The sequence below is a fragment of the Rhinolophus hipposideros genome, assembly GCF_964194185.1.
Source record: "Rhinolophus hipposideros genome assembly, chromosome: 11".
NCBI classification, from domain to species: Eukaryota; Metazoa; Chordata; class Mammalia; order Chiroptera; family Rhinolophidae; genus Rhinolophus; species Rhinolophus hipposideros.
The window spans coordinates 62,217,903-62,506,260 of record NC_138057.1 but is presented as its reverse complement, the minus strand read 5'-3'; the positions used below and the strand labels follow the sequence as shown (position 1 = coordinate 62,506,260).

The 288,358-nt window shown below is 45.1% G+C and overlaps 2 protein-coding genes across 13 annotated transcripts; both read left to right on the top strand.

Moving 5' to 3' along the window:
- Positions 1-3,606: 3,606 nt before the first annotated feature.
- PTPN3 (protein tyrosine phosphatase non-receptor type 3) lies at positions 3,607-132,652 on the top strand. Of its 8 annotated transcripts, XM_081065491.1 has the most exons (27): positions 32,894-32,961; positions 48,191-48,322; positions 63,779-63,933; positions 69,190-69,297; positions 69,374-69,416; positions 71,960-72,038; positions 76,869-76,913; positions 80,591-80,643; positions 86,349-86,469; positions 87,504-87,591; positions 90,712-90,800; positions 91,974-92,037; positions 93,393-93,565; positions 96,621-96,755; positions 98,836-99,012; positions 105,402-105,588; positions 105,766-105,843; positions 106,981-107,037; positions 108,189-108,345; positions 110,737-110,897; positions 119,496-119,586; positions 119,879-119,940; positions 121,734-121,880; positions 125,270-125,398; positions 126,292-126,437; positions 126,956-127,091; positions 128,753-132,652. In XM_081065491.1, the coding sequence occupies exons 3-27, from the start codon at positions 63,796-63,798 to the stop codon at positions 128,828-128,830; spliced, it is 2,742 nt and encodes a 913-aa protein (XP_080921617.1). In that variant the 5' UTR covers positions 32,894-32,961; positions 48,191-48,322; positions 63,779-63,795; the 3' UTR covers positions 128,831-132,652. The 8 variants fall into 8 exon arrangements, with proteins under 8 accessions (XP_080921615.1, XP_080921616.1, XP_080921618.1 ...); XM_081065489.1 differs by lacking the exons at positions 32,894-32,961; positions 48,191-48,322 and adding an exon at positions 3,607-3,786; XM_081065490.1 differs by lacking the exon at positions 48,191-48,322 and having other exon boundaries at positions 32,837-32,961.
- A 38,207-nt stretch (positions 132,653-170,859) lies between these two features.
- On the top strand, positions 170,860-287,843 carry EPB41L4B (erythrocyte membrane protein band 4.1 like 4B; the record flags this gene model as incomplete). 5 transcript variants are annotated; one of them, XM_081067674.1, is made up of 26 exons in its annotated part: positions 170,860-171,165; positions 202,445-202,549; positions 211,930-211,972; positions 212,824-212,902; positions 214,800-214,844; positions 216,691-216,743; positions 221,139-221,259; positions 222,347-222,434; positions 222,593-222,681; positions 222,980-223,049; positions 223,133-223,302; positions 225,580-225,689; positions 228,249-228,279; positions 231,687-231,720; positions 235,472-235,536; positions 251,738-251,961; positions 254,003-254,121; positions 259,287-259,412; positions 260,241-260,308; positions 263,113-263,211; positions 267,698-267,878; positions 269,787-269,864; positions 276,145-276,261; positions 278,643-278,711; positions 283,925-284,070; positions 285,172-287,843. In XM_081067674.1, 26 exons carry the CDS (start codon positions 170,860-170,862, stop codon positions 285,239-285,241), a joined length of 2,706 nt encoding a protein of 901 aa, XP_080923800.1. In that variant the 3' UTR covers positions 285,242-287,843. The 5 variants fall into 5 exon arrangements, with proteins under 5 accessions (XP_080923800.1, XP_080923799.1, XP_080923802.1 ...); XM_081067673.1 differs by having other exon boundaries at positions 267,689-267,878; XM_081067676.1 differs by lacking the exon at positions 276,145-276,261.
- Positions 287,844-288,358: the final 515 nt, after the last annotated feature.

The window sequence follows — 288,358 nt, the reverse complement described above, 5'->3', positions numbered from 1 at the left end:
TAAAGTATAAATCTATATTTATTGACAGAGAGAGATGTCCACTAAATATTATCAAATGAAAAAGGATGAAATGGAGGCATTTCACAGCATGTGTGAAATGACTTCATTTAAAAACATGCTGTGTATGTACATGTGGGTGGACATACACAAACCTAGTGGAAAGTTCGGAAGGACAAACACAAATATGTTAATTGCAGATTTTTTTCTGGGTGTTGGAATCCCAGGTGACTTTCACTTTCTTTTTTATGTCTTTCTGCATTATCATTTTCACTTTCACAATTGGCATGCATTACCTTTATAATTAGAAAAATCAGTAACGCAATTTCCATTAAAAAATATATTTAAAATCCCAAATGAGAATCTTACTAAGTCACCCTTTGATTTCACTCTTGGATGGTTCTTTCTCTTTCTTTTTTTTTAAATTAATTTTTGTTTTTTAATTACAGTTGACGTTAAATATTATTTTATATCAGTTTCAGGTGTCCAGTGTAGTGGTTAGACATTTAATTTATGATGTGATCCCCCAATTAGTCTAACACCCACTTAGCACTATACAGTTATTACAATATTATTGACTATATTCCCTATACTGTACTTTACATCCCTGTGCCTATTTTGTAACTACCAATTTGTACTTCTTAATCCCTTCACCTTTTTCAACCTGCCCCACAACCCTTCTCCCATCTGGCAATCTCCTCAGTTGGTTCTCTGTGTCTATGAGTCAGTTTCTGTTTTGTTTGTTCGTTCACTCTGTTCTTTACATTTTACATATAAGATCATACGGTATTTTCTTTCTCTGATGTATTTCCCTTAGCACAAGACCCTCTACGTTCATTGGATGGTTCCTCCTTGATCAAGCTCCTTGACACCGCCCGCTGGGTCTTCCATGGTATGGCGACTCCTGTGGAATATTGACTACCGACCAGTATTCTAATGAAACAGCCTCCCCATCTCGCACTGCCCACTTCAGCAACAGTGAGCCAGCACAGCCCTGGAAACACTCCGCCATTTATCTCTGTGGGGCGGTAGATCCCACTCTCCCCCTTTCCCTGCTAATTCTTTCCCCCTCTTCCTCATGAATGTTTACTCTCCACAAGGCTCATCTGGGCCCCTCTCTTCTCAGAGGCCACTTCTTGATCTCCCCAGTCTGAGTTTAGGGTCCCTACTTCAGCCTTCCATTTACACCTGCTGCACATTTGTGTCACAGCACCTTCAATACTACATTGTGGTTGTCTGTGGGATGTGAGTGTGTCTTCCTCCCATGCTGCGTGATGACCTCATTTCGTTCCTCTCTCCTTCCCTACGGTGCTGGTCCCCAACCAGACTCAAAAACTTTTGACTGATTTGATGGAGTTTTTGAGTGATCTGCAAGAACTGGGATCCAAGTTGTATTGCATCATGATATTAACAGTGGGCCGGAGAAGATTTAGAAAAGGAAGATGTTAACACTCTTAATTCATAATAGCGGCCCTCTTCTCTTTTTCTTCTCCTGTTTTGTCTCTTGCTTTCCTTTCCTCTTCTCTCTTCCAAGCCTACACACACCTTCTTCCTTTTCTTTATAAGGAAATGTTTCTTAAATTTTGGCGCACCAAAGAATTACCTGGGAAGTCTGCTAAATGCGGACTCCCAGGCCCCACCCACAGCTCTGATTTCATAGGTCAGAAGTGGGGCCCAAGAATCTGCATCATAACAAGGGTGTCAGATGATTCTGATCCCACTTTGAAAAACACCATCTTACAAACTGTAGGGTTCTTCATCTTCCTTATCTACTAATATTCACTGAGGGAGGTGTGAATGGTGTTACCTACAACATTCTCCATTTCCCAGTCACATTTCCTGAGTCTACCATCTCAAATCTATCTCACTGATCAGACCTCGCACACATTCTGTGTGGTTTGAAGTACGCACTGCTCTGTGGTTAAGTAACCTCTTACCAAACCTTCAGTGCACCTGACTCAAGCGTGATGACTTTGTCTCATTACTTATATAAGAACAATAATTATCGTCACCATCAAAGCCACAATAACTGCCATTTATTAAGTTCCTACTAGGTGCCAGACACTGTGCAAAATACTAGGATTATCTCATCTAATACCCACAGCAACTCATGAGGCAGATACTGTCATATCCCCAGTATCTCAATGAGGAAGCTGAGGTTAGGGAGGTTATGTCCAAGGTCACAAACTTGTAAGTGGTGGAGTCGTTTGAACCCAGACTGATCTAACTACAAATCCCCTGCCTTTCCCACTAAGTTTCCTGATTTATTTTCCCACCAAAGATATCCTGTAGTAGTAGTAATAATAATATATAATATATAATATTATATATTATTATTATATAAATCATTATATTATTATATAAATTATTATATATAAATCATTATATGTAATTATTATAATCTTAAATATTATATAATAATAGACATTACTCATTACTTCAAAATTAATTCCAGAAAGATCAAAGATATAAAAGCAAGAAGATGAAACTGAAAAAGAATTAGAAGAACTTCTAGTGCTCAACAAGATGGATAAAGTCCCCTACAGCCTATCTCTCTCTAATCTCTAATTACAACTAAAAACTATGTAGAAGACATAAAAAAGCAACTACCTGAGGACTCTGAAAAATACACAAAAGCAGACAGAGAGAGAAGGGGAGAAGCTGTCAAGGGATAAGCTTTCCAGCTTTTCCCCTTTTTCCCTTGTGACTTTGACCTGAACACAAGCTCAGATAGACACATTTCTGCCACCAGGAGGAAAAATGAGGGCCCAAGAGAGAATTTAATTGAAGTTCTAGAAAAATAAAGCTACCTTTGCTTGGCAGATCTGAATTTTGAGCCCCCAAATTCATACTCACTACAAATATTTGTTGATTGAATGAATTAATGAACAAATTGTACTGCAGGAGCTCTGGGTAGAGCAATCTTGGCTGCTCTCTAAGAGAGACGGTAATTACTAAAAAGAGTATCTGCTTTCTAGTCCTCACTTGGCCACTTATTATCTGTGGTTTCTTAGGTAATTTGCAAGGCTCTGTGGGACTCAATTTTCTTACCTGTAAAATGGGCATAATGATACCTGTCCTGCCCTTCTCACAAAGTTATCATAAGGACCAAATGAGATAACATATGTGAAGGTACTTTATATGGGATTCTAATAAGAGCATGTAGCTCATCCCTGTCCTGTGATTCAAGAAGCAAGAAAAAAAGTAGATGAAGTCAAGGATCAGAGTTCTGTGGTACCTCTTTTCTCAACCAAAAGAGGTACCACAGTGTTCTAGAACCGGCAAGGAACAGCGACTCAGTTTTCCTTAAAACCACATCAATGCTAATTGAAGTCTATCAAGGATTGCACTGTCAGTATCAGCAGAGCGCACTTCATCAGGAAGAAATTATCAGGGTACGAAACAGATTCATTTTCATTGTGAAATCGTCTGTCTGCTGTGCAACAACAAATTAAGCTCTGGGTAACTATTCCTGTAAAACACGTCCTATGCATAGCATTGCTATTATGGGGTGGATAGACATGGCAAAGAATCAATTAAAACTCTGACACATTAAATGGAGCTCAAAGACCTGTTTCACAGGTTTCCCCAGAGGAAAATAATCATGTTGCATTATACTTTGAAAGCCAACCGAGGCAAGATTTCTGAGACAATTTCTGGGCTTTACAAGACAGACTTGAGCTTTTCTAAATCATTTTAGAGGATTACGGCATTCAATTCTCCATTAGTCCAAGAGCATCATGGTGGAGCAAGAGGGATTATCTGCGTGCGGACATCCATCAGAAAACTGTAAGTTTCCTTTTAAAAAAATATTTACAAAATGGTGAAAATACGAGAGTGTATATATTTATGCCCATTTGGGGGTGAAAGCAAATATTAAGCAAGTAAAATCAGAGGGATATTAAAACTGAACTTCCTTTTTATTTTTATACGAGGGCTCTCCCACCAAAGGAGGCAATCATTGTTTAGAAACTGTTTTTAAGGAAGTTCTAGTATTTCAAGAAGAGCCTCTCCAAAAAGAATGAGAGGGTTAACAGTGGAATGTGGCTAATGTTTGTGGTTACATTGCTTAAACCGTGCTTTTCTCTGACGGCAAGTAGGAATGTTAATGATAAAAACAACGTGGGTTTTTTTTTTTTTTTTGGCTAATTCAGACATCTGTGTAAACCATCTTTAGTCTCAATGCCTGAATAACTTCTGAGCCTCAACATGAATAAATATTAATAAAAGCGATTTCGAGGCTCAAACAGTATATTTTCAGAAGTGTCACCTACAAATGAGCTTCAGCAGAAATAAAGAAGTGAACAAGACCAAAGTAAAACAAGTGCCATCAATGATCATTGTGGAGCGACAGGTTATGGACTGCCGATGTGATAGACGTGTCAGGAAATGGTCTCGGAGACTCCGCTGACCCCAAACTTTGCAGGCTAACTCAAGAGCAAAGAACTAGAGAGAAAAGACAACATGAGAGTGGAGTGTCAACGTCATGCTTCTTAGACATTTTACCAGAGGTGGGGGGAGAGAGATTGGAACCCAGAGTGTAAGGACAAGGCTAGGCCTGCCCACTGACATGTTCAGCACTGGTACAGAGCAGTTCATTTTCAGAGGAAATGCTGTCATGATGCAGGAACCCATTCAGTTAGGCTTGACAATTCTGTTCATGAAGTCAACCTGCAACATCTTTTCTTTTTAAGTAGGAGGGGGTGCGAAAGAGATTGGAGATTCCCCTTTTAAGCAAGAGTACTGGTCATTATAATTTTTCATAAAGACCTTCTGTTCTTTTTTTGTTTAAGTTGCTCTCTAAATCCTTCAGCTCCCCTCTACTGCTTGGAAAAAAATACTTTGCAGATTACATACTCGTGTACGTTAAGCTTTCTTAATCATTGTAGAGCAGCAGTCTCTCAGAGCCACTGAGGGGAGCTGAGAATGTGCTGGGATCTTGGGGTCCTGCCAAGGTCCTTGGGGCTGCAGGGACAGAGGGTGCCCTGCATTCTGGTCGGGGACCTGCCCTGCCTCCTGCCCTTCCCTTCCACCCTCTCCCCTCACATGCATATTCCAGCCACAATGGCTTTCACCTCTGAGTTCATATTTTAAAAAAGTTTCCATTGCTTAAAGCAAACAAAAAACTAAAATATTATTAAATTATTCAACCTTTTCACTTGACAGAGAGAGGAATTTAACTTCCCAGAGGATTATAATGAGTTTGTTACAGGCAAACCAGCAATAGAAGTTACTTGTGGATAACTAGTCCTATCATACTGATCTTCCTTTCCCTTTGTCCAAAGGAGCTGGTAGAGTCTATCTACCTCACCCATCTCCTATCTCCACTGAGCTCAATACTCGTATTCAAAGCCTTACCACAATACACCACCTCAAGGATAAAAATACACGTCAAGGATAAAACTTTATACAACCCTTATATACTCCATCCCATTCCACAAACATTTATTGAGACCTTCTCCGTGAGCCACGCACAATTCCTGCCCTCAGCTATGTAGACAGCCTGTTTTACTGACAGGCATCTTGTAATTTAACTAAGACAGAAATTCCCTTGAATATATTGTATTATTGAAACCCAAGAGGAAGGGGAGGAAAACAGTCTGGCAGTTCTTCAAAATGTTAAACAGACTTACCACATGACCAAGCAATTCCATTCCTACGTATACACTCAAAAGAAGTGAAAACAGAGACTCAAACAAACGCATGTACACGCATGCATTATTCCCAATAGCCACATGGCCATACACAGATGAATGTATAAGTTGTGGGATCGCCACACAATGAAATATTATTCAGACATAAAAAAACCCCAGGAATTTCTAATACTGCCACCCTGCAGATGAAAGTCAAAAATATTGCATTACATAAAAGAAGGTCACATGTTATATGACTCCATATAATATTCCATACAATGATTCTGAGTATATGAAATTTCCAGAATAGAGAAATCCATAGAGTCAGAAAGCAGACTGGTGGTCGCCAGGGGTTGGGGGGAGGCCAATGGGGAGTGACTGCTTCATGTGTACACGGTTTTCTTTTGGGGTGATACAAGTGTTCTAAAACTACATAGTCGTGATGGTTGCACAATATCGTAAATGTCTAAATGCCACTGAGTTGTTTAGTTTCAAAGGGTTAATTTGGTGTTAGATGAATAAGTGGAAGGCTCTGAGGAGGCTGGGAGAGATCCAGGAAGCAAGCTCATGGGATCAATGGAGGATCAGCTCATTCAAACCTGGAATGTCTTTTTGGACTAAATCCTGGGAGAAGTGGGATCACTAGTGAGGACTTTTAAGCAGGAGAATGACTATTCAGAGCTCTGTTTAGACTGCACGTTTTGAGTGGAGGACTGAAATTAGTGGCGAGGGTCCGGAACCATGGAAACTGGACATGGGGAGTCTGCTGGCCCAGTGAAAGAGCACAAGAATGTGCCAGGATATAAAATGTCTACTTGACCATGTTTGGTTAAGTGATTTGTAATCATCTTCCCCTAAATTTGAACAAAGAAATAATAACTGGGGTGGGAAATATTAGCCACAACTCGTTTAAAATCAAGTTTTAAAATGGTTTAAGCCCATACTTTTGCACATCCTACGAGCTTTGACATCCAACAGAACTTTTAAAGAAAAATTAACCTGCTTCCTCTTTCTCTGAAGATGACTCATGAAGATGTGTCTTTGAACAAGTATTTTATCAAGGAAAAAAGCATGGTTTTGATGAGAACAAATTGCAGTCCAAAAATAGATTTAGAAAAGGAGCTATGATCCAAAATTAATACATTTATTTTCTCAATCAAACTTTGGTCCCTTTAGAAGAAATGTTGCATGCCGGAACTTTTAAAAAATAGACAATAGAATTACTTTGTACGGAGAATAAAAATATGAATGAAACAGGAATGAAAATCTGATCTGCTCCATATTCACCTAAGTACTAAATTCAATATAACCGATTGGAACCATACCAGACCTATGAAACCAAACTTTAGAGGGGATTCAAAAGATCTCTCTACCTTGTAGTCAGAGTATCTGCCAGTCAGCTTCCCCTTGTCCTTCTAAACTGACCAACTGTTCTGAAGGAAACCCCAGGACTGAGGAGTTTGCCGGACTCAGGATTTCCAGAACATGTGGGCACCTGGCTTTCACCTCCACCAAAATCCCTTCCAAAATTCCATCTTCGATGCAGGGTCAGTTTCATTTGGAAAGAAAGTAAATAACAGCAGCAGTGAAGAGGAGTGAGGAAAAGATGGGCATCATTTGGCATCCGTAATGTGGAAAGAAATACATTCAAACAGCAAGAATGTATTTCCCATGAGTTCTCAGACTCACAACCTCAAACCTGTGTGCCATGACAGTGATGTGGCTTTCAGGCAGGCTGCAAGGGAATGCTTTTCACCTCCCAAATCATTCACTCAACAAACACCTACTGAGGTCCGCCCATTGACCAGGTTTGGGATCAAGTATTGGGCTCCAGAGGTGAAATGTGCCAGGCCTGACCTTGGGAGATGCTCATAGGCTAGAGGAGATGGACTGAGTGACAACCAAGTCTAACACAGTGTAATTGAGAATTAGAACTCCCAGCTTTCAAGAGCCAGACATTGATATACATTATCTGCCATTCTCACAACTACACCTGAAGGTAGGTGCTATTATCCACATTTTAAAAATAAAATAATAAAATAAAAACTGAAGCTCGAAGAGGTGGAACTTGCCCAAAATCACCCAGCTAGCAGTGGCAGAGGCAGGCCATAAGCCAAGACTGTGAATGAGGTTGGCTTGATTCTGAAAATTTAGCCTATTCTACTATTCCCAGGTCTCTTTCAATGTGATCCAGGTTAAGATCAAGGTCAGTGTCATTTCTGCCCTTCCCCCAGGTAGTCTTAGCCTTTCATCAGAAAACAACTGTATCTACACTTTGAATTGATAGCAAAATTGCCAGGTTTTAAACATGTATGCTAATGATTGCAGCAGTGTGGGGGTGGGAAAAAGCTAGATATTTATGTTTAACCAGCAGACAATTGGAAACTGGTATTAGAGGCTAGATCAAGATGGCATACAGAAAAGAAAACATTAGGCTTCATGACATTGGATTTAGCACCGATTTCCTTGGATAAGACACCAAAGGCACAAGCAACAAAAGAAAAAAAGAGACAAACTGGACTTCATCAAAATGAAAACTTTTGGGCATCAAAGAATACCGTTAACAGAGTGAAAAGGCAACCAATAGCATGGGAAGAAACATTTGCAGATTGTGTATCTGATAAGGCATTAATGTCTAGAATATATAAAGAATTAATAAAATTTAATGGAAAAAATAACAACACAATTTAAAAATGAGCAAAGTACTAGAATAGATATTTCTCCAGAGATATACAAATGTCCAACAAGCCAGTGGAAAAAAATGCTCAACATCACTAAACATCAGGGAAATGAAAATCAAAGCCACAATAGGACAACACTTCACATCTGTTAGGATGGCTATCATTAGAAAAACAAAAGCAAAAAGAAAAAACAGAAAAAAACAAGTGTTGGCAAGGATATGGAGAGATGGGAACCCTTGTGCACTCCTGGGAATATAAAATGGTGCAGCCGCTACAGAAAACAGTATGGCAGTTCCTCAAAAAAACTTTAAATAGAATTACCATATGGTTTAGTGACTCCACTCCTATCTATATACCGGAAAGAATTAAAAGCAGGAACATGAAGAAATATTTTGCACGCCCACGTTCATAGCTGGATTATTCACAATATCCAAAAAGTGGAAGCAACCCAAGTGTCCCTTGAAGGATGAATGGGTAAACACAATGTGTTATACACATACAATAGAATATTATTCAGCCTTAAAAAGGAAGGAAATTCTGACACCTGCTACAACATGGATGAATCTTGAAGACATATGCTAAGTGAAATAAGCCAGTCACAAAATGACAAATGCTGTATAATTCCACTCATATGAGGTACTTGGTCAAATTCATAGAGACAGAAAGTAGACTGATGTTTGCCAGGAGCTGGGGTGGGTATGGGGGAGGAATGGGAAGTTGGTGTTTAATGGGTACAAAGTTTGAGTTTGAGAAGATGAAAAAGTTCTGGACGAGGGTAATGGTGGTTGTCACATATTCACAACAAATATGAATGTATTTAAAGCCTATAGACCTAAAAATGGTTAAAATGATACATTTCGTTATGTTTATTTAACCACATTTTTTTAAAATATGGCATACGGAGCCCATGCATCTGTTCACCTCAATTTCAACTCAAAATTCCATTTAATGACAGAAAAACTCTGCTTAAAAAATTCATTAGCTAGGGAGTCGTTTAATGGGTATAGAGTTTCAGTTTTGCAAGATGAAAATAGTTCTGGAGATGGATGGTGGTGATGGTTGCACAACAATGTGAATGTACTTTAACACTACTGAGCTATACACTTAAAAGTGTTAAAATGGTAAGTTTTATGTTCTACGTATTTTACCACAATCAAAACTGAAAATAAAAATCCACTAGAACAGTGGAAAGCAAGAATGGGTGTTACCAACCCACTAGAAAATGTGGGGAATTTCTGAATGATAGAAAGCAGTTGGAATCAGATGGATGGAGAAACAGGAAGAAAGAAACTTCAGCTTGAAACCCAGCATACCTTGGAAATACTGTGGGTTCAGTTCCAGACCAGCGCAGTAGAGCGAGTCACAGGCGTACCTTGGCAATATTGCGGATTCAGTTCCAGACCATGGCGATGAAGCAAGCATCTCAGTAAAGGGAGTCCTATCCTGATCTTCGCACTTGCCTTCCACTTGTAAAGACGCAACACCTGTGGAGCTCAATAAAATGAGGTATGCCTGTACCTGCAAGAATTTCTGCTGTGAAAAAGGGTAAAAGAAGAGAAAAAGTGATTGTCCAGGAGATAACTGGGGTCCTCTATAGGGATGAGCCCTGGTATCACCTGGGGAGGGAACTCAAGCATAGATTGCTGCACCCCACCCCAGAGTTTCGGATTCAGTGGATCTGGGGTGCGGCCTGAGAATTTGCATTTCTAACAAGTTTCCAGGAGATGCTGACACTGCTGCTCTGAAAGCCGTGATTTAACAACCACTTTAAGGAGCAGCTCGACCTGTCGGCCATTCCCTGACCTCATGAGAGACAGACAGCAGCAGCTCTCTTAAGTGGAAGTACTGAGTGGAGATTCTGAGGCTCCAGATTTCTAGAAAACTCATGGAGTGGGGGACAAGGAATCTCCCTACTGGAGGCCAGGCTATCTCCTCAACGATGATGAGAGGCAGTGATTTGGACCATTGGCAGTGATTCCTACCACTATCGTAAGCTTACCAGACATTTTTACAGTCAAAGGAGACAAGGCAGCCAAGAATTGCCAAATATGTGACGAAAGCCAACACTGAAAAAGAGAAGTACCAGTGCTAAGAAAGAGAATTCATTCACAAGGAAGGTAGAATTAACCAAAGTAAGAGTTGCTAAAATATGTTTACATTTACTTGCCCAGAGTCACACCGTAAATATTAGAGTCAGAACTGAAAATCCAGGGACCATGTCTCAACCACCAGTGTACCCCAAGCAGGTGAAGTGAGATATATTAGTTATAATTAATTTTAAATGGCCTTCATGAAATACCATATCATTATGTGCTCAGCCATTCCCTTTTTATTTAGTATTTTTCACTGTTGGCTGTAGTAAACATCTTCATACATATAGCTTTCTCACTTCTGTTGGCTTAGCTCCTTAGCATTATTTTAATACCCAATAAATGGCATTACTTGGTCCAAGGAGGTAAAAAATGTTATAGTTATTGCAACACATTATAGTGTTTACCAAACAGGCTATACCAGCTGACAATGTCATCAGCAGGGTGTGAATATACCACTTTCACCACCACCTCAGATGGCACGGTGGAATTGTTTGTATAAATAAATATGTTTGTAAAAATATAATTTAATAGCTATGCAAGTTGGAAATTTGCATCACCAGGCTTGCTGATGAGCTGTGCTTCTGGGAGGCCTTATTCAAGACCTCTTCATTCAGCTCACCTGAAGGTGAAGCATTGCCCTCCATCAGGCCAGGCCTTGGACTTCCAAACTATCTGGAGCTTTGAAAGGAGCTTTCATCTACAGCCTGCACTGAATGCCACGATATTTTGGCTAGGTTTTCTTTTCCACTTTACCAGCTGGCTCTTCTGCATGAATTGGAATGACTTTTAAGCCAGGCACCCTGTAGCCCTGGTCTGTGAAACCAATGCTTCTCAGATTTTATTGTGTCTACAAAACACCTGGAAATCTTGTTAAGTAAAGATTCTGATTCAGTGGGCTTAGGGCAGGGCCTGAGAGTCTACCACTCTCTCAGGTGATCCTAATGCTCCTCATCCTAAAACTCTAAGAAACCTTTGTTTCTTAGACAAATCAGACAGCAAACGAAACCCAGGCTGTCCCCGTCGAAACCCTCAAATTCCAGCTCAGCCTCTGACAGCCTCAAGGACTTTGGTCTAGTCAAGCCTTCTCTGAGGCTCAATTTCCCCATCTGTACAATGAAAGGACGAGGTTAGACAGTGAGTCCCTTCTATGGTTTTCATTTCCATCTTGGACTTCTTTGGCTCATTTCTACTATTTTCACATAATGTTTATTCAACAAACAACATTTGAGCTCCTGAAGATGAGCCCAGGTTCCTTTCTAAACAACAGGAATGTGAGAATCAACAACATACCTAGTATTCCCTATTTGTGTGGGAGATCAAGTCTACTGAATTAGAGCTGGAAAATAGTTGGACAAGTGTTTTTGGTAGGAAAAGCTCAGGGTGCCATGGGAACCAAAACAAAATGGACCTCACCTAGACCAATGGGCATCAGAAGGGACTTTCCAAAGGATGTCATTACTCAATTGACCTCAGAAGGATGACAGGTGTGATTCAGGTGAAGTTGGACAAGGGAAGTGGGATTGTGTTCCAGGCAGAGGAGAAGGCACGGCAAAGGCCCAGGGCAAGAAAGAGCATGGGACTTTCAAGACACTGAAAGAGGACCATGTAGACAGCATGGAAAGGACCAAAAAGTGCTGCAAGGGGAGCCGGAGATGCCACAGGGTGCAGAGGGTTATGGGCCTTGAGTGCCATGGACTTGGCTGTTTTACTAAGAGTGACAGCAGGCCCTGGGGTGCCTAAAGAAGGATTGGAACAGACCTGGATTTCATGAAGGTTGTTTCTATGATGCTTCAGTATGGAGATTAGACTAGAAGGGACAAGATCGAATGTGAGGACACCATAAAAAAGATTTGCAAGAGTCCAAGAAAGAGAAGATAAAATCGTGGGCTAGGCCTGCAGCAGTGGAATATGGAAGCCTTGCGTGTGTCAAGGCACATGTAGGAGGTAGAATTGAAAAGGCTTGCTTCAGTGGGGAGCGGGGTGAGGAGATAAAAAAAAAGTACATGAATCTTAGTGGCTTACAATAATGAACATTTTTATTTCTTACGTATGGATCTATGGGTCAGCAAGGCTCAACCTAGCTCTACTGAGCGCAGCTCCAGGCTACAGGTCAAGTTCAGGTCTGACCCACATCCCTCCCGCTCAGGGACCTGGGCTGAAGGAGCAACAGCTGTCTGTGGCATGCTCTTCTCACAATGGATGGCAGGAGCACCGTGGGAAGCAGAAACACAAATGCCTCCTAGCACAATGCCACTAGAGCCTCTGTTGGGAACGGCCACATAGTGATTCTTTCATTCAAAGCAAGACCGAGGAATAAGCCCAAATCAGTGGAGTGCAGATGTGTACTCTGCTCCCCGACAGAAAGGGAAGGGAGAGCAATTTGTGAAACAATAATATAGCCTAGCACAGGGAATTAAGCCCAAGCCCAGGTAGATGGTGGGGCCACTTACTGAAATAAGGAACACATAAGGAGGAATATGTGTTTGGATAGGGGTGCAGAGAGAAAGTGAATTCCATCCCGGGGCATGTTGAATGGTGTCATGCGGGGTGACAGGCAGGGTCTCAGATCCCGCGCCCCACAAAAGAACGCAGGACATGGCGAGGCCAAAAAGGAACACCCACGGAGCCATAGGTAGGGTTGTCATACCACTATAGTCTCACTGGAGGCTGGATTCACACGACATGTGACCTGCTGTCCGCTTTTCTGCCAACTGACTGACTCCCCTCGCTAGCTGCAATCCACCATGCTAACTGCAATCCGCGCTTGCTAGCTGAGCCCCCATCTTCTTGCTAGCCCCCATTTTTCTGCTAGCAGTTATATTAGTGCCCAGTGGCTCATTAGTTACAGCTGACGGCCACTGGTTACAGCTGATGGCCAGCCAATCACAGTTGATGGCCATTTACTACCCGAGCCAGCACCTTTCTGTGTGAGGCCGAGAGCCAGGAAATGCTCTCTGGGGCTCTGTCCCCACAAGTGGAGTTACCACTGAGATGTTCAAGCGGAGTCTCAAAGAAGCAGGTGGCTAAGTGGTCCAGAGCTCAGGAGAGAAGCATGGGCTCAAGTTATTTATCTGTGAGTCATCAGCACCGGGTTGGCCATAAGAGGGGATGAGATCATCCAGGGAGAATTTGCAGAGTTAGAAACAGGACAGGCCTAGCCCAGAACACTCAGGAACTTCAAGGAATGGTTCTTGAAAGAGAGGGCCTGCAAAGGAGATGGAGCTGAAGCCAAAGCTAGCAAAAGCATTGAATTCTGGAAGCCAAGGGGCAGGAGTATTTCAAGAAAGGGAAAGTGGGCGAGAGTGTCAAAAACTGGAAAAGTCCAATAGGTCTGACCCCAGGAGATTGATTTCAGGAGAGAAGGTGATCAGAAGCTAGACTCTAAGACAGCACACAGAGATGGCTCTTTCAGAGAAACTCAACCACCTGCCACCTGCCTCTACTTCTGGATGAAAGAAGGCATAAGGAGACCTATCTCCTACCACCCCTCGCAAGTCAGATTTACGTAAGCTTTTTATCAAAGGACAACAGAAAGGTGCACAAATCATAAGTGCACATAAGTGTACAGCTCAATGCATTTGCACGACATGAACCCCCGTACAGTATCCAACACCCTACACAGCACCCCCAAAGCCCTCCATTTGCCCCCTTCCCGAAACCTCTTCCCCACTCCCACTTTGAAAAGATGCCAGTGCAATGTGAGATCATCTGGGAACCTTGCTGAACCTGAGGTTCACTAGTTCCAAGCTCACTGCTCCTCTCCACCCCAGCCTTTCTCCAGGGAGGCTCTCTCTCTCCTTTGTTGGTTCATTCATTCTTCTCTCGGTTCATCACGAATTGAGTTCCTGTGCATCATACACTCTACTGGGGGCAGGGAGAGAATGTACATGTGAGTAACACCAGGCCTTACGCTTGAAAAGACAGACATGGTAGGTAATTGCCGTCCAATGTGATAATTGTGATAAAGGGGCAGTACTGTATGGGAGTGAGAGTGTGGGGACACATGCACTCGGGAGCAAGTACTTCAGAAAACAATTGAAATTGTGTGGGCAGCATCAACAGAACTTCTAAGTCACGGATGGGCTGGTATAGGACTGGCTTTTGCTTCATGTCATGGTCTTCTCCCGGGGGTGCCCTTGGTGGCTCACCACTCCTTGCAGGCATAATGGCAGTCTCTCCTTTCAATCTAACAACACCACTGACAGTGCTGCAACTGGACAGTAGAGGGTGCTAAAAGACTGTGCTTGATACAAACGGCCCAGTACTTGCCCAATCCATGAAAGCTCTTTCATGAAAGCTCTGGAAGAGGAAGAAATAAATGAAGGCCAGAGAAGGGAAGAGATGTGTCCAGGATCACACGGCTGCTCAGCAGGAGAACGAGCACATTCCGCCAGGCCCATGCAATTTACTCTGTAATGCTCTAAATGTTCCACAACCGTCAATTTGTATAATTTAGAGTAGTTCTAGAAACATTATCCTTTTAAAAAAGAAAAACAAAAAACATTTATTTGTTTGTTTTGCCATGTAGGGGCATATTTCTCTTTATAAATTTCTTACATATTAACATTGAGTCGTGCTTTCTCTTTCTTCCTAAACCTGAGGTTGGTGTCATGTTCCTTTGGGCAAGTGCAATAGTTCAGAGCTTGGGCTTTGGTTCATAAGTCTGGATTTCAATGCAAGCTCTGCCTCTTCTTGGTCTCCAAATGACCCTGGAGGCATTTCTGAATGACTTCGAGTCTCTGGACTGAATCTGTCAAATCAGGTGATGATTATATACATAACCTCACAAGGTTATGTGAGTTAATGTAAATGAAATGCTCTGAACAATTCCTGGCAAAGAGTAATTGCTCCATCAATGTGTGCTCTTCTTCTCAATCTCCTGACTGATCAGCACTGGTCAGCCACTCCACCCTGTGACTGTGTGGGTGAGGTGTCCAGCCATGTATTCTCCAGCCCTTGGAATCAACAGGTTTGTTTGGTTTCGAGTCCCACTTCTGCCCTGTCATTTATAGGTTGTGTGGTTATGAGCAAGTCCCTTTCTGCCGTGAGCCACAGTTTCCTCATTCCTCCAATAAAGCTGATAATATCACTATTATTACTACGTCTTCTAATATAGCAAGAATTCCTTTAGTTCAACAACTATTTTCTGATGCTCTACTATGCCCTAGGCCTCGTGCTGGGTACTAGAGAGAACGAGACAAATAGGTCAAAGTCATCGTTTAAGGATCTGGTAGTCCAGTGGAATAGATAGGCTGGTGATCATACAAATTACCAAAGATTATGATGACTACAACAGAAGGAGCACTAGTTAGGGAGTTCCAGGAAGTCTTCCTGGAGGAGGCAAAATCTCAGTTGGCTTTTGAAGTATGAATAAGAGTTTGCCAGACTCATCTTTCTTTAAAGTCAATGGAGAGCGTTTATAGAATCAGGAGTCCCAAGTAGAAGGTCTTTTTCACATAGACCAGAGCTTTTTCACAGCCATAAATTTCCTTCTGGACCCCAGACCCACTCTACTCATTTTTCCTCTTTTCTCCCAGACACTCGTCTAAGGGAGGCAGGAGGGTCTTGGTATGCTGGCGAATGAGACCAACTTTAGAAGGAAAGGAACCTGACTCAATACAGTTGGGAAAGGGTGGAAGCCCACAGATCACTTGGAGGTGGGGGCACCCTGACTAGCACCTGTCCCAGGGGAACGTCCTACAAATATAGGCTCTGCTGCATCCCTCTGCCAGCAGAGTGAGCTAGAAGATCCTGCCCTCTATCCTACCTCCTGGGTGCCCACACGAGGCATTACCATTCACATCTCCATGATTCTGCCTCTGCCTAAATTGTTCTCTCTCATTCTTTCTCTAGCCCCTCAAATTCTACTGTTATATCCTCTGGGAAGCCTCTGTTGCCCGCCACTGCTGGCATAGTGGTCCTTCCGATACTTTCAGTGTTACCCTGAGTTACTCCATCATCAGGCTGCATTCTCGGGCTCTCCCTCCCATTAAGCCGTGAACTCCCTGCAGGACCACACTGTGCCGGGATCACTTTCTGGATTCCCAGTTCCTGGCACAGAGCCAGACCCAGAGGACCTCGCTCCGTAAATGTTTGCAGAATTGAATTGAACTGCACTGAACTGAGCCCAGAATTCCTGACTCTTTCCAGTCAATGTTTTTGTTTTCTTGTCTTGGCAGGAAGCAGAAGGCACACTCAAAGAGGTAATTGGAGAGCATGTAATGAACAAATGATTTAGAGGTCTGGGTAGGGATAAGGGAAATAAAGATGATGAAGTGGCCCGAGACTAGCTGCTGTGGGAAGCTGTTACCCCATGGCCTGAAGGGGCAAAGGAAGGGAACTGGTGCAGAGTGTGGCGAAAGCTACAGCCAGCAGAGAAGGTCTGCCCAACAGGAGCTATGGATGCGGCCACTGCCAAACCAGCCTGGCAGGGGAGCTGGGGGAAGCAAAGCCCACCCTCTCTCCTCCCATCTCTCTCCTGCTGTTGACTCCCACTGGTTGGACCCAGATGGAAGCCAGAGACCAAAGGAGCCCAGATGGTACAAGCCACAGAAGGCAGCTTCCCTGAGTGCAGAGCAGAATGAGTAAAAAGTAGAGAACAGATCTAGATGGAGAAATGAGTAGTTTTTCCCAGAATATGGCCCACATTGCCTCTGCTTCAGAACCACTTCGGGAGCTTATTTAAAAAGTGGATTCCTGGGCTCCAGCCGACACCTACTAAATCAAAATATCTATTTGTGGCTCCTGGGGATCTGTATTCTTAAGCAGTTGTCCTGAGGTGCTCATAGAAATTCCCTGAGTGTCTCTGGAAAGTATGGAATTATGGGAATTTTGAACATGGTTAATTCATAAATTGAACTAATAGAGTCACCCCAGGTTTGGAGCCTGACAATACTGGTTCTCCATCTATGACCTTTCTAAAGGCTAAGGGGATCTCATTCATTCATTCATTCATTCATCCATCCAACATTAGACGCATGTGCTAACATCTGGGCCCTGTGGGGGGTATTGGCAACACAAAAGTGAACAAGGATGGTTCCTACTCACTTAGATGACCTCTTAGGATAACCTCTTAGATGCCATGAAGAGATTCTTCTGGGGCTCCAAAAGTCATCCCTACCACGTGGGATGACTCATCAGTGCTTCTGCAAGCACCAGCTCTGAGCAGGCAACATACCAAACCAAACCCATAATCTCAACCAGCATCACACAACTTGTGACACCCAAACACATCTCTCTCCTTAGTTTGGGTGTATAGCTGCCTATGAGACATACACTTGCAGGCCCCACCATCCCCCTTGATCCACATGACCCTAAGGGGACTCCTCTGCCATCCTGTCCATCCCCCGTGGCACCCAACCTCAGTGAGTGGTGTCATCATTCACCCTGTTATTTAAGCAGAAACTTGGGAGCCATTTTCGACATCTCCCTCTCCCACCCTCAGCGACCAGGTCTATCCATTCAGCCTAACTCTCCTATTCCTTCACTTCTCTAGGTTTCCACCAGAACATCAGGTTGTCTTCTTTATTCCTCCTTTTTTACTGCAATGACCTGACAAGGTTCCTTGTCCTTTCCTAAGTCCTTGTTGCCAGAGGGATCTTTTAAACAGGCAAACATGTCAGTCCCCTGCTTAAAATCTTCAATGCTCCCCCGTGCCCTCGGGACCTAGTCCAGACTCCTTGCTGAGCTCATGAGGCTCTCCACATCTGGCCAGACCTGAGTTTCTACCTCATTGCCCATCACTTCCCACCCCCGCCCCACCCCACGCACCCTTACACTCTCATCATAGTTTTTAAGGTCATGCACTTGCTCACCTTTTCCCAGAATGTCTCCCCTTCTAGACCTGAGCCACTGATCCTTGCCTATCAAAACTCATCTCAAGTGTCATCTTATCCTTGAAATCTCCTCTGACCCACCAAACTGGATTGATTAGTCTGTACTCCCTCCAGTGTCTTGCTCTCATTTCTCTGACAGATTGTATCTCACTCCCGTGGAATAGTCACTCTGTGATCTCTAGAAGAACAAGGATCAGTCATGCCTAGTTTGCGATTATATCCCAGGGCTTCCCAGTCATCATGGGTGGGTGAATGGGGAAGTGAACAGATTGACTGAATTGACAAGTCTCTTGCACGAAAAGAGAGGACCGAGGGTAGACTGTTTCATAAAATTCAGTGATTTTAACAGCAGTTCCATCTGCTTCCACAGCTAGGTAGGGTGTACCTTGCACTACGCCATGCTCTGTGCCAGTAGAGCAATCGGGGACAATCTCTGCCCTCGAGGGCCTTATGATAAGGGAGACATCTCTTAGGCTTTCTCAGGTTGCAAAGAAAAGACATACTCAAGATTTTTAGATACTGATATAAATACCTCGATTAAGATACTTCCTGTATGGAAAGGTTTCTTGTATGGAAGTAAGGAAGTATGAGAACCCTCCCAGCAGCAACCCAGCCCTTCTGAAATAGCACCTCCAATGCAGAGATGTCAGTGACCTCATGGAGGATAGAATTAAAGTTCCTTGTATCAGTCAGCTGTTGTCCCAATAATACTGTATGATAAACCACCATCCCCTAAACAACCATTTATTCACAGTTTGGGTCAACTTCACTTTTTTCTCATTCTCCTGGGACCAGCAGTCTTTTTATGGCAGAAGCATAAGTGCAACAGGGAGGAGCTTAACCACACAAGCATATTTTAAGCCTCTAATTGCATCACAGTTGCTAACATTCCATTGGCCAAAGCAAGTCACATGGCCAAGCCCAAAACTGAGCAGAAAGAAGCCCATTTACTTCTAATATAAACTACTTCAAGGTCACATGTCAAGTAGCATGGATGCAGGGAGGAGGGAAGAATTAGGGCCAATGCCATCTGCACAATCTACCACACTCCTCACTTTTCTGGAAAGAAGTCATCTTAAAAGCAGATATGAATGACTCCTTTTTTTTTTTATCTCCTCACATATAAACTCCATAAAATCAAGGACTTCACTCTTTCCCCAGAACCTAGAACAGTGCATGGCATATAGTGGTACTTATCAATATTTGTTGAATGAATGAATGCCTCTTGCTGCCTACTTCTCACATTCTCACTTCCCAAGAGAGGGCATCTGATGGGATAGATTTATTAACACCAAATACAGTGCTGACTAAGGAGTTTGGATTTTATCCAGTAAGAAGGCCATGGGAGCCTTGTAAGTTTTCAAGCAGAGGAGTAACTTGTTCAAACCTGTGCTTTAGCGAGATTAACCTGTTACCAGTATTCCAAGAAAAAAATGAGAGGAAGCTGGGAGACCAGTTGGTAGGCAATTTGTAAGAGCCCTGGTGAGAAAAAAGGAGGGCCTAAAACAGAAGGTAGAGTTGAGGAAGGCTGTGAGAAATAATGTGGGGATGAATGGAGAGAACATCTTCCTTAGATGGCAAGAGAGGGGGACGTCTTGGGGCTTGAAGCCCAGGCAACTGGACACAGTCAATGGATAAGGAGCAGGTTTGTGGGATGGAGCTGGTCTATCAGTTTGGGATGGTTAAGTCTGAAGTGTTTGTGGGACATCCAGTTGGACGTATATGGTAGGCATCAAACATTCAGAACTGGCCCTCAAGAGATTTCTCCTTAATGTCTCAATGTATTCATTCATATCACATTTACACATATTGCATTATCATATATGCTACAAATGTTATATTTACATATAATACCCACTTAGACAAACTCTTCTAAACTTGCTGGACACCACCACCAGCTAAAGACCAGGCTACCAGCGTGTTGTGGATTGTGGGGTTTTTATAAGTCTCTGCAAGGAAGGAAAGGGGGCAAAGGACAGCAGCAGAAAATGAGATTCAGAGAGAGACACATGACCACTGCCAGGGGCGAGCACTTTTCTTTCCCTAGGAGTTTAAACCCCACCAAAGGCAGCCCCTGACTTTCATACATCCGATTCACAAATATTTATGAATCCCATCTCTGTGCCAGGCACTGTGCTCGGGGCCAGACACTGGAATGAATAAGAAAACATCCCTGTCCTTGAGGTCAGGGCAGGGGGTATAGACTTCTGGACTTCGAAAGTGCCACCAAGTGATACAGGAGTGTGGATCAATGTTCCGTGGGTGTTAAAAACAGGGGCTGGTCAATTCTGTCTGACTGGAGGGTGGAAGATAGCAACAGACACCAAACGTTCAGGAAAGGTCCAGGTGGATGGGGGTGGACAATAATAAAGAACCTTCCAGATATAGTGCACAGCTTGAGCCAGGGCTAGTGGCAGAGGTGAACAAGCAGGCTGCACTTATGTTCTGGAACAGCTGACACTTGGGGGCAGGAGGAGAGGGAGGAGAAAGGCCAGGGGAAGGAGAGACCAAGGTGATATTGGGCGCTCAAGCCATGCATGGCTTTGAACAGCAGGGGAAGGAAGTAGAAATGTAGCCAGGGTTTCCTGTGTCTGAAACGTGTTAGGGGGTCCCAAAGGTCTGGTTAAGGGGTCCCAAAGGTCTCCCTTCCTTAACAGAACAAGATAACTCATAACGAATCCTGCTTATCTAAAAATAGATAAAATATTTTAATCCCTTGCCTGACATATTCATGATCAAAGGATTACGAATCCTGGGCATGGTGTTTCAGTTTCAAAGTGCCATCACCCTCCTTACCTCATTTAGTCCTCACAGCATTTGAGAGGCAGATGTTACCAACATCTGATTGACTGATGAGACATTTAGACTTAGAAGGAGTCCCTAACAAATACTTCTCACAGTAATTCCAAAAGCCTGTCAAACTAAGGAGGTGTGTGTTCTCTGTTCTAGGAATGAGAAAAGTGTGTTTGGCTGCCAAATGACTTTCAGAGAATTGTGTTGGTTGGGCCAGTGCTTTCCAAGTGCCCTTTAGTCTGTGGACCAGCTGCATCAAATTCATCCAGGAGTTACCTAATAATGCATTTTAAGTCTCCACCTCCAGGGCTTTGCAGATTTGGCAGGTTGAGGACCAGGAATTAATGTCATGAACAAGCCTTCCAGGTGATTCAAAGGCACAGTCAGCTGGAAAATTGGTCACTTGGTCTTTTTTGGTCACACAATAACTTGAGGCCCTGCTGGTGATAATGTGTTCTGTAGGCCACCGGCTTTAGCATCACACAGGTGGCTTAATAGCAACGCGTTTTGCTGGACCCAACCCAGACCTACCAAATCAGACTACCCAGAGGGGGGGCCCTGGAATCTGTATTTTAAACAAGTTCCCAATATCTGCATGTTCATCTATTTACAAATATCTCTTCAGGTCTTGTTATGTGGTAGATACCATTCCAGGCATGGGGGTGCAATGGTGAACAAGACCCACAACACCCCTCTCCTAAAAACACTTGCACTCCCCTAAGGACTCTCGCATTTGGGCTCAACTTTTTGAAATCTGAGGTTTGACAACTCCTGCCTTAAAATCATGCAGGGGCTGAAATAATCCATATAGGCTCTAGGGGCCAATATGGAAGATGGAAATCTCAAGGAATCCCAGAACCAACACTCAGCTGGACCCGGGCTAGCCAGGAATAAAAATGATTTGGAAACAGGAGAATGCAAGGTCTCAGCAACAGGAGTTTCTGTTGTGACTCCCAGTTATCTATTGCTGGTAACAAACCACTCCCAAGATTTAATACCTCAGTGATTTTTTTTTTTTTAATTTCTCCTGATTCGGTATGTTGACCGGTGGTTCTTCTGATCTTGCCTGGGCTCAGCTGGACCTCTCTCCATAGAGTCCTCATCCCGGGCTTCCTAACAGCATGGTTGTCTCAGGGTTCCCAGAGGGCCAGCCCCAAAGACGACTTGTCTACCAAATATCTATTTGTGTCATGTTCAGTGATGTCCTCTTGCTCAAATCAAATCACTGTGGCTGAGTCTCATTGTGAGAAGGGACTACATAGGAGTGTGGACACCAGGAAGTCACCTGTTTGGGGGTCATTAGTGCACCATTTGACCACAGATACTCTGGCTGTCTCTTGATCTTGGGATCTCTTTGTGTGTCTTTTCACTTCTTTCCCTGTGTTTTCCAGTTTAAATTCCTAAGGGAAGGAATCCAATTGATCTTGCTAAGCACTTCCACGGCTCACGAGCTTCCCTACTCATGGGGAACCTAGGACGCCGCAGGACTGCCAGGGCGAGTGTAAAGACAGGGAGGAGACGATGGATAGCTTTGGTACCATAGTTAAACCTTCCACAGAAGTCATGAAAGCACTGTGGTCACTGCTGTAGTTGCGGAAAAATAACCCTCCTACACAATTACCTGGGAGCAAAGTTGAAGTTTTTAGTTTGCTATTGGTTCCATAGATTTTTTAAAAGATTTCCTTCTTCTTTTGGAAGTGCTGTACGTATGTTATAAAAGATTTGAAGACTACAAAGGAGAAAATTAAAATTACCAGTTGTAAAAGACTAAATGTGTGTGTCCCCCCAAAATTCATATATTGAAGCCAAATCCCCAATGTAATATTATTTGGAGGTGGGGCCTTTGGGAGGTGATTAGGTCATGAGGGTGGAGCCCTCAGGAATGGGATTAGTGCCCTTATAAAAGAGACCCTAAAAGAGCCCTCTCACCCCTTCCAACATGTGAAGACAGAGTGAAAAGGTATCTATGAACCTGGAAGCACATCGTCACCTGTCACTGAATCTGCCAGCAGCTCGATTTTGGACTTTCCAGCCTCCAAAACTATAAAAAATAAATGTTTGTTGTCTATCAGCCACCCAGTCTATGGTATTCCATTATAGAACCCTCCTCCCCCCCAAAATAAGACATCAGTCATATCATCATCTAGAAATAACTACTCTTTACATTTTAGTATACTTTCATTTTAATGTGCATAAGTGTGTTTTTCTTTACAAAGTTCTGCTATGAACACAGCTTTATGTCTTACAATTTCCATCTAAACTCTATCACTAGCGTTTTCCTACGTCATTACAAACCCTTTGTAAAATAATTTTGAGCTATATGATAATCAATGGTGCTAAAATTATACCCCTTTTCTGTTCATAAGTCTTTGTCTGCATTTGGATTTGAATAGTTTAAGTCCATATATAGCACAGTTCCTTATATAGCACAGGTTTCCAAATTATTTCCGTGTTTCTTAATAAATATCTAACAAGGTATTTTTCCTCCTGAATGGGATGGCTGTTTTTTTTTCTGCTTTATATGCCAAGGCTGGCTTTGCAGAATGGGTCCATTTCCTCTTGCTTGACAGGCCTTGTCTATCACCATTTCCGTGTGGGATCACAGGACAGCCAGGTTGCACTGGCTTTTCAGTGACTTCACCAGAACCAGAGACAGGGCTAAACATGTTCCCACGGTCACCTCCTTATCTAAACCATGGAAAACTGACTTTTTTTCATAATTGGCACAGACTGTGTTTGGGTCAGGAACCCAACATTAACTACAAAGACTGACCTCAACCCAGGGAACTTGAGAAAGAGACTAGATAACACTGTTGGGAAATTATTTCCTCATATGAATTGTCATTTGAAATATGTACAAGTATTATGTACATTTCTTTTACGCCACTGAACCAAGTGTAATGGAAAATAATACACTGGCCTTAGTAAGTCAAGGGACTTGATCTGACTTGGGCATATCAATAAGGCAATCCAATTTCAGCTGATTTTCTCACTCATCACTGTTAGTAAGTACCCAATTCTATCTCAGCTCCCAGCCTAATAAGAAATGATGTGAGAGAGTTCACGGTTGAGGTAGCAGATCTGCTCAATTGTATATAATGTATTAAGTGTGAATCTAATGGAATCTAGATGCAGAAGGAAGGGCTCCTGAGCCTGCCTAGGCAGTCAGAGAAAGATGGTTAATCAGACTGCACAAGATTGAGAGAGATACCAAGGCTGCCCTCAATGTATTTATTCTATAGTGTGAGGATAAAATATTGTCACGAATGTTGACAAACTTGGGCCAGCCTGCTCATGGTTGAAACTGCATGATTTAGATTGAGGTGAAACTGAAACCCCAAGACACCCTAGTAATTTCTATGATGGATTTTGCTCATCCTGTTATTCCTAGCCCTGCTGTCTAAAGATGGAGGTCATGGGCCTCAGAGCTGGTTGGAATTAGCTCACTCAGCAATGCAGATAGATAAAGAAAGGGGTGTGTCCTTAACCTGTGCACCTTCTGCCAGCACAGCTGGGTGACTCCCAGGTGTGGAGGGGCAGGGGGGATGTCCTAATTCCTTTAATTGTTTCCCATAGAAATTGAAAGTGCATGGTGATATCTAGTCACAGATTAATTATATCTTATTGAATAATTTCTCCCTTACCTATCTATCTACATTTACCTGTATCTCCTTTCTATCTATTAGTCGATTAATTATCAAGCCCACAAGCAAAATTCCAGGACGTTAGATACACCATAACTCTTCTTGTTTACTACAGAAAGGCAAGATGTTTTTCAGAAGGTGCTTGCTCATCTCCCTTTGCATTCCTTGTACTGAAACAAGGGTCACAGCCCACTTGGCATCAGGAAGACCTTTGACCCCATTCAGGGGATTTTCCAAGAGCCTTCCAAAAGGGACACGAATATTAATAACTACATGCAAGTCAAAATGAGATGAGGAGCATAAAAGAATAGACCAAATAACCTGGGGTACAGGGGTTAGAGAGCTCATAACCAGTTGGGATCATCCAGGAGAGTAACTGGTAAGATGGACCTTAAAGGATGGATAGGATTTCAACAGGCAGAGAGTGCAGAATGAGTTGTTTCGGGAGGTTGATATGGGTGGCCTTCATTCTTCAATGGAAAGAGAGAAAGAGATTTATGCCGGTGCTTGGGCTGGGATGACCAAGCTTGGGCTAGGTGGTGACATCAAAGATCAAACTGAGAGAAGCCCAAGAGGTGAAGAAATGGGGAGAGGGTATTGTTTTCTGATACGATAGCTGGAGAACTTCCTCCTGGAGTCCACCCTGAACAGTGTTGGGGCATCTCGGCAGGAAACCACGGGACTCTGGATCCCATATGTAAAGATGATATGCCTCGGAACTCTGCTGTCCCTGGCTGAAAATGGATTCCTTTCACTTCACGTGACTCATGTTTACAGAGGCATCGCTGGACACTCGTTTGGACTACGATGCAATGACTGTGTACCATGGAAAAAATGAGGGGTATCCCAGCCGGACGCCAGGGTGCAGTTGAGGAAATCCTGTGGTGTGTTATCCATGAAACACTAGAAGGTCACCAGAGCACTGGGCGGGCTGAACATTGTAACCTGTTCTTGAAATGTCACCAGAGCTGGGAACACAATTTTCTCCTGGTCCCAGATCAGATTTCCAGCATCTCAGGGATGGAATGGTCAGCCTAGCAAGAATAGGCTTCAGATGATCATCTTTTCATGGATGTGACTTCTAGTCCATCTTAACTTCTCTGGCCATTTTGTTACCAGCTGTGTCAGGAAAGCATCATTCTTCATCCTGAGGTCACTGAAATGACTTTTCTTTCTCTTTTATCCTCACCCAAAGCTCTTTCTTCTGTTCCATCCCTCAGCCACACACATTTCCAATAGAAGTAAGAATTCTTGACCTATGTTAGAGCCTTGATTTGTCAGGTAACCTGGGCTTTACACTGGTCAGCAAAATTCAGAGGGAGCCAAAATGTAAAACAAAATAATTTTTTAAAAATATTATGCATGCATCATTAATTTTTTCCAGAGCGAACTTACTTTTAAGTAGGCTATACACTGCATGGTAGATAATTCAGAAGGTACAAAAGGGTTTATGGCGAAAAGTAAACACCCCTCCTTCCCCTGTCCCCACTTATCCAGTTCCCCTCTGGGAGCTAATGACCTTACCAGTTTCAGTTTTGTGTGTACACTACACACCTCAATGTGTTTAAGGTCTACTCCTCCTAGCAAACATCACCACCATTACGACTACACCATTACCACCTCCTCTCCGATCACATTGTTCGCTTGCTCCTGGCCCCAGGAGAGCATAGTCAGATGGTTGGAGTCAGAGATCCAAGGTCAGGAGCAGAGAGCCTGACAGCTCTCTATTAGGGATCCCTATTTGCCTGTAGGGGTGCCCTCTATCCATCTCCTCTCCCCCTCCCCATCAACCCCTTTATATGTGCACTTCCTTTAAGAAGTTGATGCTCTGGTATTTAGTCCCATCTATCCAAGCATCAGTGATACCTATAAGACTTATATCTCTTGGTAGAACTTCCCATCCTCTTAGTTTATTACTCAGACTATGCTCTTGGAGTATACACATTGCAGGCTACAGGGCAGAAGTTATAAAACTTCAGCATGCATTAAGATTCTTATAGCAAACTATAAAATGCAGGTTCCTGGGTCCCGCAATGAGAGATTCACAGGGTCTGCACTGAGGCCAGGAGGCTATTTTTCACAAGGACTCCTTCACCCAAGGTGATCTTGATATGCGGTTCCTGGATCAAACTTTAAGACATGCTGCCTTCAGTATTGTTCCTGACTCTTCTCCCTAGAATATTCTATTAAAGATTATTGAGGGTTTCCTTTATCACTGCTGATTTTTCAAAGCCCTGACCTCTGTATTACGATTCTACATTGCCTGGCGTTTCTCTCTTTCTCCTCGTGTTGTCAGTCATATGAACCTTGAAGGTGTGGTTGGGACAGTTGACAAACCCATTTTCCCTGGGTTTTGTCAGATGACACCATCCCTTTCAGGGAAGGCCATTGCTTGAATAGAGTCCACCACAGTACAGGATGCCAATTTTCTTTCTCAGCGTTTCTCTTCGCTTCTAAAGCCACAGCCATCTGCTGATGGAAGCAGCCTCAATGCTTTGAGTTTCCAAAGCAGGATCTCGAAGTGTCCGACTTACATTTCCGGTTTCCATGCAGCAGCATATCTGTGTGGGGGTCTGGGGGTCTGTCATGATCCATTTGGTCCTTTGTCAGATCGAGAGCAGGTGTGCCAGGAGTTTTTGAAACACAGGTCCATGTATCCCTGAGGGTTCACTTAAGCAACCCTGAAGGTCTGAGAACCCTCTGAGATGCTCGTTTAATGTTATCTTTCCATTTCTATGATAATGTTTAAAATATACTAATAACGTGGAGCCTCTGGCTGACGCCCTTATCACAGAGGGCTGCTACATGATTTCGGTCCCCTTACTTAAATCTGTGGTAACAGTCATCATACAGTGACCGTCTAAAAGGACAGCATTTAACTCTTTGATGTGTTGTCAAGCACATTTGGCAGCCATTAGGTTGACTTGGCTTCTATCCAGCTCAGAGGGAAAGGCTGAGTCCTTCCTGGGGCTGACAGTGGGCGGGAGGTGGGTGGGAGGAGTTCAGGTTTTGGCTCCTGGCACCTCTTTGGCTTCACCTCATGCAGCTTTCCTGCTTGCCCCACCAGCCCCCTTCCTCTAGACATGATCCCTTAAGGGCCTTTGAACTGGCTACTCCCTCTGCCCAGAAGAGTCTTGCTCTAGATATCTGCATGAATAGCAGCTCCCTCATCTCCCTCAGGTCTCTGCTGAAGTGTTTGCTTAAGTGATTAAATTTCTCAATCCTATTGAAAATTGCAACTCCTCACCCCACCTCCATCATGCTCCATGTTGCCTTTAACCCTGGTTTCTTAACATATATATGATTCACTTATTTATGATGTGTGTTGTTCAGTGTCTGACTTGCCCTGTTAGAATGCATGCCCACAAGAGCAGAGATTAGTGTTTGTTTTGTTCACTGATGTCTCCTACGCACTTAAGAGAAGAGCACCGCCTGACACACAGTAGATGCTTAATAAATATCTGATGAATGAATGAATCGACAACAATCACCTCATCTCTGTTCTTGTATTCATGCTAAATTTGTTTATCAGTTTTACAGACAAAATTCTTTGGCAGTAATAATTTGCAATGGGAAGACTTTGTGTGTTTTTTATAATGGATAAAACTTTAGCCTTAAAAATCTGTTTCTCAAAGTGAGATCTATGAATTCCTGGAGTCCCAGGAATACAGGTTGAAGGAATGAGGGTCCCGGGCTGGACTAACACTTTTCTACAGGCTGCTGACTTGACCACTGACCACTTCTTCCTCTCTCTCCCTCTTGGGCCAGGAGCAGACATCCTGTTGCCATCTGCCACCACTGGACAGGCAGGGCGGGCTTCACCCTCTGTGAGGGGAAACTCACATTTCCGTACAGTTCCAGAGCAGCTATTTTCCATTTCTTTACATCATTTTCTTCAGTTTGCCGACTTTTAAGTCTGCTTCATTCTTCCTGATAATAAAAGAAACACACTGTAAAATAAGATTTAGGGAACTATAAAGACATACAAAGAAATAGAAACCCAAAGACTTGAAATTCTCCTAATTTATAAAAGATACCTTCTGTATCTTGTTTCTCTGCCTGTAAACGCAATACTCAGAGCCACCATTAATATTTTGATGAAGTTCTTTCTGGTCTTTTTTCTGTGTATCTTATAAAGTCGAAACATAGGACATTGTGGATGTTTAACCATTGTGGACCTACAAAATGACAATTTTATATGGTTTTTAACCGAGCAATTCACACAGTTGAAGCTATACTATGCTAATTTTACATTGAATTCTTTTCACTTGTCATTATAACAGCACCACATATTTAGGGATTCTTGGGCCCTTCCTGAGCTTGCATTAACAGCACAAATAATTGATGAGCATTAGCATCTCAACTGGGAGCCTTGCCCTGTAAATCATTCAGAGAGGTCCACGTGGTACCCAGACTTCCTGAGTCTTGATGTGAATGACAATCCTCAGTGATTCTTCCAGGAAACTCTTCCTATAAATGCCCCCAGCCAATTGTTTGCATGCAGCTCTTGGCACCAGATTTTCTGTCCAAATGGCAGCTTCTGGGAATGCTGCTAATAACTGTGCAGTTGCCCATCTCTTGTTTCTCTTCACTTTTATGAATCTGGCCCATTACCAGTAATGCATATTTGGTTTGCAGAATTTCTTCCTCTCCAATGAAATGACCCTCTTTGACTTTTTGTGTTTGTTGTTGTTGTAATTTAGTGATTTGGGGGCCAGGTACAGTCTACCAGCACTGTTAAAAAAAGAGAGCTGACTTTTTTTTTTTTTTTTTTTTAATTTATCAGCAGTAGGAAGGCTACTTTTAGAGCCCTGGCTTTCTCTCTGTCAACATCATCAATGACCAGCAGCTATGTATCTTTTCATCACAGCCAAGTCCTGAGGAGTCCATGGACCACATGGTTCCGTTATACTGAGATTCTGCCTCCAAAATGATTGCCACGGACAGTAATCTGTGTGGGTCCTCTCTGGATTGGTCTCATTATCTGAGACTCGGGACAGCTCTATTCCCAATGGGGCCTCTATTTACTCAAGATTTGGCTGGGTTCATTCAATACACAGACTAAGAAGATTATATGTCCATCCAAAAGCCTTATTTGCATAAGGTTTGTTGGGAGTTTATGATGTAAGATTAACTGTCATTGCTGATAATAATATCATGTCACTCCAGGTGCAACAGCTTAAAAGGATGGACTTTAACATTGTGGCCCCAAGAATAAAATAGTGACAGGAGACCAGAACATTTAAAGGTAATCTGTGGCCTACAAACACATCAAAGGGTAGAGAAAATATGGCAAAAAAGACACAAAATGGTATAATGTAGGATTTTTTTAAATGATCAATACATCGTAACCTACTATACAGAGAGGCAGTACTATAAAACCTAACGCCCTGGCTTTGAGGTCAGAACAACCTGTGTTCAGATTCTGACCCTGTTTCTTACCAGCTGTGAACAGCTCCTGAACGTTTCCTCTTCTGTAAAACTGAGCTGAAAACACCCACTCTGTAAGGAGTAAAGACAGCGTATGAGTAAAATACTGATTACACTTGAGCTTGACACTAGTGGTTAGGTATTATTGTTATTATTAAAAGACTTATACAAAACTTTAAGAATTTTTAATTTGATCTTTCAAATGTCTATGATTGCAAACACGACATTACGACATTAATAAACTTAAAAAGAAAAACCAATCCCACTACCCCCTAATCAGACTATCACATATTTCCATATCCCCTTGTAAGTCCTGGTGAATGTATACACAAAATTTTTACACGGTGCATTTGTGTTTTCAGCTTTTTTTTCACTTAACAACAGGGGAAAACGTCGTATTTCCCCTATGGTAGCATGGTCTTATTTAGTGTAAAATAGTTATTTCCATAAATATACCATAACCTAATTAATCATTCCTCCATTTTCAACATTTCCAGTTTTGGAGATATTCTTTCCTTTTGTTTCTGTTTCTGTTATGGTAATTTGAAATGCACAATTTTAGATATATTTGGTCTTTTTCCTTAGGTGTACAGATATGTTTTAGCTCTAATTTGAGACCACTGTTTAAGCTAATGATTTGTCTGAGGGGAAAGAAAAGGTAGTTTCAACCTAGGTCCTTGTGGAATGCAAATTAAGACAACTCCAAGAATTCACATGTCCACTGCTCTCAATTTCCTCATCTCAGCACTTAGATAACTAGTATGAGGATGACGGATAATTGAGGTAGGCACTCAAGAAATGGATCTTTAAAGTGTACTAAATGTTCACGTTCTTGATTTAATTCAATCCCGTCCAGATTCAACCGGTAGGTATTCGTATTTCAGGCACAGAGAGGGTAAGTTGCTTGCCCTGTGTCACACAGCAGCTGGAAGAGGACAGAGAATGCCTTTCGCAGACTCTGAATTCCCAGCTTTCCCACTGAGCTTTGACAAAACAAGTCCCCAGTCGCATCTAGCCCCACCCCCCCATCTAAGAGGGGTTCCGCGGTGTTCTGCAGGGTAGTCCTCAGCTTGGCCAGGAGGATCCGCCTCCCGGGCGCACCGGCCCCGCCCAGCTCCGAGCATGCCCAGTGAGCACCCCGCCCGTCCCAGTGGTGCTGGCTGAGTGCTACAGCTCCAGGTTTTTCCGACGACCAGAGGTCGGGGCGGGGGCGGGGGCGGGGGCGGGGGCGGGGGCGGGGCGCGGTGGAGGTCCAGTTCCTAGGTCTCCCTGGCTGCGTCGGAATTCCTCCGACGCCACGCTCTGGCGGCGCCAGCCCCTGTGGTTCTTCCCCCGGATGGGCGACACGGGGACAAGGACCGAAGTGGGGTACCAGGTGCTGCTGGCAGCCGCCATATGGCTGTAGGCCTACCGGACCCCTGGACCTCAAGCATTCGGGTCCAGACAGGATGGTTCCAGCCATCGATCCATCGCTCCATCCCTTCTTTCACATATTCATTCAACAAATCATTTTTGAGCACCTACTGTGTGCCAGGCGCTGTTGTAGGGGCTGGGACACTGCAGCCAAGACAGGCAGGACTACAGTCCCAGAGCTGAAAATCCGGAGATGAATACACAATAAGCAATCAGATACACAATAAGTAAGCAAATCAGAGGAAAAGTCAGTTACTGGCCTCATCTCCTGCTACTGTGCCTTCCTTGCCATTTCCTAAGCGGTCCTGTGCATTAGGGTCTTTGCACTGGCTATTCCCTCTTTACGGAATGCTCTTTCCAATTTATCCTGCGTGGCTGAAATGTTACCTTCTTAAGGTCACCCCATCTGACCACCTCATTGAAAATTGCACTCCCTTCACCCTCAGGTCTCCTTACCCTTTTTCCCTCGTAGAACTTATCACCTCCCAATACACTACGTAGCTTGCTTACTTGCATGTTTATTGTGTTGCCTTGCCTCTCTTCTTCCAAACTCCACGGGGGGAGGGGTGGAGGCGGGGATGGTCTATTTGTTCACACGTGAAGATCCTGAGTAGATGATCAATAATTACTTGTTGAAGGAATTAATGGATAGTGGTAAATGTGAAGAAAATAAAGTGAGGATATGAAGTGTCCAGGGGCAGGGGCGAATTTAGTAAGGTGGTAAGGGAAGGCCTCTTCCCGAAGGGGGACAGCCACATGAAAAGCTGGGCGCAGACGTCCCACAAAGAGGCAAAAGTATGTGGAGGCTGGCCAAGTTCTGAGTGGTGGTGGACAGAAAGGTGCTAATGGGGGAGAAGGGGCTGCAAGAAGGTAGGTGTGAGATGCGGTGGCATAGGAAAGCAGGAGCACAGATCAAGTAGGGGGCCCACAAATCTGGGGAAAGTTTAAGCCTGGAAGCTTACTAGTGGAAGGGGATAAGCACTGGGCCGGGAGTCAGCAGGACCCCAGCAAAACCACGGACCCTCTGGCAAGTCTCCTCATTTTGAAGATTTGTTGAGCGCCGACTGCGTGACATTCGCAGGTGTGAGATCACTGAGGGCCGGGCACATAGTAGGTGCCCAGTAAATGGTTAGGGGAGGAATGACTGCGTGCACGCGCGAGGGGACTCCGGTGGCCCGGAGCGCGGCAGGAGAGCCCCGGTGGTGCAGGGAGGCGCGCCCCGGCGAGCAGCCCCAGGCGCGGGCGGGGGCGCCCTGCAGAGCGGCCCGGGCTCCCGCCCCCCGCCCGGCGCGCGGGCCCGTCGCGGCCAGCCCGGCCGGCGGGAGCCGCCCGCGGGCGGCACTGGGCATGCTCAGACGGCGGCCAGGTCGCGCCGCGAGCGAGCTTCCGCGCCGCCCGCACGCGCGACGTACCTGGGCGCCCCGCGCCCCCGGATGCTGCAGGTACGGACCGGCGTGACCCCAGCGGGTCGGGGGCAGGGTGCGGGGTGCGCGAGGGCCGGGGTCGCTCTCGGCGCCGCCCCGCCCCCACCCGTCCCCAGGAGCGTGGCGCTCGCGCGGGCGGGCGGGCTGGCGGACGCCGCGGCCCCGGGGTCCCGGGGCCACGTCGGGGCAGGGAGGGGGCGCCCCTCCTGCGCTCACCTGGCGGGGTCGGGGCGGGAGGCGACAGGCCGGGCCGGGTGGGGCTCGCTCCGGAGGAGGCTCCGGGACGCGGCGGCGGCGGCGGCGGCGAGGCGTGGGCGTGCGCTCCGACCCGGGCTCGCGCGGACGCGACCCGCGGAGCTGGCGCAGCCCGGGACTCCGGAGGGCCCAGCGCCACCGCGACCCAGGTTCTCGGCGCCGAGGGGGCGCACCGCCCGCGGGGCGGCCAGACCTTCTCGGCTCCCAGGGCGAATCCGCCTCTCGGTTTTCAAAGATGGCATTTCCTGGGCCTGGCACGAGCTCCAGTGCCAATAAATCCTCCCTGTTCTGCGGGCGGTATGGAATGATTTATCAGGTACCTGCGGTGAGACCGCTGCAGTAGGGGAGTGTGTGTGAGTGCTCCCTGCCCCCCGGAAATTCCCATTTTCAGCAACCTAAAGTTACTGAGAAGTTGCTATTGCCTTAAAAATTCATGGGAAGTTGAGACAACTTGACACCTGGGTTTTCCGAGGTGGTGGAAAGAGCTTGTGACTTGGAAACTGGAGACCTCCGATCAACTCTGGCACCCCCTTAGCCAGCAGGTGACCTTGGGCGAGTTCTTTAACTTCTCTGATGCTCAGTTTCCTCCCCTGCAAACTACCGGTGATAATGCCCACCTTACTGGGTTGTTGGGTGGATTAAGTGGGATAAATTATGTGGAGGTGTTTGGCACCGTGCCCGGCAGAAAGCAAGCCAGCAGTTGGCGTGATGTGAATTTAATTCGTTTAGAGACCCTCGTGGCTCCCATTTCACCAGGAAATTAGAATTACGAAAGCATCTTCAGGGCCTAGTGGCAGAATGACAGACCCTGTCCTTGTGCCCTGGAGAACGTCTTACTGAAGTCAAGGGCTTTGGAAAAACAATTTAGAATTGTAATTGGAGAGCATCTTCTTTAAAAGCAGTTTTATACATTCAGAAACTCCAGAAGTTGGCAGTTCAGCTTTACTTACAAAAGAGCTGTTTTGTGTGATGATCCATCTTGCAAATGTTTAAGCAGATGGTGCTTTTTGAAAGTAAAACCTGCTTAGGAAGGATTCTGTTTCAAAAAGCTTCTAGACCCAACTTTAAGTGATTATTTAGACCAGGGTTTCTTAACCTCATGGCTGGGATTAGTTAATTCTTTGTCGTAGGGCCTATCCTGTACATTGGAAGATATTTAGCAGCTTCCCTGGTCTCTACCGAGTAGATTCCAGTAGCGATTTCTTTCCCTCTTTCAGTTGGACCAACCAAAAATGCCTCCAGACATGACCAGATGTTCCCTGGGGGTCCAAATATCCCAAATATCTTCAGAACCTCTGCTGCTTTCTGTCATTAGCCTATCCACGTGGTCTGAGAATTTCATCTTCTGTTTGTATTATAGTAACTAACTTTTGTATGGCTTTATAAAACTGCACAGAGTTCATCCACATGCATCAACTCATTTAATTTGTACAACTCCCTGAGGAGGCTGGTGTTATTCCCATTTTACAGGTGAAATCGAGGCTTTGAGCAGTCGATTACACGTTATGTGGTATAGCTGCCTTGCAACTCGGGTGTTCTGGTTCCACGGGCAGGTTTTTTTCTTCTGTATCAAGTTTGCCCTTTATTGTGTGGAGACTTTCAAATAGATGACTTTCCTGATGATTAAATCAAGATGTAGAATAGGCTGGAAGCTGGAAACCTTTCTGAGATTGACTAGTTGAACATTAACAATGGTAGGCTATTATCTGACAGAGAGTAGGTCGTTCTAGTTAAATATTCTAGTTTATAGTGAGCTCCCATAAATCCCACGTACAGTTAATGGAATACCAATTTGCAGAGAATCGGAGTAGAATGAAACGTGCCTACTACTCTATATTGATCCTGAGTTGTCCCTGGTGACTTGCCATCTCCTAAAACGGACTCCTATATGCAAATTAGACATTAGCTGGAGAATGTAAAAGGTCAAGTTACTGAAGGCATTTCAGAGTAGCTCAGGCATTCTGCTCTATATGGCCGGGCAGAGCTGGGCATGGGGGTTGCAGAGTTGGCCAGTGGACCCCAATGAACTTCACCAGGGTGCCTGGGGGAACTTGTCTGCCTGGTCAGGCCAGACACAATAGAAGGCTTCAGGGAAGCTTGGGGCAGGAGACAGAACCTAAGTTAACACGCAGTCAGATTCAGGGTCCCACACTGCTTCACCCCTCCTGTCTCTGAGCCCTCCTTTCTGCATTTTGTCTTAGAGATGTATGTATCCCGGTAGCTTTTAACTTCTGGTCAGAGACAAATCTTATCCCTGAAAGAAGTTGGGGTTCCAGGCTGGTAAATGGTCTGAGGAGATTGATTGTTGACTGTGAACTAGAAGGTTTCACATACATTGTTTAATTTCAGTGTCGTCCCTCTCCCTCTCTTGCAGTTAGTGTGGGGCCAGGAGCAAGAGGGATGAATTGTGACCTTGTGAACCTCAGGTCCAGGCCCACGAGGGATTCCGTTTTCTAAAATAGACAATGTCCATCAGAGGGGCTTGGCTTTGGGGATTGGAGGGAACAGGACATGTGGCAACCTACTTCCTCCTAACCCTCAGCGTGGTGGCAGGCTGGGAAGGGACCAGCAATGTGTGGTCCCTCCCTCTCTACCTAGGAGAGTGCCTGTTGACCGTAATCCCAGTGCTGACCTTGCTTCCACCAGACAGTGGTTCCTGGACAGCAGGGCCGACCCCCATTCATCTCTTCCCAGGGTCTGTTGCAGGAGCTGGAATGTCTAAGGCACTTACCCTGATGGTGACAGGCTGGTGGGGGCGGGGCAGCCTGCTGGTGTTCTTCCCAAGCCTTAGCTCTTCTTACGGACTCTAATAGGGATGGGACAGGACCTGGTCAGTGTCCACACTGCTCTGGTCTGGGTCCTGGTAACCACAGGCTCTGATGTCACAGTTGTCTCCTTTCATCTGCCTTATGGGGCACTAAAGGGAGTACTTGGTAGGGCCCTGGCTGCAATCAGATCTGGTCATGGATTCCAAGACCCACAGATCTTGCATCACACAACTTCTGGTTGTGCCTCCAATGAAGACCAACTATGAGTACAGATTTAACAGCAAATTCAGACAATTACTGAGTCTATACCATGTGTCAGGCACTAGGGTTACGGAGATGAAATCTGAACACCTCTTGGAAGGATTCATGGCAGAATTAGGAAGACAGTGACATTTGCGTGTGTGTGAGTGTGAGTGTGTGTGTGTGCGTGTGTGTGTGTGTGTGCGTGTGTGTGTGTGTGTGCGCGATCTATCCATCTATCATCTGATAACTGCTTTAAAAGACGATAAAGCCAGATACAAGAGAGACCAGTGGAGGCAACCACTCATTCTGATGGGCATCAAGGAGTATCACAGGGAGTAGCTGCTGGCATTTGAATTCAGCCTTGAAGGTAGAAAAAGATGGCATTCAGGGGGCAGACAGAACAGCAGGTGCAGAGGCTCGGAGGTATGAAGAGACCATGTGTATTTCAGGAGTGGCGACTCTTCCCCAGGTCCCACCTTCTGAGCTTGGCTAATGCAGGACCCACTCACCTCCTGAGTTAGGGTACTCCTCCATCTCTGCTGGGGCCTGGCCTCCCTCAACCCAGGAGTAAGTGCCCATTCTCCTTCTTTTCCCCCCGGATAGGAGTGACGCCTCTGGGTTGTCTCTGAGGCCTAAGCCCTTTCTGCCAGGATGCCTCTGGTGCTAGTTAGTCATCACTAATGTGGCACTTCCTGGTTGCCAGGCACTGCTCCTGAGTGCTTTCCAAATATTAACTCATTCATTTAATTCTCGTGGCAACCCCCGGGCCCATGTTGCCTCCCGGGGTGGGGGCCGCTTGGTAGGTAGGTGGGCAGAGCTCATAGCCCCGGTCTGTGTCCCTCTGTGGGTGATGTTCTGATTGATTGTACAGCTTCTGGCTACGCTTCACACCAGTGTGCTGGAAACAGCCGAGTCTGAGAGCTGCGGTGGAGTGCTGACTGCCATGGATTTTTCTCCCTGACCCCGTTTCCTTCAGGTGGCCTGCAGGGCTCCGCTGACTACACTTTCTGAATCAAAGATTGGGATCTGTCGTCTGAAAAAGAATGTTTGTGCTGCTTTTTTGTGCAAGAGGAGGCCTGGGAGGTGTTGTTTGGGTACTGAGAGAGTGGAATTTTTGAGACATTTCAATGGTTTATGTGGAAAGTTAGGACAGAGGATTTGAAATTGGGATAGTCCTGGAAAATTCAGGTCCCATGATTTACTGTCAGGATACACAAGCTTTTAGTAAATATTTAAGCAGTGTGTAGTTTGGAGTGAATTTTCTGTACTGAGCCCACAGGAGCCTCAAAAGGGAATAAACAGTACCTTTCAGCCACAGAATCTTGCGATTTCCTACCAGCCCCAGTTCACCGATGGGGTGAGAAAGCTGAGGCTCAGAGAGATGACATGACTACGTGAAGGGCACAGTGCTCATAAGTAGGGCAGCCAAGATTTGAACCCACGTCTGTCCCTAGACAAATCATTTAACTGTAAGGATAATAACAGAACCTGTTTCCTTTAAATGGACCATTTTAAAGGAGCTAATGACCGAAAACTCACTAAGGCAGGACTTGGCACAGGAAAGGGGGTCCCCTCCCTTTGTGGTCAGGCCTCTGGCCCACCAGACAAGCACTCTGTTTGGCATTCGGTGCCGAGAGTCGCTGTGGCTGAGTGGCGGTCCATTCCCAAGGCAGGGCTTCAGGTCCTAGCTCTTAGACCTAAAGGGACGTTCCAAGGGCAGGGTCCAGTACAAGGGAAAGAGGCTGGGGCCAGCTGGACGGATGCTGTGTTGGTTACAGGCACTGGTCTAACGTGGGGAGTGGGATGTGAAGACCTAGCCCCTGTACCTCACTTCCTTCAGGTGAGGCAGCCTCAGTCTAGACCTGAGAGGTTCTTGGTGAGAGAGGTGGCAACCAAGCAACCAGCTGTGTCATCTGTCCCTTGATCCCAACCACTGGTGGGCCTGCAGAGGAGATGATGACAGCCTGAGCCCAGACCTGGCCCACTTGGCTCCCCCGGCCCCCTTCCCCTTCACCGATCCCCTCCCCTGGTCTACTTATCAAATTCATACATGGTTGTAGAAAATTAAAGTGTCAGGGATGAGAAGGAAAATCGGGCTATGAGAGCCTGGAACCTTCTTTCCCTCCTCCCCAGTTAACTTATGTTTTGGGCTTTGTTCCATTATTGCATTGCCTTCTCTCACCTTCCTGATTTGGTAAAACTGCCTGCTATAAAAGCTCTTGCCACCAGATGCTCTCCTTTTACAGCACTTTTCACAGTTGCAATTTTGCAGTTAATTAGTGTAATTATTTGTATTAGTACCTGTCTCCCCAGCTGTGAGATTTGCGAAGTCAGTCTTTCTTTAAAAAAAAAAAAACAAAACTTCCTCTTAGACTTGTTTTTTTTCTTTTAACTTTTTATTTTGACCTCATTCAGACACAGAAAAGTTCCAAGAATAGAACAAAAAACTCCCATATACCCTTTACCCAGATTCCCCAAAAGGCACCATTTTATCCCATTCACATTATCCTTTTATGTATATATATTTTTTCCTGAACCATTTAAGGATTCTATATAGACGCTTCCTTTCCCCAGAAATACTTCAGTGTGTTTCCAAAAACAATGGAACTCCTGTATAACTACAGTACAATCTTTAGAATCAAGGAATCAATATAGACCTTAGTCGGTTGTCTTGACAGTGTCCTTTGTAGCAAAGAAAACCCCAGATCATGAGTTGCACATAGTTGTCATGGCTCTTTAGGCTCCTTCAGACTGATACGGTTCCTCAGCCTGTCTTTGTCCTTCATGACCTTGACAGTTTTGGGAGAGTACAGGCCAGTCATTTTGTAGAATGCCCCTCAATATGCGTCTGTCTGTTTTAACCCACCATTGTGTCTCCCATGCCACTGACACATCAAATACACTCAGGAAATGTTTGTTGAATGAACAGGTGGTAAGATGGAAGGAGCTGGAAGGGAAAAAGTCAGCAGGTTTTCTAGTTTCCCCCACTCCCACTCCTTCTCCTGCTGAAAGATTTGTTATTTAGTGGCAATCATACTGTTTTTCGGTTTGAATCCTGCTGTTTTTATAATACCCCTTTCCTGGAAAAGGGGCTTCCTCAGGGGTATATAAGCAGACACCGGGTGATGGCTCGGCAGGGATGCTGGAGAGGAGAATGGAACATTTGATGAGGGGCAAGACTAGGCCTGGAGGTCCCTCCCAATGATAAGCGGCTTTCTCTAACGGGGACTCTAACTTTGCAGACTTAGGGGGCCAAGAATAGGGCGACTAGAATTCATCATCCCAACCAGAACGTTTTGAGAATAAAAGGGGCAGCTATTAATAACTGTGTCTAACCAGCTAGCCTCAGCTGGGGACTGCCCTAGGCAAATGAGGGTGTGTGATCACCCCACACAGATGTGCTCTGAGGGTGGAGGTCGTGCAGGGGGATCAGGAGAACCCTCTCGCACTAGGCATGCCCTAACTGGATACAGACAAAACTCATCTCCTTGGCACTGCCTGCCAGTTCCATGTCCATGGCTTTGGTCCCCTCTGTGCTTGCACTCCTTTGGCATGCCCCTCCCTCCCCAGCTTTGCTCCTGCCACATCAGCCTTCTTTCTGCCCTCCCCTCACCTGCTTCTTGCCACGGGTCTATAGGAGCCTGGATAGTCACCAGGGACCCTAGATGTAGGAGGAGGGGTGGGGTCTGTGATAGATACGCAAGGGGGACAAACAAGCCAGCTGTGCTTCCCACTGACCAAATGCAAATGGAATGTAAGAGCTGGGGTGTGTGAGCGAGGTGGGACAGGAGACCAGAGTCTCCCCAGACCTTTTCTTCCTGTTTCCCTGGTGCTCACGCTTCTTCCTGGTCCATCCTGCACGAACACCCACGTCCTTCTTCCAGCCCTCGTTCCAAGATCAGAACCAAGTCGCTGGCCTTTGGCAGAAGGAGGGAAGCAGGTGGCATTGGGGACCCAGGCAAAGAGGATGGGCATTAGATGACCAGTAGGTGCAGACAGGGACTTGGATGCAGAGAAAGCAGGCGGGAAGCCAGCGTCTAGGAATCCCAGTAACAAGGTCAATAGGGGGCCATTTATCAGGAAGCCTCCATTTGCAATAGCGCGTGCCCAGCGTCTCCGGCCAGAGGTGGCAGGCACTGGGGTCCTTATCGGCTGGTGCTTTAACCCATTTTCTGCCTAGCCCAAAATATCAACCCAGCCTTCCTGGGTTTAAAAGCATTGTAGGCTGAAAATCTGAAGGTATAGAGGTATTTCCTGGGCTTCCTGGTCATGTGGACTTCATGAACACAGTCCAGTGCAGTATAGGATTTTTATAACTCTAGGCATCGGCGGCTTTATTGGAAAAGCCAGTTCGCAAAGGAGTGTTCAAGACACTAGCACTTACTAAACTCCTTTTTTAGTTAATTGTTATGTTGTACTGGTTTAAAATGTTCTTACTCCCCACAAGGCAGAGCTGTGTAAGAGCATTCAGTTGGAGGTCAGTTTTTACAGGACAGAAAGCATCACACAGTGTCAGAACTGGAAGGAACCTCAGAAGAACCTTTGCCAGCTCTTTTTACAGGTGGGGAAGCCAGGCCCTGAAAGGGATGTGGCGTGTTCCAGGTCCTATAGGTCACAGAGCAGGGGCTGGTACCCATGTCGTACAGTTTCAAGCCCCCAGATCTTAGGAGTGTTTTCTAGATCTCATCTAAGGAAGTTTATTAGATGGACTGTGTATTTCTATAATTTTGTTAACATCCTTTAGCATTTCTCTAACTGTAGAAATAAGTTGTATTGACATTGAAGCGGTTATGCATTTCTTGCTCTTTTACAAAGAAGTTGCTAGGCTGATTTTTTTTTTTTAATTTCGTATAGAAAAGGTGACATATACCTTCTGTTGAATTTCTATAAAGGCATAGCTCAGATATTGTGGGTTTGGTTCCAGACACCACAATAAATTGAGTATTGCAATAACACAAGTCGTGATCTTCTCACTGGTGGAGGGTCTTGCCTTCAGTTTGTGAAATACACAACACCAATGAAGCACAATCAGGCAAAGGACGCCTGTGTTCTGGGCCAGTGTTTCTCCAGCTTGAGTACATCAGAATCACCTGGTAAAACGCAGGCTGCTAGGCTCCGCCCCCAGAGTTTCTGAGTCTGTGGATCTGAATCAGACTCTCAAGTGGGACCTGAAAATGTGCGTTTCTAATGAGCTCCCCAGTGGTGCTGCAGGTCCAGAGATGGGGAATCACCCTCCGAGGATGGCTGCCCAGGCTCAGTGATCGCATGGGACAGTGTACTCTGAGCTCCGCAGCCAGCCAGGCCCTCCCTGCTGTCCAGTCAGCATCCCGTCCTCCCTTGTTACTCCCACACCAGCCAACCCGACCATTGCACTATTTCCAGGTCCCATACCTGTTGTCCCGGCCTCTCCGGATGACCCCACCACCTGTGGCCCTGAGATGCTCGAGGCTGTCTGGTGGGAGCCTCCTCACCTTGACTCCTTCATTTTCTGGCTCCTCTCCTCCCTTTCTTCTAGTCTGAGAAAATGAGTGTCTCGTGGCTCAGGCTTCCCTCTCCACTTAACCGTTGAAGATTGTCATCACATCGCATGACGGGGAAAAAGCCTTCTCTAAGCCTGGCCTCACCTTTAGGCCAGCACCCGATTACTCCCTTCCCTTTCACTGCCAAGCCTTCTGGAGAATAGTCTACAGTCACTGAAAAAGATTTGCTGTCACCTCTTTTGACACCGTTCAATTCCAGGTGTTCACGTTTTCTGTACCTATAATGAAAGGAAGACAATTTTGTTAATTGTGGTAGAATACACATAATGTAAAATTGACTCTCTTGCCCATGTTTACGGGTACAGTTCAGTGACATGAAGTACAGTCACACTGTAGTGCTGCCATCACCACCGCGCAGCCCCAGCACTCTTCATCTTGCACAACTGAAACGCTGAGCCCATTAGACACTAACTCCCCATTTGCCTCTCCCGCAGCCCCTGGCCACTACCCTTCTACTTTCTGTTTCTGAATTTCCTTACTGTAGGTACCTATTATAAGTAGAATCATCCAGTGTTTGTCTTTTCGTGATTGTCATGTTTCACTGAGCATAATGTCCTCCAGGTTCATCCAGGCTGTCGCATGTGTCAGAATTGCCTTCCTTTTTAAGGCTGAATAATATTCCATTGAATGTACATACCACGTTTTGCTTATTCATTCATGAGTCCGTGAACACTTGGGTTGCTCCCAGCTTTTGGCTATTGCAAATAATGCTACAAACATGGGTGTCTGGGAAGACATCATACTGATTAAAAAGAATGAGCAATATCAGGTTGGATGTGTAGGCATTTGTCTGTCAGTCTTGGCTTTGTCTACCCATTCCTCCTCTAGCCTGCTGTCCCCGTTCTTCTCCACGTGCCTCTCGCCCAACACTGCCGATGCTGTGATGGCCAGGGTCCGCTCACTTGTCAAGACTGGTGGCCAGTTTGGTCTGTGCGGCTGGCTTGTCGCCTTCTCTCATGCCAGGGCCTCTGGTGCAGCTTCTCTCCTGCCGCCCTGCCGCCTTGGCTCATCCCTCTGCTGTCCGTTCCTTTTGTCTTCTTATTGTCCTGCAGACTTTCCTGGGTGAACTCGCCTGATGCCATCGTCAGGTCTGTGCCTTCAGCCTGGTCGCCTCTGGGCAGTTCAGGTCCTATGTCAATCACATCTGCACACCTCCCGCTTAGTAGCCTCAGGTCCCTCCACTGTACATTCAAAGCAGGGCTCAGCACCTTCTTCCTGAAAAACGCCCTCTCCATAATCTTCACAGTCTTCAGCTTAGGAACCCCAGGGTCACACTTTACTCACCCCCACACCTGCACTAGGCAGATCTGCCCATCATCCCGGAGAAATCCTTCCCCCAGTTTGCCCTCTTTTCCAGCCCTGCTAAAACTGGGTTAGTTCCTAAACTTCTCCCATTTGCCTCCACTTTTGCTTACTGTCCCCAAAAGGCCCCCCCTGCCGCTACCTCCTTTACATTGCCACCAGAAGGTGTCCCCTACAAAAATTCATAAGATCCCTTCCCTCTCTGTGGGTTCCATGTAACCTGGCTCCATCTGTTCTTGCTTTCCCCCGTCTCTACCCCGAACTCCACACACTATATGCTCTAAGCCAGGGCTTCCATAGCTTTAGTGTTAAAATGCAGATTCTGATGCTTGGGGTCTAACAAGTTCCCAGGTGGTGTTGAAACTCTGGTCCACAGACCACATGTTGAATAGCCAGACGCTAGAATAGATCTGTGTTTCACCAAGTTCTACCAACATATTTTCAATCTATAATGCAAGAATTGAAAAATTTTGTGTTGTAATTTTAACGTCTTCTGTTTTAAACAAAGTTAATCTTAAAATTTTCAATCCTCAAGGCAGATTCGTTGTTGCAGTGAGTATCTGCTACTGAAAGACATTTTCAAAGACTAAGAAATGCTTATTTCTTAAGAATTACCAAATAGGTCCAGGTGCACGAATGTGGGGGGTAGAGGGATCTTGAGAATGTTTTCCCTTTAAAGGGGTACATACTCAGGGTCAGCTTCTCCAGGGCAGACGCCCCTTACTCTGTTCTATCCCCCAGGGCCTAGCTGGGCCTCTGTAGGGTGTTTGGCTGAAGGGGAAGGTGAGTCTCAGGACTTCCAATAGGAGATAAGTGTGGAAACTGATGATTTGATGTGGGAAGACTGGGTTGGAGGGGAGCCCTTTGGGGGAAGGTGCTACCAATCGCAGGAGAGGAGGGAAAAGGTTCCTGGCAGCTGGACCTCGGTGAGGGGCACTCTAAAGCCCTTTCAGTGACTTTTTTTCTTAGTTTCAGGTGTGCAAAACAATGTAATAGACATTTATCGTTTGTATCCCTCACACAGAGTAACCCCCCTCCCCCAATCTACTACATCGCGTATAGCTGTTACATTTCCACTGTCTTTTCCTAATGCTGTACTCTGCTTCTTGTAACTATATATATATATATATATATATATATATATATATAAATAAAATTGTATAAAATTGTAGTTGACATTCATTATTGTTCAGCTGCAGCTTCAGGAGTACAGTGCAGTGATCAGGCATCTACCTCATCCCTGAGGTGGTCTCCCTAATAAGACAAGTGTCCATCAGATACTCTACAAAATCTTTACAACATTATTGATTACATTCCCCAAATTTGGGGAATGTAATGACCATTCCCCAAATTTGGGGAATGTAATGACTCTTAGTAAGGCTTTGCTATGGTGATTTCCCTGAGAGCTAGGCTTTGGTCTGGGAGAGCAGAGGGGGGCGGGTCATGGAGGGCGGTACAGAACCAAGTGTACCTGGGAGAATCTGACTGCGTTTGGCGCACCAGGAGGGTTCGAGAAGCAAGTCCCAAATGGTGAAGGAACAGGGTCGTCAGGCCGAGGGGATGGGATGGATGTCAGGGAAAGGTGTGGCCGCTTTTAACCAGCCTGCTCTGAAAACTTCCTTACCTCCCGTTCCCCCATATGTCTAAGCTCTTCTGTCTGCCACTGAAGGGTTCCAGGGTCTGCCTCCCACTTGCTCTCGACTACTTTTCTCCCTCATTTCTAGGTCCTGGCCAGGTGACTGTTCCCTACATAAAATGCAGCTGTACTTGCTCAGCTCCTGGCCTCCTTGCACAGAATTTTCTCTGCGAGGTCGTGGTGTTAATTGTTACCTGTCGGTGCAGGTTGTAAGCTTCGGGTCACCTCCAGAACCCCCCACCTCCACTAACTCTGTGACCCCAGTTGAACCTCCTAACATCTTGGTTTCCTCATCTTCACACTTGGAATGACAGGTATGTCCGCCTCACAGGTCAAGTTGCCTAATGACAAGCCCTTCTCCTGGTGGCATATGATAACAACTCAGGAAGTGCTTATCTTCGGTCACTGCTTGCCATCTGTCCCTCTCAGTAAGCTTGACAGAAGGACCAGACTGTGACATTTGTCCACAGGTGGAGCCGGAGGTCCCAGAGATGGAGAGAACTGTGCTTTGTGTGTGCTGCCCTGGGCAGGTGGGGGCTGAGGTGGTGCCGTCGTGCAGAGTACGGGGTGTAAAGGCCATTGGAGTTGAAGAGGACGAAGCAAAGGCCTGGAAGGAGTTGATGTGGGGTGGAAAGCAGAGGCTCTCAAACTTGAATGTGCATACAGATGACTGAGATTCTGCATTTTTAACAAGCACCAGGGTGATGCCGTTGGACCCACTGTGAGTGGCAGTGATCCGGAATGTGATTTATGGTGGAGAAACTCATGGAAAAGAGGGTATAGAAAAGGCACAAGTACACAAGTACAACTACACAGCTGTGCCTAGCTTCATGGAGATAGCTTGGAGTCGCAGGTGTACACAGGTGTCGGAAGTCTGGCAGGTGAGACTGGAATCAGATTGTGAATGATAACAGATAGGGGCAGTAGGGGCCCTTGAGGGCTTTGGGATAAGTATTGGGTAATTTGATTTTGCTGTCTGATACTCCATGCTCTAAGGTCCAGCTTTGCCATTGGAATCCACTAAGGAGCTGTTTTCTTCTGTCGGGGTAGCAATGACACACCCCAGACAAGGCCCCAGCAGGCAGTGGTGCTTCCTGTCTTCACAGCACTTAGCACGCTGAGAGATGGTGATTCATGCATCTCTCTGACCAGCCTGTGAGTTCCCAGAGGGCAGGGGCCTGACATAGCCTGTTACCTCTGAACCCCAGCACCTGCCACGGAGCCTGGCAGCAGTTGGTGCTCATTAAATGCCTGAGGCATCATAGAGAGGGATGAATGCAGAATGTTCATGAAGGAAGAATGTGTAAAGCCCTGTGACTAAAAGACAGCACTGAGAGCCAAGCACTGAGTTGGGAGTCTGGGAGAGTGTTGGTGTGAATGGGGGAAGATGGCTTAAGGAGTCAGCAGGACCTCAAGTAAAAATGCTGGGAAGACTTGAGAAGATAGAGTGGGGAGTTGAGAGGGGTGAGTGCTGGGGAACGGATTTGGGCATCAGTTCTGAGGAGTGCGAATTGGGCTATGAGTTCTCTGAAGAAGTGGAGGGTTCAGTGGGGAAATGGGAACTTCATCCGTGAACCTATTGTGGTGTTCTAAGACGCAAGGGCACAGCTGCTTTACTTCTGCTTCCAGGAGAGAACAGGTGCCCAGATCTAGGCAGATTGAGAATAAAGAATTTCAGCTTCACCAGGCTGGGTGGAGCCAGCAGGTTGGGGTCCCCATGGCAGGGTCTAGAGCTGTCACACTCACAGTCATGACATATTTAATCTCCACCTCAGAAGAGCTCTGTGAGGTGGGGGCCATGAGCCCCTGAGGCTCAGATGCCCTGTGAGGTGGGGTCAACCTCATTTTGCAGAGGGGGAAATGGAGTCTCAGAGAGGTTCAGTATCTTGCCCATACCACAGCCACAGAGCTGGGGAGTGGAGGAGTCAGGCCTGGACTGGGGTCTCTGGGCCAGGAGAGTGTCAGGTGGTGTAGCCCAGCTTCGGAGTTGGGTTTCTAGGGAAGGAGTGTTTGCAGGTATGGTACAAGGCCGGAGCTGTGGCAGGGTTGGGAGGGTTGTTGGTGCCAGGTGCAAGCTGCAGAACAGGAAGCAGGATCATGTGAATGCAGAAACGGGAGAAGAGGTGGCAGAGAGTCAGGGGACAAGTTTAAGCAGTTACATACTCTGGGTACCAATAAAACATCAAGTGACAGCATTTTTTAAAGTTCTGTGCAGTTGATTTTCTTAACTCATTACTCAGACAATTTAGGAAATACAGAAAGACTGAAAGGATAGAAAAACTAACAATTATATTTTCATGTTCTTGTGAGTTCCCTTATACTTATAGTTGTGGTCATACTGTAGATACAATTTTTACAATGATTTTATGACCAGCCTTTTTACTTAATATTCTAATCATTTTCCATGTCATTATGAAGTCTTCATGGGTATCCTGTGGCTATTTTGTGATTTACTTACCTGGTCGTCTAAAGTTAGAAATTCACTTTTTTGGTAGTAATTTTCAATGTTATAAACGTCTCTGGGTATATCATGACGGGAGGTTCCCAGAAATGGAATTACTCAGTCACACCACCTCCCAGCATGACTGGAATGATTAGGAGCGCTGATACAAGCCTTCTATAAGTGCCGATGTAAGCCCTGTGTACAGTAGTTGTTCGTTCACTTGTGTGTGCCTTTCACGGACATTTATTAAGCACTTGTGGGGAAAGACTATGGCCAGGTCAGCAGAGTACCAGCTGCCAGCATTTCGGGCCTGACTGAGCCGGGTAGGAGTGTGTGATCACTCACGATGGCCCAGGACCCCAGGACAGCCTCTGGCTTCAGGTCCAGGCAGCGCTCACCTGTGAGTTTGGAGCTGCCTGCCTTCCCCTCTGTACCTCTTAGTGAGATAGTAAATCGTGTGGTGTGCCCCATTTTATCCTTTTAATCCATGCATTCCTCAGACATGTACTGAGCACCTCATGTTTTCCCGACACTGTTCCATTTGCTAGGTATACAGCAGTTAACTGAAAAATTCTGCCTTCAAGGAACTTCATTCTTGTAGGAGGTCGTGATGTGGGAATTGGGAGGAAGTGGGCAATAAACAAATGTGATCTGTCCGGTGGTGATAAATGCTAAGAAGCCATGTAAAAGGGAGATAAGGAGTCATGGGGGCGCCTCACTGAGCAGACTCAGGAACAAAGTAGGGAAGAGAGCAGGGGAGCATGTCTGAGGGGAGGGTGTTCCAGGCAGAGTGAGCAACTATGGAGACCTGAGGTGGGAACGGGCTGGGTGCAACCCAGGAACAGGAAATGGGGCCGTGTGGCTGGAGCAGAGAGAGCCGGTGGGGTGCTGGTGAGCAGGGCAGGGAGGTGGCCCTCTGGAGCCGAAGATCTACAGAGGACCCAAAGATCTACGTAGGACCCGGCCTTCGGTTTTTGTTGCTGGTTTTGGAGCCAGAAGGCGACTCCTCCCCTTGGAAGGAACTGGACTAATCTCATACCTTTTTGTTGCTTATCTGCAGTGAGGGATCACTGAGGCCTGTGTTTGATGGGGAAAGCCCTGGGAGTTGAAGTCCAGGATTTGGGAAGTCACTGCCTCCGTCTGCCCTTCAGTGTCCTCTTTTGTGCAATGAGGGACTTGAACTAGGAAACTGGTAAGGACGTGTTGAGCTTTCCAGGGCTGGGACCCTCTGCCCTGTCTTTAGTTAAGTATGCTCGTTAGATCCGGGATCATTTCAGTTTACATGATAGGAGTGTATAAATACAGTTGTTACATATTTCGTTCTTAATATGTTTAGCCTAGTAGCTTTACTACTTTGTGACAAGCAAGAGTCTTTCAGTCAGTTGTGGGTGGTGGTAACAGTAGTAATAAGTGCTGGGGGGTGCAGTTTATCCGCTCAGCCATCCATTCATCTCAGTTAATTATTGCGCACCTGCTGGGTACCAGGCTCTGGGCTGGCTGTGTACACCACAGGGGTGGTTTTTAAAAGATCCAGACCCAGACCCTGCCTTCATGAAGTTCACGATCTAGTGCAGCGATGCTAGCTCTGCCGGAGGATCAGGGTGGGGAAGGGATCCGGCCGGGAAAAATCAGGGCAGCCCCCCCCTTACATCGTGTACAAAAATTAACTCAAAATGGATCCGTGCCCTACATATAAGAGCTAAAGCCATAGACCCTTATTAAAAAACCAAAAGACACACAAAACATTATGGGTAAAACGTCATGACCTTGGATTTAGCAATGAATTCTTAGATATGATATCAAAAGCGTGAGCAGCAAGAAAAATAGATAAATTGGACTTCATCAAAATTAAAAAACATTTGCGCATCAAATGACATTGTCAAGAAAGTGAAAAAATGGGAGAAAATATTTGCAAGTCATGTATCTGATAATGCTTTAACATTCAGAATATATAAAGAACCCCTATAACTCAACAACTCAAATTATGATAACCCAATTAAAAAATAGGCAGGGGACTTGAAGATAGATACCGTATTTCCCCGAAAATAAGGCCTAGCCGGACAATCAGCTCTAATGCATCTTTTGGAGCAAAAATTAATATAAGACCTGGTCTTATTTTACTATAAGACCAAGTCTTTAATGTAATGTAATATAATATAACATAACATAACATAACATAACATAACATAACATAACATAACATAACATGACATAACATAACATACCAGGTCTTATATTTTTGCTCCAAAAGACGCACTAGAGCTGATTGTCTGGCTAGGTCTCATTTTCGGGGAAACACGGTATTTCTTTGAAGATCTACAGGTGCCCCAATAAGCACATGAAAAGATGCTCAACATCACTAGTAATTAGGGAAACGCAAACCAACCACAGTGAGCTATCACTTCACAACTAGTAAGATGGCTATTTAAGAAAAGTACTGGTGAGGATTGGGAGAAATTGGAAGCCTCTTACTTTGCTGGTGGGAATATAAAATGGTGCAGCTTTTGTAGAAAAGTGTGGTGGTTCCTCAAAAAGCTTAACAGAATTACCACTGTGACCCACCAATTCCACTCCTAGGTATACACCCCAAAATAACTGAAAGCAGGCTCAAACAGATGTTCATGCAGCAGTGTGCACTGCAGCACTTATTCACAATAGCCAAGTGGTAGAAACAACCAGGTCCAACAGATGAATCGATAAACAAAATGGTCTGTTCATACAGTGGAATATTACTCGTCCTCAAAAAGGCAATTCTGACATATGCTACAATATGGATGAACCTTGAAGACATTATGCCAAGTGAAATAAGCCAGACACAAAAGGACAAATATTGTATGATTCCTCTTATATGAAATACCTAGCATTTGGCAAATTCTTAGAGACAGGAAGTAAAGGTGTCCAGAAGTTGGGGGAGGAAGGGAATGAGGAGTTATTGCTTAATGGGTACAGAGTTTCTGTTTGTGGGTGAAGACAAAGTTTTGGAACTAGGTAGTGGTGATGGTTGCACAACGTTGTGAATGTAATTAATGCCACTGAATCGTATACTTAAAATGGTTAAAATGGCAAGTTTTATGTTCTGTTTGTTTTACTGCAATGAAAAAGACTACAGCAAGTAGTGCGACGCCTGGGAGAAGTGTGACAGGAAGTGTCAGGAGCCACTGGGCTTGGGTTCCGCTCTGTGCCAGGTCACCTCAGGCATGGTCCTTGCAGTCTTTAGCCTGGTTCTTTCTCCTCATGTGGGAGTCGAATGAGATGAGTGTCGTGGTTCATAGAAGATGCCTTCCCATGCCCTTTAATTTCATCCTTTCAGTGGAAAAAGTTTCTGCCAGGTAGAAAAGACAGAAAACAGTGAATCTGGTGGTTTTACCCAAATTATCAGTTACCTACTCATTTGTTTTGCCATTATCTTCCAGGTGGTGGTCTAACCCCATCTTTGGTCCTTTTGACCTAAAGTAGGGCTCAGCTGGGCCCTACTTCACTGACATTTGTGCCTGGCCTTAGTCACGTTCTCCTTCCCTCTCTGGGTTTACTGTGGGTTCTTTTGGAAGTCTGAGCCCTACTAATTAGAAGCCATCCAAACGCCCAGCCGTCCTGTGATTCCACTGGGTGGAATATTATAAAACCATAACATGCCAATGAAGTGTTTGATAGTGGGAAAGAGTGGGCTGTATGATTGTATAGACATTGTAAGTACAACTATTTAAAAAAATAGTCTCCAAACAAACAAGACAGTGCTGTTGGTTTTATCTGACGTGACCACATCAGAGCGTGCCCTGCGTGGCAGCTGTTCTACTGAGCTGCCCTCTCCTTCTTCCCCTGTAGGGTTAGTTAACCTTCAGGTGGGCAGAGCCAATTTGTTTGTTTCACAGCCATGGAGGTGGATTCTGCACTGACCAATCACGTCCCGCAGCTGGTTGAAAGACCCTCAAGGTGTAGATGCTGTGAGGCTGTCCTAGATCCTCCTGAAGACCCAGGCTCCACCCAGGCTGCCACACCGGGATCCACCCCACTCCCCGAGTTTGTCAGTTTCCCCACCCCTTGACTGTCATGAGATCCTTGGCTTAGAGCTGGCATGTGTGCCCCAGAGGTGAGCGGGCAGGGTCTGGTTGAGCTCAAGTTCATTGAGAAGACCAGACTCCCAGGGACTGTAGTGCACCTGGGCCTCCGTCAGGAGTCCTTGCAGTTCTGAGCTCCCCGGAGGCGGGTGCAGAAGCGGGTACTTGCTGGTGCTAGAAGGAGAGCTCTGGGTCATGGGGTAGGTGAGGTCCCAAGCCAAACCCAGTGCCTGGCATCAGGAAATGAGGTGGTCCACTCGGCGAATAATTAACCCTGGGGTGGCTGCCTGTTGAGCTGGAAGGGCCTTTAGCCCACGCCTTTTGCCAAAGTGAGAGGAACTCATTTACTATGTTTCTGCAATTCTGAAAGATGTGTGTTCCACATCTTAACTTTTCTGAAATCAGCATGATCTTCACAAAATGTACTTTGGATGTACTGTTTCTTTAAAATTTTCTAAAATACCCGTTAAATCGATTGTCATCTTAGAATGGAGGAAATATGGTAATACATACCCAAGTCATTACTGAGGTTTCTGATGTTGCAGAATTAATTAAGAGGAAAAGGTTTCCTGGACCATTTCTGCCCTAAGGGGAAATTTACCAACGTGAGCTATGGGGAGTGTTTATGAAGATTATCTCAAAGGGTAAGAATATACCTTTAGTCAGTTGGAGACAATAGTGATTAAGTGGGGCCTTTTCCCCTCAGTGAATCACCTGTAATTCACCTTCTTCCCAGTCATGTGGGCCAAGACTCAGTGGGCAGGTATGTGATACCCTGCCCTGAATTTGGGACTACGTATTACCCCTTTTGCAGGCTGATTCTGCCTTGGGCAAGGTTCTCTGAGTCTAATCTCCCAATCTGTAAAATGAAACTAGCGTGCTGCCCACCAGACCAGTCAGCATGAATAGAGCCAGGAGTGATGGGTGTGAAAGTATCTGGAAAACTCTGAAGCCCTGGAGGTCGGGCCTCTGGTTGCTCCTCAGGATGGGAAGCCTGGGAATGGGAACAAGCTGGGGACTAGGAGGGAGATGGGTGGAAAGAGTGGCGATACTCGCTAATACTCATAGGAGCTGGTGTTGAGGAAGGGTCTGTAGTGGGCCAGCGCCTCCACTGGGTTACAAGATCACTGCTCCTCAGGATAATTTATAGGTGAGTAAACGGAGACTTAATTTGTCCAAGGTCGTACCAGCTTGGGAGTGGCGGAGGAGAGACTGGAACCCAGGTCTGGCTTGTTCCTTCAGGCCTCTAGTCAGGCCTTCCCAGCTGAAATCCCTGGCCACCTGGAGCCCCCAGGCAGCAGTGTTCCTGGTCCCAGTTGCTGAGTGCACCTGGAAATCAAGAAATGGGGTGCATTGTTCTGTAGTCACAATTCCCAGCTCGTGGAAGGCCTCAGTACAAGTAAATGCAACAATAGCAGCAACAAGAGATATTTTTGTTTGATTATTCCTGAATACTGTTATTCTGATTAGCATTTCGGCGTGGCTTTATACTCGTAAGTCTCTGCGCGTTAATGCAGTCTCCTTTTATTAATTTCCTAACCCCATCTCACCAAGACAGAAAGCCCTGGAAATCTGACTACGCGGCATAAAAATACATTTTATCTTGGTTTCTAGAGGCGCTGGCAACCAGCAGGGTTACTGTACCTAATGTAACCTGAGATGGCCTCTCGGATTAAAACCCTACAGGCAGAGGATTTTAAAGCTGGAAAGAACCTTGGAGGCTCTAAGCTGGGAAACCAAACGAAAGGAAAAGTGGACTGGTGACTTCCCCGTCACTTGGCCAATTAGTGACAAACAGGGTGATGCTTTGGGGGGAAGGGTTGGAAGATATTTTTCTGTGTTTCCTTAAGATAAAATTATGGCGAGGGCTCCTGGTGCTGAGGATTGTGTTTCTCTGGCCAGACTGCCTCTGGCTTCAGACTGCTTGGCAGGAGCAGAGCTGGCGGGATGGTCCGGTTGTGAGATTCCAGCTTCTTGGCTGGGATGCACAGTGATTAGCACATCTCAAATCTTTCAAAGTGACTTTAGCTGTTTTCTGAAGGCTTCTACTTTGAGGTGCACAGGGGTGGTGATTGGAGCCTAAGATAGAAATATCATGGACTGACACCCAAATGGGCGTGTCTGTGCCCCGAGGGCAAATATTAGCACAGTATTTTCGTAAAGTTTATGCAACTTGATTCATGTCCCTGTAGAGCAAATTTATTCCATCCTGTTTTCCAGTCTGTTTGGGGCCTATTTGAACTATTCAGAGGGAGAAAGAAAAGAGATTGGTAGCCTAATTTTAGGTAGAAACTGCTCGATTGTAAAACGCATTCTATTATCTATATTTTGAGCTTTACATATTGCTTTTTGTCTGTTCATGTTATTTTAGCCCCTGTTTCATGGTTTAATGGGCCATTTTAGTTTAGTTTTGGGTTTTTTTTGATATTGAGGTATGAGGTATCTGTTTGCAATTATTTCCCATGAGAAATGAATGTAAGGAAATCCAGTTTTGAATAGTGCTGCTCTGAGTAGTGCTCACATGTACAGAAATTTAACCTTGGTACTATTGAAACAGAAGTCATAACAGAAACTTGGTCCTGGAAGCTCAAAGTTCATCCATCCTACCCCCTCCAGTCTTATCCAGCTTCTCTGCTTGGTTACTTCTATTGATGGGGAGCTCCTGCTCTCCCGAAGCTCTCCCTTCATAATTGTGCAGCCTTGACTCTTCAAAAACTCTTTCTTCTGTTTCATTTCTTCTTCCACCTTGGGATCTAAAGTAATCAGTCTAACGATAATAACAATATGTATCATTAATTGGGCCCTGCTAGGTGTCAGTTAATTTGCATACATTTTATCTTCAGTGCTTAAAACAACCTTAGAAGGCAAAGAACATTTCCTCCCTTTTATAGATAAGGAAACAGTCTTAGAGAGGGTGGGTGATCTCTCTATAAATTCGCACAGCTGATAAGTGCCTAAGCTGGGGTTCCAACCCACATCTCTGCCGGATTCCATCGCTGCTGAGTTTCCCGTAGCCTCACACCATACCGTAATTCCTCTTCTGTGTGACAGCCCCTTGAATTTTTTTTTTTTTTTTAGCCCCTTGAATTTTTGAGGAAGCTAATCTCCTTCCTAAGATTTCTCTGGTATTTCAGTTATTCCTGACACTCTTACTAAACCTGGAGCCTCTAAAATGCCCATGTGCTTCATTCATCTCCTGGCCTTTGTACACACAGTGCCGTTTCTGGACTGCTGCCTCCACCTGGCCAATTTCCCTTTGTCCTGCAACATTCCCTGTGAAGCCTTGGTGAACTGTACCCCCCATTCCACCCCAGTCGGGAGCCTTCCTCCTGTTCCTCTGGCACCTGGGCTTTCATCTCCCTTAGAACTTGAAACTCTAGGCACCTCTGCTCCTCACCCACCCCACTTTCTGGCCTGGCACAGAGCAGGTGCCTAGTAAATGAATACTGAGTAAGTAAATGGTCCGGAACTCCTTTGCTAAACTAAAACGTAATTATAAACAAGATCGATGAGTCTGTGAAATTGTAATCCTGTGATTGGGATGGGAATTTGGCCAGTTGCTTGCAGGCTGTTGGGATAGCTTGTCTGGTGGTTAGTCCTGGAAGTCATTTTCCTCAGCATGGTTGGGTTCAGTTCCTGCTTGGGCTGGCGTGTGTCTCCTTTTTCTCTCAGGAGGCAGGCTTGCTGGCCCCTGAAGTTTCTGGGTTCGCCGAGTTGGCACGGAACAGGAGAAGTTTAGCCGGCACGGTACAAAGACATACTTGGGGGGAGGCTGACGCCCAGCCCTTCTCATGTCTCTACGGCCCACACAACACAGGCTGCCAGAAGCGTCCACATGCATGCAGAGGCGGCCCTGGGAGCATCGAGTCCTGTGAAATTTGGGGGGATGTCGTTTACCACTGCATCATGATAAACTTCCTAAACATAAAATAAAACAAAAACTCCCCAACTGAAAATCTTATTTTAAAAAATCTCATGAAAATGGGCTTCAAAGTCAGGAGACTGGTCACTTTGGGGGAAAGGGTCATGTTTGGAACAGGGCATGAGGGGCTCCTGTCCAGCTTCTTGAGAGCTGTGTACTCAGAATTTGTGCTTTTTTCCTCTCCGTGTGATACTGTGAGTAAAAGAGGGGGGAAAGGTGATGACTTAATTCTTAAATACTCACAAGTTCAATGTGAGTTTTCTGATCTCTTAGGAGCAGACTTTGTGTTTAAGTTACTAGCTTGTCATTCCAACCCTGAAAACACGGCTCATGGAACATAAGAAGTTGGTTTCTCTTTATAGCAACATTACCTCTTTCCCGAAACTCCTGTAGCTCCCACAGCGTTCTCTATCTTGCCCTTCAGGGAGCTTAAAACTACTTCGTGTTATCCTCCCAGTATCAAGTATAACTTTTATTTTGTTAGTTTTACAAGTGTCATGGTGTCGAACCTATAAATAAACCCTGACTTCATAACAAGAAAAGTATTTGACATTTTGAAGTTGTATGAGAACAAGGGTGGTCATTGCGGGTTTCTGTTTGAATAAACTAATCCTACAAATTACCCCACCCTGTTTCCTGGGGGCTCCAGTTGGAATTCCACTCCATGAACAAATTATAGGATCTATGGAACAAATGATTGGATCGCAAGATTGTACTTTGGATTATTAGGATTAATAATTGCAAGATAATTTGAGCATTGAGCTATGTTATTGAAGTGACTAGTGTGAGCATTTTCTCCCATGTGGTCGGAATAATGTGAAGTCAGAGTTAAAAACTTTCATAAATGCATTCATGGAAGCATTTTTATAAATAAAAAGTATTAAGTACTTTTATATATGGATACCCAAATTAAAAATAAGTCTTGTGCACTTATTTCCATTGTTAGTTGGGATGATTGTATTTATTATCAGGCTTGAAGCTTTAAAGATGTTATTTAAAAATTAATTTTTCAGGATTTAGGCTCAGGATAAATTAGTTTATTGGCTTTAATGTTGAATGAGCAATACGAAAATGCCTCCCTGAATGAATAGATTTTTTTTTCTAATTTAGTAAGTATTCAGTAATAATGTTTATATTACAAGGTAGCTTTTAAAATAAGTTAATATGTTTATCTTTCTTATGAAATGTTGTACTTTGGAAAGTTAAAAAGCCAAATAAGTGGAAAAAATGTCAGAAGGTAGTATTAGTAAATTTATGAAAATTGTAGTCATGAGGAAAATTAAATTTCATGGACTAGTTGTATGGTAATTCTGCTATCAGCTGCACATACTTTAAAATTAATACTGTGAAATAGGATTTATGGAAACTAAAATCACTAATTTTTAATTGGTTGGGCTGAGTTTCATTACTAACATTTGCAAAGTCTAATTATACAAAATGCATACATCTCTTTTCCTTTGGTTTCTTTTCTTCCTTATGACAATGGTAGCTCACTGTCACCAGTTTCTGAGAAAGTGTGCATAACAGAAGGCACTGTGGGGTCTTCCTTCCTTCTTTCCTTTCTTTCTTTCTTTCGTTTTTAATGACGTGGATATTCTGAATCGGTAAGAATTGCTGTCTGGGAAAGATGTGAGCTAATTTGAGTGAACAAGCCAAGACATCTGGTTCTATAATATCAAGTGATAGGATCCTTTCTAAACTGTTGTTATTTCCATGTTGCTTTCTTCCTCTCTGTTGTGACAACAGTGCTAATCCCAGCACTGACATATAGACGGGAAAGTCGGTTACTTCAGCGCCTGAAGAAGTGCTCTGCCAGGATCAAGTGCTAAGCTGTAGGAACTCTTTTTTAGCTCTGGAATCGACTTGGAAGACAGACAGGAAAACCGACCTAGGATGGTGACCTAACCAAGCCCCTGGCTGTAGGCACAGACGCTCAAAATCGAAAGGAACCCTGAAGATGGTCTTGTTGAGAGTTTTCCACTGTGTGGTGCTTAGACCTTCTGCACAGAGCCTCCTGGGGTGCTTATTAAAAAACGCAATTTCTATACAACAACGAAAGCAAGGCAAGGTCCTGGTTGGGATCCTGGATTAGGAGGGAAGAAACAAAAGACATCAGAACAATGTTGCAGAATTTTAATATGGACTGTATATTACATAAGTGTTTTGGCAATGTTAAATTGTCTCAGTATGATAATAAAACTGTGATTATGAAATGTCCTTGTTCTTGGGAGGTACATGCTAAAATATTTAGAGATAAAGGGGCATGATATCTACAACTTTTCAAGTGTTCAGTTAAAAGCATGGGGGTGGGTGTTTAGGAAGGAGAGATAAAAGTGGAAGTGGCAAAGTGTCAACAGCTGAATCCAGGCCAACAGGGGGATACAGGAGTTCTGTTTTTCTTGCAGCTTTTCTTTAAGTTCAAAATTTTTTTAACTTTTAAAATACCATTTTCTGAGTCCTCACTAAACCAGCATCTCTGTAGGTGGTGCCAAGAAGTTTAACAAACTCCCCAGGTGATGCTTAAGAACATGAAAGTTTTAAGTCTCTGGTTAAAAAGAGACTTTAAAGAAATATTTTAATCAGTATTTCTTTTTCAGCAACTTAATAAAGGCTGTTACTTACAGTTTGATCAAGCATACATTCTTATGGTTTGATCCGGTCTTAATCTAGGGCTTGATAAATGATCGGTCCTCATCCAGATGCTTTTACATTTTATCTTTAGACGGGAATACACCACTTATTTCAGAGAAGAACACTTAGGCCTGGCCTTAAAACAGATCAGAACTAGAAGCTATCCTGTCAGGTGCAAGCCAACAACTCAGAGAGCTCTTTGTTTCCCTATAGGTACCAGTAAAGTCCTGAGTGCTTTGAGGGCCCTGGGTTTGCCCCCCACCCCCATCCCAGACTTGGTTAACCCATAAAGCAGCCCAACTGCTGTGTATTGGTATTGGCAACTAAACAAAGGAGAAAATAATACTGGTATTAGCAACTAAACAAATAAAACATTTATCTTAAATACATGAAATATTGGTAGCTGATGAGAAGCACACTTAATTTGATGAGTCATCTGTCTAGCATCGCTGGTCCATGAGTGTTTATTACCCTGCTGTGCTAGAGATGTCCCTCTCCAGCTGATCAGGTATCAGTTGGGGCTCATAAATTGCCCCCCACCCCCCTAAAAATGGAGAGCTCTGGGTTCACTAGGGAAGAAGTCAGAGAAAGGGAGGAAGGACTTGAGCCACAGAGAAAGCATTATATATTGTGAGAGAGGTTTTTGAAATGAGCTGAACTACGAGTGATAAAAGGAGCAAAGCTGTCCATTCCTGAAAGAGGCAGAGTAGGAGGTGACGTGGTTTCCTCCGGTGGCCACTAGGTGGTAGCATTGGCCTGGGTCAGCTTGAAGGTCCAGGTAGCCAGCCACCTGTGGTTTCCACCTAAGAGTCACTCCGCGTTGTGTTTCTGAATCAGGACTGCTTTCGTTTGTTTTTTAAACTGGAACTTGCACTCTTGAGTTAGGGCATCTAAGTTTTTATATTTAACAAACAAGGGTATGAGATAACCTTAATTCTTCCTTTTAAAGCGATCCAAAAGGAGTGGAGTTGCTTTTTAACTTTCTCTAACAGGGAAGGATGTGCGCCTTTCCCTTCTGTCTGGGGCCATGGGCTTGTGAAAGAACACAGTTCCCTGGATTAGTGTGTAGGCCCTTAGGAAATAGAGTGTCACCTCTTCCCCATCTTGGGCTCCAGGGCAAATGAGGAGCCCAGAGTGGGGGTGGTAGAAGCCTTGTTACCCAAGGGCCCTGGTGACTCACATGGCCGGGGTGTGGCCGTCTGTGGTCAAGTGTGCAATGTGCTGCTGATTCTGGGTCCAGTGAGCTTGTAGAGCAGCTCAAATCTATGGCAACTCGCTCAACTTGAGCAAGTTGTCTTTATTAAAACAAATAGAATTTTAAGAAATGGAACATTTATACATTTGTAAGGATTTTCTGGACTCCTGGTGTGTACAAAGGGAGAAGTTGCCCCTTTCTATGTTTTGCAAGTATGATCTTTGAGAAAAACTATAGTAGAACCTCTGTTGTTACAGTGCAAAACAGATTCTAAAGCTGTAATTGTTTGATTAAATACACACACACACACACACACACAGAACAAGCTTAGCTTCCATATTGTACAATGCATCAGCTACAGCTGTAATCATTTGTGGTTGAAGAGGCCAGATTGTTCCTGATTGGGCTGTGGCTTTGTTTAGAATTAAGAGGCTTATAAAGGAAGCCATAGAAACCCTGAGTTCTCCAATTGCTGTGGTACAGGAAGTGGAGCAGTTAGTCAGCATCCATTGTCCTGACTGGATTGTTTAAGATACAATTTCAAGACAAGCTGACAACATTTTGTGGCCTGATTATGTGTTTATTCAACATCGGCTTCCTCTTACCAAGGTTTGCTTGAGGAAGAATTATGGGACAAACATTTCTGCAAATTTCATAAAATGCCTATTTATGACATAGTCATTAGGTTCTGAGCCCTTTATGCAACAGAGTTTAATGTGAGGAGGAAAGAGTATGTCTCTTCTGGGTTGCTTGTCCATCCACTGGGTTTTGTCAGCTGGCTACATGATCATGCCAGGAGTGCCATGAACTATGCTTATATTCACAAGACCCACCGGTGCCCACGCTGGTGCTAGTGACACGGAGCCACCCAGGTGAGGAACAATTAGAAAAATCAGTGCCTGCAACGGTGCTTCAGCCCATGTGACTTTCGTGTGGTGACTCCTATTTGAAATCGCCTGTGGTTTTTTTTCTGTCCAGAGTCATTAGCTCTGTTTTACCTGTTCTGAGGAACTGCCTGACTCTCACAAGTGTCCCCACAGTGAATGGCTCAGATGCTGCAGAGCTTATATTCTAGTAAGTCTGACCCTCCAAAGCAAACCCTAAAGTGCCCTGAAAACCCACTCCTGTAGCCCTTGACTGCCTGGCCCTTCCTTTGAGAGCTTCCAATGGGAATGCCATTCCGTTCCACACCCCAGGATACTGAACCACCATTTATGGGTGGGACCAAGACAGGCATATTTTTTAAAAGCTTCCCAGGTGACTGATGTATACCTCCCACTAATGGTTCTATTGTATCTTTAAAAGAAAAAAAAAAATGGAGGTGGCCGGTTAGCTCAGTTGATTAGCACGTAGTAATGATGTCACCAAGGTGGCCGGTTCAATCCCTGCATGGGCCACTGTGCGCTGTGCCCTCCTAAAAAAAAAAAAAAAAAAAAAATCGTAACCCACCTGACATTCTTAGACAAGGACTAAACAATAAATTTGACATTTTAAATTCAGTATGGTTAAGCATTGTAGAACACATTTGTTGCCTTTTGATAACTTGGTATTACTCAGAAAGTGTGTCCCTGCTTTTGATGACGTTTTCATTGAAAATGGCAAGGTGGAGGTGGTGGGGGTGGGTGGAATTTAAGTTACTGAACCAGTTTCCTTCCACTGCTGGTCCCAGGCATTTTTTTTTTTTTAATTAAAATGAGATTCCCTATTCCTACTGTGTTTCCCCCCAAATAAGACCTAGACGGGCAATCAGCTCTAACGTGTCTTTTGGAGCAAAAATTAATATATGTCAGATGAGACCGGGTCTTATATTAATTTTTGCTCCAAAAGACACATTAGAGATGATTGTGTGGCTAGGTCTTATTTTCAGGGAAACAGGGTATCTACAGGAGAATGGAGGTTCACTGAGAGCTTCTTAAACAGGAGGGGGGATCCCATGCACCCTTCTCTCCTGGATATATCTTCTTACACAGCTCTCACGTCCCTGTGTTTTCATTTCCTGCAGCTCAGCTCTGCCGCTGTGGCTCTCTGAGGCTTGATTCTCAGGCCTCCTGCCTGCTTAGTCCTCATCCCGCACTTGCTACTGATTCCCAGATCTGGCCCTGCCCTGATATGTGGTGCTGCTTTTCCAGTTATCTGTGACTTGCCCTTCACAGTGTGGACCCTCGATCAGCAGCGTCAGCATCACCTGGGAGACTGAGAAATGCAGACTCTGGGGCCTCAGCCAGGCCTCCTTGAATCCGAGTCTGCAGCTTTAAAATCCCCCAGCCAGCTGTGTGCCTGTTACAGTTGGAAGGGCGCTCGTGTACGGGACAGCCCCACGCTGCGTTCTAATTGAAGCCTCCACTTATCCCATCCTTCCTCCTGCCTGCTCTCACCAACCTGTTTGTCTACCAGGTTGGATTGCTATTTTTCCAAACTATAAATCTTGGCTTCACTTTTTCATTTTGCTTTTATTCATTGATACAGAAGTTCATTGACTGCCTCCCAGAGCTAGATGTTGGAGATGCAGCGAATAAAACCAGACCCGGTTCCTACCCTCTTGAAGCTTAGTGTCTAGTGGGAGAGGCAGGTGTTAACTAATCACATCATCAGTTATAAATGTGACAGTATGATCACCATAGAGGAGAGCCAGTAACACAAGTGATATTTCCTACAGACACTAGGACGGCTTCCCCAAGGAAGTGATGCTTGTGTTGAATGCTGCTGAGATGTGAATAGGAGTTAATCATTTGAAAAGCAGGACGTTTTCCAGGCAGAAGGAACTGCATGTGCAAAGGCCCCGTTCATGAGAGAACGTTTGTAGAGAATTAATAAAAAAAGAGCATTAAATTGCTCTTAAGTCCTTCATCGTTATCTGCTCTTCTGCCCGACCTTGTCAAATTGACACTTCTTTATTCCCTAAACTGAGGAGCTGGCCTAAACCCTTGGTCCTCCTATCTGCCTCATGGGACCATGTGCTCAGTTCCACACTTTTCCAGGCTCGGAATCCACCACCCACAATTGCATTCACATTCACTAATAAAACCACTTTCCTTACTGTTCCCTGAATATACCGTGATCAGATTCTAACCTGCCCACTAATTCCTTCGTCATACATGTATTCTTAAATAAACGTGATATTAAAATACACATAAAGGTGCACAAATAATAAATGTAGGGTTTGATGAATTTTCACAAAGTGAATGCACCAGATCAAGGAATAGAATATTATTAGCATACCGGAGGACCCTGTGCCCCCTTCGTTACTGTTTTCTATAAGCATTAATTTTGTTTTTAAACTTTATGTAACCATGTTCATGCTATAGGTAATCTATTGTCTACCTGCTTCTCCTCAACATAATGTGAGAGGAATTCATTCGTATTGTGTAGAACCGTAGTTTCTTTCTTTCCTTTGTTGTGTAGTCATGCATGGTATGACAATGTATCCATTCTCTATTATGAAGCATTGGGGTCTTTTCAAGTTTGGGGCTATCATGAAGATACTTTACATATATTTTAGTGAAATAAAGGTATATTTTCCTGTTGGGAATATACTTGGAAGTAGAATTGTTATATGAAGTCTAACAGTTACGTTAGCGAACTTGTTGCAACGATGTTGCTAACCTTTTTTGGTATCAGAGGGATTATTCATTTTGAGTTTGTACCCACTGGACAAACAGTTAACCAAGTTTACTATTTGGAAGTGCTGAAAAGGCTGCGTGAGAAAGTTAGACGACCTGAATTCATGGCTCTTGCATCACAACAATGCCCCAGCTCACACGGCACTGTCTGTGAGGGAGTTTTTAGCCAGTAAACATATAAATGTTTTGGAACACCCTCCCTACTCACCTGATCTGGCCCCCAATGAATTCTTTCTTTACCCGAAGATAAAGGAAATATTGAAAGGAAGATATTTTGATGACATTCAGGGCATCAAGGGTAATACATACGACCACAGCTCTGATGGCCATTGCAGAAAAAGAGTTCCAAAATTGCTTTGAAGGATGGACTAGGCGCTGGCGTCCGTGCATAACTTCCCAAGGGGAGCACTTCAAAGGTGACCGTAGTGATATTCAGCAATGACATATGTAGCACTTTTTCTAGGATGAGTTCGCGAACTTAATTGTCAGACCCTGTATACGTACGTTCGGCTTTAGTAGATATAAATAGTATCTACTTACCAGCAGTGCATGCGAGTTCCAGGTGCTCCATAGCTTAGGCAACACTTGGTTTTGTCAGATTTCATTGTAGTCATTCTGGTGGGTATGTGGTACTGTTGCTTTGTGGTTTTAATTTGCATTTCTTTGACAACTAATATGGTTCCCACGGTCTAACAGGTTGTTCTCTTACTGATTCATAGACGCTGTTTATATATTTGTAAATGTATATGTTTGGCAAATATTTCTGTGGGTTGCCTTCTATTCTTTTAAATACCGTCTTTTAATGCGTAGAAGTTCTATGTAGTCTAATTTATTAATAAATGTCCTTATATTTTTAATCAGTTTTACACCACATTTAGTTCTGTAAAACCTTAGGGATAGGATACACAAAATAGTAAAACAAAAAAATTAAAAGCTGAGAAATATATATAAATTAACAGATTTAGTCTAGGAAGGTAATAAAATACAAACAAGCCATATAATTTGATGAGCATGTTATGGTTGAACAATAAATTTTGCTTAGAGCTTAGAATTCAAAACTCAAACAGAAACACAGTCTGTTATCTAGTTTTCATTACCCATGAGATCCTCAGACAGTTGTGAGGATCAAAGCAGACAGGTAAGGGGTGGGTAGGCTGTGAGGCGTGTTCATACGTAACTGGCAGTTTGCATATCAGAGCACTAACAGGTATATCTTCTATTACAGCTTATTCAACGATAGTTATGACCTCCCGATTACGTGCGTTGGGTGGAAGAATTAATAATATACGCACCTCAGAATTACCCAAAGAGAAAACTCGATCTGAAGTCGTCTGCAGCGTCCGCTTTTTAGATGGCTTGGTACAGACCTTTAAAGTTAATGTAAGTTCTCCAGATTTAATTTTTTCTGAGTTCATGCCCCTAGGAAGTAACTTTCCTCTCTTAGTTTTTAAGATGAAACAATTATTTTAAAACGAAAGCTTGAGATCACAGACTTTGTATGTTGAGATTGGACTGGAAATACCCTTAAAAACTTCTATGTTTTCACTTCCACCTGAGTGTCTTTTCCCCTCTTGTTTGTGACATGAACTTGTCTGATTCTTAGCTGTTACTTTTTCTGTGACGTCTGTGTCAGCTTCCTGAGCTCCTTGTCCAATAATGGGTGCTTTGTTAGAGTACATATCACATTGTATTAACAGTAGTTGTAATCATTAGCTTCTATGTCGCTCTTTAAACTCTGAGCTCTTAGAGGACAGGAAATGTCATTTCCTCTGTTCCTGGCACAGGGCTGGGCACACAGCAGGTGCTCATTAAATGTGCACATGGGTGGGTCCTGTCTGGAGGGTAGTGAGCCGGATAGTCTCAGAGGCTTGGGGAGGGCTGGCTTCAGGAGAAGCCTCAAGTGCGTGGCAGAGGCAGGGTTAGGAATGGGGTCCGATTCTCCCAGGCCAGCAGTAAGATGCTTGAACAGTAGCAGTCCCTGCTGCCCCACCCCACCCCAGTTACCACGTGTCCTCATGACCTGTTTCTCCCACCCTCTGGCCAGGCCTGAGGCGGTCAATCCCAGCCCTGGGCTCGCTGCCAGCATTTGCCAGCTTGGAAAGTTCAATGTGCAATGAAAGGTATCAGAAGATGGGGGATGAGAGAATAATAGCGGGCAAAGGGGTGATAAAAGGCCATAGAATTTAAAGGGTAACAAAAACAGACCCCTGGGTCTTCTGCCCCACCCCTAAATTTGCTTCCTGCTGACCTCAGGTCACTATGGACCTTGATGTCTGAGCAGGCAAGGGAAGCGGGCAATTTGCGTAAAGTCACAGAATGGTGGGTGCTGTTTCTCCTTCCTAGTCCTGGAGTAGGACCATTGCCAGGTGCCTTGGCAGGGGCAACTGACTTCAGGGCACAAGATGCAGTCTGACGACTAAGGATGTGGGAATTTGGGCCCCACACCTGGCAGAGAGTGGAAATGAACAATAGAGACAGACATTCCCCAACTTGTACTCAACTCCCGCCGTCCACTTCCACAGCTACCCAGAACTGTTCCCTAAGGCCAGGGCCCCGTTCTTTGCGGGTGGGCAGCGTTATCTAAAGAACACAGGGGAATAACTGTGCTCTAGGGCAGCACTGTCCAGAAGAACTTTCTGCAGTGCTGGGAGATGTTCTATAGCGACACGAGCCAGTGCAGGACCCATTAGCCACAGGTGGCTGCTGACCACAGGACATATGGCTAGTGTACCTGAAGAACTAAATTTTTTTCTTTTTTAATTATTGAAAATTTAAACAGTCTACTGTAGCTCACCGCTCCTACTCTGGGCAGCCCAGCGCTTGTAAGTATTTCTTAGAGTACATCAGAACTCCCTAAGATACATGTTAGAAATAGAAATTCCTTGTCCTACCTGGGCATTTTGAAACATATTCTCTGTGGCCTGAGAATCTGCATTTTAACAGCTCCGCGTGTAATCTGGATGCACGTTGTAGTTTGGAGAACCACTGGTTTAGGGACCTTTTGTCAAGGTCATACATATTTCCCTCAAAAAGCAACTGCTTTGGGTCACTGAATTTTGTCCTGTGTCATCCTAATTCCTTTTCAACATGGTTATCTGTAGAATTGTGTCATTGAACCAATTCTGCAAAGATCACAAATCTGTGTCCCAGATGCTGTAAACTGACAGCGTAGTTTATATCTTGCTCCTTTGTTACAATGTGTGTTGTCAGCCTGGAGTTATTACTCAGCTATCTATGTATTTCCTCCTGAATATGAATGTTTACTGAGCACCTACTATGTGCCAGGCTTTGTTCTGGGCACAAATAATACCGCAGTGAACAAAACAGAGCAACATCCCTGCCCTCGCAAAGCTTACATCCTAGAGGGGGAAATAGATCATCAACAAATGTATACCGTTTCAGTGCTTACCATGATGTGCTTAGAAGAAAAATAAAGCCAGATAGAGAGTGCCACGAAGGACAGGGATGGGGTTGTCATTTGACAGAAGTGATCAGGGAAGACCTCACCTAAAGGAACTGAGGGAAAGAACACTGTAGTTCCCTGGAGGGTACACATTCCAGGTAGAAGAAACAGCAGTGCAAAGGCCCTGAGGCAGAATCCCGGTTAGTGTGGTTACAGGACAGTGTGGAAGGCAATGCATCTGGAGTGGAATGTGCAAGGAGGAGACTAGCAGGAGATACGGTCAGAGGATTAACAGGTGTTGGGCTCGGGGTGGGGATGTGTAGGGCCTTGTAGGTTATTCTGAGGGCACTGATTTATTCTGAGTGAGGCAGAAAGCATTGGTAGGTTTGGGCACACACCCGACTCAGGTATCACTCTGGTGCTCTATCGACAGTAGACTGGGGCCAGGGGCTAAGAGACTACAGTAGCAATCCAGGATAACTGGATAGTGTGGCAGTGTGGAGGTGGCTGAGTTAACCAAGTCTGGAAGTATTTTGAAGAGGGAGCTAATGGGATTTGCGGATAGATGGTATTTCGGATGTGGAAGAAACCTCAAAGTGACTCTAAGGTTTTTGGCCTGAGCAATTGGCAGACAGAATTACAATTTATAAAGATGGGAATGTCTGCGCGAGGAGAAGTAACCAGCTCTGGTTTGGACATGTTGAATCTGAGATGCCTGTTACTCACCTACGTAGAAATGTAGAAATGGTATTAGACATACAAGAAATGGTATTAGCTATACAAGTCGGGAGTTTAAAAGAAGGGTCTAGATTGGGATACACATGTCCGTGTTACCAGGGTAGATATGGTATTTCACGCTATGAAACTGGATGAGATCACCTGAGAAGTGAGTAGACAAGATACGAACCAGATTTGATCTTTGAAGGTTGGAGAGGAACAAGCACTAGAGGAGATGCAGAAGGGCTACCAGGGAGGGAGGGGAGACTAAGAGCGAGAGTCTGGGAGTCCCATTTAAGAGCATGGTTAAGGAGGAGGAGTGATGAGCCCTGTAAATGGGAACAAGGAAGACAACCACCCAGAGTGACAGTCATACACGCCTTAGAGCAGAGCCTGGAGTTCAGCGGACACCCAGTCATTCTGAGTCGTATATTTCTTATCGTCACGCTACTGCCAGTGCTGCTTCCTTAAACTGCCAGCAACCTGGTCAAAGCTAATTCACATTGAACTTGAATTTGGGGCCCAGTGGCAGCTTCGAACCTCCGTCGTTTTATAGTTTTCTACTCGTGGGGTTTGTTTGCACTGTGTCATTCAGACACTTTAGCCTGGACTGCCTTTTGACCAGGAACAGGCATCATCAGCAGAGCTGGCCTGCACGTCAGGTGTCCTTAGCCCAGCGCGGGGAGCAAGTGACCTGGTATAGCAAAGATGGCCTCTTGTGGGGTGAGGACTGGGCTGGGAGGCTTGTTCTCATTATAAATGTGTCCTTTATTATATTTCAGTTTCTTCTGAGAACTGGGAGAGTTGTGCAGAATAGATACGGGAATGGGTGAGTTATGCACTCCGAGAAGGGAGATGCAGACTCTTGGGAATGAGCAGACCTTGGCATTAAACGGACCTGAGTCAGGCTGAGAGCGCATGGCACGCAGCCTCCTAGGGCCTCTGTTTGCTCCTCAGCAAAGGGGATGGTGATGTCAACTTGGCAACGTTGCCACAAAGACGAGTGATCGTGTATAAAAAGTGCACATAGTACCATGTCTGACTCCTGGTTGATGTTCCATAGATTATAAGTGTTAATATATATTAAGTATGACATCATGTAAATAATGTCAGCCAGGGGAACAGATAGCTGTGACCAAGAGAGTATGTCATGATGTGGGGGAGAGAATCTCATAATTCACAATACGTGGACCGGGTCATCTTTTCCACGTTGTCATGATTCCTTTGTGATGGCAGTGTCCTGGGCAGAGGAAGTTGGCAGGTCCAGGGCCCTCAGGCAGGGAAAGGGGATGTGTTCAGAAAATGGCGTGTCTCCTGTTCCTACACTTCAGACCAGATAATATGGGACCACGCCAAACAAAGGAGAGGCTGCAGGAGGGGGCCTGACGATTACCTAATGTCCTCCTCCTGGTCGCTGTGACCTATTTTCAGGTGCATTATCTGCACTCAAAAAAAGAGCTGCCTTTGCTTGCTCTATATGCGGTCCGTTTCTCACTCATATTTGTCCTTAAATGGTTTGGTTCAAAGGATTCCTGAGAAGTCAGCCTGTTAAAGTAGAACTTGGATTTCCCAAGCACAGCATGCTGTTTCCCACCACAGTGCCTTTGTGCCGGGCTGTCTGCTTAAAATGGCTTTTCTTAGCTCCTGCAGCTGGAGCGAAGGGGTGTCACTCAGCCCAGGTTGGGGGTTGTCTCCGCTTGTCCCCGGGTTGAGTTGGCCGTTTGTGTTATCCTGTGTGGTCACTGTCTGCTGAGCGCGTTTCCCGGCACTTGACAGCATTTGATACATCATGTTACAGTTGCTGCTTCCACAGCTGGCCTCTGGGAGAGCAGGAAGGGATGCTTGTTAGGACTCTGTCCGCCCCCATGCATAGCATTGTGCCTGCTTCCTCAATGCCAGTGGTGAAGGTGCCCGAGTCCTGCTCTGGATGTGAAGTGTGGCTGACTGTCCCCACTGGCTTCTCACTTCAGATGACGGGGAGCAGTGAGGCAGATAATCCCCCAGGGTGTCACATGCTAAGTCACTCTGAGGATATTTTGGGTGGCATTTGAGTATTCTCGGCCCTGTTCCTTCATGTGGCTGTTAGAGAGGTTTTCTTTTTCTTCCTTGAGCGCCCTTCCATGGCTCCCAAGGAGCCAACAGAAACCCACATGGCGTTAGTATTGTGCTGTGCATAAGCCATGGGCGGTCACGGAGCATTTGCTCTCACTGTCATATCTGAGGTTCCCGATTTCGACATCATCACTTGGGAATCTCAGCTAAGGGGAAGGAACGAGTCTTAGAAAATTAAATGAAACGGTACTGTCTTAAGTTATATTGATGTCGTTTTTCTTAGCCCTACTTCTCATATGTACCATGTGGCTTCTTAACTCAAAATTTATTAAAGTGTTTCTTACTGTGGGATGTGTGTGTGCCTAAAATCTTTCTGAATATTGTACAGCCTACAACAAAGGCTTTAACTGTCAGTTCTTAATTCATTTTAAAATTTTGCTCACTTGACACTTTTTTTTCCCTAGAAGCAAGATACTGGTCAAGTTCTTCTGGATATGGCATACAACCATTTGGGCGTGACCGAAAAGGAATATTTTGGTTTGCAGCATGGCGATGAATGCTTGGACTCCCCCGTGAGTACCATCCCTGTAAGACGTGCTGGACTTATGCACAGTTTGGTTTTACAGCTTATGTTTTCTTACCCAACAGAGATGGCTGGAATCAAACAAACCCATCAGGAAGCAGTTAAAAGGTGGGTGTGACCTGCTCATTTCAGTTGAACGCTAGGTGTTAGTGTATGTATCATGACCCATTTCTCTTCTCTGATCATCAGTCTGCCTATAACATCTGGTACCTGCACTCTAGGGTGGTTCGGGTGACGTGAGTGAGCCGACCTCTCCCTATCTGATTTCTGAGTGAGCAGAGATGCTTCCAGACCAGCCCCCAAGGCTCCTCACCAGCTGTGAGCAAGGCTGGGAAAGGTGAAAGAAGGCAGCCAAGAGTTGGGGAACCCACTTTCTTTTTACAAGGGAAGAAGGATGGCCTTTCTTAGCCCAGAGTGAAAGGGTGGGAAAGACACACACATACACCTCTAGTCCTTTCCAGCAGCGCAATTCCAATCAGTAGGTAGGTGATGTTACAATTATAACACACAGCTCATCAACCATCAGTGAGTCCCAGTAAAGGTTAACTTCCAGTTAGGTGGGCTTTCAAGCCACATCTCACCCCGTCCTCCACCCAGATCTGTTCTCAGCCTGGTTTTCCAACATCATGGTCTTTTCCCCTTTATGCATTTTATGCCCCAGACAAACCTGGTTGACCTGGTGCGCCGCACATACTCCTTTGTGCCTTCCTCATTCTGTTCTCTCTGTTGGGAATGCTTTTCCCTCCCGCTTCCTTATATCCAAAACTTGTTGCCCTTCAAAGTCACTCAGATCCCACTTCCTCCCCTGCTGGAGGCCAGGACACCCTTACCCTCCCTTACACTTAACCATTATCTTCTTTGTGCCTTCGTCTCCTAGTTTTCTACTTATCTTTCTCCAGGAGCTCAGAATTTTGCAGGTGAGGGCCCTTGTCACGTCTCCCTGCACTCTTCATAGTGCCCTCCCCACAGGAGGTAGCCAGTGAGTGGTTGAGGGGTGAGGGCAAGTGGATTTGTACACAAAAGTGTGCACACACACATGCCATATCCCCAGCCCCCAGATGGGAAGGCGTAGAGACACGTCACCCTGGCCCTGAGCCCACGGCTGCTCTCACCTGGAGCCAGAGTCTCAGAGTCCTTACCTCCCAGGAGTTGTGTCTTTGGCATGCGGAAGTGCCCACAGAGAGCCACAGAGCTGCTGTGCAGATAACTACTTGCCCCCCTTTGAGTTCACAGAGGGCTACGTGCACACAGGCATGGATAGGTGTCATTCATTCTCTTACTAACTCATTCATTCAGTCCTGAGCTCAGACTTGGGCAAGGCACTGGGCTCAGCTCTGGGAATCTGGTACAAATCAGATTTGGACCCTACCCTCAAGGAACTCACAGCCAAGTGTGGAGACCTTGAAAAGGGGAGAGACAGTACTAAGATAGTTCTGAGCACATGCTAGGTGCTCTGGGTGCACAGAGGAGAATAAGAAGGATGTGGAGCCATGCCTCAGACACGCAGCGACAGCTTGGGGGGGGGGTGCGAAAGGGCGCCCCAGCGCCAGGGGAGCACTTCTCTATCTCCTGATGTAGGCGGTCAGCCAACACCCAGAGTTACAGCACCACCCACTCTGGTACCCTGGCACCTGTTCAGAAGTACATTCATAGGTGCACACACACCAATTAAAGTGTTTGCCACAAGCCAGAGAAAGAGAAGGTACTAAAGAGAGGGGAGAGTGAGGCCCAGGATGAAATGAGGTAGCAGGGACAGCTGGAGTTTCAGAGAGCAAGAAAGTGCTGGGCACTTAGGGCCTGTGAATATTTACCGAGTCGTGGAGAGGGGGTGAAACTGCCATGAAGAAGCGCGTGGGTTTTAGCAATACAACCTGGTCTGCTGCCGTATCTAGCAAAAGAAATGGGCTCATTTTATCCATACAAGCTGATTGACTCTTGGTATTGTTGCATAAAGCCATATTTGCATGTGTTAATTATGTAATATTCACTAGTATATTAATCACTTTTGGAATGCACTTTGCATTGAAAGCATGACATGTTTTCCCAAATAAAAATGATTTTGAAATGTGGCAGAGCAGAATCGGAAGCCCCTCTGCTAAAATTCTGGGTTTTGTCCTCAGCTGTGTGACCTAAGGTAGGTCGCTTAACATCGCTAAGCCTGTTGGCTTGTATCTAACAGGGCAAATCAGATTTGGATGCTATCAGTAGCATCCCAGCCTACTTACAGTCATGGCGGTGTTTAAATTCAAGAAAGTACGTGAGAATGTTTGAAAAGTATAAAATCGCTCTATTTGTAAAATTGTGTTTCTTTGTAAGTTTTGTATAATCTGCTGATGTAAGGATTTTTTTCAAATTCCTAATACAGATCATGGAGTGCACTGTTTGAACATATCCCTAAGTTAAACATGTAATAGGAAGTAGATAATGCCTTGTTCTATGCTGATGTTGTGAAAATATTTTACTTCCTGTAGAAGTGGAGATTTCTGAACAATCAGTTAACTTACGCACTCCTTTTTTTAAAAAAAAAATGAATCCTTTTATTGATGGAAAAACCTGTGGTCTAGTGAAAAATGCGTCACTTATGGGAGAGTAGCAGCTTACATTGACTTTTTTAAAGGGAAAATTTAATTTGTTTTTGAAAAATGTTGTAGGAGGTTTCCCCTGTACCCTGCATTTTCGAGTAAGATTTTTAATACCTGATCCCAACACACTGCAGCAAGAACAAACCAGGTAATAACATTTTTTTAAAGTTTTCTATTTAGTATATAAAAATGAGTAACCACTAAAAATGTACTCTTTTATTTTATCACTGTGGCCAAGTACTTCATTTCGGTATAACTGCACCAACAATTATGATCCAAGGAAAAACTGGGGTACACAGATTGACATTTTAATCGGCTAATGAGTTGTCAGCGTGGGCCTGCTTCTCTCACCGCCTGATTTGGTGCAGTTTCCAGCACTCTCCTATCCACTTCCTCTTACCTCTCCCACCACCTCAGCCTCTTCTGCCTGTTGAGCTGCTCCGTTCAAAGAACACAGTCATTTTCTACTAATACAGGCAGGGTTTGGAAGACAAGTTTGTAAAGCAGTCGTGTGCAGATCAAGTAGCATGATACCTCTGCAGGGCTAGAACTTAGGCTCCTTAGGACAACGGAGGTGTCAGATCCCCAGCTGGTAGGAGCTGGAAAGGAGAGCAAGCTGGGCCAGCTTGTCAGCCGTGAATCAGCAGGGGGCAGGCACCATGCAGACCAGATAAGGGAAAGAGGGCTGTGACAGGCGTTGTTTACCCCTCAGGCCTTGGCGTCTGGCCCTGGTTTTGTACTGGCACGTGAGTGTTCTGGGTGGGGAGCCATGTTTGGAATGGAGGGGGCTGGTCAGGGAACGTTGTCTCTGTCTGAACAGAGACTGCAAACTCAGCCATGCCTCTACTTTCCTTCCCCCATGGCAGCCTTGAGCCCTGTTATTATTGATGCTTGTGTTTTTCTTAGGGAGGGGAACTCTTCCACCAGGAAGCAACGCAAAGGAAGTTCAGGAGTATTGAATCCTATTTTGTGCTCACGCTGGCCATGAGACCACCCTGAAGAATGCAACATTAGCTCAGCCACAGAGTGCTGTCTTGCTTTTTCCTTGCTTTTTTTTTTTTCAGTTGTAATCACATGATCACATTTGAACTTGCACTATGTTTAAAGCCCAAATATTAGTCTATTACTCTGTTTTGCCTTCTTTGTGCCCTTCTTCCCTCTACAATAGCAGACGTTGGAGATTTGACTGTGTTTACCACGAAGTTAAAGTTTAAACCAGCGTAAGAGATGTCCAGCGTGACTCATTGAGTAACCGTGGGACATGCACACGGTGCTTTGAATTTTTCCCCATACTGGCTCTTTTCCCCTTGTGGACTAAGGGGTAGTGTAGTCAAGCTCACCCTAGCAGGTCAGTTCATAAGGCAGCGGACACAAATTGGTGACATAATCTATAAGAATATGTGTTTGAAATGACCCTACCACGGCCGTTTCCCCAGGCCGTTACTAAACACCAAGTTCTGTTCAAGGAATGCTTTAAAAATGGCATGATGGATTATGTGTATAGTATATACTATGTATATATCTGTGTGTGTGTGTTATATATATTATGTGTATGTAGATACATGTGTACTTGTGTGGTTTTAACCAGTGAGTTTTTTTAAATCACAACCCCACAGTAAAAATATATTTTGATTCATTACGCAGTACACAGGTATACTATATAAATTACTGAAGCAAACATTTCGTAAAACAATAGTAAATGCAAAATTACTCTGAAGTTTTCTATTTCCTTTTAAAAATCCAATTGTGGCTCATTAAATTGATCTTACTCCCAACTGGTAGGTTCCAACCCCAAGTGTGAACTGCACTGCCTAAATTGTCACCCATCACCCTGTCTCCGCCTTGTGATGCCCCTCAAAGAAAGAACCTGAGTGAAAGGATTGCTAAGGCCAGCCTAATCCAAGAGTCCCTCTCCAGCGCCCTTCTTACTGGAGGAGCCCTTCTTAATGTACTTCTTACATTGGGCGTCCACTTCCATACACCATGGGAAAGGAAAGAAAGAAGCTCCCTCCCTCTGGGAGCCAACAGAATCTTCTTGCCCAGCCTACCTGACATTTGAGGGAAATGTGGGGAGTTCAAGATGGAGAGGAGACTTGGGGAGAAACAAAGACTGCTTTCAGATCTGCAAAAGGTTGTCATGGGAGAGGGGAAATTAGATGTGCTCGGTGCTAGAATTACGGCTGATGGGTGGAGGCTAGAGGGACAGGTTTGGGCTCAAGATGAGTAATAGACAGATTTTTATTTTTACCTAAGTCCCAGATAAAATTCATTTGTCCATGTGTTCCTCCTAAAATTCCCTGGTTCAGAGCTGACACCAAACCCCACCACCCCACCTCCCATCTTAATATGGGTGGTACCCCAGTGTGGTGTAGAGTATAGCTGCACTGCCTGGCACTGAGGACCAGATTTTTCTTAATGCAGCAGGAGCCATGGCAACAGCCCCCCTTGTGGCTCCTACAGACCTGGGCCAGGCTTCTACCACTTGGGTGTGTGTGTGTGTGTGTGTGTGTGTGTGTGTGTGTGTGTGTGTGTGTGAGAGAGAGAGACAGAGACAGAGACAGAGACAGTTAGTTTTGTCTTTTCTTTTTACTTAAATGAAGAGTTTTGCCTGTTAAATGAAGAGTTCCTGGCACATAGTATCTTTTTTTTTAATGAACTTTTTTTTTTTTTAAATTGGGGAACAGTGTGTTTTTTCTAGGGCCCATCAGCTCCAAGTAAATCGTTGTGCTTCAATCTAGTTGTGGAGGGCGCAGCTCACTGGCCCATGTGGGAATCAAACCTGCAAGAGCTCATGCTCTAACCTACTGAGCCATCCTGCTGCCCCACATAGTATCTTATTAAGCCCTGGCTCTGTTGTCTGTCCAAAAGTTAAGTTCCCTTTTAGAAATTTAGTTCTTTAAAAGTCAAAAAAGGAGTATAGAGGTAGTATTTGTTGTTTTCTAAGGAGCCAGGAAAGGAGGCATTCATTGCCTTTTTTCTGAAGTCGAGCTCATGGATGGGGTACACTCTAGGAGTTAGCATTACATTTCTGAAAAGAGGCACACCAGCATCTCTTCTAAATGTCTTTCCTTTATTCTAATTGCTAAATGAATGTCTCCTGGATTGTGAGCCTCCACAACTGCTGTTTCTGATAAATTTAGATCATTCTAAACAATTTTCATTTACTGGCAGTCTCAGAATTAGGCTCCTTTAAGATTTCTAGGAGGTCTGCTAAGTTTGGGTCTCATCCCGCTGTTCTGATCTCTTGGTGGTGATATCATGGGGTTTACTCAGAAACGTTGCTGAATTTATGACAAAGTAGCATTTGATGAATGGTGATGTCCACATTCTTGTTCTCATTTACATCCCTAGGAAGATACTCCGATTAGCTGGACTTGTCAATGAAAGCCCAGATTTACTATTGGATTATCTCTAATTCTCTCCCTTCTCTTCTTTCTCTCAGTAGCATTGTAGGTTAAGAGAACACTTAATTCTGGTTGAATGTCAGCTTGGATAAACATAGAAACAAACTAGAAAGGACTGATTATGTTCTTGTAGGTGGAAAATAATCGAGGTTCCAATATGGAGTGAGCCTGAATCAGCAAATCTGTGTTACCCATTTCTCAATGCTGGTCTTCCACACAGGAAGGGTAGTTGATGGTAAATATAGTCGAAGTAAGAATAGCAGAGTTAGGTCATTGTTCCTAAGATTTTCAGTCATTAGACGCATAAGAAATTTGTCACATTGTCAGATTTTTTCATAGCATGAGTGTCCAGGTTAAAATAAGACACAGCTGACCTTCACATAACCTATCTGATTATCTGTTTCCTCATCTGTAAAAATTGGACGTAGTGGTACCTACGTCACAGTTATTATGAGGCTGAAATGAGGCAATAAGTTAGAAAGTACCACACACATGCCCCAGAACTGTACAACTAGGAAGTTGTGATACCATGGAAAGCATTCATGTCTCAAAACACCAGCGCCTTGACCTTTAAACATATAAATTTGAAGAAATAATGAGACTGATTTGTTTAAATTGCCAAAATTATCTCTCTCCTGCCCCTGGGCGCTTATGCTGCGTCTGTATTATATTTCAAGAAGTTTCCCTTTTGTCATCTTGGCCAGACACTGGAATGTCTATCCCATTTGAATCCAGGCTTTGAAAAAGAGTGGGAGCTAGCAGCCAAGTGTCACTTGTATGCTGCATCTCTAAATATAATAATGCTCTCCAGGGCCCTTCCCAGCCTGCCCTGCGCCGAGTGTCACAGGGTAATGAGGGGCCTATGACAACTTACGAGCTCTGCCTGCAAATCAGGTCCTGGGTTTTGAAGTGACATCGCATACAGAGAAGTACAGGATCCAGCGTGGAGGTCTTGGCAACCTGTAGTTGATGAATGTGTATGCTTTTGCGGGAGCACCCACAGTTTCTGGGACACAGGAAAAAACCCAGCTGGGTGTTTGCACCCCAGCCAAGGAGATGTCTTCACAGACCCTCCTCCTCTCCTCAGCAACTTCATGCAGAGGGTACGTGGGTGTGCAAATGCCATGTTCAGAACAGCAGCCCCTCAGTGTGCGGGGGCTGCCTATGCAGAATGTCTGTAGGTCCTGGTGCTTTTGGATACCCCAAGTTTGATGGGAGAGGCCCAGGCTAAGGGCAGGGTGCCCACTGGCAGCAGTGCCAGCTAATCCTTAGGAGGCTGCTTCCACTCTGTTCATCCATCCCTGCTCAGCCGTCCCTAGGATAGCATGTGCTGGCATGAGGCTGGCTGGAGATCATCCCTGCCAGTCAAGACGTAGGCAGCCACATGAGCCATTGTTACTGAAGGAGCAGCTTTGCAAAATGCAAGATAGCCCCCGACGCTTTAGACAAAAATGTGCTTTTGTGTATTGTGGTTTTCAAATGTACAGGTCTTGTCCTTGACTCATCAATTTTGTTTTTTATTTTGCTTGTTTCAATTTGAGTATGATGAATTAATGAAAATAATTGTTTCATAGGCATTTGTATTTCTTACAACTGAAGATGGATATTTGTGAAGGAAGGTAATGAGAATTTTGCATTCTTCTTTTCCTGTCCGTTGCCAGATTAGCAAAATTCCTGGTTCTAATCAAATGAGCATGCATTTCTGGTAACAACGTCAAATGTAAACAAAGAATGGATGTTGAAAGCAGCATCCTGTGTGACGTTATGCTTTGGACATCTGTGTTTAACTTGGTCTTGGTTTAGAGAGGCTAAGGATTGATTAACCTCACTTTATGTTGTTTCAATTTTATTGCAAAAGGTACAGTTATCTTTCTGGTAAAGACCTGAGAAATTTGAAAGGGAGGGAGGGACCCGGAATGTAAAATAGACTTCATTCAGGAAGGCAGATCAGGCCTACTTTAAGTCTACTTCTGAACCCCTCAGTACCTACGGATGATTCATTTCCTCTCTGGGGTACTTTTTGCTCAAAGACATGAGCATCTCCCATGATTTAGCACTTCTTGTGCATCAGGACCCTCTCAGTGACTAGAAAGTATGGGAAGTATCTGCGAATAGCTCAGGAAGGGAGGCGAAAGTCCAAGCCAGTGGTCCCTGAACCTCCTCCAAATGCTGAGTTTTATCTTGGCTTATGAAACAAAGTACAGCAGGTAAACTGGGGGGAAGAGCCACATCTTTTATCCCCATTCTCCTTGTCCCCTCTTTCCTCCTGTCAGTTTAGTTCTACTGAGGAGCGTCTTCAGAAGCCTCTGGTGTGCTTCCATTAGGGAGCTTGCAGTCTGGTTGGGGAAGTGAGACAAGACCCCATGAAGCAATTAGAACCGATAAGGGCAGTGGACCCCACAGTTGTGCAGGCCAGAAAAGGCTCTGCGGACTGCTGTGATGAGCCAGGATTGGGGTTGGTAGACAAAGGAGGAGTTGGATCTCCTTGGACAGTGAGAAGATAACCCACCCCTCACAGTCCCTGTTGGAAATCTCGTGTTGGGAACTTACGGGGGAATAGAGAGAAAGGGCCCTTCATGTCAAATGTAGACATGCATCTTGTATCCAGCAGACAGAGGAGAGCTGTTGAAGGTTTTTAAACAGGAAGGATGTGGTAAGAACAGCAGCTACAAAGAGAGTGTCAGTGGACAAGGAACAAGCTGGAAGAGGCTAAGGTGTTTCCGTCTAGATGGAAGGGAAGGTGCCGCCCTTCAGGAAGCTATTGTAGACGTCCAGGCCGGAGATTTGGGGGCATGGCAGTGAAGACGGCTGAGGGCGAGGAGAAGCAGTTAGAAACAGGAGACCTGTTGAAGAAAGCATAGGCAGAACCTTTGACTGTCTAGTGGTCATAGAATTAGAGAATGTTTCCAATTTAGCTCATCCTCCCACTAAAGGAAAGACGAATCTCTTCTCTAGCACAACCAGCCGGCCTTTGGGCGTCTGCTTGAGCCCTGCCAGTGACGAGGATCTCACCCTTTCATGAAGCAGCCTTCTCACATGCCAGGGCGACTCTAGGTTGAAATGACCCACCTCCCGCTCCTGGGTCCAGGCTGCCCTCTGGAACTCGTCGCTCTCTCTCCTACACACTAATTTGTTTTTCTCACAAATATTTTTGAACGCACCTGTTATGAGCCAGGCACTGTGCTGGTCAAATGAGGCCAGGCCTCTGCCCCTGCGGAGCCTTCAGGTCTAGCGCTCCACACATTGCAAGCTGGTCGTCTTCATGTTTTCTTCTCCAAACAAAATACTCCTTGTCAGTTTTGTGTGAATCGATAGAAATCTGTTGAGGGCCTCGGGTTTCCTGGCGTCCTTGTCAAATCCGCAGGCGGCCTTCACCACCTCCAGGAGGAGAGGGGAGGGCCTCCTGTTACCAGATGCTTCTCGGGAGAGCATCTGGGCCTTTATAGCTGTGGATCTCTTGGCAGACTTGGTGGATCTAGTCAGCATTTCCCCTGGGCGTCAAGTGGTGCCCTGACTTGTTTGAACTGTCAGTGGTAGGCAGCACCCAGGCCATGAGCTCCTTCCTGCTGAGATAGGAGATCTCGTCCAACAGACGGAGACCCTGAAGCCTGGAGAGAAAGGTAGGGGTCTGTCAGGAACACGTGGCCCATTAGTGGCTGAGCTGAAAGTAGAATACAGGCTTTCAGTACTCTTTCATTTGTATTTGTATTTGCACTATGCTTTGGCAGTGTTTTTCTCTCCAACTTATTCATAAGATTGTTTCTTCCATCTAGACTGAATCCCCTTAGCCTCTCTGCTAAGTTGTTCCCCAAGTCCTATCCCTGTAGCAAGGACACTGGCTTAGGTTTCACTGAAGCCAGTCTTAGTAGGAGAGTGAGTGGCTGATGCTTCCTCTCCCCATGGACTCTCTGGGTCGCCAGATGAAGGACTAGATGGTAAGTATCCCTGGATATAGCTCCAAACTTAGAGAGAGCATTTTGAAGTCCTCTTCGGGGTCCCTCAGATAGGGAAGGCTGCCTTCCTAGGCAGCTATGGGACCCACACACAGTGCAGTAGGACAGGAAGGGCCAACCTTCCTGACGAGTCAGACGAGTCAGAGAGGTGGGGGTGGGTGACTCACATCTTCAGAACTTCTCGGGCTGCCATGGAAACTGCATGTTTTCTCCATCTCCCATGGCGTTGCTGGGAAGAATGCTTTTAAACTCCGCGTCTCCCCACCCTGCGGGCCCTCGTTTCTGCTGCTGCTTTCAGCTCCTTCCCCACGCGTTCTGCCACCCTGCTCCCAGTCTGCTGCTGGGGCTTCTAGGAAGACCGTGGAACCCTAGCTTGAAGGGAGAAAAGGGAGCAGTCAGAGGATTTGAAATGTGACCAAGGCAGAGATGCATTCATTGGCAAAAATAGGGTGTTTGGGAGGGCAGTGAGCCTAAGCGGAAAGAAGAACCAGTCCAACCCGAGTCCCTGGATTGCTAGTAGATGGCAGGAAAACGGAGAGGTGGACAGACCGTTCAGGATAGATGGAAAGCTTCTGAGAAGAAAACAGATTTAGGAATCTTAAGTAATTGTAACGAGTTTAATTTCGTAATTTAAATCTCACAGGAGTTTTAAAATCCAAAATGCTTTTCTATTTCTCCCTTCTAAGAGGGTGTCACCCTTAAGGAATGTGGGTAAATCCAGAATCATAGAGCCAGTAGACATTGGGGAGTTAGTTAGAGAGCCCACGAAAAGTCTCACATCTTTACTAGAAAGATACAAAGGCAGCCCATTGATCTAAGAATACAGTCTTCTCACTTTTCCTCTTAGTGATATCGTGTTTCTCTGAAAATAAGACCTAGCCAAACAATCAGCTCTAATGCGTCGTTTGGAGCAAAAATTAATATAAGACCCGGTCTTATTTTATTATAAGACCGGGTCTTATACAATATAAGATCGGGTCTTACATTAATTTTTGCTCCAAAAGAAACATTAGAGCTGATTGTCCGGCTAGGTCTTATTTTCAGGGAAACACGTTATGAACCTGGCCTTTCTTGCTCAGCCAAAACCCTGACCAACATTAGACTTTCACGGTATATGTATTAATGTATATTATTTTAAACATGAAGAAGTTTTCTTAATTTTTAAAAACTTTTAGTGTTACATTTATCTTTACTGTTTGAGATTAAGTTATATCATAATATTGTCTTTGTTATGATTCATGCTGTGTTTTAATGGTTAACTCAAGAAAGAAAAGACAGGTGATCGATGAGCGTTTCGGGCTGTTGGTTCTTGTGACTTTCCTAATATGTTTTTCTCCTGACAGGTTGACCTGCCCTCTTAGCTCAGCAGTGGTGCTAGCATCTTATGCAGTACAATGTAAGTCACAAAGGGAACGTTTTGCAGATGGACAGGTTGTTCTGACCGATGTTATTAAATAAGTCGGTCACTGGCCTTTCCTGTTTGACCGAGTCCCTACCCCTCTTCCCCAGGAATGCTGTTGGGCAAGCATAGCTCTGGTTGTCCAGATAATTCCACTCTGACCCTTATACTCTCCTTCAGCTCAGGGATGGTGGTTAAGGGAAAAAGATGAGCTATGGGTGTGAGGTTTTCTCTCGGGGGAGCCCATAAAACAGAAGACACGTATTGCACATTACGTTTTCCAGAGGCTTCGCTCACATAATGGATTTGATCTCCATAACAAACCCCAGTGGGGCAAATATTTCCACCAGTCACCTCTTACAGACACAAAACCAAGACCCACCTAAGTTAATGGAATTTGCTGGCGGTCACTCCTGCTACTTGCTTGATGCCGCTCTATGCACTGCTGGGATCTTAGGAATTTATCTTCAGCGTTTCCATAGAGCTAATGGGTTCTATATACATTAGTCTGTAGCAGCACTGGTCAATAGAAATACGTGAGGTGCATGTATCATTTTAAATTTCCTAGTAACCATATTAAGAAAGTAAAGTGAAACAGATGAGATTTGTTTTAAGATATTTAAATTCAGTATATCCAAAATACTAATATGTAATGGATGTAAAAATTATTAATGAGGTATTTTACTTTTCTTTTTATACCAAGTCTTTGAAAACCAGTCAGATTTTACCCTTCCAGCACCTGTCCATTTGGACAAGCCACATTTCAAGCACTCAATAGCCGCATGAGGCTGATGGCTGCCACATTGGTTAGAAAGTCCACATGGACTTTTCCATCAAGGCCGTTTGAAGCTGCAGGAAGATTCAAACAGCACGACTTTGTGGAGCGTGTTTGGCACATCAGGCCCGGTGGGAGATGCTGGGTGGGCACAGTGCAAAGGTTGCCTAGCCAGATGGAAGGAGCAGTCTCCCACTTTATAGTTACAGAGCTGTGTGGTGCCAGCACGGTGCGTCAGCGAGAACTCGCGCAGAGCTGCGTGCTAGCTCAAGACTTAAGAAAGCCCCACTACCTTCCCCAAAGCCCCGCACCATCTTGGCTGACTGTGGGGTAGCGAGTTAAGAGAGCAGGATGGTCAGGTCACAGAGCAGGTGCTGGCTGAACACGTCGCCCTACCCTGGTCTCAGAAGAGGCAAAATAGCCAGAGAAGGCTGACAGGGATTCCTCAGGGTGGCCTCCAGTCTGCCTCCTCCCATAGCAGCGAAGAACAGAAATAAATGGGGAAGATGAAGAGCACGCTGGCTGGACCCGCAGTGTACCGGCCCACCTGCGTGATACCGGGAAGGAGAAGAGAGGCTTTTAACGGTGACCCTCCTCGTGAACACAAGACCCAAGTGTTAGTCTCCCCCTGTAGGCTGCATCTCCTTCTCCCCAGTGGGAAACTCAGAAGAGGTTGCACAGTGATGGGCCTGGGTAGGTTTGAAAGCTCCCCCCTCCCTGCAACACATCTGGAACAGACCCAGCTATGTCACATCCATCTGGGAAATGGCATGGCCGCCAGTCAACTGTATTCTTAGTGATCTCTAGACCTTATGGACTCCGCGTCTGCCAGGCTGGTCAGCTGAGGAGACCAAGCTTCCCGACATCTCAGAGCAAGTGTGGTGTTCATAGCTAGAGCTTCAGGTTTGAGGGGCAGGAACACTACAAAGGACGGAGCTTCGGATGCAGTCAGATTTGATTTAAATTTTGGCTTTTCCATTTGCCACTTAGTGAATCCTGGTTTTCTCACCTGTAAGGTGGAGATGACGATGGTGATTCTGACAACTTGCAATATGGCTCCAAATACTACATGTGAAGGTGATCTATAACTAGACGCTCTTTGTAGTTGGACCCTTGCACAGTTGCTGTTACCGAGTCAGTGAGAGCCCAGCCCGAAGCCATGTTACCTGGGTCTCGCCTCTTCCACTTACATCTGCCTGACCTTGAGCCTCTCCAGGGCTCAGCTTCTTCGTCTGTCAAGTGGGTGATAACAGCATCTACTTCATAGGGTGGTAATGAAGATGATATGAGTTAACACATGTAAAGCTCTTAGAGTAGCGCCTGGCACGTCACAAGTGTTAACCATGACTATTTTCATGTCTGCCCAAAAGAAAGCTGAAAGAACTGCCTATTACAAATATTCTATTTTCAGTAAATTTGAAGAATGGGGGGGGGGGAATCCTATTCTTAGCTTCAGTAGTCAGGTGCCCCTCTGCAAAAGACTGATAGAATGGGGGCTAAAGAACATGATCAGTACCTAAAAAGTACAAACAAACTTCAGTGGAAATAGTAGTGTGACTATCATGTAAATAATATCGTGGGCTGTCAGACAAGTGGTTTCAAGTACAGATTCTTTATTCCTCCACCCTTAGTAAATATATGTATTTTTAACACTTCTCTGTGTACATTTCTATAAGATTAATATTTGGAGATAAAATTGCTGGATCAAAGGGTATGCCTATATTTTATCTGATACATTTTGCCAAATTATCCCAAGAGAGATGTCTAATATGAAGCTAAGTCCTACCTGATCAGTGCATCAGCAAGCTAAAAGCACGTTTTTTTACTAGATGAAAAGTAAAATGATCTGTGGATGAAACACCTGAAAAGTCTTGGTGGTAGAAGATTGCTGGTGGCCTGTCAAGGGGTCTAAGGCTCAAAGAATGAAGTTTCTGGAAATACGTATTTACTCCATAATGCCCTCTGAGCCTCTGCCACGTGTGGGTGCTGCACTGGGCTCAGGGTACACAGACAGCACAGCTTCTCTAGGCAAGGGGGCCCACAGCCTGGGGTGGGGGTGGGGGGAGGCAGAGATGGACCAGCTGGTGCTGGCAGTAAGGATGAGCACAGAGGATGCACTCCATCTGCCTGGAGGAGACGGGAGGGAGTCTGGAAAAGCTTCTTAGAGAAGAGCCTCTAAGATCAAGTGGGAGTTGGAGGAATAGCACGTCAAGGGCTTTCCCAGTGGAACAGCTGTACAGCTTGAAATGCCGCATTTGAGTACCTGCATCGTACTCTTTCTTGCAAAATATAAAAAGTAGCCAGAAGAATGCCTGGAACTTAAAAGACGAGGTATTTCCCACATATAAGGCCTTACTTCCTTTTCTTTCTGCTACAGTTAGCTTTTGCATGTATTGCTTCCCCACAAACAGAAGAAGGTGTTTCTCTGGAGTTTAGGGTGTGTGGTATAGTAAGTAGATAAGGAGTGTGGACTATGGTCGGAGTGTAGGCTCCAAGTCACCAGCTGAACAGCAGTGGGCAGGGCAGTTCCCTTCCTTAAGTCTCAGTTTCCTTATCTGTTTAATGGGACTGAAAGCATTGCCCACCTGTGAGTTATCTGGTGGGATAATGTTGAAGTCAACGTGGAAACCACCCTGTGCTTTGCAAATGTTTGCATCTGACCGTTTAACTTTGTTTCCCTCTGGTGGTTAGCACAGGATGTTACACAGAGGAGCCAAGCAAGAGTTCAGGGGAAAAACCAACCTACAGGGAGGTTTGTCAGTGACACTTAACTAAAGAGAGAACCTTGCTGTTCATGCTCGCAGAAAGGCACAGGGTTGGGACTGTTAGCTAATATGGTAGATAACCAAATCAAGATCCAAGAGGCTCTCCTGAGCTAATGAAACCAACAGAGGAAAGTTTAATAGGACTCCGCCTTGAGGCTCACGAAAGTCATTTGCAGCGTTTAGTTACCTTCTGAGGATGTGATCACTGTCATCAGCAAAAGGTCAGCAGCAGCTTGGGCCTGGCAGGCAGGCGGGCTGGTGGAATGGGGTATGGGTCCCCTGGGTCCTGGTCTTGACTGCTGCAAAACGGCTCTGTGAAGGGGTACGTCCCTTCCCTCTGGATCTTAGTTTCTTCCCTTCTGATGTGTGGCATTTGGATGAAGTGATTCTAAGGCTTTCTTGAGCTTTCCTCGTTGGGCACCCTGTAACAGGGCATCTGAGTTACTTCCTGTAAATGCACTGTTGTACACTTCGCCATGCACAAGCTCATTTGTAAGCCACGCTTGTGCTGCCATCGTACAGCCTTGACACTAGTGTCCAGAGCTTAGCCACGTTTGGCTGGCCTTCACGGCCTGTGGCCTGCCCTGGACCAAGTCGGCATGCATAGATCACTGGGCTTTCTGCCCTCTTCCCCTTCCAAAACGGAACTTTGCAGTAACCTCTGTACAAATCCGTGCCCAGCACCACCTTCCTGAGCACCGACTATGTGCCATGCCTAGGAGCTAGGCTCCAAAGATGGGTCTGACCCACTCCCAGCCCTCAAGGAACAGTGTAAGGAGGAAACTGATCCCTTCATTACAGTGCGGATCTCAGAGCAGCCCTCGGGCGTGATGGCAGCCGAGGGTCAGCAGGACTGAGTCGATGTAAAGAAAGATACCTGACCTTTCAACTTTGTGATGAAATTCACCTAAGTGGCCACCTGGCTCGTCTTCTTCTGAGATTGGCCGTGAAACATTACCTCAGCTTTCCCCACGCCCTGTCCTTGTGACAAAGGAGTCATTTGATTTAGAAATCTGTGTTGAATGGGTACTCTAAAACAATCACGAGTCCTCAGAAGCCAGCTGGCATTGAAGCCAGCTACAGGAAGAATTCAGTAAAACCTTTGGAAAGACCTGGGCTCATATTTTTAGGAAAAAGATGAAATAGTCATTTTTGTTTTGTCAAGTAAATGAAATACTAGATTAATTGCCCATGAGAGCTAGAAATTTTCTTTCTCGCTCCTGTTTTTATACAGACGGAAAAACTAAATGTTGAAGAAGGGAAACACAAGCCAGATCCTTGGTGCCCCAGCGTGTTTTCCCAGGCTCTTCAACAGTCCAGACACCCAGATGGTTTCAGTCCTTTGGGCAGCCATGTACCCGTGTGCAGGTTGGGCACTGCACAACTCTCAGGACTACTTTTCACACCATAGATAGCAGATGGCAGTCAAGGATCTTTAGGAAGAAGTACCATTTGGACCAGAGACCAGTCTGGGAGTTCCTCTGTAAGGCCCTCTTTCCTTTGCCCTCTGGTCCAAATGACAGCCCAGCATCTGTCTTTCTATCTTCTGACTCCTCTAAGAATGTTTCCTTCTTCCCAAGAACTCTTCCCTCAGCCTTGCCAGGGCCTAGATCCTTCAGCCCCACCCACTCCCCTCCTTCATGTCCCTCCTTCCCTTCCCCTTCCCCACCCCAGGGCCTCTGTGAACACATCCTGGTTCCCTTTCTTCCACACTTCCTGAATTCCAGGGAATGGGTCAGCATGACCTCTCTTCTGCCTTCACCCATTTTATTTAGAGCAGGTTGGTCCAGTGTTATAATAACCTTGAAGTGCCAGAGAGAGAGAGCCTGCACCATGCTAGGTGTACAGAGTGGCATTTTTCTGCGTGGATTGGAAATAGATATGGGATTAGAACAGGATGTAGATTTGAACAATCTCCGCCTTTCCACCTTGTGTGGCCTCAGGGAGAGAGAATTTGGTTGGAGCACGCGGCAGCCCTTAGCCTATAGGGAGGGTTGAAATAAGAGATGTGGAATCTGGAGCTCTTGGGAAGTTCAAGTTCACATGGTGGCAGAACTTTGCAGAAGAATATTTCCAATTAATGGTTTTCTTGAGGTGCTATTAATGCTTGTGAATATAGACCCTGTTGAAAAGGCAATTTTCTCCTCATTCTGTCTTCATAGCTCATTTTGGAGACTATAATTCTTCCATTCATCTCCGGGGCTATCTTTCTGATAGCCAGTTTATACCAGATCAGAGCGATGACTTTCTAACGAAGGTGGAATCTCTCCACGAGCAGCACAGGTGAGAGGAGGGGTGGGGGGGGGGGTACTGTCAGACCCCATGTCCCCTTGTGTTTGATGGGTTCTCCTTCTTTTGTTCACGAATCCTTTTTCAAGATCTTGGAGGTTGGCGAACCTTTGATGGCATGTAGATTGGGTATAACTGGCATTTCTGTAAAGTGTAGAATCCAGTAAGAGTTCACAGTGATTTGCTATGTTCTTTTTCAGGATGTCGTTGAAATCAGTTACCTCTTGAAGGAAGTGCCCTTTTAAATCTGACTGCTCCACAAATTGACCTTACCAAGCAAACCTTTTAACAGTTTACCACATTCAATAAAATGGGCCATTCCTTCAGGTAGGGTTTGACTAGACAGGCAGATGGGTCAGTCTGTAGCCCTCTCTGGCTTCAGGTCATGAAACTACTTCACTTCCTGAAGGGAGCCCCAGGTTTCCATGGCTGCCTCTAGCCAAGCCTCCACTCCAACAAATATGCCCCATCTGGCCTCTTCTCCCTTGCCTCATCTTAGGTGGCCTGCTGACCGGAAAGCTGGGTCTCGAGGGACCTCACATGCTTGAGAAGGCCATAAAAACAAAGGCCAAGCACCCAGCGTCCCTTCTAAAAGGCACTGCCAATCCTCTCTCCCAGAATTGCTCCCAGGCAGAAGCCAGCATCCTAAAATAGTACAATGACGTTTGGAAGTTTGAGGCTGCTGCTAACAGGATAGATAAAGGCAGAAAGGTCTAAAGAGCACGTATTAATTAAGCAGCTTGGGATAAGTAGGGCGGGATTTCAATAAGTGACCCGTCTTCTGTCTCTGAGTACTGAGAGCCTATTAAATGAGAAGTGTTATTTAATAAGTGAGTTTGCTAAATGAAGTCCTATTCAGTGGGCAAGAAGGAAAACCTGCTTTAGTAGAATTTAGGGTTAAGATGAATAACATAAGGCATTTAATAACCTTATAGTAATGCTATCAAATGTCTTAGATTTTTGTTAATTTTAAAAATTAGAGTGAGTGTCCTCTATTGGGTGAACTCAACATCTTCTCTCTTCTGTAGTGGGTTGAAACAGTCAGAAGCCGAATCTTGCTTTATCAACATAGCACGGACCCTCGACTTCTATGGAGTGGAACTGCACAGTGGGAGGGTATGTATTGGCGCATTTTGCTTCAAAAAATTAGGTTGATTTTTAATTTCTGAAAGTTTGAAAACGTCTTCTGAACTCTTGGGGGGAAAAAAGACCTTTTTTAGACATTTGAAAGTTTATAAAGTAATATTGAGTTTTGCTGTTTTTTTATCCAATTGTTTTATTCATGTTTGCCTTTGTACTTAAAGACTTTTTTTTTTTTAATTGGGGAATATTGGGGAACAGTGTGTTTCTCCAGGGCCCATCAGCTCCAAGTCATTGTCCTTCAATCTAGTTGTGGAGGGCGCAGCTCAGCTCCAAGTCCAGTCACTGTTTTCAATCTTTAGCTGCAGGGGGTGCAACCCATCATCCTATGTGGGAATTGAACCAGCAACCCTGTTGTTGAGAACTTGAGCTCTAACCGACTGAGCCATCTGGCCGCCCCTCCGGAAGCTCAGCAGCAACTCGTTGTCTGCAGTCTAGTTCTGGAGGGCGTAGCTCACTGGCCCATGTGGGAATTGAACTGGCAATTCTTGTTCAGAGCTCGCGCTCTAACCAACTGAGCTGTCCGGCTGCCCCAAAGATTTTCTACTTTTGTGGAATCAGGGGTATTAGAAACAAGTAATTTGTGTATAGCCATTTTATGCTATGGTTAAAGAAGCAAAAATGAGTATAAATCTATTTTCTAAGTAACACTTTCATGAGCTAAGGTTTTTACTGTTTAATCTTAGTGCTGCTCAAACTAGAGCTAATAACAAGTATCATTTTAAAAAATTATGGTATGATTATGAAAATCAAAAAAATGTTTTATATTGCTGTGACCTTTTAAATATGATTGACTAATATCTGTCGTCTCCTGAGGAATTTCTATCTGCCAGATACAGTAGCTTATTTACTTCCCACAGCAATGCCATAAGGTAAGTATTATCATTACCCTCGTTTTACAGATGTAGAAACTGATACTCAGGAACTTATCAGAGGTCACATAGCACATAAGTGGTGGCTTTAGTACATGACCCCAGGGCTGTCTAATTGGTATCTGACCTTTACTTTCTTTACCTGTAATTGACCCACATCATATCAAAGAAACAAATAATTGGTTGAACACATAGTGTGTACTAGCCATTATTCCAGATGCTTTTACATGAGACCATAATGTCTCATTTAAAGATTATAGTAACTTTGTGAAATCAGTATTCTTATCCTCCCATTTTACAGATGAGAAAACTGAGGCTCAGGGAAGTTGAGTAAATGACCAAACTTTATATAATACTTTTGCAATTTATAGAATCACTTCCTTCGGTCCCATAACTGGTGGGTGAGTTGTTACATAGGTACTAAAGTAGGAAAAAGATACTGGGTCTTACAAAATTCCAACTTTGGGAGTTGGCCATTAACTTTTATTCCAGTTGCAAATCATGTTTTGTCTCTAGTGGAATGTTGGGCTTTATATCTGCCTGAGTTGATCTGTGCTCTCCCCACCCCCAGTGCCCTTTGAGGGTCCTGAGGTCAAATGACTACCTACCTGGCTGACACCTCCAAGGTATCAGAGGGAGTTAGGTTAGCCCTGGCTATGCTGCATCAACTAAAACCCCCTAAATCTCAAAAACTTGATACCACAAAGTTTCTTGGTAGATCAAAGCCTGCAGTGGGTCCCAGTGACTCTCCAGGGCAGCCTTCTCCATGTAGTGACTTAGCACTCTTGGCTGCCTCTGTCTTAGAGTGTCACCCACTGACCACATGGCCACATGCATGTCACAAGGGATGAGGAAGCTAGAAGGTTGCACACTGACTCTTAAACGATTTGGCTCAGAAGAGACACACCATCGCTCTGACCATAGTACATTGACCAGCACTAGTCACATGCCCCTGCCTTCCACAGGTGGAGCTGGGACATGTGGGGATGGGCATGGGAATTGAGCGATCAGGAACTGTTCGTGCTGCCAGGGTTGAGGTGCAGACTGAAAGACCACAGAACGAAGAGATTTGAGACCCAGGTCACTAGCTCACCCAAACCATTCATTTATTTCCTTATTCTGTACTCAATTTTGATTTCATTTGCTAATTTGTTTTTTTGTCTCACCTGCCTACTATTTCCCTATATTTTAACCCCAGGTATTATGTTTAAATGCAAGTACTTAGAACCAGATTTGTTTTTCGCCTCGTTTTCACCATACACCTTTGGTTTTGCTTTAAGCATATGGATTTTCAGTTGGATACCCAATAGTGAATATTCTCTGGATTTTTCCATTCATTATATCGACACTGTTTCTTTGGTCAATTTTTCTAATTCCCACGTTCACATCACTGTTCAAAAGCTATCCAGGCCCTGTTCTACTTTATATCCTCTAGTTTCAGCTGGATAAAAACCCTTAGAGGTGGGTTTGATAATTCATATTGTACAAAACGACAAGTTGAGACTCAGTAGCCCAAAAACAAACACAGCTGGTAAGTGCAAACTGAGTCAAACTCTGCTCCTTCTTTATAATTACAAGTATCTGATAATAGACGACTCAAGGGAAGGAATTGTTTTATTTTAAAATTTTATCACCTTGTTTCCAAACACACTTACACAGCTTATAGTCTCTATATCTTCCTTCTGTATCTTCCTTCTGTATCTTTGTTGTGGCAATGCCTAGCACACAGGTTCTTAATAAGTGTTGAATTTATTGGATTTATAAGCAATGTTTATTCATTGGATTTAGAGTCAGCAGTTCTACATTTCGTTATAATAGCTAAAACCTTTTCAGTGATTTTCAGTGATGGAAGTTGAGATTTGTATAAAGCTGTGCAGAGGGCGAGACCCTTCTGATTTTAATACGATATCTAATGCGGATTGTTGAAAACTTAAAATTGAATGTTTATTTCAGTGATTCTGTGGAATGAGTGGGCTTGGCTGGTAAATTTCTAAACTGGTGGAACAGGTGTGGCTGTCAGGCAGCGTGCATTCCCTTTAGAAGAATCTGGTTCTAAGTACTTGGATCTTGAGTATCTGTCAAGAGGGAACTTTTGCCTGTTTTCCATCACGTTTTCTCTTTGGAGCGTATACATATTGCTATTTATAAAAGTGTGGGTGCTTGAATTACTGGAGGACGTGAGCGTGACCGTAACACACTGAATCCGAGGTCTTCCTTTTTACAGGATCTGCACAATTTAGAGTTAATGATTGGAATTGCTTCCGCGGGCATTGCTGTGTACCGAAAAAACATTTGCACAAGTTTCTATCCTTGGTAAGTGCCGACTAGTTCTCATTATTTTCTGATTCATGCTTTAAAAATATGCTAAACAAAAGTAATCTTACGTCTAATTTTAAACTTTTATTTTCTAAAGAGGAGATAGAGACTTTCTCCCAAGTTTTCACCTCTGACCTCTGTATTTGATCCAGATTCAGTGCTTGGGAAAGTTAGTTTGTGTTCTTTGGCATCTCCTTCCCCGCCGCCAGTCACCCTGTGGTTTGAGATGCTCTATGAAAACGTGGATAAAATGGCACAAGGCAATTGGAGTTAAGGAATCCTGAGCAGTGCATTGGCCAGGATTTAGAGAACTTTCTCTGGGCAGGAACTGTATTTTCAGTGCAGTTCCTTAGTGATTAATTGAACTTTTACCAAGTGTTCAGTTCTGGTCTCAAAGTTTTGGGGACCCAAGACTTGACTCCTCACAAGACAGCTCCACTGAGGAAGGCAGTGCTGTCCTCACTGGTCAGAAAACTTTGTAGTGGACCACTGGAAAGCACAGCACAGGCAGGCTCAGATTCTGGCTCCAAGCATTCCTGGTGGAATGCTCTTGAATGCTTAGGTGGTGTCTCTGAGCCTCCGTGTCTTCATCTGAAAACTGGGCATAATAAAGCGTACTTTTCAGGACTGCTGCAAGGCTTCGCTGAGGGACTGCTTGTAAAGCTTTTAGTAGGAAACCTGGTGTATAACAGATGCTCAGTTAATGGTGGCTGTAATCGCGTTGTTATGCAAATAATAGAGGCTACTTGACCCACAGCTGTGAAGTAACAGGCGCTGGGACGAGGATACAGGTCTGTCAGGCTGCTCTGTCTGTCCTCTTTCTGCGGCTCCACACTGCCCTCAGCTGTCTTCCCCAGGTACACACCAGCTCACGCGGAGCTGCAGTGTCACAAAAGCAGCTGCCAGGAAAGAGAGCGCGTTGCCTATGGTTCTTGTTATTTAAAAGCTACATCATAATCCAGTGGCCCTTCTGTGATACTTGGCTTCAGTCAGCTACTTGGTGTTTGGCCGAGGCGATGGGGCCGCCATTCTTTCTACACTGAAATAAACTCTAGGAAGCCGAGCACCCCGGGTCATCATGATCCAGGCATAGAGGACACACATTGGGAGGTGTCAGCTACAGCACCGCTGATCGCTGAGGTGCTTTTTCTGTGTTTTATTTTTTTTCAGGGTGAACATTCTAAAAATTTCTTTCAAAAGGAAAAAGTTCTTTATACATCAGCGACAGAAACAGGTGAGTTATATCTACATTTGCTTTGTCTCTTGATGTTAGCCATTTTTCAGCTCTTAGTCCTTCAGCGGGTGAAGGCAGTTTGCCACATGTATTAACAGGGAGGGAAGAGTGTGGCATACGGTGGGGAGAAAAGGGAAGTCGGAGCCTGGAGGACCCAGCAGGTCTCTGTATAACTCATCCTGCTTAGCTGGTAGGAGAAGTAACTTGCTTGGAGGTCAGAGATGGTGGGTCCAGGTCCTGGCTCTTCCCCTTACCAGTGAGGCAGGTTACTTAACCTCCCCGAGCCCGAGTTACCTTATTTATAGAAATGCAGTAACGCCCGCTTCTCAGGGAATCGTGAGGATTAAATAAAAGAGCACTGGTCAAAGCACCTGGCACCGAGCAGAGTAGCAGTAAATGTCACCATGGTCAGTTTCTCCCTTTGATGTGTTTAGAATGCACACTGGCCTTCGGTTGGTCTCCTGAGCGGATCCAAGCTGTCTAGATAACTCTGTTTGGTTATCACATGAGGGGAAAAGGACTTAGCAGTGAGGAAACTGAGGTTTCCACAGCTTCTATGTGGAGGAGCTGGAATTTAAATCAGCGGTTGCTGTTCTTTCCACGATACCATCCTCTGTCTTTTTATGCCACATATTTTTCACTTACTGTCACCACCATGTTCATGTCCCAATTTTTCAAAGATACTATGTACCTTCCTAAAATGGCTCCCCACCGCAGTGAACACTTAGAAATGAGAACACTAAAGCCCAGAACAAACAAGGACTAAAATCTGGGTCTCTTGAGCCCCCAATGCAAGATTCAGCATAGCCCCAAAATGCACAAGATGGTAATTTAACATGAAAACAGAAAACCTAAACGCAGGCAGGCTGAAGGTAAAGCAAATAAAGTGATTATTCTGTATGAGCACTAGATTTAACTGTGCTTTGTGGAAAGCAAATAGAGAAATCCAAAGTGTTACAGAATTTCTGTTATCTGATAGGTGAAAGATTCTCCCTCCAGCGGGGAGAATTTCCCAGAGCTAAATTTTCAAAGGAATGTATCAGGCAGCCCTTATCTGGTTACTCCAAATGTATCCAACCTAGAAATGTAAGCCCATTGGAAATGAAACTGTTCATGAAGGCCCACAGATACTGATAAGAGTACACTGTGGTCACCTTACCCTGTTAATAAGACGGTGAACAAATCCTGCTCCTGAGCATTCCTGTAACACTGAGTGGTGGCCTGAGGCATTCTGAAGCTGGTTTTCTGCTGTCTGTTGCGTCTTCCCTGATTGCCTCTGACATGGAGTAAAACGCCCCAAGCCCTTTCTCCTACATCTATGCAGATGAAATCTCTACTCTGTGTTTTCCTCCCAGACTGAATCCAGGGAACATATTGTGGCCTTCAACATGTTAAATTACCGATCTTGCAAAAATTTGTGGAAATCCTGTGTCGAGCACCATACATTCTTTCAGGCAAAGAAGCTACTACCTCAGGAAAAGAATGTTCTGTCTCAGTACTGGACGCTGGGCTCTAGGAACCCCAAAAAGTGAGTATCCCTTAGTCTCCACACCAGACTGAGATGTAAATGTGTCGGGTCACCACTGAGTACTACTGGGCATCCTCAGTCAGGGGAAGGGACACTGTTGTCCCGGGCCCTGCACGGAGCTGCGGGAGGATCTGGGCACTGTGGTTGAAAGGTCCCTGGAGGCGATGGTATCTCTTTCCGCACATGCTCAGCGACTACTCACATTCCCATCACTTGTTTCTGCTTTCTCAACTCTGCTGTCCTCAGAGCGCCCAAGCAGCCAGAATTGCAGCTGCTCCCACACCAGGTCACAATAAGGGAAGCATGTGGCAATGAGTCAGGGTCACCGTAGTGCCTGGCATATGGGCTTTCTTGGCCTGTTGCCACCAAGACTGCTGCTCCCACAGAACATTAATTCCCTAAGATGCTCTGCAATAATGGATGAATGAAAAGAAATACAGATTTCCAGAGTCAAGTGACTTTGGGATATGCTATCTATAACAACCACGAAATAACAGTAATAATTACTGCTAACAGTTATTAACGGCTTACTTTGTACCATGCACATAATTATATTTAATTCTTAAAACAATCCCATGTGTGTACTATTACCTACAGGAATAATTTTCAAAATATTTAATGAGTAATACGGTGAAAAAAAATTAACTTACAGATTTTCACCTTTTAAGTTAGATTCAAATTCATTCTCTAAATAAACTAATCTTGCCATTTATGTTGTGGTGTGTTCATGTGTTCCAAAACTGCCCCCTAAGTATAAGCTGTAGCAGAAAGGATCCAATTATTCTTACAGTTTTTAAATCGTTTGTTGGTTTGAATATTGTTTTTGTGATTTTGCATTGTTGATGTGGCTGTTTGACTAAAGAATGTCTCTGTGTGAGACAGTATATGATACGTGGGACTTTATCAGCCTGTTCTAGTGACTTCCCTATTATGTTGATAATCATTTAGTAACATTCTAGATTCAATAAGTAACAAGTTTCCTATTAGTATCAGTGATAATATTTATGGTATTATGCTCTCTCTCAGCTTCTGATAAACCAAGAGCAAATATAGTTTCAAATTTTTTTGCTCTTATAATACTATCTAGTATTATATACATTTAATAGCTCTACTACGGAATAAGTCAAGAGTACAGGTTATTGGAAGGTGGCGTTTACTTCGGTTGGACCAGCCGGCAGGTGGCATAGTGAGCAATTGAAAGCATGGACACTATTGCCGAGCAGCCCAAGTTCAAATGCTACCTGTGTCACTTTAGTTTTAATTTACTTTGCTGCTTCAATTTCTTCATCTGTAAAATGCAGCCTTCGTGGGGCATAGGGGAGGGGAGGTCTGGTTATCCATTGTAGCATGAAAGAGCTACCCCTGTTTTGGTGGCTTAAAGCAATAACCACCTTATAGCTCACGGTTTTGTGGATCAGGATCTCGGGAAGGCCTTAGCCAGACAATTCTTCCGCTCTATGTAGTATAGACTGGGCTTCTCAGTGATCTGCATCTGGTGGCTAGGCGGATCTGAGCGTCCAAGACGACTTCTGTCACATAACCTGGTGCCTTGATAGAATGATTGGAAGGCTGGACTCACATGGACCCCCCACCATCTCTGTGTTCTCAGGGCCTCTTCGTGTAGACTCTCCAGCAGGGTAGTTGGATTTCTTATAGAGGCTCAGGGCTCCAAGAGCCTAAGGCAGAAGTGGCTGATTATATTAAAGACTAAGCCCAGAACTGGCACAGCTACTATGGGTCACAGCAGTCACAGGCCAGCCCAGATTCCAGACTCAAAGAAACTGCAGCCATCTTTTAATGTGCCACTGGGGGTCACTTGGGATGTTGGGGCTGGTTCAGGGGGCACAGGTCAGCAGTTCTTTACTACAAATGTCAGCTGCAGCACACTGGCAAATTTCAGCCCTCATTATCTCCATTTGATAGATGCAGAAACTGAGGCTTAGTTTCCGTGACTTGCCAAAGCCTTAGAAATACAGCTAAGCAGCTATATATTAGGCCCCCTGAAAGATGCCACATAAAAGAAACGTGTTCAGTGTTTTGCAAGCTTATAGGACAATGGAACACTTTTGTTTTTCCTCCAAGAGTACCTATTAATAACCTGTGACACATACTTTGGGGAACTGCTACATTAAACCTTTGAATCATCTAGCTTGCTGCCCTCCTTCTGATGCCATGCTCTCAGTCAATGGTAATTTTGTTTCTGATGTAGATACTCCTAGCAACTGTGCTGCCAGCATTTTGATCAGGGTACAAACAGTGTTTCTCATTGTAAATTAGTACATTGCTATCCTAGGAGGTGTTTCTTGTGTGTTTGTATTCATTTGGTTTGTCTTCTGTTGTTTTTGTTGTTGTTGTTGTTGTTGTTTTCAGGCTGCAAGGAATGTGTAGCATGTTTTAATAAGACGTTGAAACATTGTTTAAAATTTAGAAATGCCAGAACTGAGTTTCCCTAAACTGGTTTCAAACTCCCATCTTCTCAAGTGTCTCATTCTCCAAGGGGTCTAGATAGCTAAGCTTTAAGTTCTCTAGGTACAAATAAAATTTCAGAAGTAACCTTCAGAGTAGCACAAAGAACATGACCTGAAATTCTAAACAGAGTCTCAGGACTTCCCTCAAAGAGGTATCAGTGATTTACAGGGACAGCTTCTGCTGATAGGATGATGGGAAGCACCTAGAAGGATGGTTAATGTTTGTACTCATGTCAGTGTAAGTCCGGTGAGAATTCCTTTAGCTCACTTGAACTGTATCTCTCTGTTATCCTGAAATTCTTTCTCATCTGGTAAGGCTTGGTTATATTCTGGAAGCAACTTGGTAGCTTGCAGTAGTAAGGACAAGAAAACATCTTCACCAAAAGAGAAAACATCGGGAAAAGCTAGGACAGAAAGGAATCGCTTGTACCCCTGTACTCCTCATAACCTTGGCTGAGGTCGTCAAAGCGTTCGTTATCCATTCATCCAAGAGGGAGTGTGTGTAGTCTGTTTGCTTCACTTATGCTGTAATTTCTTTCTTGTTGAACATGTTAGTGTAGAAAGTGAACCTGCATCTGGTTTTTCAGGTCTGTAAATAACCAGTATTGCAAAAAGGTGATTGGAGGGATGGTCTGGAACCCAGCCATGCGGAGATCCTTATCTGTGGAGCATTTAGAAACCAAGAGTCTGCCTTCTCGGTCCCCTCCCATTACTCCCAACTGGTATGTTCTTTTTTTGTACTACCCACTAGTAAGCACTTAACCTCTTTTGAAAATAAAAGTTCAACAAATTCCTAAATAGAGATGGCCTACAATCAGAGTCTACATTTGCAGGTTTGGCTATTGCAGAAGTAACTGTTTTCATGAGATGCACCAGTCTAGCTAAACATCGTCCTTTGTGTCTAATGCTGGGGTGTTCTTTTAAAAGTTACCTGGTCTAAATAAATTTGAGAACTGAAGCCTACCGAAATGCCCCTCTTGGAATGAGATGGCACATTAATGCCCCAACAAGTCCTGTGATAGAGGCACATTTCTCTGTATTTAATCTCATGTTTCCTGTTAACATCACACAAAATAAACTTTGGGGAAACCTAATAAAGATACATGATATAACTGAGGTAAGGATGTGTGTCCCTGAGCAACAGTAGCAAGTAGACATGGGGAAACAGCATGCCAACTTTTATGATGATGGACTTGGCTAAAAGGAAAGAAGTGGTAGTTTGTAGCTGAAAGACCCAGCCTCAGATTTTGGCTCTTCTGTTAATTAACAAGTTTCTTTACCTCCCTAGTCTCAGTCTCCCCATCTGTAAAAGGATTATAAAAAGCGCCTCACGTGAAATCCTAATGTACAAGTGCATTAGTAAGCTATAAACACAGGATGAGGTGGAATTATTTATTATAACGTTCCCCAAAGACATCTGGCCATGTTTGCAAATGCCTCCCGAACAGCCAGACAGTAGCAGCAGAAGGGGGAAACCAAGCCGGAAATCGCCCCAGTTCCACGCTGGAAGAAGAATATGGCTCTCTGTTCATTTCATGAAAGACAGGTGAACCTGTAAATTTTCGAGCAGGGGTCTGCTAGGACAAAGGGACCTTGTAAACATAACAGGCAAAAAAGGAGCTCTGGTGCAGTGCCACTGGGCAAGGACCTCCCCCTGGAGCCAAGTGCCCTGGGCAGGGGTGGTGATGGTATTTAGCATTAGAAATCTTCACAGGACTGGGTAGATTTGTTTCTTGGCACCACATTCGTAAGTGGTAAACTTATGCTACAAAGTAGCAGCATAATTTGTCTGAAAGTCTCTTTCGGCAGCGAAGCCAGAGCCCCAGAGCAGGAGCCCAGGACCGCATCCAGGAGGCCAGCGGGTTTGATGTTGCCACACCCTTGGCCGGAAGCTCTTATTGCTATTTATAGGTCCTCTCCTGAGGAGTCACGAGCCTTTCTACTCTACTTTGGACACAGTGTTATTGATTATCCAGGCTCAGGGGATTGCGAATAGTGCTGGCCCCGACAGCCCCAAGGAGCAGTGGCTAACATGGGGAAGGTGGGAAAACTGAGGGAAAATAGAACTTAGAAAGCTCAACGGCCTGGAATCACCCACCGCAAGAGCCGGTGCCCAGGTGCTGCACGCGGCATCCTGAGAACATTGCCTCATCTGCTTCGTTCTCAGGAACAGGTAGGTACAGCCGAGGCGCACAGAGCAGATGGGACTTGTCTGCGGTGACACAGCCACGGCTGCTAGGGGCAGAACAGGGGGATGCTGTTACATGCCGCCACTGCCCCAGACGGGATACATTTTTACAAAGCAGACGTTTCCTCTTGGATCAGGTGAAATGCACAGGAAGGGGTGTAGTTGAAATAAGCTTTTAGTTTTGCCAAAACCCGTACCTTGGCTTCCAAAGCCTGTATTTATGCTGTTCAAAAGAATCAGAAAAATTGTCTGATCAGCAGTCAGTAGTGACCTATTATTTATTTATGCATTGAGGGCTTGAGTCCTTCCAGAAGAATGACTTACCTTAAATCAACACCCCATGCCTTCCCAAAGGGCACAAACCAATCTCATCTGCCTATTTATAAAGCTGAGCCTACTGTGGGGGGGCTGTACCTCTGGCCTGAGATTGTCAGGGACCCATGTGGCTTCTGGTGGGTTCTGGTGTAGTAATGGGTTAACCAGCTCTTAATTTCCATCAGCCTCAGCCAAGGCCTTAGAAAGGTCAGGGCACAAAGTTAGATCGCTGATGCCCGATAAATGTTTTTAAGTAGAATTTGCTTTCAACGCTTCACGCTCCACTTTTTTCTACCCAGGAGAAGTCCTCGGCTCCGGCACGAAATCCGAAAGCCACGGCACTCTTCTGCGGATAACCTCGCCAACGAAATGACCTACATTACCGAAACCGAGGATGTGTTTTACACCTACAAGGGTTCCCTCCCCCCGAAAGACAGCGATTCCGAGATTTCTCAGAACCAAAGCCCACACCGAGAGTAAGAAACTTGTGTTACTCGCTTTTTTTTTTATCTGCTTGTTTGGGCTGTGGAGGGATTTTCTCAGACCCAGGTGGCAGGTTAAGAGGAGTCAAGGGCTGAAGCCGGCAGCCAGCTCCCTAGAGTGCTCTGCTGGGACGAGAAGAGACATCACCCTCCCTTCTCCTACAGGAAGACACGCTGTGTGCCTGAGGTCTAGGGTTTGCACTTCAGAAGACCTCCTGTTCTCAAAGTACTTGTTAGCTCTCTTAAATAGTCTCCTCTCTAGTTAGTGAGCAAAGCCCAGTGTAAGTCCTTCCACATTCCAGAAATATAGACATGTTAACCGTTGTATTATTTCTCTAGATTGGCCAAGTTGTACCACTGCCTGTTTCCAGATCACTAGAAACATGCTTATTTTTAGCTCTCCACAGACAGCCTTCTCAGAACCACAGTATGCCCTCAGCATTTTTGTTTTCTTTTTGGTTTTAATGAATAGATAGTATGAAGAAAAACACATGCATAGAATATCTCAGATTTTTCTGTTCAATTTTTGTCAAGGACAGTTTGCATTAAATTCTTTCTCTCCCACTTTCCTTTTTTGAATATGACCAACTCCTCTCACATCTCAAAGCGGGGGGAAGGGGTGAATCTCTCCTAAAATATTGGTTTGAGTCCTATTATTATTCAATAAGATATATCGAATTCACCAGTCCCCTCTTTGACTTAATTTCCAGGAAGCTTGAACTCCATGTTACACTGCATTGAATTAGCTCTCCTTGGCCCAGGTTTCTGTTGTCCTTCCTCTTTCTTCCTTGCCTTATTGATGGGTCTTATTTTTTTTTCTCTTGTTTTAATGAATTCACAGTTCTAGCATATCTATGCATTTTAGAGTAAGCTATCTCAAACCATTTCTTGAAGTGGTCAAGACATAGATCATAAAGAAATAAAATGACGGTTTAAGCTAAAATACAGTAGGAATGGATCAACTGTTGGGAAGTCAGCTATAGTCCTTATGTAACCCTTCTGTGAAATCCCATACTACGTGCAAAATAACATGAGGCCTCTGCCAACAGCATAGGGTTAGCAAGGAGGCGCTTCAGTTAAGCTGTAAGTTTTTACCACTCTAGCTACTGGTTCCAAGCATTCAATGCATCCTGATCAGAGCCCTCACAGGTGAGTTGCAAATCTTGTTTCCCACTTATGTGTGAGGTTGCTTCCTCTCTTGCTGTCCCTGACCACAGCAAACGTGGTTTCCAGCATATCTGTGTTCTTAACACCTCTAGTTAAAAAATCCCTCTGGTCATTATTTTCTTGTGACCTGAGCTTGGATGATGCTTTTGTTGAAATGATCACTGTCTCTTGCTCCAGCTTGCAGCCCTGTCGAGGCTACCGTGGAAGGATATGAGTTCCTTTGTGTGACACTGGCTTTGCAGTTCTAGAAATACAAGGCTCGAATGCAGGTGTGCATGACTTGAACCAGTTTGAATCTGCAGTGGGGCTCTGGTGCTTTGGTGAAAGGGCAGGGTTTAAGGACTGACCAGGGGCTGGGGGAGGCCCAGTCACAGCCTGGCGTCAGGTGTTCCTCCTGTGCTTTGCATTCTCCTCAGGGAATTGTGGAATATCTTCGCAGTCCAATACAGGAGCCACTGGCCACAAATGGCTGCTTGAATTTAAGTTCCTCCAAATGAAATTTAAAATTCACTTTCTCAAGCCCCGTTTCATGTAAGTAATTTCCAGCCCTGCTCACCCCTACGCACTGCACATCGATTCTTTCTGAAACTCCTCCAGGAGACCTGTGTCATCCTGGGGCACTTTTTATTTTGCAGCTAAGTGTTAAAAATAGCAAATAATGATGATTCCAAGGCATCCTTCCTTGTGTGGCTTTGCCAGGTGTACTAGCTGGCAATAGAAGCTCCCGGAGTCAAGTTAGCAGCTCATAGAGTCAAGTTAGCAGCTCACCAAGGCAAGTGAGCGACTGTGCTTGGAAGGTGGGATGAACAGTTGAATAATTAGAGCCCTCCCCCCCCACCTCAGTTAGGTAGGGGACCTCTTCTTGTTGATGGAAAGCCGCCTTCTGCTTTGTCTTCAGAAGCAGCGGGCCTGCCTGAGAGTCTGGGGGCTCTCCATTGCCCAAGGTATGAAGGAAAGCTCAGTACGTGGTAGAAAAAAAATACTGTGGTGTACTGTGGTGGTTGCTTCAGAGAGCATTTGCAAAATGTTTAAGAAACGCTTGACATGTTTTATACAGCAGATTTGTGTCAAGACGCAAAAAGAAGGATTCTGTCAGAGAAATCACATGAATAATATCGCAGGCAGCGAGGAGGGTTCCTTTTAGAAAGAAGAATTAAGTGCAATGTTCTGTACCCATTTAAGCAAGAAGAAGAAAGAGGAAGGAAAAGAGTGGGGAGACTACAGCTATAAACCCAAAGTGGCAAAGCTCAGGGTCTCTGAACATCATCTGAGCTGATGAGTCACCCGCATTTATAGCAGCACAGCAAAGTTTGTGATTGTAGTTATGAATCCTTGGCAGTTTGCTTTGTGCCCAAGTAGGCTGTTCCTCTCAAGGTTCTCCCAGCCATTCTGTGCTCCTTTCCTTGCTTCAGAGCAAAGGCCAAAATCTGCAGAGAAGGAGGTTTCCTTCATGACAAAAGCAAAAACAACCAACCACCCCCACCACCCAGACAAATTGGAGGGGACATTCCCTAAAGGAAAAATGACTTTGCAGAACAGACTCCAGAGAAAAACAAGTTTTAGGGCAGATGTGGGTTGTACGTGGAGAACTTGGCTATTTTTTTTTTTTTATCACAGTTGTTTTGATGGGTCCCAGGACGCTCCTTGTGTGTGGGCTTCGTGTTGTCATAATGCCTGTGCCGTTTGCTTGTCTCTTTCTTTAGTTTCCTGTTCCACGGGACAGAGGACAGCTGTCACTTTTTATTTCAGAACTTCTGTGCACATAACAATGTGAACGCATTTAACGCTACTACACTTAAAAATGGTTAAGATGACAAGTTTTATGTGTGTTTCACTGTTACTAAAAATTTTGTAAAACAATGATTTCTGTGCGTCTATAGGGACTTTGGCAAATGGCTTCTATTCTGTCACACTGCCATAGTGAATGCCTCCTCGCCAGTGGCCTGGTCAGAGCTGTGAAACCCTCAGTGGGAGCACAGCTTCGCTCTATTTCACAGGTTTGAGGCGGGTGGCGGGTAAAGATCTTTGTAATTTTCTAGGGCTTAGGAAAGAGTGGTGATGGAAGCATCACATGGGAGTCTTTTTTTCACGTTCAGTCCTGCTACTTTTAATTTCTTTAACATTGCCTTCTTCAGAGAAGTTAATTCTGTCGTGGATTTTGTGTCTGAAACGTGTCCCATGTATAGTTCTGATGCATCTGTTTCCCGAGGGCAAATACCTGTTGGTCTGCCTGTCAGCCTGTCCCTGTCCCTTTATCTCCAGGGCGCTAGGGGTGGTCTGTCTCTCCCCAGCTGCTCTGGCTCCCGGAAGGCAGTGACAGTCCCCCTTCCTCTGACAAGTGACCCCTCCTGTCTCAGAAACAAGCCTCTTCTGCTCCCTTCTCCCCAATCACTAGCGTCCTCCAGCCACACTGTCTTATTACTTCGCTCATCCTACTCCTTTCACAGTTATCCCATGGAACCCTGGCTCTATCCACAGCTCCCCTCGGGCTCTCACTCATGAGCACTTCATGCCCTGCCCCAAGGAGGGAGGAAGCCCTCTTCCACCCGTGGCGTCCGTGAGCTGCGTCCAGCTGCCACCTTCTCATTGCTTCTTGTCATTCAGATGGTGATGTCCTCCTCACCATCTGTTCATCCTCCACGCTGAGCGGAACGTTACTGCCGCCTACAGGGAACGTCTGTACACAGCTGATCAGCCCAAAAAATATCGTCATGTGTTTAATATATTGCGATCTAAAACTGACCTCTCTACCCCTACTTAGAAAATAGGATTGGGCACATAATGACTTTGAATATATTCTTGTTAGTTCTGTGGGCTTTTTTGGATAGACCATTATGTTTTATACTGAAAAAGGAAAATACTTTAAAACGTGATATGATGTAATCCATGCATTCAAAAATTAAAAATTAAGTATAATGAATATAAAATACATTAGAATTTTACTAAAATCTGTTCTCTTCTGCTTTGTCACCTTGATCTTCTGAGTTTTATTTACATGCCCTTCACCTTTTCCTTTGCTATCACCCTCCAGAGTCTTCCAGATGTTTGAAGTGTGTATGCCACTTGCACCTTCTTCATATTCAAGTTCAGGTCCTCCCGTAGAACGTTTGCTAAACCCCTTTTGGCTTGATTTTGTCTAGCAATTGCCAAGCAATTACGCTTTCGCCAGTAGGGGGTGCTCTTGTAAACATTGAAACTTGGCAAAGTTGCCCTACTTGGGGGAATTTTTTTTTTAGCTTTGTTTTAAGTAAAAGTCTCATCATTTTTAGTCTGACAACTTGCCATTAGTATGCAGCTTAAATTCCAAAATATCCTGTCTCTGAAATGTCTTCCCATCCATAACACTCCTTCTTGAGCCAGCAACTTGAAAACCTTAAGGTCAAACTCTTCACTTGCACCTACCGTGTTGCCCTGAAATAAGACCGAGCCGGACCATCAGCTCTAATGCGGCTTTTGGAGCAAAAATTAATATAAGACCCAGTTTTATTTTACTATAATATAAGACCGGGTCTAATATAATATAATGTAATATAATATAACATAACATGACATAACATGATATAATACCAGGTCTAACATAGTATAATATAGTATAGTATAATACAGGGTCTTATTAATGTAATATATGATAAGATATGATAGGATATGATAAATGATATATGATGTGATATAACATAATATAATACCGGGTCTTATATTAATTTTTGCTCCAAAAGACTCATTAGAGCTGATTGCCCAGCTAGGTCTTATTTTCTTTTCTTTTTTTATTATTTATTGGGGTGACAATTGTTAGTGAAATTACATAGATTTCAGGTGTACAATTCTGTATTACGTCATCTATAAATCCCATTGTGTGTTTACCACCCAGAGTCAGTTCTCCTTCCACCACCATATATTTGATTATTTTCGGGGAAATAGGGTAGCTATATTCGTACACTGGTCTGTTCACTGAATTTTTATATTCAAATAAATTGGGGGTTGTGAATCATTCTGTATGAATATGATACAGATTTTACATTTAAAGTAAGCAAATTTCAACTTGCGAGGAAACAGAGAAGCCCTAATTTAATGAAAAATCCATGGATAAGGGCTTGAAATAAAGATTAATAAGAGGCAGCAGCAATTGTCTTTTGTCTGTTTTGCTGAATATCTTCATCTGGTAGAGTCTGGAAAACATGAGGAAACCCCCATATTCTGTAGGCGTTTTAAGGCATCTTTTGCTGGGCCTATAGCTCTGGACAGGGTCTCGTGTGGGTGTGCATGATGCAGAGAAGTTGAGTGTCCTATACAGTGATGCTGAGATGGTTGATCCCTGTAGCTCTGTGAGGTTAGAGATTGGGGAAGCGCAGGTCTTACCTTTGGAGCAGACTTGGCCTGGCCTGCAGAGGAAAGAGGTGTGCGGGGGCTCATGTCCATCAGATTTCCGTCTGTTAAGTGAGGGGGAAACTGAGTGATCGTGGCCAAATCACTCAGCTTCTCTTGACCACAGTTTTCTCATCTGTGAAATGGGAGTTGGACCAGATGACCACAGAGACCTATTTAGTTCTAATAATTTCAATTCTCTAAGACAGCGTTGTCCAATAGAACTTACTGCGATGATAGAAATGTTTTATAACTGTGCTGTCCAGTGCAGAAGCCACTAGCTACAGCTGGCTACTAACCATTTCTGGAATGTGACAGGTACATTTGAAAACTTTCTAATCTGAATTTATGTAAATTTAAATAGGCACATGTGATTACAACATTGGACAGTGCCTCTCTAAGATATGTAAGGACCTATATTAGAAGAAAAAAACATACAGTCTCAGTGTGGGCAATTAATAGAGGGCACAGGCAAATAATGCAAACTGGGAATAGTATAAATTGCCCTGAATATGCAACATTAATCCCATTTCCTTGAGTAGTAGCTGGCACATTTCCCTGTCACCCTTTTAATGTAGCTGGGAAGAGAGCTGTTTTCAGCAGCTCCCGAGTCCTCTCTGCCCTCCTGCCCCTTTTCCCCAAAACTAAAGGTGGTGATATTTAGGCCAGCTGGGGGCAAGGGCAGCCAGTGAACCCTGGGTGCCGGAGCCCTGAGGTTGACCTTTGAAGCTCTTCTAAGGTTCCAAGGATTCATGTCAGCGGTGGGATGCCAGGCCTCAACAATCAGTAGTGTTTTTACTCTGATAAAATATTAATCCCGTTAATAAAATATCTCCTCCTTCTTCATGACGAAGGAGTCTATCCGAAAATAATCCAGCACCAAGCTGCCTGACCCGGAAGTCATCCGGTTCTGTGTCTCCATCTTCAAATGCTCCAGGCTCCTGCTCCCCAGATGGCGTCGATCAACAGTTGTTGGAGGACTTCCACAGGGTGACCAAAGGGGGCTCCACCGAGGACTCCAGCCAGTACTACTGTGACAAGGTGAGCTCGCTCAGGTCCTGCGCCCTGCAATAGCCAGGTGACCGAGCCAGGTGACCCACCCAGGCTCCCCCACGCATATGCACCTCATGGGCAATTAAGTAGTTATGACTAAAAGAAAATATCACCAACCAGTGGAGAGGGAAGGAACATAACTGACCACTTTCCAACCTTTTCCAGAATGATAATGGTGATGGCTACTTAATCTTGATCCGTATTACACCAGATGAAGATGGAAAATTTGGATTTAATCTAAAGGTATGCTGTATGTATTTATAAGAAAGTTTTATGCTCTGTAGATGACAGTTTCATTTCCATTGGACACGTGCTGCATACTTGAGGCTGCCTCAGGAAATCGGCTCAGGCCTCAGAATTGGGAGGTTTATTGTATGGCTGTGGCAGCTTCCTCACACCACGTGCCTGTTCTGTGCTTGACGGATGCTCTGCACTTACTTATATCACCTTATTGAGTTCTAAGCAGGGAAGTTGGTGTTTTTAAACCCATTTTATAAATGCATATTAGGACTCAGAGTGATGAAGGCATACAGTGGTCAAGCAAATCTCCCCCTGAAGAGGGGTTATGAAGAGAGCCCCTCAGCATTGCTGAACTGAGAAGATAGAACAGTGGTTCTAGTGGCAGGGTTGTTTGTGCAGCCATAACCCTCCTCTGCCTGCCTCTAGGCAGGGTCTACAAACTATGGCCTAGGGGCCAAATCCCACCTGTTTTTGTAAATAAAGCTTTTTTGGAACATAGCCACACCCATACATTTACAAATGGTTTCTAGCTTCTTCAGCAGTAGGTGGTAGAGTTGGACAATTGCAACAGAGCCCTCTGTCCCACAAAGCCCAACATATATACTCACAGGTCCTTTATAGAAACAGTTGACCAACCTCCGCCCTACAGCACAGTGAGGGCAGGTGGTCTCTGCTGCCCACCCCATAGCGGCCACCATACATGCCTCTCCGGTACCCCAGCAGCCCTGCTCGTGACCTGCTCTCTGAGGTCAAAAGCCATTGTAGCGTGCGACCTTTTCTGTGGCTTCTGTCTTCTCCACTGAAAACTCGCTCTCCCACAGCACTCAGAGGCTATGATTTTGGACTCCTTTTCCTGGAGATGGTTGCCTTTTTGAAAGGAGCTTGCACATCCGACTGCGTCTTCAGTTCATGGAATGTGCCGATGGCCACGGGAGGCTTCTGAGCAGTCCTCTCGTTAGCCCAATATTCTCAGTGGGCTCAGGAGCCTTGTAATTGTGAAAGGGTTCCGTTCCCTGGGATTAGAACAGGATTAAGTGAAATTGGAGCCCTCTCCTATGCCAGAGATCTTGCATGTGTTTGTTGCTATGAAGTACTCAAGTTTTTGTTTGTTTGTTTGTTTTTCATCTCACATGTTTACAGGGAGGAGTGGATCAAAAGATGCCTCTTGTGGTATCTAGGATAAACCCAGAGTCGCCTGTAAGTAAACATGTTCCATTATGTCCCATATTTGTTTTCCCCTAAATCTAACAGATTTCTGTTTTGGTGTCCTGTTTCTCTTTTGCCAGCAGCAAAAAGGGTGTGTAAATGCATGCACATAGATGGAAAGAAAGAACAGAGCCCATGTTTTCCAGAACCTGGCTGCTCAGGGTGGTCCCTGAAGCTGTGTTCTCCTCAGCACCTGGGAGCTCATTAGCAATGCAGATCTCAGGCCCCGCCCAGACCCGCTGAACCTGAGTCTGCACTGTTAACAAGATCCCCGGGTGGTCTGTGTGCACATTATAATGTAGAAGTACTGCTCAAGGGAAAGAAACTGAGGCACTGAGTTTCCTGTTCCCACTCTGAGTGGGCACATGGACCCTGTACCCCTTTCCACAATCCCATCCCCACCCGCGCCCTCAGCAGATCATTTGCTTTTTTAAAGCAGTGAGCACCAAAGAGTCACAATGTCTCCTGAGAAGGTACCAGTTTGGGGGTTTTACTCGTAAGCAGCCCTTCAGCTGGCAGTTTCCTTTTTCTTTCTGCTCATGGCCCCTCTCAAATAAGGAGGCTTTTATTCTGACACTGTTCAGTGCATTGCTACACTCCATAATGGCTTCTGCCTTTGGTATTATGCTTACAAAGGCTTTCTGCACTGCAAGATAAATAAATACTCACTTTTAGCTGACAAATCATTTTTCGCACAGCCCATCTAGGAAATAAAAGATCAGAAGCATCATGGTCATTCCATTACATTAATAAGTGAAGGTTGGCTAAAGATAAATAAATACTCGCTTTCAGCTGACAAATCACTTTCTCACAGCCCATCTAGGAAAGATCAGAAGCATCACGGTCATTAACGGCCTGTTAATAAGTAAAGGTTGGCTGCCCCAGAGAAATGGCTTCTGTGATTTTCTTAGCCTTATTCTGGAGTGTTTCATAACTTAACGTTCCACTTCATTAAAATCCCACAACCAGCCAGCTGCCATGTCGTCATAGCAGTGGATGTAAAAATAATGACGATAATACCTGACGAGGAAGAAAGGAGAACTTGATCATGGTCTCAAGTGTCGAGGCTCGGAGAGCATCCTCGTTCTTCCCTTGAGGACTGTGCTGTGCTAACCGAAGAAACTCGCTTTCCCTCCACGCAGGCGGACACCTGCATTCCTAAGCTGAACGAAGGGGATCAAATCGTGTTAATCAATGGCCGGGACATCTCAGAACACACGCATGACCAAGTGGTGATGTTCATCAAAGCCAGCCGGGAGTCCCACACGCGGGAGCTGGCTCTGGTGATCAGGAGGAAAGGTAATAGGCACCTTTGGGGGGGCGGAGCCCCAGGGATGCTGCCTGCGCAAAGCAGGGTCTTCTCTGGCCTGGCATTGGTTTTGAAAATGTTGAGCTTGTAGCCACCATATGAAAATCGAGAACTTGCCATAACCTGAATGTCTGACTTCTCACTTGAGAAGTTGGAAGATCTCCCCACACAGGGCCCGGCCCCTCACGGCCAGTCCTCTGGAGGTAGGCAGCACCCACCACCCCCTTTCTACAAGGCATGAGCCCCTATCCCTCGTAGCTGCCTGGCCCTGCAGGCAATTGCATTTTCAGCCGTTTGTGGAAGGATCAGTGCATTTGGTTTTGTTGGAAAGTCAATAAGCCGAGGGGAGCAGGGGCCTGGCTCCCTTGCGATGGTTCTCACTCTACCTCCTACCAGTTGAGGGACCTTGAGGGAGTTTCTTAGCCCGTCTATGTTTCAGTTCCCTCTAATGTAAAATGAGGATAAAACAGCCCCTACCTCACGGGGTTCTTGTGAGGATTAAATGATACTCATACTGGAAAGTACCTAGAATGCTGCCTGATGCGTGGTAGGCGTTTGAAGGGTGGCTACTATTGAATACCGTTACTGTTGTTACAAACTGATGAGCCGAGAGTCCTTGGCTGCTCCTTCCCAGCCTGAAAGGCCGCAGCTATGCGCAACGCGTGACTCAGAGCCCTGGCCCTCCATCTCTGCTCTGGCCTCACAGTTGTAGGCATGACCCCACACCCCCACATTCCTGCCTTCTCTCTGTTCCCTTCCGGTGCCAGCTCTCATCCCCCCTCCTCTGTGAGGCCTGACGGGTCCTCCAGGTCCCTACCCAGCCCCCCACCTCCCTGTCCCCACCAAACCCCAGTACTCTGCTCGGCGCACAGTAGGTATTCAGTAGTGGTTGTAGCTGATGTCTGTGGAGCGCCGGTGAAATGCCTTGCTCTGTGCTAATTGCTTTACATGACTATCCTCGTCAGCTCTCAGAACACTCTTATAAGCTCAGTATTGTTATCCCCAAGGGAGGAAATGGGGAAAACCAAGTCAGAGAGGCTAAGTTGCCCTGCTGCTGTGTGGTGGGCAAGGCTGCAAGATAATAGAGAACGAAGGATTCCAGCAATTGGGAACAGGCCCGTCTGCCACATGGTGTGCCCTTTGGTACGCTGGCAGTCGTAGGGGGCCAGTGGGAGAGCAGTCTGGGCTGTCTGAGGTGAGGAAAATGGATGTTTTTAGACTATGCGAGCTAGAGGGGCAGTGCCACTGGTCTTCTGTAACTGTAATGATAATAAGCTTATTTTTTAAATAAATGTTTAAGTACAAAATATGAGTTGATTGAAAGAAAAATAAGTAAACAGCATAGGGAGTAGTTGATACGACAGAAGTCACGAAAGTAGCAAAAGAGCTCAGCTTCTCTAGTCAGTGAAAAGAATGTGGTCTTCAGGGTCAGACAGATATGGACCAAATTCCCGTGTCCCGCCCTGACAGGACAACTCCTTTGTCCTGAGAGTCAGTTTCCTCATCTGTATAATGGGGATAATGGCAGCTGGGTCAGCATTGTGAGGATTGAGTCTAACTCTGGGGAAATGCACAAGTTGTTACTTTCCTCTCTTTTTCTGTTACCTTGAAGGTAGTAGGGAGCCAGTGAAAGGTTTTGAGTAAGGGAGTGACATCCCCTTCTGGGTAGAAAGGGAAAATTCAGAGATGATCCCAAAGTTTCCAATCTGAAAGACTGGAGAAGGAAGTCACTGTAGATGGAAAGAGGCATGTGAGGCTGGGGAAGTATTGTGAAGGTGCAGGGCGTGGGGGTCCTAGGTTATATTTATTTATTTGGAGTCTGACATGAAGGGAGGATTCGTACTGAAGAGGAAGGGCTGAAGCACAGAGATATTAGGCCTAGAGATGTTTACATGGGAACATCCCACCTGAAAATGGCCATGAGTTAGAGACTGACTGAGTTCTGGGGACAGTCATGTCATGGAGAGTGCCCCAGACCTCACACCAGGGAAGTGCCTGTTAGAAGGGAGCAAGGGAAAAGGAACCCAGGAAAGGGTGGGGGGATGGGTAAAAAAAGAACCAGGTCCGAGAGAACAAAGGGAGAAGATGTGTTTTCTTTAAAAACATTCTTTCCCTTTCTCTTACCTTTGGCAAAAGCCTCGGAGTACTAAACACCATCATAAACTAACCGGAATAGTATGTCGTTTTGTATAATTGACTCATATTGAATCAGTCAACAAGAAGCAGTGTCTTTGGTGAAAATGATTACTGTGTGCTTAATCATTTAATAAGATGTTTTAAACCGTCTGCATTCAGGTGTCATAAGTGTAACTTGGGGGTACAAAATGGATCACCAGAGCTTTGCCACACACGCCAAACTCACCCTTTCTTGTCCATTACAGCTGTCCATTCAACGGGTGATATCAAATCTGAAGATGAACTGAACCAGCTTTTCCCAGAGGCCATTTTCCCTGTGTGTCCAGAGGGTGGGGACACCCTGGAGGGATCCATGGAACAGCTAAAGAAGGGCCTCGAAAGTGGGACAGTGCTGATCCAGTTCGAGGTAAGAACAGCAGGGCCGCCTCCCACGGCCTGCGTCCTCGAGCCAGCCATGACACTGGGATCGTGTGCCCATCATGGGAACGCAGGAGGGGCTCTGCATCAGAGCCGTGGAGCGGGCCTGGAAAGCCGGGGATGGAAACCACAGCCCGTCACTGAACTCTGCCTCACCCTCTTGTTCTAGTACCGTACGGTAGTCATGGAGAAATGTGTCAGAAATCGAGGAGGAGGGATGTGAGCGTATTTAGCTGCCAACACAAAAGCATGAGAGGCCCAGCAATGGAAGGTAGTGGAGAGGCGTGTGGGTGAGCGCCCGAGGGAGACTGCAGGAGCCCCGTCCCCGATCCTGCCCGGCACACTCTGTAATTTGGAGCAGGTAGTGTCATCTCATAAAGGCACAGCAGCTTGCCTTCCCAAGTCCTCCAGAACCATGTGAATGGGAGTAGAAACCAAAGCCAGACACCATCTTCCTTCCCCAGGAGGGACCGCCACGCATAGGATTGAGACTATCGACAAAAGTACAGGCAAAGACTTTCTACAGAACAAAGTAGGACCAACGAAGGCTCAGTTTTTAAGTCACTTTTACTCATCTGATCACTAACAGAATGAAAATAGAATGTGTTTATTCACATTTTTTAAAGGTGGAAGAAAGCAGAGTAGTTCATGCTTATTGCTTATTGCATGAACAACTCTGCTTTCTTTTCTACCTTTAAAAAATGGGAGAACAGAAGAACAAAGAAAATAGGCCAATAAAAGAAAACAGATCATGATTAGTGCCTGTATACAGTCTGGATTCATAAATTAGGAAAGAGAGTCTCACATAGGATTCAGAAGCAGACATCCTTAATGCATTGTTTATCCATATAAAGGAAAAAGTCAAAGAAGCAAAACTAGGCAGTTTGTCAAATGTATGTGACTGTACATTGATTCAGGAAAGAAAGAGGGAATAGTATGAGTATTAAGCCAAAAGGAATGTGAAACAAAGAATTTTGAGTGAGAGGTTTATTTTATAATGGTGTAAGGAATAGAATGTAAATAGAGTGCATTTTTAGAGCAATGTGTATTGAACAGCTGTAAAAAGGGAAAACCCATAAGAAAGATGAAGATAATGACCTCATCCACAAAAAGAAATCAATAGGGAATTTTAAACTTAACAGCCTTGGCAGATAATGTAGACAAAAAATAAGTTCATATATTGTGGAAGTGAAATCAGGATAAGCAGATAGGAATAATATAATTACTTGGGTAGAATGATAGACATACAAGTATACTGAATATCTACAGAGAGAAAACCCTTTTTTTCCAGTGGCCGGCAGGAGGCCAGATAGGCTTAAGATTTTAAAAGAAAAAGTTCAAAATTGAAATATACATTTGAAACACTAATACTTAATATTTTAAAACACTATCCAAAATAATTGAAACAAGAACTTAAAAGCCAGATAATGTATCAGTTTTATTCTTTTTTTGCTATTGGAGGGGATGTGAAAGGGGAAAGACACTTGCAGTCATTCATTCATTCATTCATTCATTCATTCATTCATTCATTCATTCAGTGAGCCTGTATTAGGTATCGCCCTTCTGCCAAACACTGGATCAGGAAAATGATGAAGGATGGAGAAGTGGGATTTCTGGCCCCAAGAAGTATACAATCTAATTTTGGTATATTTGTGTGGGGGAACCGGGCTGTATCATGAGTCCCAGAAACAGCTAAAGACCAAGATAGGGCAAGATTTCATTGCACAAAATATATGTTTTCTAGAAACTGGAGGTGAGAGGGTTCCAGAATGTCTTCTGGGGTGAGATGTAGTATTAATAGAGGATGGATGGGATTAAGTGTGGAATGGAGGGAGGGTATTCCAGGACAGTCACGACATGAGAGCAGACTAAGCTCATAGGGTGTCAGGTTGCATAGGGAAACAGGTCTACCTGGGGGTGAAGAAGCATGCCAAGGAGTCCTGAGTCTCCCGTCAGCTGATGGGAGTTCTTCAACCCGCAATGAGAACTGTTTATCTTTGATCAGACTGTCCACAGGGAGGCGCTGTGGGCTCTTAATAAGGAAAAAGACCAAGTCTGCTCTTAACCAGTGCTCCAGAAAATCCCCTCCCCTCAGGTGGCCTTACTGTTATGTTTTCCATATGGGAAACCCACGGAAGATTTTCCTTGAATAATGTTCACTGAATTTCATTAAGAAGGTTAAAAATACTTTAGAGAGAAGTAGCCATCTATCCCATTTTTGAGTAGTGTTCATCAAAGGGTGACACCCTGAGCGCCTGTATGGATGTCACCTGAAGAGCTCATCACACTGAGCCCAGACACTGAGCCCAGACCACAGCTGCGGAATCAGCTGCACTGGGATGGGGCCCGGATGTTGCTCCGCTTAATATCACCAGGAGGTTTTGCTATACAAGCCCAGCTAGAGGGTGGGAGGGTAACAGTCATACCAGAACCATTGTCCCACTGCGCCCATCTGTCTTACCTTTAGAGCTTGTAGGTAGCGACAGCATAAGAAATGGAGAATGTAGAAATTTTAGGGTGAAATTTTAGTGATATACACATTTCCTTCATTTAGTCTATATATTTCCTAGAACGAGTAGGAAAACCCTGTTGTTCAATAACATTTGCAGAATTCCAGAATGCAGAACCGACAACAGCAGAGCTGCTCTGTGATGCAGCTGGTGGGTCACATGGAGCCCTGCCTCAGTTTCCCCACACTGGCCCAAAGACCCCTAGACTATGGGAACATAATTTAACAACCACTGTTATAGACGGGGGAAAGATGTCTTATACAGCTGTTAGAGAGGAATTCTAAAGAAACCAGATCAAACCAGAAACTAATACAAAGGGAAAGCTTTAATGAGCACTTACTATGTGTCGGAGGCTTTATGTGCATCCGTCTCATAGAATTCTTACAGCAGCCCTTGATAGATTCTGTCCTGATACCCACTAGAATAGATTAAGGATCAGAGTCTGGGGGAGGATATCTCTCAGTAAATGGCACAGCCTGCTTGGAGCCCAGGCAGGCTAACTCAAGAGCTTCTACTCTTAACTATATAATCTTTGCAAACAACAAAATGTATTTTCATGTGACATTTAGTTATTATTAGAGTGGTACTACGTCAGAGCTAGAAAAGATCTGAGAAGCTATCTAGCCACATGGGACCAAACAGACTTTAAATCATGGCTCTACCACTCACTTCCTATGTGACCTCAGGCATGTCACTTAACCTCTGTGGCCTCCCCTTCCCATCTGTCAGTTGGGTGTCTCATTGGTGGCTGTAAGGATTAGATGAGATAAACACTTAATGCATTGTCTGGCACATAGTAAGAGCGCAATAAAAAGTAACAACTATCATTATTTATAAATAGAGGCTCCAAGAGTCTAAAGAACATGTCCAATCTCCATACAAGAACTGGTCATGTCACACTGGGTTTGGAACCTGGGGCTGTCTGACTCCAGAGTCCTGGCAATTCTGGTTCCTCACATGCTCTTCTAGTGCTGTCAGCAGGTGAGTGGCTTGGCCGATGGGGGCTGTGCCCTGAACAGGACTAGGAAGAGTTGGCTGGTTCCTAACAGGTACCCATACCACCCACTCCACCACACAAAGGGCCTGCTCTGGGGTAGGATGGAACCCCTCCCATGATGATGAGCTGGTTTTCAGTAGTTTGCTTTGAAGCATTTTTTCATTAAGGGAATTCCTCTGTCCTTATCGTGGCTTTCAGTAAACAATTACACGTATTACAGAAAGCATTGGGTCCCAACTGTAACGAAATCACACTTAATAATTAGCATTTGTGTAGCACTTTGGAATCTACCAACTGTGTATCCATATGTTGTCTCTGTTGACATTCACACCAGTTCTGTAAAAGAGATACGGCCAGAATTACCAAGGTCACTCCTTTATAGATGGAGAAAATGAGGCTCGGAGGCTAAGGGACTTGCCTGAAGCCACACAGCTGGTCAGAGAGAGTAAGGATTAGAATTGATGTTAAAAGTCTAGTCACCACTCACCATTACCTGGTGCAATTCAGCCTCACTGTGAGCCCTTCCTTCCAGCGGCTACACTGTGTGACCTAGCTGCTACTCAGTGTAAGTGGTGTGGTAGCATTTGTAATCAGCCTCAAAATGCCTGGAAACCATACTTCTTTCAGCCAAGGGAGGGCATTCCTCTTTGTCTCATGAAAAGGAGATCTGGGGCTCACACAGCTCCAAGTCTGTTACTATCTCCAGGACTCAGCCATTCAGCCCCAGCTTCATTCCTTCCTGAGAGGAACATGCCTGTCCTGCCTGAGTTGTGCTTTCTATTTAAGCAAGGAGAAGGATATGCATTCCGCATAGACATCCCTGGATAAAAACTAAGTGGCGATACTCACTTGTCCTTTGAGAAGCAGCTTCCCAGGGAAGAGCCCTCATGCCCATCCTCTCCAGTGACCAGGTGATTGGCAGCTTCCCTGCCTCCTTGCTCAGTTAAGACCTCTTTGGAGACTTAAGGAACGCAGTTCATAGAAAACAGGGAAGAGCTTGTCTCCCTCCCTCCCTGACTGATGAGTTAGACTCGACCAAAGGTCATGTCTCAGGTAGCCTTGCCCATCCCACTTCAGCATCTTCCATCTTTATCCAAACCAGAAGCCATTTTTTTCTCTCTTCTGACCTGTTTTTCCTTAACTCTCTCCTACATCACCCATTACAGGAAACGTCCATTAGTGACAAAACAAGTGACTCACTGACTCCTGTGATCATTGTAAGAGTTGACTTGGAAGGACAAAGGTAGCTGAAGACTTAATGAGACGTTGAAATTGACACATGTAGAAATTAGTAGAGGCAATTGTACCTTCAAGATGAGAACCCATACCTTAAAACATTTAAAAAATTGATTGTCCAAATAGTTTTTTTCTTTTTTTTAAGAAAGGAAAGTGTGATACCGTATAATGTGTATGGAATACAGGGAACAAACTTGACATTTCAAGTGCCGTGCCGACGTGCTGTCATTCTTCATCTGTGAAAGGGACTGTAAGAATCCTTGGGCATGCCAGCAGTGGGGTCTGCATCTGGGCCTGTGTATTTAAAGTGACCCTATGGAAGGTCCTAAACTTACTAGCAACAGTGTCAGTTCATTTCAGCAAACCTTTATGGGGAGCTAGGGAGGGGTTTCAAGTCCCCTCTAGACAGTGTCCCTGACCTCTGGTGGGGTCAGTTTCAAGGGACAGACGAAGTCCCCAGTGTGGACAAACCACCCATGAGTAGTGAATGATAATGTCTACCGAGTGGTACTAGGAAAACAGCCTCTTGGGACCTTCATGAAAAACTAACTCTTCACTTAATTACTCGTACATACGGCTCCATGCCGTCTCTGGTCATGCTTTACTCAATTGGTTTGCAGCGTTTGTTCAAAGCAGCAGATTTCATTATTCCTTCACACTACAAATTTTTATTAGGCACCTACTATGCGCCAGGCACAGTGCTGGCCCCTGAGGTTTATGGAGTTATTCAAAACAATACCTCTTTTGTGAAGACTACAGTTTAAAGCTTGATACAGGAAGCAGACAGTAAACAGCTGTTTTGAAAGTGATTGCCCTGCAGTAGACTCTGGGTCATTGCTGAGGGTCTGAAAGGGCGTCTATTTCTACTGTCTGCTCTCTCCTTACTCATTGTCCCTTCAACTACCCCTCCCCACCCTCCCTTCCCCATCTTTTCCCTTTCACTTCCTCCTCCTGGGGTTCTCAGCCTTCAACAATTCCAGTGAGAATTCCCCCTTCATCTGGTCATACAGTTGATGGAGGGCTCTCTCCTACTGGCTGGAACCAGTTGGTTGTCTGCTGCCTTCATCTGAGGGATGTGACTAAATTTCACATCTTTAGGCCAGACATCTGAGATCATAGTCATATCCTGATGCCCTCTTTCTCAGATGATGTTTTTCAAAGAAGAGATGTTTAAACTGGAAAAGCCATGAGATCTCACCATCTTCCCCATAATACACTGGGAAAGCTCCCACCGTTCAGTTTTCTGTCTTTGGAGGCCAGAGTCAGTGACATCGACACTAATTTAGATACGGTTGTTCCATAGTAACCCCCTGCGGATAAATTTCTTTTCTATGTTTATCTTTACGCATTTCTGTCAGATGAAGCCCACGGTGGACACATGTAAAAAACATTTTAAACACTGCTATAGTACTTTTTTATTTTTGGTATTCTACAATACTATCAATAGATTCTTACTGCTGAGATACACTTACATACTCACTGTAGTTAAAGCGTTTTGCTAGATCTATGCTTTTCTACTAGACTGTCTCAAGTTGGTTACATTTACATTTTTGTTACTTGAAAAAAACTTCTTTTTACTTCCAGGTTAGCTTTTATGATTATATTTGCCTAAATAGATTTTACCTTTGTGCCATTAGTTAGAACCAAAATGTCGTTTCGGGGAACTTGATTGACTCAGATGTTCTCCTTTCAGAATCAAACCAAAACCTCCCTATAAGTCATGAATTTATTTCTAGAATGAGCTCAGAGTCCATCAAATCTTGCAGATATTTAAGAAGTCCAGTGGCTGCTTGATTATAAATTGAAATTATAAAGACCAGTAGGTGAGCTTTTTATGGAGAGAGATTGAAATACTAAACATTCGGTAAATGTGTAAGACATGACACAGTCATCGTTACCAAAAATCTCTTTGCTAATTCTCTCCTGGTGATTTCTGTGCAATTTGTTTGTTTAATTAAAAAAAAAACTAATAAGAAAAACCAACAGAGGCCACTTTATAAAACAAGAAATGAAATTTTCAAAAATTTGAGGGGAAAAATAACGTTAAGCCTCCCTATTCAAATTGCAAACACATTTTAGTTGATGATGTTGGCCACAATTTGGTGAACTAACCATTCTCATAATATCCTTGTAGGGCAATTTGCAAAGTCCTTAAAAATATGCTTTGATGCAGTAGTTCTGTTCCTGGGAATTTATTTATAAGAGTAAAAAAATGGAAAACAGCCTAATCAAAATGTAAAAGTTAAATTATGAGAAACTAGAGATTATTGAGTCGGTAAAAAGCATGCATATAGAGAATGCTTAGAATATTTAATAACACAGGAAACTAGACAGCATATGATAAGTAGGAAAAAACAGGCTTCAATATTAGGGTGGTCAGAACACTTCTTGTGAGATGTGAGATTCTCCATGGCCAAATTAGCTTGAGAAATGCGTAGTTAATCAGAAATAAGTTTGTGCACTGCAGGACTAGTCTTCTTGGTCATTGATAGAACATCGGATGGCTTGTATTACCCAAATTTCTTTGACCTTGAAACTTTTTCTCAGGAGTTCCTATTAGCATCTTTCAATACAGGTTCCATAGAACATAGTAGGGAAGGTGGTAACAGTTCAGTCTCCTTTTTTATTTTATTTTTAAAATGTCTACACATTATGTGTATGCATATATGCTTATGTATGCTTGTATATACGGAAAACAATAAGCTGGAGAAATTATATGAAAAGGGACGTCTGTGTTGTGAAATTACAGGTAATTTTCTTTCTTTATATTAGTGAGAATTTCCCAAATTTTCTGCCAAAAAAAAAAAATAGATCACTTCCAACATGGAAAAATTATATTGTTTTTAAATTCCCATGAAGTTAATAAAAACCACTGGTGAATAGTGTTTCACTTTCTAGTTCAAAGTGTGTAGTGAACAGTTGTGTAGGAAAGAAAACTCAAGGGGGCAGGAGGAAACTTTGGCAGGCGATGGATTTGTCTATGGCCTTGGTGGTGGTTTCATTGGTATGTACTTATCACTAAACTCACTGAGTTTTGTACAGTAAATACGGACCACTTTTTACATGTCAATCATACCTTAGTAAAGTGGTTTCAAAGAAAGAAGAAAACTCAAGCCTTAGAGTCATATCTGAGTTCAGCCTGTAGTTTGTGATCTTGAGCTAAGCGTTTAATCTCTGCCTCCTGGCTTGCAAAATAAGGATACTATTAATACCTCTCAGAGCTGTTGTCAAAATCACATCATTTACTGTGCAAAAGTATCTAATATGTGCTTGTAGATATTCAAAGGCTGCTTTAATTGAATTTTTTGCTCGGGATTGCATGTACTGGGGAATACCTCTTTAAATGAAGTTTACTGTGTATTGGAATAAATTTTTTACTGTGGAAATATGCTTCTGAAGTAATGAATGAAATTGCTCTTGTTTTTAAGCAAAAAGTATGGTTCACTCCACTGAATTGGAGGGAAATGTGTTTAGACTAATATAAATGATTTCCATTCAATTTTGAGAATGAACTTTTTTTCTTTACTTTTTTTTAGCATTTGTCAAATAATTGTCTTGAAAATGAGGTTTTACTTAGCATGATCCATTATGTGTGACTCAGACCCCTTCCTTATGACTTTTTATTCCCAAGATCCTTGTGCTAAAAAAGTTATTGAAGTACTTAGTTTCTCGTAGGATTGTAGAATTTCTTATTGGGAAGATTTTTTATCTTTTCATATATAATATAATCACTTTTAAATGTTAAGATTTTGGTGCCATGAGTGGTAAGTTTTACTGTACCTTTTCCTACTCCCTTCATGGCTGTCTTTTGCAATGCTTTTGCACTTCTCTCTTTGTCATGTAGCAACTGTACAGAAAGAAGCCAGGTTTGGCCATCACGTTTGCAAAGTTGCCTCAAAATTTGGACAAAAACCGATATAAAGATGTGCTGCCTTGTGAGTATCTGGTGAATGCCTCCTTCCTGCGCTCCCCTCCCTCCCCCCGGGCACACTGAGATAATGTTTCCCTTTTTAAAACAGATTGTCTGGTATACTGGAACGATTTTCAGTGTGTCTGTAAACACCACCGTCTTTATTGCAGCCATTTCAGACTGGGAACAGTTGGGGAATAGTGTTTATGCTAATGAGGCGAGAGCTGCAGATGGGGCTAGGGACTGAACTCCCATTTACTTGGTATGATAAAAATAACGCTCGGAATCATCGGTGCATTTTTTTTTCTCCCCCACAGATGACACCACCCGGGTATTACTGCAGGGAAATGAAGATTATATTAATGCGAGTTACGTGAACGTAAGTAAGTTAGGAATCTAGGTAGTAAGAAAGCACACGTGAATTGTTGTATCAAGCATGATAACGGTAGTGTATGCTTTGTAGTTGACGAAGTGCTTTCCTGTTCACTCCCTGATTTCAGCGCGATAGCCGTTGAGGGAAGGCAGAATAGTCTCATTTTACATAGGATAAAACTAAGGTTCAGAGAAAATAAATAATTTTTGAAAAGTCACGGAGCTAACAGAAGTTGAGACCAGAATTCAGATTCCGTGTCTCTGACTCCATTCCCTCCCACCTTCCGCTGCTGACATTTAGGTGTTTTGGTTTGTTTTTTTGTCATTGCTTTGTTTGTAACTGTCTGTGTTTTCCCTCCATGTTGTTACTATATATCCCATCTAAAAGTAAGAAAAATAAAACCACCTCTGTGCATCTAAAAAGAAAAGGTAAAAGATTTCACATGTTAGTGGGGAAAGCATTCATTTCACTCTTAAAATGAATCTTGGGTAACTTAACTAGGCCTCTGTGAACCTCAGTTTCTTCATCTATAACCAAGGGTTGGCAACGCTTTTTCTGTAGAGGGCGTGATAGTAAGTATTTTGATCTTTGCAAGCTAAGAGGCAAAATTGAGGATATTACTGAGGTAACTACACAGCCATTTAAAATGCAACCATGTAAAAATACCAAAAACCACTCTTAGCTTGTAAAACAGCAGCCAGGTTTGGCCTTCAGGCCACAGTTTGCGAACCCATGATCCAAATGAACAGATGATTTCTCTAGGTAAGTTCTCAACAGCAAAATATCAAGAGCTTCCCTAATAAAAATGGGCCTGATCAGTGATTCCACTTATTCCAAAACATCTGTGGGATTCATTGATTCATTGAGCATTCCGGGTGTCTTGAAAACAGTGTCAGAAACAATGGGGGCAGTAAGACCATGCGGTCCAATATCTTTGAGTTATTTCAGGGCTGGGGAGGATTGAGGAAGCCATTAACACAAGCACCAGCCAAACCGTGAATTAGGCACCTCCGTTTACCTTCCCCACCTAAGAATGAGGGAATCACGGGGCCACTGCAAAGCTCAGCAGGTTCTGAGTGTTCTTTCATAGAAAGGACTCAGTTCAGAAGGACGGAAGTAAAAGCAGAGCAGGATGGGAGAGGGACACTGAAGACACTTGAAAACATTTTACCATTTAACATTAACTCAAACAATAGCTGTGACGTGATGGTTGTGTTCGTCAACTTGTGGTAATCATTTCACAGTGTATATGTACATCAAACCATCATGGTGTGCATCTTAAATATGTTTTTTATTTGTCAATTATACCTCTATAAAGTCTGGAGGAGAAAAGATTGACATAAGCACTGACAGCCGTGCAGAAAGCAGTGTGCAACAGTAGTTGGTGGTAAAAGCCTGGACGGTGTATGCTTCAAAGTCAAATAAAAAGCTATTGATAGAAAACCCTGCATAGGGAAAGATCTGGGCATGACGATTGGTCCCCGTTGCTGAAAATGCTGATAACCTGTATTGATTATATTTAGGATACAGCAATGACGGTGATTTATACTCTTCTGCCGTCTTGTAGGTACGTTTCTGATGATCACCTACCACATATCACCAGAGTTATCTTAAATATCTAATGCTCGCACTGTTGTCAAATGTCTTTCAAGGATTTTTAAAACTAGCATTTTTTTTTTCACTTTTCTTATTGAGATATTCTGGTGTGATGTCAGTTACCAACTAGAAGAGTTAAAGATCCAGTTCCCTGTCCATCTGTGGCAGTAACAGATTCTAATGCCTTAACAATCTCTTCCCAGATGGAAATTCCTGCTGCTAACCTCGTGAACAAATACATTGCCGCTCAGGGTCCCCTGCCACATACCTGTGCACAGTTTTGGCAAATTGTCTGGGATCAGAAGTTATCACTCATCGTCATGTTGACGACTCTCACAGAGCGAGGGCGGGTAAGTGGCTTGATTTCCAATTCAAATGTGTGCATGTCACACTGTGTTCTGTGGAACATGAATCTCAGAGCTGGAAAGGGTCTTAAATGTCACCTAGTCCTACCCTTCTATGACCCACAAATCTCCTGTAAGGAGCTGTTGATGGACACCTCCAATGATGGGAAGCTCAGCACTCCTCCTGCCCACTCCCTGGCCTTCTCCAAGCTGAAGAATGATCAGGCACCCCCTCCCACTCCTGGCTTGGATCCATCATAACGAGCCAGAAGGCAGTTCCCCTTTCCTCACCTCGCCTGCCCTAGGACCCCTGCATTGACTCTGGCCTCACCCAACCTAGTACAAGTGCTGGTCCTGGGCAGAGCAGTGTGGGGCCAGGTTCACAGTGGTAGTATAATGTAGGCGAAATTGCACCCTCTATCAACTTCTGCTTGTGTTGCAGCAAAACATCGCAAAAAGAGCTAAGAGGGGCTTAATTTGGAGAGGGTTGGACTTCTCTTTCCCCTTTAAAGTTGGCCTACCCTTTCCGGCTTAAGGTCATTCTTCTCCGCTGAGAAAAAGAGAGCTCCAACAGGCATGGTTAGTGACACATGATCTGCCCTGGATAGCACTCCCTTCTTTCCCTCATTCTGCTTGTTCCAGCTCAGCAGAAAAGGCCCTTTCTTCCATTTAATAGGCCCCACTTCCTCTGGCTACTCTTGCGGGCCCTGCCCCTCCTGCTCTGTCCTTATTACGTCCCCCTCCTCTCTTTTGTTGGTGGCCGCTCTGAACCTGAGCTCCTCTGGTCTCCACGTGACCTGGGGGGTTTCTTTGTCTCCCAGCTCTTTCTTCCTAACTGAATCCATTCCGGCTGGTTCCATCGGGTTCCTGCATGCGTGATTCCCATCTCTCATGAGTCATTGCATTCCCTTCACAGTCACTGGTCCTGGGAACTCACCTCTCTTGTTTATCGATTGTTAGAAACCTGGTCTTTTAAAATCCAACCTACATGGTTCCTTCCTCTCGTGTTACTAACGTTCAGGTCATTGGAGCCCTTCATCCTGAGGTCCCGCTACTCCTCGCCTCTCCCTGGTGTCAGGACTCAGTCCCTCCAGGCGAGCAGCCTTGCCCCTACTTTTTCTGAGAGAGAACATTTCCTGCATGTCCCGTTTGTTTTCTTCCATATTGTGCATTTAGTAGAGGGCGACTCCCCACCAGCGTGTGGCTGGCCAGAGTCCCCCCTCCCCTCTTTGTGCTGCCCTCACGTCTGCCAGTGCAGGTAGCCTCTCCAAAGCCTTGATTTGCCCCGTGGTCTGCGAGATGCTCCCTCTGTAGGATCGCTTTGCTGTCTCCCTTTTGTCCTTCTTACCCCAAGTGTCTTGCATGGTGTTCACCCTTCAGGTTCATGGTTTCCTTATAAGAAAATAGAGCACTGGAGATATTTTTCAGTTGAAACAGTCCTTCTCTCTCACTAGTATTTCTTTTGGGGAGGGGGGGAATTATTTTTTATATCTATGTATGCCCCACTTCCTATATGTATGATCTGACACAAGTTGACTCCCACTCTGAGCCTCAGTTTACTCATATGCAAAATAGAGCCAACAGTATTGCCTACCTCATAGGGTTGTTTCAAGGCCAAGATAATATACTGTCCATAAAAAGCACCATTCAGTGCTTAGCATATACTCTTCAAAAGATAATAGGTTTGAGCATCAACTCTCCCCACAGCAGCAGCCTTAACGTGAAAACTGAGGCTCAGAGAAGTTAAGTAACTGGGCCAGGATCACACAGCGGGTTAGTGAAATTTATTCACCGGGATTAAAACTCAGGATTTCCACTAACTTCTTACTCTTTCCACTACACCCCCAGTGCTTTGAGATCCAAATAGACCTAAGATTAAATTTGACCAAGGGATAAAGAGAGACCCCAGTTCTGGTCACTTCCCTGGGCGTATCTGGAAATAGAGGTATTTGTGGCTCTGCCTTGCATGGGCTGATCACTTCAGAGGATATCTTCCCGTTAGTCATCCTGTGGACAGGACCCTTGGGAGCCTGCAGCAGAGCTCTACACCCCCTGCATAGATGGCCAGTGGCTTTCGACTATGTCTTGGGTTCTACAGACAGTAGCCCCTTCAGTTCCAAGCAAAGTTGGGAAATGGCTACTAACAAATATGCCCGGGCTTAAGGTTTAGAAGTAAATTCTTAGCTCCAACTTCCTAGCAGCTTGTTTACATTTCAAATTATTAAGTTCAAATTATTAATTTCAAACTGTGACATTTGATGTGTGCCTGTAGGCTAGGAGAAAAAAAATTTTGAATGCGTGAGAATTTGACTGACAGAACTAGGATGGGATGGCTTGCTAGGCCCTGAATTTTGCTTCAAAGCCAGAGGTGGGAGTAAGATGGCTATGGAACAACCTTCGGGGTTTGGAAGGGGGAGTAGAAAACAGAGCGGGGTTAGGGGGGCATGGGATCAGCCAGGCTTCGGGAAAGCCACAGTAGCCCTAGAACCTTAATCCCGCTGAGCCCGGTTTCCTTGTCTGCTGTCTGGGGAGTATCAGCTCCATACGAGTCATATACGAAGGCATTTGAGAGCCTAGAAGATGCTTCTCAAATGCAAAGGGGTGTTCATCTCAGGTTAGGGATTTATTTCATCTGCATGTTGGTGGAATCTCTGATCATTTGTAAGTTGATGGGAGATTCATAGCAACAGCAATAATAATCGGTCAATAACCATTGACCTGACCCCATACATTGAGCCTGGCACTGCACCCTGTTATCTCCAGCCTCTGTCACCATCGTGATGCAGGTGTTGTCCTCATCTTTTGGGTAAAGAACGTGAAAATCGGGGAGGTTAAGTAGCAGGTTCAAAGTCATATGGCTAACTCCAGCAGAGGTCTATCTGACTCCCAAATGTGTGCTCTTAACCACTGTCCCTTGAGGCCTCTACCTGAAGAGGGTGCGGTGGACAGGGAGGGGGGTAAGGTAGAAAGGGGGTGTTGAGAGCAAAGAAGGGGCCTCAGGAACTGGAGTGGGCTTGACTGAGGACCGGAGGTGGTCGCTCCTAAGTCAGGTCCCCATTTCTGAGGCCTCGCCTGTTCTTCCAACAATTGGACCCTGGTGAGGAAGAAGATAAGTCTCTCTCCTCGGCCTCCAGCCTCCAGCCGCAGGCTGCTTTGCAAGCTGTGGCCTGGCCACTGGCAGGTCGACCCGCATCCTACTCTCCACAAGAGGAAGGGCTGTCCCTCTGCCCCTCAGAACAGACAGAGCAGGGCGGTGGCGCCTGAGTTTTCTCCCAGCAGGAGCACCTGGTGTGAATGAGAGGGCTCTGGGCGATGCCTGACCCATCTGTGCAGGTAACTGCTCGTGTACGCCACCCTGCAGCGGAGGTCAGTTCACACCCTGTGTTCCCTTCCAGACCAAATGTCACCAGTACTGGCCCGATCCCCCCGACGTCGTGGAACACGGCGGCTTTCACATCCGCTGTCAGTCAGAGGACTGCACCATCCCTTATGTGCTCCGAGAAATGCTGGTCACGAACACCGAGGTGAGAGCAGTGCCCCACGGTGAGTGGTTTGGGGAGGGCACTGTTTACAGGCCGGTCAGCATCCACTGGAGTCCTGGGTGGGGCTGGTCTTCTAGTTCTGCTCTACGTTTTCACCTGGCAAGCATATCCGTAAAGGAGCCAGCACCCGTGTTCAGAATAGCCAGCAGGTGGAAATAGCCCATATCCCTCGCTGGATGAATGGAGCATACCAAACAAAATGTGGTATGTTCATACGATCCAGTATTATCCATCCTCAAAAAGAAAGGAAATTCTGACACATGCTACAACGTGGATGAAGCTTGAGAACATTATGCTAAGGGAAAGAAGCCAGACACTAATAAAGGACAAATACTGTATGATTCTACTTGTATGATGTACCTGGATCAATCAGATTCATAGAGACGGAAAGGAGAATGGTGGTTGCCAGGATTTGGGGGGAGGAGAGAATGAAGAGTTGATGTTTGATGAATGAGTAGTGGTGATGGTTGTACAACATTGTAAATGTATGTAAAACCACTGAAATGTACATTTTAGTGATGGTTAAAATGATAAACTTCATGTTATGTATATGTTGCCAATTATAAAAAAGCTCACGTGTGTGGCCCTAATGGCAAGTACTATAGAAGTCAACAGGAAGAGCTCAACAGTGGCAGAATGTGGAGAAGCAGCCCCTTGGCTGGGAGCCTTAGCTGAGCCCTAGAGAGTAGGTGTTTGGGAGAATATGTGAGGAGGGGGAGCGGGAGTTGGCAGCGGCCACTGTGGGGCTGTGCACAGGGAACAAAAGAGCGTCAGGAGGCAGCAGCTGGCTGGAGGCCAGGACGGTGCCAGTGGTTCCTACCCCCACCCACCCTCGTCTGGATTGACTGACCAAGACCAGTCTGCGTCTTCCACAGACCAGAGAAAAGCACACTGTGACACATCTCCAGTACGTTGCATGGCCTGACCACGGCGTGCCCGATGACTCCTCAGACTTTCTGGAATTTGTAAACTGTGTGAAGTCCCTGAGAGTGGATGCTGAACCCGTCTTAGTTCACTGCAGGTACTGTAAGCCATGGCTTGTTGGTTTTTTCGTTTTTTAAATACTTGTACTCCTTGGGAAAGGCCTGGAGAAAGTTAGCAGACATCAAACCCACCTAAATCCCAGCAGACGATACATGCTTTTACAAAGGTCTATTTACTATGTCAAAACACTTGGAACTTTATGAAAGCATAAACCTGTGATGGTAGCACAAAGCTGATAAAGAAAGCCCCTCCCTCGTCTTCCACCTTTTCTGAGTCAATTGACCTTCACGATGGATGCGAATAAGATGGCGGGTGGAGTTTGCACTTAAAGGTGGGTTTCTTTCCATTGGTTTTAAGCCCTTCGCCTCAGACTCTATGAGGAGAGGCTCCCTCAGCCAGTTTGAGACCTCACCCTGAGTGTGTGTTTTGTATTCTTAAAGGTAAAGCAGGGGAAAGCTCCATCCGAGTAAACGTGGGAACTAGTGAGGAGTTGAGCTGGGCTGGGCAGAAATGCTGGCTGAGCAAATCCCAAGTCTCTGCTCCTCTTCCCCCCAGCGCTGGAATAGGTCGAACAGGTGTCTTGGTCACCATGGAAACAGCCATGTGCCTAATTGAGAGAAACCTGCCCGTTTACCCACTGGATATCGTCCGGAAAATGCGAGACCAGCGCGCCATGATGGTGCAAACATCAGTGAGTGGAAATCCAATAATAAAAATAGTAGCAGTGGCCGATGCTTCCTGAGCACTTGCCTTGGGCCAGGCCTGCGCAAAGGGCTTTGCAGATCAAGTGACCAAGGCTTGAGGGGACTGAGTCATTGCTCATGGTCACAGAGCTTATCGGGGCTGAACAACTTCAAAGCCCACTGCATCTGGCCTCTGCCTTTCGCTGCCTCCACTTCCACTACCTCCATGGTTGGTTTCCTGCCAGCCACTTGGCCAGGGAGCAGCCCTGGTTGCATTCTGCATTGTCAACCACTGGCCCATCATTTGTCCATGAGAAGTAAGTAAGGTCTCCTGAGGGTCTCCCACCACTCGCCTGTGCCGAAGTGAGCCTTTTGGCTCACAAATGTGTCATGTGGCCCTGCTCACTCTTCCTGTGGGCTCTTCTCCTACATATGTCACACCTGGGTACTTGGCACTACAAGTGTCCTCCAGAGAAAATCTTGTGGTTTTCCCACAGAACTCCAAGAAAGGCTGTGTGCTGGTGAGCAAAGAGCATGATTCACGCTCCCCCAACTACTGGGCCACCTTTGGATAATCTCTTAACCTCTCTCCCAGCCTCAGTTACCCCGTCTGCAAAACGGGGGCCATCCCATACTCATTTATTCAGTGGATAATTGCACAAACAGGAGAGACCCGAGCTTGTAGGTGATAGGAGGACGGGGCTAATCAATTATAAGTCTCAGCAACATTGGAAAAGTCCAACGGAAGTCTAAGAACTCAGTGGGAGAGAATCAAAGCCAACTTTAGAAAGTCAAGGAAGGCTTTCTGGAGGAGTGGCCTCTAAGGTAAAAACCTCCAGGATGGACAAGGAAGCGTTGGAAAGAAAGCGGTGGAATTCCATGTTGTAGCCAGTTCTATCCTCACATGCTCGTGGACAAAGTTTATAAGATTTCTGTAATACTTGTGAGCTGTTGTAGTTTTGTATTCATTTGTACCCAGGAAATCTGGTTAAAAGAAAAGTATCAGGTTATTAAGGCCATTTTCTGCCATGGAAGACGTCATTGCTGGTTAAAAAAATGTTAAGTACATCATCTTGGTAGATTTTCCTTGCTAGTGAAGCTCATTATAAATGCTTTTTTTCACCGTCACATCACTAAAACATAAGTTTCTTAGGTGTTTGTTAATATAAAGAACCACATTCTGCAGAGCAGCTTTCAGTGGCTCTTCTTTGTAAGACAAAACCCACATCCTCCCCCAACGCAAGGCCCAGTGTGACCTGGTCCTGGCCCACCTGCATGGCCCCTCCTCCCATTCCCACGTGTTCTAGGCCAGGCCCGTGAGCCCTGACTGCACTTCTTAGAGTGGGCGCCTTCACACTGGAATGGTCACCCGTAACAACCGTCACCCCTTCCCTGACTGCCCCAGACTGCCAGGTCCTCCCTTTGCCAGGATTCCATGACACTTTGTCCATACCTCTCTGGGAGCAGCCCGTCATCTTATAGGAATAACAGGTTCACAGGTGTGTCTTCTCCACTCTGTTCCTCTGGCATGTGGCACAGGGTCTGGCCTGGCCCAGAGCTCAAGCTCAGAGGGTATTTAGGAATGATGTGAAAGAAGAACTACGTATGTGGTGGAATGCAACGGTTATGGAGCTGCTGCTGGATTTGACGGCTTTCTTTTCTTTTCCAGAGCCAGTACAAGTTTGTGTGTGAAGCGATTCTTCGTGTTTACGAAGAAGGCTTAGTCCAAATGCTGGATCCCAGTTAAGACAACTGTGAAAACGTTCATTCCTCTTTCCCAAGGATATCCTCCTTAAGGACAGACCTTCTCTCTGGAAGCAGCAAGAGGAATCTGTAGGCTGTGGCGTGGGAAAGGAATGGGCACATTTGAACCCAGGCACTTTAAATTTCTATAAGAAAGGTATCGTGTACATAGGAACTGTATAGATATGCATGCAGGCCTAGCGTGATTTAGGCCCATTATTCCTCTTGGGAGAACTAAGCAGAAGGGGATCTCAGTTGGGGGCCTGTCCTCCCTAGACGTCGCTATGATCCTGTAAACCATCCTTGGGCAATTAAGAAGGGGGCTCCCGCAGCGCTGTTGACTTCCCACAAACAAGATGGTGTGGCAATTTTGAGTTGCTTGGATATTTTGTATGTATATAGGACTCAAAGGGCCGAGCTTTCTGTGCTTGTAGGCCACGCGGGAACAGTTTGCGTTCACACCCCCCCCCATGTGGAGGAAACCCCGATGAATGTACCGAACAGCGGGGGAGTGGGTTCTAAAGCGGAAGGATGAGTAGTACCTTTGCTGCACTCCCTCCCTTTGTCCCATCTCCCTGCCACTTCTGATACTCGCGTTTCTGAGAATCGCATCCAAAATTTCCTGCTATCTGCCTGCATCAGTGACCCTCTTCAGGTTCACACGCAGTGCCTGAACCGGATCAGGTTCAGGTGAATTTTCAGTCGAGACTCTGAGAACGCGGACTTGGGGTATGGTCTTGTTTGTTGTCTGTGCATTAGTTGTAGGAGCAGGTGCTGCTCACCTCTCACTGCACACGCAGCACCCAAGACTGGAAGCGCCGACTACTGAATCTTCTACGTGGATTGCTGCTACTTCAAGCTACTACACTTGAAACATTACGATTTTCCTGAGGGGAGATGGGATATCATCTAAATATTCAAAATCTTTGGCCCTTCTGAGGAAATGTCTTCTGGTTGTTGAACCATGGGAAACCCAGCTTCTATAGGGTTGTCTGTGGCTGTGTGTAGATGTGTGCGTGTGCCCGTGGGTGAATGTTTCTCAGGATTCCTAACGATTCACATGACAGTGGAGTTTATATAAAGAATGAGTCTCTGTATAGAAGAACAACTGTGTGCATTCACCCTCAGTTACAATGGTCTCCGTTTCATTTCAAAGGAGAGGATCAGACTATCTGAGAATAAACACAATTTGATGTTAATTTATTCTAAGTACACCATGATTTTGATTGTCCTAAAGAATTCTGCCTTTGTTAATACTGTGTTCCATTTTAAAAAAAATTGTGACAAGATTGTAGCAAATTATTATTTAAGGAAAATAAAGTACATAAACATTTTAATGTGGTATGTTTAAATAGCAGTTTTTATGTATCCCGAGGAGGAAGCTAAGCCAGTGGCTTAACAGGATTTATAGAAAAAGGAGGCTGTTATATGACAGTGCACAGAGGTAAAGCCATCTTAATGTTTAGCAAACTCTGGACCAATTCAGTAGGTTCGTGGTTGTCAGAGGGATAAAGACCTAGGTCAGGGGTGTCCAAAGTGCGTCCCGCGGGCCGACTGCGGCCCCTGATCCACTGTTAATTGGCCCGCAGCAAATTCCAAAAATATGTTTAGTTTACTTAAATAAACCAGGTAAGGCAATACGTACTTCACCTCGAGTGAGTGGCCCGGCTGTTTGTGTATTTTACCACGTATGGCCCTTGGTGAAAAACGTTGAAAAAAGTTTGGCCACCCCTGACCTATACAGTGGCGGGTAGGTTTCTAAAGGTTCTTTATCTCCAGACCTCGCATATTTCCTTGCGTACTTCCCATCTTTTCCCCACCAATATTTTACTACCTACCAAATGACGGCTGGGAGGGAGGTGTATATGTTGCTGTAACCCCATACTGGGAAACAGGTAACCACCTGAGTCCCAACTTGTCCACATAGGGCCAGGCTAGCAGAAAGAAGCAGGAGAGGAGAGCTAAGCGGTAGGAAGTTTGGCTCCTGGTCCCACTCATCAATAACTAGCTCTAGGCCCAGTCACTTAAGACCACTATCTCTTATTTCCTCATCTGTGAAATCGGAGAAATAATACCGAGGACTTTAAGTTGAATATGAAGATTGACTAAAATCCGGCTATCAATGTGAATTTTCATCAGCTGGAATCTGACACAGCTATGGATGAATTACTTGAAAAATTTAACTTACCAGTGATCAGCCCAAACACCATGAAACAGAATCATACGGGTTTTTCTAAGAGAAAGTTGCTTTTCTTCTAGGGAGAACAGAAGCACAAAGGAATATCTTCCCAGGTACCTCTGTTCAGTTCTAGACTCAGAAAAATTCTATCAGCAAAGCCAAACAAAGAGGAGCGTGGGAAAACTGATGTACATTGACATACCATCAGGATGTTTAGCAAACAATGTCATTTAATAAAAATGTATCATTGCCTTGTCTGCAGAAAGCTTGAGGGAGAAATCTAAATGTGTTTGCAGATTTGGGTTTGATTGTTGTTGTTGTTTTTAATTGTCTAATATGGTTGCAGAAAGGCTGCCTTTATTGCCATGCATTTCTAAGAGGCTTACCAAAGATGGCAACTAGCCTTTTTCTGCCTCTGTGCAGGCTATTCGTTCAGACCCAGCAGATATTACCAGGAACAAAATCCACGAAATACTGGGGATGAACAAGACAAGAGAATGGGCAAAATATGCAAGTAAATACTGTATGTAGATACTGCCAATTCTGTAGTCAAGATTTCTCCTTCAGCGTCTTACACACTTAAGCAATTATACTTAAAAAGCCTTTCTGTAGTTCTAAGGGAAGAGCATCATATTCAGGATAAATATTTCGCCTGGGAAATTTGGCTGGGTGTGAATGGAGAAGCATTTGCGTCCTGCTTTCTGGCGCTCTCCAGAAGATCTAATTAGATGCGTCAATATACAGACTTAATCAAGATGAGCGATTCTCTCCTGATGTCACCCTGCAGGTCCTGCACTTGGTGTTTTTGACTTTCCAGAAAAAAATGTTCAACTCCATTTGGTTGCGGGTGGAAGGGGAGTGGGTTGGGGGAGTATGGATCGCAAACTTGTGCTGGTCTCCAATTCCTACCACGGTAACTTATACTTAAATATGCTTTCAGATTAGTGTAGATGCTATTGCTGCTATGTTGCTACTTAACATTTTCCTGTTGCTCAGAAGTTATCATGTGAGCGCAAGTAACAGACCTCTTCATCCTCCAGAGGCAACAAAGAGGCAACAGCAATGGGGAAAGGTCCTAAGAGGCAGGTTTGGGGCTTAGACCTAAACTTAGGCACGATGTGTTGGCCTCAGCCCTCAGTTTTCTTACACATAAAAAGGGAAGGTTGGGCTGGACTAGGTGAGTTCTTTGGTTCTTTCAGTGTTTACCATTCTAGGAGTCTGTTCCAGAGATTTGAAATTAATCCTAAATCAAAGGTGTACAGCTACCCGAGAGAGAGTATCATGTTTCTGGGACTTGTCCCCAAGAGATTGTCCCTCAGACCTTGACACTGTTGAATACAAAGACAAGGATTTTCACCTCTGGTTCTTGCCATCCTTGCCATCCTAAGCTGAAAACAGATTCAGTAAAGAGGACAGAAACTTGGACTTCAGCCTGAGAAACCACACGTGTGGGCTACTCCTGGCTGGACTGTCTGCCATCTTTATAACTCACGTTCTGTTTGCAGCAACAAAAGGATTTGTGTTCATGTAGTTTTGAAAAGTGTCTTCATTGATCAGCAATATTTTTTCTGTATGTTTGGAGTGTTTTTCATTCTGTTAGCGACTACTGAAAACAATTCGATCAATATAAAAACATTCGAGCTATGCAACACTATTGTGTGTTGACACTTTTATTCTAATAATTGTCTTGATTTCTGGAAGTGTTTCCGTGTTTCGTTTGCTTTTTTTTTTTTAAGTAAATATTAAGTCTTGGAAGAAAGTGCTCTCCACCCGCTCCTCCTTCCATGTGGTCAGCAGCATGACCATGCACAGCTCCGGTGTCTGTCTTGACTTTCGGTGGCAAATTCTAGGTCACAATTAGGTTCAGCTCTCAAGGCAGCAGTAGCTTACACAAAGTGGAAATTTCTTTACCCTCTATCATGCAGGGCTGCCAGGGTGGCTCCATGAGCCTCAAGATCCAGGTTCTTCCCCACTTGTTGCTCCGCCGTCCCCGGTATACAGTTTCCATGCTGAGGTCCACAATGGCACCTCCAGCCACGTTCTCATTCCAGCCAGCAGGATGGAGCAGAGGGGTGAAGAAAAGCAAGACGTGTTCCCTCAAGGTGTGTGTCATCTGGATGTTGTACATCCCATTGACCAAACTGAGCCACAGGGCCATACCTACTGCATGGGAGTCTGGGAAAGGTAGTTTTTATTCCAAGAAGCCATGTGCCTACCTGAAACTCAGGAGTTCTCATTCTGAGAAACAAGGATGGGTTTGAGGGACGACTAATGGTTTCTGCCATAGCTCGTCATTGGTCTCCTTTCTTGGCTCACATAGAGCCCACTCCTCTCTCCAAGGTAGACAACCCAAACCCCATCCAGTTAGGGCATGAAGCATAAGCTAAAGTCACCTTTGGGTGATTTGTGGTCTCCATCAGCTCTGGGTGGCTTCTTGAGGCCTAATGACCTATAAACGGGAGACAAGTTATCTTCTCCAAACACAGCCCTTACTATGAAGTAGAAAGAGGCAAACAGCCATTGGAAACTAATTCATAAGAAGGGAGAACAGGAAACACTGCTCCAAGCGGATATCAAAGTTCCACTGCACAGGAAGAATAAAGACACCGCTGGCAAGCCCACGAGTCTCCTGAGAGCCACCTGACAGCCACTCCGGCTCTCTGGAAGGAGCTCCTTGTCCGTTGATCTCCATGGCCACATGTGAGATGGAACTGCAGAGGGTGGACTTCTTGGGGACAGCATAGCTTTTGTAGCCTGCTTATTCCTGGGGCAGTTATGGGGCGTCTCCAAGGTTGTTCTTTGCCAGTAGAATTTCACCAAGTACCCACAGCTGAATATCTGGTCTAGACTGACATTCTATGCTCTCATTATGCCTCTTTCTCAAAGGTGGCTACACTGGCCACCTCAAAGAGAGGTGGCCTTAATCTGATCTTTGGAGCTACCTGGTTTGCATTTTCTGACAGAGAAGTCTGAAAAATGGTTTGATGCCCCCAGCCTTACTACTGCTTACACTGCTAAGGCTGCCACTTCAAAGCCACTGCTCTTAATAGCTGCATTTCAGAGAATAGAAGCGGTTGAACAGAAGCATTTCTATGCTTTAAGACCATCATTTTGAGCCCAGGCTACAGACCGTGCTTCCCTTAGCAAAACAGGATTCCTTCTCCTCTGCTGAGTCTGGCTGGGTCTAGCTCCAAGTCATCTCACTTTTATGAGAGAGTGAAAAGCAACAAGAAGCAACAGTCAGTCATATTTTTGCACTCTCTCACCATTTTCTCCATTGTCGTGACCTCAACTTGTCCATCCTCAAAGCTACTGCGGATGACAGTTCCATCAATTGTTTAGCCACTACCCGTCCTTGCTATCTGCTGGCCTGCCTATTCCACTAAGCCAGTGCCACGTTTTGGACATTATTTGCAGCATCTCACTTTCAGGTATCAAATTCTGAATCCAAAAACTAAAGTAAAGGTGGTTAGAGCAAAATATTTCTCAGATAAACACAGGAATCCAGAGCTGGTGCGATGTCTGCATGGTCATTGGGACCCATGCTCCTCCAATCTGGTGGCTCCACTGTCCTCAACATATACCTTCCAACTCACAGCCCAAAATAGCTGCTCCAGCTCCACCCATCACAACCACATTCCAGCTGGAAGGAAAGAAGAAAGGGAAAGGAAAAAAAGAATGCCCTATTCTTTTTAAGAGAGATTTATATACAATTGGCCAGAACTTAGTCCTATGGGTACACCTATCTGCAAGGGAGGTTAGGAAATATAGTCTTTATTCTGGGTGGCACTCTACTCCGCCAACATTTAGGAGTTTTATTGTTGAAGAAGGGGACACGATGATTACAGCACAATCAGCAGCCTCCCCTGAATATTCTTTGACTTCAGATCTACTGGGGGGCTGATTCATGAGGACTTAACCCTGCTCGAGACCCAGCACACGGGAATAAATGGAGTTATGTCGTTTAAGCAAGGCTGACCCACCGTCTTAAAGTATAGCACTGATAGCTCCTGACAGGATCAGCATCCATCCATCATACACACACACCATTTGATTAAAAGTAGACTGATAACACAAATTTCACCTCTTTTAGAAACCCCAGATCCCTACCCATTCCCCACCCCCAAATTACATAGGCTAGTCTTCATTTATAGCCACCCATGTAGCCTTTCCTGGTTCATCCCTAAACCTCTGGATTTCTCTCCAGTTAAGGAAGGCTCCAGGTTTCTCCCAAGGCTGTCCCAGGACTTCCAACATCATTGTCCAAACCAGAGGAAGAGCCAGGTAAGAAGACCCGTTGGGATGCAGGGGCAGAGGGCCAGGGAGAGATGTTGGCAGTGAGGATGAAGTGGCCTTAGCCTAGACATTTAAGAGGAAGAAGCCATGACTGGATAACTGATGGGTGTACAGAGGGAGGAGCAAGGATGGGGCCAGTTTCTAGGCTGGGCAACTGGGTGTGTGTGGGTGCCACAAACAAGGAGAACGAGGTGTGGGGAAGATGATGAGATTGTTCTCTGGGTCTGCAGTCTAATGTTAGGGACACACATGTAACCAGTCTGAGGAGTCTCTGATTGCAATATCTGAAAATTCTTTAAAATGGTGCAGACATTTCTGGGTCCTGAGCACCCCAATCGGCTATAGTAAATGTCTGTTGTGCCATTCTTGTTTATATTTTAATCCATTTGAATGATTTCTGTAATCAAATCTGGTTATTAAAATAACCAGTCTGGGGTGAATATGTAGTTGTCTCAGTCTCCTCATGTTGCAATCGGCTTGGGGGCTTCAACACAGACATTTCCTTCTCACAGTTCCAAAAGTCCACGATCAGGTGCTGGCAGCTTCGGTTCCTGGTGAGAGTTCTCCCCTTGCAGACAGGCACCTTCTTACTGTGTCCCCACGTGGCAGAGAGAGCCCTAATTCTCTTACTCCTCTTATAAGGGCACTAATCCCATCATGGAGGCCCCACCCTTGTGACCTCATGACCTTATCTAAATGTAATTACTTCCCAAGGGCTCCACCTCCAAATCACATTGGGGGTTAGAGCTTCAACGCAATTCAGTCCATAGCAGCAAATTCATATTTTATCATAATTGTAATCAGAAGTCCAGTTCTTTCTGAACTTCCTTCCCCACCCCACCCTGTCTGCCCGATCTCTCAGGGGCCTCACTCTGCTAGAAACCCACAGGCAAGGCAGATGCAAAAGAGAATACTTCTCACAAGGGGGCAGCAAGCTGGGGCTGGGGACAGGTCTCCTGCCTTGGTCCCAATATCGGCTTCCGCTCTTGGTGGTCTTGGCACAGGCACTATGTATGATTTTCTTTAGAAGTGTTCAGCTTTCCCCTTCCAGCATGGTGGGACAACACTCCTCCTCCCTGCCTGGGAGGAGGGGACATGCCTTCCTTCAGCCTCCATCAGCAGTACCAACCCCAATCCGGTCCCTGAGTTACGCATCCCATCACTCAGCTAGGTGGCTGGCGATGGGCAGCCTCACATTTTTAGCATCTCTGTTCCGCCATAGAAGACAATGTCATCTTTGGCATTGACATATGTCCGATGTCCCTGGAGTTGTGCAGTCGCAGTGCTGACACAGACCACAAGAACCATGGGGTCATTGTTTGCGCTGCTCCGGAGCCCTACAGAAAATTCATCAGTGGGTGATGGCCCCACCTGGAGCTCCATCCATTTCTCACTTATGCTTTGAGAAATGGGTCCACAGTTTCTTCCAGAACACCCAATGGCAAGCCCAAGATTCTGACTGAACAAACCTTTGCTGAAAATAAGCCTCGTGCCTCAGAGGCTTTACCTTGCATCCCCTCACTTAATGCCAAGCAGACAATTGTGAATACAGAGAGGAAATGTCTTCTCCCTATTCCACAAAAACGATGGGAGGCCCCGGAACAGGAAGGTTGGTATCTCTAGACAGTGCAGTTGGTAAGGAGGTCAAGGTCACATCTCTGGAGCTGGTCCCTAGACTCCATTGCGGCTGCCCCTGAGCACAGAGCACGGAGTGAACTGCGGGCACCACTGAGGTCCATTCCGCCCTGGACACTGGGTAGAGTTGGCCCTGCAGCTGCCTGCCACCCTCACCAGAATGGATCTACACTGCTGGCAGCTCTGAATTGTGGAACAGAAGCTTCTCATGGGCAGAGCCCAGGTCATGTGCCCACGCCTAGCTCTAAGAGAGGCTGGAAAGGCACACATTTGGCGTTTTCAGCGTCTGTAATGGGAGATGTAGGAGGTGACCTCTGCCTCACAGAAGCATTTCCAAACATAGAAGCTGAGTGACCAAAACCAAATGTGTGCTATAGTTCATACATTTTGCTAGCCAATATCCTCCCCATCCTTCTAAAACACAACAGTGTCTCACCTGACATAGAACAACCATCCTTTATACAACGAAAATCTGCTCAACTGGAACTGTCATCAGTTACAGCTGGCCGCAAATCCCAGATAGGAATTCCTTTTCTATTTGGTCATGAAACTATCTCCTTTTCCCGTAGTCTACGGACTAAATTCTATATGACAACTACCTTCTATGAAGAGGCAGTGCCCACAAGAAGAGTGCTTGGATCCTGTCCAGAGTGTGAGGTCTCTCTGACTTAGGCCTTTGGGGCTCCAGTGAGGAAATTGTCTCAGCTCTTAGGTGTCACCGAGACCAGATGCAGGTTTTTGGTTGTGGTGAGAGACCTTCCAGGCAAAGGTGGGAGGTGTGTAAATGATAGTAATCAAGGCCAATAAGTCAAGTTCCTAAACAAAAAAGAGACACGCTATTTATTAACCAACCATAAAAACTCAAAAACTTGAAACAGAAACAACTGAGACATGCCTAGAAATGTACATTCTAAAAGAGATGCAAAAGGGATAATCCAGTAGTCCCTTGTTTCTCGTATCAAATCCAGGTTGTCCTCGATAACAAAAAGCGTGCAGGAATTCTGTTTTTGTCTTATGTCGGCGTTGTCCAGAAGTGCAGGAACATAAGGGGCCGAGGAGCTGATCCCTTCCCTACAGACACCTCCATCTCCAACCTCTTGTGTTTCTGTCTTTCACTCCTTAAGTACATTGGCCTCAGAAGAGCCCTCCCCCCCAAAATTATGTTACCGTCTTCTTTCCGCCTCATTCATCTCAGGAAAAGCTCTCCTCACTCTTTTCTTCATACCATCAAGAAATAACACAGATGTTCATAGCAGGATTCTTCATAATGGACCAAGAGTGGAAACCACCCAAATGTTGATGAATGTGATCTGGTCACAAAAAGGAGTGAAGTACTGATACATGCTACAACATGGATGAATCTTGAAAACATACTAAGTGAACCAAGCCGGACACAAAATGTCACATATTGTATGATTCCATTCATATGCATTGTCCAGAAAAGGCAAATCCATAGAGACAGAAAGTAGATCAGAAGTTGCCAGGGGCTGGGAGGCAGGGGAATGGGGAGTGAATACTAATGGGTGTGGGGTTTCTATTGGGAGCAATTAAAATGTTCTGAAATTACAGAGTGGTGATATTGTATAATCATACAGTATTGTGAATATACTAAACACCATTAAATTGCACACTTAAAAATGGTGAATTTTACAGTATGTGAAGTTCATCTAAATTTTAAAATTGCAAACAAACGAACTAAAAAAGAGTGTCATCAGTCCCCAGGAAGGAGAGTTTAAGTTGTTCAGAGGGACAGGTGGTGACAGACATCAACAACATCTACAACCCCCCTCACCCCACCCCATCCCCTAGAAACTCCACTTCTAGGAATCTGACCTAAGGGAATAGCTTAAGGGTCTTGTGTTGTGATATCAGGACAGTTTTTAAATGTTTTTTCAGATAGGTATTTTTATAGTGAACATTCGGGAACAATCTCAGTGCGCGGCAGTGTGAGTCTGGTTCAATGAAGTTTGGTGCACTTGTGTTACAGGGTACTGCGCAGCTCTGAAAGTCAGCGTGCGAGCCATAGACACCCATACACAGAATCCATGATGTTTTGGTAAGTAAGACACTCAGGTTACAGAATAGTATTATTGCGTGACTTTAACATTATAGCGTGGTGGCTAAGAATACAGATTGTGGAGCCACATAGCCTACATTCAAAGCTCAGCTCCTCACCACTGACCAGTTGTAAGCCCTCGGGTGAGATACCTAATCTCTCTGAGCCTGTGTTCTCTCACCTTTTTGTGCTTTTCTGAGCTTCAGTTTTCTGATCTATAAACTGGGGATAATAATATCTACCTCATAGAGTTGTTGTGGAGTTATGGGGAAAATTAGACTATTCATGGTACATAAGTGCTGTATTAGCTATTACTGTGATGATAGATGATGATGATATGATGATGAAGATAGATAGATAGATAGATAGATAGATAGATAGATAGATAGATAGAACACACACACAGAGAGAGAGAGAGAGAGAGAGAGAGAGAGAGAGAGAGAGAGAGAAGCTCAGAGAGTGTCTGTCTCTAGGGGTAGAGTTGTAAGTGGATATCTTTTGCTTAGCACAGTCTAAGTTCCTGTCATGAACATGCATTACTTGTATAACTTTTTAAAGGCTAGAATAGTGCTACTAATGCACATATAGTGAAGAAGTAAAAAACATTAAACTTGGCAATGAAATTAGATGTAAGAATCACAGCCTCTTACTTCTTGTGTCAGGCAAGATTCTTTTGATTGCAAGTAACAGGAACCCAACTCAGATTAACTTAAACCAAAAAGGGGGACTCCTGGGCAGGACACTAAGGTGGTGCCAAAATGGAAGGGAGACTTCAAGAAGTAGGGCAGCTCAATGAAGTGATTAGATTCTTGGCTCTTTTTGTTTCTGCTTCACTCAGCCTTCATTATATTGGCTGTCTTCAGATGGCCTGGTAGATGGCTCTTTCTCATAGCCCCAAAGCCAGAAAGGAAAGAAAGCAGTTCCCTCCATTCCCATTCAGTGCTGATCAAGGAAGCATTCTGATTGGACCAGCTCAGGCTAAGTGCTCACCCCTTGGACCAATCAGTGTGGCCGAGGGGTTTGTCAGTGAGTCATAGACCCATCCTCACAAAACTTGACTACTGGACTGGAGAGAGGGAGACAGAAGCATCTTCCAGAAGAAGGAGGAGTTGTTCTGGGTAAACTCTAAAGAGTCCTAACATTTGTTGTGCTTTATACTGAGCGTTTCACTGGCCAAAGCACTTGATATGCTGGCCTCATTGCATAAGTGCCTGGAGAGTGTCCAGAGGACTCCTCCAGAGTTGCAAAAAAATACCGAGTTCATGCCCCATCTTATTTGAATTAAAACTGTATTACTCCAAGGACCCGTCTTCAAGAAAGAGAGAAAACCTTTCAATCTCTTTCCACTTTGATTTACATCACCATCAAAAGGTATCCTGCTTGTTAATGTTGCAAATATGATGTGGATTAAATGGATAAGTCAATTTGGAATCACAAACCTTCACATGAAGGTGACCTGTTTTAACACAACTCTGTCTTTGTGAGCTGGGGACAGTCTTATTTGCCAATCACACTCTAAGGATGAGGTTTGTGTTTTGCTTTTTGGCCCAAAGCCCCCACAGTGTCATCTTGTTCCCCTCCTCAGAGGAGTGTGACAACTTCTGTCCTCAGAGATACTCACATCTGTTTTCTCCTTTCCTCATATCCACATGCCCCATGGCTTCCCAGCTGCCCAGGTCTAGCTCAAAAGCCCTTTCCTCCGGGAAGCCATTCTTACCTGTCTCTTCCTGAACTGAAGCAATGTTTTGTCCTCTGGCCCTCTCTGATGGCTTGGAATATGTTGCTTCTCTTGTGTTAGAGTCATTGGTTATGCTCCCTTTATCTCCCTCCTGGAGAGAGAATCATGCATGGTTCATCTCTGTGCCCCTACAGACACACACGTACACTATGATAAGTAGGTATCAATAAATGCCTGTTGAATGAACACAAGCCAATACTCTTTACATTGCCAGTCTCAGGTAGGATTCAGTTCTCCCTAACACTCTTCCTTTTTTGTATTACTTAACACCCTCATCACCCTTATCCCCAGAGGGAAATGAAAGAAAAAAATGTCTAGATCTGGTCACATAAAAATTCAGAACACCATAAACACAATAAAAAGACAATCAGGAAACTGGAAAAAATATTTGCAACAGATATAAAAAATTCAACTAAGAGATGCCATTTTTAGCTCAAACTTGGCAAAAAGAAAAGTCATGTTTTTGGAGAATATTTAATGACAATTTTATGGAAAATATTGGAATAGAGAAAAGCCTGGCAAGAAAGTCAACAACATTTTAATAGTGGTTAGACCAAAATTTCCGGATTATATGTTGTTGTTTTTTTTAAGTTTTGCTCTTTTCCTATTATTTATAATAAATAAACATTACATATATGATCATAAGAACAAAGCAACAGATGCCATCTTTTGCTGAATATCCTACAAGATAAGAATCCATGTTGGTAAGGGAGTGGTGAGATGAGGAAGCTAGAGTATAAATGGTCCAACCTTCTAGGAGAGCAGTATATATTAAGTACTTATTAACAGTATATAGTAAGAGCTTCCAAAATGTTGGTATTCTCTAACCTAACTTCTATTTCTAGTTATTAGAATCATTCCAATAACTAGAATAAAACATTATTAGAAAATATTTTGACTTTCAGTCATTGATTCTAATGATTAGAATTTAAAAAATGACTAAAAACTCAAACAGAAAAGGGAACAATGATTTAAATACAGTAATATTTATTGCAAAGCTTTCTAAAATACGAAAAATGGGAAACAATTTAAGTGTCCAATATTGAGAATATGGGTTAAGTAAATTATGGTATGGTCAAATAATGGGATTGTATACAATCATGAAAATGCCATTTAAAAAATATTTAAATAAAATAAAAAATGGTTATGATGTAATAGTCAGTGTAAAACCTTGATAAAAACCTAGGTAAATAGTGTGATATCCAAGGTGTATACATTGGTGTATACATAAAAAGGGGCTCAGAAGATTATACCAATATGTTAACAGTGACTATCTCTAAGTTTATGAATTATGGGTGATTTTAGTTTTTCCCCACAATTAGTATGCATTTTTTTAATTAAAAAAAAACATTTTTCAAAAGGTCCCCATGATTTTTAACTAGTCACAAATTGCTTTATAGTACAACCTATTGTCACAAATGCACATTATTTGACCCAGCAATTCAACCTTCAGGAGCAGAGCCCTCATATGTCTCCAATTATTGACCACAGCGTTGTAATGGCAGGAGATTAGAAACCAAACGAGCATAGAGATCATAATACAGATCTATCATGGGATATTCTTCAGTCATAACAAGAACAAGGAAGACCTTTATTATTTTGTTATTATCATTCTCTACTTCTATATTATTCTGTATGATTAGTAATGGAAAATAGTCTATACTATCATTTTTATTATTATTCTATACTAACAGAGAAGGCTCTCCAAGATAGAGTGTTAAATGAAAACAACAAGATAAGGACAAAGTGTAGAGGCAACTTCCCACTGCATAAAAAGGGGAGAAATATCCATCTATGTAGATAGATAGACTTGTCTGTAACTATTTCTATAGACACTTACTTCTGTAGGCACGGAATAACTCTGGAAGATTACACAAGGGACTGAGAACACTAATTGCCTCTGGGGAAGGGACAGAGGTGAAAGACAGATGTTTCACGGTAGACCCTTTGGTCCCTTTCAAATCAGTGACTACATTGTTTATTCAGTAATAAGTAATGCGTAAAACTAAAGTCAAAATGAACAACCACTCTTTCTTAGCATTGTTGTTAAGAGCTTGGGCTGTGGTTTCAATTTGCCTTCATTTAAATCTCAATTACAGTGCTTGGTAACTGTGGAAACACCAGGGAATGTCTTCTTTTTTTTTTTTTTTTCCAGGATTAGATTTGGCATTTTATTATTTCAGAACAAGAATATGTTGAAGTCAGATGGTAGAAGTTGTCAGTGTCCTATGAAAGGTTTTTATCGACTACCAATTATAGTCATTAAAAAATTATATCCTTGATTTTTTATTAGTTTCAAAATAACTTAATTTTTCTTTAATGCATTTCTTTATTTTCTTGCATTTTAGTTTACAATTTGTCACTCCAGTTATCGCACATTCAATATTGTATGATGACTACCTTTCACAGTTGCTGAACTCGTCTATTTCCTTTCTTTGTACTTAAAAATTTATAACATACGCGTACCTCTGAGATTGAAACGATCCTCTTAGGAATGATCCATATTTGATATGTTTCCATTACGAGTTTCGACAGTCTCTTTACACATTGATGTATTTTTAGCAAAGCTAATTATATATACATTTTGTTGTATTTTCCCATGAACACAACAGGCTTTTGTTTCTGAGTTCAATGAGAATAGCAATTTTTAAATATCATAAGTGCATAAATTACTAATTTTTTGAATAGACTACGCCTGTATAATCAGTCCTAGGCAGGGATAGGCTAAACAATGAAGAAACTGGCCTTTGTATGTAATATTTCCCAATGCTTTCTGAATGTGTGTGCTGTCTCGATGTGGCGTCTTTATATCCTTAGTTATAGGACTTCTGTTCAGCTAGTCTTCAGATGGTTCTCCAGGTTGATTGTGCTATAGTTTAGTTGTAATTTTCATGTGGTCCTGGGAGGAGGCAAGCACAGCGTTTACCTACTCCACCATCTTGCCCTAATGGCTGTAAGCTCAGCCTCTTGGCCACAAAATGCAGGTGATAATCACACTTGCCTCGAGGGGTTGTTATGAGGATTAATGAGATTATTAAATGAGGAGTCAATGAGATAATCCTGTACATAAATGTAAAGTGTTTTGTTTTATACCTAACATCATAACGTTTTATTATTATTCCTTGACTGGCTTGGGAATGGCCAGTCCACAAGTCCATTGGAATGATCTCTGCCTCCGCAGTATGGAACAGTATTGCTTACTGCATAAGGTTGGGCAGATAAAATGAGTTAATGTATTTTAAATCTCTGAAACACTGCCTGGTTCATAGGGAATGTAAACAATTGTTATTAACAGAAACATCCTTTAAAAGGCCATTCCCATTCTTTCCTCACATCTCTGATTTCAAGGGCTCTCACTCTTTCAAGAATTGTATCTTCCCTAGAATTTCTATGTAAACACTTTTCAAACCTGCCTGTTCTTTTCTCATACTGTTCTGCTCTGGCTTTAAGGCTTAAAGAAGTATCTGTTCCTTTATCACTTCAAAAAATTGCAAACCTGCTTGTCTTAAGGTTTTGTTCAAGTTGTTTTATTACCTTTTGTTCTTGGGGTGCAGTCTTTTATTTGTTGCAGCTGCTGACTGCCTGTGGCTTATTTCCTCATGTGGGTTTATAAGCATTTTGTACGCTCATCTTCATCAGGTTTCTGTGAACTCGTGACTATGGACATGTGCATATCCTGTGGTTCAGTGGACCCTTCGGTCCTCTGAGATGTACCAGTTCTGGACAAGTTTTTATATCAATTTCTTCTCTTGTAATCTCCATTCATACAAGTGGTAGGATGGAGACCCCATATCTGCACGTGGCCCAGAATCAGGAGGTAGAGTGTTTCTGGTCCTGCCTCCATGGTGAGGCAGCCTTTGTGACTTCTTGCTTGTTTTCGGCAGACAATTCATTTTCATCTTCCTGCAAGCACAAAAGCCTGTGACTGGACTCCCCTCACAGGCAGGTAGGAAATCTCCAGCCCCAACCACTCAGTATGAATATCCTTTTAGCCCCTGCCTTCAGCCCTACCATATCACAGTTGTTGCACACTTTAGGGAGGGGGATATATCCATGAATCCAGAACATACTGATATCTAAAGAGAGAAATGGGCCCAGAAGCTTCAAAATGAGGCTGGGGGAAGGGAGCACAAAGTTTCTGGTCTAAGTAAATTCTTGAATTTTCAAAATCAAATGACACACCCTGTGGAAAACTCCAAACACCTTTGTACTGAAGAGATTGGGAGGGAACATCCCAAAATGTTAACTGAGCTGATTTTAGTGTTAGAGAAATGAATAACATTTCTTTCTACTTTTCTGTGTGTTCCACCTTTTCTATTCCCTTTGCCTTGGAAAAAAGAAATCATAAGCCCTTTTTAAAAGTGACTTTCAGCTAGCAGGGGGTTGCTAAGAAGACAGGAGAGGACCACTTCCTCTTGTCAGACGTGAGGGCAAATTAAGGCAGCTGCAGGGGTCTGAACAAGGCCTCTGCTTAGAGGCAGAGGGACTGGGTTGGAGTCCCAGCCCTGTTACATATTCGCTGGACCACCCATGGAAGTTACATCTCTCCAAATCTCCTTCTCCTCCTCTGTCAATAGAGATTTGTTCATCAATGCATTCTTTGCACAACCCTTTGTTGAACACATGCTGTATGTGCTTGGCACTGCTGCAGAGGCTGGGTCTACTACAAAGCACAAGGTAAACACTCATGTGAAGCTCATGTTCTAAGGTAGCACTGTCTGATAGAATTTCCAAGGACGATGGAAATGTTCTATATCGCCGCTATCCAATATGGTAGCCACTGAACACATGGAGCTAATGAGCACTCGAAATGTGACTCGTGTGATCGAGGAACAGAATTTTTGTTTCAGTGTAATTAAATTTACAAAGCCCCGTGACGCTAGTGGCGACCATATTGGATAGCAGTAGAAAAAGTAGATAATGCCTCTTGCCCTATCTCATAGTTTGTGAGAGGGTCAATACAATGTAAAAACAGAGCTGTGAGTATCCTCAGATGTGAGGATATATCATGCCTCCCTCAGACAGAGCAGAAGGGACTTTTAAGACCTGTTGTAATGGGCCTGGGTGATGGAAGAAAACAGAGTGGCTGCTCGTGGTCTGGGAGTACCTTCCCCTGGGCAAGCAGAGGTCTTCCTGTGGAGCACAACATGGGCTGCAGAGAACAAGTGTCACTAAATCTGTGACACCTGACTGTTTGCTGCTCCCTTCTCTCTCCTGCAGTTGGCCTTGGGTCCTTCAGCTGCTGTTTTCCTATGCTTCAATATTGGAAGTTCAACTTCTCTTGTAACTGGGTCAGGCCAACCCACACATCTTCACTCCATACGTACCCGCTCTTCCCTCAGCCTCCCTGAGCCCTTCATCCCAAATCAGGCTGGTTTTCTCCTTCGCCAAGAACATAGGCCTGGAATGACCTTGCTCTTTGTCTTGACCTAAAAAACTTTCTAGCCTTCAAAACTCAGGGCAATTTTATCACAATAAAAATATTTTTAAAAAATGATAATCTCAGGATAATCTCCATCTCCTTTGGAATGTCTTTCCTCCCTCCCTCCCGCTCTCCTTCACATGGATTAAATATCCCTCATCAGGAATAATCGAACTCCCCGCAAAGTGTACCTAATGGATTGTCTATGAAGTTCAAAGCCAGCTACTTCTTTTCTCCTCACAATGTGGTACTGAGTCCAGAGACATAACTCAATGCCTTTGCATTTCCTGATTCTAAGCCCTGCATGATGCTCAGGTACATTTCTGCCATTTGATTTTCAAAGAGACCCCAAAATGCTTTACATTTTTATATCAAACTGTCTTTTTTTGTTTATGCTGACTCCAATTGGTTTCTGTCAGTTGAATCCAGAGTCATAATTAATGTACGATCCCTTGCTTACCGGTATCATAGCATTACTTATGGGGACAGAGACAATTGTTAGATATTTGCACACCAAGTAGCTATGAACTCTCTAAATTTCCCGGCTTCCACTGAAGTTAGCCTTGGGGAGATCATGTGACCAGTTTTAACCAATGGACTGTGAGCAGAAGTCATGTGTGTTACTGCTAGGCTAAGAGAGTTAAGAGCCAATCTACCTCCTCCATCTCTCTTTACTCCACTGTGACAGCAATATGTTCCATAGGGTATGGCTATAAGAAGGAAGAGTGTGTCCTAACCTACATTGAACTTTACATGAGCAAGAAAACAAGCTTTTTTTCATGATAAGCCCCTGAGATTTGGAGGGCTTGTTTATTGCAGCAGCTACCATTAATTATAGTATTATATCCATTAAATTATAGCTATGTGTTACTGATCTCTTTCATTAAAGTATGATCTGTTTGAGGTCAGTAGCAGGTGTTTGTCTTATAACTCCAGCACGAATCCCTACAGGGCTCAGAACATGAAGTATGCTTGTTATATGCGTGTTGAATGAATTACAAGTCAATGATTCATTCCACCTGATGTTTCAACACCTCAAGTAAATCCTTACTAGAAACTTCTAGAGCTGAAAACTGAGCTTAGAATAGTCTAACTCCAAGCCAAGGGCTGTTTGTGGATTGTCATCATCATTGTGGATAGATGATAGGAACTGTGAATTGACTCCAATGTGTGGCAATTCAGTAGACAGTCAGTCTGTGTGTAGCTTTCGAGGACAATTATTCTGGAAAGTCATTTCTGGGAAAGAGCCCAAGAATTTGCACACAGCAGAGGAGAAAGACTTCTTTAAACATTGACTGCTTCTGTTTCTCTGGTCATGAAACTCTGAAAACAACACAAGTCAGAAGCTTCCTAGGAGACAGAGGAGCATCTGTCCTTTCAAAAATGTCCACATTCCTGTTAAACAATGCCTCTGGAGTTAACAAAGGGGAAAGTGAGTAGGGAAATTCTTAAAATCCCACAATTAGGCTCAAAAAGTCAGTGCAAGTTAAGGGTGGCGAAATTAAATTTGTGACAGCACATATAAATATCTGAATTAACCACAAACGCAGTAATAATAAAGATAAAACTTGCTTTGCTGTTGCCAATGGGATGAATCTACTGTGTCAGGTATGGAACTGGACTTGATATACACAATTATGTCTTATTCCTTACAGTACAGTGATGAGGTACCTAATGCTATTTTGATTACACAGGTGAAGAAAATGGGTCCAGAGTAGTTGTGAAACTTGCTAAAGGTCACAAAGCCAGTAAGTGGTTAATGTAGGATTCAAACCCAGGCTTTTTGACCTCTGCAGCCCAGGCTCTAGGCTTTCAGATGTGGTCACTGTGATTCTTTTATTCAAAAGTCTCAGTCAGACACCCATTGTGAACTGGTTTAGACAAAAGGACTTTATTGGTTTACAGAATTCAAGAAGGATTAAGTGACAGTCCACTGGAAGGACAGGGATAGCACTGGGCTTCCAGACAACTACACCCCGATGCCTGAATGCTGCTAGCAGTCCTTCACCCTCCATCTCTCTGCTCCTCTCAGGGTCACCTTCATTTTTCTCTCTTGCACAGCGTCTTTCCACCACACAACAGAAAATACGGCTGCTGTCATGTCCCATACCTCACATCCCTCAGCTCCTACCAGGAGAGAGGATCTGATTTGCCATGGTCCCAGTTTGAGAAGCTCAGAACAGGAACCAGTTGGCAGGCATGGGTCTAGTACCTTCTCTGTACCAGTCTACTCTGGCCATGGAGATGAGTCATCTAAGAACCAAGGCAGCTCATTGTTTGGAGGAGGATAAAGTATCTGAAAAACAAAAATGGTCAAAGGAAATAGAAAAGCTTCCCTGGAAGCAGGGAACACACTCAGGGGGATATTCCCTTCATCTTTAACCATCTGAAGGTCAGTCATTAGGAGGAGGTGCCCTGGGTCACTATGGGACCGATGGATACAAGTTTCCAGGAGACACATTCAGGTTCAGGTTCAGCATCTACGGAGTGTTTCCCATGTGCCAGCTATTACATTTAATTCTTTCAGATACATCATCTCTTAATCCTCACAATAAATCTGTCAGATAAATTGCATCACTCCTATTTTACATGTAAGAAAACAGACCAAGATAAATAAATAAATTGACCAAGTATCAGGGATTTGAATCCAGGTGTTCTGTCTCTGCTCTTTCCCCTGCATCATCCTGCTTCTTCACGTACAACTCCCTAATAAACATTTCTGTTCAAAGAGAGGTGGGATTTTCCAGGAGCAAGGGGCAGCCCATGCCTGAAAGTACCCCTGTGAAGGTCAGGTAGCTGTCTTCACAAGACTTGAGAAAGATGCATTGCAAAATAGGAGAAGTATAGTTGGACTAGACACCCCCTAAGATTCATCCCAACTTCGAATCAATCAATTCTTCGAGCTTTTAGACATTCTTTTAAAAATTCTTTTAAAAATTCATAGGGCTCTCCAGCTCACTCTCTACCCTCTGCACTCTGATTGGAGCCTCCTGATGCCAACCTGTGTGCATTGCAGAATGGTCTCCCTGCGCTCTGGCTTCCAGTGGGTTCGGTCCTACTGGATCCCCAGCAGGAGATTAGAGGAGGGCGGTGAGTGACTCTGAGAGGTCACCTTTGGTGGGCTGTTGGCCCAACTGAAGGTCACTGGTCCTCACAATATGGCCTGCTCTGCATCACTCTTACCCCTCTGGGTTCTGCTTATGCCTTGCTTGCCTCTTCTTCAGCCTAGGGGTGGTAATAGGTCTGTTGTTTGTATTCCCCAGGTCCTACAACATCTCTTGGAGTCCTCCATCACTCCCACACCTTTATAATTAGTCCCTTTGTCCATGAACCTTCCTCAAACTATTCTAATTTGAGTGTGCCATCTGTTTCCTAGTGAGACCCTGACTGATAAAATTGCTTTTCCAGATTCTAGATTCTAGATTCTAATTACATTTTTCTACATGCTCATTGTGAGCCTTTCAGATGCAGACTAAAGAAGAAAATAAAAATCATCTATAATCTCACTCCTAAAGATAGCTCACATGTAGGGCATTTCTTTTCAACGTTTTCAAAGCACGCATTAGATATGTTTTTTTAAGGGTTTTTTTATTGTGCTAAAATATAAACAACATAAAATTTACCATTTTAACCATTTTTAAGTATACAATTCAGTGGCATTAAATACATTCAAAATGTTGTGTAACCATCACCATTGTCTATTTCCAGAACTTTTTAAAAAACACTTTATTTTTTAGAGCAGTTTTAGGTTCACAGCAAAATTGAGAGGAAGGTACAGAGATTCGCATGTACCCCCACCCCCACACATGCACAGTCTTCCCCACAATCAACATCCCCCTCTAAAGGGGTTCATCTGTTAACAACAGATGAACCCACATTGACACGTCATGATCACCCCAAGACCATAGTTTACATTAGGTTCACTCTTGCTGTTGTACATTCAATGGGTTTGGATAAATGTATAAAGACATGTGTCCATCATTATAATATCAGGCAGAGTATTTCCACTGCCCGAAAGAATCCTCTGTCCTCTGCCTATTCATCCCTCCCTGCTTTACATGTGTTTTTTACACTGTTTATATCTCAATGTATGTATTATGTCATTAACACGATTGTATCAGCAGCATTTCCCCATATCATTAAAAAGTCTTTCATACACATATCTCTAAGTTGTACACCAACCATAATGTAGGATGATTATTTTTCCACTTCCCTGTTGAGGTTATTTATGATTTTTTGCTGTCATAAACATCACTGTTATGATGATCATAATTGACAAGTCTTAGTCCAAATTTCTAATTATTTCTGTATGTCCTTCAAAACTGTGACGCTCAAGTAATGCCCAATATAATGTATACACTAGAGGGAGCTTGAGAGTTTTCGGAGACAATAGTTTTCTGTGCCCTACTGAAGACGGAAAACCTGCCAAGGCTGGCAGAAATATTAAAGGCATTTGAGGGCTTCCCTTCACCACTGGGAAAGCTATGCCTGATCTCATAATAAAACAATGTGGGCATTTTCTTCCCAGACCTCGTCCCATCTTGGGTGAGGAACAGAGCTCAGTTGGTCATTTTGGCTGACGACAAGTGTGGTCAGGAATCTTTCGATCTGTGAATGACCACTGGCTGACCGCAAAGGCCATACTCAGTCCCTGAAGAAAGGCGATGTGAGAGAGCTCTGAGAAGGCCCAAGCCCAGCCGCAGGGAACTGCAGTCCCAGAGCCGAAGGGCAGACCTTGTTGTGGAACTCGTTGTACGAGTTCGCTGCAGCTGCAGTGGCTGTACTTGAGAGACTGTGGTGGGTAACTGTCCTCAGGTCACCAGCAAAGGAGTGGGTGGCAAGCCACGTGACCAGGGCTCTTGGACTGACTCAGAGGAGGTGGGGGCAGGGACCTGAGCCTTTAGAGCCTGCTCTAGGGCGCCTCCCAGCTTTCTTATACGGTTCTTAGAGCAGAAGATTCTGACACAGGAGAACCAGCCCAGAGCCCATGGAGTCAACAGGGGCTGGGCAGATGCAGCTGAGAAGAAAGGGAAAAGTGACCTGGGAATGTGGGGTACTGCTGTGCCTCCCCCAAGGATTAAGATGGCACCATCTGTTGTCCTTGGACCAAGGACTTTGCCTCTTCTTTCCCCGGCTCCATCTTCCCAGGGATTGGGCCTGCCGGGCTCAATATACTTGACTTGCTCATTTGTGCAGGAGATAAACTAAGACCCTCTTTCCTTAAAACTATAAACACAGGAAGAGTTTTGACTGTACGCCAGAATACTCACAGGACCTAGGAAGGCCATGGATTTTCATAGTTGGCAGAAATGCTAAGCGTTGGGAAAGCTGGCTCTACCCAGGCTCAAGAACCTGTACTTTTAAATGCTAAAAGCAACACAAGTAGGGTTAAGATAAGACTTTCCCTTAACAACAGTGGTTCTCAATCTTAGCTGCATAAAATCACCTGGAAGGTTTTTAAAAATCTCTCATCCCAGAGCAATCATATCACAATCTCTGGGGATAGGACACATTCTCAGTGGTTCTTAAAAGTCCCCAGGTGATGCCAATATGTAGCTAAGGTCGAGAGCCACTGGCCTTAAAAGGATAATAATGAAAGAAGGCCAAGGCTTTAATGGATTGATGGCCATATAAATTTAATAGCCACATTTCCACTCTGTACTTAGGTGTCTTATTTCTTTAAATCTTGCTTTATAATGCATCTGGTCTTTATTGGCAAAGCCAATTGGAGATCTATAAACAAGTTATAATTGTAATAGTTAAATTTAATGAAGAAAAAAATACCTGTGTCGCTGCGAGTTTTCCCTGTCTGAGGAAAGCTTCATTAGCTGGCACACCCAAAGCCATGGAGCAGGCAGATCTCTTGGAAGAATGAGCAGAAAGGTCAGAGTTCATTAAAACAAAAACTTAAAGATAGCAGGTTGAAAAGCTAGGGGAACATCAGATATACACCTAATGGGAGGAATGCGCATTTTAGATGCAATAGTATAACCTACTGGGGCCCGGGGGTGGCACGAGGTCAAGAGCTTACCTGGACTTTGGTTTGCGCTGCAGGCAGGAAAGCCAAGATTCATCAAATCCCAGAGCCTTAACATTCATCCCTCTACTTTCTGCATCCTCTTCTCTTTTTAATCTCAGCTACCTCCTCTTTGGTCTTTCAAGGAGTAGTGTGGGGTCCAGAAAGAGCAGGTCAGACAGGTGTGACCTTGGAGGTCAGACAGATGTGAGTTCACAGCCTAGCTCTAGCTGTGTGACCGACTGTTGTGAAACATTTAACCTCTCAGGGTCCCGTTTCTCATTGATGAACTCAGCAAGCTCATCGCAGAATGTAGAGTGCTGCTGCGTCAACCCTGCGTCGCCCATTGATTAAGATGGGGTCTTCTGTTCCCCTTGGATTAAGCACTTTACCTCTTCCATCTGGGTTCATCTCCCTGGGCATTGCCCCTCCTGGTCAGCTCTATTTGACTTGCCACTCATTTGTGCAGGAGATAAATATTAAAATCTTTAGGCTCAGGCAAGAGGGGGCCCTGCTCTTGTCCCCATAATGTATAGGGTCCTGTTCTGGGCTTTCTTTGCCTATATTTCTCCCTGCTCGGCGAGGAGTTCATGGAGCCAAAGGCACCTGCCCCTTAGAACCCATGCTTCCCATGTAGGCCCCTGAAATTACCTGTCTAAATGGACCTGAACCCATTTGTGGGGTCTGTGGGGGCTGCTCCCAAATCCATGCTCTTGAGGATGTACTATGCTGCCTGTCTGCCGTCTGATGGAGGCCAAAGGCAGCTGCTGGGGAAGGGGTAGTAGGGAGCGAGGTAGACAGAGCAGAGACATCCGGTTTTCACACAGGCATGTCCTCCTGGTGGTTTAAGACAGTCAGGCTTGAGTAAAGAAGGGGCCATTCTCCCTGCGTTATTACCACATTTTACCTCGGAACTCTGTTGAGCCTGAGAATTTTGAATTCAAACTTGGCCAGACCATCATGAAGATATTTGTCAATTTAGGAGGTTAGCACATACTTTAACAGCTCAGCTTGATTTTTAACTTGAAAACGTTGAAGCATATGATCTATGGACCTCCCTTTGTACACGTTCCCTTGCCCTGTAAGTGTTACAGGCAGGCCTGGGGAAAACAATACTATTGGTTAGGTTGTTGTGAAGATTAAATGCAAAAAATTATATTAGTGCGTAGTAGGTGTTCAGTAAGATTTATTTTCTTTCCTTCCAGCTCATCAATATCCCTCAAAATAATCAGTTGCAGAGAATTCTTCTCTCGGTAGGGTCACCACCTTCCTTATTTTTCGGTTCTAGGGTGCAGCCTCTTGCTGTGTTGATTTACTGGGGCTAACATGTCCTCCGGCCTTTCCACTAAGGGGTTGATCCAAGTTTGAGAGGTGAGGCCAGATCCTTCAGTTAGCTGTGGCCAAAAAAGGGCTCTTATGCCAACCAGGAAGGCTGCAGGCCGCTTCTGAAGTGGTTCTGGGGCAAAGCAGCCTTAGGGCACCCAGGTCTTCCGTGTGTGTCCAGTCATCTGGCCAGACCTATGGAGAGCGATTTCTGGGTGTGGGAGGCAGGGAGGGAAAGCAGTCCCTTTGGGGACTCTAAGAGCTACCTGCAGAGGTACATGGGCCAGAGCTCAGGAATGGTACACGGAAAACAACCGTGTTTCCTCCAGGGCCAGGAAGGGAGTTGGGGTGGGGGGGAAGGGGACCTGACTGATCTGAGACTCACCATTTAGGACTCAGAGAAGCCAGACTTTCCTGATAAGTTGAAACCAGCAGAACTGGTTCACTCTGCTATATATCTCAAATTTGCTGTGGTGTATCTACTTTGTACTTTGAAAGCACCCATTTATTGTCTGCATTTTAAACAGTAAGTAGGAGTATGGTAAGCTGTCAGAAAATGGGGCTGGGTGAAGGAAGACACAGCAGGCATTGGAAACAGTATGTGCAAAAGCTGGAGGCACGGAAGAGGTGGTGTTGTAATGGAGGTGATGGGTGAAAGATGAAACAGAGTGGTAGGAGGATGGAAACAGGAGGCTGGAAAGGTAATTGGGCCATAGTGAAATGGCCTTGAAGCATTCTGATGTTGCTTCGTGGATCATAGAAAAATGTGCTTAAGATCTATGATAGGATATCTTTCTCGTTAGAAAACTCTCATTTCTTATAAACTTCAACAATTTTTTTTCGTATGGTTACTACACGTCAACAAATGTTTAACCTGTATCTTGGTTGGACATCTTGCTTGCTGAGTTTTCTATATCTAGCTATCCCTTATATATCTACTTTTTTTTTCTTAATCACCAGAAATAGAAATTTATTTGGGAACTAGAAAAATGTATTTTTCAATGACAGGCAAGTCCATCTGAGAAGTTTTGTGTCCCACGTTAGTTCTACGAAACAGATCCCTGAATATCACTGTTCTAAAACATTCCTGAAAGCTCAAGATGTCAAAACCAAACATATTTTACTAATATTTTCAGCGTATTCCAATGCTAAAGGGGGCTGTTACTCAGAAAGAAGATTTACCGAGTCATCTGGGATAGCATTATGCTTCCTAAAGATCAAGAACTATAGGCTCACTTTCAGGCAAAGTACAAAAGCCTTCAGATTTGCACGCTGCCAAATTTTATCCAAAGGGTCTGGGGGTTAGAGATACAGTAAATTTGCCTCCATACCTGTCCTTCCACCCGATGCCCCCATGGGTACTTTAACTCCCTACGGCCCCTCATGTTAAACCCAGCTTGGTTAAGTTTGATGATAAAACACTAGTCATTCTTTATACCTATTGTTGGTATGCATGCAACATTGTTTATTTGCCAGATCCCTGAGAGGCGAAGATCTAATTAATCTATTACAGTCAGGCTTCTCTTGGAAAAAAGTCAAGCCTTTCAGATAGGAAACCTGGGTTGATATCATCAGTGTGTTTTGCAATGGGGCTGGCTGGATTGCTCCAGAAGAATCAGACAGTGTCTGCTCAGCACGTTCTGAGGTTCAGGCAAGCTGGGAGGAGCAGGCTGGGAATGCAGAAGGAAGCCGTTCTGTTAAGCAGGGACATTAAGCAGGAGGGGCCTGCAGTATCCACCAGGCCAATGAACCATGCCCTCCTCAGAGGAATAGCTGGGCCTGTGTCTCCAGACCTGAGACTAGAATAAGGGAAGAGACAGCTGGAAATGGGGCCTCTGGCACCCCTACAGCGTGTCCCTGTAATCTTCTACACAGTGTACTTGAGGGTGAGGGTCAGCTCTGCTGAGTGTAACTCCCCTGAGGCTTTTCCTTATCGGCATGGCCACTCATGGGAAGGGAGTTAACGTGACCCCCCCCCACCCCCACCCTCCCAAGGCTTCCCAGGGCAGCCTGGTACTGGTGGTTGGGCTGGTGAGAGTCGAACGTTTGCTTTAGCTTATTTTTAAGCTACAACTTTTCATGTTTTCCCCAAATCTTAATGGTATCTGAACCCTGGACCCATCTCCCTTTCAAGGCTCCTCTCCGTCAGAGGGACACAGAAGTAAATCATAGTCTCGTTGAAATGACAAGTATGACTGTGTTGCTAGAAAAGAAGGAAAAGGAGGAACCAAGTAATCCTTCCTCTCTGCAAGCTGAGAGACAATCTGAGGAGTTTTCCACCCAGGAAACCTCTGAGTGGTAACTTATCCCTCCTCAGGAACTTTATTACGTGGTTTTGGCTCTCTTAGATCTCCAAGCAAAATGCTAAACCATCAAGAGATTTCCAAACTGGCTTTGTGAAATCTGTCCCCACGGAGTGGGCACAATTTGACCAACATTTGGTAGGGGTAGTGGGAAGGGAACAGAGCTTACTCTACATTTTTGTCCGACAGAACTTTCTGGAGTAATGGAAATGGTCTGCATCTGCTTGTCTAGCAATGCAGACACAAGTAGCTATTGAGCACTTGAATATGACTAGTGCCACTGAGGAACGGAAGTTTTCATTGTTTTTGTTTGGTTCATTTTGTTTTTGTTCCATCGACATTAACTTACATTTAAAGAGCCACATGTGATTGGTGGCGCTCACATTAGACAGTTCGCTAACCTCAAGATGCTAAGGGAAGGAGGGCAGCTTCTCTTCCTCCCAGTCTCCTCTATTTTCTTGCTTCCCTGGAAATCCGGCTCCTTCTTGTTTGTCTCTGGCAGCTCCATTGCCAAGGCCTCTCCCCAGTTAACCCTACTGCACTGGCCAGACTTCAGCAAGCAGCAACATTACACACTCTGCTTTGAAAAGAGTAAGTATGGCTTTCTCTGAGTAGGATGAGGTTGGCAAGGATCATTGAAGCTGAGCATGATATTCCAAACTGCTAATTTGCTCAAATCATTTGGGAAAGTGCTACTTAAAAACCCTGCCATGAGTGAATGCAACATTTCAGAAATTTGTGGGAGGCCAAAATCCATGCTACTGGAGGGTTAGGTTTGCTAATTGTCTCAGTGGTTGTTTATTAAATGGTTATGGAATAGTTCTTTCTCTCTGTCAGAGCACTTGGCCCAGAAAGGACGCTCATTTGCTGAGCCTTTCCAAAGATTCAGCCTGATTTCTTGTCAACTAGAAATTTGGAATCACATAATCTGCCTCCCCCCCCCCTCGCCCAAAATCCACAGGATGTTTTCATGATTGCCTTTGCAACCCAGGCAAACTGTCCCATGCACAGACCCTGTGAGAAGAGAGAGGCAGGGTGGCATAGGAGACTGTGTTTTGTACTACTCTGCTCAACCACATAGAGTTGGTTGGATCAGGGTTGGGCATTGACCCCAGAGCAGCCAATTTCATAGGCTGGCCTATGACCTGGCACAAAAGAGTGTTCTCTGACCAGATCCCCTCTTTCTGGACTCTAAACTAGAAGCAGAGAGAATCTGACACTGGAAATGGCAGTTGGGGGATGAGAGGGAAAGAGCCAAGTATAATGGCTGAGGTGGGGAGCTTTCTGCCAGAAGATGATTTTCCACAAATGGGGTAGAGCCTTGGAAGCGGTTTTTAAAATTCCTCAGGCGATTCAAGCACACTGATATCCATTTTGTTTTAATTCCGTAGGTACTTAGTCATCTCCAATAGGACACTTCCTTAGCTCACACCTCCCATTTGACACTTTAGCATAAGATACAGCTAGTATTTTGCTATTGTTGATAGTACTTTAGTGTAAGGCTTTCTATTTAATATTTCTTCAGGAGGGGTGGCTAGCAGTGCAATTACTAGTCAAAGAGACACTTACATTTGTGGTTCTTGTCACATATTGCTTTCCAACAGATTGCGTAAATTTACAGTGTCATTGGTTATCGATGTCAGTTCCACCTCAATCTTGTCAGCATTGGGAATTCCACTTTGTATTTCTCTCCTAATTCCCCATTTTTTAAAGTAAATGTCAGAAAGTGCCTGAAATCTGCTTTAATTTGCATCATCTTTGATTATAGTTAAGATAATCATTGAGATGGTCTCCATTACTATCTGCACTTTCTCTTCTCCCTGAGTTTCCAAAAGTAATGTCTTCTCGACACCCCCTTCTCCTACTATGAAACCTTTCCCTCCTATATTTTGAAAAACACAACATAGCTTTCAACGTTTCCAGTGGCAGGATCCTAGAGTCCCGCCCATCAGAAAAGCAGCCTTTTTCCATTTTAGTTCTACTTCTATCGTAGTTTTCCACCAGTGTTTTGCACACAATGACTGACACACATCCTCATCCAGTAACAATGCCACTTTGTTTGGTATGTGGCCAAAAATAAGACAACTAAATTAAACAAAATTAAACCAATTTCTTAACTGCAGGACTTCTCAGCGTCTTCAACACTCCTTTAACAAATGCTCAGTGAACATGTAAGAGGAGGATGTGGGAGGTACCTTTTCTAATCTGTTTTGCCTGCCATAAAATCTTTGTATACTGAAGGAATGGTGTCCTGAAGAAGGCACTTTGAAAAACCCTGCTCTGGCATACAGGTAACGCCCACACTAAATTCCGTGTGTATTCAGCATACTGGTTTCAGCATGCAGTATTCAGAACATTGGAACAGGGGAAAAAACATGGCATAGCACAGTTGCTCCATTTCAGACATCGATACAGAAATGACAAAACACAGGCATGTCTTAGGAAATCCTTTAAATACTATGTTTGAAAAGTCAATAAGGATGTTGGAAGGATATTTTGTGGTGTGAGAAGAAAACCTGCAACATGGTATGTGCAAAAGGATCCCATTTTTGTTTAGAAAAAAACATATATTTTATTGATTACTAGTTTGTCACCTCCAAACCCGACCACCACTAGAACATAAGTTTTTGAGGGCAGGAATGTCAAATCATACAGACCATTCTAAGTTTGCTTGAAATTCTAGGCTATGTTTATATTGATAGACTATTGTGTTTATTACACTGTCATGTTATTCTTTATATTTTATTTTAAAATGTGTTTACATTATATTTTTTGTTTTACCTAGAGAATGCAATTTACTTAACAATAAAGTGATATTATAGATGGGAAATTGAGCTATATATGGGAAAATAAAGATGTCTGGAAAGATATATATCAAAATGACAACTGGTTTTCTTTGAATGGTAGGATTATGTTATTCTTTAAAATGTTTGTCTTACTCTATTAATCCGAGAAGAATGTTTTCACAATGAGTATCTATCTATTTTACAACCAAGAGGAGAAATAGTTATCTTTATTTTGGGAAAAAAATAGGCAATAAAGGAAAATAACATTTGAGCATCTATTGTGCCCCAGGCACTGTAACTATCTGACAGCATTTAATCCTCCCAATTATTATTTCTGTTTCACAGCTAAGGAAACTGAGGCACAAAACACTTAGCTGGCTTGCCCAAAATCATACTGTATGTGTTGGAGCAGGATTTTGTTTTTAAATTGTGGTAAAATATACATAACATAAAATTTATGATTTTAGCCACTTCTAAGTATACAATTCAGTGACATTAAGTGCATTTACAATGTTGTGCAACCATCACCACAACTGTTTCCAGAAATTTTTATCATCTCAAATTGAAACTCTGTACCCATTAAATACTAATTTCCCATTTCTCCCTCCCCAGCCTCTGGTAACCTCTATTCTACTTTCTATGATCTTGCCTGTTCTAGATCTCTCATCTGAGTGGAATCATACAATATTTGTCCTTTTGGGTCTGGCTTATTTCACCAAGCATAATGTCTTCAAGATTTATTCATGTTGTAGCATGTATCTGGTCTTCATTCCTTTTTATAGCTGAATAATATTCCATTGTGTGGCTAGACCACATTTTGTTTATCCATTCATCTGTTGATGGACATTTGGCTTATTTCCATCTTTTGTGCACAGTGCTGCTATGAACATTAGTATCTGTTTGAATCCTTGCTTTCAGTCATTTTGGGTATATAGACCAAGTTGTGGAATGCTGAATCATAATGTAATTCTATGTTTAACTTGATGCGAGAGTGCCAAGCTGTTTTCCATTGCAGCTGTACTATTTTCCATTCCCTACCAGCCATGCACAAGGTTTCCACAATTTCCACATCCTCGTTAATACTTGTTTTCTGTTTTGTTTTCTAATAGCCATCCTAAAGTGTGTGAAGGGGTATCTCATCATGGTTTTTCTTTTGTGTTTTTTGTTTGTTTGTTTACAACCAATCACTTATTTTCTTTTAGGAACATGTAACTATCTCCTCGTGGTGTTGATTTGCATTTCCCTAATGATTAGTGATATGAAGCCAGTCTTGCCATGTGCTGATTGGCAATTTGTGTATCTTCTTGGGAAAAATGCCTTTTCAAATCCTTCACCTGCTTTTGAATTGGGTTGTTTTGTTGTTGTAATTCTTGAATTTGAGGTGTCTTTCATATGTTCTGGATATTAATCCCTTATCAGATTATATGATTTGCAAATATTTTCTCCCATTCTGTGGGTTTTCTTTCCATTCTCTTGATAATGTCCTTTGATGACCGAAACGTTTTCATTTTGATTTTTATTGAATTAAGTCCAATTTATCGACTTTTTTTCCTTTTTTGGCTTCTGCTTCTGATGTCATAATCAAGAAATCACTGTTAAATCCAGTGATGTCATGAAGATTTCCCCCTGTGTTTTCTTCTAGGAGTTGTCAAATGACAAAAATAATACAATTTGGTAATGAGTTTGATGTCCTTTATTCAAGGGAAAACAACGAGTGGATGAGGGAATACAATGTCTAACAAGCTGTGGACCACTCTTCCTGAGGAATTTTGGGCAAGAGCCAGTTTTACAGAGGTTAGAAGATACAACCTCAAAACAAGGCATGATTGGCTAGGACCCTGGGGATTTCCTTATAGGCTAGAGGGTCCTGTCTTTTTAGGGTAAGGTAAGCTAGCTAAAGCTGAGTTGGAGAATTGTGATTGATACATGCGAGGTGTATCAGTGAGGTGTTTCCCATAAGTGCGGACTGACTCAGGTCATGTGGGCCAGGCACTGAGGCGGCCTCCATTTTGTGGGTCCCCATATTGGAACTACCTTTGTCAGAGTTTTATAGTTTTAGTTTTTATGTTTAGGTCTTTGGTCCATTTTAAGTTAATTTTTATATATAGTGTAACATAAGGGTCCAACTTCATTCTCCAGTTTGCCCAGCACCATTTATTGAAAATATTGTCTTCTTCTACTTGAATGCTTTTGGCACCCTTTTTGAAGCAGATTGGGAATTCAGCTCTGTCAGACTTGAAGCGCTATGGCTTTTTTGTAGTAGTGTGCCCCAGTTTTCCCTAAAGCAATCTTTCTCCCAATCCAGAAGGGCTGTCATAGGCCAGGCCTAGTGAACTCCTTACATGCCCCCCAGGTGAGAGAAGGAGGCCTCAGGCATCACCCAAGGACAGCCCAGCCCCACTACCGTCAGGCTGCTCCCTCTGGATGCCACCACACCAGGTGACCCCACCTGGCTCAGGGACTGCCCAGACCGGTTTGCAGGGTTTCTGTTCACTGGGAGCTAGTTCCCTGTCCACAGTGGTGGCGCTCTCTCTCTCTCTCTCTCTTTCTCTCTGTTTCTCTCTCTCTCCCCCCCTTCCTCTCTGTCCTCTCTCCCAGACCCTGCCAACCCCCAGGCCAAAGGCTCTGGGCCACTGACTTCACTTCCACTCCCATGCCCAAGGGTTGTTGTTCCTTTTGTCCCCTGGGCCCCCCCGCCAGGCCAGCCAAGCTCCGCCCCAGAAGGTTTTCTTTTCTTTTTTAATGGATATAAAATTATCAATAACTACATGAACAGAAATGCTAACAATAATAACTCACGTTTATTGGGTTCTTACTAAATATAGTTGACATACTTCATGTTGTTTATTTCTCACAACAGACCTGTAAGGTCGATACTATTATTATGTTCTGCTAACAGATGAGAAACTAAGGCGATGGGGCTCAGATTCTGTGCACAAGGTCACACAGCAAGTAAGAGGCACAGCCAGGATTCACATGCCACCTCTGAACAATGCTTCTGGACAGGAGTGCTTGATGCCCACACTCGCTTGGTGGACCATGGATAGTTAATGAGCATCTATGTGTGTCAGCCAGTGTGTGTGTGTGTGTGTGTGTGTGTGTGTGTGTGTGTGTGTGTGTGTGTAAAAGAGCAGTTGTGGAGAGAAGGAGAGGAAGAAGGAGAGCACATTACCATGACACAAAGGCCCAGGGAGAAGAAGGTCTGGGGTAGTGGACAGGGGTAGAATTAAGTCTCAAAGTTACTTTTCAAATGCCACATTTTCTAGTATCCAGTGGGCATTGGCCCATCTATAGAGGTGAGGGAGCAAGTTAGGAGTAGGTTAGGAGTAGATAGCCAACAACTGAGGTAGCTTGTAATGAAAGTTCTGGAATACACACCCAGGACCATTCACCAGGTGCCCTCTCCCTTCCTCAGGCCTGGCTCTGTTCTCTGCCTCTGTCTTCCCATCCCCTTCTGGTGTGGCTCACTGATACTGCTTTCCCAGCAGGCTCAGGCCTGCCCCCATTCTGAAGGAATTCTCCCAACTAGTCCCGCATGGAGTAAGGGATGAAGAGATAAACAAGACATGGCTTTCACCTTCAAGGAGCCCTCAGTGTGGGAGGGAAGGGCATTCACCAGCCAGAAACCCCTGACACCTGCATCCCCTGCCCCCACAGTCCGTCCGTCACCACATTACATTGGGTTTACCTCAATATTACCTCTCAATTCTGCCCATTACCCGCCCCCCTCCCCCCCTCGTCTGGTCCAAGCTGCCATCATCTGCAAACCACTAAGGACTGATGGCTCATAGCACAAAGAGGCTGCCCAATAATACTGTAAGAGGACAGAGAAGGGAAACAACCAGGTTTATCTAGAGAAGGTCAGAAAGGGCTTTACAGAGGGGGCCAATCTGGGGTTCTGAAGGGTGAATAAGGGTTTGCAGGTGGGAAAATATATTTGAGGGAGATAGATTTGCATCTAAAGGCTTGAAGGGAGCCTTAGGGTGTCTGAAAAATGGCAACAATTTAGAAATCAGGAGGTGGTGTGAAGTGACCAAGCTGGGGCTATAGCAGCAGGCAGGGCCGGATTAAGAAGGCCTTTTTCCTGTAGATAATAGGGAGCCACTGAAAGACAAGGCTGCAGAGAGTGAGGGTGAGCTTTGGTTTGAAATGTGTTTAGTCTCCCCAGTAAATATAGGCTGGCTAAAAATCTTAATGTGGAATTTGTCCAGATACAAAACATAGCTGGCACCAGGCCCCCTTCCAGACTCCTAAAACTCTGTCATTTTGACCAGTGTCCCTTGTCATCAGTCCTGCTGAAAGATTATGAATGGGGGAATGATGTGGTCTATTTCCTTTTCAGAATAATCAGTTGCTCTGGGGACCGGGTAAGGGATGGATTGGAGGGGGAGAGGCTGTAGGGGGGACTGAGGCAGTGGTCCAGGGGATCAAGCAGTGGCTGTGGAAGAGTTGGGGGTGGGTGGTTACAGACTGTGAGGGATGAGAGAGGAGGAGGTTCTGGAAATTTCTCCTTAGACTGCTATAATTGGCAGAGAAAGTTTCTGCCCAGCTCCCCACAGCAGGAAAGTCTCCTTGCCACTTCTTCTCAACTCTCCACCTTAAGATGGAATACTAATCTGATTGGTCAGATTCCAGGGCTACAGTTAGGTCAAGTTTACTGGTGTGTGGGGTCAATGAGCATTAAAAAAAATGACACACAAGAATGTGATTTTCTCTTCCTTTTACTCACACCTAAGTACACGGGCCTTTGCTTCTCTAGTCAGCTACTGACCAGAAGGAGGAAACATCCCCCAAACAAAGGAGGGCTTAGGGAAAGGGAGAGGCCTTCTTAGGACTTCAGGCAGGCCCTGGGCTCCATCCCAGCTTTATCAGAGAGCCCTGGCTGCTGGGCAGGCCAGGCAAAAACAAAGCACAGCTTGTATCTCCTACCATTTGCCCTTGGTGCCTGTTTCCCTTGGGAATCAGAGTGGGGAGTGGCAGGGCAGGGCAGGCCTGTAGTGGCTCCCTTCTTAACATCATTAAAACCCCTGCCTTTATTTCTAACAGCTTAATCAAAAGGGAGAAATGGGCTAGGGGAGAGGGAGATGTAGGGATGAAAGAGAGGGTGGAGTCTTGAAGGTCAGAAACTGACTCTGGGGAGTAAAGAAGAACAGGGCCCTCTCCCAGTGAGTCAGTGAGGGCGGGAGCTGGCGTGGCTGCAGGGAAGGGCCGGGTTTCAGTTTGGAGAGGGCAATGAGGGAGGGAAGGAGGCCCAGACAAACACTGTGGGATCTATGGGTTCCAGCCAATCGAAGTGTGTGCTGCTGCTTACCAGCCATGTCACCTGGGGCAAGCCCCACACCTTCTCTGAGCCCTAAGCAGGGCTCAGCTATAAACTGGGATAAGAACACCTCACAGCCAGGGTGCAGAGTAATTAAAGTGCGGTCATGTCTATGACAGTGGTTCATAAACCATAAACCTCTGCACAGCATAAAGAAGTGTTATCCTTTTTATTATTCCCTTGGGAATGAAAAAAACAGAGTGCCTCTGATAAGCATTTGTCCATTCTTAACTCCACCCAGCTTCTCTCTGCACAGCCGTCCATCCAGCTTCAGAAAATGCCATTTACTCCCTCCCCCACACAAATATTCTCTTTGTGTTTGTTCCCTGATACTCTCTCCTTCCTTTTTTCTCCTCATTTATATGGACGTCCCCAATATTAAAATAAGAAGAGACCCTCTCAAAACTGCTTGATCCCCTTGTCCCTTGTAGCTACTGCTGTATTCCCTCCTCCTCCGCCTAATATTTTTTCTTTGCATCAGTTGTCTTTTGTCATATTAATGTCATAACAAAACTTGGAGGTTAATAGTACTTACTTACCCATTTTACAGATGAGAAAAGTGAGTCTCGGGGCCAGCCCGGTGGCTCATGTGATCGAAGCACCGTGCTCCTAACGCCTAGGTCGCCAGTACGATTCCCACATGGGCCAGTGAGCTGTGCCTTCTACAGCTAAGATTGTGAACAATGGCTCTCCCTGGAGATGGGCTACCGTGTGCCGCCCTGAACAGCCGTTAGCCAGCGTGAGTGGCCGGCCAGCGTGAGCTGCTGTGGGCTGCCATGAGGTTCTGTGGGCTGCTGTGTGCTGCCATGAGCGGCCAGTCGCCATCATGAGTGGCTGGAGCCATTGTGAGCATGACCAAGGACTGGCGACCGACTGCCTCAGCTGGGGGAAGCGCAAGGCTCCTAATACCAGCATGGGCCAGGGAGCTGTGTCCTACACAACTAGACTGAGAAACGATGGCTTGAACCAGAGTGGGAGGGGGAGGCGGAAGAAGGGGGTGAAAAAGTGAGTCTCAGACTAAAATTCAGCGGAAATCCCAAAGAAGTTTTTTCTTTGATAACTCATTGCCTCCCTTTGATGCTAAGTTTTTGAAATGAGTAGTCTGAACCTACCATCTCCATTTCCCTGCCTCCATTTTCTCCTAAACCCACACAGTTCATTCACTGCTTCCACCACTGTACTCGCCTCACGATGCCAGGCCCCAGCTCCTCCCCAGCGAGCCTACTGTAGACCTCCCAGACCTCAGTCCTCTCCAACCTTCACTGGCATGCATCTGACCCCACCCACTACCTTCTCTGTCCTCACATTTTCTCTTTCCTTCGCTAGGACTTTCCCTTGAAGTCTGAAACCGAGAAGGAGGTGGTAGGGAGAGTTCTTTTCGTGTCTGTGGTTCCTGTACCTTGGTTGTGCAATGTTCACTCAGGTGAGTCATGGGACCCTCACTTGGAAATGCCTCTTCCACGATATACTCTGAGCTGTGGCAGGATTTCAAAAGCACAGTCTCACCACCCCCAGTCCAGCTGCCAAGGTATTTCCCCAAAAGAACAATGTACCTTGGTTTGGACCAACTTGTCAGGGGATGGGGTTGTGATTTGATGACACATAGGATCGGAGCTGTCATAGCTTGTGACTTGGCTGGGCATGTGAAGGTTAATGTCAGCAGTCTAGGACTACTTGGAACTAGACCTTCCCCAGAGGAGAGGAGCAGGGGCTAGGGAGATGAACCCAGCCGTAGGTGATGGGTGGGTGGGTGGGGGTAGTCCTGTGTTACTCAATATGATGACTACTAACCACAGGTAGCTGTATCTGAGTTACACTAGCCACCTTGCAAGTGCTCAATAGTTAGATGTGGCTGCCATATTGGACAACACCTGATGTCGAATGTTCCCGTCATTGCCAAAGTTCCACTGGACAACACTGATTTTAGACCACTGGATAGAAAAGAATAAAAGGTAAGCACTTGGCTAAGAGAGCGAGTAAGAGATAGACAAGTTCATCAGGAATGTCCGTAAGAGGGGCTAACATTGGAGATGTAAGCAGGGGGCAGCAGGGTGGGCAGGTACTATGAAGGTGCCCCCCTTCCACTCTCTGTGTGCATCTCCAGCCTAAATGTCAGGCCTATCACGTCAAAGCCACACGTTTTTCCCCAAAGTAAGATGCACACCCTTCAGGGAAGAAACCCATGCTAGGGCTGGAATCAGGGAAGTGGGGGACATGCCTGTTTCTCTCCAAATAGTAATCTCTTGAGTCTAGGCAGAAGGCTGGAGAGTAGGTGTTTGGAATAAAGATCTAGAGATTAGATGTAGAGGAGGGAGTCAGAAATGTGACCTAGAGCAGGTTAAAAATATAAATTTGGGATTCAGTTGTAGTCATAAAAACATTCTGTCATTGCCACCTCTGGATCTAAAAGTTTAGATGACTCATTAACTCTCCACTTATTTCTGCGTAATTCAACGATAAGCATCACTTTTGCTAATTATTTGCTTGGAGATGAGTCCTTTAAACCATGAATAAAGTGAGTGCCTATTCAAAACAATCCTTATGCCCTGTGCTCATGAATGAGACCTGGAAAGTCTTCATTCTCATCTGATTCACTCCTTAAATTGTATATTCCAAGACGTAGCTTCAGGCACGGCTGGATCCAGGCCGTCAAAATCAAAATGTCATCAGAAATCTATGTCTGTCCGTCTCTGGGCTCTGCTTCTCTTTGTGTTGGTTGTCGTTCTCAGACTTTCTCCATGTGGTGTTAAGATGGAACTGCAGCAAGCAGCTCTAGTAGGCTTCACACCGCTGATTCCCAGTAATTTCAACAAGAATTCCAGGGCTGACCTTGATTGGCCTGATGTGAGTTACTGCTTATTCTTGAGCCAGTAGCAGGTCTCTGGAAAATGCAATGCTCTGATTAGCCAGGCCTGAACATGGTCACACCTGTGGCAGGGATAGAGTCAGCTTCACCTAGACCACTAAGTCTCTGAGTGGTGCAGAAGTACTTACTTCTGCAAAGTAACCCAAAGAAGGAAAGTGGATGCTAGGCTGGCAGAAACCACAGATGCCCACTGCACAATCTTTAATGATAGTTATCATTATTCTGAAATGATAGCACAAAGCCTAAGCCAACACTTTTTTTTATTGTGGTAAAATTGGTATATGTTATATGTATATATTTCAGGTGTGTAATATTATAATTCAATAGTTGTATCCACTATGTGGTGATCGCTTTAAGTGTAGTTACCGTCCATCACATTACGATTGATCCCCTTCACCCATTTCGCCCTCCCCACAAGCCCACATTTATCAGAAGGGTAGGGAGGAGCTTTGTGATACATAGAAAAATCTCAGTAAATGTTTAGGGAAAGAAAGATTCACAGGGGAGTAAATAGGAACATACGTTAAAGTGTAATCTTGTTCTATGGGAAAAGAAAAGGAGTCAGAATGAGGGCACAATTTTAATGAGTCTAGGAAATGAGCCAGGAAACAGAGAGGGATAAATGGCACATTTCTGAAAGGAGTTCCTTAGAGATAAGGCAAGGGCTGTGTAATTAACACCGTAAAACTACCCTGGAGGAAGGGAGTGCATAAGGACTCTCCAAAGTTTGCTGATGACACAAAGCTCTGGAGTAGTGATGGGAGGGACTCATGAACCCCAGGAGGTGGGTAAAGACGTGGTAGCTGAGCTTTAACAGAGAAAAGACGAGAACGTGACACTGGGGATCCAATTCCAAATACTGTCCATGAAACTGAGGGTGTCAAGCTACTGCTTTTGACTGAGGAAAGGACCTGTAATTCAGTGTAGACTGTTTCTGGAGAACTTCAGCCCAAGATAGTTCTAGACAGAAACAAAGTGGAAATACTGGGGGTTCTGAATAATAGTTTGAGGACCAAACGGTCCATAAAAGAGTGATATGTTGACAAACAGGATATGCACTTCTGGCCCCTTCACATTGAGCATGGAGGAGGTCTGAGAAATGGCAACTAAACATCTTGAAGGGCTGGTTATAGAGCTCAGATAGCAGGGATGGGTCTTTTTAGGTCAAAAAGGCAACGATTAAATAAAGTACCTAACACTATGAGCAGACAAAATGCAAACTTGCTCATCAAATTTGAAATTCTGAAATTGAAATTTGGGCAACATGAAATTTAATCAAAGGAAAGCTGGAACGTCTGTCTCTCTTCTGTAGGGTAGAGAAAAATATTAATAGTGCTTAAATCACTATTGTGATGAGGGCTAGATAAGATCCATGAAGTGACAGGAAGTGTCTGACACAGAGGAGGTACCGCTCAAGCTAAAGCCATCTGGAGTCCCCAGGTGATTCTAAATGACATGGTACTGTCCGTACTCCATGGAATCTGGCGTCAGGAGTCATGAGTGTGAGTCCAGGCTCCACTCCAATCTTCAATTCCCCATCGCTAAAAGGCGACAACAACCCCTACCCCACGGGGCTGTTATGACATTGAAATGAGATCCTGCATTCATTCAACGAGCGTTTATTGAATGTCTACTATGTACTTTCCAGACAGCAGGCTAGATGCTGGGTGGGGACATAAGGATAAATGAGCAAAAGTCCTGTCCTTAGGTTGTGTTCCTTCTGGAATATCTAGGGGATCATTTGTTCCTTACCATTTCCAGCTTCCAGGAACCACCTGCATTCCTTGGCTCCTGGATGCATTACTCTGACTGCTGCTGCCATTGTCACACCACCTTCTCTGACTTCCACCTTACTGCTGCCCTCTTATAAGAACGCTTATGATTATACAGGGCCCACCCAGATAATCCAGGGTAATCTCCCTACCTCAAACTCCCAATCTAATCGATTTAACCTGCCAAATTCCTTTTGCCATGCAAGGTTCTGGGGATTGGGATGTGGACATTTGAGTGGGAGGGGACATTTTTCAGAGACCAGGGAGCTGATTAGGCTACTTTGAACACCAACTTGCTGATGGTATTCTATTAAGTCTTGTGGGGAGGAGAGTAGAGTGGGTTTCTGAAGACTGATTGGCAGGTGCCCCCTAAGAGTATACTGTCACACAGTATATATACCCCTGTAGAATCCGAAAGGGAACACTAAGCAACAAGTGAGGGTACTGGCTGCTGCCATTCAGGAGCCCTGAGACCTTGGGCTAGGATATTACTTCTCTAAGCCCCAAACTCCACCTAAATCAATGGGGAGAAATAGAACTACCTGGAAGGGTTGGAGTGAGGATTAATAAAAATATCATCCATGAAATCACCTAAGACAGTGTCCGATCTTCAGTAAATGTCTATTTTCGGAATGCCTTGTAAAGTCATCTCTTCCTCTTTCTCAGTGTCTTTTGCTGTGGACACTGCCTCCATCCAGGCCTCTCTGAAACCTTCATTGTTTGCCAATCATGCCACATGCCTCAGCCTGGCAGTAGTTAGGAGCAACAGCTTTGAAGCCCTGCAAACGAGTCCCTATTAACCATGAAATCTGGAGCAAGTCTTTTAAGCTCTCTAAGCTTCAATTTCCTTCTTTGTACAATGGGGATAAAATCTCCTATAGAACCAGGTTGTCCTGAGGATTAAGTGAGATGATGAATGGAAAGGGCTTCGCACAGTGTCAGGCACAAGAAAAAAGTAGTGTTACTCTTCTCAAGAGGCCTGACCTCCTTTCAGCCTCCTTGTCTTCTTCTACATTCCTTCCAGCAACACTGCACAACCCACATACCCAGAAGCAGGCCTTGAACTTGTATACCTGACGGGCAGCGTTTATAAACACTTCCCTCCACCTCCGATATTCTCAGTGTGTCCTATCCTATTCATTCTCGGGCCTCAGTTCTACTCAGCTTCCCAGTGACTTGTTCAGCCTTTACTAGCCTTCTCGGTTATGACTATTTCTGCATGCCTCTGCGACAATACTGGACACGAGTTCCTTGAGGAAAGGGGTTTTTCTGAGTAGTAGTTTGCAAAAGTACTCCCCCTTCTTGCCTGGCCTCAATTTCCGTATTTGGAATGAGCCCATTGGACTGGAATGGCTGAAAGAGACCTTCCAGCTCTGCAATCTTAAACTGAATGTAAGTGGCAGAGACCTTGTGGATTACCTGGTCCACCGCTCTCCTTTTTCCAGAAGGGGAAACCGAGGGCCCAGGAGGGTCTTCACTTAACGCTATTCTCCCTCTCTGGCCTTCGGGACAAAGCTCCCCTGAGAGCACAGAGTCCTGTTTTCCTATCTAGGTAAGGGGAGACACACAGGCGTCTGCAGGGCTCGGGGCGCCGGAAACACGTGTGTGCTCACCTACGTGTACACACGTGAGCACACCTACAGCAGCAGGGGGCACTCGGGCCGGCAGGGGGCAGCACAAACCCGTTTTGCAATTACCCGGCGCAGCCCCGAGGGAGGAGGGCGTGCTGCAGTCCCGGCGGCGGCGGTGGTAGCTGGAGGTGCAGCCTCCCAGGTGGGAGGCGGGGGCTGCGGGCGCAGGAAAAGGCGCCTGGGGAGCGGGCGCTCGGCTGGGCCTCCTCGGGCCCTGGGCGCGGCGCGGCAAGGGGGAGTGAGTGCGCCAGGAGCACGCAGGCGCCCTGCTCCGGCTGGCCCTCGGCCGACGCGCGGCGCGGCGCGGGAGCAGCCCGCAGCCCGCCCCCGCGCCCCCCGCAGCCCCGGGCCGCCCGCCGCCGGCCGTCGGGAGCGGCCTCTGAGCAGCCGGCGCAGGCCGCCAGCCCCGGAGAGCGCGCGGCGGCAGCGGCAGCGGCGGGACGGCTCCGGGGCCGCCCCGAGCGCCTTCTCCCGCCGGCGGCCACTCGCAGCCGGCGCTGGCCGGGCCGGCGCGCCCCGCAGGCAGCCGGAGCGCGGCCTCAGCCTCGGCGGGAGCGAGCCCCGGGCCGCAGCCCGCTGGAGGTGGCGCGGGCGGCCGCGGGCACTGACGGCGTCGCGGGGTGCTCCCGGGCGGGGGCGCAGCGGCGGCGGCGGCGCAGGGGGCGGAGGCAGGGGGCGCCCCCAGCCAGGATGCTGCGGTTCCTGCGCCGGACCTTTGGCCGCCGCTCCATGCAGCTCTACGCGCGGGGCGCGGCAGGGCGCGGGGCCGCCGGGCTGGGGGACGAGCGCGACGGGGGGCCGCGGGGGGGCCCGGCCGCCGCCGCCGCCTCCTCGCCGCTGCCCGCCGCGCCCGGGGGCAGCGTGTTCCCGGCCGGCGGAGGGCCCCTGCTCACGGGCGGCGCGGCGGTGCACATCTCCGCCGCGGGCGCCGCTAAGGCCACCCTCTACTGCCGCGTCTTCCTGCTCGACGGGACCGAAGTGAGCGTGGACCTGCCGGTGAGTGACGGGGCCGGTTCGGGGCGCCGGCACCCCGCTCCCCTTCCCCATATGGCTGCCCCTGGGGCGCTCCCCTAGCACCTTTCTGGGATCCCCTCCCCCTTTCCCTGAGCATACTCCTTCACCCACGTTCCCTCTTGGGTTCCCCGTCCCGTGTCTTCCGGGACCCCATCCCAGGCCTGCGCCCTCTCCTTGACACATCGCGCTGCTGGGTGGCACCTTCCCTGGCGCCCACCTCATCGTTTGGGCCTCACCCCTGCCCCAGCGCACCCGTTTCCCTCGTCCCCGCCCCCTGGCGCGGTTGACAGGTGTTACCTTCGCCCCCCAGATTCCGGCGGGGGCCTTTGTCGTGCTGAGTTATGGGTTAGAAAAATCGCAAAGCGACGCAGGGCTGCCCTGACGTGGGCCGCTTGTCCCCGCAAAGTCGCCACCAGGCCCGCTGCGCGCAGGTGCCCCAAGTTTGGGAGGTCATCGGGGGATCGTGTCCGCGCTCTCCTGCTCCCCTGAGCGTGCCTTTTCCCTCGGTCCTCATCCCCCCAAACCCCTGTGGCCGGCCACTTCGCAGGGGCCACGCCGACTTGGGAGCTAACTCTAGAATCGACTCTCTGGGATCTGACCGACTTTGCTCCCGCAGAGCCCCTGCGGGGGCGCTGGGAGTCGGCCCTGGGGCGCCCACGGGGCCTGGCGAGCCGGACTTGCCCAGGGCAACGTTCCTGGGGCTTACAAGGCACCCCAGGGTGGCGGCGGCGCCGGGCCCGAGTTCCCGGCCTCCCGCCCACAGGTGGTTGCACCCCACCCCCATCCAGCAGAGAGCTAGGCCGGCGCGGCTGTCCCCGCCAGGCTGTCCAGCCTCCAACGGGTCTTTCTAGCCAAGGGGCCAGATCTGATCAAATCAGATCTGCACATTAATGGGGCGCCTACTGTGCACCAGGCGCTGCGGCAGATGGTGCCTTTGGGAATCTTTGTGTGTGACTGAGGACCCAGCCGTGATTGAGCTTTAGATGAATGTTACAGATCATCTCCAGGGTTTCCAGTGGGGGGACAAACGTACCCGGACTTCCAAAGAAAGCATTTAGGCCTTCCCGGTGGGGGAAAGTCTTTGGACTTCACGAGAGAACTAGGAACATGGAAAGGTTTCAGATGAGAAAATCAGAGCCTGCCTGGCCTGTGTAGGTTTCATTTGGAGACAGTTTCAATTTATGGCAATTTTATTTTTGTGGCTTCTAGTGCTCTCCATAGGATATCATTTTGTTATGATAATACCCTTTCGGGTTTTTTTTTTATTCATGGAAAAGGAGCCAACATTCCGGAGCTTAGAGCTGTTGTCTAAAATAGCATTAAAATGTTACTGCTGCCCAAGATTGAGGCTCTCCAGCTTTTCTTCAGCTGGGAGAGGAGGCCTGGCGAGCTGGGCGGGGTGGAGAGGGGAGCAGGCTGCCTCTGGAGTGGGCAGCTTGTGTGTGGAGAGGATGTCGTGCATTTTGCACCTGGGATCTGGGAAAGGAATGCTCTCCTTGGGAACTTTGACAGTGCGCCTTGCTGATGGTTTTCCTCTCGTCTGTTCCCCGGGGATGGTTCGTTTATGAAATGTATTGCTTCTGTCAGGTTTGTGAGACAGGCTTAAGTGGTGTTTCTGGGATGAAAAATGCAAACTGAGTAAAGTGCATGTGTGGTGAAATAGACCCAAACAGGTACACAAAAAACCGGTCGGGTGGGAGTGTTGCCTTACTACATACAGCTGGTGGAGCCCTCACTGGAGGGGTGGTGGGGTATCTGCATCCTAAAAGGTTTCTTCACTGTATAAAAGGCTACTTGACAAAAAATATTTACCAGGGTTTCTTATGATGGCAGATTTCTTGATGCTTTAATATGTGATTTAGTGAACTCCACGTTTTATGTATACAGAAACACACACACACACACACACACACACACACACACACACACACAACACTCACTCCAAAGGCAAATAAAAAGCAAAGGCTGGCTTTTGTTATGTGAACCCTCAGGGAGGAAAGATGAAGAAAAATCACCGGTAAGCATGGCTCATCCATTTAAAGATTCATTAGATATTAGAACTGCACCACAATCTCCTACGCTTGTCTTCCCAGAGAAGAGTTTTAGTTCTTGTAATTAATTCTTGGAGTAAAAGGTTAGCACCAGGCAGCCAGCTTCCCATGAACTTGTAGCATGTGTGTGCTCCTTCCTCGGAACCCATTTCACGAGGTTCCCTTTTTATGCTGTCTTTTTTGGCCTTTGTCCCCACTTGTCATTATTCTCCTCTACTGGGTCCCTGGATTTTCACCACTTTCCTGGGCTCTGGTGTTGCATGGCTGCCTGATACACAGATAGCTTTTACCTTTGTCCGCCATACCCCTAAGCTGGATTTTCTGTCTCCAGTCATTTCTACAGGCACTCAGTGCACTTGCCAGGCTGACTGTGGCTCCTTTGTAATTAAAACTCTCTGGTGGTGTGAGCTTCAAGAATTCCTTTGCTAAGCGTACTAAAAGTGGTTACACATTGTCATGAGCCATTTTATTAGCCCTGGTCACGACACTTGTGTTCTGAAATTGCCTTGAATACAACACCCCCCTCATTGTGACTGCCAGGGCACTTCAGTTTTCAGTTCAGTCAACACTTACTGGGTGTCTCCAGTGTACCAAACGCTGTGCCTTAGACACACATGTGAATTGGAGGTGGCCTTGGGGCTCTTGGGAAACACGTCGAAACACAGCTTTTTGTTCTAAATGATGCTAAGTGATAGGACAGGCTCACCCAGACGGTGTTGGGGACGGATAGGCTGGGGGACTTGGGAAGACTTCCTGGGGACTTTGACACTTGAGATGACACAATCTCAAATCCAGTGTCCCTTGTGCATTTTTAGTATGCCTGTTGTGTGAAGTCTACTTCTCGGCCAAGCCACAGCCCAGTTGTTGTGTCGAATAAGGGGAGAAGCAACTGTAATTGTCTTCCCAGCGGTCCTCTGATAGGCCAGGAGCCCCTTGCCTCATGGTGGGCCACGGCCCCTCTCATGCCTGAATGTTCTCACCCTTTGCTATGGATAGTCACTTGTTTCTCAATCCTTGGTAACATGGGAATAAAAAGATCTTTTTAAAAATCCACCTCTAACATGCAGTAGAAATGGGGTTGGCTTTATATACTAGATGCCAGGGGAGGCCTTGGCTCACCCGACCAAGCAGAGTGCCACTCAGAGCCGTTCCTCTTCAGAAAACCTGGCCCTGGCTTGGAAGGTGCCCTCAGGTGTGGTCTGGGCAGAGCAGGGCAGGACTCCCTCAGCCTGCCCTAGACGCTTTCCTTCTATTAATGCAGCTGAAGATCCCATTAGTGTGCTTGGCAGCGGCACCCACTGTTGACTCATATTAGCTCTCTGTTGACTAAATCCCTGGCATCACTTTTGCTCGTGTGGCTGTTGCTCAGCCCCGTCTCCCCCCACCCCTGCACACACAGTCTTCCAGCAGCTCTGTGTGGAGAGCTGTTAGGATATTGGCTGGCTAGTTAGCACTCCCACTAGGCCTTGGAGGGCACAGCTTTGTTGGCCAGTATTGCGTTTGGTGCAGTTGCTTTCATTGTCTCTGGACCTCCACATTGACTCATTGTGGTCCAGTGGGAGCAGGGGGCATAATCAGGATTAGGATTGAGTCTGGTTGAGTCTTGCAGGCTGGTTGTGCAGCCTTGGGCAACGTCAGCTCTCTGAGCCTTGATTTTTCTAGTCTTTAAAATGGGAATGTTGGGAGCATTACATGACAAGAAGAACACAGACAGCATCAGTAAACGGCAGGGTGCTGAAGGGTTGCTGGTAGGTTGTAAGCTTATATGTCGCGCCTTCTCTTTGGCCTGTGGAAAGGGTTTGGAAAATTCTTTAGTAATGAACATAAAAAAAATTAAAAAATAAAGCTGTGCCAGGAAGGCTAAGCCTTGCTCGGCTCTCCTTTAGTGGAAATTAGAAGTTGGATGTAGATGAGAGATGGTTTTTGAATTGCATTTTGGGTGAAAAAATAATGCCCCCCACCCCCAATAAATAGAAAAATGCAGGTTCTTAGGTTTTTAGGATTAGAACCTCTGATCCCACAGAACATGCTGATACAGCGTAAAGATCATACGCCTTATTTTGGAGTTGAAAGAGACCCTGGACAGCACACATCCCATTCATTGTGTATGGGAAACAGGCCTGTGGAAAAGAAGTGACTTCCCTTTGGTCACTCAGCGAAGAGTTGGAATGGGCTACTTTGGTAACCCCGATCGTGTAGCTTTTGGGGGTGAGCGTAGGATCAGCGGTAGGAAAGAAGAAGGACCCCTAGTCCTAACACAGGACCACAGCAGGGTGGTGAGATATGTTCCTGGCAGCTGGAAATAGGACCCATTTCCCCAAACAATGGGAAAAGCAAAATAGTTCGCTAACTTCAGTGTATACAAAGGTCATCTGGGATTTTCTTTTCTCCAGTTAAAATTCCCAGAGCCCATTCTCGGAATGTCTGGTTCAGTAGTTCAGGAAGCTGGACTTTTAACAAAAACCTCAGGTGATTCTGAGGAAGATAGTCGCTTCACATCCTTTGAAAAGCACTGGCTCTCTAACAGAACAGAGGGCAGCCCCACCGTTAAATAGTTAAATACTGCTGTAGGCAATTCGGGGTGTGTGTGTGGGGGGGGGTCACTGGCTATCTTTGAGCTGGGGGTGACAGTATCACACCTGAGCTTTAAGGATCCTGTTTTCACGGCAGCAGAGTGGAGGCTGGGCCAGAGGAGGGACTGGAGACCAGTTATGCTGTTGCAATAGTCCAGGTGCGAGGGGATGACAGCTGGCCAGGACCAGGGTTAGCGTGCCAGAGCAGTTTACAGGCGGAGTCATTGGAGTGTTTGCGGGGAGGGGGCAGCCTTGGAGGCGGAGTGGAGTTCTAGCTTAGAGGGCAAGAGAGCTTCCCCCTCATTTGTGGGAATAAATTGGGGACCATATAAGGCACCCAGGAAATAGGAGAAGGCCCCTCTTCATTTCTGCCCTCTCCCAAAGTTCTGGCTGCCATGGGTAGTTAGGGACCTTGCCTTATCCCAGGCCTCTGGGTGGCTTGCTTTTTCCTGACCCTGAGGGGGAAGGTATTGGTTCAAGGTGGTCTCCCAGTGCTTACCCCACTCCCACCCCCTCCCACACGGTGATTGAGACAATGGGGAGCCTTGGATACCTACATGGGTTATGAGTTTGTATATTTTTAAAAATACCTTTGTTTTAAAAGGAGGGCTGGGGGTGGGGGCAGAGAGGTGAATGGTGAACATCCTTCCCAAATGGGATACAAGTGTGACCTCTAACTAACTCTGGTCCACACCTAGATTGTCAGTGATAATATGGGGTGTGTGTGGGGGGGTTGGGGAGGTGTCTGCCCAGCCTCCCCAGTCCCCGTCACATGACCCTGAACAAATATTAACTTGCTGAGCACTTTCACATGCATAACCTCATTGAATTCTGTCCCTAGTGCACTGCCGTGGATGAAGGCACAGGTCTGTGTAAGGCTGAAATAGCAAAAGCGGGGAGGGACAGGTAGAAGAACTTCCCTTTCAATTCTTGCACAGGGACTTAGAAAAAAATCCACTCGATAACCACAGAAATCCTCCACCCGCAATTTGTCCTCAAAACACGTGATGCATCCTTCTCCAGAGCCTAGCTTTCTGCCTCCTCCTTCCCTCTGGATGGAGTGTTTTCTTTCCTGCAGGACCCTGGTCTGTCTGTACTCCGGTTTCCTTTCTGCCTATGGCAGCTGCCTGCAGGCAGGATCGGCTGCTGATCCATCTTGGTGTTTTGGGTTTTTTTCCCCAGGTTGACTTGTGCTTTCTTCCCTCACTTTCATTTCACTCTAGAACATGTTTAAAGCAGAATGATTAGAAAATGTAGAGAAGCAAAAGAAGTTAAACCATCATCTAAAATCTCAGAGGTAGCCATCTGTGTCTTTTCCTTGTTTTTAGATAGAATATGCATTTAAAATGGTGCATTTATATGGGTTGATGCAAATTCCTCTCCCCTCCTTCAGCACAATTGAACAGGGGCTGTAGACCCTCCAGTATGTGTCTCTTTTGGGTGGGGCTGTTGTGTCCGTTGTGTCCGCTGGACCCTTAGCTGGGATGGGGAATCTCCTATGGCCATCCGAGCTGTGTACTGCCTGCTGCCCCTGCTGGCTGAGTTGCAAGTTCCCCATCCTTGGAGCCCTTACCCCCAATCACTTCTGCTTCCTGACAGGTAAAGGTCTTGCCGATGTGGCCACAGTGTCCCCTTACACCTAAGGGCTTGTATTCTGAACACCTGCTCCCGCCTACCCAGGGTTGCCTGTGCTCTGCTACCAGCCGTAGCTGGTCTGACAGAGGTGGGCAGCAGCCTTGCCGCACCCCAGGTGTGCCTTCTCTGCCCTAGGCCTCCAACCCCCTCCTGCATCCTCTCACTTCTCTCCAGAGCTGGCTGTATCTCACTAGCCCCACTTGATTTTAATTTCTGGTTTAATTGTTTTCACAAATGTGTTTGTTTGCCGACGGTATATTTTCTTCAGTCAGCAGAGGCTTGGGGAGCACTTACACTGCATTAAGCATTGGGGAGGGATAGAAGAGGGATGAGGTCGTCCCAGTCCCAAAGGGGAGACAGTGTAAGTAGATGACTCATCACCCCACACGAGGGAGAGGAGTGCCGAGGGTGAGCCACTGAACTGTGGGGTGCAGTTGGAGAATGTTTGGTGCCCCAAGTGACCTCCTGTTGTCCCAAAGGCTGCATAGGCCTTCAGCCGTTAGGTTTGGTCTGAAGGAGTCGGGGCAGAAGGAACGGGTGCAAGTGCACCGAGCATGGGAGCTAGAAGACCCCCCACCCCCTGGCTCTGGGCTCCTTGGGGTGGGGGAGGATTATGAGCTCCCGGTATGTCCCTGAATCTTGCAATATGAATGAGGAACCCTTGAAGAGCCAGAGTGTCTCAAGCACTTAGTAAGAGCCAAGGCTGAAAACTGAGCATTTTGCTGGTACTGTGCTCAGTGCTTCAATGATTGTCTTGTTGAATCCTCACAAAAACGCTGTTGGCAGTTACTGGTGTTATCCCTGATTTGTAGAGGGGAGAGAATCGTGGCTTAGCACACAGTTTAAGAAACTTGACCCTGTTACGTGGCTAGTAAAGGTAAACTCTAGGTTTGAGCTCGGACAGTCTGGCCGGAGGAGATTTGGTCTGGGGATTTCTCTGACAGCAGCACCGAGCATGGGAGGAGTGGGTAGGTGGGCTCTAAGCCTGCCCCTGAGGTCCCGAGGTGGAAGGGGACCCTTGAACCTCAGACTATAGTTTCACCCAGGGCGTATTCTAGGTTGATGGCCATAAATCTTCAACACTCAGGTCAGAAGTAGGCCCATTTTTTGAAAATGCTCAATAGTACAATATTAAAATTATCACAAAGAAAAGCATTTTTCATATCCCCATCCTGCTGCATAGTAAGTGGTTGGTTTCACTTCATTCCCTTAAATCTTTGTATACATGTTTGTAAGCATGGTGTGTGTATCCTTTTTTCCCCTGCCATCCAAGCCTTCCTGACACACGTCTCAGCAGTTTGTGCCCTCTTTTGTGCTTATTCTGAATTACTTAAATCTACCCCTTATTGTGTGTGTGTGTGTGTGTGTGTGTGTGTGTGTGTGTGTGTGTCTGTCTTGGGGTTGGAGGTTGATATGCAAAGCACCTGGTATCTTACCTTTATACCTCTTAGGAAATCCTATCCCCAGGCTGGCAGAATCTGTGTTACTTCCCTTAATTGCCACCGTCTGGGAAGGTATTATTATCCTCTTTATGCCTGGTCTCAGGGGGCAGATGACCTTGGGCCACTCAGCTAGTTAGCAAATGTGGTAGAGCCAGAATGGAATCTAGGTTTCCTCACTCATCTTCCAGTGTTCTTCCCTCCGGCCCAGGCTGTGCACGCCCAGCCTTCCTGTTTGACACGTGTGCTCTTTGGAACTCCCTGGGAAGGTCAGAATCCTTTGTGATTTGACAGGTCAGAATTTCATGCACTAAAACCCCCTGTCTCTTCTGAACTTCTTTGCCCTTTCAGCATTTTTAGCATTTGGGTTCTGTTTACCATTTCTCAGCATTTTTTGCAGGTTCTTTTCCCCAAAGTCATAGCTGGCTGAGTGCCCAGGCTTTCCTTTTTGAAGTGAAGAACTGGAAAATGATATCCCAAGGGTCCTTTGCCTCCACTGGGGTTATCCAGAGCTTCCTCGTTGCCCAGTACTGAGCTCAGTCCGAGGGTGGCATTGTCCATGCTGCTGGCTGGGCAGGAGGACGCAGGCTGCCGAGTTCTGCAGGTGCCTGCAGAGTTGGCCCCTCTCGGCTCTGTGGGGTCTCCAGTCTGCCTGCTTCATGATCTGCATGTCATCATCGTATCTTACATATCCTCAGGCAGGTGAGGTCGGCCTGACAGTGCCTCGCTTTACCCTACCTGCTCCCTTGTACAGCTGCACCTGTCTTGAATTATGGGTTTTGTAAAATTGTGGTAAAATGTAAGTACTAACAGAAAACTGACCATCTTAACCACTTTGTAGATGTACAGTTAGTGGCATTAAAGTCCAATCACATTTGTGCAACAATCGCCAAGATTCATCTCTAGGACATGTTCCCAAATGGAAACTCTGTGCCCCTTAAACACTAACTCCCCCAGCCCAACTTCCCCCTCCCCAACTTCTGATAACTACCATTCAACTTTGTCTTTATGAACTTGACATTTCCAGGTACCCCGTGTAAGGAGAACCATGCAGTTTATGTTCTTTTGTGTCTGGCTCCTTTCACTTAGCATAATGTCTTCCAGGTTCATCCACATTGGCGCATGTGTGCGAACTTCATGCTTTTTTGGTGGCTGAATAGTATTCCAATGTATGTGTATGCCACACTTTGTTCATCCATTATCCGAGTGCTGGATTTTTGTGCCAGTCCGGGCCATCCTAACTCAGTCTTGCCCATTCAATAGTGGCATTGCCACTGGAGACTGGAATGCCCTTCCCTCCTGGTTTTATTCTTGGCACTCTGGCACCTCTGCCCTGGGACTGCCCTGCTTCATGCTCATCCTTCTTCTGGGTTGTCTGGTCTTAGTTTCCCGCCTTACATTTTTGTCTGAGTTGCTAAGTATTGGCAAGTCCTCTGTGAGCGCATTCTCTACATTTTTTCATGGTGAGACGTAAATCCAGAAGAGTGTCTATGATGCGAATAGTTGAAAGAAGAATAATACAATGAACATTCACGTTCACACCACCCAGCTTAAGAACAAAGACCATCACCATGCTGTTAAAGCTCCCCATATCCCTCCCTGTCCCATCTCCCTCCCTCCCGCTCTCCTGAAGTTGGTCTCTCCTCCTTTCCCCTTCTCATTGGTTCGCTGCATAGGTATGTTTCCCTAAATGATATGTTGTTAGTTTTACAGGTCTGTGGACTTTATATAAATGGAGTTTTCACTCACTGCTCTATTGGTGAGATTCATACATATTGACGAGGTAGCTGTAGTTCTTACTGCTGTGGAGTTGTTTCATTGCAGGAATCTATTGAAGTGTACCATTTGTTGTGGACTTTTGGGATGTCTTCGGTTTGGGGCTATTAGCAAAAAATGCTGCTTTGAACCTTCTGGAATTGGTCTCCTGGTGCACATATGCAAGCAAGCATCTCTCTGGGGTGTGTAACCATGAGTGGAAGGGCTGGGAGGGTTGTGGGCAGAGCCTTTTAAGATCCTGTGACATTTTTTTCCACAGTCCCAGCAGCATATAAAAGCGTCTGCTGATCCGTTCTTCTCCAGAGCTTGTTACTGTGCAGCTTTCCTGTTTCATGTTAACCAGTCTGGTGGGAGTTAGTGGGAAGCCCTTGTGGTCTTCACTTTTCCCCAGTTATTGATGGAGTTCAGTATTTTTGCACGTGTTTATGAACCATCTGTATTTCCTTCTGGAATGCTTTGTTCTGCGATTTTTGCCTGGTTGTTTTTGTTTTGTTTGTTTTTTAGTTGAGTTGTATTTTTCTCATGTTTAGCTCATGCTCTGCTGGTCTTGATGAGCTTGTCTTTCATACCCACTTCTTCTTCTGAGGTAAGCTCAATGGAACCAGAGAGCACTTCTCTTTAAGTCTCCAAATCCATCTGCTTCCCTTGCAGGCCTTTCCTCACTAAGTAGGAATTAATGTTTTGACTTCAGTTTCTCTGTGAATGACCTGAAGTCAGTTGGTGCTGGTGGCTTTTGATGAGTTATTGCAGGATGTAGGTATTTGCTTCAGTTCTACAGTTGGTACAGGAAACTGGCCTTATTTAAATGAAGCATCTGAATTAGGGCACACAGAACAATAAGACAGATTTCTTGCCCTTAAGAAACCTGACTGGAGGTAAGTCACTATAATAAGCTCCAAGGAAGGCCTAAGATGGGGAGAGTGGAGGGAAAATGGATAACCAGGAAAATTTCAGAGAGAACAGTGGGAAAATAGCTTTCCTGGTGGCCAGAGTGGCATATGCAAAGGCACTGAGGCTTGAAATAATGCACCCAAGATTTTGGCTCCTTGCTCAGCCCCTGCCCATCTGATCCTCATTTCCCATTGGATGTTGCTTCTTTGAAAAGGTTGAAACTCAGTCTTTGGAAAATTTTTGGTAGATTTGATGAAAGAAGGCCTTTTTTTTTTTTTTTTAATTCTGTGTTCATCTTTTTTTTCTAATTCTGTTTCTTCATCAGCTTCTTGACCCTGGTTTTGAATGTCTCCCTTGACCTTGGAGTCTTTCCTTCTCTAGCTTGCTCCTGTTTGGGTTCCTTTACATTTTCAGGCCCCCAGTAAGCCTTTCCATCTTTCTTGGCTGGAGGTGCCTGCAGACACCTTAGGCATCACAGAATCAACACTTCCGAGAGAAGAGAGGCGGGGCAGAGAGGAGTGCAGCAGGCACCCCTGGGTTTTACCCCGAAAGGAGTGCTTGCAGGCCGCTTGGTCCAAAACCTCTTTCTGGGATGGCAGATCTTTCCTGTCTGCCTTGCAACACTCACTGCTGCTCTGTGCAGCCAGCTGCTGCTCACCTGTGGCAAATGAGCAGTAATTAGTGTGTAATAAGGGCAGTTTCCTGCACGCAGCCCTCCAGGCTCCTACTCTCAGTGACATGCAGCAAGCCTCTTTGCCCTTCCAAGGCTTCCCTACCCCTTCGGAAAGCAAGCCGTGGTTCTCTCCAGGCCCAGCAGAAACATTGCTTGCCCTGTCGCCTTCCCATGAACTGGACATGGGCTTCACCCAGGAAAGCCCTGTAAAGGCTCCCGAGGGTTAGTTATTAACCCGCAGCGCACTCTGGCAGCGTTTCACTAACTGCATTCCTTTTATTGCTCCTGTTTGCCGGGGTCTCCGGGGCCCAAGCCACCTGCTCTGTCAGCTGCAATCTGTATTGGGTGGTGTCCGTGCTGAGTGGATGGCAGCGAGAGTGGCCGGTCAGAGTCCAGGGAGGGGCCCAGACTGGCTTGGAACTGGCCCCAGGTCATGCCCACAAGCCGGCAGTGGCAGATCCCAGGGGATTCTCGAGGGTAAAAGCTGAGCAAAGGAGCTCTGGATGTGGGATATTTTAATGGGGGAGCAGGGAACCCAAGGTTGAAAGTATTTGTTAATGATATCTCGGTCTACATAGGACTTATTTTGCTTGGAAGCCCAGAAGTAGTTAGCTTTGTTCTAAAAGCTGTGGTGCATAGTTCCTCTTCGTTAAAGAGACTCCTGAGGAAAAAAAAAAGCCCAAATTACGTGCTGCCGTTTGAAAGAAAAAGAATTGCTTGTACTTGAATTCTTACAACATGTCATCCGTCTTATTCACTTCAGTGAGTGAGCTCTTGTACGTATGTGAGTTCTCCGGACAGCTATGATCTTTTTCGGTTGACTGATAAGATGTGTTTTATCTCAGCTGTTTATTTATTTATCGTTTATTTATTTATTGAAAACGAAAATAACAACAAAAAATAGGGATCATTTAGTATGTGTGAGGCCTGGTGTGAGGAATAATGAAATGGTCACAAATGTAGGCCCTGCTTAAAAGGAGCTCATATGGGGTGGGGTGTGGAATTGTTCTTAAATTGCATTGCACGTCTCCTGGCCCTCTGAAAAAGGAGAACGAATAGCTTTAATCATAATACGAGGCAGAATGACTCAGGCACCGTTGTAGCTGGACAAAGGAAGGAACCCGTGTTGGGCTTCCTGGGAAGTAGAGGTGGATTTCCACTGGGGGTGGCTTTGCGGGGAGGGGTGACTGTTGAGTTGATTTTGACATTGAGCAGCAGAGGTTTGGCAGTCTAGGTGGGAGCACAGTGTGGCCAGCTCCCCTGAGGAAGGCAAGAGTAGGAGGTATTTGGAAAGCAGAAGGCAGCTCCCAGGGGAAGGCTGGAAGGGAGGCCAAGACCGCTTGGAGTCTGGCTCTGCCAGGTGATCGGAGGTAGATGGTCGGGCTAAGGCGCTGTGAGCTGCATTGTGGCTCTAAACCAAGGTGATTCTGGGCATGGGCGGGGAGGGCAGATACAATGGAGTATGGAGACGTGAAATCCAGTGGGTTTGGTGGCTCGATTTAGGAGTGGGATGGATGGAGAAGCCGAGATGTGACCTCCATGGTTTGCGCATGGCACGTTGGTGAGACTGAGAAGCTGGGGGTGGGGCCGCAGTAGGGAGGGGCCCTGCCTAGTACCATATTTGCTTGGTCCTTGGTTTTGTAGTTTGCCAAGTGTAAGATGTGTTTGGCAGTTTCTTTCTTTAAGAAGACCTCCAAATGGTATAAGGTGCCACAAGACCCGGATTCACTCCTGGTTGTGTGTTAGCTGAGGCCAGTGTGAGCGGCCAGCAGGTCAGACAACTGGAGAGGAGTCTGGAGAGGGTTTGAATGCAATTTGTGTCTGACAGGGCTCGCTGGGAGGCCGAAGCAGAGTGACAGGAGCTGACGTCTGTAGATCCGGCGAAGCTTGTTCTCTGCCAGCCTCTGGGTGGCTGCTGAACGTGGACTGTCTCAGCTCCCACGGAATCCCTGAGCATTGGGGCTAGTGTTCCTGTCACTGTTTACAGATGAGAAGAGGAGGGCAGCCCGTGCTCTAGGCCATGCTGCTCTATTTGCCTTCCAAAGCTGGGTGGGGTTGACATTTTCAAGGCAGTAATGAAATAAAGAAAATGTCAAGAGCAAATAATGAAGAGTCACAGGCATTTATTGAGGGCCTGCTGTATACACAGAACCAAGGGAGGGCCTGGATGGATTCCAGACTGAGGCAAGGATACGTCTCTTTCCTTAAGCAGTGGAGTGAGATGTGTCTTGCATTTGCAGAGAACTCTACAGCTTTTCTGTGCTTTTACGTAGGGTTTCTCCCTTACGGGGAAGAGCCAGGGCAGGAGACAGAAGAAAGAGGGTCTGCCTTGCTTCTCAGAGGACCCTGCAAGTCACCTCTTGGTCAGAACTCTGGGGTGGTTGTATCTGCACATTTTAGGTGCAGAAACTGGTATCTAGAACGTGGGACCGAGGGAAGAAAGCAGGACTTGAGTAATTCATTGAAAATTATGGCTCGGCACCCACTGTGGGTTATTTTTATCTCAAGTGTTGGTCTCAAAACTGTAGCCATCCACATCAGATGGCATGAGAAGGGTGACGAAGACACATCAGTACAGTTTGGCCCAAACTGAATTTTAAGAACTCACCTTTTTGTATTCACACATTATGCAGAGAGAAATAAACCTTACACAAAAGAGTACCTTCTAGATGATTCCATTTATGTGCAGTTCCCAAACTGGTGAAATTAACCTGTGGAGAAAGCACATCAGAAAAGCTCTTGCTTCTGGGGAGTGGGGAGGACCAGGGATTGCCTGGGAGGGGGTACCCGGGAACTTTATGGGGAGATGGGAATGTGCTGAAGGGCATGGGATGTGGGTTACACAGACGTTTTCATCTGTCAAAGTGGAACAGCTCAGATTTGTGCATTTTGATGTAAGTAAATTTGCCACCGTTCCCGAAAAAGACGAGTAAAAAGGATGAATGGAGGGCTGGGGGAGGAATGAGTAGAGGAAAAGATGACACAGAATGTTGGTAATTGTTCAAGCTGAGTGACAGGTGTTTACTATATACTATTCTGTTTTCTTTGTATTTGTTTGAAAATGTCCATAATAAAAAGTTTTTTTAAAAGAGACCATACCAGGTAATCGTCGTTGATTTCTCCTTCCCAGAATCTGGCCTGTTTGTTGTACTCTGGGGAAGAGGCAAGCTCTCTGGGTACTAGGTTGGTCCCAGCCGCCCTGGCCGTGGTCTCTCTGCGCTTGCTTATTTTCTGCTGTGTTTGGTGACCATGAATTTTGAACTTTGGCTTCCTCACACTGGCACCTGCCACCTCTCCTGTCCTTTTGTTCCCTGTCCTTAGCTGTCCCTATGATCTAGGAATAGACCCTCCCCTTCTGTGGGACTTTGACCATCCCACTCCACCCATGTCTAATTCCTTCTTATCTCTGACTCATCCAGGCCTCTGTGGTTCCAAGTTGTTCTCTGCTGTGATTGAATCCACAAAAGATGAATTCACTTGGGTCTCATTTCCTGTCCACCACCTACCTGTGTGCTTTTGCTCAGAGATACGAGGTCTGTGAATTGGAGGGGCACCGTCGCCATGTACCCATGCAGCTCTACAAGAGTACATGCTCTACAATTCCACTTATGTGAACTTCCAAACAGGCCAAACTAATTTGAGGCACCTGTGGGAACAAAGGCAAGGGTGGTAATTGGGAAGAGGCGCCCAGGTTTCCAGGAGGCGGGTCATGTTTTGTGTTTTTGTTTTTTTTTTTTGACCTGGGTGGTGGTTGCACAGATATGTTCATTTCTCATAATACCTTGAGTTATACACATATGAGCTGTGCTCTTTTATCTATATATGTTATGCTTCAATAAAAAAGGAGACTAGAGGTCTGTAAAAGGCTTCTAAAAATTGGCCGCATGTCACATAAAAATTCTAATTTGTAGACGGTCTTAAAAAACATCTGAGTGCACAATCTGAATTCCCCTAGAGCAGCAGTCGGCTGGATCGTGGGGTGACTGTCCCCAGTCCCCCCCATTCCTCGTGACCCTCTGCACCGGTGTGAGGTTCCCCGTTCTGCACCTTCCAGCACACATTCCTCAAAGTGCCTCCCACGTGGGTGGCACCTTGTGACACCGGACAGACTTTTCTCCTTATTTTACATGCTGTAGGTCTCTTAGAAGTATGAGGGCTGAGGGGTTCAATGCCTGCCTTAGTGGCGGTCTTGTAGGAATACCTTTTGACCAGGGTTTGAAGTCCTGGGGCGTTAGGGTCTTGTGTGAGAAGCCGTTCCAGCTGAATTAGTTCTTCTTGAGCTGGGGAAAATTGGGGTTAGCTGATGGTCAATCCACAGCAGTTAACAATGAGGAGACGTTACTTTGCGAGGTGTGACAGTGAAGTTTTCGAACTCATCCTAGAAAAAGTGCTCCATCCCTCACTGCTGTATATCACTAGAGTCACCTTCAAAGTGCTCCCTTGGGAAGTTATGCACCGACCCCAGCGCCTAGTCCACCCTTCATAGCAATTTTGGAACTCTTTTTCTGGAATGGCCATCAGAGCTGCCGTCATATTACTCTTGATGCCCTGAATGTCATCAAAATGTCCTCCTTTCAATATTTCCTTTATCTTTGGGTATAGAAAGAAGTCATTGGGGGTCAGATCAGGTGAGTAGGGAGGGTGTTCCAACACAGTTATTTGTTTACTGGCTATAAACTCCCTCACAGACGGTGTCGTGTGAGCTGGTGCATTGTCGTGATGCAAGAGCCATGAATTGTTGGTGAAAAGTTCAGGTCGTCTAACTTTTTCACGCAGCCTTTTGAGCACTTCCAGATAGTAAACTTGGTTAACTGTTTGTCCAGTTGGTACACATTCATAATGTATAATCCCTCTGATATCAAAAAAAGGTTAGCAACATCATTGGAACAAGTTCACGAAGTTAATTGTCAGATCTAGGTGTTTAGTTCTGTAAATAATTTCCTATTTGTGTATTCTATTTTACAGACACACTCCATAACAATACTAGTTAATGCTTGTGCCTTGCTTGTTATTCAGTTGTTGATTTTAAAATGCATGTATGATTGGAAACTGTTTTTCTTAGTTAATGAATAAGGGAAGGCTGACTTCTTGTGTGGTGAACGTACAGTCAACATTCTTCTCTCAGCAGCTTACACTAACGAGTCACATACCGCAGGGGAATTATCTTGATAATGCCATCTTTACAAATCCAAACCCACAGAGAGGCTGTAAGCATCACACCCTCCTTTTCTCCATCGGAATGTGTCATCCTATGTCTTCTTGGAGGAGACATTTTTTTTTAAGACTACTGACTCACCAAAAAAAAAAAAAAAAAAAAAAAAAAGAAAGAAGGAAAGAGAGAAGAAACTCAAAGGCCGGGCATTAAAAAGACAACTTTATTTTTATACCCATCGTCAGATGAATGGATGGTGGTGCCTCAGTTAGTGTGATGATCTGAACTGCCAAGCTCACCATACATATGGTTAGAGGTTTTATGTGATTTTCCAGTCATTAAGCGTTTTGAAATCTCATAGACACACAGAGCCAAGTAAATAGCCCTAAAATTCTGTGCCTCAGTCGTTGGTGTGATCAGTAAAAGTGCTAAAATGCAGTCGAATTTGCTAGCTGGGTTCATTGTCCATACTTAAGGAACACCAGCCATGGGTGGCACCCCAGGAACTAGGGCTCCAAGATTGCACTGTGTTTCAAGCAGCGTCCTGTTGAGGACAGGTCTCACCATCAGTCAGTCCCGGGAGCATCATGCAAAGTGTCTGTAGGCCGCCAGCCACCCAGCAAAGGCTCTGCATCTCCAGAGGGATGTGCTGGAAAGTTCTTGGAGCGTCGAGTCTGGGGTTGTGGCACAGCCCTGGCTCTGACGGCAGCCAGTGCTGACCATGCTGGGTGGGGCCCTCTGTGTAATGTTTTCAGCTCACTCTCACCATTGCTTGGTGGAAGTGTGCTGTGTTATCTCCATTTTATAGGCAGGAAACGTGTCCTGAAAGGTGAAGGGGCTTAGCTGAGATCATGCTGGTTGTGAGGGAGTGGTGGAACCCAGATTCAGACCTGGTCCTCACCTGAAGGAGTGTTCCTCCCTGTGTTAGTCTGCTTGGGCTGCCATAACTAAAGACCACAGACTGCGTGCTTTCAACAACAGAAATTTATGTCTCAGTCCGGAGGCTGGAACTCGGACATCAAGGTGCTGGGAATATTTGCTCCATCGGAGACTTCTCTCATTGGCTTGTAGATGGCCGCCCTCTCGCTGTGTCTTCACAGGGTCGTTTCCCTCTTGGCATTCCTGAGGTCTCTGCCTGTGACCCATTCTCTCTCTTCATAAGGACAGTCAGATAGAATTAGGGCCCATTTTAATTAGCTCATTTTAACTTCATTACCTGTTCAAAGGCTCTATCTCCAACTCCAGCCACATTCTGAGACACTGGGGGTTAGGGCTTCAACTTAGGAATTTTGGTGGAAGGAACGCTCCCTTCGTTTAACCCCCATAAAACTCATCTTTTTCGGTGTATGAGCTTGCTGCCTAAAATGAGGCCACCTCCAGCACAGCTCTGTGCCCTGTGGGTGAACCATGGGGCCAAGCCCCATTAAATCCTTCATTTCGTCCTCAAGCATTCTTACCAGGTAAGAAATTTCCTGACACCGAACTCCACCTGAGCTAAGTAATAGAGCTGGGACTCAGACCTCCGAGAGCCCTTGCCTTCAGCCACTGCCTCACGGGGTGTTTTGTGACATCCAGACTGTGCTTTCAGAGCTCTAAAGGGCTCCATAGAGAAAGGGTAGTCCTTACAGGAAGGGTAGTTATAGAAGCTTTGTGTGTGAGAGGCAGCACTGAGCTGCCATCCTTTGCAAATACAGTCACATTCCTAAGATGCAGGATGGGTGGGGGCCATGGTCCACCCAAACTTAGTTCTCTTTCTTCCTGTCTCTTGGCTGGGTTTCCTGGGAATTTGTTGCATATTTATGTGGAGTTACGTGCTTTCAGAATTGCACAGGGGGGGAATCTGAAATCTGGCTGCAAAAAGTAATTTGGCAATTTATTTTCAGGGCTGCCCTTATTCCAGCAGCTTTTTTCAAACTCAACCTCTGGCACCAAGACATCCATCATTTTAATTGCATGTTACTGTTTAGTCAGGCACAAATTTGTTTCATTTTCTTTTTCCTTTCTCCAATGGTTTGGGGTGGGTTTTTTTTTCCTTTGCCTGGTGCACTATGTAAAAAGCCAAAAATTCTTCCCCAAACCAAGTACTTTTCACAGTCAAGGAGTTTTCAACACTGAGATTTCTGGATTGTTGGTTGTTTTTTTGTATCTTTTTTTTTGGTGTTGCATATTTGGTTCTTAATCTTTCAGAAGCAGAAATTATTCTAGGCTTGCCTTTCCCTTGCCTATTCAGGTGACATCCATAATGCAGTCATCTTGAGATAGTTCTAAGAAAGAAAATGTATTGGTCTCAGGGTCATAAGGATCTTGTTCTATTCCTGGCTTTGCAGTGGCTTCCTGGCAATGGGACTTGCCTTTGGCATCGTTTTACCCAGCCGTAAAACAAGCGACTTGAATCTGCTGATTTTTAGAACTTCCCTGCGTTCTTCCTTGATAACTTGGTTGTAGAGTTGGGCTCCGAGCCAAATCCTGGTCACTGGGGCTATCTGAGCATGTCCACCGAGGAGCTTGTCTTGTTCCATATCAAATGTTTTTTATTCTGCTGGGTAACAGATTATGGTGCTTTAGTTCAAGGTTCAGAAATATTCTCAAGGATGAAAGTCATTGTTTCCATGAAATTAGAGAGGTAGAATGTTAACTTGAGTACCCAAAACGTAAACAAATTTAGCTTTCCTAGTTACACATTCTTTCTCGCTATAAAAGTGTTGTGTTATTTGTGTCTGTGAAATTGGGCGCAAAGGTACAGCAGTGCAGCCCCTTTATAAGCTGCACCCCTTTATAAGCAGTGCAGCGCCCTTTATAAGCTGCACCACAGACGGGTTGGGATGAAATGTGAGTGACGTAAGGTGCTGAGTTGGATCCCAACAGAGGTCTGCTTATTGTATGTTGTTTTAGTGACTTGGAAGAATATTAATTGTCAATGGATGGGAGTTGTTTTCCTCTTTTGCTTCCCACTGCACTTTCATCTTCACCTTGGACATAGCCTTCGCTTCCCAACCAGTGGCTTGGATTCTCGAAGGCAAGGCTCAGTCAGGCCCGACACTGCTAACATCATCCAACCCTCCACTCTTTTGCAGTTTGTGAGATTTTCCTTAAGCTTTTACTTTGGAAATCTTCCAATACACAGAGTAGAGAGAACAGTATGATAAAACAGGGTCATGTATATAACACCCATTTATTATTATTTTTCTGGAGTATTTTAAAGAACTACCAGACAGCTTGTCATTTAAGCTCTTAATACTTAAGTGGGTATCTCTTACATGTAAATATACACACTGTGTGTGTGTGTGTGTGTGTGTGTGTGTGAGAGAGACAGAGAGAGAGAGAGAGAGAGAGAGAGAGCACGAGTGCATGAGCTAATACTATTATTATACTCAACAAATGAACAGTGCCATCTAATATCAAGTCCTTGTTCTGTTTTCCCCATTCATCTCAGAAACCTTTTCATGGTCGGTTGGTTTGAATCAGGAGCCAAGTACTGACCATACCTTGCATTTGGTAAATAATGTTTCTTCAGACTCTTACTCCATAACAATCTCCTCCCTTCTTTTCAGCAAAGTTTATTGAATTCTTAATATGTGAATAATTAATAATATGTGAAATATGTGAATGCAGAGTATGGCAGCTTCAGATAGTCCAACCATCGATTTTAATGTCTTTTTGTTTATCCTGTTTTGTTTTGTTTTTTGAGAATTCATAGGTTTATTATTCTGTTTTCTTATCTCCAAACAGGTGATACCGAAGTTAGTATCGCAATGTGGGGATTTCCTCAGAAACGTTTTTAAAAATGATGATACACTTTTATGTACATACGCACATGCCATACACATATGCTGTATCTGTATGTGTATATGTATGCTTTCCATTCTAGTTATCTGTTGTCCATAGCTCCTGGATTCTGGTGGTGAAGAATTTGGGTGGGACTCAGCTGGGAGATTCTTCTGCTCCTCCTGGCGTTGACCAAGGTCACCCATTTGGAAGCTGGGCTGGTGTGGAGGGTCCAAGATGGCCGTGGCACTGTCAGGTACCTTGGCAGTGACGACTAGAAGTCGGGGCTTTGCTGGGACGGTTGACTAGAACATCTGCTCGTGGCATCTCCAACACGGCAGTCTCGGGGGAGTTGGACATTTTACATGGTGGCTGGCTCTACCTCCAGAGCAAGCATCTCAAGAGAACTGTCACCTTGTCTTAAAAATCACAAAACATTATTCACACCATATTCTGTTGGGTTGAAGCAGTGCCATGTGCTTCCAGATTCCAGGGAAAAGTGCAGAGACGTTGCAGCCCTGTTTGTAAGCAGCACAGTTTCCAAAGAATAACACTATACTAACACCTTAGGTGCTTGCCACCTGGGACCTGTCAGTTCCCACGTACTTGCCTGTCTTGATGTGTAGGATGGAGGCCACTGGGGTAGGAAGCACTTGCCTCCAGAGGTCATTCAGGGCAGCCTCCTGCTCCTCGTTCTCATTCATGAGGATTTTGAGTGGATGCAGTTGGGCCGAGAGCAGTATGGCAGGTTATGTGATTCACTTTGCGTCATAATAAAGGTGCCATGAAGGGCTCCCAATCCAGAGCTCGAAGGCATATGCCAGTGGACTTTTGTGTTAGGGAGGTTGTCAGATAGTCGGTTAACGTCCCTGCCACTAGGGATAATATATAAAAATGTGCCTGATACCAGTATCACCAAAAGATTGGGGAGTATCCAGCTGGTGCTACTTTGATGTTTCCTATTGAGAGTGGGAGGCAGAACATTTGAAGCGCTGGGTGAAACCAGTTTTCAGGGCATCTGGGATCAAGTACTTTGAGGTGTCTGGACTTCATTCAGCATCTTGAGGAATAAATGGGAAACTCCCTGTAATTGTTGAATCCTTTGTGTTAGGCATGCTTGGAAGGAACTACAGGGATACAGAAATGGAGGTCACTAGGAGATGTTAGGTATGCCACATTGATTGAAAGAAGGTTGGTAGGATCATGGCCAGTGGGGTCATTTAATTCTCCCAGCAGCCCTGTGAGGGCGGTGCTGGTAAAGGATCAAATGAGAGCTTTGAACCTCTGCTGATATGTAACTTACCTACAGCTTGGCCCACAGATGGTTTATCAGGCTGGGACAGAGGTTGACCAAGAGTAAATAATGCAACACAGAGTCTCAGTGTTTTAAAGCGATCTCTGTTAGTTGAAGGCAGTGTGGCTGTGTTCTGTGGTAGAATGGTGAAACCTCAACTCTGCCTGCCCCGACCTCCTATAACCCATTGGGCACCCCTCGCCCATGGTGGGCAGAGAACCCTGCTTGTTGGGGGAACTGATCACTAGGTGCCTCCTTTCACTGACTCACACAACAAGAAGACAGTCACTTGCCTCTAAGATTGTTCTTTGTTGATCAAAATTAAGGGCAGTTGTTTTGGTTGCTTCCTCTGATTGCCAACAGATTGTTTGCCAGGCAAATCAGGAAATTAATAACATGTGCTCTGTTTGACCAGAATTGAATTTCCAGGAGCCACCCAGACTGTCTATGTCCCTTGCTACAGTGTCTTGGCTTCTGTGGTAGTTTGTGAGCAAATTGGCTTTCCATTCTGCCGCAACTTTCCTACCCTTCAAACAAAACGGGGATTGCCACCCCACCGGGAGGTCTGTTTCTGGTAAACCACGTGGCCCTGTATCCCAGCTGTAGCTCAGACCATTCATGACGTAGGTGCTCAGTATCTGTGTGTTGAGTTGGGCTTAAGAAATATTTCTTGTTTGCAGGACACACTGCATGCGCTTGGAGCCAAAGAGGCAAATGAGTTGACTAGAGACGTAGTGTGATGAGGTAGAAAGAACTCGGTCCCGAGAATCGGGAAGGCTGGGTCTTGACTCTTGCGCTGCCTCTTATAAGCAGTGTAAACTTGGTCACTTAGCTTCTCTGAAGCCAAGTCTACTGCTCTGTGAAATGGGGTCACGGAACCTTGGTAAACACTGACGCTCTTCACCTGTGGGGTGGGATTTCTGAACTGGACAGCCTTAGATCCAGCAGATTATGGATACTTCTCCAGGGTCTGTGCATCACTACATTCCAGTTTTGAGGCACGAAATCTTGCTGATGGCTGAGATGGTGCAGTCGTCCCCCCCCAGGGATACACTCCAAGACCCCCAGTAAATGCATGAAACCAAAAATAGTACCGAACCCTACATATGTATTACTGTTTTTTTCCTATACATGCATACCTATCATACAGTTTAATTTGTAAGTGAGGCACCATAAGAGATTAGCAGTAAATGACTAATAATAAACTGGAGCAATTATATGATAGCAATATACTGTAATAAAAGTTATGTGAACGCGGTCACTCCTTTCAGGGGACCCCTTGCTGAAGTCTCTGTATAGATTCAGTGCTTCGTGGCGCCACACGTTGCCAGCAGTCAGAACACATTTTCTGCTCATGTTCTCCACTCAAATTTAATGCCTTTTCCATCTTAACTAAGCACTTACCATGCACTAAGGCTGTAACTTTTGCAGTTTGAGGTGCGACAGCCAAACTAGCGTGAATTTCTTTTTTCTTCAGAATTTGATGGATAGAAGAGTTATTCTTACTATATAGATGTTGGCAACCACAGCATATGATTTGTTTTTCTTTCCTTATGAAGTTAAGACCTTTCACCTTTTCAGCTTAAAGGAAGCACTTTAGGGCTTCTCTTTGGCATCTCCGAATTGCCAGTATCACTACTCTTGTGCTTTGGGGCCATTACGAAGTAAAATAGGGGTTATTTAAACACAAGCGCTGCGATACTGCAATAGTCGACCTAATAACGGAGACGGCTACTAACAGGCAGGGAGTGACTGCAGTGTGGAGACGCTGGACCAAGGAATGAATCACGTCCCGGGCAGGATGGAGCTGGACCCCTTGAGATTTGAACACGATATGCAGAACAGCACACCATTTAAAACTTACAAATTATTTCTGGAATTTTCCATTTCATATTTTCAGACAGCAATTGACCGTGGGTAACTGAAACCACGGAAAGTGAAACCACAGTTAAGGGGGGACTACTGTTACTTCTCACTCATGATGAAGTTTCAAGGTAACTTTATTTGGTAATTTCAGATATGTAGGTTTATGACATCCTGGAATAAACAGTTTATATTTGTTTATGGTGACTGAGTAGCAATAACAGTGGGGACAGAGACCCCCTCAGGGCCACTGTGTGTGTACATAATAGAGAGCTAGTTTCCTACTGTGGCTCACAGAAAACTAGCAAGGTACTGAGCTGTGAGCGTTTGGGGGCAGGGAGCTGGTAACTAACCATGAAATTAGCACTTCCTAGAAACCGTGGAAACAGGCCAGGAGGCAGGTGCCTTCTGGGAACTGCTGATCAGGAAACCAACTAATGATCCCAGGTGAGTTCTGACATTATTTAAACTAGGGTTCTTAAGGACTTGGAAAGGAAGGAATTGATCTCCCGGGACGAACGTGTGTTTACAAAAATCCCCACACTACACTAGCTTCAGTTTTTCTTTAAAGGGTGTTACTAGACTGCTTTGATCATGGAATTCCTATACCTCGACTTTTGTGAAGCAGTTCGCAAAAACCACATTGTGTTATCCCTGTGGACAAGTGAGAGAAATCAGGTTTGGATGAAAGTAATCATAATTCCTGTGTGTGTATAGGACTGTCCTGCGAGGCGGCCTGCGGGGCCTCTGGTCCCACTCCCGGCATAACAACACAGGACATGGTGAGGCCAAAAAGGAACACCCACGGAGCCATAGGTAGGGGAGTCATACCACTATATTCTCGCTGGCGGCTGGGTTGGAGACACAGGAAGCAGGAGCCACACTGTCCGCAACCCACCATCCTAACTGCAATCCGCTCTTGCCAGCTCAGCCCCCATCTTCTTGCTAGCCCCCATTTTTCTGCTAGTGTAGCCACGGCAGTTATATTAGTGGCCAGTGGCTCACTGGTTACAGCTGACGGCCAACTAGCCACAGCTGATGGCCATCCGATCACAGTTGATGGCCATTTACTACCTGAGCCAGCACCTTTCCACGTGAGGCCGAGAGCCTGGAAACTGCACTCCTGGCTCTGTCCCCACATGGACACTGTTGTTTACAATGTGTGCTCATTTGCTTTCTAGCTTTTTTTATTATTATTAATTCAGTGGCTTTGCAAGGTTGACAGGGCAGATGAGAGTACCCCATTTTTCATGTGAAGAAGTTGAGACTTGAAGGGAGGCTTAAGGTCATGGTCATGTTGCTAGAAAAGAGGTAGAACTGAGTTCCCAACCCAACAGTTTTGCCTCTAAGAGCCCCAGGGCGTCCCCCACTGTGTTACATCTGTGTCAGTTCATAACCAGTTGAAGTCACCGTCAGGTGGGTGGCTTCCGGACTGTAGACCAAGGAAAGATACCAGCCCCCATCACCATCTCTCACTCCTTCCTGCGTATCCAATTTCCCACATCTTGTAAAACTGGGATCGATAACTGATCTATGGGGTAGCAGCCTGGGACTCGTGTTTTTAACAGGATAAATCATGGGCCAATTTAATTAGATGAAATTTAATTGGAACAAATGTCAAAGCCTGCACTTAGGTTCAGAAACCCTCCCCACAATTATTTTGGTTGTTTTTTTAACCCTTATATCAACCCACATCCAGAAGCTCATAATATTTTGTGTGTCAGGCACAGCATGTTCATGAGCCCTAAGGATAGGCCATTGGGTGGTATGGTTTCCCCAACACCAGGGATCTAGTCTGCGTTAGAACCGATGGAGCCAAAGGAGACATGGTGGCGTCAGGGTGTTGTGCTCAGGTCCCAGCTTTCTCTGGAGAATTCCCGGCAGAGATGGACCAGGAAGACCAGACTTCTTAAAAGTGGGTCCTTTGAAGAGTGCTGTGGGAACTGAGGATTCTCCTTAATCCGCACCAGCAGTGATGTGTATCGAGCTTCAGAATGTCAGATGGTACAGAAGTAAAGATGAACGTGACACGGTGCTGCCAACAAGAAGTTTAATAACGAACAATTGTTACTTGAAAGGGGCCTTGGGGATTGGCTTGCTGCAGGCAGGGATAGGAATGAGGATGGAGGAGGAGGGCACCCAGGCAGAGGAACGACTCAAGCCAAGCCTTCGGGGCGGGACCTGCTGGGTACGATGGTGTGTGCGGTGGAGCTGGAGAACAGAGTCCAGCCTGTGACTGGAGCCAGGGTCCGTGTGGGGCCTGGAGGAGATGAGACGGGCGTCGGGTTGGGCGGTACTGATTGTGCGGAGTCCCTGACACCGCGCTGAGCAGCCTGCTTTTCATGCTCTGGTGCGTGTTCTTGTATAGAAAAGCGACTGAGATGAGGGCTGTGTTGTGTGAAGACCATTCTGGCAAACGGGGAAGATGGGTGTCGGAGTGAGACACTAGGGGTGCTGCTGTGGTCCGTATGGGGTGATATGGCCGGAGCCATGGTAGAGACGGAAGGGAGAGCCTATCTGAAGACGTGTGTACAGGGATGTGTCATCTGATGGGTGGGGAGCAGGTGGACCCAGGAGAGCCTCAGCTGCCTGCAAGGAGATGGCTCCTGAAATCCTTTCGCTGCCCAGATGTCATGTTTTCCATTTTCATTCACAGCTAGGATGTGTCCGGTACTGGCACAGTCACACAGCTTATTCCCTCCTTTCAACCTTCCCTGCGCTGCCTGATGTCTTAATTGCTCTAGGAGACTAATGAGATTGGGATGGATTGGCTTGTGTTCTTTGTGCTTCTGGGACCCCAGTCGGCTTGTTACATTGCACTTGGGTCAGGTTGCAATAAGGCAGTGCCAGCGGCCTCTTATCTAAAAGGGTCAGGAGAGAGAATTTATTTGCTGGGACAGTGAAGACGTCAGCTGTCCGTCAGTCTTTCTTATCAGGAGGCTGGCTGAAAACCCCTGGCTGGCCAGCGAAGATATCGCAGTGTCCATACCTTTCCCGGCTGGCTGCCTGCCTGACCCAGTCTTTCGTTGACAACTCTCGACTCTTAGTTTACACGTGATGTTAATGGGCTCGGTTATTTTTAGCTGCTGGCAGATGAGGAGTTGCTTCCGAGAGACGTGCTGACTCAAAACCACTGGTTGTTGGTCCTTGTGAAAAGTGATGTGTTGAGACGGGAGGAAGCAGAACTAGGCAAGGTGGGTACAAGACTCCAGGGTGGCACTCTCTACCCTGCTGTGTTTGGGGACAGCTTGTCTTAAGGTAGACGGAGCATCTCAGGATGCCAGAATGGTGATTTGGACTTAGTAAGGTTTCACCTTCCGTGTATTCTGCTTCGCAAGGCAGGGACATGAGTGGCATTGCCACCTGTGGTTTGGATGACTTTGCTCCCGGGGGAAGGACTTCTTTGGGGAAGTCTTCCTGTAGCCGCTCCCTTGCAGACGTTGTGACCCCCGTGGACGCCAAAGCCTAGAATAATGGCTGGCATTTGATGAGCCGTTGGTAAATATTTGTTGAACGAGTGGATTCGTCACAGAAGAGGAGACCTAGTTAACAGTGAGGCAACAAGGAATGGCTTCCAGTCTTGCCACATTAATGGATCTCCTATTGTAACCACTAGACAGCGCTCCACATACTAGCCACAAAGTAGTGTTTAGGTAAATGGCCTTGGAAGTGCAGCACGGTTTCCTAGGCACTTGTTCCTGCAATACTTAATTGGAAAAGATTTTAATGAGTATCTTCTCAGTTTTAGGCCGATCGCTGGTGAAAGATCGGTCTGTTTGTCTATTCAATGGCCCATCCAGAAAATCTGTTTCTCAGCCTCAGACCCACACGCCATCCATCATCCATCGTCTATCCAACCCACCCACCCACCCACCCACCCTACCACGCAGCAAACACACTTATGGAGTGCCTGCTGTGTGTGTCAGCCAGACACTGTGCTTTGGGAATGGAGGAAAGGAAAGGTGGTGCTCAGCAGAACACGGCTAGACCTGCCCGCAGGGAGTGCCCAGTCTGACGTCAGAGTAAGACAGGAGCTTGGGCAGCTGTGATGCAGTGTGAGACAGGTGTGCCTGATAAAGGCATGCACCCGCTTGTGGGAACATAGAGGAGGGGGCACTTACTGCCCTGGGGGAGGGGCAGAGTTGGGGAGGCTGCCACAGGAGGAGTTGTTTGGGCTAAACCTGAACTGACAGTTTGTGGGCTGCTAGGGGCTGCCCCAGGTGGAATGTCCTGGGTGGCAGAGCAGGTGAGTGATCTAGAGCCTTCTCAATGTTAAGAGTGGCCACTCTGCAGGTTGGGAGGAATGGGAGATAGTGGGTTCAAGTGCTGTGGCCTTGACCCTCCTCTCTTCATCCTACCCTTAACCCACTGGGACCTCTGTTTTGAGTACCCTTCTATTCCAGCCCTCATAATTTTACCAGATGCTTTTTAGAGCTGGGCAGGGCCACTGGGAATTCTCCCTTCCAGCAGAAGAGAGCAGAGAGCATACTTGGTGGGTGGAGGTAATTGGGGAAAGTGCTAATAGGTGAGGAAAAATGGTATTTCCTGTCTCCCAGACCCTATGTCTGCTACCTCAAAGTCCAGCTGAGGGTCTGCCACTAGAGGAGCTAATCCAGCTTGGCAGAAGAGTCTTACCACCCCTAGAAAGTTTATTTTCCCAACCTCCATCATGAGCTCCTTCTAAAGTAAGAGCCATTTTAGAAAGACATCAGAAAAGTCAGAGTTGGAATGACCTAGACAGAAACTTGGGCTAACCTTCCTCGTTTGCCATGTGCAGAACTGTGTTTTTACAGTTCACACTGTGTTAAAATTGCATACCTGGATGGTGAGCCCTGAACCAAAACAGGGAGACCCAGGTGGAGAGCAGGTTGGATATAGGGCCAGTAGCGTTTTGGTCGCCCTGTGTATTCAGGGCCCGATGTCTTATGTGCAGCTGCAGGAGAGGCCCAGGATGGCCATACGGATTTGGGGAAATTATGAATTGTTTCAGGTCACAATAGTGACACATCTGGGACTAGGACACCGCTCTCTAGCTCCCTCCCCGCCCAATTCTTTCTGCCACATCCTGCTGCTCAAGCTTTACACTAACTAGTTCTGTCCCAGTAGGAAACCTGCTAATGAATCATTGGCACCATGATAATAAGTGTTACATAGGGCCAACAGCGCTGGATTGTAATAGGAAAAAATAAATCCAGAAGATGGATTGTTATGGGCAAGGAGGAAGGGTGCCAGGATGGGGATTTTTAAAAAATTGCTGTCTAACAACTGCCAAAAGATCAGTGTTAAAGAAAACCATCCATAGTTTCTCCGTCCTAACACAGCCGTTTTAGTTTGTGCAAATTTCCTGTTTTTATCAAGCAATCTACATAACAGCACGTATATTTTTATGTAGTTGGAATCACTGCTTCTTCTTCCTTTGTCGTCTCTTTAGTGTTGTCATAAGAATTTGCCTTATGTCTAGCTCAGCTTCGTAACGATCTCTTATAATGGCTGGAAAGTCTTCTGGAGTTTGGGTGGCCCCAGTTCTGTGTCCTTGTGGTTGGCATTCAGTGGTTTCTTCTTTTTGCCCACCCGCCCGTCTTGTTTCTCTGATAATGCTATAGAGAATGTCATTGCATATCCAGCCATCGGCTTATGTCAAACGGAGCCTTCAGAGGAGTATTTCCAGAAGGAAAAAGCGTCTGAAGGAAAGAGGCTGAAATCCAGTGACTTAGTTTTGATATTTGTTTTTACCTTTTGTTGTTGTTTTGTGTAACACAAATACAGATGTACAGATAAAACAAAGGTACAGTGTAATTACAGTGAATTACTGGAAGGCAGCCGCCCTTACCACCCAGGTCGAGAACTGGAACGCTGCCCGCCAGTTGGACGTACACCCCGTGCCCCCTCCCATCACACACCCTCCCCGTGCCCCCTCCAGATCATATACCCTCCCAACCCCAAGAGCAACAGCTCTGCTGACTATTGTGATCACTACTCTCTTTCCAAGTTTTATCACCCAAGTGTGCATCTCTGAACATTGCAGTTTAGTTTTGCCTTTGAAAAAGAAAAAATGTCTTTTAAATCTCCTTTTAATCTGTAGGTATCCCCTCCATCTCTTCCCTTGTCTATATTCTGTTTGTTGAAGACACTGGGTCGTTTGTCCTAAGACGTTCTAGAATTTCCCACAGGTTTGATCTTGCTGATTGCAGTCCCAGGTAGTTTAGGACATTCTTCTGAATTTCCTGCAGTTGGATGTTGGATCTAGTGCTTGAATCAGTCCCAGGCTTGATTTTTTTTTTCCCCTGCGGAGAGAGAGGCATGGGGAGCCAGAGCCTGTCTTGGGGGGTGCTGTTTTTCCTCAGGAAGCATGTGATGGCTAATTGTCTCCTACTAGAATGCTGGTAGCCACTGCTGCCCAGTTCCTAGAGCTTGCCATTCAGGAAAGTTGCGAAACTGTGATATTGCAATTCTGTTATTCCTCTTCTTTACTTGTTGGAATGCTACTATAGAGAAAAACTGCCCCTCTGCTATTTTTAATAGCTTTGTTGAAATTCGCATACTGTCCAGTTCATCTCTCTGAAGTGTGTGGTCCAGTAGCTTTTAGTATATTCGTAGAGTTGTACATCTATCCCTAGGATCAATTTTAGACCATTTCATTAAGCCCCCCCCCCCAAAAAAAACACCCCTGCTCACCTTAGCGGTCACCACACAAACCCCCCAGCCCTAACCAACCACTACTTTTAATTTCTGTCTCTAGATTGACCTGTTCTGGGCATTTCATATAATATGTGCTCTTTTGTAACGGGTTTCTTTCACTTAGTGTAACGCTTTCAAGGTCGAGCCATGTTGTCCCATGTGTCAGAACTTCATTTCTTTTTATGGCCAAATAATATTCTAGTTTCTGGATAAGACTACAGTTTGTTTATCCGTTCCTCAATTGACAGACATTTGGGTTGCTTCCATTTGGGGGCTGTTATGAATAATGCTGCTAAGAATATTTTTGTGTAAGGTTCTGTGTGAACATAATGCCTTTGCGTTTCTTGAATATACGGGTATATCTAGGAGTGGAATTGCTGGGTCAAATGGTAACTATGTTTAACCATTGGAGAAATTGTTAAGACTGTTTCCCAAAGTGGCTGCACGATTTTCCATTCCCATGAGTAGTTTATGAGGGTAACAATTTCTCCAATGTTTGTTATTATCTGTCTTTTTTATTATAGCCATAGTAGTGGGTATGACATGGTATCTATCCATTTGTGGCTTTGATTTGCGTTTCCCTAATGAGTCATGATGTTGAACGTCTTTTTGTGTGCTCCTTGGGCTTATGGAGATCCATCGGTCGATTTATCTGTCTCTCTGGCTCATTTTTAATTGAATGTTTGCCTTTTTATTACTGAGTTTCAATAGTTCTTTATGTATTCTAGATAGGAGTCCCTTATCAGATATTTGACTTGCAAAAATTTCCTCCCATCCTGGGTTATCTTGTGCTTTCTTGACGTTTTGGTGTCCTTTGAAGTACAAAAGTTACATTTTGATGATGTCCAGTTTATTTTTTCTTTTGTTGCTTGTGCTTTTGGTGTGATATCTAAGCAACCATTGCCTGATCCAAGATTGTGAATATTTGTGCCTATGTTTTATCCTGAGAGTTTCATACTTTTCAGCTCTTACATAGGCCTTTGATCCATGTTGAGTTAATGTTCGTATATGCTGCCATCTGCTCTTTGATACCTAGAGCCACAGCTAAAGACAGGACCAATGCCCGATTTTCTCCCGTGTTTACCAGTTTTCATCATAAAGCACCCGTTCCTGCATCATCCTGTGATGTTGTTCAATGTTTCTTTTGTCATTGAGAACACTTAGATTTAACCATGAGTTTGTATTATACAGAGGGTGCCCAAAAAAATGTACACACATTTTAAGAAAGGAAAAACTGTATTACAATTGTAATAATATATACCGATAACAAAAGATGAATACAAGTCATGTGTATACATTGTTTTTGGCACCCCTGGGATTAAAGCTAATTAAATTTTAAAAATTTTGTGTACTGTGACACATACATATGTGCAATATGCAGAGAAAAGTGATTTTGTTTTGTTTTTTTTAATGTTTTGCTTCTTATCCAGTTGTCACATCCTAAATTTTCATCTACCCACTTGCCTTCCAGAAACATGCCAAAGGCCAGGATTTGTTTGATCAGATCGTGTACCACCTGGACCTTGTGGAAACTGATTACTTTGGCCTCCAGTTCCTTGACTCGGCCCAGGTTGCGGTAGGTATTCTTTTGATTCATTTCAGGACAGATCGGTGTTTCATGCTACTGGCAGATCCACAGTTGCTAGAAATGGGTAGAGAAGCATAGGAGTAAAACTGTGACATTGTTGCTGTCACGGGCATTGGGATGGTGGGGATGGCGCCCGCCCGTGTGAAGTGCATCCATGATGTCCTGCCCCCCCCACCCGGGGGACCCACAACCGGGAGAGGAAGAGAGAAAGAACATTTATGACACATAGGGGGATGCATTAAGGAAGCATTTCCAAGCATAGGGGTGCAAGATGGGCATGTTTCTAGAGTAGGTAGACATCGTTATAGAAATGTGTTCAGTGGAGATGCCTTTATTTTTCACCAGCAAAAGAGACTGCACCACCGTCTTCTCGTGAAGTCTTTCTGTGTGTGGAGAGCGGGGGCTGTGAACACCGCTGAATCCCCGCTAGGCTTGGGGTGGGGGTGGGGTGCGGGGGTCGGTGGGAGCAGGTCTTTGGCAGTGGTCGAGAACCATCTCGCAGGTTCCAGAAGGCTGTCTGAGGTCAGCCAAGACTTCCTTTGCTTTGCCTGAGACAGAACCGCTCACAGTGGAGGTGCGAGCGTGAGTGATCTCAACGCAGCTCAGGATCACTCATTTAGAAAGCAGGAAGGACTTCCGAGTTTCCCTCCCCAACCAGATCCAGCTTTGGGTTTCACAGGTAATTTATTGAACAATCTAAAAATACCAATTGAGTGCCTCTTATGCCCCAGGTCCCGTGCTAAGCACCGTGGATGAAGCAGTGAGCACATGTGTGGCAGGGAGTCCTACGTGTGAAGAAGTATAAAGCAGAGTACAGGAAAAGACAGAGCAAGAAGTGGTGCCGTTTTAGACGGTGTGGGGAAGGGTGGGTTCCTGGACGGGACGTGGTTGAGCTGGAGACCTGGCGCTCCTCATGCGGGTTTCAAAGCTTTTCTACCTGGAAGGCACTTTTGAGCTACTTCCCGGGGTCCCCTGTGACAGTTGTGAAGTGGAGATGCTCCGCATCGATTCCTGGGGGTTGGATCTGCCTTAGGATGTTAGTTTGATGCTGAGTCTGCAGATACACAGGGGACTCGGGACCAGAAGCATCCTGATGACAATGCCTCCTGGGCGGCCCCCTCCCTCCAGATGCCCCCTCTGCACCTTCAGGCCTTCCTGTCTGCTGACAGCCCATCCCCCCACCCCCCCCACCCCCACTGTTGTGTGAACACACCGGCCACTTCCTTGAGTTACTGGTCCTGATCCCTTCTCCATTTCCAGGCTGTGGACTCTTACTCCCCCGGGGCCCTGGGGAGGGGCAGACCAGCTCTTCTCTTTTCACCTTCCTGTCCAGTGCTGCTTCCTCTGAGGTGGGGGCACTCAGTACGCTGCCCTCTGACCTTAGCACTCAAGGCCTCTGGCGACCTCAGAGTTCAAGTTGCTGATCCTTAAAAATATTCCGGACACTGTTTCCTCTCATGGAAGCTTCACCTGACCAAACCTCAGCCAGATTCACTTTGGGTCTTGTCACCCCCCAGACACTCCAAGATCCAGACTTCTGTTATTCCCCATTCCAGGATAACTTCCTGTGATTCCCTCTTTCCAGTCCCTCTACCTCTGGCCTTGGCCCTTAACCATCCCCTCCTGCCTTATTCTCCCCTCCTCCAGCCCCGTCCTGCCCTTGCCTTCCTGCAGACCTGGCAAAGCCTCTCATCTCATTGTGCTCTCACTTGTCCTTTGATTCTCCTGCCCCAGTGACTGTCCCCTGGCCTCCGCTTGACACTCAGGCCCATCTGTTTCCTCTGCTGCTTCTCCCAGGCTGCCAAGCATTGCTGGAGAGTCACGGCTGTATCTGTGGCACATGCACAGATCACAGGTTCAGCCGAGTCCAAGTCTGCACACTGCTCGTGGAGCCTTGTTAGCCCCTGATGGACTTGTAAGCGTCCCACGGTTCCCCTTCTGAATCTTGACCACAGACACGTGGTCCAGTCCCCACCAAAACTCTCTTCTCGCAGTTGGCCTTGTCTCCTGCTGAGAAGACCCTGGTCACTGCTTGTTTTCATTCCCTTAAGACAAAACAGTCCTTCTCACTGGTTTTGTCTTACGGGCACATGCCTTTCTCCAGGTTTACTCCCTGCACCTGCATCCGTGGTCCCATTTCCAGTCGCTTCCTGAGGGCCAAATTTAGAGTTCTCCAGTCTGTCCCCAGCATCTGACACTTGTCGGCCCTCCTCTTCCGAGAAACTCTTCTCCATCTGCCTCCTCCTGTGTGTCTTAAGCTGTGTAATACTTGTGTGGCATTTTGTCGTGAGAATATCCATGCCCTGGCCTAGGAGTCTGCCCTGGATCTTGCCGGAGGCTCTGCCTCTGACTCTGTTGGTGGGCTTTAGAGAAGCCCCCTTTGCTTCCCTGGTCTCAGTCTCCTCCTCTGTAAAATGGGGTTCTTGGACCTGTTCTCCCAAGAGCTTTTCCAGTTCTAACATTCAATGATTCTGAGTCTAAAGGAGGAGCTAGGCATGTCTTCTTCCCCACACGTCTTTTCTAGTTACAAAAGAGAAGATCTCTGTCCTTTCTGCCATGACAGCCAAGCGCCTGTTGCCTTGGTGGTGGGCGTGTCCTCATGCCCTCTCCAGCCATTCAGGTTCCCAGAAAGCCAGGGATGTGACTCCATCACGGAGGACTTTGCTGTGAGCCTCTGCTCCTGTGGCTGCCAGGCTGTCCCGCCTGCCCGTGCCCTATCACTGTGTGGCAGGAGGGATGCTCATGGCAGGATCCAGGCATCCTTCCCAGGTCAGACACCTGCAGACGCTCACGCTCTGCAGGCCCTGAAGCCCTTCCAGCATCCAGCTCTGTGAACGGGATGTGCTTTCCTCCCCCACAAAAGCAGGTGCAGTGTCCTCATCTGCCTGCCTCTGAGCACCCAGGAGGGGTGCAGCAGCCGCGGCTCCCGGGACCCTTCTGTCATCCCTGTGGTTTCTAAGCTGGGCTCCTTCCAGACCGGGTTCTGGTCAGACGTACACTTAAACCTCTGTGCCTTTGCTTATGCTGGTTCCCTTCCTGGAACACGCTTTCTCACCCCGTTTCAACTTCTGGCCATCCTTCAAGACCGTCTCAGGTGACACTCTGTCACGCAGCACTCCTGAGCGCTCAAAGCGTTTTTCCTCCTCTGTGTAAACCTCTGAGCTTATTTTGCCTTCTGTGGCAGCTTGCTCGTTTGGCTGCGGGTTCATTATTTGTACGCGTAAACAAAATCTTTCTGATTAGACCCAAAGACAGGACTTCTAATTCTTAGTGACGCTCGGTGACAGGGCGCACACCCGAGAACCTTAGTCTCTAGCCCCAGAAGGGACCTTAGGAGCCGTCTGTCCCATTGTCCATCTTCTCCATGACGAACCCAGTGCCACAGACCTTGGCGAGTCAGTCAGTGAGCAGCACAGTTTCACTCAAACTCAGTTTTTATGGTCTCAGGTTTAAGTGTTCTTCTCAGTGCACTGTGCTCTGAAGCCTTGGTTTTCCTCACCAGCCAGTGGAGGTGATGACATCTACTTCACAGGGAAATTGAGGGGCTCCATGGGTTACGGGAGGAGAAGGGGATTTGTAATCTGATGTGGGTATGGAGCTCGGCTTCCTAGCTGGGGCAGGCTGAAGGGGGGGAGGGGTGTGCAGAAGTAATCACAGTCCCCAGAGATGGCATGCTGAGGAGGTCAGCTGGAACCTGCAAGGCCACCTTATCTGTGGGAGAAACCTTAGCTGTTTAGATGAGAGCCCTTTGGGCGGGTTCTCTGCAAGGGATTCTGGAGTATCATTGATTTCCTGAGGGCCTGGTACAGTGTGGTTGGTGGCAGGTGACTGGATATTGTGGTAGGTGTGTTTGTGTGTGTGTGTGGGGGGAATGGATGGGGGCCCGCAGGGGATGGTCCACTTGGCCGTTGGCTTATTACTTCATACTTGAGGCTCCTGCAAGGCCTGACACCCCTACCCAGCTCCTGACAGGCAAATCAGAGGGCTGGCAGCGGCAGGGCTCTTGGCACAGCTCTCTTCGAAACCAGCTTCGATCCCAGCTTCCTTGCAAAGAGCCAGGCCTGGTTTCCATAGTGCCTTGCCCAGCCCTGAAGCAAGGTCAAAGTCTCTTGGCATCGCCTATTTTTAGCAGTTGGGGCCTCCTGTTTCCATTTCCATATCAAAGCGGGAAGGCCACCTGGGAACCCTCTCTGTAGATCTCACTTTTGCTCAGCTTCTAGCTGGGGTCTGGGTTGTAATTTTACATAGCAAAGCTTTCTTCTGAGAGCCCAGGCACCAACCTGCACCCACCCAGCTGTTCTCACAGCCTGGTCTGATCGCAGCTGTAAAGCTGGCCAGAGAACAGACCCATTTTACAAATGACGACGCTGAGGCTCAGAGACTTCTGGAGCCTTGTGACCGGTAAAGTAAGGGACAGAGCCGGTGTTCAGAACCTGGTCTTGTTCCAAAGCCCAGCACTTTCTACTGGGCCCTAGTGGTTCCATGACATGTGGTAATGGGACACATACACACATGGAAAGAGAACAGTCAGTCAGTAGCTGTTCAGCAAACTTTGACGTGGAGCTTACTCGGTGTCATGCTCTGTGGTGCAGAAGTGAGCTGGACACTGTCCCTTGCCTGCCACATTCTGGTGGGGGAGCCGGAATAGAGCGGGCACAGTCCTCCACTTTGGGAGCCGGGAGGAGGACTACCTAGGAACTACTGAGGGGATAAACTAGGTATCCCAGGGGAAGGGCAAACATAGGATGGGCCCCAGAGGATGAGGAGCGGCAGGATTTGGGACAGGAGCCTCCCTCCCCATCTCTGAGGCAGGTGTTCTAGAGGGTAGGTGGGGCCGTTGTGAATCCATTCCTGGCCCCCTCCCAACATGCACAGGGAGCATTTTATGGCGATACAGTTTACAACAAGCAATCCAGAAAAGGTGATTTTGGGCCTTACTCTCAAGACTTGTGAGATGTTTTTCCTCTGGTCCTTGCAGCATGGAATTGGGAAGATGGGTGATAAGAGTCCCAGGGCTGTGGTGAGGGTGACACAGACATGGTGACTGCTGGAAGGGCTGAGGGGATGCCGAAGGGACTGTTGTATCTTCACTCTGATGGCTGCCTGGAATGTCATCACATCGGCCACTTGTGCGGGACACTGCTGAGCATCCGACCATCTCAGATTTACCTGGAGGGGAAGTACCATGTTTCCCCGAAAATAAGACCGGGTCTTATGGTCAGGTTTACTCCAAAAGAGCATTAGGGCTTATGTTCAGGGGATGTCCTGAACATATTTCATATCCTGAAATATGCTAGGGCTCATTTTCCGGTGAGGTCTTATTTTCGGGGAAACACCGTAGGATGTGGGATATGTCACTGCTGATGGTGGGATATGTCACTATAAGAGAAAAAAGTAAAAACCCTTCCTTCCATTGAGATGGTTCATTACAGTTTCCAAAGACACTCAGTTGATTCTCCAGACAGTGTATTAGGAGATAGCTCGGTGCACAGATGAGGAAAGTGAGGCTCGGGGGATCCTTGCTCATGGCCACACACCAGGTGAGTGGCAGAACAGGGACTTGAACTCTGATCTTCTGCCTCCTTCCATTTTAGTAGAAAGAAATATGAAATTGCTCAAGAAATGCCACAGGCCTCCCAGCAGCCTGTTTCTGCATGCTGGCTGGGCGAGTGTTTCCCTGCCTGTGTGCAAACATTGGTGCTATATGGGAAGCAGTTGATAAAGGGGTCTCTGCAGTTGATTTAGACAACTCCCCAGGAAACCTGGAGTAGCTGATATAAATGGGTCTGCAGGGCTTTGTTCTGGGTGAAGAGGAGGAGAGTTCCTCCAGGGGCACAGAAGGCATTTCACCCAGTGTGTGGTGTGCAGCCCCAGAGTGCTGGATGCTGACACCACTGCAGTTAGAATCCTGCCTCTTCCCGGGCACTTCTCCACGGGGGCCCCCTTCATCTGTGCTGAGGCCTGAGAAAGTGATGGATGCAACACAGTCCAATGTGTGTTTTTTCCAACACCACTAAACAATGAATTCTGACACTGTCTACCTGGAGATAGCTTGAGATCCCACAGGTGAAGGGCTCAGTCTCACAAGACATCCGCCCCAACCCCCTCCACACTTCAGGCGCCAATTGCAAGGTTTGAGAGAATGACATTCTCCGTCCAGCCTTATGCATGACAGTTCCAGAAGTGAGGTACTGTTAGAACAGATGGGCTTTGCCAGATCATCTCACATCTTGATTTATGGAAGGGGTTTTGCCAGATGGACTTGGATGAGAAATTCAGATCAGAAACCACCTTTCTAGCACCCGTTGAGAGTGTTTGAGTTAAATGTCTGCCCTTTGAACTCAGAAATGCACCTGTCTGTTTCCAGTGACAGCTTTGCTGGTCCGTTAAGAGGGCTGGAGCCGTTTGCCTCGGGCTTTGCTGACAGGCAGCCTGGCTCTATTTAGCCACGATGCAGGGTACGATTTACTAAACGCCACGTGGGGCCTTAGTGCCCGGCTGTTCCTCGTAAGGTGGTCTCGTGGGATAAAATACGAGTGGTCAGTGTCTGTTCAGCTCCTGCAGCTAAGAAGAAAGTTAGGTCATTTTGAACTGGTTGGATACAAGATAGGTTTTAATCACCTTCGTTTTAGGATGGTGACTGGGTTTCTTTCTTACCGCCTCTGATGCTGGCGAGCAAACCTGGTCTGAACACCATGGGGCCAAGGAGCTTTTCAGATGGAGCTATTTTGGATTCCTTTCCCAGCTTAGCGAGCTCCAGACTTGTCACAGGACTCCATCCTAGCAGGTCCCGCTCTGGTCAGGGCTCCGTGGCTGGTTGCTGGGCACAAAGGATGGAAGCCAGTCCACAGGATAGGGGAGCTCCTTTAGCAGAGTGGCCAGAGGGAAAACCAGTCTGCTGTCCAGTAGGGGCAGCCAGCTGTGATCTGTCTGAGTTAACACCGGCTGTAGACATTGGGCCAGTAAACTCTGAACTCGTTTAAGATTTTTACAGCGCTCAAGCGGCAATTTTCAGGAGGGGTCACGGATGTTTCAAGATCCCCAAGATTATGAGGATACATTCTGGAAAGGAGAGGACGCTGGGAGACTTCACTAAATATTTAATGGGCACACTGGGCGCCTTTAAAAATAAAAACCACATTAATGCTCTGAGATTCTGTTTCATGGGTCTTGGGTTGGACCTGGGTATTTGTGAGTGCAGTGCTCAGCCAAGGTTGAAAAACCACAGCAAAGGAAACAGTACAGGTTGGACTTGGGTAGAGAGAAGACTTTGACAGTAGAGGGAGCGGAATGCTGGGCTTAAACTTGTTCTATTCAAAATGAATATGATAAAGAGACTTGAAACAAGAAAACAGTGGGACAAGATGCTTTAAGCTATGAGCCTCTGGGGCTAATAAGCTTAGAAGGCTGGTTGCTGGGAGAACTTTTTTTGCTTGGTAATAGTGAATTCACCTGAAAGTGAGAACAGGTTTAGTCGTAGACGTTAGCATGATACTTACTTTGGCAGGGAAGTAAATATTATAGAACTTTCATCAAGTCTGTATCTCCCCTCCCAGGGACTGAGGTTCAGAGTTTTCAGCCTGGTTGAGGGCAGCAGTGAGACCTAATTCTAATGGGACAAATTGATTATCAAAAACTGCCTGATAGACAAACAATGAATGAATGAATAATGGAAGTGCCAACCCAGCCCACCCCCATGAAAGTAATATTCTCATTAAAAGTAAAAAAATTATGGAGCAAAGTAATAAAGAAAAAAGTAAACAGCATTCACAGCCCCACATCCAAAAATAACCCCTCTCAATCTTTTTGGATGTATCTTGATAGAAAATAGTCATTTTATATAAATGGGATCCTACCTGATTTTTTTTTCCCCATTTGGCATTGTGCTGTGGATCTTTGGCCAAATCAATAAATATAGGCCCACATCAGCTTTAAAGGCTGAAGAGCATTTCATTATATGGATGAGCCATTTTTTCATCCATCTTTGTTGATGGGCATTTAGGTCATTTCCAATTCAAAGCTGTGGACAGTGAGAGAAAGCATCACGTATGTGTGCCTTTGAGAGACGCATCTGCTGCTCTTATGACACGGTGGCTTTGGCTTAGCCGGGGAGTGGAGATGACAGAAGCCCACGTTCTCCCATTGCACTGCTCACAGCTTACTGTGTTATAATTCATCTGTGACTTGCTTTGTGTTTCCTTATCCCCCTCCTCCCACATTGTCATAATGTACTCAGGGGTGGAGTACACTGTACTAATTGAGTCCTATCCTGTCTCACTGTTAGAAGATGCCCAGTGTAGGTTGCCTCTGAAAGGATATTGACAGTCAGCAGAATGGCCTCTGATTCTGAATAGCTGGTGAGAAACCCACTCTTAGCTGTGTAATTCCAGCTGTGACTCTTCACAGTGAAGTCCCAACCTGGTGGTGTTTACGTCAAGTGATGGGAAAAGCTCCTATTTGCTTCATTAAAAAAAAAAAAAATTATATTGAGCATGTGTTTTTATTTCTCACGAATCTAATAAGGGCCTGCTTGGTGCCGGTGCACGCTCTGTGCTCGGCACAGGAAACACAGATGCTGAAGTGCACGGACGTCTCTGCCCTCTGGGGCTTAGGGGTCACACAGAGGGACCCACAGTGAAATGGTCCTAAATGCCCTTTTCCGTGGATGTTTTAAGCTGTGGAGGCTCATTGGCAGTGTAGCATTAACAACAATGACATTATAGAGAAACTTCTATATGAGGGAAATAGTTTTATAATTTCCTGGGATGGATAAGACTGAAGAGTTTTTTTTCTGGTAAAAACTGGAGGATGTTGCATTGCCCTCATTGATCAGAGCAAAAGTTTCTCAGGCAAATCCCTGCCTGTCTTTCCATCTTCGACGTGGGTCATTTTCCCTGCCAAAGAATAGAGGGGTCATGAATTGTGGTTTAATAAGTTTAGTGTTTGGGGCGACAGAACTACAAGACCAGTGATCAGAGATTCTCAGCAGTGTGGCTGGTAGTCTTCCTGGATTAATAGAGACTTGGAATAATTGGAGAAGATTGACTGTAACTTGAGAAACTTAGAAGAGGCAGTTGGTGGCTCCACTGACGAGAAGGGATTCTACAGATCAGTCAGTTAAAGGGTTTTAAGTTCTTGGAAGCCCCTCTTTGCAACGCTTATGGAAGCTATGGGCTCTCGCCCCGGAAGAAAATGCACGTACGTACATAAACATAGATTCTTTTGTACCATCCCAAGCAGTTTGCAGATCCCCAGCCTAAGAACGGTTTTATGGGTAGGATTACCACAGTGTGTGGAGGAGGGTAGCTCTGAGGTCTGGATACTCTTGCTGATGAAATAGTCCTAAAGAAGCCTTTTCTTCCTTTCAGCACTGGCTGGATCATTCCAAACCCATAAAAAAGCAGATGAAAAGTAAGTAAAGCAGAATTTAGCCTACTCATTTATTTCTTTTATCGGGCAGTAAATTCCTTTGCCAACGTTTGGAGGTGTTCTGTTTTCACTAGAACTTGGGAGCATTTTTTTAAATAAATTCAATTTTAAGGGGATGATTTTTAATTTCTTAAGGCTGGCCAAGTGTTAGAGTTTAAAATTTGAACGAGAGTTTTTCGTTGATGTTAAGAAACAGACTATGTTCTCATTTGGAATCAGATCCCCCCTGCCAATGAGAACTGATCAACCTGCTTTTCAGAAACATGACTTTATGCTTATTACATTCACTTCCTAATAAGTAATAAAGTAGACTCAGACAGGAGGAGAGCAGGAGGGATCTTTGACGTCGGGTCTCGCTCCAATTTTACAGGTGTCGCGACCACATTTCTTCAGTGTTATTTACATGTGGGTAATTTTTAAAAATTTAACACTTTCAGGTACTTTTACTGTATATTTAGGTCACAGAACACGTGACGGTTTGTGTGTCCGTTTCCTTTAGCCCACTTCGTATTTTCTACAAAGTTGGTGATCCGATTGGAGCATCATGGCCATCAGGGGTGAAAGTGAAATGTCAGCTCTTAGTAATTTATTGAGATGGTTACGGTTTTCTTCCAGAATGAGGTTACTAGCTAAAGCATCTGTGCCAGCAGCAATCCATTTGAGTTTTCCAAACCAAGTTTGAAAAGAACTTACTAGCTTTGTATGTGCTGTTGTGCCTTCCCGGTGTCGTGGTGAATGTGTTAATAGATTTTACGTGTTCTTCCTTTTTGTCCATCCTGTGATCTTCACAATTGGGGAAAAACATCTTCAACCTTCCATCTCCAAATGTTTAGTTGGACCTGCTTATGCTTTGCATTTTCGAGTTAAATATTATTCTTCAGAACCAAACAACCTTCGTGAAGAGTTTACAAGGTAGGACAAAATGCAGAACAAGACTCCCCTTCCCCCAATAGCACTTACCTTGCTTATAATTTATGGGTCTTCTACTTTGTGGGTTTGCCTCGCATTCCATTTGCTGTCTTTATATTCTGAGTTATTAGCATTTTGTCTGTGCTTTGCTGTATTTTGTGTTGAAAATCCACACTTTGCTTAATTTGACCTTTTTCTTAGTGAATCAAAATGAAAAGATTTATTTTTCGTGTCACATTTGTTTGGCTGGACTTTAGGTAATTTGGTTAGTTGTTCGATGGCACTTTATTTTTGTCTCAGATACAAAAAAGGGAAGGCAGGTATTGGAAGAGCATTTCTCAGTCCAAAATTGCCATCTTATTATTTTAAGGGACTTCACAATATTCCCTTGACTGTTATCGTATCAAAGTAACAATTTCTTCTATGGTGTGCCTGCCCCTGTCTATCAGACTTTAGAAATAGTGTTGAAGCAAAAGAGACTTAAAAAGCATTTTAAGTGTGGAGTTTCCCTCCAGCCACCCTTGTATCAGTGAGATTCTCTACTCAGCGTGGCCTGATGTCCCCAGAATCCCCATGACATTGTCTGTGTGATGGACAGTAGTGGTGACGTAAGCTGCTGGGTGGTCCATGGTAGTGACCGCTAGCTTGGAGATGACCACCCAAGTAACACCTTAAAGACCACTTATCACCCTCTCCAGTGCTGGAGAGGCTTATGGGGCTCTGTAGTTAGACTTTCCTATAGGAACTGGAAGCTCTGGCCGCGTCAGCACTGTGTCTTCCTTGATGGGAGTACTCAGTTCAGTGCTGGTTAAGTACCTGTCACAGGCAGGAACATTCTGGAATATACCAGAACCTTCTGCCCCCTCCCTCCTGATTTCTGGATCACCCACATTCTCCTATATCCATTCCATGGAGAGTGACTGTCTCCATTGTTTTCAAAGTTCAAACAAATTAAATGATTCTAGTGTCCCTCTTCAGAGTCCTCTATGAAACATACTGCTCCACATTCTCATCAAAGCCAGTGATCCTTAACCAGGGTTGTGTGAATCAGAAACACCTGGGAAGCTTTTGAACAAGTCAGATTTCTGGGGATCACTCTTGTGTGTGCGATTCTGATTCCACAGGCAAGGAGTACAGGGTGGGTAGCTTTGGTTTTTACAAGCACTGTGAGTGATTCTGATGCCCACACTCACCTGGTTAAAAAAAAAAACAAAACACTTATTTAAGCCAAAACACTTAATTTTTTTTATTTAAGGAAACCCCCCTTGTGTTATTTGCGTCCTTCTCCCCCATTTTCCGTTACCCCTGTAACCAGCAGCGGCAGTCCACTTCCAGAATTTGTATGTGTGTGTGTGTGTTCACACATGCACAATTTTTTAAAAGATAGGGTCTGCAGTTAAACTGTGTCAGAAAAAAAAAAAAAGCCTTAAGCCAGTGGCTAACTACCATCAGCTGTAATCTTTTTGATACAGTCAGCTGCAACCCTTATGGACTCCTGGTGGGGCTGGCTCAGGCCCCAATCCAGGGGCTCCCCTTGCGTGTTGAAATGGACACATTGCATGCCTGTGTATGAGCTCTGTGTGCTGTGTTTGGCTCCCTTCTGGGGCACCGAGGGTCTTGTGGAGGCCGTCATTGGACTGTGCGGTGTTCCATGTTCCATCCTCCAAGTATCTTGCAAGTTCCGTACTTGCACTCACTTTCCTAGCTAGGTTCCAGGATACCTTCCTGGAGACCCAGGAGGAGATGCTTCCACCAAAGTTCTCATTTGATTTGGACTCCCTTCTTACAATGCAGAATTCCGGGCTGCGTGTGGGGCGGGGTTTATGATGGGAAGTTGGGGATTGATTGGAAGTGGCTGGGGAAGAGTTACCCTCTGTTGACTTTTGTATATGTTTGTCAGGTACCTGTTTGTTTTACAACTCAGGCATGACATTCTTTCAGGAAAGTAAGTACGTTTTTGTTCTGACTCTTAACCCAGGATAGATCATAGTATATTTCTAAATAATTCGCTGTTTTGTTTTGTGTTTTTTTTAACTCTCTTACCCTTGTTCCCTTTTCAAAATTCAAAAAAAAAGTACACCAGGCATTGTAAAGTGAGTCTAATACTTGTATCACTGTCATCATCATCTTATTTTAAATGATTACTATATGGCTTGAAGCATTTCCAAGAGCATTTAATATCTTAAGTGATGTGTATTTGGGAATAATTCTCTCCCTGATCACATCACTGCCCCATTCATAATGGCTTTTGTCGTATTTGCAAGCAAGATACGTTATTAGTATGTATACACTTACAAGTATTTGGGCAGACAAAAAGTCTCATTCATCACCATCTGCATTTAAGTAATGTAAAGAGGTTATATTCTGATTCTGATAGAAAGGTTCAGACATCTCATCTCATTTCCTTTGCCCCTCTTAAAAGTGGTTTTTAAATACTAGGCCTTTGGCTACACAATGATTGTCAGCAAGAGAAGCATTGGCACTGAAGTGGTTGATTTCACATGTAATATTAATTTATTGTAAAGATAACGAGATTTAACAGTCGTACCTTTTACAGTTGTGTCATTTTTCAGCATACGCAGTGAATATTTCTCTTACACAAAAAACTAAAACGAAAAAGTATACTGAATCTAAAAAGCACTACCTGATATTGACAAGAATACATTATGATTTTGAATGTAATCTGAAGGAAATTTAAAATGTCATTTCCGAAGTTGTAAACTCTCAATGGAATATGTGCTATAAAACTTTTGGTGGAATGTACACTATAGAACAAGTAGATTGTACAGTGTATACATTTGCCTTATTCAACCATGCAATACAGATCTTTGACTGATGTGCATAGTATGAGTGTGTGTGTATTTTTATCTCCTCTCCTCTTTCTCCATACTGTGCTCCTCATACTAAAGGCCTCTTAATTTTAATAATTGTCTTCCGTTTGGAAAAATATTAATGGCGACATCTCGCATTTGTATAGTACTTTGCCGTGTACAAGCACTTCAGCCTGATACACTTCAAAGCAGAATGGTGTTTTGGTCCCAGCACTGCCTCCTACCAGCTGGTTGACCTTGGGCAAGACCTTTGAACGCTCAGTTCCTCATCTCTACAGATGGGGGAGCACTGGCAACACCCATCCTAAGGTTTTACAAACTCCATGCATTGATAAATTGAATAATGTATATGCAAAGGCTTTGAAAACTATGAAGTGCTATACCAATGTATGTCATTATTATTTTTCTAACTAGATTTGTAATACTAAGTGTCAATGGGGTCCTGATTTGTAGTAGTAATACATTTCTGGGGCTATGCCTCAGGTACACTTACTAGAATGCTTGAGTGTATCCAGCTGGCAAAGTCAGTTATTTTGTCTGTCTGTTTATTTTTAATATTATGATCTCAATTCAAAAAAGATTTCAGGCAGCTTGAAAAGACAAATGTACTATATCAAGATAAAATAAGTTTTAAAATAATAAGACAAAGGGAAGGCTTTTCATTCTATTTCCCAAACTTCCCCGTTTTTGGAAAATCCAGTAAAATTGCCTACAGGGTTGATAGGAACTATACCTAGATTGGGTTATTTTACCATATGATGAGAACTGACTCTGGAAATATGTAGTGGAAGTCAGCTTGTTGTTTGCATTCTTTTGTGTGGCCAGCAAAAATAGAAACCACCAGGAACAAAAATCAATATCTAAATATCACTTCCTTTTGAAAAATGACTTTAATGACATTTTGTATGGTTATTGGTATTGAAGTTCATATATAGAATTAATTTCTTTTTTTTTTTCAAGATTGAAATGCCCATATGAAACGGCTGTGGAATTAGCTGCTCTCTGTCTACAAGGTACATTATTCTTTAGCGATAATGAGCATTTTAATGTTATTGCTTTCATTTCAACAAATGAGTGTCTGCTGTGTACCAGGCACCGTGCTCTACTTTGGGAGTTTAAATGAATTCTGGGGGTATAAATGAATATGACATTGTCTCCATCCTCAAGTAGCTTGCAGTCCCATGAGGACCCCTTGGCAGGACCACATACTCTCTATGTCTATACAGAGTGCAGCGTAGTTTCTTTAGGAATAGAGACCTGCAGGCCGCTTGGAAGAGGAAGGCCCATGGGGAGACGAGTAGATGAAGACAATCAAAGGAACCAAGGCACAAAGTAGAAAAGTATGTGCAGAGAGCAGCTAGCAGTTGAGTGGTATCAGAGGGTGAAATTCAAGAGGCTGGATAGGTGGGCCACATTGGACCCCATTTAAAGAGCATGAATGTCATGCTGTCCATAGGGGTATCTTTGAAGACTCTTCAACAGGAGGCAGGCCTGGTGAGAGGTGCCTTTCAGAAAGGCTATGATGGGGACAAGGGACTAGAGCAAGACCAAGGTGGGCTGGGGGCGTGCAGTGAGGAGGTGCTGCTGTAATACAAAGGAACTGACCAGGGCTGGGGGTCTCACACACACACCCACACCCACATACACACGTGCCAAAAAACCCCCCAAAACCTGCCAGCATTGGTGGTACAAGAAGGACCTGGTCATTAGACTTAGGTCTTGAGAAGGAGTCAGGGATGACTCATAGGCTGCCACCAAGGACAGGTGCAGAATGGTTAGGAGAAGAATGGGGCTCTGGTGGACGAGACATCTCTAGGGTGTCTTGATTGAGAAGTGCCAGTGGCCCCTCCAGTGGCTTCTAGAGTGCGCACATCTGGCTCACGGAGACAGGTCAGCCCGGAAGCCCCGACGGGAGTCATCAGCACGTAGGAGGCTTTTGGATGGTACGAGGTTTCCTGCAGGACTATGATGTACTGGTGGAGTTTAGTTTAAAATGCACAAGGGACACTTGCCAAAGTGTCCTGCACTAATTAAGAGAATACTAATGTGTAACTGCACATAAGGAATTTCATCAGCACGTCAGCTAGACATATGCTGCAGATTCGTGTACCAAAGTGTTCATTGGCTTCCACAGAATAATGAATTAGGATGTATTCATTCACAATTACTCAGTATTTTTGAACACCCTAGTAAGGTTTGGCTTCTCACTTTCATATTTACCAATTTTTAAAAGTTGAGCTAAGTTTTTTCAAATTATAAAATCAGTACACACTTATTATAGAATATCAGTGCCCCAACACAACAGACAAGCGGAAGGAAGGAAGGAACCCACCAGCCACAGACAGCCCGAGTTTCTGCCTACGTTCAGGGTCATATACAAATGTTTTGTATGATTTCCTACTTTGTATTTTCAGTACATGTATTTGGTCCTGTTTATACTCATAAACATGGTTTTTAGGGACTTCAGGTTACGCCCATTCTATGACACTTCCGTTCCTTAGTCAGTGTTAATTCTTCTTCTCTAGCGGGGGCTGGGCATATAGCAGGTGCTAGGTAAGTGAAGAATGAATTGATTGAAGTTGGACAGGTACCCAAGGACTTTGGTTGAAGGCGGAGCCTGCCCATGGGGTTTAAAGGTGACGATGTTGTCATCTGTAACTGTCCGTGCCAAGTACCAGGCTAAGAGCTTCACATCCATATGTGCCTAATACAACGGCCCTTAGGGTAAGCGCCGTACGGATGTGTCACGGCTTGAGGAACTTGGAAACAGACTGTCCACTTTGGCCAGGTACACATGTCTCCAGCTTGTCAAGTAGCATCCACCCTGGAGTTTCTGAGTCGCCGGGAGGTCATATCATCAGGCTTGGTGGCCCAGCAGTAGATGTCAGGGGGTAGTGAATGGGATGAAAGCACCGTATCAGATCTGGGGCCCCCAATCCAATGGAGAGGTTTCTTCCTGATGCCATTGGTGTTATACACCAAACCTTATGTTGTCTCAGATGATGAGAGGACAGGGCACCCAGGTTACCATCTCATACCCCGTGTGATGAAGGTATCACCACACTCGCCAAGCCCAGCTCTAGGAGAGCCAGATGTCTTGCCCCAGAGCCAGGGCAGACAAGGGTATCAGCTGTCGGTGAGCCCTTTCTGAAGGAATTACCCATGTGAGCTCGAACCACATCTGTGTAATGTAAGATGCAGTCATTCTGTCAGGTACAGATAAAAAGGCTGGAGACTTACACACACAGATGTCTACAGGAAGTTCTCGTAACATTGTCCCTCCATGCCTGCTTCTCCCCCATCCCATCAGTGCGTGCTGTAGCCTGCTTCTCACTTCAACCACCGCAGAGCCAGCTTTCCTCAGACTGGAAAGATCACAAGAGCATCTTCATGGGTTTGAATAAAATGAAAGGTCATGTTTCTTCCTATGCTTGAGCCTTGAGGACATGTCTTGCTGCGGTTGTCCTTGAATTCATAGTACCTCCTGAGTTATGATGCAGTGGCCCTTCGTGGAAGCTGTGCTCTTTGGGGAACTCCATTTATGGCAGATTTGAAATTTAATGCAGGCGGAAAGCAAAAGAAGGGAGGAGGGAGAGTGGGTCAATCATTTGTTGTGTGCCCATGATCTTCTTTCATCCTCTAACAGTTCCCATTTTACGGTTAAGGCATCAGAGATCCAGAGAGGTTAAGTGACGTGCCCAGGTCCACAGACAGTACACAGCAGAGTTGCAATGTAAGCCCTCCTGTGTCTGAGCTATTTCCACCACCCTCCACAGCTGGGGCCTGGCTGCACAGTTCTCAGACCGAGTGAAGCATTGAGTTTTGCTGACAGGCTCTTGGAAGGCAGGCATGCTACCTCCTAGTGGTTCTCACTCAGGCGTAGTCCAGTCATGGTGAGGAGGGCCGCCAGCCCCCATGCCCGGTCTCAGGGAAACCTTGTTACTATCTGGCTTCTTCCTCCGGTGCTCGATGGTGTCAGTGGACTTGTGCAGATACACCGCTAAACGCAGGGCTCCATTGTTTCGCTTTGGCCCATAGGTGCAAGGGACGAGGCGTTCATATCAAGGCGATCTCTTCCCTGACTGCCCTTCTGGTCTTGCCAGGTCCTTAGTTTCAGGGTGACCTCTTTGTCAGAAGTCAGTGGTGGCCTCCTGGGTACATAGTGAGTTGCTTCCACTGGAAAGACTCAAGCATATGTTGGTTGGTCAATGGGTGGGATTCGTTGTGTTAAGCAGTGGTTCTCAAAGTGTGTTGCCCAGGTCAGCCCCATCAGCATACGTGGGAACTTGTTAGAAATGCAGATTCTCAGGCCTTATTCCAGACCCATGGAATCAGATTCTCTGGGGGTGGGGTCCAGCGATGTGTGGTGTAATGAGCCCTCTAGGTGACCCTGATACACGCTCAGATTCGAAACCCACTGTTGTAGATCATTGTTTTTCAAAGTACTGTGTGCACCACCCACCCGGGCATCCTTGCTTCGGTAAGGCTGGGGAGGGGCCTGAGATTCTGCATTGTGAGAAGGCTCCCCGGTGCTGCTGCTGCTGCTGTCTGTGGACTCCCTTTGTTTAGCAAAGTATTAGAGGAACCTCTGGAGGATCCCTTTTCTTTCTGGGGGGGAGGGGGATGGTGGTGCATGGGGTCTGCTTCCTGAGCTGCAGAGGTCAGGTGGGGAGAGTGGATTTTCTCTTTGGTGTCCTGGGGGAATGGGGCCTCTTGTGTTTTCATGCCCTCCTTTCTACGGGGGCTTGGCGAGAGCAAGGACCATGTGGCATGTTTTGGGCTTTTTGCAGGAATTGCCCACATTGCTGCTCTCTCTCTCTGCATGACCTGTTCCCTCTCCGGTTCTGCCTGAGTTGCTGCAGTTGTTCCTGCAGCCTCTCCCCCCTCCTTCCTCATCCCCTCCTGCCTCACTCTCTCATTCTTTCCCTCTCCCTTCCAACATACTTTCCCCCTGGATTCTCCATGTACTGAATTCTTGATTGGTCCTCTCCAGCACTGCAGACCCTGGAGTGCTGTTTGGACCCACCCTTCACAAGAGCCTTGTTAAATGGATGTTTCTGGCCAGGTCCTTATTCCCTGCAATTGTCTTTTATTGCAAATTCCGGCTCTAGCGCTTCCTGAGGGAAATATAGCCAGGGCCTCCCTGGGTAGGAGAAATAGTCGGGAGAAAGAATAATAACTAAGGTGATGGTGTTACACCCGATTTGGGGGGGGGGTTGGATGATTCTTGGGGATTCTGAATGTGCATGTGAGTACAGAGTGGGATCGAGGGTTTGCTGAAAGGAGAGCATTGTACATGAGGGGTGCCTGTGCTTCCAAACCATGCAAAATGCCTTTGGACCTGGTTACAGCAGTTAACGAGAAGCATTCAATGTCTCCTGTTTTTCTCCCTCTTCTGAAACTTGCAGCGGAACTTGGGGAGTGTGAGCTTCCGGAACACACACCAGAGCTTGTGTCTGAGTTTCGGTTCATTCCAAATCAGACAGAAGCGATGGAATTTGATATCTTCCAGAGATGGAAAGAGTGCAGGTACCTTGATGCTACCATCTAGCATTCTGATATGTTTGTTTTGTCACCTGTACGGGGCTGTCCAGTTCTTTCACCGAGTGTAAATTTACAGCTCCACCTCTTCACCTCTGTCCTGTGCTTCTGTCCTGTTTTTCCCAGAGGCCCACACGACATCTCTTTGCAGAGATGTACAGTAAGAACCAGTGCATGCCCGTTTTCTCTCTGAACTAGAGAGCCTGGCCCTGATTGGCTGCCGGGATGCCACTGCTCTCTGGCCTCCTAAAGAAAGCCAGGCGGTGCTGCCGGGATACGTTCGGCACACCTAGGCCTCTGTCCATGGTCTGAATTTCTAGAGGAAACCCTGTAGCAATATGCCCTGTTGTCCCTTCCAGAGACACTCATATCTGAGACCATGTGCTGTTCAGCCTTATATTTCAGGACAGGTGGTCACCACAGCTCCACCCAGCACTGTCATTTTTCTTTTGGCTTTTTCCTCCTTTTCCCCAAAGACACCCCAGTCTAACACTTTTATGTCCGGACTCCGTGCCACCTCCACTCACAGGTTTCCCAGACGTGAGCCTTCCCTCCCTCCCGGCCCATCTTCCCCAAACTATACCTGTTCTGTGTCACCCTTGGACCCAGAAACTTGGCACGTTTTGCTGTCATCCCTCAGTCACTCTGCAGGGCATACGAAAATGGAAAGTGACGTTCGCGCATTCTTGTATCACATTGAAACAGTCTAGGAATGTGTGCATGCAGTCACCTTGCTGCACCCCTGCGCATACACACCTCTGCTCTCCTCCGGCAGGCAGGCAGCCATTGTTAGCCACCAGTGCTGTGTCCACTCAGCCTTTTTCTTTTGCATATAATTACACACCCATATCTAGTCACCAAAAACTGGTTCCCTTAAGTGTTCCTATTATAAACTCTGCTCTGTCATCTTTCTATTCAATTAACGGTCTGTTCTGGAGGTCTTCCCATGTTAATATAAATCGGTGTCCCTCGTTCCTTTAATTGCTGCATAAAATCCCTTAGTGTGGTTGTGCCCTTCAGAATTCTGTGGGTGTATGAGTTTCGGTTTACATGTGTTTCCATTGGTTTTTCGAAGGGGAAAGAGCCCTGCCCAGGCGGAACTCTCCTATCTGAATAAAGCGAAGTGGCTGGAAATGTATGGGGTAGACATGCACGTTGTCAGGGTAAGAATGGTGTGCGTTTAAGTCATTGGGTCTCGCTGTGCCTGAGCAATGCGTTAACAGTGGGCACACAACGTAATATGGTGAGCACACTGTTTTGCATTCTGCTCTGTGCCGACCTGTTAGAACCCTCTACCGATTGTCCCTTCGTTTGTTTGTAGGGAAGAGATGGCTGTGAATATTCTCTCGGACTGACCCCGACAGGCATATTAATCTTTGAAGGAGCTAACAAAATAGGCTTATTCTTTTGGTAATTTAGTTTTGTCTAATATTAAAAAATGTCTTTTCCTAGTTTGTGGTGGAATTCTATGTGATGGATGATTCTTGAGGGATATTTGCAACACCCTGATTCATGTTAAAAAACAACACCATTTTCGTGTGTTCGTGGGTGTTTGGCAATGGCTGTGAAACTTCTTGGATAATTACACTTGAACAAATGAATGATTGATCTAGCAAATCTAAGCTTTAAACGTAGACAGGAAACTGCTGTCTGATGGGTGGATAGTTTTCCTGCAGATTGCACTTCTAAACTGTTTTCTCTCGACCAGGCCTAAAATTACCAAAATGGATTTTAAAAAGAGCAAATTGACACTGGTGGTTGTGGAGGATGATGATCAGGTAAGCCTGGCTCCCCGGTTTTCCTCCGTGCTGTCAGCAGTCCTTCGTCCATTTAAACGAGACCCCTGTGCTTCCCCGTTCAGGGACGGGAGCAGGAGCACACGTTTGTGTTCCGGCTGGACAGCGCCAGGACCTGCAAGCACCTCTGGAAATGTGCGGTCGAGCATCACGCCTTCTTCCGACTGCGGACACCCGGAAATAGCAAATCGAATCGGTCAGACTTTATCAGGCTAGGGTCTCGCTTCCGATTCAGGTAGGCTGGGTTTTTACATCACGATTGCGTGTTTTGCAGGAGGGCGGTAGTGATGTTTTGTGTGAAGGGAGCCCTGGATCTGCCTCCAGAGGCTTGCGTTGGGTGTCCCATCTCTGCTTCTGTCTTACGTTGGAGCTTTAGTCGAGGCCCTGAAGAAGTGCTTTCAGCCTCTGTTCTCTTTGATGCAATGGGGATAATAATAAGAACAATCCAATTATGAATAGCTGACATTTAGCTTGAACCAGACTGTTGAATCCAGGAAACACTAGCCACATGTGGCTGTCGAGATTCATTAATATTAAAGAAACTTTAAAATGCAGTTTCTTGGTGTCAACTCACCATGTTTCAAGTGCCCAGTGTGCACAAGGCAGGCGGCTGTCATGTCGGGCAGCTCAGACGTGGAACACAGCCTCATGGTGGGAAGCTCTGCCCACCCCACTCACTGCTCTGGAGCTTTTCATGTGCCAACTCCTAATCCTCGCAGCAGTCGTAGAAGATAGGTCCTCTGGCACGTATTTACAGTCGGCCTGTGAGGATGAATTGTAGGTCTGCCCCTGCCCACTGCCTGCTCCTGGGACTCCATTTACTCTGGCAACGGGGGAGCAGCTCAGGGTCCCTAAGAGGGGACTGATCACAAGAAGATACTTTGGAGAAAGGTGGGGGTCAACTGGCAGACATGGCAGGGTTGCATATGTAATAAAGTACAAGCTGTTACCAAAAATAAGAAGAAGAAAGGTCATCTGATTATCTTCATCTTACAGATAAGGAAACGGGGGGCCAAAGTGTTGCACAGTCTGCCCAGAATCGCAGCCACTTCCTGGTAGAGCCGAGATTCAACCCCAGGCCATCTGGGTCTTACATTTTAACCACTACTCCGTTGTCTTTCACATGCCAATGTCAAGAAATTTGGTGACATTTAAGATTGAGAGCAGATGTCAATGTGTGTGAGTAGCCCAGGGTAGGCTTAGTGTTTGAATCTGAAAAGACCCTGAGAAAATAGAGAAAACTATATTCTGATAAATTTTTACTTAGGATTCTGAGACCATGTCTCTCCCCACACGTGAGAACTCCCTGGATGTTTGTGAAAAAGGATTTCTGACCTCGTCTGAATCCATGGGTGCCCACATGTGCATGTCTGAATAAGGCCTGGGAAAGTGCATTTTATAAATGCACTCCCAAGGTTGATTGCTGAGGCACGTTTACAGATCTGAGAATAGCTGTTACAAGATCTAAGACTTCACATGTTTCATAACCTCTACCCACACATGGCATGTCCTTGAACTCTGTTTAAAATGCCAAAAGATTTGCTCATTTCAAATGTATCTGCTGTGCAAGGAAATGGCTGTGCACTTGTGTTTCCAGAATTATTTTGTTTGAATGTACTTTTAAATGCTGCAAGGGAGGGAAGAAAAACAAGTCCTTTCTGAGAATTGACTCAGGATTCTGAGGAGGCTGGCGAATGTCAGAACTACAAAGGTTAGCGGAGACATCGCACCGTATGCTGATGTCTGTTCTACTGGAAGTGAGTGCTTCCAAAGGATAGGACGGTGGGGGTGGTTGCCAAGGCAGGCTTTTCCATCCTGAGAGGAAACTCCCCCAGGATTTGGCCCAGACCAGGCTCCCTTCTGCTCTTTGAAAAGAGGAAGAACGAAGGGGAGTTTGGAGATGAAGTCGCCCTCTGGAGGCACTTTGGGCAGGTGGCAAGTGGCTCGTGGCTCCTTCTGTATGAAAAATCACCAACTGACAGTGGCTGGAATGAAGCAGTGACAGATCAGACAGCAGCGCCATGCCTCTTGGAAGCTGCAGCTGGGCAGCACGTTGGTTGAAACCCAGAAAGCCTCGGTGAAAGAAGCAATGTTTCTCTTGGCATAGAAAGACAGCCAAGGTTTAGTTAAGTGGTCATTGATAACAGCCTTTGCAAAGACTTAAATGTCTACATAATGTGTTTTATGAAAGGTTATTATATGTGCAAATCCGTGTTCTCTTAGATGTTCCAAGTACTCGAACCAGCTTGGTTTGTGCAGCCAGGTGGCTGGTACCTAAACTGCAGGTTCTGTCCTTTGATGGAAATACCTGCCCCTGTAATACAGCCCGCGTCTGGCAAAGGTGATTTTATTTCCAAATAGAAGGTGGAATTTAGTGTGTGTCTTTACCAAACAAGTCGTGATAAGTTGAAATTGATGTTGGAGCTTTTAGAAATAAAAGTCCACTTTTAAATAAGTAAAACGGACTGATATTCTAATATTGGTGACATGCAATAAAATATTTACTTTCCAGTGGGCGGACGGAATATCAAGCTACACATGGCGCCCGGTTACGGAGAACCAGCACCTTTGAGAGGAAGCCTAGTAAACGCTATCCATCCCGGAGACATTCGACATTCAAAGGTTGTGTGTTTTTCATTCTGCCTTGGTATTTTACATTGTAATTTAGTTGGTTAATCCCCAAGGAGCTTGGTGAAGCAGATTTTGAAGGAACTGTCTACTGTTCTGCTCTGTCATTCCAAAGCTTTTTATTTTTATTCATTTTAAAATGTTATTTTTAGTTATAGTTGGCGTACAATGTTATATTAGTTTCAGGTGTACAACATAGCAATTCGACATTTATATACCCTACAAAGTGATCACCACAGTAAGTCTCGTAACCACCTGTCACCATACACAGTTATTACAATCTTATTGACTGTATTCCTTATGCGATAGATGACATCCCTGTGACTTAGAACTGGAAGTTTGTACTTCTTAATCCCCTCCCCCTTTTCCACCCATCCACCCACGCCTTCCCCTCTGGCAACCATCAGTTTGTTCTCTGTATCTCTGAGTTTTCCAAAGCTTTCTTTTAAAAAAACACCCCTGGGAGATTCTCTTGATGGGAATGGGGACATTTGTGCCATCTGCTGTCTTTAATCTTTCCCATTGGATGTGTTCATTTTCTTCTCCCTGTTTTCCACATTTCTTTTCTTTTGGACCAGGGACCTCAGAATATCATAGGCTAATACGTTTCTTGCGTACGGAAGATGATACTGTGTCTTGGTGGGGAAAACAGTCCCTTCTCTCCTCCCTCTTGGAATTGCAAGTGAGGACATCAGTCTCACGCTAACCAGAATTTTGACCATATACAAGCAGATTTTAAATATTGGGCTCAGGTCCCATGGATAGTCCAAACACACCCTCCCTTGAATGTAGCCTGGTCCTAGATGCCTGCGCCTCCCCCACTTCCAGAACTCCCCAAGCCTTGTCTCGTCATTTACTGCAGTGGCCTCACACCAGCATGAGGCTCATATGAGGCTCAGGTTCAGTCATGGAAGGAGCAAGCCAGCCTCATTTCTGTTTAAACCCAGCCTCCAGGCCCTGTCAGGTAGCTCTCCTTTGTCCACCCGTGATTTCTCCTCCATTCAGGACACCCAGATTAGCACTAAATTGTGGGCGCTTTTATAGCAGGGCCTCTGCCTTCTCAGCTCCCCTCGTCCTCTCCTACATAATATTTACTCATTGTGGCCATTCCATATTTTTTGTCTTGTATAACTCAGGACTTTGTGGGCCTTGGTGGGCCCTGGCACCTATCCTTTCCCTTCTAGAATTTTTTGTTTTGTAAAACTCAGGACTTTGTGGGTGTTGGTGGGCCCTGGCACCTATCCTTTCCCTTCTTGAATTTTTGGTCTTGTATAACTCAGGACTTTGTGGTTCTTGGTGGGCCCCGGCACCTATCCTTTCCCTTCTAGAATTTTTTGTCTTGTATAACTCAGGACTTTGTGGGCCTTGGTGGGCCCTGGCACCTGTCCTTTCCCCTTCTAGAATCTTCAGCCTTGTGCTCCCCACTCTTTCCTTCCTTTGTGGACCAACTATGCAATAGCCTGGCAGCCGGAAATTCTCTAAAGTCATTCTTGGCTGCTTTAGTGGAGAAAAAACAACCAGAGCCCAGGAAATGCTGACCTCACCTTCAAAAAAACCAGAGGATGAGGTGTGCCCAGAGAAGGGTGCCCGTTGGTGAAGGGTGATTGACTGATTACAGGAAGTGGGAGTAACCAAGTTAAGGGCTGGAGGATAATGAGGGGTGGGCACGCTCTCTGCCCCAAGGGCTGTGTTACTCCCTGGCAAGCATTATGCTTGTGCTGTAGTCCATTGGGGTCACAGTTGTCCAGAAATACCTGGGTATAAGGAAGAACTTGGTGACTATCCCCAAGTACTGCTATCTGCAAACAGCAGTACTGCTAAACAAGGACTGCTATCTCCCAGTTCTTGGACATGGGTCCGGGCACAAAGGGAAAGACCCCTTGGTATGGCTGCCACAGAGGACAGGTGGCATCTTACGGCTTGACCCCGTAAAGCGATGGCTTTAGAACTCTTCCAGGCTCCAGCTTCTGTGCTTCTCTGCCACTTCTCCTTCTTGGTCTCCATCCTCATTCCCTCCTTTATTTTACTGACGTTGTCTCCAGCCAGAGTTCTGGCATCTTTGTGAAGCTTTTAATGGTTTCCCAGGCTGCATCCTTTTTACAACGAAACGGGGTCTCGACGAACAAACTCTCTCTCTCTGCATGGGCCCTTCCGCAGACTCACACCCCTGCTCCAGCGGCCGTGACTGCCCGGAGGTGTCCCGTAGATTCATGCGTGTAGTTCAGCCTTTACCACCGTCATGCCGCTCTGTCTCGGCGTCAAGACTGACTTCCTTGAGAGCAAGGACTGGGTCTCTCATCTCTGGCCCTGGGAATGTGCTCAGTGAGGCTTCACTGAGTGATAGTGAGAGCAGGGCGCGGAGGGAAGGCCCGTTACTCCTCCAGAAGGGAGCAGCAGCCCACAGGAAGATTCTGCTCCTGGAGTTGAGGCCGCCCTTAGATCAAGAAATCTCTTTCTTAGTCACTGTTAACGCATGGTAAAAGTGATAAAGCTCATGATATCATATCTTTGTGTTTTTGTTTGTTTGTTTGTTTGTTTTGTTTTGTTTTAAAGCAAGCAACCCAGTGATTGCAGCTCAGATCTGGTAAGTGCCCTGCCCCCACCCCCAGACTCTCGGGGACAGCTCTTTTCTCTAATTATCATATTTACTTTCAATGTTGACTTTTTCCTTAATACAATTAAACCACCGGGTGAGTCTCCTGATTTTTTTTTCTTTTTTTTTTTTTTTTGTCTTTTTCTGCTGCCTGGCTATACCATCTCCATGGCTTTCAATAAGTACACAATAGAATGTTCCAAGACAGTTTGTTTTGTTTTTTTAGGAAACACGGCTGCCTTGTTTGAGTAGCTCTGTGCTTTGTTGATTATAACAGTGGGTGATAAAGGCAATTGGAATGTGTATAGCACACGGTACTGATGGCACTGCAGGCAGGGATGAGAAAGAAAGGCTGTGCTCGCGAGCAAAAGCTGCGCGAGAGCAAAGGCAGGCTTTGCCCTATGACAGGCAGCTCTTACAGCCATACAACAGAGAAGACCTTTATTATACACCTTTATTGAAATTCCTGCAGGAAAGAGTACCTGTCGCAAGACCAAGTCTCTGGCTCAGGAGTCAGCAGACTTTTTCTATCAAGCACCACATAGGAAATACTTTAGACTTTGCAGGCCAGCCTGTCACTTTTCATAAGTACTCAGCTCTGTCTCTGGAACACAAAAGCCGCCAGAGACAACACATAAGTGTGCCAGAAACTTGACTCACAATAGCCGGTAGGCCAGGTTTGGCCTACAGGGCGTAGCTCGCAGCCCCTTCCCTCGCACAGGTGTTCCGGATCTTTCCTGTACATTGGAATCACCCAATGAGCTTTACATGTCCCCTCAGCCAGGCTACACCCCAGGCTAAGAAACAGGGTGGGACCCAGGCCTCTGTGGTTTTGAAAGCTCCCGGGTGATGCTAGTGTGCAGCCCAGGTGAAAACCATTCTCCTGCCTCGTATATGCCCTTCTTCCTCTGAAACAACTGTCTTCTTATGTGAGTTCTGACTTATTAAGTGCACAGCTGTCACGTGAGACAATGACAGAGTATAGTTATTTCAGCTCTTGCGTCCAGGCTCCAGCCACTGACCAGTCGTAGCACAGTTTAGTGAACCTCTCAACCTGCACAGGTCTTGGCTGCTAGGGATGGTGGTCTTTGAGATCAGTACAGCACAGCTGTCCATGTACTCTGGACAGCTGGCAGAGCACGGCGTGAGGTGGAATGGGGTAGCCAGCGCCCAGGGTAGTGGTGAGATCGCTGGCCGAGGGATCTGGAGACCTCCCGCCCAGCCCGGCTCTGACCCAGCTCTGGGGCCTTGGCTTTCCCTTTCCTGGGCCTCCATTTTCTCATCTGAAAACAAGGAGGTTGAACTAGATCAGCAGTTTTTCAAACTTGTTTAGCCTCAGATTTTCACCCCCCAGAAGAAACCTGACATAGAAAACACGATGAAAGTGGAATTCCTGGGGATGAAGCCGAGTGGGGAGGGAGGGCCGATGCTTGCTGCTCATCTGCCCCCCTCAGGGAACCCCAAGGTTCTAGAGAACATAACCGGCCCCTTGCATCACACAGCCGGAGACTCAGCCTCATGTCTCTGATTCCAAACTCCACCTGCAGTGCCATTCTGCTAGGAGTCAAGTGTCTGAGTCTTGTGTCTGGGTTCAGCTCTCAGCATCTAATGAAGGGGATCAGAGGTCCAGAAGAACTGCTGTGCATCGTGTCCTGCCCCGCCTGGGGTGGGAGGAGGTTGCATGGTTCCTGCATGGTTCGTTTTAGGCTTTCAGGCTTGCCCTCTCTCTAGGATCCCTGCAGCAGGTAGTTGCTAATAGTAGTTACACCTTTCTCCACCTGTCAACGCCTCTTGCTTTTAATTCTCAGAGGTTTGTGAGTTACAACATTTCTTTCCTTTGCTCTCTAAGGAAGTGCTTGTTTTGTTTGCTTTGTTTGCTTTTCCCTAATATAATTACATTTTCCACTTAGTGTCTAGTGGAGATTACATATATTGGAAACCAAAACAAAGTAAAAACAAATCTCCACCAAAAAAATAAATAAAAACTCAGGTAAATATACCCGTTAGGAACAAATGAGCTAATAACCACTGTCTGCAGCTATTCAATTGCTCTTTGCAGCCTGTGGGCTCCAGGGTGAGTAGGATTGCTATGGGAGCCAGGGATGAAACTGTGCTCTGGGCTACAGAGGTGATACCAGAAAAATAGCACCTTGCAGAACACTTAACCTTCCTGATGCAATTCAGCTGGAGGTGAATCTGGCCGAGAGCCTGGCTCTGTGCACTGGCTCTCTCTGAACACTGGAACACAGAGCCATTTAGACCCCAAGCAAGACTCATAACAATGATATGTTTCTCTCTCGTTGTTGGAGAAGCAATAAACCTTGATTTCAAGCACACCACCCTAGCAACACAGCCCGGTGATTGTGCTGTGTGTGTGGTTTTTCTAGCAGAGATGCCAGGCTTGCGTATTAAACACATTGTGTTTTACACCAACCTTTGCCATCCATCGTTTTTAGCGGAGTAGTTATACTTCAGAGTTCATCAAAATAGGATGATGCACGAGGAGCCCGGAACCTTTTCAGCTTAATGGAAACAATAGAGACTTTGGGATTGAGCAGACGTATATTCCAGCCCTGGCTCTGCCATTGATTAGCAGACAGACCCTGAGCAGGTTTCCTAACTTTTCTGTGAGGCAACCGCTCTTATATCTGTGAAATGAAGTGGTAACATTGATTGACCTCATAGCCTTTTGCGTGGATTAAATAATAACAGATGTGAGGTTCCCAGTACAGAGCCTTGTATGGAATGAACATTCCATAGGGGTGGCCAGCTCACAGCCACATTGTTGAGGACAGTGGAACCCATAGAGGCAGGTGCTCAGAAGTGGCTGGTGGCTTTTCATCCAGCTGGAGAAAACTTGGGGCATCACTGGAGCTGCCTGGTGCTGTGGGCGACCCAGCAATGCCGGGGCAGATCTGGAATGGGAGCCAAAATTAGTCGGCTTGCTCCACTGAGCAGACTTCCTTTTTGCCACCAAAACGTGACATCACAAATAGGACACTGGCACATTACCTACTTGTTTCTACTTGTGAGCTCTAAAGTGACAAATGAAAGTTGCTATTTGGTTTCCTGAGTTGTATGTTCACTTTAAGCAGCTAATAACCAAAAAGGAATAGTATTCATGAAAGTTCCTAACAGAGTAGGCAGCATTTAGGGTTAGTTTTTGATTGTTGAATACGGCTATACCTTGTTTTAATGTGCTTCGCTTTATTGCACTTTGCAGACATTGTGTGTTTTTTTTAACATATTGAAGGCAAGACCCTCCACCAGCAAAAAGATTATGACTCACTGTATTTTGAGACTTGCTTTATTGCGGTGGGTGGTCTGGAAGTGAACCTGTAATATTATATCTCTGAGGTATGCTGATAACATTGTGATTTTTCTTTCCTTTTCTTTAGCTCTAAATCAAATCCTGAAGTCCATAACTACCAGGTAAGATCATTGCTTCTAAAAGTTTTCATGCAGTACTCCTTTAAAGTTTCTAAACTTTCCATATTGAGCAGTCGTTATATTTATAATCAGATTTTAAAGAAATGATAACATGTTTTTCTGAGAAAACAGTAAGAGGGGAGTCTTCCTCCTGACCCCTGCTTCTTCTTGGCCTTCTGCCCGTTTTTCTTAACCTTGTCCACTGGCAAGCAGTAGGCACATATGTTTAAGTTTCTGGGTGGTCACACAACCTCTTAAGGGCACTCAAGTGAGGCCGCGTTTTGCCAAAGTGTGTTCTAGGCCCAGGGAACACGAGTCGCTTGAGGTGTCTCCAGAAAAGGTCATCTTGGTCACACGTTTGGGAAATGCTGCATCCTTCATTCCCCCTTCTTGGGTCTTACAGTATCCATTGGGGTGTCAAAAGTACTGAGAAATCCTGCAAAAAAAGACACATTTTACTTTCCCCCCAAGATTATTTGATTATTGGACACTCCCCTCCCAATAAAAAAGCTAGCCTTTCTCCTCATCTCCCTTTTTTTTCCCCCTGGTGGTGTACCCATTGACATCAATGGAATGGTGGTTTCTAGAACCTTTGTAAAGCGTTATGCTAGGCCTGTTGCCGGCAGAAGGAGCACAGATAGGTTTCCGTGGCTGGAGTTCTACTCTGCGCCAGGGCCTGCAAACCTACCTGTGAGTTAGCTCTCACTGGCCATTCACAGTCTCCTACTACCAAGCTCTGCCTTCCTTTTCTACATGTATTTCTCATTGCTCCTCATCACACAACATATGTTTAGCTCTCAGAGAATCCCATATCTTTCCCTGTAATTTCTTCCCACCGTTCCTTTGTCCATACTCTTCGCCTCCTACCTATCTGCGCATGAAAATATCCTTCAGAGCCCGCTTCAGAAGCCCTCTCTGCCCCAAAGTCTCTCTGATCGTCTCCCTTGAAACCAGTTCTCAGCCCTTCTGCACATGAAAACCATCTGGCAAGCTTTAAAAAAATAACCAGTGCTTGGGCTTCACCCTGGACGGTTTGAATCAGAAACGCTGGGGGAGTGGGGGGTGGGGCTCGCTGGGGGCGGTGATCTGGGTCTAGGAGAGCTTCAAAGCTCTGCAGGAGGTTGCAAGAACCCTGGTGGGGGAACCCTGGAGTGATGGCGTGTGCTTTGCTTCCCAGGTTGTCATTTGTCTGTACTTGGAGGCAGCATACCTGTCTGGTGGCCTCCTTACTTGGGATCAGCTTTTTTGTCCTGGGCGGGTGTGAATGTCCAAGGGACACTGCTCTCCCAGGTTTCTATCACCAGTCTGATTTTGAATGTCACAAGTAACAAAGCTACTCTACAATGGGTTCACTTTGGAGCCTGATTCTAGTCTCATTCTTGATCTTTTGGTACTGTAGATATTAATTCCTTCGATGAGGGAGGGATCCTCTCTGTGCATTCTCTCGACTAGGTCTCCAAATTATGTTGCAGAAGGAAATTGTGATATTGTCTTCTCTACATGAAATCCATTCTAAATGTGCAGACCCTAGACATGACTACTGAGTTTTAGGAAATAACACATAAAAGGTGCTTTGTACCCGATTGGGGAAAGGCCTGGTTTCCCCATCTCCTTGCCTTCTTTAAGTTCTTGAATCTTTTTATTCACAGATTGTTTGTTAGTTTGTTTGTTTTTGAGGGGTTTTCAGCTGTGAGTGGCTGGAATGTTGTGGGGGAAGGGAAGAGTTGTTAATGGGTGATTTACTGCTTGCGGGAGAGAACAAAATTAAAATAAGTGAAGCAAAGCAGTCCCAGCACAGCGCTGCCCCTGTGCTCTCCCCACCAGCCTCATGGGCGATCTCACTCTGCATGCTCTGCTCAGAATGAGCATCCAGATGATTGCTTGTTGAAATCAGATCTACACAGACTGTTACCTACATGTTGTTGTGTTCGGCAACCACTGGTCGTCTGTACCCTGCCAATCGTACAGTGTGTGTTGCTCTGTCAAGCTTTGGGCTTTGGGAGTCAATTGCCCGGGAAGAGAACGTCCTGAGAAGTGGCCCGATAAGCATCGGAGTGCTGAGAAAGGTTTTCAGGAGGCTATGATGGGCTTACAGCATTCGTCTTATTCTGAGCTCAGGAAGGTTAGCCAGCTGCAAAGGATGGATTGCTCTGTTCCCGAACAGGACACTACTGGCATTTGGGACGGACAGTTCTTCATTGTTTGGGACTGTCTCTAGAGTTACAGGGTGTTCAGCTTCCCTTGTCTCTGCCCAATAGTTAAAGGTAACCTCCAGTCATTGTGAGAAGCACAAACACATATACACACATTATACACACATTTCCAGTTGTCCCCAGGGGGACATAACCGCCCTGGTTGAGAACCTTCTGGGTTGACATTGTTAAAATACTCCTTGACTGCTTTAGAGTGTGCATAAATTACCAAGGGAGACCAAGGAAAGTTCTGGAATTTCCTTCTCCTGGGTCTTTGTGGGTAAGGTACCCACCCTGATTTGAATCTTTTCGGTTCTGGTTGAAGACAGGCAGTACATCAAAAGGTCGTTTCTATTCTCAGTCGTTCTCTTTTGTTGAAGACCCAGTTAATGGAGCCTCACTGGGGGCCTGGCTGTGTGACTAAAACCCCTTAAACAGTTTGGCTTTGGACTAATCCTCTAAACTTGCTGGGTTTCTGTATCCACTTAAGAGAGGGAAATGTGAAGAGACTGCATCAGGGATATTCTCAAACTCTGCTACTGAGACGTCTTCTTCAGCTTCCTTTTTCCTGCAGCATGTCCTTTTGGGGGCTGCAGACTTAGCTCGCTGACAGACATCTTTGAAGGAGAGAGGCCCCTGGAATACAGAATAGGCAGGGAGGGCATCTCAGGTCCATGAAAACTGAATGAACAGAATTGCTGAGAATTTTCCATAACAGAGAACCGCCTTCTGCTTATTATCCAAAGCAGCAGGGAAGGGAGAAGGGGAAGAAATAATTAAAAGCGTAATGGTGGCAAGACTGTAGTGACTTAAATGTCAGGAGGGCATAATTTGCCAGGTAGCAAGTTTAGCCTTGGGAAGCCTTGTGGCTTCGAGCCGTGTCTAGAAGTACTGCCCTCTGCAGGTGAGAAGTGGATAGGCAGCGTGCTACCCAGCCAGCCCCATCTCGTCTTCACCCCGGGTCATTTCATGAGTCACCGGTCTGGATCTATTTTCTCATCTTAAAATGGACAAGTCTCTTCCTTCCATTTTATCAGGATAATAAGTGCTCTGGATGGTTTGGGATCGCATTTTAGAAAATTATTTTTATTGCTTAAACAAGGGAGAGAGAAAGCGTGTTCCCATAGGCCCTGGCACCCCTGTCCAGTCCCTGCCTGTGTGCAGACGTAACTGTTACCCATGGCTGGCGTCATTTTCAGCAATGACAAAAATTGTTTCTGAAGAAAGACCTTGCCCACCATTCTCCCTGTCTTTCTGGTGGCACCTTCTGTCTGTTCCCTTGGGAGACATGAGTATTGCCTGGCCTGGGTACTGCAGGGGACCCTTTCAAGGCAAATGCTTCCACCTTTCTTCCAAGGGCAGCTTCCCAGCCCCCAGCTTTTGTCACAGGAAATGTGATCGTCCTGGGAAACGTGTGCTCCCCCCCAGCCAGGGTTCAGTTATAGCCTTTCCATTCACAGCCCCCTCGGTTCCTGGGGTGGATGCCAGTGAAAGAGAAAGTGAATGAAAACCATTGAAATCAAAAGGTCATCGAATAATCACGTTTGATATTTTATTTCTAGCCTCAGTATCTTCCCAATATCCACCCCAGCCAGCCCCGGTGGCACCCTCACTCTCCAAATGTCAGGTAAGTGCTTGAGCTCACAGAGCTGTCTTTTCACAAGTTCTCCTTTTCTCCGGAAAAGTTCAAATTCTACTTAGTCATGAATTGAGATTCTGCATCAGCAGCAACTGTTAAGAGTTGCCTTGTCATGGCAGAGATTAATCATTTGCAAAGCAAAAGAAGCCAGGAGAGAGTCTGGATTTGCGAAAGTTATGCTTCATGACATAAAAATGAATTGGTTTTTTTTTAAGTCATTCTAACCTCAGATATTTTGGGTTTGTTTTTGTCTTAGCAATGTTACTTAAAATTTCTAAGTCATGTTTTCCTGTCCTGAGAATTCATTTACTAAAAATGTAACTAAAGCTTGGGGATTTTTGTTGTGGGTTTTCTGAAAGGATTTTTTTCAGGGATGGAGTGGGGGGTTGCTTTTAAGTAGTGAATCTTTTTCTACACCCAGCGGTCAGTAAACTTTTTTTCTGTGAAGGGCTATATAGTCCATACTTCCAACGTCAGCTTCACGGTGTCTGTCACAGCTATTTACCCCTGCCATTGTAACTTGAAAGCAGCCACAGAGCATAGATAAATGAATGGGTGTGGCTGTGTTCCAATAAAACCTATTTACGAAAATAGACGGTAAGTGGGATTTAGTTTGAGGGCTGTGTTTACTCACCTCTGCCCTAACCTACCACAACCCTGCCTAAGTAAACTGGCACCTGCCTTGTGTTTATAGTTAGGCTTGCGAGTGTTTTAATGCTAGCTTTGTAAAGGCAAATGTTCCTTTTAAGATCAGCTTTAATTAGTGTTTATGTGCAAAGTTCTTTCAGAAACATAGTTGGTGAATTCAGTTTGTGTAGTTATTTCTTGGTGAGGTTTCTAGCCTTGCTCTTTGAGAAAGTACAGAGGACAGAGTGATGGAAATAAACCTGGTTAGAGCAAGGCAGATGAGCGCACTTGGTTCTTGATAGTTCTCACCACGTTTGCCAGGGAATCCACATTTGCAGTGCAGTTTTATCATAAACACTTGATACTCGTGTAACTTTTTAAAATAGGTTGAAGCAGTGGAGTCATAATTCTAAATGTTTCTGTATTGCAAAGGCAGTTTATTTTCCAGACATGAGAGACGGAAGAGATTTATAGAAATGCTATTTTTATTAATCTTGTTTTTATAGAATGTTATACTTCTTACTACCTAGTTTATCTTACTAGTTTCCTTCTGAGGCATGACCTCGCCCAGCGTTTCACAACAGGAATTCTGGAAGGCTGGACCAGGGCCCTCTCAGGTGGCCTGCCTGCCGGGCAGCTTAGCATCCATCACCTGGGAGCTTGTGAATGCAGCGCCACCCGAGACCTACTGGATCAGATTTTCTTGGGGTGGGGCCCAGCATTTTGGGTTTTTTCAGGCTCTCCAGAGTTAGAGAAGCACTGCCTGAGATACCTACCCAGGAAAGGAAAGTTCATGGGTCGCACACTTGTGGCAAATGCTGGGTCAGCATTCCCAGAGCACATTAGTATAACAGCCCTGAGAAGTCCCCTAATACTTTCTCACTTTCCCTAGCTTTCCCCAGACTGACCTGATCACCAGACACCTGTTGAGGGAGGATGGCACAACCACAGACGGAGCTTTTTTTCCACCTGGAATTGATAGAGGACCCATGTCTGAATTTTAAAAATACTTTGGAGTAGAAAAGCCTTTCATTTCAGGTTGTCAGCCATCGCCATTCATGTGGTTTTTTCCTGCCCATTTCCTTTTGTGCTTATGTTGTTTCACTCACATTTCTGAATTTTCTTCCATTCCCCCACTAACCATTCACTCTGCAAACAAAACAGGCCATCCTTTCAGGATGACAGGCCGCATTGGAAAGCGTCAGCCAGTGGAGATGACAGCCATTTCGATTATGTCCACACCCAGAACCAGAAGAACTTAGGAGGAGTACAGAGTGTGATGTATCAAGATAAAGTCATGACTGCGCTTTGAGAGACTGAAGCTTCTCACTTCCATTCACCATCACAGTTCCATTACATTCCATGAAAAGTGTCCTGGCATCCCATGAATTGTAAAAGTGTCTTTAAGGACTAGTTCTGAAAGGGTGTTTTCAGTGTCCATGTAAATATTTGAAAATAATTATGGTAGCTAGTCATAATTCACTGTTGACTGCATTCTCGATAAATGGAAGGTAGGGAAAGGCTCAGGAATCATTTTGATATTCTGATTTTAAAATTGGAGTAAAAGTCTATGTTTATTGTATTGCTCTGTACCTGATATTTCTTTGTTATTTAATGAATGGGACCAAATAAAACCAGAAAAACTTAGGAAGATAGCTCTGCAGAGAGTACCAGTAATATGCGGCGGGCCAGGGTGGGGGTTTGGGGGGGAGATTGCTAGGGTCCAGCCTCTGCCCTGTGTGATCTGAGACAAGCCATTTCCCTTTTGTTGTCCTCATTTTCCTCATCTGAAGAGTGGGTTGGACCAAATGTTCACCAAGGACCTTTCCAAGTCTAAAATTCTGTGATTCATTAAAATTTAATAGTTTTAGGCTGCGGATATAACATTTAAACCATCTCATAGGGAAACTGCAAGGTCTCTTTCTCTCACAGAGCTCCCCTTTCAGAAGCTAAAGTATATAACTTGTTAGATACTATATAATGCAGGGAGACTGAATTTCCTATCTTAAAACAGTTTAGCCACTTTGAGTTTTAGAGATTTTACTCATCACAAATTGCATAGCATTCGTTTTGATAGAACTTGCTGCTCAAGTCCAAAAATAATTTTTTAATGTCTTAATGATTGGTGCTGCTAATTTGCATGATTCCAGAAGACATAATTATGGATGTACATTGTCAGAATTTATAGAATTTGAGGGTTGGTTTTTTACCCTAGACGTCTCTCTTTTAAAAAGCAACATGCAATCTGAGGTGCATTTATGACTCAAATGAAAGCATTTAAGATTTTAATGCAGTTGTGCCAAAGTCCTCTGTAGACTAACATAGGGTGGGTGTTGCACAGTCTTTTTGTAGAACCAGAAATTAAGGTCTTTTAGGTTAGCACTTGTACCAAAATATTTATTTCCCCCTATTTCAAGCCACGAGTCAGACATTTTTTCTCTTGATAGGCCTGTGAAATCAATTCTTGGGCCATTTATCTGTGTATAATTGTAATTTGGCCCATTGTAAGCCTAAAAATAGATATATTGACATCTCTTGAGATATTTTATTGCTCAAATCTGATCTTTTTTGGGGGGCTACCACAAAAATCTATCCAGAAGGAGGGAACCAGCTGCCTGCCCTGCACAGTGGAGTCGGTATCACTTATAAACTCTCCCTAAGATATTTGTTTACAGGTGTATTCATGTTAGCAGATGTGCTGGTCCTCGGTGTATGTGCTGCATACAAATTAATGTGTTCTAAATCTTTTAATCTTATTGATACATTTTTACAAATGTGTTTCCAAGGAATAAAGATTGCTCTTGCTTTTTTTTCTGACTCCATCTTCATTTTATGCCTCACAGAAGTTTCATTTGTGGAGGACATACGTAGGTGACACTAACAGTGAGCTTTTGGAAGTCTGAAGGTGAGCATTCAGTTAGGTGGCATGGAGCAAGCTCATCCTGGAATGAGGCTGCACTGGGTAGAGTGGCTCTTGCAGGCAGTCGATAAGGCCTTTCTTCATCTGGAGCAGCTCTGATGAAGGTTCTAGTACCTGGTCACAGGTGGCGGTGGGGTTCCCACTATAACAGTCCTGTGGTGAGGGTGGGTGTTTGTCCTGGCTACAGCTGCTGTTCCTGGCAGAAAGACTTCCAACTTTGTGTGTGGGACCTCCTGGAGATTGTGTTCACTGTCTAACGCCCTCCAATAAATACCTTTGTGCTTAAAGCAACTTGAGTGGCTTCAGTTGTCTGCATCCAAGGGGTCTCACCAGTGTGAGTGCTTACGGCTTCCTAAGTGTTAAATCACATGTACACTTTTCAGTCCTCGATGTAGTGGACTTCTCCCTCCTGCATTTGACAGCAGGGATCACTCACAGTTTCCGCAAACCATTCCCTTGGCTTCTGTGATAGCTGCTTTTCTGGCCCTTTGACTTTTTATTCGGTCTTTATCACAGCCTCTTCTTCTGTCGTCCTGTTAAATACTGCTGTTTTCCGGGAGTCCTTCCCCTGCCCACTGCTTTTCTCACTTATCATGGTCTGCCTGGGTCTCCTGATCCCATTATGATGTCATAGTGCTATGACCCTGAAGCCATTATCTCTAATTCAGACGACTGTGAGCTTTGAACTGACGTTCAACTTGTATCTTCCACGTGCCCCTCAAACTCCACACGTCAAAAATTAAAATCTCTCCTCGTTTAGTGAAAGGGAAGAAAAAACAAAACTTGGCCCGTGTTCTTTCTTTGCTACCCATGGCAAGGATTTATACATCGTCGACCTCTCTTCCCCGTTGCCGCCTACATCCAGGCAGTCCCAGGTTGGTTCTTCTCTGCCTCCTTGTAGCCCATCCTCTCTCCTTACCACTCACCTTGCGGCAGCATCTCTGCTCTGGCTGAGAGATGCTCTTCCTCATTTCCTCGACTCCAGTCTCTCCTGATAAGTTCGTTCTCCTCGTAGCCACTCGAGTTATCTTTCTAACTCACCATCTGATTGTCATTCTGATGCTTGACCTCTGCCAGGTTCTCCCATCACCCCCAGGACGAAGTCCAAGGCCTTGTCTGTGGGATTCCCCCCCGCCCCCACTTCCGTCTCCTTGCTCTAGCTAGCATATTTTCCCATTTCTCACCCTCCTGTTTAAACTCCTACAACACCACACTGCTTGTAGTTCCTGACATTCACCATACCCTGCTGTTACTCCCATCTGTGCCTTTGCAAATACTATTCCTTCTGCCAAGGATGCCGTCACTCCCATGCCTGTGCCCAACCCCTGCTCGTCCCTTAAGCCTCCACTCACACTCAGGCTTCTCCCAGAGACACTGACCGCCCCCACCGCTGCAAATTGGGTTACTTTCTGTGCTCTCTTCCACGACCCCTCATCCCCTATACATACCAATGGTGCACTCACTACTTTGTATTAAAACTGCCTCTTTTCTTCATCTCATCCTAGAGGCCATATATTCCTAAGTATGAGCTCTGTGTCGTACGCACATTTGTTCCCTGGTGTCTGATGGATAGCAGATGCTCAATGAATGTCTGTTCAGCAAATGAGTTATTCCACACTCATTCTAAAGGAAACATCGAACCAGATAACAGACAGTTCATGTATCATCTCTGAGCTGGCCCAAAGGTATCTGAACAATCATATCCAGCCTGGGGCATCGCACTTGGAGTAGGACATTGGCCACTACATGTGTTCTGGCTTCATCTTCATCATCTGAAGATTATTCATTGTGTCTATTATTCAGGGTTCTCATCTGAGGCTTTGGTATAATGTTGAGTGTTACTACCACCCAGAGAACAGTCTGCCTGTGGGATACTGGAAACCCTGATAGATTGATATTGACCCACAGTATTATATGGGGGCGAATAACCACATGTGTCCTTTGCGATCTACGCATGTCACTTCACCTGATCTTCCTGACTGCTCTGTGAGGTAGGTGGCTCAGGCTTAGGGTTTAACTGAGCAGCTTGGACATGGCCACACAGCCGGTAGGTGGTTAGGCAGAATTCTGACTCCAAAGCCTGTGCCCTCCACCCCTGTGCTCTAATGCCTCTCACTGCTAGTCTTTCTGTCACGTGGGATCCTGTCAATCCACTTCTGCACAAGACTATTATTAGATGATGAAGAGTTCACTACACTGAAATCTAGTTAGTAACTAGAAAGACACCTACTACCACTACTACCAGTCTAGTCTGTAACCTCTGCACACCAGTAGTCTAGTAACTCATCACGCTCACCAGTGAGCTAATAACCCCATTCCTCTCCTCCTGAGCCCCCTACCCAGATGTCTAAGAACGCTTTCCATCTCACCACCCTCCCCAGCAGTCTGGTAACCCTGTCCATACAGGCATTCATTCACCAACAGCCCCCTTTTCAAAGGAGCAGAGATTGAACATTATTTTCTTAGTGAAACACTCTTTGAGATGATCCATTGCTTCCTTCTGGAGAGCTCACAAACTAGTCTTTTTTTTACCCCCTGGAGTATTACCTGCCAGCCAAACTAACCTCAGTGTTCCATCACTAATGGAATTAGCTTTTGCATATTTGAAACTTGGTTACTTACTAGTCTGGCATCATCCATTGTTTTTTCTGTGATCCTTCAGAATATCTAAAAGTGTGACATCAGGTGGATATAATCCATGCGGACTACAAGTCTTGAAATCATGCCGGGTAATTACCTTGGCCTTCAGAATCCTCTTGCCTGTTTCGTTTCTTGGCCTACCATTTCAACCAAAAATGGTGCTCATGAAGGTGAAGGAATAAGGACAGGGTGGGAGTCCTTGTTTTTCCTGCCTGTTAATATTGCACCATTCTTCCAGGTCAATGACTCCAGCCTCCTGGGTCCTGCTCTGAACACAGCTAATGATAGGTCGTTTTTGTTACCCTTGACTTTCCAGCTCTTAACTAGTCCTTTAAGATCTGAGCTCATCAGAGATCTCCCTGAGCAGCCATATGGATCCCTTTGGATCAATAATTCCCAAACTTGGCTCTAAGTTAATTCCCTGACTGGCCAAATCTTCCAAAATTACCAGATAAATACCCTACCTAGGCCTAGGATGATTGGCTTCTGCCATTTCGTACAGAAGTCAAATACCAAGGCAAGACAGAAATAGAGAAAAAGCAAACTGCTGTAAAAGAGAGACCCTTTGTACATGAAATGTAGCACACTTTAAGCCCCAGGGGTATCTAAAAGGTGAAACAAACATGAAATTGGCACTCAGCTGAGCCTCAGCTAAAGGAGAAATCTTTAATAATTCTGCAAATAGGCCCATTTCCCCCAAATTAGGGAACCAAAAAGATCGCTTGGCTAGCTTATTAAATATGGAGGTTGTTAGGCTCTATTTAAGTGGTCAGGTGTGAGACCTAAGAACCTTTGTTTTAACAGTCACCCCAAGAGAGTCTGAAGTGGGAAATTGGAGGACCTCCCTTTAGAAAAGCACGGTTTCCTATCTGGTTATGTTTATACCTTTGTTTAATGGCTTAATTTTAACCCTAAGTAGAGGTCAACATTTTTTTTTTAAGTAAGTATGATGTTAAAATGTAAATGGATGATGGATACATCATAATAAGCAGCTAGACCTGTCTGCACAGCATAGTTTCGTCTGTCCTCAGGCTCATGGTGAAACAGAAAAATGGGAGGATTCTGGTGGTTCTGTATATGGCTTTAATTGCATCATAAATTGAATTTCCCCCAAGCCTTTCAAACCAAGTCCATGTCCTTTTTCTGTTCTTCAGAAGCAAGGGGCTAGTGAATTCCAACCATTGGAGAGGGATGGGGTTTGGGCCCACATCAGTCTAATAACCCAGGCCAAGATTAGAGCCTGTGTGGGGAAACAAGTGGAAGTTTGCAGAGGCAAAATGGCAGAACGTTGCAAGCTGATGAAAGGACAGCACAATCCAGTGGTGGTTTGGTTGGGGCAAGAGACCTGTGGTTCTCTGATGAGGTGAAATATGGATGCTTTGGAATCTCACGTGATTTGAATCCCAACTTTGCCACTCATTTGCCATGTGACCCTTGGCTCGTTTCTTCTCTTTGCCTCATTTTCCTCATCCCCAAATGGAATTTAACAATTTTTCTCTGTTGAGGAGAATCAAATGATGTGTATGTAAGGTGCTTTGCACAATGTTTGATGCTAACTGATAGCAGTTTTTAGTGGTTTTTGAGATTTAAGGCCTTAGCAGTCCATGTGGTGAGAAATAGGGCAAGGAGATTCCAAGGTTAGCTCAAGGAATGGTATATCTCATAGGTTGATAGGTTAAGATGTGTGGTCTACGTTTAGCAATGGAAAGAGGTGCTTTGGTTCTAAAGGAAAGGTCAGATGGAAGAGGGTTAACAATATATAAAAACAGATCTCTGAAACTCTTAACAAGCTAAAAGCAGAAACGCCATGGGGATCTTTTGAGAGGGGATAAAAAGAAATAGAAATGATATTTCTGTCTGAGAATACTTGGAAATAATTGTCCAGGAGGAATGTGCACAATGCTTTCCCATCTGCAAATGGCAGAATTGGCACAGAGGTGAGACCACTGAGAATCCATTCTGCAGGTACAATTGGGACTCAAAAGTTTGGAGAATTGAAAGTGTCTGCTCAGTTCCCACCTCTCCCCAACCTGAGATTTCATTTTTCACAAAATGGAGGAAACTTTTAACAATTTGGAGACTAAGTAGAAAGTTATAAAGGGAACCGCTGTGCTTTTTTTGCTTTTTATAGTAGGTAACCCAGACAGTGCTAAAATTCAAACAAAAATATCTAAAAGTTACTTTGCCTTTTCACCCTCTTATTCCCTGGTTCCCTAGTTCTTCCCAGAGGCAAACATTGTTAGCCTTTCTTGTCAGTCTAGAACTATTCTGTGTGTAAATAAGCTCATATTTATTTAACCAGTCAATATTGATGGACATTTAGGCTGCCTCGAATCTCTAAAATTACAATTTTGCTGCCGTCCTTGTATTCTATTTTATGCACTTGAAAAAAAAAATCAATATGTAGAATAAATTCCCTACAAGTAGAGACTCTAGGTCAAAAGGTATGTGCATATTTAATTTGGACAATGTTAGATGAAATTTCCCTCCAAAGACGTTCTACCGTGTTTCCCCAAAAATAAGACCTAGCCGGACAATCAGCTCTAATGTGTTTTTTGGAGCAAAAATTAATATAAGATTATAGTATAGTATAGTATATCTGCTCTTATTAAGACCGGGTCTTATGTAAGACCCGGTCTTAATATTATAGTAAAATAAGACCGGGTCTTACATTAATTTTTGCTCCAAAAGACACATTAGAGCTGATGGTCTGGCTAGGTCTTATTTTCCAGGAAACACGGTACCTGATTATGCCACCCCCACCCCCCACACACACCCCTCATCGATTTGACAGGGCCTCTGATCCCACAGGAAGCAAGGTCCTGGTCTTGGCTAACTTTTTAAACTTTTATTAGTCTGATGGGTAAAACCCAGAATTTCTGTGTTAATTGCACTTCTCTGTAAGCAAGATTGCATACGTTTTCATCTTTTTGAAGGGCATTAGTTACTTGTTTTCTGTGAAGTGCCTGGAACCCCTCTTCTTGAGTCATGCTCTAATAAAGATCAGGCTGATAAAGTAAAATTAATCATGTCATCTTAGCCTTTGTAATAGTGAAGACAGGGAAGCTGGGAAGGGTTGATATTTACCAGACATTTTTTGAAAGCAGCTTTCCAGAAGTGCAGGTAACAGCATGACACCATGCCCTGGAGATGGAATAAGGGCAGCATAAAAATAGGATAAAGGAATTGATTTCTAATATCCATGTTTCCTTTCCTGTTTGGGAGTTTGTTGAGAACTTTCCACTCAGACTTCTTAAATACCCACTCAGACATTGTAAATTTCCCTAGTGCATTGGATGAGGGAAGGACGAATTTACTTTTCGTTACAATTAAAATTCTAATATATTGGATCTAACATCACAGCCACGTCCCAAGACTCAGCAGTGGTTTTATTGGAGGAAAGGCTGCAGAATTTACCCAAACTGCTGTAGTCTAGGCAATCCACTAAAAAGGGTTAGAATAATTAGAGGAACATCCCCGTAGGCTCATGTTATAAGAAACCCGCAGAAACCTACCTAATCAGCCCCTACTGAATGGTGGAATGGTTTCAACATCTACTTTCTGCAGCTGAGACCTCAAAATCAAGAGGTATTGCTGTGCTAACGGCTCAGACAGCATCATTCCATGGCTGAATAATGGATGCTGGATCTATATTAAAGGCAATTAAACAAGCCCTTAAAATTGGGCCCAGTATACGGCTTTAGAGGCTAAGAGGATGTTTATAACAGAAGCTTCTGAAAAACCTACAAGAATTGGGGCGCAGAGAGAAGATCATTTGAGATTTTTAAGCTCTCAAAACCAAAATAGATTAATCCCATCTGTAATACCTCAGAAACACATACCCGGCGTTGAGCTCCAGCTCTCGTGCACATTGGCGTCTTGTGCAGTTAGAACGTCTAAAACCTGCCCTTAACGGTGCATGTATTTTATTTATTGAACCGGAACTTCTTTCTGCATTGAATAATAATTTCAATTTGGGTGAGTTGAATGGTATCAACAGAGAGGAAGAATAACACTTGCAGCTCATGCCCAAATCTGCCATAGCTCTTTTGAAGTGCAAAGGATGATAAAAACACACACACACACACAACTGGCTCTTTAAACATTATTTTACACACTAGCATCTGCGCTTTCACGGCAGTGATTATTTTGTCTTACTGTTCCTTGAGGGCTCTCGTATGATGCTCTATGGGGATGCATTTAAAGCAGTGGCTAGGGGAAGTTAATGCTGTTACCCACCTTAAAAAAACAAAACAACAACAGTGTCCATTTAAGGCAAGGGGTGGGCACTGGAATGCAGAAATAAGACGCTGAAAAACATCGGGAAGAAACCAAGAAAGGAAAGCACTGTTAGGTTAATTAGAAGTGAATGCTGTAAAGGAAAACAACTGTATTTATGGCAGTATTTTTTTAACACAGGGAAGAGATTGAATTAACCCTTAGTCACGAGCCTCAGTACAAAAATGAACTCATGGAAAATATTTATTCTTTGGACTCAAATCCTGAAATTGATCTGGAATTGTGAAAATCCTAGATCTCACCACAAAGTTATAGAGCCCGTCCTTGCAGTTTCTCGGTGCTTCTCAATTAGAAAGCCACTGTCAAACTTAGCAAAAATCACATTAGGATAAAATGGATTTTCTGGCAGGAAATTTTCAAGGCCTGCTTTTCTGCTTACAGCCATTATTTGCAACCATTTGAAAGCAGTTTCGCCAAAGGAAAATTCCAGACTCAAAGATGGAGGATATAGGCAAACATCCTACTCTATCTAGCAAACATCCTACTCTATCTAGCTCACACAAGACAGACTCAGTTACCCCCAAACCTGGAAGGCTCTCATCACTCCTTACGATGTGGATGATTTTACTCTGCAGTTTTGCAGACACTATAATGGAATGTTAGGGAAACCTGGGGAATTAGTGACCAAAGTGAATTGAAGCTTTTATGAATAGACACTTGATAAATTACCTAGAGAAAATTAAAATTTAACGCGCTACAACATTTCACCGAACAAATATTTGTTCTGCTTCTATGCCGAGCCAGGAACTATAATAGGCTTCAGGAACTGATGGTGCAAAAGATGACATCTTTGGCCCCACGTAGCCAATAAACGAATCAAAACGAGCTCCCAATCTGTGCAGATTCAGACATCACCTGTGCTAACCCTAGAACTAGTTCTAAGTTGATTGCTTGGAAAATGTCTTCAAATAAATACAAATTGGGAAATTTTTCTTCTGCCAATTAGTAGTCCAGATACAGAAATCTAAACCACGCCAGTATTTTTAAATGTTGACCTTTTCAGACAAGATTAAAATGAAGTAGGGGTATCTTTTCTCTCTAGTTGCTTTTTTTAAAAAATAAATAAAACCATTAAGTGACTGGAAGAAATCATCCCTAATTAATAGACCTAACATTTGTAAGATCTAAGATGTTGACACAATTTTCTTCTCAAACCCATTATGGAAAAGCTACAGTTTTTCAAATGTGCTTTATACTTACTGCCAAATCTATGCTTCCACCGAATTCAATAAGAACTTGTAGCAATATGTTGGTCTAATGGCCGACTCTATTTAGTCTCTACCAAATAAAACAAAAATTGAAACAAGTGGCAGGTATCCTGGAAACCATAATGAATAAATGCACCTCGTCCTGTCTCTCAGTTGGACATGGCAGAGATCAAATTATTTTTTATTTGTTTTTTTCCCCATTAGTTTTAGGTATACAAAACAACATAGTGATTAGACATTTATATACCTCACAAATATAACCCCAATGAGTCTATTACCCATCTGACACTGCACATCGTTTTTAGAATATTATTGACTATATTCCCTATGCTGTACTATATATCCCTGTGACTATTTTTTTAATTATAGTTGACATTCGATATTATTTTATATTAGTTTCAGGTGTACAGCATACTAGACTATTGTTTATTTTATTGAGCTGTTGTTCTGACTTATAAATGTATAATAAATGTTTACCCAGAAATGCAGTGTCTGGGTCTCAGAAGAGTGAAATGTGTTACCTAAGGTCACATAGTAAGTGACCGCAAAACCAGAGCTACGTGCTAACTGGCACTCTTTTAATGTCATTATACTGCTTTTTTTGTGCACATGGCAACACACTGCCTCTTCGCATGGAAGAGAGCACAGGGCTCTAGAATCAAGTTGCTTGGGTTCAAATCCCAGCTCTGCCATTTACTGGCTGTGTGATGTTGGGAAAGTTAATTAGTCTCTGTTCCTGTTTTGTTATCTGTAAAATAAAGATAATAATACTCCCTTCTTCAAGTGGTTGTTGGAAGAATAAATAAAATAATAGATGCGTAGTGCTGGGCACTCAAAAATGTTAGCTTTTGGTTTTTTTCCTCTGTGAGTATTTAGAGAATATGATTAAAGCACTAGTGTTCAATCATACAGTTGATTCTGGCTGACACCATCTGTTGTAAAAAAATGGTGCTTGCATAGATTCTGCTGAGAAAATCCCAGTTGGAGAGCCGCAATTCCAGGCTAATCGGCTGGAGTATGGACCAGGCGGTGCTTCCTGACTTTTTCTCGTCCTTCGTACACACAGAAAAGGATGTATTTGGGTAGCATACGGGGGTAAGCAGACAAGGCTACTTGAGGCTCCAGGTTTTCTTGGTTCTGTCTATTTGCTTTATGTTCTGAGAGAATATGGGTTTCCACTTGCAGCCCTTCTAGGCCCATCAATTGGGAAGCTCTCCTGAGATATTCGTCAACATCTGCCTGATGCTTTAGTTCTGATTAGGAGGAATATGGAGTTGTCCCCACTTGGGCTGAAAGTAAAACAGGAGTCAGCTTGCCCCAACTTGCTCCTCTGGAAGGTGTTTGGGGAATTTGTATGCTCCTGTGGGCTACATGGAAGCCGTTCCTGCCTCTAGGAACCCTGCAATGAAGTTAAGACGTGTCATGAATAAGAATAAGTCTGCATACAGACAGCGCGTAAGTGTGTAGTGAGCAATCCAGAGAAGATTCCAGAAATCACCTGACCCACCTCTTGTCACAGGGGAGGAAACAGGTCCAGAGTAACTGTCCCATGTTTCTCCCAAGGTTGAGGCAGGACTAAGTCAGAATCCAGGCCTTTTCAGTGACAATGCAAAACTTTTGGCTGCCCCCTGTGCCGCCTCCACGGGGAGAGTGGCTATTCTTGGTTATGTTCCAGGTTAGAAAGGTGAATGAGGCTGGACTGTGACTCCCAGAAGCCAAAGTCACACCTTCTGCCACATTTTTACAAACACACACACACACACACACACACACACACACACACACACACTCATACACGATGTAAGTCTGTCCTGACCAAAGTCTCCAGGCGGCAGCCAGAGTGGATCAGAGATGCAGCTCCTGGGACCCCTGGGGACAACCAGTGCCGTTTCTTCTGGAATGTACCCCGCACTGCAGCCCAGCCCTCCTCCAGCCCTCCTTCCCCTGTGCCCTGAGCACCAGGCCTGGAAGCTCTGCTCACACTACTTTAGAAACACCCCAGCATGTTCCTCACCTCATACAATCCACGGCCCGCCCGGGCACAGCCTCCTCATGGAGGGACTGGAACACCTCTCCCACCAACACTCAAAAGGAACTTTACAAAACATAGCTCCAGTCACGCCCGCCCTTGCTGAAGCCCTTTCTCCCCTGTGCCTTGTTGCCCTCCAGACAAGCGGGTACACTCACCCCTTCTTAACCAGCGTCAGCTTGTCTTCTTCGCTTCACTCCCTGTCCCCTAGCCATCCCGCTCTTTGCACCCCCATTCCTTTGCCCATACTGTTTCTGAGGCCCTTAGCAGCCATTTCTATGGCTACCTTTTCACTTGAGAGAAATTCCAAAAAGCAAATAAACAAAAAATAATAACAAAATAACACACCTCCACTGGTTCAGAGCATGCAAGTTATAAATGCAAGAAACCCAACTACGTCAGCAAAAATAAATGAATAAATAAATAACAGAAAAGAATTTACTGAAAAGTTCCGTGGTAGAGCAGCTTCGGGCATGGCTGGAACCAGGGGTTCAAGTGATACAATTAGGGGTTTTTCTCTCTGTCCACCTACCGTCAACCTCTGCTCATCTTGTCTCTCTTTGTGCCTGGGCTTCATGCTCACAGATACCTCTTCCTGTCCAGGGAATGTGGACATAAGTAGTCCCAACTTATAGCATCCTTATAGTCTGAGCCAATGTATCTATTAGGCCCAGCAGGTGCAGTGCACTGGGCTCATGATTCTTTTAGGGGCCCACAAAAATGTTTTAATTCCTTTTAAAGTTAGAAGAAAAAGATGAACTTTTAGTTAAAGAAAATGGTTTAACATATGGTATTCATATATTCCTTTTTGTACAAATACAGTCACAAAGTATAATTTTTAATTAATTTTATGCAGAAGAGATAAAAGCATAAGTGCTATGGCCCACATAAGTCACAATAAGACTTAAAAGGGAAAAAAGAACCTGTGTGTTAAACCTTAGAGTAAACTCTGATTGTCCCTGATTGGGTCATATCCCAGAACAAAGCATTCTACCTGGATGGATGGAGAACTTTGATTGGCCAGGCTTCTGTCTCAGGCCCACCCCTGCGGGGAAATATCAACCTCATACAAACACAGGAATGGAGTTTCCTGTCAGAAAGAGCATTCTGTTTCAATACTGTCCACCAAAACTTGACTCTCTCTCCCAAATGCTACCCTCCTTATGACGCTTTCTCCAACACCTTCACTCACCCAAGGAGAACTAGTTGCCTCTACCTCTATGCTCCCTTCACAGCTTGTCCTAGTGTGATAGTAAATGACCGAATCACAGTGTTTCCCACACTGGAATGGGAGCTCCTTGAAGAAAGAGTGAAGGAGTACGCAGTAGAAATCTGGCCTCCAGGAGTGAGCAGAGAGAGGGGTGAGCTCTGCCTGAAGGTGTGAGGAGGAGACCTTTGATCTGGGTCTTAAAGGCTGGAAGTCTTCCTGGAGGAAGGGGTATTTTAGCTGGGTTGAGGGATGAGGAAAGACTCCAGGGAGCAGAAAGAGGTGAAAGGCACCAGGATGGGAAGGACTAAGGATATAGAGAGAATGTAGCAGGAGATGAGCTGAAAAGAGAATGGGACAAGATCATGGGGGGCTGAGAATGACACAAATGAATTTGGATTTTATCTTGCAATCCAGGGCTCTTAATCTTGGTCCATGGAGAGGCAATAGAGGGCCAGAAATTGAGTGTGAAATGTTGCATCTAGGTTCCTTTTCCTGCAGGGAAGGTCCATGGTTTTCACCAGATTTCCAAAAGGCGTCTCGGTCTTAAATGCTTAAGAATCACTAGTAATGGGGAGGTGTTCAAGCTCCTGGAGGGAGGGGTGCCGTGTTCCAGAACATAATCAGAACAGTAGTCTGGCTACTGCTCTATGGAAGATAGTCTGAAGGAGAGAGTAGAGGCAGGGGGGCTGTTAGGACTCTGTTTCCAGAGTCTAAGTAGGAGATGACATGGGCTTCAAATAAGGCAATATTGGTTAAAAACACACACACACACACACACACACACACACACACACACATACACACACAAAACAATTTGAATTAAAAGATGTCATAGCAATAACATTAACAGGTACTTTCTACATGGGGAGGGTGATCGAGAAGGAACAGAAAGCGATTGCAAGACTTCTTTTTTGTTATCATGATCTTGTCATAGGATGGTTAACAAGTTGTTTTTTATTATTGCTTTTTATTTCCTCCTGCCATTGACAGAACATCTTTTTTAATAGAAATTATTAATTTTCAAAGTTAAGAATTTTTTTTAAGGTTTAAGGTCTCTAATGTATACAAATGTCCACTTTCTGCCGTTTCTTGGGGAGCAGGGTTGCCATTCTGTCCGACTCTACAGTGACCCTGTAGATCTATTTGTTGAACCGATTTCTCTTGGTTTTTCTTGCTTTGAGGACATCTTTTAAAGTACGCACAGGAATATCAAGGCCCTTTGCTCTTCTAAATCCTGACTTTGACACCCTCCACAGCTACCCGCTCCCTTCCCCAGGGCTCAGCAGCTCCGACCGCCTGCCTTTTGGTATCGAAGAGAATGGGGGCACGCCATTCACTACCAAAGCTTCGGGAAGGCACCACCACCACCACCACCAGCACCACCAGCACCAGCACCACCCAACCTATGGCCTCTCACTGACCTTGGAGAACAAGGAGGGGCCTTTGAGGTCCCCAAACTCCAGCAGTAAATCCCTTACAAGTGAGTAGGGGCCAAGGCAGAGGGGAGGGGGAGGGATGCTGCAGGGTATGTGTGGCTGGCTTTCTGAGATCCTTAAGACAGACCCTTTGAGTGCAGCGTGCAACGGTACTAGGTGACCAGCTCTGGGCAAGAGCAGCCAAGAGCCTTGTGCATTTAGATTGGAGCAATTCAGGGAGTACAGTTTACCAGTGGACTCTGATTTCATTACAAGGTAGCAATCCTCTCTCCACCTCAGTCCTTAGCAGATTTCTGCTTCCACAGTATCCAGCCCTGGCTCAAAGCAATGGAAAAGAGAAAGGGGCGTGAGCAGGTGGCTAGAATCTCCACTTGCCTAATTTCAGGAAAACTCATTCTATCCCCTTTCTGACATCTCTCTTCTGAGAGCAAGCTGATGGCAGGAGACCCAGTGTACACTGTTACAGGTCCCAGTGAGAGAAGTTATGGAAATGGAGAGTAAGCAGTGAAAACATTTTTAGCAGTATGACAGTGATTTTATATCTGTTCAAACTAATTTTAAAATGTGGGCTTGGATTTTGTATGTTATTTTATTTTTCTAGAAATTCATTTTTATTATATTTTACCAAAGAATGGGTCTGTGGCAGGTGGGGGTGGGGTGAAGAACTGATTCTTTGTCACATAGGGTTTGAAAAAGCACTGAGGTAGAGGCAAGAGTCAAGAAGCTTTGATGTGTGTTCTCACTATTGAGCCAAGTCCCCTCTTGGGTCCTCGATTTTCTCATCTATGAAATGGGGTAGAGAGTGTCCAAGGAATGGACAGATGGCCACGGAATCTTCTGGCATTGATATTTTGTGAGTCAGTGAGCTGGTGAAAAGGAAGAGCCATTGCACCTTCACCTGTAGGACACAGAAAACAAGTCTGAGTTGGCTGAGCCAGAAATGGGAGCTCATCATCTACTTGGTATTGGAAGAATCAGAACTCTGTCCCCTCATCACTGTCCACACTGCCCTCCCCCGAAGCTACAGCTCATCTTTTTTGTATGTGGATAACTGAAGGGCACCTCCTCCAGCACAATCTCCATATTGTAGCAGCCAAAGTGAGAGCTCTCACCAGGTAGCTCTGACAAAATGCCTTAAGACCTTTCCATGGTTCTTCGCTGTCCCAGGATAAAGCCCACACTCTGGCCACACACAAACCTTCACAGCATGGCTCCTACCATAGCCTTCAGCCTTTCCCCCCACTCCTCACTAGGCTCTGGCCACATGGAACTACTCTGTTCTTTGCACATGCTGTTCCCTCTGCTTGGAATGCTTTTCTCCACCCTGGTGAACTCCTACACATCCTTCAGGAACCAGCTCAAATGTCAGTGAAACTTTCTGAAACACCCCTCTTTAAGTCTTACTTTGGAGTGCCTTTCCTCTCACTCCTACAGCAATTAAATAAGCCTTTTATCACTCTTATTTGGAGTATCTCCACATGCATCTGTCTCATTCATCTCTTTATTCCAGCTCACCAGGTGCCAGTTACAAACAATGCTTGGCGCAATTTTTAACACCTAATGAATATTTAGTGTCTTAATGGGTAAATACTAGCTAGTAGAAGGAGTGGCAAACTAAAGTAGTACAGAAATGAAAATCAATGAATTTGATTTTAGAATTATAACCTGATTTTTAAGGGTATGTTCATATGCCTGTTAGCCTGAGCATAATCTTTCAAATTTGCGTAGTACTTTTCCATTCATAAAGCATGTGTGCATGAATGACCTCACTTAACATTCACAACAACCCTGCAAGGTAAGTAATTTAATTTTCATTTTCAAATGGCTCAGAGATTCAGAGAGGTACAGTGACTTGCCCGAGGCCACCCAGCTCATATATGGGAGAGTTAGGCCTTGAAACCTTGACCACAGCTATTCTCACACCCCATCAGCTAGCGAAAACTCAACAGATTCAAGCTGAGTTTGGAGGAGGAGGCAGGCAGAAAGGGTGCTGGGGTCAGTTTCTGGCAAGCGTCTTTTACCACCTATATTCCCTCTGTCCTTTCAACCTTTTCTTATTCATCCCCCCCACCCCGCCCCTTGTAGAACTGAGTCCAGGAGCTCCTGCCCTGTTCAGCGAGGCCGCTGCCCATCTAAAGAAGCTGGAACTGGACACTGCGAAGGCTGCTGGACCCTGGCCTGCTCTGCACATCAACATAAATAAGGTGCCGAGGACCGAAGCGGGGTGATGAGCGTGCACCTGGAGCGCACGTCAAACCTCTGATTACCACCCTGCTTGCCTCCTAAACCCTGTGCCTTTGTCTTAGAGGGGTTCCGACTCAATCTTTTCTGATGTTTCTGCTCAGCATGTCTCTTAGGAGCAAACATTCGCTTACATTCTTTTTGGTCAATGACCGCATGAGACACTGCCCTCAGTGCTGAGGACGACAGGCTGGCCCTGCGTGTTAGCGGTGTCTCCCTCCTTCTAACAAAGCTCCATGAGGGACGCGTCCTCATTTCCCTCTTTCCATCTTTACCCTTCCGCATTAGTCTGCTGAGGCCGCTATAACAAAATACCAAAGACAAGGTGGCTGAAACAACAAACATTGATTTCTTGCTGGGAAGTCCAATATGAAGGTGCCAGCTGATTTGGTTCCCTGGTGAGGGCTCTCTTCCTGGCTGGCAGAAGGTCACCTTGCTGTGTCCCCACTTGCCAGATTGATTTTTCTCTCTTCTTCTTCTGATAAAGCCACTCATCCCATCATGAGGTTCCCCATCTCATGACCCCATCTAAGTATAATTACTTCTCAAAGTCCCCATCTCCAAATATCATCACACTAGGGGTCTGGCTTCGTCATATGATTTTTTTTGTTTGGTGGGGGGGCACAGTTTAGTCCATAGCACTTCCTATCTCTTTCTGACTGTGCCTGGTAGAATAGATGTTCAGGAACTGTTTGCTGATGGAAGGAAGGGAATAATTTAAAAAGGGAGTGAGGGGCAGGGCAGAAGCCAAGTTCTCTTTTGGCTCGATTTGTTCTTAATCCAAATGGGCTGCCTTATCTTAGAACTGTAGAATGCGGGTGCTGGATTCAGTCTATCATGTAGTTCAACCTTCTCAACATCTGAGACCAGAGGAGGGAACATGACTTTCTCAAGGTCACCCAGCAGGGGCTGAATCCGTGGGCCCCTGACTCCTGGTCCAACACCCTTTGCATGTCAACATGTTTCTTCATTTTCTGCACCAGGTTTTCTCAACTTCAGCACTAGTGACATTTTGGGCTGGTAATTCTTTGTTGTGGGGGCTGTCCTGTGCATTATAGGATGTTTGCAGTACTCCTGGCCTCTACCCACTAGATGCCAGTAGCACCCCCATCAACCTGTGAAAACCAGATTATCTCCAGACGTTGCCAAATGTCCCCTGAAAGACAAAATCGCCCCTGGTTGAGAACCAATATTGTACACATATTTGAATTTTAAAAGTCCCCAAATGAATAGTCTTCTTCACTCATGGGTCATTTCTTCCACTCCCTTGTACCCCTGTCCCCCCACAGAGCAGCCTGAATTCCCTTTGATCCCTAATGGGACCCCAACTTCAAGGCCCCGCTCACCCACTTTTCTTCTAGACTACCCTCCCCGATGGCCAGCTGGAAAGAAGTCCTCCTTCAGGGTGGCACTTATTCATTCAATCAACAACCCTTTGTTGAGCAGGCCCATACCAGGTCCTGGGGAGTCAACACTGTGCCTGATGTGCCCCCTGGATTGGTCTGCTATCTCTGTCTCTTGGTTTTCAACTAATAGAATGCAATACACACAATAAATGTTTCAACAGGGGTTTCACCCAGAGTTTGACAGAATCCAAACATATTTTGGGAGGAAGTATAGCATATAATAGCATATAGTATCAGAGAACGCACACGCTGTATGCCATTTGTAGTCACCACAAGTATTTGGTGGAACATGAACATCAATGGTTTGCTCTGGGTTAAGGCAAAGCGGAGACAGCTATGAGTTATTAAGCATTTCCCTGGAGCTCAAGCTATAACGCCCCTCTTTTCTCCTTCACTTAAAGAAATGTATTAGTAAGCCAGTAGGCTGGAGTGATGTCAGATAACCTTGACTTTTTCCTATCACATAAGCGAAGTATATTACTTGTCACGATGATGCTTTATCATGAATAAAACATTCCTTGCAGCAGACCTCACAACTTATCATGATGCCACAATTGGGGCCAGTGGCTTCAATGACTCTTAAGGTTCTTTCCAGCCTCAAGGATTGAGAATCCTCTGATTCTTCTAAGGTTTGCATAAGTTCCTGTTTTTAATTATAATGGTGAGCAGTCATTTTCACTGCCTAGTTCCAAAGTGGTACACAAAATTATCACAGGAATTTAAATTTCATCAGATTTCAAATATGTAAACAATTATATAAACAATTTAAAACTTTAGCTGATAGTTTTTTTATCCTCAACTGACATCCCCAAACAGATGGATTATTTTCAACTATAAGCCCAAGTGTCATTGATGTGTATGTTTTGAAATCTGTATTTCCATATTGAACGATAAAGTATCTTTCCACAATTCAAATTGAACGTAAAATACAAACTGTATTCATGCAAAAGAGAGACAGCACAGCACTCTCGCAGACATTCTCCAGGCTGAAATTGTGGTCTTACTGTAATCCAGATGCAGTCTCCCCTAAAGGTGACTTTTATGCAAAATGTTCATGTAATGATACTAAAATTTCCAAAATTTATATTGGCCTCTACCTGAGTCAATTAGTAGAGCTGAACAGTAGCTCTTGCTTTGTCCAGATCAAAGATGAACAAGCTAGCTTGAATTTTATGTCTAAAAAGCAGTTTAGAATTGCTCAATACCAGGAGAAAATCAATGCTAAATTCTTATTCTTTTCTTATTTTAGTAGCATTCAATGTTTTTTAAAGTAGGTCTTTGGCCATTACAGTGAATATAACCATATCCACTTAAGCAATTGTCAAAAACCTGAAATGGGGGCAGGTCTGCTGGCTCAGGCTGTTGGAGCTCCATGCTCCTAACTCCGAAGGCTGCTGGTTCAATTCCCACATGAGCCAGTGGGCTCTCAACCACAAGGTTGCCGGTTCAACTCCTGGACTCCCCCCAAGGGATGGTGGGCTGCGCCCCCTGCAACTAACAACTGGCAACTGGACCTGGAGCCAAGCTGCGCCCTCCACAACTAAGACTGACAGGACAACAACTTGAAGCTGAACGGCACCCTCCACAACTAAGACTAAGGACAACTTGACTTGGAAACAGTCCTGACAGTACACATTGTTCCCCAATAAAGTCCTGTTCCCCTTCACCCCTCCCCCCCAAAAAAACCTCAAATGGGCTTTCGGACCAATTTAATTCCTGTATCCCCGCATATCATTCTGCAAAATTAAATGTAATTGAAATATTAACTCTTCACACACCCATTCTAGTAGTGAACAATTATCTTCATGTAACAGGATTTACAAACATATGACAACTTATCCTAAAGCTGTACAGTAAAGCTCATCTTGCAGAATAAATAAGTTACTTATTTGCTTTTTTGGAAATGGCTAAGTCTTTTAAGATACTGAGTCCAGTCAAATGAGTCAGAGTTCTTTATTCCCAATTTGAAGGTTTAGGATCATTAGTGTCCTCATATCTGATGCTCTTTTAAAATTATATTTTCTTATCTAACGTGAAAGTGCCATTTGTATCTTATTTTCTCATTTGACCATTATAATAATTTTATGAAGAAAGAAAGTGAGACTCAGAGAGGCTGAGGGGAACCAGTGTGGCTGACTGGTCAGGGCTCTTCACCCAGTCCTGGGTGTGAATCTTGGCTGTTCTGCGAACTTCCCGTGTGACCATGGGCATATGACTTGCCATCTGTCTGCTTTGCTTTTTCTCATCTATAAAATAGGAATAGTGACAGTATCTACCTCCACATGGCATGGTAAATGAGAGGAGTCAATGCTTACTAAGTGCCTGGCCCATAATAAGCTCTCAGTAAATGTGGGCTACTGGCATTATTTTTCTTTTTATCATCATCATTATCATCATCATTATCTTTGTTTTATGGTGCTAGTAAGTGAAAGAGCTGAGATTTCAAACCCAAGTCTCTGTCTGCTCATCTTGCTGTTACATGGAACTGATGAGTCTTGTTTGTTCTGCCAAATGTTCCTCTGCATTGGGAGGTCCCACTGAGACACTGCATTCTACGCCCTCCTTTCTTCGTTAAATCATGTCAACCCGCCAATTGCCCAATACTTCCTCTAGGGCTTTCATAACATGCCTGCTATGTGGACCAAGGTGCTCCATAGGATGTTTGAATTAGTGAATGAGATTAATTTTGCAACTTGAAACATTTGAAGCCTTTAGAACATTTTGTTCTGGCCCTGGTGCATTGTGGCTAACATTCTACATTAAGTCCTGATATCACTAAATTGACTTAACAATCATATGATCTTATATCTTTCCTAGTAAACACATGTCTCTTCTAATAATAACTATATATATGATTGTAATCTTCTTCAGTAGGTATTTATTGAGCACCTGCTATGTGCCAAGCACGATATTAACACTGGGATATGCAATGATCACAATAGGTATGGTTAATAATAAGACATTATTTCCTAGAGTGTACCATCTAAGATGCTTTCAGGTTATATACATGGTTGAGCTTTTTGAAATGGTTAGGTAATTATCACAATGTATATTATAATAAATATAACAGTCACCAAGCCTATGATTTCAGATATTATTGCTTAGGACATACTTAAAATAGGTAGTCCCAGGGTAATCCCCCTGAGATGGAGCATATGAATTACAGGTATGTGTTTCAGTTAATACATGGGAAGTGACAAAAATAGTAAAGGTGATATCAAATTATGGAAGTCTGAGACACTCTACAATGAGGTAACCTAGACACAAATTTCTCATCGAGAATTATATTTTTCATCACAACTTATTAATATTTTTGTACTCTTTCCTTTGACCCAACAAGTCACAGAATTGAATATTTATATGTAAGAGGTAGCAGTTATGAGGGAAATACCACTGCACTGGGGTGTAGGAAACTCAGAGTTGGATGGTTTGGCCCCTGGCTCTAGCTGTATGACTCTGGAAGAGTCATTCTCTTTGAACCTTCACCCTGTCTTCTGGCTTATGAGCTTCCTAATGCGTCCTCTCCCTACTTCTCACAAGAACGAGAGGATGTGCTTGTGAATTCTTTGCAAATAGTAAAAGCACTGGTACAAATATAAGGAGTTAGTGACATACTTGTCACTGTATGTTTAAGTCTATGTGTTATTTGCAATTATGATTAATGGGAGAGGTTACTGAACATGTTTTCTTTTTTCTCTTGCATGTATTTTTATGGGTCACAGGCCGAAGAAAAGAAAGTTTCTGAGAAGACCCTTCAGACCCCACTTTTGCCTTCTCCTGCGGCCGATCATATGAAGTGTAACATTTTGAAAGCCCAGTTGGAGAATGCCTCTCGAGTGAGTGCCCAGGTACGTGGAGCACATATGTGTCTTTGATGTCACACCACAGAATTTCTTCCATGCCGTATGCAAGAAAGACACATGCCATATGTGTCAGTCAGGGTCCAGCCAGGAGACAGTAACCACACCTGTTAAGTAAATAGAGATTTTAATATAAAGAGTTGTTAACTGGTGTACAGTTTTTAATTGAGTCAGTGAAAGGGCCAGCTCTGTACGTTGTGATGGGCACGAGGGCAGCAGATGGCTGCATGTCCCATTGCCTTCCAGTGTGTGTTCAGTTGCCCAGGCTGGCTGAGTGGGTGTCCCTTCCTCCCCCACCATGCTTTGTGGAACTCACCAGAGGGAGGAGGACAAGGCTTCTATCAAAATCACATGACACAATTCCTCCCAGGCTCGTTACACTGACATGAAAGGACAGATTCTGAAATCCTTATAAACTGTAAGTGCTACGTGAGCATAGAGCTGATTATTATTCCTGATCTATAATGTGAGGTGGGGGATTAAACTGTGGGTTTGGCTTTTCCCACACCTTCCTTTTCTCATTCAAGCATGAGCTGGCACATACCAGGTGCTCAATAAAAGTATGAAGGCAAGCATTGACAGCTTTTGAATGATTAAGTGTTAATCCCCATGATGGGGAATGACTCAGAAAACATTTTTTTGTTGTTGTTAACTTACATAAACACCAGAGAATGTTTGTTATTGACGGAGTGCTTGATGAACTACCTCCTTGATCCACCTTCACATTTCTATAATCCTTTGAATGTAGGAGACTTGAAACCAGTTTTGCATGTCAAGGTATTCAATTTTGACTAAACTGCCTGTTTTCTTTCACAGGTTGGAAAAGAGGAATCAACGTTTGTACATGTCAATAAGAAATCCAGTCTTCAGGATGTTAATGTAAGGTCTGTTGCTTCTTGTTTGAATGGGGAAACAATACTCTCTGTATCATCAACGTTATCCTCGAAACATTCCTCATGAGGGCATTTGCTCATAGAATCAGAGAGGAAGAAGAAAACTGAGAAGATGGGAGCCTGGAGAGAGAGAAAAAGACTGGCTTAAACAACTTCCTTTAAGCCTCAAAACAAGCCTTAAGCCTGCTTGTTTGCTGTTCTAACAAAGAAATCACTTTGAGTTGCTTCTCAAGTGTGTAGGTCTGACCTTGTCATTCCCCTGCTTAAAGTCCTTTGAAGATACCACTTTGCTTGCAGGGTGGAGTCCAGACTCCTTATCAGCACATGAGAGGCCCTGTTTCACCTGACTTCCGCTGGCTGTCCTAGCTCAGTTCACACTCTTCCTTTGGTCCGTAGGCACGCTCCTCATACTGACGTCCTTGACAGTATAAGAACCAATCACCGATGTTCTTTAAAGCTTCCAGGCCACCACTAACACAAACCCAGAGGAAAACCTTTCTTTCCTGATCTCATAGAAAACAGAAACTCTTCCTTTCTCAGCCTGAGAAATAACCTATAGATCATGGCAGCCCCACTGGTACCTTGGCAGGCAGTCTATTAAGACGGGCAAGGTCTGCCTATGATAGAATTTCCTAAAATGGGTCCAGGGATCATTGCACCAGTCTCTTGTTAAAAACAAAAACTCTTGGGTCCTACTCCAGACTTTTCAGATCCTTTGGATGGGGAGGAAGCAGTGGGGACAGGAACCAGAGTTTCAATAAGCACCCAAGAGGATCTAAGAACCACTACCCACCCTGGGGGAATTCTTATATTTGATGCTAAAAATAAAACGAATATTTCTCTATGTTACCTTATAATGCCCAGTCCGTATTCTTGGTATAAATTTGGCTTACTCCAGAAACAAATACCCAGCTGCCTTCTGGACTTTTCAAAACCTTAATTCATCTCTTCCTATCCTATCCTACTATCTCTTCACCTATTTTCCAATCTTGATTAATCGCATTATTGCCTACCTGTTTTCCAGACCTGACACCTGGGAGTCCTTGACTTTCTCTTATCTCATGCCCTCATCCAACTGGTCACCAAGTCCTGTCAAATTGACTTGCATATTATCTCCCACATCTATCCTTTTTTCTTCATGGCCCTAATTATGGCCTACCTCAAGCCCTCACCCTTTCTTATCCTGGATGACGACTGCTAGCCTTCTAAGATGCTCGCAGCTGGCCTCCCTTCACCAGCATCCTCTTTGTTGCTCTAAGGGCATTCCTAAAATGCAAGTCTGACCATGCTACTCCCTTGCCTAGAACCTTTAGTGACTACCAATGCCCTCAATGTAAACAGCTCAGCCTGAGGTCCCTCATGAACGAGCCCCTGCTTTTCCCCTGTATTCTCCATCCCCTGCCCGTCTACCGTGGGCTTACCCATCAGCAGTTTCAGGTCTCCACTCTGTCTCCCACCTTGGAAGTCTTCCCTGTATCTGGTTAAGGATAAACTCCTCCATGAAGCTTTCCAGATGCCAGCCATTCCACCCAAGCCAAGTTATGTGCTCCCTAGTAGACTATGAGTTCTTCCAGGGACTCTATTCAGTTGACTCGGGATTTCCAGCTTGAAGAAATCATAAACTCAGAATAAATGGACTCCAAACCCCTTCTTTGCCCATTCATGTGTTTATTTAACAAACATTGCTTCAACTCTAGCCACATGCCTATCACCATATGAGGCCCTGACTAGAAGAGAAAATGGAGGCCAAGAAGTGTTAACTTCTGGCAAGTGTTAACTTGCCAGAGGTCCCTTGCTGAGGACCTGAACTTGTTTTGATGTCCTTTGGTCCCAGAAGGTAATTTCTGATTTTTAAAATGAAATTAGTCATGACCACAACAAAAATGTGGGAAAGCTTTTCCTTAAAATTACTGTTTTGAGTAGGGCCCACTGGTTATCTGGCATATTTTCTTGAGGAAATATAAAAATGGAATTTAATTTTTAACATTTTTATATATGCATAGAATTAAAATGTTTTAGAGCAAGTTTTAAAGATCTTCTGATTATGCATTTTTCACGTTAAATACCTTATGGTTCTTTAGCTTTAAATACATATATTCTAAATGTGTTTAAACATAGCTACAAGATTACTTGGAAGTAAAAATGGATTATCCGCAGGTTTCCCTTTACTCATTTTACTAGCAAAACCTGGTTATGAATCAAGCCCTGATATTGAAGAGGGGCTTTTTTGGCAGGGAAATTTTATGTGCTACCCTTGTTTTATTCAGTTCCTGCTTGCTATTTTCTTTCCTATGATTCGATTTTGTTTTTGAGTTTTCTATATAACATTTTAAAAATTATATTTAATAAGTGGAGAGGAGAGGAGAAAACAATGGCTATCTTGACTATTAATTTTATTAAGGTATAAATTAATGGAGAAAGAAGTCCCCCCTACAGCCTAAACAAAGCCATAAACATTCTTGTTGGTATTGTTCTTTTTTGTTTCTGTTTACTGATTTATTTATTTTAAAATTATAGTTGACATTCAATATTATATTAATTTCAAGTATACAAAGTGATTTTACATTTATATACCTTATGAAGTGATCACCATGATAAGTCTAGAACCATCTGTCACTGTTCAAAGTTATTATGATATTATTCACTCTATTCCCTGTGCTGTGTACATTATATCCCTGTGACTTATTCTATGATGGGAAGTTTGTATCTCTCAGCCCCTATCACCTTTATTACCCATCACCCTGTCCCCCTCTTCTCCAGCAACCATGTTGTTCTGTTTTTTGGTATGTCTCTAGAAGTCCTATTCCTATACGTGTGGAAACGACCCAACCAGCGGTGGAAAAGCCAGAAATCAAGCCTCCCCGAGTGAGGAAGTTAACAAGACAATACAGTTTGTGAGTTCTTACCGCAAGTTTTTCAATTATAACAACAAAGGTGATGCTAAATGTTCAATTGTGAAGGCTTCTAAGCCCCTTACATCATTCCCAAATGGCTATCCCAAAAATATAGTTTATTTCCAATTTAGGTCATAATGAGACTAGACTTTTCTCCTGGAAAACACTACATAGTTGGCATCTGTATTCATTATTAAATGCTGTGAACAATTTATTACAAAACTTAGTGGCTTAATTAAAACAATGCACATTTATTACCTGACTGTTTCTATGGATTGGGCGTCCAGGCAGGGCGTAGCTGGGTCTTCTGTGTCAGGCTCTCACAAGGCTGCATTCAAGGTGTTGGCAAGGGCTGCGTCTCATCTGAAGACTCATTCATGAGGTTTGGGATAGGATTCAGTTCCTCGAGGGCAGTTGGACTGATGGCCTCAGTTCCTTGCTGGCTGTTGGCTGGAAGTGGCTTCCCTCAGTCTCTAAGTCATGTGGGCCTCGCTGGTTTTCTCCATCAGAAAAAGCACACAAGAAGAGCCAGAGAGAGTGCTAGCAAGGCGAAAGTCAGCCGTCTGTCACCGAACCACAGAAATGACATCCCATCATTGTTCACTAGAAGCAATCACTAGGGATAGCGCACATTCAAGGGGAGAGGATTCCACAGGAGCATGAAAACCAGGAACGGGTTTTGTGGGAAGCCATATCAGAAGCCGCCTCCATGGGCATATTAGTGCAAAAGCAGCATGATCTATCAACAGAGCCAAAGCTAATCACTGAACAATATGAGACCTGTAGAAGGAGCCATTTCCCAAAGTGTCCCAGAACTGCCAAGGCCTGCCCAGTTCTGTTCAGTTTCACACAAGTTTCCTGGCTACCTACCATGGGCACCGGGCTCCTCCCCCACCATGGGGGAGGAACAAAATGACTGACAATTTCCATCTGAGGACTCACAATTTATTAGCGGGCAAGACAGATTGCAAATAATTGTAATCCAAAGAAGACAGGTAAATGCTGTAGTATGGTGGCGGTGATGCTAATGGCAGTACCAATCACAATGGCAGTTCCCATTTCCTGACCTTGGCTGTGGCACCAGGCCTGGATGTGTCATTGTTCAGTGAGCTGCAGGGGCATCTTTGGGTGCATTGGAAAGCATGGAGCTCTGGAGTGAGAGAGGCTCCTGGTAGAGCCCTAGCTAGTTGACTGCTGGTGGCTCTTGGGGAAATTAGTCTTTGAACTTCTCTTTCTTCATCTGTAAAATAGGTGAGATGATACCTACCTCTGAGGAATTTTGTGAGTGTTAACATGAGCTAATGTAGATAAAGCTCCTAGCCAGTGCCCTGGCCATAGGATGAATTAGTTCCCCTTCCTTTCTTCTCCAGGACCTGAAAACTTCTGAGAAAAGGTCAAATCTAAGGGTACAGAGTGCAAAATGTAGGGCAAGGAGAGTTACTCCAGGTGCAACTCTCAAACAGCCATCTCAGGCCTACCACTTGCACCTTGTGAAAGGGAGAAGAGGCAGGGTTTTTTTTTTAAGGGCAAACACATTAGCCTTAGTAGAAACGTCTGGAAAGTATAGCAGCTGTGTTTCCTAGGAAGGACAAAACAAGTAAGATTCAAATAATTAATAGTCCTAACGATCTCTGGGGGACAAACTAAACCATAAAAAAAATCTGGTCCCTCAAGGATAAAGCTGTAAGGATTAGCCTTTCCTTTTACATTTTGAAACTCAATGTTACTGTCACCCATTTAGGATATGTAATCATGTTGGAAACAATGACGACTACATGGCCTGGAAAGAAAGAAAATTTAACTGGCTCACCAAATTGCCTCCTTTAAAGAAACTCTTTTCAAACCTAGTATGTTTAGAAAATGATGAGCTGCTTTATGTTTTTCCAGAACTACAACTTTACTTATTTATTTAAACATAGTGTAAAAGTCTAAAAAAATTCAAGCAAGGCAGAGAAGTCTAAAGAGAGAAGTAACTAATTCCCTAGAATCACACCATCAAAAATCAGCAATGTTCCCATTTGATGACTATTATTTTAGGCATTTTTCTATGCATACATATTGTTAAAATTAAAAAAAGATCATCTCGAATAAAATAATCATGCTTTTACTTTTAAAGTGTTATTTCACGAATTTAACATGAATTTACCTCAGAAGCTGAGGTAATTTAAAAAATTTAAAGACCTTCTGAACTTTAGATATAAGTTGCTTTGCCATAAGCTCTAAGTTAAGACAAAAGGTGAATAAAAAAAAATTAAGAATTTGGAGTCTTTTTCAATTTTAGACAGTATCAATTGACTTCTTGCTGTGAAAGATGAGCTATGTTTTTTAAATGACATTTTATGTAAAACTAAACAACTAACTGTGCTTTTCAGGTTACAATTTCTTAAAATAAGGTAAAAATAAATTATAACCCCACTTTTCCACTTAACTAGCTATGTGACCTTGAGCAAGTAATTTCACAATTAGCCATTGAAGATCATCTGCTTCTCTGAAAACAGGATCATAACATAGCCTTGTTGTGAAAATTAAACGGGCTAATGTAACTGATATGATTTACTTCATCAGCATGTATCCAAATTCGTTGTATCTTATTAACTTTCCCACTTACTTGTTCAAACCCCCAAGTCTACCCTCACATTTAACAATTTGCTAGAGGACTCACAGAATTCAGAAAAGCTGTTCTATTCACAGTTATGGTCTATTAGAGTAAAAGGATACAGATTAAACCAGCGAAGGAAAAAGGCACATAGAGTGGAGTCCAGGAAGACCTCACACAAGCTGCCAGTTTTCCTCTCCTAGAGGAGTCACATGGGCAATGCGTAACTCTCCCAGCAACAACGTGGGACAGCAGATGTGAAATATTGCCAACCATGGAAGCTCACCCGAGACTTGGCATCCAGGGTTTTTATTGGGGGTCAGTCAGGTAGGCGTGGAACACCCACGTGACTCACCTTAACTACTCAGTCTCCAGCCCCCCAGAGGTCAACATGATTCCATATGACCCCAAACCCCAGGTGTACATACAAAAACAGGCGTTTGTCATAAATCACGTTGCAGCATACATGATATGGCATGGCCCAAGGTCTCGGGTATATAAAGACACTCTTACCAAGCAGGATATTCCAAGGGCCCAGAGGTTCACCCAGGAGCTTGTCAATGACCAGTGGTTCCTTTGGAATGTGCAGGGCTTGAGTACTCAGGCCTGCTGAGTTAGCCATGTTACTGCTCAGGCAACAACCTGGTTGGCATTAGGGGATAAGGGACTTGTCTTAGTTTCTATTAAGTTTGAGAAAATACTGCTCGTACTAAGAATAGGGGATCCACGGTGCTGCTGTGGTCTTGTACCAGGATGATCAGATCACAAGGGCTTCCAGCCTTGACAGACCTTGTGGGAGGTCCAACCTTCCCGACAAACCCAAGCTGGAGATGAGCCCAGGGTGCCAACCAGACTTCTCTCTCATGGTGACTGCCCCTCTAGTGTCCTTTGCCTGCATCATCACATTCCATCAGAGACGGTCTAAGACCAGAGCTACTTGGCTCCAAAACAAGTGTGCCCAATTCCTCCCCGGTAACCAGTTTAACACACCAAAGGAACAGTTGCTGTCACACCACAAAGGGGGCCATTACATCCTTCACTCAGAGCAGTGGGTTCCTACAGGAGGCCACTTAAAATAATATTTCTTTGTTTAGTGATTTCTCAAAAAGTTAAAGAACTATCATACAACCCAGTAATTCCATTCCTAAGTGGAATTGTAAGCAGGGACTCAAACAGATATTTGCATACCAATATTCACAGAAACACAATAGCCCAAAGGTGGAAACAACCCAAGTTTCCATGAACAGATGAATGGATAAGTAAAATATTGTCTGTCCATACATTGGAATATTATTCAGCCATAAAAAGAATGAAATTTTGACATAGGCTACCACATGAATGAATGGACCTTGAAAATATGATGGTAAGTAAAATAAGCCACATCCAGAAGGACATACGTTGTATGGTTTCACTTCTATGAGCTACCTACAGGAGTCAAATTCATCCAGACAGAAAGCAAAACCGACGTTACTAGGGACCGCAGGGAGAGGCAATGGGGGGTTGTTGTTCCGTGGGTACAGATTTACAGTTGGAGATGATGAAAAAGTTTGGGGCATAGATAATGGTGATGATTACGCAACACTGTAAATGTATTCAATGCCACTGAGCTATACACTGACAAATGGATAAAATAATAATATTGTATGCATGTCTTTTCATGAAAAAAAAGTTTTTTTAATCCCTTGGCGAGTGATAGGAAATCCAGCCCCCATGTAGTTTGGCAAAAATGTCAATGTATTGGATCCTGTCGGTGGGACCTCTGGTAGACATCTGTTTGGGGGCCCCCACCCCCCACCCTCACTGTCCCACTCCTCTCCACCCTCCTTCCCCTCCCCACCGCCTGTTTATTATTGTAATGAGCAGAGCTTCATGTGCTTTTAGTAACCGCAGTGATGAAGACGACCTCCCTCCAGATCTGGCTGAGGAAGTCGGAGTGACCACCACGACGACAGCCAACACTGCCACGGCCACCACCACACAAGTCTCAGTGCCACTGGGGTCCCCCAAGGTCCACAAACTCAGCTCACCTCAGAATTCAGAAGGCCAGAGCCAGCTGTCCCCAGGAGCCCAGGTATGGGGGGGAAAAGCCTTTAGGAGTAGATGCCCTTGCTGGAAATTCAGTATAAATTAAGTGTGTGGCAGCCATGTAGAATCAACTCTGTGTATTTGTAAAACAACATAGCAATCACCAAAGCATGTTTTTTATATGAGGCTGGTGCAAAAAGAATAGCGGTGTTTGCAATTATTTGTTTGTTTGTTTGTTTGTTTGCAATTATTTTTAACCTTTTAAATCACAATCACTTTTGCACCAACCTAATATAACTGTCGCTCAAAGATAAGCTAACCATTTATGAGAGACAACTAGGATAATATAAAGCCGTGCACATGGTAAGGGCAATTTAAGAGATTTTTGAGGGCAATTTTGATTTTAGAATATCATCATCCCTATGTAAGCTATTAGTCAGAAAGCAAGGAATGGGTTTTCCTCCCATCATGGCAAATTTGGAGGAGTAAAACAAAGATGTCTCTCCTTCCCATTCCGTATGTTGGCCAGCCTGTCAATAGTTTGAAAATGGGAAATGGTATTCTATTTGTCAGTCTGAAATTTCAGGAAATTGCCAGTGATGTGAATGGGCTGTGGCAAAGGCCTCACACAAGACATTTCTCTTGGTTTTCTTTGAGTGACCCTTAGCTGTGGTCACTCTTCAGCATCTGGTCCAAACACACTCCAACCTACTGCTCTCCAAGTAGATGCTGAGGTAAAGGTGGCTTGGTCCGTGGACCCCACTGAGGAATGGTGTGTAGATGGGGTGGGAACCTGGGAACAGAGTCTAGGACTTCCCACCAGAGTCTAGGACTCTGTTCCCAACTGCTCCTTTCACACACTTTATGGCTGCTTCAAATGAGTAGTCACTCTGCAGCCATTGTCTCCAAGCCTCAGTTTCTTCCTCCTAGAAATGGGAATAAGATCTGTCACCCTACCCAGCTCATGGGCTGGCGTCAGGTCCAGTAAAGTATTGTGCAAACTGGATGCCCGAGCCTTCTGCAGCTTCAGGGATCACAACTCCTGGTAACATCTTGACACCAATGGGCCAGATCCACATCCTGCGTGACCAGAGCCAGTCTTTCACCAGGTCCCACCCAATGTCTCTGGGAATATTCCTCAAGAGGAACCTGTCTAGACCCCTCAGACTGAAGCTCCTACTTTTCTGTAGATCACCTCCTGGTATCCCCAGTCGGGTCCCCTCTGCTGTGTGGAGTCCCTTGTACTGCTTTGTCCCAAGTGCAGACACAGGCTCCTGTCATGTTTCACAAACTATGGTGGAAACGAAGAGAAAACATTTGCAAAACAGAAGGGAGTTCAGTGGGGAATGCGGGCGACATCCTACCGGAGGCCATAGGGCTCCCTCTTCTGGCCGTCCAAGGTGATGAAGCTTACTTTTTCCCCACAAAGGACCTCAAGGTCCCCCATGCTGCTGAGACCTCAGGGCAAGAGGAAAAAACATTTTCCCAAGAAATGAATGTGATTTTCAGAGGTATCCCTCTCCCCCCATAAAGAGCTGCCTCACTACCTTGCAAATGAGTTTAGAGCCTTGGGGCCTTGACCCTCCGGATGCAGGATGGGGGTCTTTGCTCCCTCTTTCCATATCCAAAGGACTCTGAACTGTTCTCCCCACCCGGCAAAAGACCAAAAAGCTCTCAGAGTACTTAAGAAAAATTGGTTGCAGCTTCAAACACTGGCGGTTCTCCACCCCACACCCTGCTTCTACCCATTAAGTTTTCATAAAAAACAGTTGGAGTTTGTTGGCAACGTTTTGTTGAACTATGTGTGTGTGTGTGGGGGGGGGTTGGCATGACTTTGAGTTCACTCTTAGAAAGCGTGGAAAGGAGACATGGGGAACACCTGTGTTTTCTAATGAAATTCTGCTGTCAATCTAGAGCTGTCACTAACTGGTCTGTATTTTGTCTGCCTTCATAGAGTCCCTCTGACCGAGGTGGTGCCTTTACCTTGGAACCAGGTGATCTCCTGATGGATTTCACAGAAGCCACTCCTCTGGTAAACCTCCCATTTTGCTAAAACCAGAAAAGCCACAGTGCATAGAAACATCTTGGCAGTGGGACAGATGGACGGAAGTGGGCATCGCTGTTGGGAAGGCTCTTCCTCTGGTCCTGCCCACAGCCTGCAGGCTGAAGGATCAGCTTTCTTCGAGGGTTCAGGCACCATGGGTCCCTCCCAGAGCTCTCTAGGGAGGGGGTGCTCCCTTTCTCTGAAGCTGGCTGCACGGGTCCCGCCCACACCTCTGCTGCTCCTCAAGCATTGTAGGGCTTCTTGGTGCGTGGGTCTCAGCTTCTTGGCTTCCTGGGCTGCACCCCGCATGCCCGCCCATGGGGCATCGCTTGTCACTTCCAACAACATGCGCTGGCCTGGAGCACCTGCTCAAGTCCTTACCCTGGCTTTCCAAGCCCCTCTTGCTTCCTTGTCACCCTCCATCCTCTGCTTAGAGCTCTCCTTAGGGAGGGTGGCCCTGTGGGATTCCTGCAGGTGAGAAACCCTTCCAGGGGAGAGAGGACTGAACCAGGAGTCATGCAGCCAGACCTGTCTCTAACCTCAGCTCCCTCCTTAAGAACCTTGTCATTGGATAGTCTCTGCCTCATCTGTCAAATAAGGATGTCGTTGTTTGCCCTGTCTGCTGAAGAGTGTTATAAGGATGGAGGGGGCGAGGGGGCAGCCCTTCAAGAATATAAAGCACCATAAACATTTGTGAGATATTATTAATTCTATTAGAGGATACAGGCAAACTTGGATTTATCTTTGGCTCAGCTCAACCTAATACCTGAGTGTACTTGAGCATAAATCATGGTCCACAAATTTGGAATGTGAGCCAAAACATGAGCCAAGTCAAAAGCTATATCCTGAGAGCTTACTGTGAGCCCGGCTATGTGGAGGCTCTGGGAGTCAACAGGGCAGCTGGAGGCGGGAGAGGAGTCAGGTTGATGAAGGGCAGAGGTCGACAGGAGAGCCATGTCGAAGACATGGAGGGAGAGCCGGAAGTGGGTGTCATGATGTGGCAGATGGGAGGGATTTCTGGAAAGCTTTCAAATGAGGCAACCTGCTGTTCAGGCTTTAGGAATGATCACCAATCCTGCCTCTGCCGGCACAAGGAAACCATTTGTGATTTATACAATTTTCCTTCTCGTTTGGAGACTGGTGCAGCCTGAGAGCTTTGAGTCATCGCCTTTGGATCAACAGCTGAAAACTGACAGTGGGCGTCTCCTTGCTCTGGGAACCTTCAGACTTAGTCCCCATGTTCACGTAAATGGAACCAAGTTATTCATGGCCTTTGTGTTAGACAAATTGCCAAGACAGAGTAACTCAGAAACCGTGGATCTTCCGCATTGCCTCATCACCCCTTTGCACTGATGGGGAAACTGAGTCGCAGAGTAGCGTAATCACACAGGGCCTAAGCTGGAGCTGGGACCCAGGTGTCCTGGCTCCTTCTTTGATGCTCTTTGCATCGAATGGGGCTAAATCTAGCCTCTTCTTCAGGGAACTTGCCACTTTGGAGAAGAGCAATGTCTGGGAGAAGGGCTGTGTTGGAAGCACTCTCTAGACTGGGAAAGTTCCACAAGGAGCATGGAGGAAGGGACAGCAAATTAGGCGACCTGGGCCTGGTGCTACATCAGTGATCCAACTGGGTTTCCTGGTTATGTCCTACGGAGGCCGTGTTGTGTTGTGGGAGATGGAAGCCGCAGTAGCAATCTGAGGACATCCGGTCTAGCTAGAGGTTAGCATCCCCCAAAGGGACCGGAGAAGCCCTAGGGTACAAGCTGAGAGCTGTGAAGGCAGAAAGGGGAGAGAGCTAAGTTCCTAGGCTTCATGATGCCAGGGTTTATATATGAGGAGGAGTTAGCTAAGTGGGGAAAAGGGACCAAAGCATTCTGTATGCAGAAGGCACAGCATGAGCGAAATACTGAATATTTATTAAAAAGGCCCAAAAGATCTGAGAACTAGGGTTAGTTTACCAAGAAAAAAAATATACCTCGGCTTTGATAGGAGTCATGGGATTCTCTTAAAGACCATCATGTTACGGATCCGGCTTGTAGATTGAATTGACCCTCTTTTCTTTGAATATAACAGATGAAGATTAGAAAGGAAGGGACCCAGAGGTCCCCTGATATAAGGTGCAAATGCCACCACTAGTGGACTGTCCAGCCTCTGCTTATACCCTTCCAGCAACAGGGAGCTCATTCTCTCTCCCCAGGACACCCTGCTTGCATCACTGGGTAGCTCTTACTTAGCTCTGAAACGGGCCAGGCTGCTGCACTGCCCAGGCTCAGGACAACTGAGGCCCTTGGACGGCAGCAAGACACAGCTGTCCCCTTCACAGCTGAAGTTTGCAGTGAGCACATGTTCTCCTTGTCTTGCTCGTGTGGATTTGAGGCGCGAGTGCATGTTCCCAGTGCGCGGTCACACAGAAGGTAGGCGGGAGGGCTGGCATTTGGGCGAGAGCCCAGTCCATTTGAGCTTTCCTCAGCATCATTGGCTTTGACCTTCCTTCGCTCCAGAGTCTTATCTTCCATGGATACTGAAGGGTCCTAGAGAGGAAGAGTGACTCGGGCAGCCTGCTTCTCCCTTTGTCTGGTCCTCTTCCCTGCGTCTCCATCTGCTCCTCCCAGTGCCATAGAAATGCATGCAGCAGCCCTCTCTGCCCTCGTTTGTCGGGGTGATGGAGGGTCCCGTTGTCTGTTTCTCGGAAGACAGCAGAAGAGAGACTGGATTTAGGGCCTGTGGCTAAAGCCACATCACTGCCCTGGTTCCTTGAAGAACAAGGGAAAGAAGAGAGAACAGAGTTGGATGAACAGGGAGCTAGAGAGGGAGAAAAGGGACAAATTGTCTTGCCTTCATTCAACAATGTTCCACCAAGACAATGTCAGAGCTAGTTTAACCCTTATAACTCTAGACCCCTATGATCCAATCTGTGTGAAGAACTTTTCAAAGAAGCATAGTCCAAACAGCCAAGACTAATAAAAAGGTTCCATCTTGATCTGGTACCTCTGAAAAAGCGTTCAGGAAGATTCAATTCACACCTCCCGGTAACACTTCTTGAATCTCTTTTCGCTGCCGTCTTAATTCTCTTGCACCCTGCATGCCTCCAACGGCCTGCATCCTCAAACTCTCCACAAAAATATTCTTTCCAGCTTCCCTCTGGCAGCGGTTTCCCCACTCCGTTTCTCAAACCTTTTCTTCTCTAATCCCCAACCCTTTTATGATGTAGCTCCATTTAGCAATCGGAGTTCTACCACCTCTGCAGCTTGTTGTCTGCCCAGTCCCAGAATCTGCACCTCAGACTTCATAGTCAGATGGGAGCTTCTGCCTGGGATGGAAGGGGGGGGGAGAAGAAGCCAAGTGAGTGAAGACAGCACCCACTCTCCTTCTGGTGTTCCCTACAGGGGTGTGAGTGTGAGCACATGCCCGGGGGTGTTGGTGTTGGTAGAGTGAGGGGAATTGGAAGGAGGGTATATTTACACATTGATAACGTTCAGCCTAGGAACACAGAGTCCTGCCTCTGCTCCAGCTTCCTTCCCCAGGTAACACAGACCGTAAACACTTGTGCCTTCGGTGTGCCTTCGGTGTTCAATGCTTTCTCATTTGGGCTTGTCCCTCGCTGATCCCTGGACTTCATAAACCACTCACCCACCGGCAGAGCAGAGCCAGTCAGAACCCAGGTCTCTTCTGGGTCAGGAAACGTTAGTCAAGAGTTCATGTGTCAGGGAGGAGATTGGAGAGCTGTGGAGGACACAGAACGAGCCCTGGGTTGAGTGTCAGAAGGATTGGGTTTCCATTTGTCTCAATAACTTAGTTTTTACTTTGAACCTCATTCTATCAGGAGGGCTCAAGCTTAATCTCACGTCACATCAGGCTGCATCTTCATGCACGTTCTCCAGGGCACGGGGAGAGGGAAGGAAATCTGTTTTTAAGTTCGTGGTGTCATCTGCTTGCTCATACACCTGGGGTGCTCTCTGCTTCCCTCATGCAGAGAGTGGAATGACAATCACTGTCCTGCTGGGATGTGAATCCCTATGTGCTGGGCACACCACGCAGCCATTCTGCTCAGCGGCCTGCCACCTCCCCAGCTCTCCAGAGGTCCTCTCTACCCTTTAATTCCCGTTTCCCAGCCTCAGCCCGTGGATGAGGGGCACAGGGTCCCTTTGCTCAATACTCCCTCACGTCTACCCCTCCTCTCTTTCCCTCTGACTTTTCTCTTCTGTCCTCAAACTGGCGATCTCTCTTCTTAGCTGGATGATAAGCCTTGCACATCTTCACCTTTGTTTGTCTAGGCCAAAAGCTTTCTGTTCCCCAAAGAGTCAGCTTTTGAAACTCAAAAGCCAAGTAGAACCTAGCTGCCTGAATGTGGGACAGACCTGAGAAGGAAAGGAAATACCAAGCGAAAAAAATTGAAAGGTCTTTCAATATAGTGTCTTATTACATGTGTTATCTTATTACCTGTTCATTTGCTAGGAATTAAGAGTGTTTAAATCCACTTGTTTAAATCCTTTTGTTTAAATTCACTCAGGTGCATCTTTAGAAAGGTCAGAGATGCTTGTCGGGTAGATCAACACTTCTTGACCACGAAAGTCCAATGCTGGGCAAAGCCTTAAGTCATTCATTCTAATCGTCACTTCAAACTTTTGGTGGGCTGTACACGTTTTGGCCTATAGGCAGTATGTCCATGTTTCTTGTATGTTTCGGTATGTTTTATACTGTATGAAACAATATGTTTCATGCTGAAACAGTATACTGACATGTTTCAGTATGTCCATGTACCAGATTTCATTTTCTTCAAAACTGAGTGTGTGCTGTTACATAGGCCCTATGATCTGGGGTCACTGGTGTAGTGGTTACAGCTAGGGCCCTGATGTACTGGGCATTGGTAGAAACTGAGCCTGAGGGCAGCCAGAATCCAGCTCCAGGCAGGCCGTGGCTGCCGTCCTGTGGAGTGGAGGATTTATCCTGAGCACCAGAAAGGGCAGTGGGGGGATTTTAAGTAGGCTGGGAAAACTGAACTGCAGGTGACTAATATAGACTCACTTGTTTCTGAAGAACAGATTTAGAACCAGTCAACAACAGGGTCTACACCCGTGGATGTAGACTTTACCAGTGCTATTTCTGCACACCCCAAATTTGAATAGTCACCCAAGGCTGTTGCGAAGGCCATTGTGAAATAATGGTTGTAAAAGCCCCTTGGAAATTGTCCAGGACTGCACAATGGTAAAGAGGACCGAGTCACATCAGTTGGGAGTTGGACAAGAGACCTGCAATTTTCTTGATCGTTTTTCAATGAAACTTACCCAGAGGCTGTACTTTATTCATTATGGCAGGATTATACCAATTACTTAAGGAAACTCTTGAGCTAAAAGACGCATGTGTTTATTCTCTAGAGTGAATGGTCCCTCCCTGAAACCCAAAGAAACCCCATCAGTGGCCCCCTCTCCTAACATGAGAGCATTCTCTCTTCACCAACCTCATCTTCACCGGTACACGCTTTTGGACCTCTGCTGGGTGCATGGCACTATTTAGTGCTAGGACGGGGAAACTCGTATCCCAAGTGACGTGGCGTTTTCTCACAATGCTTGGTAACTTGCAGCTAAGCAACAAGGTACCCCAGTGGCAATATGAGATGCCAAGGACGGGGCCCCTGGGTGTGGGAGGGGGGTTCAGGGCCAGTCATGACAGATGAAACCCTACACTGTGTTCCTCCTAGCTGATCGATCTCTTTCCTGGAGCACTCTGTTGGACACCTACTCACCGATACACCGTAATGCAGGCCCTTATTTAGCAGAGTGCAGGAGGCCATCCGGCCTGGAAGGCAAACCCTCTCAAGTGTGTGGCTACTCCCCATAGTGCCACCATGGCTGGCATCACTAATTCACCACAGCTCTCTTTTTGGCTTGGCCTGGGCAATGCCTCAGAACCCCCAACAGCACGCCAGGAAGCCACTGCCAGTCCTGTTCAGTTGGCACAGGAGATGGCCCTGACATGCCAGCCCCAGGAGTGGGGTTTTGATGTGGCGTCCTGTTCAGATAGTACAGAAGACAGATGAGGGCCGGAGAGGAGGAGAGAAGGTGGAGACAGGAGGGAGGAGGGAGGGACTAGATGCCATTTGGCCAGAGGCTGGAGGTAGGCTGCGGGTGAGGCTGGTTTGAGAGCAGCCTGGAGTTGACAGATCCGTCTTGCACTGTGCTATCTTTCTCTTCTTCCCCCTCCCTTATCTCCTCTTCCTCCTCCCTGTCTCTCACCACCTCCTCCTCCCCTTCTCTCCTCTCCTCGTGAGCAGGCAGAGCCCGCCAGCGCCCCCCACTGTGCCCACTCTCGCTGTTCTCCTCCACTCTCTCTCCCCATGAAGGAAGAGACCACTGGAGTTTGCATGTACCCTCCAATCAAAACGAGGCTGGTAGGTACCCTGGCAGGGAGAGGGGCCTGGCCAGGAGAGGCGAGGTGGGCAGGAGCCACCAGGCGGCGGCCTCGTGGGTGCGCCCGAGCGCCAGACCTCCCGAGGAGACTCACTGACAGGCGCTCTCACTCCAGGACGGATGCAGGGTTTGGAAATCAGCCAGCCCTGGTCCAACTGCCACACAGGGCTGCGGTCCTACCCCTCCCTCTCTAGGCCTCAAGAACCAGGCAGACTTTGTTTTCTTAAAGCTTTGTTGAGCATAGATGCTTTTCCCAGAAAGAAAAATCTTAGGTGCTTTGATATTGAAAATAAAAGCCTTTTAAAACTTGTCTTCCTGCTATTTTATCAAGATAATATGAGTACTACATAATGACTTGAAAGGAATCACCCATAACCCCAACCTATCACAATTATTTTTTTCATGTTTGCAAATATCATTTTGCTAACACGGATTCATATTCATTTATAATTTTACATAGTTAAATCATAGGATCCATGTCATCTCCTGTTTTTCACTTAAGGTTGTGTTGTTTCTTTCTTGTTCTTGTTACCATATTCTGTATGACTATTTATATTCCATCAAGTGAAGGGTCCCCCATTTACTCAACCAATTCTTTACCACAGGATGCATGCTTGGTTTCTAGTTTGTCACTATGGAGGGAACGCATGTAGCTGTTGCATCAGGCATTTTATTTTCTCAGGCTAGACTCTTCTGGGTTCAGTATGGCAACTTTGGCTATGTTCCCTTTCAAGAGCGGTTACACCCAGGGACAGAGCCATCAAGAGTGACTATGCTTGGCCACAGCTGAGCAACACAGAGTATAACTGTTGGAATATATTTTTTTCTTATTTAGAGCAGGTACAAAATAATCCTTTGGAATTGCCAACTTTCACATTTCTTGAATAGCAATAGTAAACGTCTTTCCCCTTCTACTTCCTGATGGTCTGAGAGGCTTATCTGCATGTTATTTTTAATTTTGCTGTTGGCCTCAGAACACCATCTTGAGCCATTAGGCCATGCGAAGAGAATGCATCACACAGCTTGGCACCCTGTCCTTCTCTTGCTGGGCTGTAGGCAGCCAGCAATCTGAGTTGGCACATGAGTCTTAAGGCAGTGTGGGGTCCATTCTGGGAATTTGGAGAATTGTAAAGAGGCAGAAGAGATTTTGGGGGGAAGGGAAGCAGGCTTATCCTGAACATCTCAGTGCACACTTCAAGGACACTGTCATCCCAGATCGGTTGGGTGGAGACCACTCTACCCATTCAGAAACCTCAGGAGATTTGGGTCTGGTCTGATGTGCTGTCGCTCATTCTTACCTGACTCCCCATTAGATTGACTCAAGAGCATCAAATAGCTGTCCCGGAGTCCATAGGCAGGACCTGTGAGACGCAAAGGGCTGTGGTGGCCTCAGTGTCTTGGCTGCAGCCCTCCAGTGGCAGGTGGCACAGTGTACATTCACCAGCCGATGTGTCCTGGGGGCTGCACACAAAGCTAGTTTCCGAGTCATCAGGTCTCTGGGCCTGCTGGCCGTCCTTTAGGCCAGCTTAAAGAAATAAGCGCCTTTCCTCCATTCCCTAAGGCCTGCAGGTCAAAGACAAAATGACTGAAGAGAAATAACGGGAGCAAAAGCCCTGTGGGCCCACCACTACCTGATCAGGCCGAGGCATTCACCCTCGTACAGAACAGCCGTGTGCTGTAGCCACCCCAGAACGAGGCATCTCTGCTCACCATGCCGTCTGTTCCCAGAGGCCATGGTGGTGGGATTTTCACATGTTTATGTGCGCTCCCTCTGTTGCCCCAATGTTACAGGGAGTCCAACAACTAAAGGGAACAGGTAGGGAATGCTTTTCTGCCCAATTAGCCCAGGCCTCCTGGTCCAGACTGATAATGTGATCTTAGGTAAGTCACTCCTCTGTGCACCGTGATTGACTGTCCCAGGATGTGACATCTCAGCAGCCTCGAGTCCTTTCCCCTCAGCTGCGGGGAAGCCATCAGCAACCACCCCAGGCAGCCTCATTATACACCCTGATCATGGCCTTTTGTGGATTAGGCCACACATAGAGCCCAGCATGACTGGGAGACCAAGGCAGATGCCAGGAAAGGGAGTTCCAGAGCGAGGTTAGCGCGGGCTGCCCCACAAACACGAGATTTCAGCCTGTCATCCCTGTTGAGTCCCGGTCTACAGTACAATGATGGGCACAGATACAACTTCTGGCAACACTCCTGAGGGACCTTTGTGTGTTTCCTTACACAAGCAAGGAAGTCTCTGCGTGTGTTCCCTTGAATCCTTCAGTTTGGTTTTAAAAGTGCGCTGCCAAATATTTCAAAACTTTGTGTTCTAATCTGAAAGTAACGTTCTTGTCTTTTCTCTTTTTTGAAGATCAAAACATTCCCGGCTGATACAGTGACCCCATTTCCTGATCCTTTCGTTACAGGGCCACAGTTTACTGTAAGTAGATCCAGAAAACTGATCCGTGTTTTCAGGCATTGTTCCCACGTGGCGTGCTTTTCTGTGGAATGCCAGGCAGCCATGCCAACAGCTTCTTTTGATCACTGTGAACTCTGTGAGGTTAGGAAGGAGCTGGAGGCTTGGGGGTCTCCATCTTTCGGTTATTTTATTGAGGCGAGCTTCACAAACATAAAATTAACCATTTAAAAGTGACAATTCAGTGACGTGCAGTACATTTATTTAGAGTCATGCAACTACTACCTCCATCTAATTCCAAAACATTTTTATAGCCCCCAAAGGGCACCTCGTACCCATTAATCAGTCAATCCTCACTTCCCGCCTCCCACTGGCCCCCTGGCAACCACCAGCCTGCATTCTGTCTCTGTGGATTTACCTAGTCTGGACATTTCCTATAAATGGAATCATATAATATGTGACCTTTCCTGCCTGGCTTCTTTCACTTAGTGTAATGTTTTCGAGGCCCATGCACGTTGTAGTATATATGAGAACTTCATTTCTTTTTATGGTGGAATAATATTCCATTGTATGTATAGACTGCAATTCTATAGCCATTCATTCGTTGAATGGAATTTGGGTTGTTTCCACCTTTTGGCTATTGTAAGCAGTACCCTGTGACTATGCATATACACGTATTGGTTTGAGTCCTTGATTTTTATTCTTTGGGGTTGGACCTGCGTCTTGATAATGGTGCGATCTTAGGTAAGTCACTGTACTGCTCTAAGCACCAGTCTCCTCTTATTTAAAGTGGACGCAGTAATATCCTCCTTGTATCCCGTGGAGGAAGGATCCAAAGGGATCCAGAACTTGAATGTACTTTACTGCCACCGACCACCCCACCCTGTCAAGTATGACCGTAGTTTCTCAAGGACGGAGAGGCAGAGTGGTGTCATTCACAGGAGCAGGTTGTCGTGACAAGCAGCTGCAAGGCCTCACCTCTCCCTGTGTGGCTGGCAGCTTATTTAAACTCTCTGCAAACGGCTGAAATGTTTTTAAACATTTCAATATTGTGGTTTCCTCAACTGCAGCATGAGAGAGTCCAATGATTTTTCAGGCTTCTTTTCAGCTGTGGAATTCTTTTCTTTCAGTGGAAGCTTGCGCAGAAGCTCAGTATATAATGAGCGTCTGTGTGGAGCCTGAGCAGGGAGTCCAAAGTCCCTCCTCTTTCCTCTCACCCTCTGCTCCTACCAGGGATAGAGTTTGTAATTCCCAGAACCAGATGCTTCCTAAGGCTCCTTCCAAAGGGTTTCTGGCCAATCTAGAGGATTGATGGGGTGGGCTGTGGGTGGCCTGCGGTAGCTCAAAGGACAGTCTCATGCGCTGGATGATGGTCACTGCCTGAGGTGGCTTCAGCCACATGGAGAGGGAAGGCATGAGTAGTGGCTGATTCAGGTTTCAGAGAACAAACAGATGGGAAGGTTTTCAGCATCCAGGCAGAGGCGAAAACAGTCTCCTAGAACATTCTTTTCTGCATTTTAAGAACCAGAGGGCAAAGATACAGGGACTGGGCCAGGCTGTTAAATGCTACTGCCCCATGTTCATCCTGCCCCTGCAGTTTTGCTGGGTATAGCTCCCCAGCTGGAAGCTCTGGCTCCTCTGCCCTCAGCTGGCCATAATGGGCACTCTGGCCTCCTGCCCAGTCTTGGCAGTGCCGTGAGACACCCAGGAAAGCCCTTCCTGAAAAGCTGGGGGCCAAGGTGGAGAAGGAAGCCAATGTCAGAAACCACGCTGGGACTTTTAAGAATTGGGCAAGAGTGGCTTTAAGGCAGCTGGAGCAGGCAGAGGGAACAGCATGAATCAGAATCCTGGGGCAGGAGGGATTCATCCTGCATTCATGTGACTGAAATGAAAGCCAGTGGGACGAGAATTCAGAGAGCAAGGTTGTGGAGCGTGAAAGAAGGGAGGGGAGGAAGGGACAAACACTGAAGAGGGGAAACCATGTTGGCCTTGTAGGCCACAGTCAGGACTCTGATGTTTATCCTAAGAGCAATGGGAAGCCTTTGAAGGACTTTAATCAGGGCCGTGACAGGGCAGGTGCATTTGGAAATATTCCCTGTGACAGCACTGGGAGCTTGGTCCAGTCAGAGTGGATTCAGGACAATAGTTTAAAAATCTAGGGCAGCAGTTCAAGGACAAGAGGGCAGAGAGCTTGACCCAGAGAAGTTTTGATGGTGGAGATGAAGAGAAGTACATGGATGGGGAGATATTTAGGAGGCTGGTAAGGAATTGGATTGGATAAGAGAAAGAGAGGATAAAGTATGGCTCCCAGATTTCTGACTTGCAGACCATGGATGGATAATGGGTTCATTCACTGAGATAAGGAAATCTGATAGAAGACTGGATTGGAAGGAATAATGAGTTTGCCTATGGCCATGATGTGTTAGAAAGGCCTTGGAAACATCCAGATGTAAACAATGAATGGGCAGTTGGCTATCCAAGTCTGTAACTCAGGGGAGAGAGACATTAGACTGGAGATAATAATTAGGGAGTTACTGACAGTCGGATAGTAACTGAAGCCAAATTCAAAGGCTTCAGCCTCCTAATTTTCTCACCCTGTGTGTCATGTTCTCTTCTCCCTACCAAGGTCAAGATATTTGACCTTGCTGAAGGGTTGGTCTTTCCACAGACCTACAGACCTATCCTGGCCACAGTTACTGGGGAGTTTAACAGTGCCAGGAAACTGTACAAAGTTGGTCTGGCAGTTGATTTGGCATTGACCTTGAGCCTGGTTTCAACAATGGGCTCCTTGCTTGATTCTAAAACCAGTTTCTACCTTATATTCATGACTATGAACTGGGTTTCTGCTTTATACTCAGCTGAGTTCCTTGATCCATCCAGGATGAGGGCCCCTGGCAGGCTCTAGTCAAATTAATGTCCAGTGTTCTTCTTCCCAACTTGGGTCTGTCCCTCTGTTATCTGCTTTGTTCCAGTGAAAGTTCATTCATTCGTTTGTGTCTTCTTTCAAAAAATATTAAAAAGAGGAGAACTCAGGGTTGAGGTTTAATATTAGTAATTTTCACTGCTCTCCAACATCGTTCTTAAGTGAAGCTAGCTTTTTTCTTTCACCTGGAATGCATGGTATTGAAGAATACAATGACTGGGGTGGCCGGATGGCTCAGTTGGTCAGAGTGTGAGCTCTCTACAACAAGGTTGCTGGTTCAATTCCCGCAAGGGATGGTGGGCAGCACCCCCTGCAACTAAGATTGAAAACGGTAACTGGACTTGGAGCTGAACTGCGCCCTCTACAACTAGATTGAAGGACAATGACTGATGGGTCCTGGAAAGACACACTGTTCCCCAATACCCCCCAATTAAAAAATTTTTTTTTTAAATACAATGACTGCTCGTGTAGTTAGGTGCCACTGCCTTGATTCAGGCTGAGGCCCTGGCACTTTAACCCACCATAGCCTTTGTGCCGCATTTCCCTCTTTTTCCAGAAAATATCAAAAGTGGCATCAAAAGCCCAACCTCCAACCCACTTCACTGAAGCAACAAAATAACATCTTACCCCAGCTCCTGTATCAGGAACCATAGGCTAAGCCATGCTTTATAATGACAAATTGAATTTCCTACTCTGCTACGTGGCTGTCATGGGTAGTCTGAGGGCTCTGCTCTAGGTTGTTCTCTTTCTGGGACCCAGGCTAAGGGAGCAGCTGCCATCTGGACCATTGCTAGTCACAGCGGCAGAAGGGGGGAAAAGGTAATAAACTACACACTGACTCTTAAATCTTTCAAAGGAAATGAAACATGGCACTTCAACCCACTTTTCCTTGGCCAAAGCAAGGCATGTGGCCACGCCTAACTTCAAAGAGGTTGGGCAAGTGCAGGGCTACCAGGTACCTGGAAAGGGACAAGCCAGAAAGAGCTGGTGAACCACCTGGCATGTGCAAGCTCTTTGTGGCAAACACCGCATACTGCTCCTGTTCTCATGGTCAGTTCTTTGGCACAGCTCCTTTCCAGGCCAGGTCAGTTCTCCCTCCGGAGATAGGTGTAAAACAAACAGAGGCTTGTATCTTTCAGCAATAACCTTTCAGGACCCCATCAAAGACAAGCCTCTCCCCATTGCTCAAGCCAGATATACCCATGGAGAACTATAACTGTACGTGATATTTTCAGTGGCTTTTGTGGTTCTCTAGGAGAGATAGCTCATCTTCTGTCCAATCACCACGGATATAGTGCTCATTTGAAGATGAAATCCTCTTCTTTAGAAAGCCCTGTGATAAATTTCTCTGAGGTTAGGGCCGGGAACTAATGTGAAAAATCAAGTTATAAAATATATAGCTGGCATTATCAAAAGGATACAAAACAAACAAAAAGCATGCATTGAGAAAATACTGAGGAAATATATTGACAATGACATTAAGGGATTATGGAATTTCTTCCTATATTTACTTTTATATATCTTCCAAGTTTTCTATGTAAAAGGAATAAGCATATCATTCTATTCAATGAGAATAACAGCAGTTATGCTCTCCAAATGAGGCAGTGTACTCTAGACCAGAAGTTCTCAAACTTTACCTTGTATCACAGTCACCTATAGGTCCTGTAAAAACACAAATCACCAGATTTCATCCCCAGACATTCTGGTTCCAAAGGTATTTGGTGGGGTCTGAGAATTTGCATTGTTACCAACTTTCAAGATAATGCTGATGTTGCTAGTCTGGGGACCATAATTTGGGAACCATTGTGATAGTGGTAAAAAAACGCCAATCATGGAGTCAACTCACTCTAGTTCTAAATACTGGTGAACACTTGCTGTGTGACCTTGGGAAAATACTTAACCTCTCTGAACCTCACTTTCCTTTTTCATAAAATCAGTTCTAAGCTGCACAGTTTTTTCACCTTTTACCATCTCTGAAATCAGAAACTCATTACAGTAGAGAGTGTGACAAAGTTTGAATGGCCACATTTTTCTTTCTCTGTGGCACATACAAAAATGGTATATCTTACAATTGACAGTGTCTAAGATGTGATGAAATATGATCTCTACCTTAAAGGATTGTCAAGAGATAATGTATGTAAAGTGCTTGGCATAGTTTCTGGCACAAAGTAAAATTATTTAATAAATGGAAATTGATTTTAGCTATTATTAAAAAAAATAACAGGAATTATATAGTAACGCTTACGGAGCAGCTGACAGTGTGAAAATGGAATCCAAATTGAGATTGATTTCCTCTTTTCTGTTTCCTCTCCAGGCAGACTTTAGAGACAGTAAATTACAGTGCTGTCCTGGCCAGTCTTCCCCGCTGATTCCAGCAGTGACCCTGAGGCCTTTGACAGAGACCATTTCCACAGTGCAGACCATCTATACCACACGGAAGCCTGTTTCTCTGGCAGCCAGGTGAGTACAGGAAACCAGGCATAGGTTTTCGGCTCATTGGGTTGGTGTTGCCTACAAACCTCCTGTCCATTCTTTTATTCATTTACTCTGTATTGATGGAAATGTCTTCACAGGCTAGACAGTATTCTAGATGCTCGGAGTGTACAGTGAATATAACAGATAAAAATCGTACCTGTTTGGAATTTACAATTTAGTGTTGGGGGAGGGGAGACAGACATTAAATAAGTGTGTGTGAATAAAACCATGAAGGGCAATAGGACATGCTGGGATCGACTCTCTGAGGTGGCATTGAAGCAGAGACCTGAAAGTAGTGAGGGAGCAAACTGTGGATATTTGGGGAAAGAGGATACTAGCCAGAGGGAACAGCCAGGTCTAAGGTTTCTGAGGTGAACAGTGCCTGCATGGTTAAGGAGAAATAAGAGGGCTGGTGTGGCTTTAGCAGAATAAATGACAGGAGAGCAGGCCCGTGAAGTTCAGGTTGGGGCAAGATTATATAGAGCTTTTTTAACCGTAGTAGATTGATAGTTGATTTTTACCCTGAATGAAATTATTTAAAAACTTGGTTATACCTTTAAAGATGTGTATTTCCGTGGTGGTGGTGGTGGTGGTGGTGGTGTGTGTGACAGATTCCATAGCTAGGCAACTGGTCCTGAGGGCCAAGAAGTCAGAAGCAACCTCTTAAAGCAGCCAGTTTTATTTTATTCAATTTTATTTATTAAAACATAGGAGGGAACTCTGGGAGAAAATGCATGCAAAACCAATTTATAGCATGAGTTCAAGAAATCGAACCCCTGGACATCTTTCGGATCATTCCAAAGACCCGTATTGACAGGTGGCTATGCACCAGCTCCTGTGCTAGGTTCTGGGGTTTCAGAGGTGAATGCTCAGAGGAGCGGTGCCTTGAGACACTCTCAGGCTGGTGAGGGAAGCCCTTAGGTAGCTAGACAACTTCTGGGCATTGCAATGATAGTAAATGTAGGGTATCTTTAAGGAGCCTTAAAGAGAAAGTGATCACGAACTGTGATCACGAAAGAATCTGGGAGACGATGCTTCTCGTTTGTGTGGGTTTACCTCACTATTTTGTCACCTACTCTTTTTCAGTGCAGAGACGCTCCGGCAGGAACTGGAGAGAGAGAAAATGATGAAAAGACTGTTGATGACCGAACTGTGAAATTCTCCCCTTGTTGCCTGGAGGATGGCATGGTGCCTTCTGTCGTTTTCGTTCTTCAGGCTTTGTGTGCTCACTCTAGCACAGCACACAAAAGTGTGCTCTGTTTGCCCAGGTCTCCATGGGTAGTGGACGCCAACTTCTGGCTTGACTTTTATTGGAAAAGTTAATTTAGGTCTCCCGAGTATTAGAGTTTTTCTACTACTCAATGTAGTTGAGACAGGACTTGTAAGCCTTGGAGAAGAAAAATGGGGAAAATGGGGATTCCTTTACAGAGGTACCTGTGTGTATATTAATAACCACAGGGATTAACATGGCGCAGAATCCTTTGCTATCAATCTCAACCATGTGATTTTGTATGATTGAAACTTACACCAAGCTTTGACTGTTTGTTAAAGAGTCATTTTTAATGAGAGAATAATTCTTTATTGCTGTTTTTTCAGTTACATTGGTAGATACACAGATCTGATAAAGTCCTTCACATTCATTTTTTACTCAGACATGAGTAGATAAACTAAAAAGAAAGTTGTTATCATCAGGATGGAAGGTACTTCAGCTTCATCTGAAACATAACTTCACTTGTCAGTTTGTTAGATACGATATTATTTGGAATACCTATAATTTATCATTGAACCCAAAGTAGGAAATTGTAGCTTAAATTGTCTAAAAATCCCTACAAGGTTAAGATGATTCAAAGTCAGGATTCATTTGGGTGTTCCATAAAGGGAAATTATTTCTAAAGTTGATCAATTCATATCCTGTTGATAGAACCTTGACCAGAAGAAACTCTGCTCTCTTTTTATATAGTTTCAAGAAATATGTTTTTAAATTTTTATTATGCTCTTGAACAAATTTGCAGGAATAAAGGAACCCCCTAACCACAAACTAGCCCTCTCAATTATTTCCCAAGTTTTCTCAGTAGATATGCACACATTTTTACATAGCTATGATCAGTGTGTGCATACTCTTTGGTTGTATTTCTCCACCTAACACATAGCTTCTCGTCAATGCAGATCCTGTTCTCACCAATTTAAATATCTTTATATCCATGTAACATGGCTAATCTCACTTCTCCCCGTTATTAGACATTTGAGTTCTATCCAATTTTTCACTCTTATAAATAGTGCTGCTATGACTGTCTTTGTAAAAAAATTTCCTTCCTTTGGGTTCTTCCCTTGGGAATATCTCCAAAGAGGGATTACAAGGTCAAAGAGCATGAAGTATTTTATAGCTCTTGCTTTATATTGCTAGATTGCTTTCTAGAAAGATCCAGTCTCCGGGTTGGAAGGACCTTAAAGGTCATCTAGCTCAACCCCCCTACCCAGTCTGAATGCTTGAATCCCCTTTACAATTTATGATGCCACCAGCAATGTATAAGCATTTATATTTACCAATAGCTCTGCCAGTATTGGGTTTTGCTATTTTTATTTATTTTTGCTAGTGTTATAATAGATGTGTATAGTTGTTCTTGAAAGGTTGTTTTATTTCCTTAATTACTAGCAAGGCTGGGCACTTTTCCATGTGTGATGATTAACTAGCTGTACTTCCTTGTGTGTAAAATGTCTATCCATTTCTTAAGACCACTTGATAAGTGGAATTGATCTCGTATATTTGTATCAGGACTGTATTTTTATTTTGTATTATATAGTTTGCTCTCCTGTCCCTATACTTAAAACTGAATGGTGCCGATAATTTGATACTAATGATTATTTAAAAAGAGCAATGCCTCATTTACTAGCATTGTTGTAAAATGAAGTATGTAAGCAAATATTCAGATAACAGGATTAACCCTTGAAGTGCTGAATCTTTAAACTATTGATATTTTTCTGAGGGAAATCTTTCTAAAACGTATTATACACATCCCTGCCTTAGTAAACAGAGTATCCTGGAGAGTATTTAACCTTTTCTTGATGAGTCATGGTCATCATTATAAACATGAGCCCCTTTTGTATCTTAGTGTGGTGCAGTGATGTCATCAGGGGCCGTATGTGGGGCTTGGCTTTGCCTTTCACAGACTATTGTACTCTTCTCATTGATGGCTCTTAACTGCTGTCTGCTCGACCAGTGAAGCCATCTGGGGCAACTGTGGTATTTGGGATCTTTTAGCCCCATGCTACATGACCCCTGGCTGTACTTTTGAAACAGCTTTAGCCGTTCTTTACCTTGTGCACATGATGCAAAATGTGTTCCTGTACAGTATGGGGGGAGATACCTGTGTCTGGGCCTGTCACCTCTTGCCAATCCAGCACCTCCTCCTCTCCTTAACTGCTTTCTGAGTCTTCTGCTCTTCACCTCCTGCTGTCTGATGGAAGCCTCCAGGGCAAAACAGAAGTTTTCGTGCAGAAGCCAGGAACCACAGGGTTACATCTGTGTCAGTCTGGCTCTGTTTCTGAGGAGGGATGCATGGGCTTTTTGGCCGCTGTTTTCAGGAGGCTCTGAGTCTCCTGCTTCTTCCCCCTACGTCCCCCTGGGTTCACAGATGTTTCAAAAGGTTGGTGTCACTGGAAGTCTGATCACAAACTACTTGGCTAATACTGTATATGAAAACCCAATACCTTTGGCAGCTCAACTCTAACCAGTAAAATCAAGAGGATTCCATTGTTTCAACAGTTGTCCTGGTTATTTGCCTATTTAAATGTTTGATGGGTGCTTGGCATTGTGACCTGAGGGATGATATGGGGTCGGGTGGATTCATAGGGATAAAAGTGAATTGGTATAATCGCTTCACCTTTTTTATATACTCAAAACCAAAACAACAGCACCATACAAACACACACACACACACACACACACACACACACACACACACACACAACTAATGTTCAGGGGAAATCAGCTTGCTGACATAATCAGTCCAGAGCAAAAGCTCCAGAGTGTGGGCCACAGACTCCTGGTGGGTGTGGAGAGCAAGTGGAAGGGGCCTGGTATGCCAGCAACCCACAGGGTGTGTGGATTGCAGACTTCGGTGTGTGGGCTGCAGACTTCATAGGAGATTCTTATGTTTGAAGATTTTAAAAATTAGGCCCTGTCTTAGAGCATTCACAAGATATCATGTGAATGTATCCAAACTGTATTATCCCCAAATAACACAGAAATATTCTGGTATCGTTATCTTTGTTT

Coding starts and splice junctions, on each gene's coding strand:
- PTPN3 (XM_081065489.1), top strand. CDS start 3,738: ATGGTGGAGCAAGAGGGATTATCTGCGTGCGGACATCCATCAGAAAAC. Junction 3,787..63,778: donor CGGACATCCATCAGAAAACT/GTAAGTTTCCTT, acceptor CTTCTATTACAG/CTTATTCAACGATAGTTATG. Junction 63,934..69,189: donor TACAGACCTTTAAAGTTAAT/GTAAGTTCTCCA, acceptor TTTTTTCCCTAG/AAGCAAGATACTGGTCAAGT.